The sequence below is a fragment of the Cinclus cinclus genome, chromosome 3 (assembly GCF_963662255.1).
Source record: "Cinclus cinclus chromosome 3, bCinCin1.1, whole genome shotgun sequence".
In the NCBI taxonomy this organism is placed as follows: Eukaryota; Metazoa; Chordata; class Aves; order Passeriformes; family Cinclidae; genus Cinclus; species Cinclus cinclus.
In genome coordinates, this window is record NC_085048.1 from 37,267 (window position 1) to 258,361 (window position 221,095).

The 221,095-nt window shown below is 52.3% G+C and overlaps 17 protein-coding genes and 2 non-coding genes across 36 annotated transcripts in view; 12 read left to right on the plus strand and 7 right to left on the minus strand.

Annotated features, from left to right (window-relative positions):
- The window catches only part of LOC134042337 (COMM domain-containing protein 4-like), a gene marked incomplete at its 5' end in the record, with an annotated part of 4,018 nt that extends 1,399 nt beyond the window's left edge, over positions 1-2,619 (plus strand). The window contains 3 exon segments of the mRNA XM_062489533.1: positions 74-230; positions 345-579; positions 2,545-2,619. Coding sequence (XP_062345517.1) covers positions 74-230; positions 345-579; positions 2,545-2,619 — 467 coding nt within the window.
- A 4,774-nt stretch (positions 2,620-7,393) lies between these two features.
- LOC134042820 (uncharacterized) lies at positions 7,394-9,981 on the plus strand. Its single transcript, XM_062490759.1, has 4 exons — positions 7,394-7,481; positions 7,524-7,772; positions 8,205-8,586; positions 9,026-9,981. Exons 1-4 carry the CDS (start codon positions 7,394-7,396, stop codon positions 9,165-9,167), a joined length of 861 nt encoding a protein of 286 aa, XP_062346743.1. The 3' UTR covers positions 9,168-9,981.
- A 590-nt stretch (positions 9,982-10,571) lies between these two features.
- Positions 10,572-23,635, minus strand: GPN1 (GPN-loop GTPase 1). Of its 2 annotated transcripts, XM_062489538.1 has the most exons (14): positions 23,432-23,635; positions 23,235-23,328; positions 22,429-22,468; positions 21,156-21,222; positions 20,392-20,429; positions 19,790-19,868; positions 19,592-19,686; positions 17,878-17,923; positions 15,729-15,875; positions 13,622-13,704; positions 13,096-13,135; positions 12,303-12,393; positions 11,718-11,828; positions 10,572-11,121 (listed from the first exon to the last, which is right to left on the minus strand). In XM_062489538.1, the coding sequence occupies exons 1-14, from the start codon at positions 23,504-23,506 to the stop codon at positions 11,030-11,032; spliced, it is 1,098 nt and encodes a 365-aa protein (XP_062345522.1). In that variant the 5' UTR covers positions 23,507-23,635; the 3' UTR covers positions 10,572-11,029. The 2 variants fall into 2 exon arrangements, with proteins under 2 accessions (XP_062345522.1, XP_062345521.1); XM_062489537.1 differs by lacking the exons at positions 21,156-21,222; positions 22,429-22,468 and having other exon boundaries at positions 23,432-23,449.
- Positions 23,636-23,666: 31 nt separating this feature from the next.
- ZNF512 (zinc finger protein 512) lies at positions 23,667-44,147 on the plus strand. The gene is made up of 14 exons (XM_062489536.1): positions 23,667-23,792; positions 26,304-26,362; positions 27,681-27,889; positions 29,635-29,724; positions 33,245-33,328; positions 34,471-34,595; positions 34,967-35,053; positions 36,634-36,732; positions 37,115-37,282; positions 37,895-38,089; positions 38,777-38,878; positions 40,333-40,395; positions 41,346-41,444; positions 41,899-44,147. The coding sequence occupies exons 1-14, from the start codon at positions 23,766-23,768 to the stop codon at positions 42,220-42,222; spliced, it is 1,731 nt and encodes a 576-aa protein (XP_062345520.1). The 5' UTR covers positions 23,667-23,765; the 3' UTR covers positions 42,223-44,147.
- Positions 44,148-53,633: 9,486 nt separating this feature from the next.
- FNDC4 (fibronectin type III domain containing 4) lies at positions 53,634-64,330 on the plus strand. Of its 3 annotated transcripts, none has more exons than XM_062488316.1 (6): positions 53,634-53,706; positions 59,340-59,455; positions 59,958-60,162; positions 61,001-61,090; positions 62,309-62,442; positions 63,061-64,330. In XM_062488316.1, exons 1-6 carry the CDS (start codon positions 53,634-53,636, stop codon positions 63,094-63,096), a joined length of 654 nt encoding a protein of 217 aa, XP_062344300.1. In that variant the 3' UTR covers positions 63,097-64,330. The 3 variants fall into 3 exon arrangements, with proteins under 3 accessions (XP_062344300.1, XP_062344299.1, XP_062344301.1); XM_062488315.1 differs by lacking the exon at positions 63,061-64,330 and adding an exon at positions 62,813-62,941; XM_062488317.1 differs by lacking the exon at positions 53,634-53,706 and adding an exon at positions 56,200-56,220.
- Positions 64,331-64,438: 108 nt separating this feature from the next.
- On the minus strand, positions 64,439-72,973 carry LOC134042821 (low density lipoprotein receptor adapter protein 1-like). The gene is given in 10 exon segments (XM_062490761.1): positions 64,439-64,555; positions 66,304-66,365; positions 66,368-66,576; positions 67,711-67,751; positions 68,617-68,744; positions 69,144-69,216; positions 69,599-69,713; positions 70,645-70,757; positions 71,222-71,364; positions 72,889-72,973. Coding segments are annotated over 10 exon segments (1,086 nt in total).
- Positions 72,974-73,193: 220 nt separating this feature from the next.
- IFT172 (intraflagellar transport 172) lies at positions 73,194-110,986 on the plus strand. Of its 2 annotated transcripts, none has more exons than XM_062488318.1 (48): positions 73,194-73,232; positions 73,419-73,562; positions 73,635-73,747; positions 74,255-74,294; positions 76,962-77,027; positions 77,410-77,489; positions 78,628-78,715; positions 79,533-79,747; positions 79,845-79,968; positions 81,047-81,142; positions 81,755-81,916; positions 83,637-83,690; positions 84,214-84,317; positions 84,951-85,036; positions 85,529-85,641; positions 87,895-88,062; positions 88,392-88,528; positions 89,403-89,510; positions 90,027-90,111; positions 90,432-90,524; positions 90,857-90,934; positions 91,298-91,546; positions 93,549-93,627; positions 94,024-94,144; positions 94,503-94,647; positions 94,722-94,811; positions 95,225-95,322; positions 95,565-95,700; positions 97,076-97,192; positions 97,743-97,885; positions 98,510-98,603; positions 98,852-98,916; positions 99,046-99,226; positions 99,732-99,841; positions 100,281-100,410; positions 101,011-101,109; positions 101,463-101,572; positions 102,069-102,132; positions 102,754-102,840; positions 104,686-104,802; positions 105,224-105,334; positions 106,102-106,221; positions 107,616-107,711; positions 108,370-108,429; positions 109,190-109,288; positions 109,681-109,834; positions 110,574-110,662; positions 110,897-110,986. In XM_062488318.1, exons 1-48 carry the CDS (start codon positions 73,194-73,196, stop codon positions 110,984-110,986), a joined length of 5,247 nt encoding a protein of 1,748 aa, XP_062344302.1. The 2 variants fall into 2 exon arrangements, with proteins under 2 accessions (XP_062344302.1, XP_062344303.1); XM_062488319.1 differs by having other exon boundaries at positions 87,961-88,062.
- Positions 110,987-111,325: 339 nt separating this feature from the next.
- Positions 111,326-113,830, minus strand: KRTCAP3 (keratinocyte associated protein 3). The gene is made up of 6 exons (XM_062489541.1): positions 113,512-113,830; positions 113,369-113,428; positions 112,636-112,836; positions 112,299-112,433; positions 111,900-111,991; positions 111,326-111,725 (listed from the first exon to the last, which is right to left on the minus strand). Exons 1-5 carry the CDS (start codon positions 113,719-113,721, stop codon positions 111,908-111,910), a joined length of 690 nt encoding a protein of 229 aa, XP_062345525.1. The 5' UTR covers positions 113,722-113,830; the 3' UTR covers positions 111,326-111,725; positions 111,900-111,907.
- Positions 113,831-114,006: 176 nt separating this feature from the next.
- Positions 114,007-147,617, minus strand: NRBP1 (nuclear receptor binding protein 1). 2 transcript variants are annotated; one of them, XM_062489540.1, is made up of 19 exons: positions 147,568-147,617; positions 147,165-147,384; positions 134,884-135,006; positions 134,391-134,492; positions 134,212-134,301; positions 133,719-133,759; positions 132,589-132,683; positions 128,763-128,786; positions 119,518-119,601; positions 119,213-119,271; positions 118,012-118,110; positions 117,806-117,938; positions 117,419-117,521; positions 115,774-115,824; positions 115,546-115,681; positions 115,407-115,460; positions 114,998-115,061; positions 114,833-114,888; positions 114,007-114,641 (listed from the first exon to the last, which is right to left on the minus strand). In XM_062489540.1, the coding sequence occupies exons 2-19, from the start codon at positions 147,366-147,368 to the stop codon at positions 114,543-114,545; spliced, it is 1,617 nt and encodes a 538-aa protein (XP_062345524.1). In that variant the 5' UTR covers positions 147,369-147,384; positions 147,568-147,617; the 3' UTR covers positions 114,007-114,542. The 2 variants fall into 2 exon arrangements, with proteins under 2 accessions (XP_062345524.1, XP_062345523.1); XM_062489539.1 differs by lacking the exon at positions 128,763-128,786.
- Positions 147,618-147,912: 295 nt separating this feature from the next.
- PPM1G (protein phosphatase, Mg2+/Mn2+ dependent 1G) lies at positions 147,913-162,863 on the plus strand. Of its 6 annotated transcripts, none has more exons than XR_009933047.1 (10): positions 147,913-148,369; positions 152,338-152,407; positions 156,924-157,009; positions 157,365-157,497; positions 158,813-159,282; positions 159,705-159,842; positions 160,616-160,850; positions 161,894-162,023; positions 162,163-162,540; positions 162,621-162,697. XR_009933047.1 is itself a non-coding variant. In XM_062489542.1 (10 exons), the coding sequence occupies exons 1-10, from the start codon at positions 148,250-148,252 to the stop codon at positions 162,813-162,815; spliced, it is 1,680 nt and encodes a 559-aa protein (XP_062345526.1). In that variant the 5' UTR covers positions 147,913-148,249; the 3' UTR covers positions 162,816-162,863. The 6 variants fall into 6 exon arrangements, 4 of the variants coding, with proteins under 4 accessions (XP_062345526.1, XP_062345528.1, XP_062345529.1 ...); XR_009933048.1 differs by having other exon boundaries at positions 162,163-162,508; positions 162,621-162,656; XM_062489542.1 differs by having other exon boundaries at positions 162,163-162,265; positions 162,621-162,863.
- A 77-nt stretch (positions 162,864-162,940) lies between these two features.
- LOC134042345 (E3 ubiquitin-protein ligase RNF19B-like) lies at positions 162,941-169,083 on the minus strand. Of its 2 annotated transcripts, none has more exons than XM_062489546.1 (8): positions 167,248-169,083; positions 166,655-166,836; positions 166,238-166,388; positions 165,769-165,931; positions 165,198-165,312; positions 164,949-165,083; positions 164,665-164,857; positions 162,941-163,123 (listed from the first exon to the last, which is right to left on the minus strand). In XM_062489546.1, exons 1-8 carry the CDS (start codon positions 167,688-167,690, stop codon positions 162,961-162,963), a joined length of 1,545 nt encoding a protein of 514 aa, XP_062345530.1. In that variant the 5' UTR covers positions 167,691-169,083; the 3' UTR covers positions 162,941-162,960. The 2 variants fall into 2 exon arrangements, with proteins under 2 accessions (XP_062345530.1, XP_062345532.1); XM_062489548.1 differs by having other exon boundaries at positions 162,980-164,524.
- Positions 169,084-169,426: 343 nt separating this feature from the next.
- Positions 169,427-173,572, plus strand: ZNF513 (zinc finger protein 513). 2 transcript variants are annotated; one of them, XM_062489549.1, is made up of 3 exons: positions 169,427-169,665; positions 171,656-172,249; positions 172,443-173,572. In XM_062489549.1, exons 1-3 carry the CDS (start codon positions 169,452-169,454, stop codon positions 173,192-173,194), a joined length of 1,560 nt encoding a protein of 519 aa, XP_062345533.1. In that variant the 5' UTR covers positions 169,427-169,451; the 3' UTR covers positions 173,195-173,572. The 2 variants fall into 2 exon arrangements, with proteins under 2 accessions (XP_062345533.1, XP_062345534.1); XM_062489550.1 differs by having other exon boundaries at positions 171,659-172,249.
- Positions 173,573-173,664: 92 nt separating this feature from the next.
- On the minus strand, positions 173,665-180,011 carry SNX17 (sorting nexin 17). Of its 3 annotated transcripts, none has more exons than XM_062489551.1 (15): positions 179,889-180,011; positions 178,191-178,265; positions 177,874-177,991; positions 177,501-177,565; positions 177,308-177,418; positions 176,863-176,953; positions 176,601-176,688; positions 176,192-176,261; positions 175,983-176,075; positions 175,644-175,847; positions 175,191-175,313; positions 175,012-175,089; positions 174,756-174,830; positions 174,421-174,462; positions 173,665-174,332 (listed from the first exon to the last, which is right to left on the minus strand). In XM_062489551.1, exons 1-15 carry the CDS (start codon positions 179,949-179,951, stop codon positions 174,213-174,215), a joined length of 1,416 nt encoding a protein of 471 aa, XP_062345535.1. In that variant the 5' UTR covers positions 179,952-180,011; the 3' UTR covers positions 173,665-174,212. The 3 variants fall into 3 exon arrangements, with proteins under 3 accessions (XP_062345535.1, XP_062345536.1, XP_062345537.1); XM_062489552.1 differs by having other exon boundaries at positions 178,227-178,265; positions 179,889-179,962; XM_062489553.1 differs by lacking the exon at positions 178,191-178,265 and having other exon boundaries at positions 179,889-179,962.
- Positions 180,012-180,167: 156 nt separating this feature from the next.
- On the plus strand, positions 180,168-184,728 carry EIF2B4 (eukaryotic translation initiation factor 2B subunit delta). Of its 2 annotated transcripts, none has more exons than XM_062489554.1 (13): positions 180,168-180,384; positions 180,457-180,500; positions 180,577-180,715; positions 181,028-181,237; positions 181,430-181,512; positions 181,715-181,806; positions 182,151-182,265; positions 182,549-182,625; positions 182,802-182,904; positions 183,095-183,222; positions 183,826-184,006; positions 184,084-184,264; positions 184,487-184,728. In XM_062489554.1, the coding sequence occupies exons 1-13, from the start codon at positions 180,369-180,371 to the stop codon at positions 184,684-184,686; spliced, it is 1,569 nt and encodes a 522-aa protein (XP_062345538.1). In that variant the 5' UTR covers positions 180,168-180,368; the 3' UTR covers positions 184,687-184,728. The 2 variants fall into 2 exon arrangements, with proteins under 2 accessions (XP_062345538.1, XP_062345539.1); XM_062489555.1 differs by having other exon boundaries at positions 181,031-181,237.
- A 1,724-nt stretch (positions 184,729-186,452) lies between these two features.
- LOC134042833 (U1 spliceosomal RNA) lies at positions 186,453-186,616 on the minus strand. The gene has a single exon (XR_009933099.1). It is a non-coding gene; the product is annotated as a U1 spliceosomal RNA (small nuclear RNA).
- Positions 186,617-188,599: 1,983 nt separating this feature from the next.
- LOC134042845 (U1 spliceosomal RNA) lies at positions 188,600-188,763 on the plus strand. Its single transcript, XR_009933110.1, has one exon. It is a non-coding gene; the product is annotated as a U1 spliceosomal RNA (small nuclear RNA).
- A 402-nt stretch (positions 188,764-189,165) lies between these two features.
- On the plus strand, positions 189,166-202,783 carry CAD (carbamoyl-phosphate synthetase 2, aspartate transcarbamylase, and dihydroorotase). 2 transcript variants are annotated; one of them, XM_062488320.1, is made up of 45 exons: positions 189,166-189,247; positions 189,448-189,587; positions 190,485-190,614; positions 190,807-190,949; positions 191,044-191,185; positions 191,691-191,862; positions 191,935-192,120; positions 192,200-192,312; positions 192,414-192,559; positions 192,654-192,785; positions 192,994-193,227; positions 193,310-193,531; positions 193,877-194,065; positions 194,278-194,402; positions 194,481-194,614; positions 194,687-194,799; positions 194,906-195,156; positions 195,235-195,481; positions 195,593-195,691; positions 195,784-196,008; positions 196,086-196,268; positions 196,362-196,580; positions 196,665-196,832; positions 196,903-197,085; positions 197,158-197,262; positions 197,354-197,602; positions 197,805-197,886; positions 198,066-198,232; positions 198,366-198,530; positions 198,607-198,738; positions 198,816-199,017; positions 199,096-199,286; positions 199,355-199,495; positions 199,604-199,699; positions 199,770-199,780; positions 199,826-199,908; positions 200,546-200,590; positions 200,692-200,846; positions 200,942-201,016; positions 201,117-201,329; positions 201,525-201,650; positions 201,748-201,903; positions 201,983-202,084; positions 202,169-202,263; positions 202,668-202,783. In XM_062488320.1, the coding sequence occupies exons 1-45, from the start codon at positions 189,166-189,168 to the stop codon at positions 202,768-202,770; spliced, it is 6,672 nt and encodes a 2,223-aa protein (XP_062344304.1). In that variant the 3' UTR covers positions 202,771-202,783. The 2 variants fall into 2 exon arrangements, with proteins under 2 accessions (XP_062344304.1, XP_062344305.1); XM_062488321.1 differs by lacking the exon at positions 193,877-194,065.
- Positions 202,784-202,817: 34 nt separating this feature from the next.
- MPV17 (mitochondrial inner membrane protein MPV17) lies at positions 202,818-209,408 on the plus strand. 2 transcript variants are annotated; one of them, XM_062488322.1, is made up of 7 exons: positions 202,818-202,915; positions 206,386-206,501; positions 206,815-206,907; positions 207,128-207,223; positions 208,525-208,557; positions 208,721-208,773; positions 208,848-209,408. In XM_062488322.1, exons 1-7 carry the CDS (start codon positions 202,843-202,845, stop codon positions 208,915-208,917), a joined length of 534 nt encoding a protein of 177 aa, XP_062344306.1. In that variant the 5' UTR covers positions 202,818-202,842; the 3' UTR covers positions 208,918-209,408. The 2 variants fall into 2 exon arrangements, with proteins under 2 accessions (XP_062344306.1, XP_062344307.1); XM_062488323.1 differs by lacking the exon at positions 207,128-207,223.
- A 2,130-nt stretch (positions 209,409-211,538) lies between these two features.
- Positions 211,539-212,558, plus strand: UCN (urocortin). The gene has a single exon (XM_062488324.1). It carries the CDS (start codon positions 212,138-212,140, stop codon positions 212,438-212,440), a length of 303 nt encoding a protein of 100 aa, XP_062344308.1. The 5' UTR covers positions 211,539-212,137; the 3' UTR covers positions 212,441-212,558.
- Positions 212,559-221,095: the final 8,537 nt, after the last annotated feature.

Sequence of the window (221,095 nt, forward strand, 5' to 3'; positions counted from 1 at the left end):
TGGGAAGGAGATGCTGGAAGGGATATTGCTGCAATATCAGCAGCTCCCCCACATCTCCGTCCTCTCTCTGCAGAGTTGAAGCAGGCCCAGACCTTGACTGCTTCTCGGAGGAGACAGAAAAGGGCCACGGCAGGAGGCTGTGACACTGCGTTGGGGGCTGAGACTGATGCTCTCGGCTGGGGAGGAGGATGTTGCCAGCTAGTTTTCCGGGTGCCCTCGGGGCAGTTCCAGTAAAGTCGCGGTGACAAAGCTGAACCGCGTTCCGCTGTGTCCCCGTGTTGTGCGACGTCCCGCGGCGGCCGGACTGCCTCGGCGAGACACCAGCCCCCGGTATCACCGCGCAGCCAATGGGGGCGGGCCGTGCCGGAGTTCGCGGGCGGCGTGGAACGCGCGGCGGCGGGCCGCGGCCCGGCGGTGCCCTTCTGCTCCGATGCCTGCAGAATCTCGGCCGGTGCCCGGAGCAAGGAGCTGCGGCTGACGCTGAGCGCGCTCCCCCAGCGCAGGACGTCGGGGTCGTTCCGGCGGTGCCCCGCCGCTGAGCTGCCCCGCCCCGCCATGCCCGCCTGTGCTTCCTCACCCGTGAGAGCCCCCGCGTGCCTTCTCCATCGGGGACTGCCGGCGCTTCGGGTCCTGGCGCCAGGGAGAAGGAGAACCTCTGATATGTAAATCAGGATTTATTCCACTGACACGACTGGGTGCTGTGCTCAAGGCCTCTGTACAAATAGTGGGCAAGGAAAAGCCAGAACTGCACATTCCTTGTGCAGGGAGGGGTGGCTGTAGAACACATGAAAAACAGGAATATAGAAAAGACCTAAATCTAGTTTAAAAGAAGTGTTTGCTTTTTATTTGGTTAGAGGCAGGGATTTTTTATAGATAATAGAAATATAAAATATAGCTAATAGAAAAATAAAAATATATCAATAAAAATATATTTATGTAAATATAAGATATAAACAAATATATTTAAAATATATAGTACATAATATAAATATAATATGATGTATAAATATTTATAAATACGAGGATATAAGTAAAAATATTTTAATACAGTTTAAAATAAATGTTTCATTGTTTTTATTTGGTTAGAGGCAGGGCTTTTATATAAATAATATAAACAAAAATATAAATATACAAATATACAATAAATATATAGACATATAAAGTTATAAATATATATGCATATATAAATATATGTAAGTATATATATAAAAATATAGAATATAAATAAATATAAGTATATATGTAGGAGATAATATAAATAATATACTATATATTATTTTATATCATATACATAACATAGATATATAAATTACAGCTATAAATATGAAAAATATAAATAGAAAAATATATTCAAATATAGTTTAAAGTAAAGGGATTTTTAATTTCTATTTGGTTAGAGACAGGGCTTTTCAACAAATATTAAAATTATAAACATACAAATATATCTAAAGATATAAATATAGATAAAATAGAAAATAATATCAGTAATATAATGTTTATAATAAATAATAAAAATAATATTGTATATATTTTGTTATACAATATAAATTAAATTTAATGCATAAAATATGTATAGATTATGAATATAAATTAAATACTAAAAATGGATTTTTTTTTAATTGAAAAGGGGTTTTTTGCTCTTATTTAGTTAGAGGCAGGGGGGTTTTTTGTGGTTTTGCTTGGAGTTTTTCGGGGACATTCATTTAGGAGGATGTTTTTAAGGGATGGATCTCATTGTTTTCGGACAACCCAAGTCCCAAACAATTCCTCCACAATCCATTCTGCGGGAAAACACCCTGTGCCTGCCAGGAGCTCTGACTCTGCTTTTCCTGCCAGCTCCTAAGCAGTGTCAGGGCCACCATGACGGCTTTAAAACCCAGATAAATCCCAAATCCCACACAGTGATTAATCAAAATAAAGAACTGCATTGTTGTCATCAAAAGCTCAAAACTCTGTTATGAATTCAATTACAACAATGTAATAGATCCCCAGGAACCTTAGTAATGCTCTTGTTTTCATTTTTATGTCTCTTAATGTCTCATTTGTCAGCTTGTAAAACGTGTAAAAATTTCAGGGGTCAAGCAGGGCTGCCTCTGGATCGCCCCTCACCTCTGCTCCCGCTTTGTGCAAACACAACTTGTGCCAAGGGCACTGAACTCATTATCGCCTCAGCTTCTCCCTCCAAAAGATCCCCTCCGTCTTTCTCTGCAGGTGAACTCCGATCCACTCCTCACCTGCACTGCTCATCCAAGTGTCCATTCTGTTCCCCCGGTTACCCCAGCGAGGTCCATTTGCCTTTCTCCTGCCCCTCTCCAGCCCCAGGCTGCTCCTCTGCTCGCTCTCTCCCGTGGGCCTCATGCCGCACGGAGCCTCTCCTCCCTTCCTCGCCAGCTGCTGCCAGGGAAGGAGGACACAGAGTCCCGAGGGCTCAGCCCTGCCTGCTAGCCCTGAAGAGCCCTGGCTGCGCTCCCCAGGGCCCTCGCAGAAATTTCCCAGAGAAATTCTCTGCTGGGCTCCCTTCAACTCCCTCGGCAATCCCCTCAGAAATGCCTCCTCGCTCCCCTGGACATCCCCTCGGCATTTTCCTACACAAACACTTCTTGTGCCCCGTCTCAGTGACCCCGGGCTTTGCGGCTACATCCACGGCACGACCCGTGCCCGCTGCTCGTGCTTCACCCGACCACAATCAAGAGCAAATGTTGGCTGGGCTTTCAGAACTGGAAATTACTTGCAAGCAAAAGAAATCACCTTTTTTCCTTCTTTCTCCTGCTGGACTTGCCTCTGGGGATGCGTGCTGAGCTCTCGCTGCAGGGGACTGTGAGGCCTGAATGGCTGGGAGTTCGTCCTCTTCTCCCTGGGCAAGCAGAAATTGGCATTCATTACACCACAGAAATGCTTTCTGAAACCTTTCCCCTCCCCTGCCCTTGGCTGCTACATCTTCTCTCTCTGCCTCGGAACTGACAGCTGTATCCCTGATGTCATTTCACCTGCCTGGCTTCTGCGCAGCTCCAAGCTGGGACAAACTGGGATAACTTAGGGGGGACAGAGGGGAGACTTTTATTTAGCAGGATTTTTCTCCCACTTCTAATTACAGCCAAAACCTTCTCCAATCCCCCACTGAGAAGAGCACAAACTCACAGCCATTCCGGGCTGAGGGAAATGCGACACAGTATCAATAAATAAGTGACCTTTCCTGGGAGCAGCCATCACCCCAGTCCTCCAGCCTCGGCGAGCTGCTGCAGTCAATGGACCCAACTTCCAAGGCTTAACCTACATTTCCGTCAGCTCTCGTTCGAAAGCTCCCGGACAGTAAATCACACGACAGAATTTTAAAATGGCACCAAGAATAACAGAGCCCAGGCCAAACCCAACCACCCCCATCGCTGCTCCACCCCGCTCTTGGCAGAAACAGTCGTATCCTTTAGAAATCCTCTCCTTTCCCTGCTACTCAGTCCTTCGCTGCCCATCCCCAGAGAGGATTTACTCCACCTTTGGCTCCCCACAGCACCTCTCTCCCCAGCACGAATCCCACTTGGCACAGACACAGACGGAGCAGGCCTAAGGCAATGGATCCAGCAGCAGCTGCGATTCCGAGCTCCCCGTTCCCCGCACAGCTCATCCATCCAAGCACTCCTGGCAATCTCACCTCAGCCCGGACTCTCTGTTCCTCAGAGGCAAACACGGCCTGATGGGGCACGGCTCTGGCACCCCATTTCCTCCGGCTCCTGCCGACCTGGAAAGCCACAGGGAAACGCAGTCTCCCGGAACCTCACGTCCCTGGATACCAGCAGAGCCGCAGTTTCACCCAGATCCCAGATTCCATAGACACTTCATCCCAGCGGGGAGGGAAAGGGGAACCCTGTGCGGTCAGGAGCGGGAGCCCCCCAGTGCAGAGCCCTGATGCTGAAGACACCTTGGCTCTGGCTCCTCAAACACCACAGCTTTGTTTTGTTTTGGTTTTGTTTTTTTGGGTTTTTTTTTCCATTTCATCCTGCACCCCGATCTTCATTTTCTTTCCTGTGTCCTCTCTGCTGCCACTCTCTGCCTCGTGTCCTCTGTGTCTGCGGGGCCGGGGAGGAACTTCAGCCCTCCTGGGGGCTGCCCCCCCCCCCTTTTCCTTGTGCCAGCAGGGTCCCTTTTTGGGGGCATGGACCCGTGGGAAGGGTTCCCATCAAGGGCCGTGCTGCCGTCCAGGGCAGCTGGAGCGGTTCTGTGCCTTCATTTTGGGGGTGAGGAAAGAAGGCTGAGGGGGGGACGGGGTGCAGACTTGGGGGGCTCCGATGTGTTTCGGGGCAGCCCGAGGTCCCCGGCAGAGGGAGCCACGCTGCGGGGCAGGTGCAGGGGAGTGGGGAATGGGGGGGGGGGGGGGGGGGGCCGTGCTGGGTGCCCTCCCCCAGAGGGACCCACGGGTGCCAGGACATTCCCACGGAGGGGTGGCCGTAGAACACGTGGGAAAGGGGAGCAGGGGAAGGACCCGAGTGTGGTTCAGAGGGAGTGTTGGATTGGTTTGTATTTGGTTAGAGGCAGGGTTTTTTCATAGATAATAAAAAGACAAAACATAAAGAATAGAAAAATAAATGTGAAAAATAAAATATAGTACTATTTTAATAATAAAAATGAAAAAAAATCTATATGACTATAAAATACGAACAAAAATAGGAAACAAATTTATATCAAATATGTCGTATATAATATGAAAATATCATATAATGTATAAATATAAGTTGTAAATATGAGAACAGAAATCTAAAAATATTTAAATGGCGTTTAAAATCAATATTTCATTGCTTTTATTTGGTTAGACATGTTTTTTTTAAATAAATAATAGAAACAAAAATATAAGTATGGAAGTAGACAATAATATATTTATAAATAAAATTATGTATTTATTAAAGCTATAAATAGTTTAATAGTAGTAATAAATGGTAATTTTCTTATTAATATATTACTATTTCAATCTAATAGAATTAATATTATAATACCAATAAATTTATTTTAAAATATATATTTATATATAAATATATAGTGGCATATAAATTTATAAATATGGAAATATAAATATGTGTAAGTAGACATATAAATATGAAGTAGAAATAAATGTAAGTATACAAAAATTTAAAAATATAAATATATTTGAATATAACTTACAGAGATGAGTAACCCATTTCTATCCAATAAATAGTATATAATATAAATAATGAAAATATATAACGTATAAATATAAGTTGTAAATAGGAGAACAGAAATATAAAAATATTTAAATATAGTATGAAATCAATGTTTCAATGGTTTTATTTGGTTAGAGGTGGGTTTCTTTAAAAAGAATAGAAACCAAAATATAAATATGCAAATAGACACTATATATATTTTATTTGTTAAATTTATTTATGAAGGGATTTGTAATAGTAATAGATTATAATTCTAATGTTAAGATATGGTATCAATATATTTTATTGATATATTATAATTTTAATATAATTAATATTATATTAATAATTAAATATATGTTTAAATATATGTAAATATATACATACATAAATTTATAAATATAAATATGAAAATTTGAATATGTGTAAGTATACATATAAATATGAACTAAAAGTAAATATATGTGTAGTATTTAATATAAATAACATTGTATACTGTGTGGTTTATAATATGTAGATAATATGGATATATGAATTACACGTAAGTATGCAAAATATAAATAGAAAAATTAATTGAAATATATTTTTAAAATAAAGGGTTTTTTGTTTTCTGTTAGAGGCCGGGCTTTTCCATAAATGATATAAAAATGTGAAGATATAGAATATATAAATATGTGTATTTATATATATACATAAAATATCAACAAATATCAGTAATATAAAGATTTCTTAATAAAAAAAAATTGCACCTATGTTGTAATTTGCTACAATATATATTAAATTCAATATCCAAAAATAGGTATTGTTTATGAATATAAATTAATTATTAACAAACACATATATATTTTTATATATATATCTAATGGGTTTGAGGGTTTTTTAATTTGTTCATGGCAGGGATTTTTTAGTTTGGGTCGGGGTTTTTTTGGGGGCATTCGTTTAGTAGGATTTTTTAAAGGGAGGGATCTCGATGTTTTTTGGCCCCTTGTCTCTCTGTGTGTCTGTGTGTCTGTGTGTGTGTGTGTGTGTCTGTGTGTGTCTGTCTCTCTGTCTGTGTGTGTCTGTCTCTCAGTGTGTGTGTCTGTCTCTCTGTGTGTCTGTCTGTCTCTCTGTCTGTGTGTCTGTCTGTCTCTCTGTCTGTGTGTGTCTGTCTCTCAGTGTGTGTGTCTGTCTCTCTGTCTGTGTGTCTCTCTCTGTCTGTGTGTCTCTCTGTGTCTGTGTGTGTCTGTCTCTCTGTCTGTGTCCCCCGTGTCCCCAAAGAGCCGCAGCCCCGGGCTGAGCTCGGCCGCAGTGCTGCCGCCTTGTGGGAAGAGATCGGTACTGCAGCCGTGCCCGGAGCCGGAGCCCGGGCAGTGCTGCCGCCTTGTGGACACAGCGCGGTACTGCAGCCGTGCCCCGAACCGGCGACCGGCTCCTCCTCGGCGCTGCTGCGGGAGGGCGGTGGGGGCGCTCCGTGAGCGCCGAACTCGGGAAGGGAGCGAGCGGCGATCAGGGTGGTGTCTGTAAAGAGAGGGGAGGGGTGGAGGCGAGTTCGGGGTGCAAAGCGATGCGCTGGCTGAGGAGGATGCCAGCGGCCGTGGCTGCGAGGCTCCCGAGGGTGCGAAGGGCGGCAGAGCGCAGTACTGTGCGCGTGACCTTCTCAAGATGGCGGAAGGGAGCACGTGCCGGGACCCCGCCATGGGGACTGCTGCGACACTCGGGACTGCGGATGCAATAGGACCCCGGCACAGAGAAGCGTCGCTGGCGCCGCCTGTCGGCACCCACCGGGCTGCCGCGTGCCCGCGGCTCCGCTGAGCCCACAGCCCGTGTGGGCACGATTGGAAACGCCGCGCCAAATCGCGCCGGGGGGGATCGGTGTCGGCGTCGCGGGCAGTCAATACAGTAGACACGCTGTGGGGTCCTTTTTTCCCGCCTTTTTTGCCACCCTATGTAGAAGGTCTTGCGAGTGACGGCCGGGGCGCCATCTTGGGAGTGGCGTGACATAAATTCCGCCCTTTCTCGCGCCATCTTTAGTACTGGCAGAAGCCACTTCCGGCACCGCCGCTATGCTTGTTGTGGTAACTGTGAAGCCCCAGATAACGGTGTCTATTGAACTCGCCTGCCTGAATTCGGCCCCCGACGCCGATCGCGCGCTCTCGGTGCGATTTCCCGCCGCCTGTCCCACGAGCTATTTCCAGCACCTCTGAGCAGTTCGCGCCTGTCCTCGCAGCGGAAAAAGCAGCGGAAAATCGCGCCGAGAGCGCGGGATGGGCTTCGGCGTCGGATTCATGCAGGCGACTTCAATAGTCGCCAATGTGAGGGGCCTTCTTTTAGCCTCCCTAAACAAAGATGGCGGTAGCTTCTGGTAGTACTAAATATGGTGGCGAGAAGGGGCAGAAATTACGTCATACCACTCACAATATGGCTACTCGGTCGTCACTCGCCGGACCTTCTACATAGGGCAGCAAAAAAGGAGGGGGAAAGAGGACCCCCACAGCCTGTCTACTGCATTGCCTGCGCGCGACGACGACACCGATCCCTCCAGCGCGATTCTGCGTGGCGTTTCCAATCGTCCCGACACGGGCTATGGGCTCAGCGGCGCCGCGGACGCGCTGGAGCCGGGCGGTCACCAACAGGCTACGGCTGGTATGCCTCTCTGGCCGGGGAACGTGGTCCTTCCGTGGCCGCCGTCCCGTGCGTGTCGGCTCTCCCATATCGCAGGGTCCCGGCACGCGCTCCCTTCCGCCATCTTGAGAAGGGTTCCGGCTCAGGTGGTGGCTGCAGTGCCGGGCGCTGCGGCCGGGGCGGGCTCGGGGCGGAGCCGGGGCTCTCTGAGGCGGGGCCCGGAGGGACCGGGGGCGTGCCCGGGGGGGGTTCCGGGCTGGGCCGGGCGGTGCTGTGTGCTGCGGTGAGCGGCGTGCTCTCTGCCCGCGGCTGTGTCTGGGCTCTTAACTCGGGGTGCCGGACGCTGCCCGGGCGTGCGGTCGGGGTTGGTGCTTGAGGCGGCAGAGCCGCTGCTGGTAAAGGGGCCGGGCCGGGGCTGCTGTGCCTGAGCCGGTTCCCCCCCGCCCTTTGCAGGCGGCGCTGTGCGCACGGAGAGGCCTTTGGATGTCTGCGGGGATGGAAGAGGCGTTGCGGGGCTCGGGCCCGGGGTGAGTACGTGCTCTCGCAGCTCGGGGCTGTCCCGGCCTGCGGCTCCCAGCCGGGGTGGCAGGAGCAGCCGGGTCGGGGCCGTGCCGGGAGCTCGGGACTCGCCCCTGCCTGGGGCCTCTTCTGCAGGCGAGCGGGACGCGGCAGAGAAAGGAGCCGGGCCGTGCTCAGGGCCTTGGAATCTGCGCAAGTGCTTTCCAAACGTATTCGCAGAGATTCAGCTCTGGGGAAGCTGCAAAGGAGCCTCCCCCGATGGAGCTCCCGCAGAGGATGGGGCGATTGCAGCCCCCTGGCATTGCCGTGGAATTCGGTGAGTCTGGGGAAGCCTTTCCTGAGTGTCCCTGTCTCCAGGCAAGCTGTGCCTTGCTGTGCAGAGGCCCTGCCTGGGCAGCCCGGCCCGGCCCAGCTCCGTTCCTGCTGCCAGGCTCAGCGGAGGGAGGCAGAGCCCCCCCAAGCGCGGGTCAGGCTGGAAAGGGGCAGGTGGGGCCTGCGGCCACAGCAGGGGGAAGGACAGGAGGCAAATCCTCTACACCGGCCCTGGGCCCAGCCTGCCCAGGAGAAGCTTCTGAGAGGCACCGGGGGCTCTGGTTTGCCCGAAAAGCTGCAGCCCTCGGGTGCGGGGGGGGCTCGGGGGGTGACCCAGCCTCTGCAGCACTGCAGGGAAAAGGGGCATGTAATGGCCCACAGGGGTCGGCTGCAGTCCTTAAAAGTATGATCTGCTTTCACCACTGTTTTTTTGCTGACTGCAGGGACCTGTGGTACGGGTCAGGAGCTCCTGCTGGGGCAAGAGCTTCATCTTCCAAGAGGCAAAGCTGCAACATCTTCCTTGCCAGGGACTGTCTCCATGCAGGAAAGATAAAAAAGGAGAAAGTATTCTTTGTAATGCACTAGCACTGTGTTTAAAATCTCCGTGGCAATGGAAGGAACAGATGATAAAACGGTAATGTGAGAAATAAAATAATGAAATTGGTGTTGTAGAATTGCCTCTACAACACCAAAATGACAAATTGAAATAACAGTTAAAAGAATCTAAGGAAAAGACAAAAACCTGTGAAGAAAATTCAGAATTTACATTATTAAAAAAACCCCAGAGATTGTCATATCCCAGGAGCCTGATTTTGGAATGTTTTACAGAATTGTCTGAGTAGCTTTTACTTCTTACCTTTACATAGTCTGTTCATGGCAGGTCCAGCCTGTGCTTCAGCTTAGTCCCACTCTGAGCCCTCAGTCTGCAGGGAAATTAATAATTTGGGAAGTTCTTACAGTTTTATTTAATGCTTTAATGGTTATGATGATTTTCTAGAAGCAGGCTGTCCATCCAGACCTGTTTCCTTCCCTCTCTCTGTCAGACAGTACCTGTGGCAAGCCTGAAGTGAGACAGGGATCCGCAAAATCTGACTATCTATGGCTGAAGCCATTTGCTATCAATGCTGATGGAGTGTGAGGTGCTGAAGACTGAAAACGCCTTCTTTTCCCCCTGAATGCCAAGGCACCGTGTCCATAAGAAGCTCCTTTCTTTGTGGCTACCTTAGGGATACTTCCCAAGGCAGCAGGCAGAGGGAGCTGTTGTGTGTCAGCATGGGAACTGTCAGGACACACAGCACAGCCAGAGGTGTTGGGAAGAGAGCTCCCTTTGGGCTGTAGTCACAGGTTAGGTCAGCATGGTTCCTTGTGAACATTCCCATCGGATTATACATCTCCTGTTTTCCAGGATTCCACCATGGACATGGTGCTATAAAATCTTGGTGGCCACGGTTTGGAACTTGGTGAATTTGAAGTAAAATTGAAGGGTTTATCCCCTAAGAGAAGTAGTGATTTAGAAATTAAAGCAGAGAGGTGTTCCACACTAGTGATTTGGGATTGGTGATAGAAGTCCCTGTGCCAAATTTCCACCTGGAGACCTATCCAGTGAGGCCACCAATTCACAGGGAGGAAAAAACCCCAAAGATTCAGGGTCCAGACTGCTACACTGTAAGTGAACATCTGTGCCTGTTGTGCCTGCCAGGAAAATATTAGCCAATCTCCAAGCACTTGTCTGTATTCCAGGTAGGCACTCATCTATGGAAATCCCTTTGCTTTAAGTAACCTAGGGATACATGCAGCCAGGTCATAACCATGTGTATTTCTGTTCTCAGCCAAATCAAGCTGGAGTCTTTTTTATTACTTTCCTTCCTGGGAACTTTCTTTACTCAGAATTTTCATGGGAGACAGCTGTACCATGTCTGTATAATGCAATTAAGATGCATTTGCTGTGCTGCAAGCACAAGGAAAAAAGTCTCAGTCCAGAACAGGGCATAAAATGAAATCTCCTTCTATTATTATAACACATTTGTTAATACATAAAATATATTTAATGAAAATCAAACCATCAAACAATAAGCAGATTGATAAAGTTCAATACAGCATCACTTGTGCCCAGGCTGCAGCAGACACCTGCAAATGGAACACATTTCTGGGGACCAGATACTAATGCTGTCAGAGCTCAAAATCTAAGCTCTAAACAGATAGATCTGAAGAATCTGGAGGAAAAGAAACTTCTATCTGATTCCTTCAGCTTCAGGAAGTCACAATGGCAGATGGCAAAACGTGCAGTCTGTTGGCTACAGGATCTTTAACTCACATGACCAACAGTTACTGCAGAAAGAAAAATAAAAATCCATCAGAGGAAGCAGTTCACAAATAAAAATCTTCACGCATGGTTCCATGCAAGTTTCTTTATGCTGTTCCTTCCAAATCTTCTGTTTGTGAAGGTCTCATTCATTCAGGTTGCTTTTTCTCTGGCATTTCATCCGCATGTCTTGCATGAAGTTTCTGAAGGCTGGTTCTTCATGACTCTCCTCAGTGACTGAGGGAAGAAACGACCGTTCAGCACTATTCTACTTTTGTTACTGACAAAAGCTAGAGTCAGGACAGTCAGAACAACATAGAACATCTGATGGATCTTCAACTACATTACAGGGCAAAGGAAGTAAGTGGTCCTAAACATCAATGGAACAGGAAAAGAATAAAGATTAAATCTGTGAGCTACAGAAGAGAAAAATCACCTTCTAAGAACTTAGAAGATTGCAAGACAACAATCACAAGAAAAGTGAAGAGAGCCAGGGGCAGAAACTGTGAAGTCAAAAAGATGATAAAACAGCTATGCATTAATCACGTTCAAAGGCTACTCCGTGCCTCAAGCCTAAGAAGTTCTCCAGTTAATGTGTTATACATACATTTAATTACTTAAATAGAAAATTTACAATTAAACTCTCACAGAGGTTGGAGAATGACAGCCCTGGACCAAACATTGCAGCTGGGCTTCTGCTATGGATTCTGATACATATTTAGGTGACTGAATGTTTGCTTGTTTTCTAGGCTGTCTTTACAGTCCATCCAGGTAATGAAATACAGAGGGGATTTCCTGACTAGATGGGCAGCTTTCAGGCCTCATTCCCTTACCTTCATGGTCAATGTCATCAGTATCACTCTCACTCTCTTCTTCCTCGTCATCGAGAGTTCCTCGTGTTAGGATTAGCTCAGAGGGACCCACTGCAGAAGCATCATCAGTTCCTTGAAGGGAAAAGTAATGGTTGTACACAAACGAGCCAAAGCTTGCTAAAGGTAAGGTATTGTTAACACTGGCAACTTTTATCTGCACATAAACACAACAATTAACACCTGCTCTGAAAGGACAGAATACTGCTTGTTGATCCCAGAGACACAGGGCAGACTTCATCAGCACATACTTCAGATAAGAACAGTGCAGCCAACAGCACAGCTTTCCCATATTCTAATCTCTTCCGCCTTTTCTAAAGTACTTCATTATTTTTAGTATGTCTCCTGCTTTAGCTACATAGCAGGGTTTCTTCCATGCCTGTGACTGACACAGGAAGAGCTAAGTGTGGCCAATGCCACAGGAACTAAAGCTCCTCTCCTCTAACATGGAGCTGTTTTCACACTTTTGCTGTGGGAACAGAGAAGCATTTCTCAACGCAAACTCTTCAGAAAACTTCTGCAGCGAATTTAATCTTCCTGGTGAGGTACCTGCCAGTGTGCTGCCCTGCACACACACACTGCCCATGTCCTTCCACAAGTGTTCCAGCTGCTCTCTCTTTTGTTTCTCTTGAGCTTCCTCCTGGAGATCAAGAGTTACATGTGGATTCTGAGAATATTTTAAAATATCTGTAGAAAAGTAACCTCACCCAAACCTAGCAGTCTGTCCCCCAGCCAGAGTGCAAGTCACTAAGTAGATCTCATGTTACAGCTAAAGTTACACAGAACTTTTGACTAAATACGGACAGCAACCTCCAGCATGGTGGACTTGCAGAACATTTTCAGAAGCATCAGGAAGCCAAACTCAGTGTGCCTGCAGAGAACTGTCTTTTGGACAACCAGGACTCAAGGTGAGCAGAAATACTGATTTTGGCACTGCAAATCAGTCTCTGTTACTGTCTAAGTCAAACCACTACACTTCACTGGTACAGGAAAAAATAAGGACAGCCTCAACAAATCACTTGAGAATTTATTTTCAAGAACTCTATCCTTCTGAAGGGAAGATACACAACTATTTCCCAATTGTTTTCTCACAATTAGCTCAAATACTAGCACTAAAGAAGCAAACAATACGTGTTTTATTAAACATCTTTGTTCTTGTAAAGATATGCTCCACCACATCTAGGAAAAAAAGGCAGATAGCAGATTTCTTCATGACAAGTTTCCCACACTAACTATGACTAGTAAATAAAATGTTAGACCCTCTCAACATAAAGGCAATTGTGTGCATAGAAGTGACCTCAAGATAGTGTATCTTGGGTGTACAGTAGCTAAAAACACTTACTAGTGTTTTTCTCAGGCGTTCGTATTCTGGACGATACTCTCTGAAAAGACAGAGTGCATTCAGTCTAAATCAACACATGATTTATATTAAGTAAGAAGAATCTCAAGAGGGTTCCTTCTATGCAAAAAAAAAAAAAAAATTCTCTAGGCTTTCATGATTGAGACATTTCAGAAGGACTAACAGTACTTTTTACCCAATTTGGATTCTGATATCAATGGATGCAAAATAAGTGAACATGCTTCATTGAAATAGCAAGAGTTCAAACCTTGATCACTGCATGGAATTATAGAAAAGATATTACTTCACATACTTGATAGCACAGAGAGCTTTTGATTTTTCACTGAACACCGAACACAAAAATTCACCTCTGAATAATTCCTTTATGCTGCCACTTTTTATGCTGATGCTTGAAGTTTATTAGAAACCCTAAACTACCTTGGCTAAGGAAAGCATAGAGTCCTTCAAATCAAAGGAGTTACAAATCAATACCTTCAGGAAGTGTTCATTGGGTTAACTATCCCCTTACCTCTCATACTCATCTACAGCTTTAGAAAGCTGGATAAAAAACTCATCCAGTCCTGTGCCAAGCACTGCAGAAACACCAACCACCTGCAAAAGAAACCACACACCCAGAACTGGAGAGTAAATGAACCAGTTTCTAACAAAAAAACAACATATAATTACTAGTCTAAACATAACGACAGCCATTTAATCAGCACAGTGGCATAGGAATGTGCAGTAACACTTCTGCTTCTATCCATCCTGCTTTCAAACTCTTTCTCCACTTGCTGTTCACGTTTGTTGCCTCTGTTTTTCTGGTTGTTGCTGGTTTTTTGTTTGGTGAGTTGTTGCAGTATTTTGGAGCGGTGTTTCTTTGGGGAAGGGGATTTGGGTTTTTTAAACAAGCTGGGCATTTCAAGAGAAATTCAGATCTTTCTGTTGCTTACTTGTTTACTGTTAATAATTCAGTCTGCATCTAGGGTTGTAAGTAGTTAGTATGTATCAGGGTACTAGAATTAGCAAAATAGACAACAACTGACCTTCTGGCTCTGAAATTGCATCTAATACTTTGTATTTAGCCACGTCACATTTTAAAAAGTCCACAGTCCAACCCCAGAACAGCAAGAGGTGGAGAATTTAATCAGTTACTATGGCAATACATTAACATGCAACATGCACATCTCCTTCCTAATTTGAATTTGTTTATTATTACACTCCTGGCCATTTGTTCTGCCTATATAAAATCAATTACCTAAAAATACTTTACATTAGGACTATTACCAGTCGGAATCGATCATCTTCTAACAAAAATTCTTCCTCTTTTTCAAAAGCAAGACAGTCTCAACTACTCACTTTCAAATGGAAGACTTTTTGCAATACAGCCTTGCATTTGATCATTAATACAGCAAATGTGAGACAGCTCTCCAAAGGATTTAAAGTATTAATATATGCTGACATATGTTAACATTTATATTTTCCCTGCATTTAAGTACAAGCTGCAGTCTATGCTATGATCATCATATGACCCACCCTCCAGTCCAGTGTTCTGACATGCAGAGAACTATGACCTGATAAACAAATGAAGAACAGGAAGTACTTTAATTCTGTATATGGCACCACTACAATCACTTCTGAAATTCTGTATATTGTTCCACATAGAACACTTAAAATAGTTTTGTTCTGGCTACATTATCATTATCTATCTGAATGGAATCACTTATTTTCATTGTCTTTCTTTTGATAGTCATAAAGCTACGAAGGCTCACTTTCTCTTTAGCAAAAGCTGATGACAAACACAATTAGCTGAATCTTTAGCATGGACTATGGGAACAGGAACAGCCTCCAATGCATGCAGTTTCCTAAGGAACTGGATTACTCTGTCTCTCAAAACCTGGTTAAGTGTGAAAACCACCCCCCAACTTCTTCTTGCCTAAGCAAATATAGTGGGGTCGAGGGAGAGGGTGTTTGTTTGGGATTGAGATTCTTTCCATTCTTCCTGTGTACTAAATTGCATAACTGTGCTAGACACTTTCTGAACAAGGAAAATTACCTCAGACAGGAAGTGCTGCAAAGAATGCTGCCTCTTACCAGCCTATCCTAGCTTTCTTTTCATGATTAATCACAATTCAGTATTAAATTATTCAGGGCTGCCACTCAGCATGACAAGTTACTAAAGTTACTATGTTCAAATAAGCAAATCCTCAACTTGACTCATCACCAGATTACAGTTCAAAAGGGCAGTGCAAAGACCCTTTACAGAAGGACAGGATGGTTAGGATTGGATGATACCTTTGGAGATCATTCAGTCCAACTTGCCTGCTCAAAAAGCAAAATTAACTAGAATAGGTTGCTCACAACTTTGTCTCCAAGGATGGAGACGTCACAATTTCTCTGGACCATCTGTTCCAGTGCTCAGTCAGTAAAAATGAAGTTATTTTTTTCCTCTTCTGTTTAAAAATAGTTTCCTGCATTTCACCTTGTGTCTATTGCCTCTCTCCCTGAGCATCAGTGAACAGAGTCTGCCTTTTGCCTTCCTTACACTCTACTCCCACCCTACATCAAAAACATTATTCTTGAGGCTTTCTCTTCTCTAGGTTTTTATGAGAGATAATAAACAAAAAGAAGACTCTTACCTTCAGTGAACTGTAAAATTCATCCAACACTAAACTCATAGAACGAGTCAGATTACTGACATAGGAGGTCTCTTGATTCAGTGCATCCTGAAAAGTCTCAAAGTCCTGCATCCATTCCACTGCAAAACTGTGGTCGATTATGTCAGTCTGGAAGGAGAAGGGAAAATATTCAGAAGTAATAATCTTAGCCATAGGCTCTGAAGTGAACAAATAGAAAAAAATCCATTATAATCCATGTTACTTTCAAAATGTTAATCTTTTCAAAATACTCAGCCCTGGTCTGATGTTTTGCAAGTTCTGTTTCTATCAAACCAACTACATGAACACCTGAAAAGACAACAAACAACCATTCAGGCTTAAGAAGGCAACAACTGTTTAAGGAAACAATCGCAGGTCCAAAGCCTTCTATGATTTACTGCAAAGAAGCAGTCAAAAATTGCACACTGTACAATACAGTTTACAGTGTAAACAGCAGATCACATGACTGAGGCCCCAAAAGAGCAGCCGTCAATGAAATCCCAAGCTTTCCCAATTGCTTGGGGGCTGGGGGAGCAAGTGTCACTTCCACACTGGGCAGCAGCCCATGGATGGGGTCTCTATAAATGTGAGCTGTGTTCTGACCCAAAGAAGTTACAACCCAAACTCAGTGCAAGACAGTGGACACAAACAGGTGAGATGGTTCCACAGTTTTACATGGATTCATATGCAAACAGTCTATTAAAATGTTTCATAAACATCTTACCACAGCCATATCCACTCTTAGCACAATATGAGGTGCCTAAAACTCTGATGTGTTTCATTTTCCTGCACCAATGGCAAGGAGAAAGATGAAGTATTGCCTAGCATTACTCACAAGATTTGAGACAGACCTGAATTCACTAAGGGCCAAAGCCTGAGTACTTATAATTCTATAAATAAAACCAAATCACCTGTACAAATTTCTTTTTTTCCCTCTGCAAATCTTAAAATTCTAAAATCTTTGTCACTGCATATTATCAGTTGCCCAGGATTCTTCCATTCTTATCAACAGTCAATTTTTTAAAAATAAATTTAATTACATTTTGTTAAAAATTCCTAAAATGCTGTTGTCTTTACTCTAGCAAAGGCAAACATTAAATTAAAAGGAGGTTTGAAGTTATGAATCCTAAGCTTTGGGCCTACCTTTCGTACATATACTGATCAAGTCCTACTTTTAGTGTTTTAAAAGGTGTATTTTCTTAAGAGAGAATGACTTTCCTACCTCATGCCTTTTTCTATGGAAAAAAAAAAAAAGCTTAGTAGCTTCTTCTACAATTATTGTCTAGAGTTAGAGACAACAGCATACAAAACCTTACTCAGTAAGCAAGCAGGTATCAAAATATGGTTTGGGTCACTGGCTAGATGGGTGGAGTTGGGGCACAGCAGACACTGACACTACTTGGCTGGTGTGAGGGAAAATGGCACAGTCAAGGCATGGCTTATGGGAAATACATGTATGTGCAGAGAGCTTGCTGCGATGGGGACACAAATACAAATTATGTCTGAGGAGAGCAGCACTCACACCAAAAATCTAGTGGGATTCTTTTAATATATGAAATTATTATGTTTAAAGAGACAGCTGTTAAACTCAAAAGCATTCCTTTAAGACTATAAGTGCATTACATGACAGTGGATATGTATCTTTAGACTAGCATCTGCCTTCCAGCAAATACTGGATCAAACATCTTTTGCTAAGTTTTGCCTGGTACAATATGTGGGACTTCTTCACAACATGCAGGTGTTACAGCATTCCCACTGTGGGTCATTAGCCTGCTGCTGAGCAGAAACAATACGAAGACAAATGAATGCTATGTGGAAACAGGGCATGTAAGAGCAGACTCCAGAACGACCTCTCTCTTACATTACAGGGTTCCGTTTCCCTATAGCCCAGGTTTAAGGTCTCAAACGTGTTTCAAAGTGTTGGTATCCTCTCTGACTTGAGGGCCCATCCCTGATTATGCTTGTGCATTAGGATACTAGATTAAAGACCCCTTTTAGATTTGGTTGTCAGCCTGCAGCCCAGTCTCTTTTCTAGAAAAACCTACTACTGTGGTGAAACAAAGACACCCCACCAAAGAAGCTAAGCAGAACAATGTCCCACCAGGAAATGGAAACCAGAGCTTTAACTTACTTTGTTCATAACTACGATGAAAGGTAGCTTTGTCTTGTACAGGATACTGGGCAGGGAGACACAAAATAAAAGTTTAACATTATTTTAAAACTCACTAGAATAGAAAGCATATGGCAGACAAAATTTGTGCAGAACTGAATACATTTGACATCAAAAGATAATTCTTTTCCTCTGCACCATTTAGAATGCAATTTTCATCCAGGTCCTGCTTACGGTCATTGGAACAAAATATGCCTCCCCAAAATGTAAGCACACATCTGTGAGACAGAAAATTTCTGATACACCCAGTTGATTTTGGTTACCATTTTCTATGACTCTCAGATCCCAGTTTTTAATTCCCTTTGCATTTTGCATTTGACTCAGACCTCGGGCTCTGAGAGATTGTGAACTGAGCGATGGATTCAAATAAGACAGAACATCTATAAAGAAAAACTACCTCAACACAAGAGCTCACACATTCATTTCGCTATGTATGTGCTATCACCTTTTGCTCAAACTAATGTCAGAAAATGCAGCATGCAATAAGACACATTTTGCACAGTGTTATACTGATACAGCTCCTGACCTTGATACAAAGATTGCAAGGGTTTTTGAAAATCTTTTACCAACATTTACCATGGGTTATGACAGCTCTAGCTATGCTGATCATTCTATAGGCATTTAGTCTCTGATTTAATATGAAAGAAAACAGGTAAATTAATGTATGAGAAAGAATACAATAAATCAAAAACTCCTTGCTATGCTGAACTCAAATCTTGAAGAATGTCTTATCAGTATCAATAACATTGAAAAACAGAATAAGAAACGACATGTTTATAAAAAGGAACTTAAACTAGACTATCTTGATATATCTTAGATAAATGGGTTTATAAGCAATAGGCAGTGTTAAATCTATTTTAAGCAGCATTCATCACACCAAGGTCTCATGGGTTATTTAATGCTTTCAGTGGGAGTTTTGAACCAATGATCTCCAGATGTCCATAAATTATTCTGCTTTTCCAATGAGAAAATAACTAAGAGAATAACTGAGCCAGTAGATTAAGAGGATATGAAACACACAAGTGCAAAACTAACCACACCCTGGGCCACATCAATAGCAGCATGGGCAGCAGGGTGAGGAAGGTGATTCTCCCTTTCTACTCTGTACTCATCCCACCTGGAGCACTGCATCCATCTCTGGAAACCATGATACAAGAAAGACATGGACCTGTAAAACAAGCCCATAGCAGGCCATGTAAACTGTTAGAGGACTGGAAGGACCTTCCTATGGAGACAGACCAGAGACTTGCGATTGTTCAGCCTGGAGAAGGCTTCAGGGAAGCTTTACTGCAGCTTTTCAGTATAAAAAGAGGTTTATAAGAAAAACGGAGAGTGACTTTTTTCCAAGGCTTGTAGTGACAGGACAAGGGTTAATGGTTTTAAGCTGAAAGGACATGCTGACAAAATTTTTCCTAATGACAGCAGAGAGATATTGGAGTTCAGTGCACAAGGAAGCTGTGGTTGCCCCATCCCTGGAAGTGTTCAAGGCCAGATTGGATGGGGCTTGAACCAACCTGGCCTAGTGGAAGATGTCCCTGCCCACAGAAGAGAGCGTGGACTAGATGGCCTTTAAAGGTCACTTTAAACCCCAACTATTCCATGATTCCCCTTAAAAATAACTATTAAAGAGACACAGCAATTGAAGCTGATGGGTTGCATTTACAGCTTTTCTTACCTGCAGGCATACAGCATGTTGGACATAAAAGTGACAGGGTTAGTACTGCGAGAGGTGTCCATCACATACACAACAACTGAAGGAAAAGAGGAAGCCTGGGAACATAAAGTAAAAGACAGCTTAATTAGAAGAAGCACGTTGCTCAACAGCCAGGTCATTCACAGAACTTCACTGTCCACTCATGTCAAATGTACTTACCAAGGCCTCAGTTATGATGGTTCCCGATGCTGACCAAGTAAATACCTCAATTTGCCCTGGTGTGTCAATAATAACATACCTGGTAAGAAGTTACCCCCAAACAACAATAAGGGAAAATTAGTGAAGCACAGGATCCTGTTCTGACTAGATTATTACCAGCATACAATGGCAAATGACACTGTTATTCTTTAACAGATGAGAAAAGCTTCTCCCAGACACTAATGAGATTTATGGGCGTGCCTGAAAATATCCTGTGTAAAATTTGTAACTAAGATGCATGTACTCTCATTAGTTGAAGGCATCAATTTGACAGACAGCTAGTAGTGCAAAATCTTCAGAAAAAGAATTGCTGCCTATTTGAACAGTGTGTAAGAGAAGACGACAGTCTAGTGGAATACAAGAAAAGCAGGACTGTAATAAGCGCGCTTTCTTTAGATGTATCTAAAGAAAATCTAGTTTATCTGTTCTATGCCATTTTCCACATTCCAAATTTATACCAAGGGTGAACAAACCAAGTAGAAAACATTCAGAGAAGCTTTTTACAATTTTGCAATTTTCTCACAATGATCCCATCAAAGCACAACTCAGTAGAATGTACTCACTTGGATGCATTTTGTCTTTTTTCAATAAACTTCATCACCTGATTGAAAAGGCAGAAGTATATTTTGTATTTAGGCTCACAACAGGAAACTTTCAGCCTAATTTCATAGCAGAAACTTCATTAACTTGCACAGCTGCAGGTAAATATCAAAAAGCTTAAGTCTTTATGCTTTTCAGAGGGTGAAAATGCCTTACTAATGAGGGGTGAAAAATTCTCAGACCCTGCATAGGTCAAAGACAACCTTGATTTTGTGTGTGTTCTAGTACCTGGCTAAAGAAATTAGTACCTGACTAAAGGCAGTTGTTCCCTGCCTTTTCACTAAGAGATTGTCTCACTATCTGACATCAGTTCCCACCCCAGAGCTGATTTAATGCTGTGATTTAGGAGGGTTGTCAATTATCAAACAAATCCGGGAAAATTTAACAGGTTTCTAGAAGTGAGCTTCCCTATTTCAAAACCAGAGCATTCATATGAAAGATTTCATAGGAAACATGGTGCAACAACAGTCCTATACAAAGGCTGAAGAATGTTCCATACATATGGCTTCTTAATTTTGCTTTAAAAAAGCTGAAAAGCTGAAATCTTTCATGTGAAAGCTAATGTGCTCTGACAACACTGTAAAATGCATGCTTCTGTATGGAGAGTAACTCCCCAGAAATACTAGAAGGCTAACCAAACACAGTGCTCTCTGAGACTCAACATATACAAAGCCCCTCCATCTCCAGCACAGCATCATAGGAACAGCACATAGGAATAACCTTGTACCTGGTCAAATCTTGTAGCAAAGAGATTGAGAGAGGTCACTATTCCTCCATTTGGGCCCAGCCCATATCTGATGATTCATTTAGGAAAGCAGATGCTTATGCAGGCCCCAGAGATCGTCAATTCTGATAACAGATGCACACTGGATACCTTGAGATCAAGGGAGAACAGCCCTAGTACACCATTAAGACTTGTAAGTCATTCAGCAGGGTAATACTCTAACCCAAACATGTGCAAGTGACAGAAGGAAGAGGGGCTACGTGGCTTCTCCTTGCCATTTTTGTTTTAACTGCACAAGAACCAGCATTGACTTGTAATATACTGTCTTCTCTATGACTACTCTCAGTATCCAAACGTGAGGCCAAACATCCTCTTTAGGCCCTTATTAACAAGACACAGAAGCTCCAGTAGTGGCTAACAAATCCAGTGAAGCAAATAAAGCACTTGCATATTAATTTGAAACTTATATTTAGGATGTTTTGCTGGTAAATCCCAAACCAAACAACAGCCAAAATCAAGAATCCTATCCCCCACCACCGTTATTCTTTTCTGAAATATTAGATATAAGAGACATACTTACAAGTCAAAACCAAAGACTGTGTATCACCTCCATCTGCACAAGCTATTACATAAGAGACCAAGGATCTCCAAAGCCCTCTGGAAGTGCAGCCACTTCAGTGTAATGTTACTGCACTACAGTCACCAACACTGTGAGCAAGAGCAAACACTCTGATGTCTCTGAGATTCAGAGACACAACAGTGTTTTGATTATGGTCAAATGGAGAAATAGTTTTGTCCACCTACTACAGGCAAGTAGGAATTTCCATATTTGCTTATGACAAATAAAATTAGACTAGTTAAAACATGGGGAAAAGGCTGCTGGCTTCCACAGGAAAAAAAAAAAAAGAAAAAAAAGGAAAAAAAAAAAACACAAACAAACAAACCAACAGAAGATACAAGTTCTTTGAAAGAACAACTGGGAAAAAAAGAAAAAATCTACATGGGCAGAGTCCCTATTACTTGTAAAAACTTACTGTTGAGTCAGAATCATTTTTAGCACGGGAGAAAATTACCAAAGAAGTACCAAATCTTGTAGAACACACGTTCCTAGTATCGCATGCAAGAAATACACAGTCAAAACCTCTTGATCTTCATGCAACACTCTGCATTACTGCAATCCCCCCACCTCCTGCACCTTCACCACAGTGTGCACACGACCGATTATTTTCAAAAACTTGAAATTTCAAATATCATTATTTAGACAAAAAAAGGATACTGTTTCATGACTTCTTTGTACTTCACAGTGTCCCTGATATCTAGGGGACAGAGATATATAAGCAGTTTTCCAACCCCCAACTGGTCACCATCAGCTAACAAAGTGTACCTACCTATCTGTCTGTTGCTAGAGATCCACTACTGGAACCGATACTCCAGTCATTCCTCTGACAGCAGCAAAACAACCTGTACACCCACACCGTCTTTCTCATCCTTTGGAGGGGCTGGCTAGGATACTTCACAGAGCATAAGAGACAGGATTGCCACAAAACTAGGGACTGGTATTGCTCTTTGGAACAGCTAAACATAAGATCTGTTCTATTGCTAAAATATTTTCTCTAAAATTCGTGTCTTTTAAAGTGCTTTAAAGCTCTTTGTTGATAGTGTGTGCGTGAATGTAGGGAACCAGATCAAATCTGCTAATCCTTTTACTGCTGACAAAACATAGCCTTCATAACCCAAACACCTCCAATCACATCAGATGATATAAAAAAATGTACGACAGCATTGGAAGAACAGCTTTGGTTCTAAAACTACCCATGCTAACGACTGTTTAGATAAGAGAGCTAAAATTTAAAAAAATTAGTCTCCAAGCCCTTCTTTTATTAGGGTTTGGACTCCCGTACGGGGATACAAGCAGCCCGGCTTGTATTCCCTCAGGCATTCGCTTCCGCGGAACATTGGGAAAGCACCCTCCGCGAGCCGGTTCTGTCTCTGGTTAAGGCCCTGCGTAGCTGCTCTCTCCTGGCGGACTCCAGGCCGCCCCTCCGGCCCGGGCCCACGCGTCCCGCAGGGCGCAGCACTCACCGATGTTGGCGGGGAAAGGCAGGGTGCGTACGGCAGGGTCCAGGTTGATCACGTACGGAGGGCAGCGCTGCCCGTGCAAGTGGGCGGCCAGGCGCTGCGGAGACACGGGGATGGCGTCAGGCCCCGCTGGGCACGAGGGTACCCCCAGCGGCGGCCGGCGACTCCCGCGGCCCCTCGCGACTCCCGCAGCCTCTCACCTGCACGAAGGTGGTCTTTCCGGAGCCGGCCATGCCCAGCACTAGCACGCACACCGGAGCCGCCGCCGCCGCCATCTTCCCAGCGCCCACTTGTTCTTCCGGGGCGGGGGCGGCCGTGGCCCCGACGTGACGCACGCGGACCCGGTTGTGGCCCCGCTGCCGCCCGGGACGCACCGCGGGCCCGCGCGGCCTCCTGGCGCTGCACGGCCCGGCGCGGCCCCGGGCGCGCCCCAACAGCGCGGCGGGCTCGAGGTGGCCGCGTCGCCGGGGCCAGCCGGAAGCGGCGGGCGGGACCGCGCGAGCGGCGTGGCGCTGACGTGGCGGCGGCGGCACCATGCGGGACGGCGGCGGCGGCGGTTCGGTGAGTGTTCGCAGTCTCCGCCGCCGGTGCCGCTGGCGGCTGCCCCGGGGAGCCTGGCTGGTCCCGCGGGTCGCCGCGAGATGGGCTCCGACGTCGGAATCGCGGGAGCGAGCCGACGTCCCTGGTACCGCTGGCGGGGCTGTGCGGCCCGGCCTGGCGCGGCGCGGTGAGCGGCCCTGAACGGGCGGCGAGCGGGACGCGCTCCCGGGGAGCAGCTGCGGGAGCGGCCCCTCTCCGCCCGAAGGCCGGGCCCGCCCCCGAGGCCTCGGGCTGGGCCCGGTATCGTTCGGCCCGGAACCGGGCAGGAACCCGGAGCACGGTGCTGCTGGCGCCGGCGGCGCGCTTTGTCCGAAATGCCTTCTGTGCAGAAAGACGTAGTTCATGGAGTGTGCGGGTAGGAACGGCAGCGAGGAGCTGGAACGGGGAGTTCCCCAAAGGATGCTTAGCCGTCCCGCGCCTCGCGGGGACAGTCGGGGCCCGCAGGGTGCACGATGTCCCTGCCGGCACCTTCACCATCTCCAGCCTCCTCAGCTCGGGGAGTTTGTCCGCTGTGTGTATGCACCGTCTTGCCGGGCTGGATGCTGTAGAGCAGCCCATTTCCAGCAGCAGCCGTGTTCCAGCTCACCGGAATGGCCCGCAGTCCACGAGCAGACAGAATTCACCACTGTCCATCTTTTCAGGCTCTGAGCCACTGCTTCACTTTTTCTCACCTGTGCAAAGAAAGTGACTTTTTTTGTTTGCCTTATGTCCAGCCGTTGGGTATTCCTGCATATGTTAGGTCTCTGTTCTTTAAGTAGGAAGTAAATTGTATAAATGAAAAAAACACATAGAACTTAAACACCGGTTTCTATCGATGTTTCCTTCATAATTGCTATTATTCCCAGAAAAGAAAGCCTGACAGATCATTTTCGCTCTCCTTTTCTATTGCAGATCCTTAACTGCCGCCAAAGTGGAGGCATACTGGTCTTCACTCTTATGCAAAAAGTTTTAGTTATGAAACGCTGTGAATCTGGAAACACATGCCGTGTTTGTCAGTCATTTCAGTTCTCCTAGTCATAGATTAAGCCAGTGAATTTTGCAGCAGACTCTGCCTGCCTGTTTATTCATTTTTATCATTGTAATCTCATAGCCCTGATTTTTTCTGGCTGCTGCTGGGTGAGGTTTCTGCACGTTCCTCATGTGGGGAATTCCCAGGCAATGCTGTTGACACTACTGTTTGGGTGTAAATAATGCAAATACAAACATCCAATTGACTTTGCTTCCAAAGGATGCAAGATTTGATTGTGAGATCATTGATCAAGCAGTTGTGAAGTTTTTCCTTCTGCTTCTCTGACATTTCCATGAGGAGACTCTGGGGCTGGAGGCCCAAGGAGAACCTGACAATCCATAGGTACAGTTTAATCATTCATGTATTGGTACCAGTGCCTGCTGCTCAACTTAACTGGTGGTTGGGGTGTCTCTCACCAATGATAGTGTGCATCACTTTTTTTTTTCTATAAAGAAGACAGGTAATTTAGCCATCATTTCTTTTTTCTTTGTGTGTATGGTTTTTATTTTGATTAATTGGTTTTTTGGGTTTTTTTTGGTTTTTTTTTAATTTGTTTTCCTGTTTGGGGTGGTTGATTGTTGTTGGGTTTTGTGGGGTTTCTTTTGTTCTTCCAATTTCTTAGTCGGTTCCTCTACATGGCAAAATACTAGCTTTGTTCTATAGGTTACAGTTTTGGTAATACGTATACTTCCACTAGGCAATTATTTTTATTTTTTAGTCTGTATAACTGCTATTTTTGTCCTGAGTTTTCTAACAAAAAAAGGTGTTCAGTCACAACTAGTATTTGGAAGAAAGTGGTAGTATGTGATTGTCCACATGCTAGGAGCAACATACAGCAAATGAGTTGTTCATACCAATTTATAAATGTACTTTTGCAAAGATGTGTTAAATTATATGTCTGAATAGGAGCATAGCAAGTGATAAGTGACCAAAAAAACCTTTGTTAAATAAGAAAAAGGATTCTGTGATGTGCATAAAGTAAACATCTGGGCAGCTGATGGAGTATGATAAAGCGAGGTAAAAAATGAGGGCATGAAGGAGAATAGAGACAACATTCTTGGCAGGGTAAAGAATACAAGAATTACTTCATTAAGGAAAAATAAGTACTGTGTAAAAATTAACAAATTAGTACCTAAAATATTTGTCATCAAGTGGTAAAGTATAGGCAGAAAACATCTGGGTGAATGTACTGGAGATAATGAACATTCCCACATGTCCTATTGCAAGAGGAAAGATTGGCTTTCATATGAGGAGTGTGGAGAGACTCATCCCTGTTTTGATTTCAGTTCCAATTCAGCTGGAGTTGGAAAGGTTAAGCACTTCCAGTTACAGAAAACAGTGGTTTGTTTTTCAAAGAGTGATGTATGCACGTCCTCAGAGTGCAGGTGATTGTGAGCTGCATAGTGAAACATGCTAAAAGAAAACAAGTGATGCTGCTAATGTGAATTATTCTGCCTTGTTAGGACACCAGGAGTGAACATCACAGACAACAGAAGCTCAAGAAGTCCTTGGGAAATAAGAAGTATGTAAATGTTTTTTTTTGTCTAGTTTAACTGAGAGCAAGAACAAAAACTTGCTTGAGAGAATCCTAGTGAAAAACCATATCTGGTCTTTATAGAATACTCTGAATTTTAAGAGCTACAACAATTTTAAGTAGTGTGTTGAGAGTCTCAGTTGACTTCACTTACTGGTTTGTAGGAAAAGTGCTTTTCTGACACTTGAGTGTGTATTAGCTTTCATTTCTTTTTTTAAAAGAGTTTGACATTGTGGAGATAAATATTTTAAGTCCAAGAACAAATGGTGCCCTGAAATTGATGTATTTTGGGTGTGATTGCAACTTAAAGACTTTAATTTGAGAAATCCTCTCCCCATGCTTCTGCAGTACCTCCTGAAACACAGTATGTAGTGACCTGACCTGGTGCCATCAGTGTCCCCCCCTTATTAATTCCTGGATTGATTTGTTAGAAGGTGAGCTCCACAGCTCACAAAGCATTAATAGAATGGCCATCAGAGTCATCACTGGAGTGATCTAGTTACTTCAGTTAGTAATTGTAGTAGCAATGGGATACATTGCAAAGTGTTTCTGATCCCTTTCTTTCCTCTTTACATAAATGGTGTTTGCCCAGAGAATGGCTATTCTGTGTTTCTTTGACACCTCATTCAGGTTGCTGTCATGTGCAGGAATGTTGATGTCCAGGCATTTCAAGGCCTGAGATAAATACTTTGGAACAGTAAAGCAAAGTTCCTTCTGATCTCTAGGAAAAAAATGCAGTGCTGCTGATTAATCCAAAGTAGTCTTAATATAGTGTGATTTGTAGGATATACTGGGGGGTTGTCTTCATTGCTGAAAGCCTTGCTAGTTAAAATTCTTAAAATTAAAATCTTTAATTGTGTAGTGCCAGCCCTGACTCTGGGAATAGATACTGAATAAGATCTTGCCCTCTGTTGAATAGGAATTGTCTCTTTTGTAATGATGGGCTGCAGAAATATTCTTATATTCCAAGGATAAATGCATATTTTTAAATTAAGATTCACTTGTGCCTCCTTCTAAAGTTGAAAGTTTGAGGCAGGAAGAATATTTTTTTCTGTTCCTCTTGAGAGCTTACTAATGTCAATAACAAAAAGATGTACTGAAAAACAGTGCTGAGGATGTTTTATCTTGCTGGCAATTTACAGTTCCCAAAGTGCAGGAGATTCAGTGAACTGTGAGATTAATTTTTAGAACACTTAGGAAGATGAAAAGGATGTTGTCTGTCAAGTTTATTGTGATTGTGTGTGTATGTGCATCCATATTCAAGTATGCATCCATATACACAGGAACTCAACTTGATGTTTTCCAGGTCTAAGCAACTTGAGGAGGTGGAAACTGCTGTTCCAGGAGTGAACAGTAACCATGATGATACAGTCAGCAGCATTTCTTCTGCCTCACCCAAGGGCCCAGTAAACGGGAGCACAGAACCCAGAAGCAAGCGGACCATTCGCAGGCCTGCTTACTGGCTGGAAATGAGAGGAATGAAAAACAGTGTTAACAAATCTTCAGAAGATAAAGGTATTTATCACTGTTAGTCCAAGGCAAAGCTGATTTTTATCTCTGTTTTTTCGGTGAGAGATTGGTTTGGTCCTGAAAGACATGCTGCAATTCAGCCAAAAATTACAAGCTTGCTAGTGCTGCTCATGTATTAGAAGAAAGGAACTTCTGCCACTGCAAAAATACGGGTACAGTTCTCTGACATTACACAGTCCCTTTTGAGTGACTTGTCTATTAATCATTCTGTGACTAAACTCAGTTCTATCTGTAAAAGAGGCAAGTATAAGAGTTACACCGGTTATATCACAAATAAACTTCAAGAGCTATAAAAATAGAACCATCAACACTAAAGATGTGGCAAAGGGGGCCATTTAGCAGTTTTTGGGATTAGACACAGCTTTTGTGGTTGGTAGGTTATTAATTTTTTAAGGATGTCTTTTATTTTCTCACATTTTTCAGTTATAATTTTCTGATTTGGAATGGTTTGGGTCTTAGGTTATTGTAGGAGCATTTAGATTTCCTGGCCTAGGAGCCTTTTTCAAAAATTCTTGTGTGGCAGAGACTCAAAACTCCAATCATCTTTAATGCACTTTCTTCTTACCTCTAAGTCAGGATCCATATTCCATCCTGTTGTGGGGAGAAGCAAATTCTGTAGCTTGATAGAAGTGAGGTTCCTGTAGCTCCACACTGCCACGTCCAGTCAGTAGCAAGACTGAGTAAGTGTTCCTGTAGGAAGACACACAGACACACACAACATACATGAACAGGACCCATGCAGACCAGCATTCACACAAACGGCACAAACAGCCTCCACCCTTAAATACTCAATCTACTCAGTACCTAATCTTTGGATCCCAGTCTCCTCAGTTTCTGGTCCTTGGATATACTGGTGCCTGAGGCCAGCAGTGGGTGAAGACCTCCTTACAGACAGGCTCATGCTCACACACTCTGCTTGGTGTCAGACATGACAAGATTTGTATACTGACCAACCATCTGTTTACAAGCAGGTGCTCTTTGCAATCCTCTTACACCTCTATTTCCCACACTTGATCAACTGCAAATTGGGTAATTCTCTCCTTTTCCCTCCCTTTGATACTACTCTTAAACATCCTAGGCTTGTGTAGTCCTGAATTGTTTTCCACTCAGATCCCAGCTGCTCCATAACCCTGGGCAGTAACACCATGCTCTCCTTTCTCACTGTTCCCCCCTTCCCATTCCAAAGGGTGCTTCAGAGAGGGGTTCCCACCGACTTATCCTTGTGGATCTCCTGGGACAGGCCCAAGAGGAAGCTGTCTGTTTCTTAAGGCCTGTAATTGGTGTTTCCTGACTATCACTGTGCTTCTGTGCTCATCTGTATTCATGGAGATAACACTTTGATAGGCTTGGAAATATTCAGGGCAAGCCTGATATTATTTGGGTTTCTGTATGCTCCTTTTTTGTGTGGGTGCAGGTGAGGTTTTTATGACATAACCTAGCACTTTCTGTCTCTGTTCCTGAGGATTATTTTTCCAGGCCATGCTGTGGCACTTCCATACCTGTGGTTTCTTCCATACCTCCTGTATCAGAATATTGTGGGCCATGGGGTGCCTAAATGTTGCTGAGTGAGAAGGCTGTGTTCAGTTCACTGGTGTCCAGGTGCCTCACAAGAACTACTTTTTTTTTTTAACTAAGTATTGAATAAAAGGATAAGGTGAGGCAGCAGTAGACTCAAAGCTGTTATCCAGACTGAATACTGAGACTGAAGCATATCTGTTCTTACTTATCAGGAGAAGTGCTATTGAAAGGCAAGAGGAAATCTGAGCAAAGGGAAGGCAAAGATGTCGAAGACTCTCCCAGGAAGAAGCAGAAGATTTCGGGTAATACAAGTAACTTGTAAATCCTAATTACAAGCTTCCAGGTGCTTCAGACTTCTCCGCCCAAATGACATCTTCTGGAGTCTTCAAAGTCTGTTTCTGATTCTGAATGTTTTGTTCTAGGGGACCATTGACTAGTGTCTACTTAATCAGTGGGAGGTTATCTAATTTCAGTCTTAGATGTCCAACAAAGGGAGGGAAGAAGGGAATTATGGGAAGTATAGGCCAGTCTGCATCACTTCAGTTTCCCAGAAGATTATAGTCTAAATAATCAGACACATTATTTGTAAAATATCTGGAGACTGAGTAGCTGATACCAGCAATATGTTAAAAAGAAGTGAGACCCCTTTTTTTTTTTTTTTTTGCCACAAAGACTGAAGGGAGAAATGCTTGACATCATAGGTCTTTCATTACTTCAAAAGGTTTGTCAGTCAGTGGATAGGTGCGAAAGGAGGTGTACAAGTGGAGTAAGTAGGAGCAGGTGACACAGAAGTGTACATTTGCTGCTCAGTCTTGCAAGTATGAGGTTAGGAAAGCCAAAGCCAGCCAGGAGTTGAACCTCGCAAGGCATATGAACAGCAACGAGAAAGGATTCTGCAAGTACATGAACAGCAAAGGGAAGACCGAGGAACGTGTGAGTGTACTGCTGATCAGAGCAGGGGAGCTGGTGACAAATGACACAGAAAAGGCTGAGGTACTCAATGTTTTTTGTGCCTCGATCTTTATCAGTTAAAGGAATTCTTCAGAAATCCCAGGAGCCTGAGACCAGACAGAGGGAAGTCTGGAACAAGGAAGTCCTACACTCAGTGAAAGAGGGCAAGGTTAGAGCACTTAAATTTACCAAAGATTTTAGATTCACCGAATCATTTGCTAATAGTCTTGGTTAAGTGGGAAGGTATGAGAGTCCTGGAGGTTAGCCTGTCTGATCCCCATCTGCAGGAAGCACCAGGAGGATGCAGGAAACTACAGACATATTGCTCTGGCCTTAGTGCCAGGGAAGGTCTTGAAGAAGATTACCTTGAGTACTATCATGTGGCGTCTACAGGACAACATGGTGATCAGGCCCAGGCAGAATGAGTTTAGGAATGGCAGGTACTGCTTGACTAACCTGATGTCCCTCTATGACAAGGTGATGCACTTAACAGATGAAAGAAAGACTGTGAATGTTATTTACCTGGACTTTAGTAAAGCCTTCTGACGCCATTTCCCACATCATTCTTCTGGAGAAACTGGATGCTCATGGCTTGGACAGGTGCAGTCTTTGCTGGGTAGAGAATTGGCTTGTTGGCTGGGCCTAGAGACTCATGGGGAATGGAGTGACACCTGCATGGGGCCAGTCACCCACTGTCTTCCCCAGGACCCAGTATTTGGCCAGTCCAGTTTAATATCTTTATTGATGACCTAAATGAGGGGATCGAGTGCACCTTCAGTAAGTTTGCAGATGACACCAAGTGGGGTGGGGTGTGGATCTGCTTGACAGCAGGAATGCTCTGCAAAGGAAACAGGACGGGCTGGAATGATGGGCTGAGATCAACAGTGTGAGGGTCAACAAGGCCAAGTGCCAGGTCCTGCCCTTGGGTCACAACAGCCCCATGAAGCACTCCAGGCTGGGGTAGAGGGGCTGGGAAAACTGTGAGTGTTGGTCTAGAGTGGCTCAATGCAAGCCCAGGTGTGCCCAGGTGGGCAAGAGGCCAGTCTGTGGCACCTGAGCTGTGACAGCACTGGGGTGGCAGCAGGGCCAGGGCAGTGCCTGTCCCCTGTGCTGGCACTGCTGGGACACCTCCAGTGCTGGGGGCAGCTCTGGGCCCCTCCTGACAGGAGAGCCCTGGAGGGGCTGGAGCGTGTCCAGGGAAGGGAACGGAGCTGGGGAAGGGGCTGGAGCCCCAGGAGAGGCTGAGGGAGCTGGGAAAGGGGCTGAGCCTGGACAAAAGGAGGTGCAGGAGGGACCTTGTGGCTCTGCACAACTCCTTGACAGGATGGAGCCAGGTGGGCATCAGGCTGTGCTGTCACAGAACAAGTGACAGGACAAGGGGAAATGGCCTCAAGTTGTTCCAGGTTTAGATGTGATACTGGAAGCAATTTTTTGCCCCAGAAGGACTATCCAGCCTTGGCACAGCTGCCCAGAGCAGTGGCGGAGTCCCCATCCCTGGAGGGATTTGAAATGCGTGTGGATGTGGCACCTGGGGACAGGGGTTAGTAGAGACCTTGGCAGCATTGGGGGAACTGCTGGACTTGATAGTCTTAGATGGCTTTTCCAGCCTAAACAGTTTATGATTCTAAGCACCTTGAGGCCTGACGGGTTGCACTGAGTGCTGAGAGCTGGCTGATGTCATTGTGAGGCCACTCTTGATTAACTTTCAAAGGTCATGGCTTCCTGGGGGCTGGAAGAGAGAATATATCACTTGTGTCTTAAAGGACAGAAAAAAGGACGGTCTGGGGAACTACAGGCCAGTCAACCTCACCTCAGTCCCTGGGAAGCTGATGGAGAGAATCATCCTGGAAAGCATTTCCAAGCACATGAAGGACAAGATGGGGATTTGGAGTAGTCAGCATGGATTCATGAAGGGCAAATCATACTTTAATCAACCTGATAGCCTTCTACAATGAGATCACTAGCTTGGTGAAATAGGAGTATAGAAAGATGGTTCACTGTTGGTCCCTATATATTGTTTTTGTCACCAAGGACTTGAAGGTATGTAGATAGCACAAAGCTGAAAGTGACAGCGAGTGATTTGGAAAAAGGCTAAAAGTGAAAGTGGTCTTGACAATAGAGAAAGAATTTAAAAATAGAGCAGACAACATCATAAAATTAAAGATGATAATGGTTTGGAAAGAAATGCTGTCACAGCTGAAAAACAAAAGAACAGCCTCCCAGGAGTCAGTGCTTCAGAAGAGGATTCAAGATCTATAACAGATCAAAAGCTGACTAGAGACCAGCAGTGTCATAGTTGTTTTTAAGAAGGCAGATGTGAGACTGAGAGCTTTGAGCAGGAATGTAGACTTTGTGAAGTAAATTGCCATGTGAAGTAGCTCTAATGCAGGGTCACCATGCAGTGCTGTTTCCAGGAGTAGACACTGTAGTTCAGGAAATGTGTGGGACAACTGAAGAGGAAAGGGAGATGAGAGCAAACAGCATAACCCTTACTGAAACAATAAGAGTTTTTTAGTCTAAAGAAGACAGGAATGAGTAGAGAAATGAGGCTTTCCGTTTTGATTGTCATCAGATGGGCTTGGACAAACTGCACACAGAATGTTTGAGTGTGAAGAGTTCCCATCCCCTGAGCTTTGTGTATGAGCAACCACAGAACTGACAAATATTTGTGTGGGAATAATGCCTGACACTAAAAATAGATTTTGAAAGGAAGTGGGAAACAAAATCTTGACATTGCTTTAGGGAAAAAAAAAGTGCTGAACATAGCCTTCTAGCAAAACAAATCTAGTTTTTATTGTTAAAAATAAATTAATAGATTGTTAAAAATAAAAATAATAAGTCTTTTGGCTTGTCTTGTTCATGTTATAACAGGGAAAAAACAGCAAACTGGAACAAAACAAAACTCCAGAACAAAGGGCCGCCATGTTCAGAAAGAGCCTGAAACCTATGACGCAGGTAAGAAGAGGCAGTAACTAGGGAGTGTCTATGGAGCGGATAAAAGATAAATGTGATTCTAGGATTTGAATGTGAGCAACAGCTGTGTTTCTGATGTTGCCATTCAGTAGTTCACTTTACATTTGACATGGAAGAGCTGGCTGCTGTCCTGGCACTGTGTCAGTACTGCAGAGCAGGACTGAAAGGATTGCACACTGCCTTAGTATAGTTCCACGTGCTCTTCCCATTGCATAATGTAACAGTGAAGGGGGAATCACTTTTTGAACTGAACAGAAGCCTGTTAAAATAGTTGCATTACTAAACTCCTAAAAATATCTATAGTTTTTACTCAGCAGAATATGTTAGCAGGAAAACCGTGGTAGCTGTTGCTGCCAGATCATCTTTTCAGGGAATCAGAGACCCAAGCAATCTGTCCTAGAAAAATAAAATTAGCCTTGATTCAGTGAGTGGAATGACTTGATATTTGTAGATCACAACACTCATTAAACACCCCAGTTTTCTGCAAAGTGCTGTTGGATTCACAAACTTTTCCCCCCAGCCTATTGGAGAGGGACAGCCTGGGCCTGTTATTACTGGGAAAAGGGGAAAGGCTTTGGACCTTGTTGTGGTAGGAATTCAGGCAGATGGCTGCTAAACCACTTTCTTCCCAGAATCCATTTCAGTAATTCATAATGCCTGTGGATTATGCCAAACTTTTGCTTGGGATTTCGCAAGGAGGCTCGAAACTGGAAACCATGCCAGGCTGCTTTTCCCTGGCTGTTGAGTAACTTGACCTGGTAGTCTGTGACTGCTTTTACTATGAAAACACTTCTACCAAAAGACAAGTCTACTCAGCATGTTAAAGTAATCCTGTGACAGAAATTAACAAAGGAAAAATGTCCACTGGTCAAGTAGAAGAACACTCCCTACAAGGGAAAGGTAGGTTGAAGAGTGTTTGTAAAGTGCTCTTTGAAAAGGAGTGATGTGTGCCTTGTGACATTACATACCTAAAGCTGTAAATGAGCTACATGTATTGAAGTGCAGCTGGACACAAGTTTGGTAGTATGTGACCTATGTCTTTTTAGGGTTCACTGTGCACATCAAAGGAGAAAAAAGAGAGATCTTGTGTTAGCACTTGTATTCTAAACATTGTGTTTTGACAGGTAGCATGGAAGAGCAATGGTCTTTGGAGATTCAGGATAAAGGCCGAGTTACCTGTCCAACATGCCGGGCTGTGGTGAGAAAGACTGTAGAAGGACTGAAGAAACATATGGTAAATTGCAAGAAGGTAAGAACACAAGAGATGAGCAATGGTTTCTTTACTGGTCTTCAGCTTACTGATAGAAATGCCTGCCTGCTTTGTGTTGTACTTAAAACCACTTCCATCTCATCATGTCCCTAAGCAAGAGTCCTTTATACATCTGTAAGAATAGTGCTTGGTGCTTCTTGCCCAGCCTTTTGCTGGAGGTTTGGGGTAGTGAACAAGGGTGTAGTTATTTCATTGTTGCACTAAATTTTAGACTCCATGTTATTTGTTCTTAGAAGACAGTTACCAGGTCCAAATAAATTGTTCTGCTGTCCTGCTCCTTTCCTCCAAAGAGTTTTCCACTGCTCTGGTTAATTTACAGTTAAATGCACCATGTCCTTGTTTATTTCTAGGAAATGTTCACATGTCATCACTGCGGGAAGCAGCTGAAGTCTTTAGCAGGGATGAAATACCATGTCATGGCAGACCATAACAATCAGGTAACACAACTGCTGTACATCTAAAACTTCTACAGGCAGAAAAGGCTTTGGTCCTTTCCTGATACACACAGAAACAGAACATGGAGTGGTTTTTTTAGATGTTGTAGCTGTTCAAATCTAGTCTTAACTATTATTTTTCCAGTGAGACTTGACATCTGAAAAACAGTAGAATGTTGCCAGAGATGGTAGGCATGCAACATCATAGAAAGAGGGATGAATTTCTGTTTAGGCTGGTAGTAAGTTACATATAAAAGGTGTTCCCAATCAGAAGGAAAACGATTAGGCTGCAATTTTCAGTCATTTGTTAGAAGGAGGAGGTTTCTCTTCATCCAGAGCAGACTAGATTTGAGATAACTAATTGCTGCTTCTGTTATTTTATCGTCTCTCTTTACGGAAAAAATTCTAATCTAACGCTAGATTACAATTTGCTTTTCCTCTTTGCTCTCACTTTAAAGAAGGCAAAGTCTTCTGTTGTAGTTGTGAAAAATTAGAACATTTGAAAAGGTCATTTGGAAGCTTGTGTAAAGATCTGATAATTCACTCTGAATTTTTCTGCACAATTCCCAGTGCAGTTCCTCAACTGCTGTATTAGTAAATGATGCACGTCAGGGATCATGTTCTGGCCCTGAGGATTAGGTCTGTCATTAACTTCCAATTTTTTTACTCAATCTAGGTGTAATATTAGGTACTGTAGGAAATAATACAATAACCATCAGAGAGAGAATAAGGAACTTGAGCTGTAGTTTAGCACAGATGAATAACTGTTACAAGCAGTCTGCTTCACTTTAGTCAGGCTAAGTGGAAACAGTAGTACTAGTAAATGTTTTAAGATGCATCATTTTCTGTCAGTTTACTCCTTTTAAAGATAATTATAATTTGATTTAACCCCAGCCAGTAGCCAAGCCCCATACAGCCCTTCACTCTCCCCTACCCTGCGGGGTGGGGAGAGAATCAAAGTGAAAAAACTCATGGGTTGAGATGAAGACAGTTCAATAGATAAGGCACACAAGCAAAGCAAAACAAGAAATTAATTCATCACTTTGGCAGGAAGGTCCAGGACCACAGGTCTCCATCATGCATAATAGTGGCTTGGGACAACAAGCGCCATCACTTTGAATGTCTACCCCCTTCCTCCTTCTTCCCCCAGTTTTATGTGCTGACCATGATATTGTATGATCTGGAATATCCTTGTGATCATTTGGGGTGGGCTGGCCCAGATATGACCCCTCCCAGCTGCTTGTGCATCCCCAGGTCACTCACTGGTGGAGCAGTAAGAGAAAAGCCCTTAGCGCTGTGCAGGGGCTGCTCAACAATAGCAAAACCATCTCCACACTATCGACCCAATTCTCAGCACAGATCCAAAACACAGTCCTGTACCAATTGTCACCCCAGCCAAAACCAGCACAGATATAGAAAGTGCTCATTAATGCAAATACATGTCTCTAAAATCATAAATTGCAGAGATTTAATTATTTTAGAAGATTTCCTGCCCCAGTGTGTTGAGTACTGAATTCTCTGTGAGAAGAACAATAAATGCTGAGCATCCTGTGTTTTTCATTCATCTTTCTGCTGCACTTTAGCCAGTTGTGAAGGAGGGAGAAGAATTGGATGAGCAGCTTGAGCGAGACCGCCTTCGGAAGGTTTTGAAGCGAATGGGAAAACTAAAATGTACAAGGGAGGTAAGCTGCATTTTGCAAAGTGTGAATTAAGCAGCAGTGGATGCATAAACATAACACATGAAAATGCTGTTGAGTATGCTCTGGTGTTGGCCAAAGCATGATTTGATTCAAGGTCCCAGCTATGCTTTTAAGACAGAGTACCATAGAATCATAGAATAGTTTGAGTTGAAAGAGACCTTTAATAGCTATTTCAGTGCCAATTCTTTGTTGCAGATTTTGTCTGTCTGAATAGACTAACATTAAAGTTTTCTACCTGCCTGTCTCTGCTCTGTCAGGATAAGTTGTAGTACTTTGGTCAGCAAACTGTGAATCCTGTTCACACTGGTTGTGTAATCCCTCGAAGAACAGTTTTCTTCCATGTGTTTTTCTTCTGTGTTGACAGGGCTGCACAGGCAGCTTCACCAGCATAATGGGATACCTGTATCATGTTAAAAAATGTGGGAAGGCTGCTTCTGAGCTGGAGAAAATGGCTATGAAGTGCCATCACTGTGGGAAAGCGTACAGATCAAAGGCAGGACTTGTCTACCACCTCCGATCTAAGCATGGGCCGGTGAGTGCACCCTGCAGTGGTTATCAGGGGACTGTGATGGGACTTCAGCTACTCAGATTTGAGGCACCTGTAGGCTTTTGTCTGCTACTTTGTTGGGTAATTACAGGTCACAAATCTTTGCATTTTTCCTGCCCCTGGATTATTTTGTCCTTGATAGTTTCCTTCTAGCAGCAGCTGTTCTTGTCTGTGACTAGGATGAGGTTTTTGATAGTAAATCAGCATGGCAGCAGTAAATGACCTGACCTTTGCTCCATGAAAAAGTCATGCTAACATAACTCATGAGATGCTTTCATTTGCTCTTAAAAGACTCGCCATTGGAGCAGAACAGGCAGTCTTGTTGTCCATGAGGGTTTTACGGTGAATGATGGATACCTTTCAAGATGAGCAACTGCATGAAGCTCTCTACTTGAGCCTCACTGCTGTGATCCCTGTGAGCAGATCTGGGGGTCTGTCTGACTAGTGAGATGCACTTCTGTCCTATATCTGTGGCAGTAAACCATAGCTGCTACAGCCTATTTATGAGGGATTTGGCAAAATATTTATTCCCAGTATGTAGTGTTACAGAAATAGGAAGTAGTGAAAGAGGCTCACCTTTTTGGGCCTTCATTGCAGGTCACTTTCCTCCATGAGGAGAGAAGAACAGAAAACCTGAAAGAAATGAAACGGGAGCAAAACAACACAGGCAGAGTTCAGAGGAGATCTGCCAAGGTGGCAATCTACTATCTCCATGAGCTGGCAGGAGAAGAGCTGGCCAAAGAGTGGCCCAAAAGAAAAGTTCTGCAGGACTTGATTCCAGATGACCGGAAGGTACAAGGCCTTAAAAATGCTTTATAGGGTTCAAGTTTATACCTCCACATCTGATGATTCTTGTACTGGCTCCTGCCCCATGTTTATGGCACATGGAAGGCAGTATGTTGCGTGGGAGTTGGGTTCTGCTCTCTCTCATCTTAGATTACAGTATTTCTGCAGCAGCAATTGCTGTGCAAGTGTTTTGTTCAGGCAAGCTGTAATGACTGTAAATGACTATTGCTGGAGTTTTCAGTGGGCACAAGGGACATGGCCAGTTATGGGCATGATGTTGCTCACAAGTGATAGACTCAAGATCACTCCTGCCATGCTGTAAGGTCCCAGCAATTCTTCCAGTCTCTCATACATGCTGTGGTATTTCACTGTGTTTTAAACTTCAGAGTTTCCAGTGGCATCTTTTAGGCTGTGAGTGAGACCCACGGGAAAATGATTCTTTATGATTTCAGTGGGGTAGGTACATTTGGAGAAATTGTTGTAGTCAAGGCAATGGAAAGTTTCAGATTCTAATATTGTGGGGTTTTCCAGGTTCACTTATGTTTCTAGAGAGTTGGTGAGACAGGAAAACATTGATTATTGGGAGTTTGCTTGTTAGAGTAGGAGAAAAGATAGCACTTCTGTCTCAGCCTAGAAGAGGAAATTCTGTGTAACCAGCATTACTTCCAGCTCTCCATTCCATCTTTGTCTCAGCTGAAATACACTCGTCCTGGACTGCCCACATTTAGTCAAGATGTTCTGTGCAAATGGAAAACGGAGATAAAGATGTACCGAAGAGTCCACTGCCCAAATCAGGTAATCCTTAGCTATTTCTGAAGTCCCAGAGAGGACAGATTTCAGGTCTGTGTGAGCCAACAGCTTCCCAGAACCTTGAAACTGCAGCTGGTCTCTCTGTGGGAGACAAATCCTGCTCCATCTCAATATGGTTGTTTAGTGTAATTAAGACCCTGTTTAGTCTTGGGGATGTCTGGGGATGCTCCTTTTGTCTTTTGCAGGAAGATGCCCTAGGGATGGTCCTTTTGGGAATGTGTGTGAACATTTGAGAGCCCATAACTTGGTGTCAGGCTGGTACAGTTTTCTCATCCAGGTGGGCAGTTGGTCCATTTGGAGGTTTGAATAGTGGAAAAATTACAAGCCCCTGCCTTTCTATCTAAATCTAATCATGGAAGGAAGGAGTAGAGTTGGAAGTACAAGAGTAAAGACTTCCTCTGGCACAGCACTTAAGTTTTCTTCATTGCACTCGACCAGCTTTAGGCCCTTTTCAACCTGGCCTTGAGCATTTCCAGGGATGGGGCAGCCACAGCTTCTCTGGTCAACCTCTGCCAGGTCGTCACTGCTCTGACAGGGAAGAATTCCTTCCCAGTATCCCATCTAGTCCTGCCCTCTGGCAGTGGGAAGCCTTTCCCCCTTGTCCTGTCATTCCAGGTCCTTATCCAGAGTCCCTCTCCAGCTCTCTTGGACCCCTTTAGGCACAGGGAAGCTTAGTTTCTTACAATGCCTTACAGCATTCACCAGTCAGATCCAGTGAGAGCAAACAGCCCCATTGGTGGAGGTGGTGGTGGACATCTCTGTGTGATGCATGCTGTCAGAGAGCTAAGGGTCAGTGGTAGCTGCCCTCTGGGTTTCGTGTATAGATGATGCCTTCCCCCTGTCCTACCCCACCCCCAGCATTCTCTCCACATTATTCAGGCTAGCAGCATTTTCAAGTATCAGAAATGCAGCACCATGTTGTATGTGGAGCTGTTTCCAGAGAGCAGCTGTCCTGTGTCACCAACCAGTAAGCCAGCAACATGTCTTGCCCTTTAACTGAGACCAGGGATGTTGGATGCTGTACTCCTGCTCTGTGCCACTAGAGATGTGAGCAGTGCAGGAGGGAGAAGTGCCTTGTACCTGCCCCGCGTGCTCTGTTTGAAATTCTTCTCTGTTGCACTTCAGGCAGAAAGTAAACTATCATTTTAGTCAGATTGTTGATAGAGCATGAGTGTAACTGTTGCAGGAGTCTCTTTATGATGTCCAATGTGCTCAGAAACTGGAAATGTAAATACTAAGCTTAATGAAAACTTAAGTCTTCTAATGGTCCTTTTACCAGAAGCTTTCTGGCTTTGGAGAATTGGTATCTGCCTCCCTCTGCCTCTCTTTCGTGCTTTTGGGATGGCTCTCCAGACATAATAATGCTCTATTGTCCAGGAAGAAGTGATTTCTTGCTAGCATGTTGTTCATGTTTGTTTGGGTTTTTTTTACTGTTTCAGGGTTGTGAATCTGTGTATGGCAGCGTCTCAGGACTCAAGTCTCACCTTGGCACATGTACCTTGGTTGGTATCCCTCCTCTTAATAGCACTGTCCCTGTCCCTCTGATAACCCTTTGTTCAAGCTCTTGTCCTGCCATCTGCTAATCTGAGATCCTCACAAGTTAATGGATTCATATAATGGTTTGGGTTGGAGGGGGTCTTAAAGATCCTCTCATTCCAACCCCCTATTTAGGTGCTCCCCTATGTGCTAAGGAGGTTGCCATTGCAAATGATGCTTGACACAGGAGGAAGAACCTTAATGGCATTCCTTTTATTGACACAGGAGTTCTACCTGTAGATTCACAGCTACAAGAGCAGTTTTTCCAGGTGCTCTGCTGGAGACCTTATGGCATCTCAGAGAGCAGTCCTATGCTTCGTGGGCACAACTGCTCACTCAAGTCAGTGTTCCTGTGATGCCAAAGAGGCTAGACAGTGTTAAAGGAATAAAGTAGGTATTTATTAAAAGGCCTTTAAAGCATACACCTTGGCCAGTACAAGAGCCTGGCCAGGGCTGCACCTAAGATGGACCCCGAGTCATGAGTTTTCACACTTTTTAAGTTTGGTTCATTTACACGTTGGGGTTTATTGTCTAATTACAGGATGAGGTCCCATCCTCACAGATTGCTCTCAGTTTGCAGGTGTTTACACTTTTTGAGCCCGAAGCTGTTATGGTGTCCTTGGTTCTCAGGCTGCAAAAGGATTTTTTTTGTCTAACTAAACTGTGAAGAGAACTTGCTAACACTTTATGTGAAGTTCAGAGTTACATACTAATGCAGTACAGAATCTGGAAAATATGAAAGCTAAAACTTAAGGCATCATCTGTAGCTAAAGCTGCCTGGTATGGATGAGAGTTGCTAGTTTTTATTGCTGGCTTCTATCTGAGCAAAATTCAAATGAAATAGATGTTTATCAGCCTCCTGGTCCAGCAACTCTTGATGGAATGTTTTCTGTTTGTTTGTTTGTTTTGATGCCAGGGAGACTTTGTGGCTGGTAAATACAAGTGTCTCCTGTGTGAGAAGGAGTTCATTTCAGAGAGTGGCGTCAAGTATCACATCAACTCTGTGCATGCTGAGGTAAGGCAGGGAGAGTGGAACCTCAAACCCCAGGCTGTTGGAGGTAGGGAGAGCATCTTAAGAAAAAAATGCTGGATGTGTGCCATGTTTTACTTCTTCCTTGCTCACTGTTGGGAACAGGGTCCTTAAACTTAGTTGGTCTTAAGTGTTAGTTTGGAGAGCAAGTATTGTGTCATGTCGTACGTCTTGTCCCAAGCTGCTGCTGCTCTGTTCAGCTCTGCAGCATTTCCTGCACCTTTAATTAGGCAAATATCAAATCAAATCTGAATCCTGAGACAGAGTGACACCTTAGGAGACATATCAAAGAACAAAGCATTGTTAAATAGTTACCTTTCCAGATCTTACATTTCAGGGAAACCTTGTCCCACAGGGCAGCTATATTGTAGGCCCTCATAGGCCTTATTTGGTATTTCAACCACCATCAGTACCAACCTGTTGCCTTCTAAATCTGCAGGACTGGTTTGATGTAAATACAACGACCACCAAAAGCTTTGAGAAGCTAATGAAAATTCGTCAAAGGGAAGAGCAGAAGAAGCAACGGAAGAAACGTCCTTTGACCAGAGGCAAAAAGAAGAGAGCTGGCACCCTGGCTGCCAAGAAGCTCCCTGCTGTTGGAGTTGAAAAAATAAGGAGACGTAAGAGAGGTCGTCCACGACGAGTGGACAACGAGAGTGCAAGCAGTGAGGAAGGGGCACCCCAAGTTGCACAGAGAGCTGAAGTTCCAAAAACCAGCTGCAAGCGAGGCCGAAGTAAATCCCTTGAAGATGAGAAGGAATAATTTGAAAGCTTTTCAGTTACAAGCCCCACTTCTGTCAGGCTCATAACCCACAGCACTAATATAAGCAACTGAATGTCTTTGGGACTGTGACTCAATTCTGCAGGTGACTTTGATACTGAAACTTCTGCATCTGGTCAACTGTGAGGAATACAAACCAAAGCTGTGGTGCAGACGCTGCTTCTGCTGGTGTAGGTCCTTTGGACAATGGCATTGATGGTGTACCCAGTGTGATTCCTGCTCTGGTTGCAGTCTCAGTTTGGTCATACCAGTTGCTTGTTTAGTGGTTTCCAGTACAGCAAGTGTCTGTTTTGTCATCTTCCTCTGATGTGTGAGATCAGGGTTCTTTTTTACAGTTCTTCTCATAAGGGACTGACTAGCACAATGTTTAGGTCTCTTCAAGGGGGAAATTCTTTCTTGCACACAAACTGAACATGAAAACAGTGCTGTGCAGAATGCAAACACTGGCTTGCCCTGTCACTTTCCTGTCATCAGCAAGGCCGCTACAAAAGGGACCTTCTCAGTGTTTGCTGCATCCTGTCACACAAGGCTCTGTTTCATACACCGGTGTTTAGGCTCAGTAGAAGACAGCAGCACGCCTACTTGGAAGGGGTAGAAGGTCATTCTTACCCTTGTCAGGAACCCACTGTTCCCCTGGCATCTGTCTCCTGTAATGCTGGACATTAAAGATTTGTAGAAAGTCTTCCAGTGCTGCAAGGACTGAATGCTCTCAAGCCCCTTGGAGATTCACCAGCCTTTCAGAGCCCCCAGTAACTAATGTATGAGGTGGCCTTTGTGTGCACCCTGAAGCCTGCTTGTTTCATGCTTACCTGGGAAACATACCACAAGACAATGCATACCTATATGAGCAGCCTGCTAGTGCTGGGGCCAGTTCCAGGAAGCTGCCTTGCCAGCATCTGATTCTTGGTCATGCCAGTGCTCCCACAGTGTCCTTTTTTTCCTGCTTGGCAGATACCACCTTCGCTGTCTTACATGACCTGTTTCTTTTCAGTATCCCCTCTGTGCAAATTAGGTGTATTAGTGGTGGCTTCCCTGTGCAGAAAAGGTTAGAAGAAGAGGGGTCATTATTTTAAGTCATGTGTTGGCATTTTTGCTGGATCATAAGGAATAATATCTTCCTGTGCTCCATAAATCACAGAATTTTAAGGAATTGGAATGGACCCTGAAGATCATTTAGTCTTACCCCCCCACTGTCACAGGCTGGGACACGTCCCACTAGACCAGGTTGCTCAGAGCCTTATCCAACCTGGCTTTGAACATTACTAGGGTTGAAGCATCTGCAGCCTCCCTGGGCAACCCATTCCAGTGTTTAAATGCAGCAGATGTCATAGAAGCTAGCCGGAAGCAGCCGCACAGGCACTCCTGTTTTTCAAATAATGGGTTCTCCAGAATCTCTGTTATCTGTTAGACCCATTGTACCAGAAAATTGCAAAATTTGCACTGTCTGACAAAGTTGCTGGTGCTGAAATTCACAGGGAAGCCATTGCAGTGTCTGGGGAACAGACAAGTTAGTACATATGTGTTAGTACCGGCATGATCACATTTGTCTTGACAGTGGGGAATACTGCAGGGCCGAGGTGGTCTCAAGAACTGCCTTTGGAACCAGGTTTGCAATGCTGTGCCGAAAGCAGAGGTGTGCACTGTGCAGGGCATGTAAATTCCACAGTGACATGGACAAGATCAAAAGACAACAAAATAAAATGTCACCAGTGCAAGAATGTGGTTTATTGTCTGTTAGGTGTGTGGCATTCCTGGCACCATCCCTCCTCCCATAGCGTGCCCCAGCCTGCCTGCAGGGCTATCCTGCATGCTCTGCTGCTGGTCAGTTCTCTTTGCAGTTTCTCTTCAGAAATACACGGCGCTGTACTTGGAGCAAACGTTCACTACATTCCCACTCCGTACAATAATACCAGGAATTAAAGAAGGTTTTTCACAGTGCTTTTCAGTCTGGAGTCCTGTTTCCTGTCATTTGTGAGTTACTAAATAGACCTGGTCTCAAGATATGGATACTTTGTGACCACTTGGGTTTTTTAGTTATTTCAGTAACATTCTCCTCCACATAACCCTACACCTGGGAAAAAAAAGCGTTTTCCAACAATCCATCCCTGTCCATCGGCATTGCAGCAGATTGTTTGCTGGATTGGCTCAAGCTGGTCAGTCATGAGGTGGTGGCACTGCTGCCAGTCCACTGCTTGTGAAGGAGAGATCTGTCCTGGAGCACCTGCATCCTGCTCTAGTGGGGCTAAGGCAGCCGTGCTCCACTGCTCTGAGGGAAAGGAGTTGAGCAGAGAGGCAGAATCGCCTCCTTCACCTGCTATCCACACTGCTGGAGATGCAGCCCCATTTACCAAAACAGACTTGTAATTAATTAAAGAATAATATTTATAGAAAACACTTCTCTGTGTAACCATGTTGGCTGGGCCTACTTACTTACTTATGCCCTTTAATGTCAATTTTTGGTGCATCTGGGAGCTTTCAGACTAAGCTGTACTTAAACTCATCATGCAGCTTGTCTTTTTTTAAGTACTGGCTCACTTGAGTTTTGCTTTGGGGGCCTGGAATGGTTTTTTTGGAGAAGGAAATATATTTTGGTTTGGGAGTTGTTCAGTTGTTTTGTTTTTTCTCAATCCTCAAGGATTTCTCCGTTGTTCCAAGATTTGTTAGAAGTCATTAATAATTCAGTAATTTTCATGAGCTCACTTACCATCCTTTCTCCTTGCAAGTTATTCAATGCAGTAACTTTAAGGTTTAAGCTCTTTTAATAATGGCAAAATGTCAAAAAAAAAAATGGAGCTGTTCTGTTGAGAGGCAACTGTGACACAGGGTGCACTTCACACAAAGACATCCGCTGCAGTTTGTCATTCCTGCCTGCATGGAACAGTCTGGTGTTGAGTGTGGCATGTGCGAATGAAATCATTGCAGTTGTGCACTTAGCTTTATCACTGTATCGGGCTGGGGTACATTGCATTAGTTCATCACATCTCTATTGGTAAAAACAGCACACCTGTGCCAGGCAAGCTCTTCTGCTTCACTTTCCTTGGAGTGAATATCTCCTGTATATCTCATGTTTCCTTGTGCCACCACAGGTATTTGGGAGCAGAGCCATGGCCTGGGACCATCTTCTGGAGCAGTCTGGTCCTAGGGGCTTGCTCAGTGACCTTCATGGCAAGTGGAGGGTTAATGTCGCCCTGGGATGCTGTGTTCCTCTGATGCTGGTAATGAAGCCAGCACTAACCATGACATTATTTCTTGATTGACCAGCTGCCTTCAAAATTAAGTAGGTCAATCTTATAATTAAAATACAGTGGAATGAGAGTGAGATTGGAGGGGGTGGTTATTATATTGGACAGCTCTGCTGAGAAATTAATTAGCAGTGTCCTCTTTTATACATGCTGCATTAAGTCCAAAAACCCGTCTGAATTATGTTCAAAGGTCTTCTAAATCAGAGGCTTTTGTTTCCAAGAAGTGCAGTTGCGTTTCAGAAGCAAGCCTCCATCTTTCTTTGGAAGCAGGTAACAAAAGCCAGGTAATTATTCAAACATAGCCTGCACTAAACCATAGGATGACCATAACCAGAGACATGGTCCCAGTGGCTGCCTGGGGAGACAGAGACAAATTAAAGGTTAGGAAAATCACAGCCAGTGAACGGTCAGGTTTTTTTCAGTTCTTCCTCATGGCCAAGGAGGCTCTTGGCCCTCTATGCCACTGCAGCATGGGCTGGTCCCTCATCTGCCCTTGGCTGGCCCTGCTGCCACTGGGCCACAGCCCAGGCACTGCCACAAGCACTCGGTGCTGCCCCGGGCCAGGACAGGTGGTTCCTGCGGTGCCATTTTTGTGGACAGCACCTTCACCTCATGGGAACCAGAGACCAGCCCATGCAGCAGTAAAGGTTACAGGAAGGAGGAGGGCTTATATGCAGAGGGAGGCTGTGAATGGGAGACAAAGTTCATCTGATTTAAGCACTTGGTAAAGAGGTAAACCTCAAAAGAAGACTTTTCCACACATAGAATCATGGAACGTTTTGGGTTGGAAGGGACCTTTAAATATCAACTAGCCCAAGGCCCTGCCATGAGCAAGATTGTCTTCTATTCGATTGGGTTGCTCAGAGCCCCATCCAACCTGATCTTGAATGCTTTCAAGGAGGGAACACTCACCACCTCTCTGGGCAGCCTGTATGTGTGTCTGGCCACACTCATTGTGAAAAACTTCTTCCTTACATCTAATCTAAAATGACTTCCCTTCAGGTTAAACCATCGCTCTTTGTTCTATTGCACCAGGCCCCACTAAATAGTCCATGCCCATCATTATTGTAGGCTTCCTTAAGGCACTGGAGGGGCTCTGAGCTCTCCCTGGATCTCTCTCTTCTCCAGACTGAACACCACCAGCTCTCCCAGCTTGTCTCCCGAGCAGAGAGGCTCCAGCCCTCAGAGCATCTTCATGGCCTCCTCTGGTCTCACCCCAGCAGCTCCATGTACTTCCTGTGCTGAGAACCTCAGAGCTGAATATCTTCAATTAGATTTTGCTGCCACTGCAATCGGAATTTCCAAAAAAAAAAAAGACTAGGCCCTGGACCCCTTTAAAAATCAAGACTGCTATGCATTAAACAGTATGGTTGTCTTCTTGAGGGCTAGAGGAGGCATTTGGAGGAGACATTTGGCATTTTCAGGGGAGTGAGGCCACTGGGGGAATCCCGCAGGGATCCACATTAACACTGAACTGTTCAAAATGTTTCCCTCATGATACAGGAAGTAAATGGGCAGGGACTAAGGTAAGGTCTGACGATTACATGGAGCAGTTAAAATTAAAAGGTAACCACAAAGAAGTGCTAAAGTATCTTAGAATACTGAGTGGTTGGGAGATGAAATGGCAGACGAAATTCAGTATTATAAAATGAAAGGGCCCCAATAACATCTATATACTGCCCTTGCAGCCCCTCAGAGACGGTTTGCATTGGTGTTCAAAATGGGGATATCCTGAAAGCCTACAAGATTACAACTTTCTACTGCTGAACTCTTTCTTCATCAAAACGTCTGGACATGCTACATCAAATACCTTCTTTCAAGACAGATTCCGACCACCCTGCCCCTGGCCCCCGCCTCAGAACTGCTGCTGTGTAGAGTACATGCAAAGCAGGGGGGACACTTCCAGCCCACGTGCACCGACTCCAGGTGCTGCATCAGCACCTGCTGGCTGCAGGGACAGGTCACATCCCTGACTGACTCAAAGGTGTGAGGCTGATCTGCATAGCTCCCTCCAGATGGGATGGCTGCCCAAAGCCACCCAAAAAAAGTCTGGTCAGTCATGTCCCTGGCCACCTCTCATCACCACCCGCTTTAATGCAAGGACTACAGCAGAACAACCCCTGAGCAGCAGAGGGAAGTTCCGTGGCACCACACCACTGCCAGGCCTGCTGCACACACGTGGCTGTCTGTCACACCACTGCCCAGTCGGTGCCTTGTCTCACTGTCCCATGTCCCTGACAGCTCCCTGTCCTATGCCATAGAGACACAGGCATCACACAGGTTTCCCCTCCTTCCCATGCCATCTTGACTCTGCACCTGGCCTTGTGGAGCACTGCACAGTAGTCCAGGTGGGCTCAGCACTGCACTGAGCAGAGACAGGCTGCCTGGCAAACAGACCCTTTCTCCAAGAACTTCATCTCTGCTCCCAAATTATGGGAACAGTTGCACAGTCAGCACAAGCAAACACAAGGAGCAGATCCCAGTGCCAGTGATGCAGCTGGCAAATTACTTTGGCCCTGTCAGAAGCAATGCCAAGGAGAGGGTGTCAGTAGAATGGCAGCAAGACAGCCCTTGAAGTGGAGGAGTGGCTGGAAACAAAATCAACATTCCACAGTCTTACACTGAGAGGATGGTCAGCCCTGGTCTCCATGTGGGCCAAGCCAACACAGACTGAAATCTCCCCCAAGACATGGAACACGCCGTTCCAGTCTCTGCAGCAGCCATGTATGTGCTTGGCAGCGTATACATTCTCTTTAGATATCAGGCACCTAAAAGAGTGTCAGGCATCTAAAGAGAAGCTGTCAGCACATCCCCCTCAGTTTCATAGTTTCTAGGCTAAACAACTCCGGCTAATTTAGGCTTTCACCATAGTCTGCTTTGCCCAAAACTCCCTCTTAAGGGAATTGTTTGGGTTTGCATGGCAGGGATTTTTGGGGGGGGGGGGGGGGGGGGGGGGGTGGGAGTGTACAGGGATGGCTTCTCTGAGAGGCTTCTAGAATCTTCCCCCATGCCCAGCAGAGCCAAAGCATGCTGACCCCATGATAGACCTGCTGCTGAGGCACAGCCCATCGGCAATGGTGGCAGTGCCTCTGGGATTTATGAAGGGAAAAAACTGCACAGCATCAGCCAGAGAGAGGAGTGAGGGTTTATGAGAGCAATAGTCCGGCAGTCCCCCAGCCCAACGCAGAAGGAATGAGAGGAGGTGCTCCAAATACTGGACCAGGGATTCTTTTGCAGCCTGTGGGGTCCAGGGATAGCAGGGACACACTTACAGCCCAAAAAACAAAGATCCACACAGGAGCAGAGACCCACCTGCAGCCACCAGAGATCCACTGGAGAGCAGAGACCCACCTGCAGCCCATGGAGGAGCCAATGTGAGAGCGGAGTAAGAGTGTGAGGACCCTCCCCCCGAGAAGGAAGTAGTGGCACAGACATGTTGTGATGACTCGATCCCATTCCCTGTCCCACTGCACTGCTGAGGGGAAGGAGGGGGAGAATTGGGGAGTGAAACTAAACTGGGGAAGAAAGGAGGGGTGGTGAGAAGATCCTTTTATGATTTCGTTTTATTTCTCGTTACTCTACTTTGACTTGATTGGTAATAAATTAAATTAATTTCCCAAAACTGAGTCTGTTTTACCCATGACAGTAACTGGTGAATGATCTCTCCCTGTCCTTATCCCAATCCATGAGTGTTTCATTACACTCTCTCCTCCCTGCCCAGATGAGGGGGAGAGAGATGGGGCAGCTTTGATGGGCACCGGTATCCAGCCAGGGTCATCCCAGTGAGTTTTCCAGGCCATTCCAGGTGAGTTTTGTCCCTCCCTATGGTCCAAGCCCCTAAATGGACACTGAAGACAGAAGAGATACCAGTACTACCAGGCAGATAGGGCATCAGAGCCAGAACAGGTTTCTGGCAGGCTGTACATCCATTACAGAGGACCGTGACACCCCCTTTTTGTATGGCAGCTGGTCACTACAGAGCAGTGTCTGCCTTGGGGTGCAGTGTTTCACCAGTGCTCCCATTCTCTTGATGAAGGGGGTTAAGCTTTACTTCCTCACATTCAGTGCTTTGTGCTTTTATCTAAGCAGTAACAAACAAACTTCTTTCCCACCCCTTCTTTCCAGAGGTGAGCTTTGACAGAGCTGCTCATCAACTTTCATCAGTTGTGTGTTCACTGACCATGACGGTGCTGAATACTTTGGATGGTGATAGACCTGTCAGATCGCTTTGTAGCTTTACCGGGCTCTTGGCTTTGGTGGCTTCATGTGGTGTAAATGACCTGGGCTGTGGTAACACTATTGTGAGTATATTGACACACAGGAAACACACATCTCAAATACCATATGCTGTCTAGTTGTCCCATATTAAAAGGATAAAAAAGAAATTATCAGCTGTGAAAGATGAGCAGGGCCTGCTGTGTTGCAGATGGTGCAGTGCAGATAGATAGCAAACTGTTATTGCTTGTTTCTTACAAAAGAAGCTAGGAAGTGCCAGAAGTAATTGGGCATCTGGTCTAAATGCGACAGAATAAATTACTTTTCACGATGCACATAATTACATGGCAAAACTCTTGACTTCACGACACCCTGTGATAATAGAAATCATAAGTGTCTGTTCTTGAGCAACATTGAATTTCCCAAATCCAATTATGCAGCAGACAGTAAAAAGATGCCATCACAAAATAAATAAACAAATACAAAAAGAGGATCAGGAGTAATTAATGATTAGTGTGCATTAATGATTAGCAGATTGACTTTCCACATTTAATAAAGTTCATGAAGTGTTGATAAAGTGCTGATATCCATAGACTGGTGACAGTTCGGGGCTTGTTCCTTGGCTGAGGACAATAGGGGACTTCCCTGTAACATCTTTATAGAAAATATCTGTGGTTTGCTGTACCTTTGCCCTCCATTATTATTATCATCACAGAGAGTCAGTGTGTTAATTCCCACTTCCATGGGAGAGAAATGCATGATACAGCAGCCAGCAGAAAGACATGACAAAGTAGATGGAAATGAGCCCTCACAGCAGCTTTGGATATTTCCTGCAGTGGACATGGAGACAGCTGATGTGAAGTGGCAGCCAGGAGGCCCTGGAGAGAGGACATGGTGGGCAGGCACAGGGCTGGTTGGGAGACAGGGTCTGGGGGTGCAGGGTCAGGTCTGGCATTCGCTCCCTGCCCAGCCCTCCTCTAGGCCAGCCACCAACTGTTTGAAGGGCAATGCTCACCAGGAAAAGGTCATCTGAGTCACAGCTGCAATTGCCAGCTGCTTCCGTAGGCACAGCTAGGTCACAGCTGGCCATGGGAGGGTCTGGAGCAGCCAGAATATGGGGGAAATAATTGCACGAGTGTTGTGTCCCAGGAGGGGAACGGTCACAGAGGTCCAGGACCCCCAGATCAGGACCCGGCTATTGCAGGCCATGTCGTGCTTTCATAAATCAGTGAATGTTCACCTCACGCTAGTTAGCAGCTAACCAAATCTTAGATTAGGGACACAAAATCCCTGCATCCTCTGTGGGATTCATTTAATCAATAACATTTATACACTACGAAGTATGGGGCAGATTCTGCACAGGCATATCATAAATCCAAACCTTTCCCAGTTGCAGAGGTCAATTCCTGATGTGCTGGGAGTCCTTGCTGGTGTATTCCTCTGATGGGCAGAAGTAGACGACAGCAGGGTGATGTCATGCAGGTACAGGAGGCTCCTACATCGTGGGCAGGATATTCACTTGCTGCCAACACCTCTCATATTTGCTAGGGGCAGGCTGGGACTTTGGAGCCTGCAGGCCAGGCTGCAGAGGTGAGGCTGGGATCTCAAAGCTGCTGCTGAATTTCTCCACTGAATTCTAAGTACAAGGCACTGCAAGACACATACTACAATTTAGACGCATTAGTTCCTGATTTTTGATCTCAAATTGAATTTAGCCTAGCCAAAATCCCAAATACTCAATGATAATTAAACGTATGTGGAGAGTTTGCACTCTCAGTATTTATTATTTGTAGACTGAATCCACAAATGCAAATGCCATCACCTGCTCCCAAAGCACACCATGCATCCTGTGCACGGTCACTGAATTCCCAGGATTATCCTAAGTAGCACAGCATGTCCTTTCCCATGTCCAGCACTGATCTGGAAGGAGTGTGAAGCCTGGGAATGCCAGCCAGGCAGCAGGGATGCCTAGGGTGGTAAGACACAAAAATCCCCAATCACAGCATAATTCACACCCTGCACAAGCAACAGGGCTGCATTCTGGAGCACAGGGCAAGGACATAGAGCCTGAACCACTTTTAAGTAATCTGGGGGAAGGATGCAGAATAAACTGATAAACTGTCCTACAGTGCTAATGGCAACCTCTTTCTGCTTTCCAAAAAAAAAAAAAAAAAGAAAAAAAAGCATTGTTCACTGATACCTAACACTGACAGCTGAGCTAACACTGCTTTTCAAATAACGCGTCTGAGCACTCCTGTACAGGTCTGAGCAGTGCTGGGCAAGCCAGGGATCCTTGCCTGGTGGCAAAGACAAGTTATGGAACAGTCAACTTCAACACCAACAGCTAACTCTGCAATAATCAAGTGGTTCTCACAGTGACCAAGTGAGAACAGACCTTGCAGAGAAGATATAACTGGCAAACTATTCCTGTAAAACCGCATGCAGTCTAAAACTGTAAACTAAACAGTTTTACAGTTACCAGCTCTACCCTTGGCTTTCCTGAAGTTCCCTCCCCATAACGCAGTGGGAGAAGCTGCTTTGAAACAGGACTGCAGGGAAAGCAGTATCAGGCTCACCCTCCCTCTCACTACTGTGGACTGCAGCAGCTATAAAGTTCAGCACAGGGAAAAGGCAGTTCTGATCTGCCAAGAGCATCCGAAAAGCAGCATCAAACAACCCAGATGGGACCATTTTAATCGCGTCACCTGCCACGCAGCTGCAGAGTGAACATAAATTCTGACAAGCTTCAGTTTTCACTAGGCTGGAGCTTGCCTTTTGCACACAGGCACTGCAGGTTAAATCCTTTGTGTGGCAACATGACCACCCTGGTCTTCCACAGCTCTCCCCAAAGCACAGACCACTTGTCCTATAAGTGGGAAAGGCCTTTTGAAGTGACCAAGTAAAGACTTTTAGGGGCCCTAGGGCACTGAACTATGGATGTCTGTGCCCACGTCTGCACGCATGCACGCACTGATGTACTTTTACTGTGAGCTGACCTCATCCAAGGGCATAATCTAAGCTGTCATTTGGGTCCAGCTATGCTACACAACAGCACAACGTAGGCTGCAGCCAAGGGCATCAGCTGGACAGAGAGGTGCCTCAGGATTTCCCAAGTCTGCCCAAAACCACAGTTAGGCTGAGCCACCTTAGCAGCCCCTTGGAACCATAGATTCCATCTTGGCTCGACTCCTCCTTTCAGTCGGCATTGCTCACTGAAAGTAGCAGGTTACTGCTGTAATGTAATGGAGGATGATTTGGATTAGTTTTCTTATTTATCTACTGCTTCATTAGGCACACCTACGGGGCTGCCTTTCCTGAGGATGGTGCAGACCGCATGCCTGTGTCGTCAGGCACACGTGGAGGAGCACCCTGGAGGGTCAGAGCACCCCCAGGTGCAGAGGAGCTGTGGGACTATACTGGGAGCACCAGCCCGAACGTCAGCATCTGTCGGTGAGCAGTCGCGACACCAGCGCTGCTCGCTGCCCTGTGCGTGACTGGGGGCCCACGAGTCAGGACACGTGTGGAGCCTCCCGTGCTGGGGAGAGGAGGCGCTGGGGGTTACTGGGTACAGGATGGAAATAGCTGGCCCTGGGGTGTGCAGCACGGGGAGAGCGGACGGTCAGGGTGCGCGGGGCTGCAGCCTGCGGCGGGGCCTTGGGGGTTACTGGAGAACGACACCGGGAGCGGCGCCGGCGGTTCCCGGGGCCCCGCTAAGGGTGGGGGCGGCGCCGGCAGCTCCGGGGCACGGCTGAGAGGCGGCGCCGGAGCCGCCGCGGTGCCGGAGCCGCTGCGGTGCCGCTCGGGGGCGGGCCGGGCCCGGCGGCCGTTCCGCCCCCCCCGCGCTGCGGCCGGGGCTCGGCCCCGCTCCGTCCCGCGGTGCAGGGAGCCGGGCCGGTGCCAGGGCCGCCGCCCGGCCGGGCCGCAGCCCCCACCGCCATGGCCCGAGTCTCGGCGATGATCAGCCCGGTCCTGGTGCTCTTCGGCTGCGACCTGTGTTTCGTGCGAGCCAGTAAGTGCGGCCGGGCCGGGAGGGCACCGGAGCTGCGCGTCCCCGCTGGGCGCCCGTCCCTGCTGCGGGCTGCGGTCCTGGCCAGATACCCCCGCCGGCCTCACCGCATCCTCGGCGTAGCCTTTGCCGCGATCCCCGAGGACTCCTCGGGCACCCGTGGGGCGCCGCGGCCTTCCGAGTCCGCTGTGCCTTTGCCCGTGTCCCTTCCCCGGGGCACGGCTGCTGCCGCGCTGCCCTTCCCGGGGCTCCCAGCGGCCGCCGCGGGGCGCGGGCAGGAGCGGGCGCCGTGCGGAGCGCCGTCCTGCCCCGAGGGAGGTCCTGCCCGGGCAGGGACACTCAGGGCTGCGGCGGGCTGGGGCCGGCCGGGGGACGGGGATCCTGCCCTTTCCTGCCGGTGTTCGCTGGAACATGGAGCTCGGTGCAGCCGAGCTTGTCCTTGTGTCCTGTGACCCGCCGGGATGGCCCGCTCTCAGCAGCCGCTTCCCGCTGTTTGCCCCTCGACAAGTCATTGAGACATCAAATCGAACTGCGAGTATCAGATGTGTTCCGCTACATTCTGCCGCGTTGCAAAACACGTACTGACGGATTCAGGAAGAGATGCAGTCGGGGTGTTAAAAGGGGGCCACTTATTTTTAGATGTGCAGTCTGGTGCTTACTCTCTGCTGCAGCAGTAAGTTGGGCAAACATCTGGGTGCCCTTGAGCAGTAGCCCCAAGGGCATGGGCCGAGGGGCAGGGGTGGTACACTCTCCGGATCACAGCAGGATGGGGAGGGCACCGGTGGATCCATGCCCCGTCCCTCATCCCTCTGCAGCACCACATGTGCTGTTGCCAGCATGATCCCTCCTGAAGGGTATCTGTGGGGCCCCCTTGCCGAGCCGTGGAGCCAGGATGCATGGCATATCTGGTCCCATGTTCAGCTGCCCTCCCACTGCGCTCTGACCATCCCTTCAGTGGGTCACTGGCCATCCCTCCCAGTGTCCAGCCACAGGCTGCAGTGCTGCTAGCTCTTCCCTCCCCTTAATCAGGCCCAAAAGGAGCACACTGCTGTACAGACAGGACAAAACCTGTGCCAGGCCTTAAGTAAGTGACTCTGCTTTCTGTGGGGGTGCCCCTTTAGTAATATGGCTTTAATAAAAAGTGAAGCTGGATCATTTATAAGTGATGTAGAATCATTAGCAGTTAATGCATTGAGCTAAATAGTGGCACAGTTTTCCCAGAGAGCCCAGCAGCATTTTGGCTTTATAGCCAGAATGTGTTGGCTTCAGAGAGCATGCTTTTTGGAGCCCTTGCATTCACATACCTTTATGGCAATAGCTCTGGCACAAAGCTGCTCTGATTTCAGGTGCAGAACAGGCTGGACAGTATTAGATGAAATGTGTGGCTTATACACCAAGCTTTATCCTTTGGCAGTCTGGCTACAACTTTGAGGTCTCATCTTGAATTTCATAGAATCCTGGAATGGCGTGGTTTGGAAGGGATATTAAAGCCCATCTCATTCCACTCGCCTGGTATCCCCATACCACTCCAGTGGTATTCTCCCCTCCCACTGTCCCAGGCTGCTCCTACCCCAATGTCCAACCTGGCCTTTGGCACTTCCAGGGATCCAGGGGCAACCACAGCTGCTCTGGGCACCCTGTGCCAGGGGCTCACCACCCTCACAAGGAACAGTTTCTTTTCAATATCCCATCTAACCCTGGCCTCTGTCAGTGAAAAGCCATCCCCTCTGTCCTGTCACATTGTCCAAAATCCATCTCCAGCTCTCTTGGAGCCCCTTTAGGCACTGGAAGGGGCTCCAATATCTTACCAGCACATTCTCTCCATGGTGATAAACCTCAGCTCTCCCAGCCTATCTCCAGAGCAGAGATGATTGAGATTAAACATTGCTCTGTGTATCTAGGGTGAACTTCTCAAGTTTTGACTTGTGAGGCTCCTTGTCTTGTCTCTTCCTGATGGGTGTGCAAATCCTGTGTGCTCAGAAATATATTTTGTGCAGTTCTTTCAGCATCAAACAGTTCAAGGAACACTGCTTCTAATGCAGAACTGCAGCCTGGACACCAGGGCTCCTGTCACACAGTCTCAGAGCTGCTGGCCTGGATTGTGCACCAAATGTGCTTAGGATGCATGAGGTGTGGTGCACTGGCAAGCCATGTGCGTTGTGGCTCCACTATGCCCCCATGTCCTCTCACCCTTCTCCTGCTGGTGAGTGACAGTCCCTAAACAGGGCCTGTGCAAGCTCTGGCTAAATGCATCCGGAACACTTGTCAGACCTGTGTGGACTAAGCAGCATGGCTTGTGAATTGGTGCCTTTGTTCTCAAATTATCAAGTGACTCAGTACCAGAGCAGTGTCTCAGCATCCCCAACCTGAAAACCTCAGCTGGGACAGGCTGGGCACCTTGCAGAAGCCTAGAAAATTCCTGAGCAGAGCTGGACAGCTGCTACAAACTCCATCCACAAACTTCTGTGTTGAAGAGACATCAGACCCTGTCTTTAATTTCCTCACGTACCCTTAAAGGTTGGTAGTCAAACTGTCCCCATCATGCATATTCAGGACTTTTAAAATTCTGTTAGATGTATCCTGTGAAGCACCATGTGCTGTTCTTGTCCAGAGGCAGGCTCTGGTCATATCCATGGTATTTAACTCATGAGTTCCAAAGAGGGAGGCACATCAGTGCTACCAGTGAGGAATGGTTTTCTGGCCTTGTCCTAGCTTCCCAGCCATGCCCATTGTTTGAGCACATACTGGCTGGTGCAGACCAAATCAGATCTTGGACCGATCTCCACCACTGGATTCTTGGGCTGTTCTGACCCCGTTATATCTGCTAGCACAAACCTAGCTAACTACCTAACTAGGGGTAACCTAGGACAATTGTTCTTATGCTTGAAGACAAGCAGAAACATGCAGCCCCCCATACACCCAGACTTTGAAATGCCTGTGTCTGGGACAGCACAAGGGAGCAGTTGTTTGCTGGCTGGCAGGGTGCTGCCTGAGCTCTCCTGTTAGCTGAGCAGCTGACCTGACACTACCCGTGGCTGGGGTGGAAAACCAGACAAGGATGGAAAATGACCCTGTGGAAAAGAACCTGGGAGTGCTGGTTGACCGCAGTTAAACATGATCTGGCCAAGAAAGCTAGGAGCATCCTGGCTTGTGTCAGCAATAGTGTGGCAGCAGGACTAGGGCAGTGATTTTTCCCCTGTGCTGTACACTGCTGAGGCACCTCGAGTCCTGGCCGCTCACAAGCAAGAAAGACCTTGAGAGGCTGGAAGTGTCCAGGGAAGGGGACGGAGCTGAGGAAGGGACTGAAGCACAAGTCTGGTGGGTGGCTGACAGAGCTGAGAGAACTCAGACTGGATAAAGGGAGGCTCAGGGGGGACCTTCTCACTCTCTACAATGCCTTGACAGGATGGTGGAGCCAGGTGGGGATTGGGCTCTGCTTCCAGGGAACAGGTGACAGGAGAAGGGGAAATTACCTCAAGTTGCACCAGTGGAGGTTCAGGTTGGTTGTTAGGAACAATTTCTTCACTGAAAGAGTGATTAAGCATTGGACAGTCTGCCCAGGACTGTGGTAGATTCACCACCTCTGGAAGTGTTCAAGAAATGACTAGACATGACACTTTGCATTATGGTTTGGGGGGCATGGGGTTATTCAGTCAAAGGTTGGAGTTGATGATTTTGGAGGTTTTTTCCAACCACAATGATTCTGTAATCTACAGAAAGCTCAGCTCCTGTGTAGACAGTACACCCCAGGCAGTGGACAAGGCTGGGTCTGCAGCTTTGTTCAGCCTGTTTTGCTGTTGGCTTGTAAGAAGCAGGATGTGCATGCAGACAAGGCTTAGATTCCCGTCCTCTTACATGTTAGGGATGAACCAGATCCCCACGAGCAAAACTCTACAGTACACATTCTCTGTGGGATAAATAATGTTTTAGTGTGTCTTTGAATCCTTTCTAGTTTTCCAGACTCCTTTTCTGAAAGAGAAAAACGGAACCCTGTGGTGTCCTTGTCTGTGGTGAACCCTCTCTCGTAGTGGTGCATCAAACTTCTGGAGACACACTCAGTCACAGGGTCTCTCTTAGAATATGTTTTCTGGGCTCTCTTCTCTCTTTTAATTGCCCTTGGCAGACCACAGCCCTGAATTTCTCAGAGCAGGAACCACAGCCTTCCTCTGGTTTGATCTGAAGCTGGGTATATTCAGATGTGAATGAATGTACTTAAACAGCTGTCCTGCAAAAAAAAAGTTGATTTTTTTTTTGCAGTCACTCTAACTGGGTTTGTTGTTGGTGTCATAGTTGCCCTATCTGTTGTACTCAGGTGTCCCCTGGAACTCTTTATATAAATCACAGCACTGTAGCCCTAGCTGCTACACAGGCAGCTTGTAGAAGGTCGCTGACCTATATGTGGGGAGTGAGAACATATAAACAGTAGCTTCAATGTTTTTCACGTGTCTAACTTCCAGACAAAATTTGGCTTTGTGTGCAAGACTGTGTGGGATCCTGTTGTGCTCTTAGTGCTGTGAAATCTCAAAGTGGCAATGGTGGAGACCATGGGTCAGACAGGTTGGCTTTCCATAGAACAGCAATGGCCAAGCATTGCTGCCAGCTTTTCAGCCAATGGCACTGCACTGCTGGTGATGCCTAAGATTTTTAGCTTTTTATATTTTTCATATATTTGTGGCTATGTAGATTGTTAATTCATGGTTGTAGCTTCTAGTACTTTTCCTATCTTTCTTCCCTACATTTAGGAACAATAAGCTAATCTTATAAAGACATTTCTAAAAATATTGTTTATTCTTATTCCAAGAAGAGAACCAGCTACAAGGACATTCTGTTTTCCAGCCAGAATCTGGACCAGTCATAACAAAAGTGGGGCAAGAGAAACTTCAGGCAGGACCCGAGAAATTATTACCTAACTATCTAACCTTTTAATTGGACTGTATATAATAAGAATACTAATCATGTCATAATCAACTAGCCTTATAAAAACTGTAGCATTACTACACCACATACAATTTTTGCCATATTGTGTACACAAAAGCTTTCATGTAAAGGTTTGCTTATATATTCACTCTTAATATTGTTGGGAAGATCTATTCTATTTTCCAGGCATTACTGGGACAGCCAGCTCTGCCTTCGGCATTGGCCTTTCCCCATGCCCTGGAGCAAGGAGTCATTCCAGGCAGAGGAGATGGCCAGATTGAGTAGCAGAGTGTGTTTATTCCAAGGTGCCCCTTTTTTCTGTCACAATCAGTGTATCATTGCTGTGTCTGGGCTGCTTCCTACGCAGTTCTGGGTGGTGTGCCAGGCATTTGTGGTGTGCCCGTCCATGGGGCAACCCCAGAACTCTGCACCTGCTCACTCCTCATGCACAGAGTGGGCAGCTGCCTGCCAGCCCAGGAAGCACCGTGCTATCCTTGTGTTGCTGCTGGCAGGGCTCAGGATTCTCCATCTGCTGTGCCACTCATCTCCTGGGGACGGGTTCACCAGGGAAGGTGCCCCCTGTAGCCCTAGCCAACGTGCTGCTATTGGCAGGTGTTGGAAAGGCCCCATGGTGATGTGCAGGGCTTAGTGCCTGTTCTGAGACATCTTCTTTTGCCTCTTTCCTGTGCCTCACCACGGTCCATGCCTGGCTCACCCAGACAGGCCACCGTCCCCTGTCAACGTGACTGTGACGCAGCTGAAGGCAAACTCTGCCACGGTCTCCTGGGACGTACCAGAAGGAGACGTGGTCATCGGCTATGCCATTCTACAGCAGGTATCCAGGATATGTCCCCAGGGGACTGGGGACACTGATTACCAGCATGCTCCTATGTTGGTCCTTTTGCCACAGTCCGGGGCTCCTCTGGCATCTGCCTGAGGACACCTCTGCTGCTGAGCAGCCCTTGCCAGGGGCCCCACCTCAGCCATCCATCCTGGTGGGAGGCAGAAGACTGTGGGCTGCATTGGGGGTAGTCCCTCCAATGACTTCCCTGGGATTTCTCTAGGTAAGGATGGTGCATCAGCCATGATGTAACCCTTCTTTGCTTGCCTTGCTCCACCTATGCAGCCCTGGATGAGGTAGCTTCTCCGGGGAGGTGTCTGGCTCTCAGGCCATGCAGGCATGCTGAATAGACGGTGCTGGCCAGTCTGGCCCACCCTGGGGTGGATGGCAGCCTGGGAAGGGAGGAGTGAGGGCATAGCCCTGCAGCTGGGGGCCTGTGCTCGGCGCAGCTGGAAGCAGACTCCCTTCCGGGGGTGACAGCTCTTTTCTCTGGCAGAGGCAGGACGGACAGATGCAGCGCTTCATCCGTGAGGTGAACACCACCAACCGTGCCTGTGTGCTTTGGGACCTGGCAGAGGATGCTGACTACATCATCCAGGTGCAGAGCATTGGCCTGTACGGGGAAAGCCAGGCTAGCAAGCGTGTCCACTTCCGCACCCTGAAGGAGACCGACCGCCTGCCTTCCAACAGCTCCAACCAAGGTGAGGCACCTCCTTCCAGCTTGCCCAGGTGCTGCTGGAAGGGGGCCACAACTGAAGGCTTGTACAGCAGCCAGGCGGGGATTCAACAGTGAGGAAGGTGCTGCACTGAGCAACAGGTTGCTGGGGACATACAGGGTTGTACAGGCTGCTGTTTGTGTCCAGTATGCGTCCACAATAATGTCGGCAAGCCATAGTTTGCAGCCCTCCTATCGCAGGTCTTGGCACCTATTCAGCTAGGCAGACTGGCCAGAACAGCTGCTGGGGCCTCCCTACCTGCTGTCTGTAGGAAGCCAGTACTGAACAGACTCTCAGATCTCCCAGTCTGCAGGCTACCGAAGGACAAATGACAGAGTGACACAGTCTCCTTTACTGCTCGTATCTCTGTTGCCTTGGGGTTGCCTACATGCTGGTCCGTGAGCGAGAATCCAGGAATCTAAGAGAAATGATGCCCATAGAGGGCACAGGAGTCTGTCTCCAGCACTAACCATGAGAGGGGTCTTGAGTATGGCAGGGCAAGCAGATGGCTGACTTTTCTCAGAACTTCTGTGTTAAACTGACCTGACCTGCCCTGGTCGCTGTGCAGAGAGAGACCTTAGTGATTATTCACATGCATTGTGCAGTCCCTACATGAAGCCAAACAAGCTGTTGGAATCCCTGACTACCTTTGTAGCAAGAATGGTTTATCTGACACAGGAAAGCCGTAGATAGGATGTCACCCCACACCCTTCCTTGTTTGGGGGAGGTGGGTTTCTCTCCTTTGGAGTTTCTCAAATCCTCCAGTGTTGCTGTAGTGGGAGGCTATCTGCTGCCAGCCCTGCTTGGAGTCTCTTCTCTGCAGGTGACATCACCATGGAAGGGCTGGACAAAGACCGGCAGCTGCAGACAGGCGAGATTATTATCATTGTGGCTGTGCTGCTCATGTGGGCAGGTGAGTGCCACAAGCAGTGTTCTGGCAGGCTGAGGCACCGGTACAGGCCATGGTTCACGTGGCTCAAGAGAGTGCAGAGGCACACTGGTGAGCGTCTGGCACCCTTTCTAGTAAGTTCATTGAGTCTGTAGGTGCTGGAGCCAGTAGGGTAAAAGGAGAAACTGCAGCCACTGCTCAGAAGTACATTGCCTGGAGTATGTTGAAAAGCAGGAGACAGAATGGGACCTGGAATTACAGGGTGGGAGCATCCCAACTGACAGTGACAATTGTGTTGTTTGGGCCTTAGATGTCGTGACTGGTAAGAGTACTGCGCTAGCTGGTAGAGGCTGTACCTCAGTCTGCTAAAGCTGTAAAGTGGGTGATTTGCTCCTGTACGGCAGAATTAAAGCCAGTGCAGGCAGCAGGCTGTCCTGGGAGCATGGGAGCCTAGGAGGTATGGGAGCCTAGGAGTCCCATGTCCTGACTGTGACACATGCAGTCACTGTGAATGGGAAGTCACTGATCCCCTGCTCCCTACCCAGTAAGTGTGGATTCGGTAGTGGCATCTTGCAGAAATTGCTCCTTGCCCTGGCCTTGACACTTTTCTAGGGCACTGGAAAAAAAAAAAATACAAGGTGACTGCTGGTAGTTTACAGCTGGCACAAGTTGATGTGTCAGGATGCCGGCTGGGAGGAGTCAGGCCCAGTCTGTTATCACACACACACACTGAGGGTTGAGTGAGTCCAGCATGGTCACACTTGGGGGCATCGCTCCGGACTCCTGTGTCCAGGGTTCCCAGGTGTGGGACATGCTGCATGAGATGCATGGTGTGAAAGCATGGTAGAGTGACTGACCCCATAGCCAGTTTGCACAGACAAGGGCTAGCTTTTATGAGGGTCACAAGCACCAGCTCAGTAATTTTAATGCCTTGCTGGAGGCATGTCAAAGCCCACACAACTGCCCACAGACATCACTGTCCATGTTTGAGTGCCTCAGCATCTGCCTTTGGTGAGTGCTGTGCACCTCACGTGTGGTCCAATGGCCTTAGCCACATCCATGCCTGTCTGCCCAAGGAAACTGGCCACACGTGCAGAGGTAGCTGGGGTGGTGGTACAGGCTGATGCAGGTGGGGGTATGGGTTTGCAGCACCCCAAGGAGCCCTGGGCACAACTACCCTGCAGCTGGGATGCTGAGGTAGCCACTGTGAGGGAGTCCTTCATCCAGTCTGTCTTTGGGCAGCGGTGATCGCCCTGTTCTGCAGACAATATGATATCATCAAGGATAATGACTCCAACAACAGCAAGGAGAAGACAAAGCCATCCTCAGAGCATAGCACGCCAGAACGGCCAAGTGGAGGGCTGCTGCGGAGCAAGGTGAGAGGGGAGGGCTGGCAGGAGGGATGGCATCTGACATCTGCTGGGGCTTGCTCACTTTCTGCCTTCCCTGCAGCTGCTCTGGGTCATCACCACACAAGTTATTCCAGAGCTCCTTCCTGACCCTGATGGAAGTGCTATGCCAGGCAGTGGATGGGGAGGGAGCAGTACCTTAATCTGACTGTTCCCTCAGCACCTGACATTTCTCCTTTTGTTACCTGCCAAAGACAGTGATTTATAGCCCTGATGCTCTAATGGGACCATATGTTAGGGCTTTGCCTGTGTATCACCTGCTGCCTCTGTGGAGGGTGGGAACTCCCCTCACTGTGCTGCCTGACTGCTCTATTGATTCCACATCTTGGGTTTCCAGCAGATGTCAGGAGCAGAAACTTCTTGTTTGGACTTCAAGTCCCCAGTTCCCCTACTCCAGTTTTTTAAGCTTGCTGATTACTCTCCTTGCCAAAGAGATCCCTCCTCTTATATCCCTTCTCCAAACTGACCCTGCTCTGCTGAGGTCTGCTGGTCTTGATGCCTGCCACAGGCTGAGGGGCTCTGACATCAGGTCTAATCCCAGGGGTGCAGCAAAGCGGGGTCTTAAAGCAGATTTTTCTCTCATAGAAGAAATCTCCCTCAGTCAATATCATCGAGGTGTAAGTGCAACACCAGCTCTGCCATCTGGGATCTTGGGTGTCCTGCCAGAGCCAAAGCAGGCCTTGGAAGAAGAGGCAGCACCAGGTGCACAGCCTGGAATTCAGCATGTGACGATCCACGTTATCAGAACTCCCGCTTTCCTGAGGGCACCTGTCTGGGGATGCGCATGGAGCCAGCTCCCAAGCCATGCATGCAGAGCATGGCCCTGCCCATCCCACGCACCTGGCCCTCCTCCCCTCCCGGTGGGAAGCATGAAGCTGAGGACGGGTGGGAGGGAGCCAAGGGGAGCCGACGGGCTGATGCACTGGCCTGAGGGGAGGCCGTGTCCCTGTGCACCGGCTTGGCCAAAGCCCTGGGTGCAGCTGTGGCCCTGGATGCCTGTCCAGCATCGGGGGGCAGACCTTGCTCTCAGCTGCCTCTTTGGCTTTGGGGGTTGCTTGCAGAGAGCAGGAGGTGCTCCCCTCAGGAGCCCGGGGCTGAGGGAACAAGGCAGTGCAGGCTTTGCCCCAGCTCTGCCAGGAGAGCTGTGGCCAGCTGGCAGGAGGGTCTGTGTGTGGAGCTGGGCCCAGCCGGCACAGGGGATGAGTGGATTGCTGCTGGAAAACTGGGCTCCACTGCACCCTGTCATGACCATGCAGGGGCTTCAAATTCTCTGTCTACTGCAGAGGACAAAGACACGAGGGATGAGGGACGATGAGGAGCTGATGCTGTCACAGTGCCTGGCCAGCCTGCAAAGCCTGCAGCTGGGGCAGGGAGTGCTGGGGGAAGCCCCACAGTGCTGTGGGAGTGGGCAGCGTCAGGGCACGGCTGTGGCTGTGTTGTGTCCCCAGCAGGGCTCAGTGCTGGCACATTCAGCCTGTTTGAGGGGAGCTGCCAAGCACTTTTTGAGCAGCACAGTGCCAGTGCTCCCTGGAGGAGACAATGTGGTGAGGCCTGCAAGGTCTCAGTTGGAGGGAATGGGGTGAAACAAGGAGGCTCCCTGCTGCCCTGGCTGCCGCTCTTCCTCCATGCTCTGCTCTGAAGCCTGCTACAGACAAGGTCTGCAGCCCTGGACTTAAGCATCACAGGATCCAGCGTCTTCCAGGAATAAATCTCCCAGTAAAAGCACTTTCAGAACTTTTCTTTCCAGGTGCTGCTCAGCTCCTGCTGCAGGACTAGGCAGGGAAGGGACAGGACAAGCAACTCCTGTGGCAGGGTATTTTCAATAAAAGCGTCCTGGCTCAAAGGCAGCATCAGAGCTGCGGGTCTCTGTGTGTGTCCATGCATGCGTACATGTACAAAGCTTGAATGCATGTGTTCTGGCCCATAGGAGATGTGCTGTGCAAGAGCTGGAGGTCCTCCATGGTCACCTCGCATTCCTCTGGCCCTTGAGGGAGACCTGCTGCTGCTGCAGGCTGGGCCATGTGGTTCTGTTGGACCAGCTGCAAGCTGTCCCACTGATGGTGACCCCATGGTTGCTCCTCTGCAGATAGCAGAGACATCCCAGCAGCTGGGCCAAGAAGGGGGACAAGGTCTGACTCTGACAGGCTGCTGGCCAGAGTGGCCTGTGCTGCTCCCTGCTCAGGTGAGGAGAGGGGTACCTGAGGAGCAACAGCACCATGGCAGTGGGATGCAACTGCTGCTGGGCTGTAATCTGGGCTGCAGGGAGCATGGCCACAGTTCCAGAGACACAAACACCTTGTTTTGCCTGCTAGCTCTTTTTAAGGAGGTACATTAGGAAAACTAGGGCTGTTGGGGAAATAAAAGAGTTTTAAGGATGTTTTAGTGCCCTGGAAAATATTCAGAAGTTCTGTCTTTAATGTCATAGCAGACATGCCTGCTATCGTGAGATTTTTAGCCAGGCCAGAGGCACAAAAAATCAAAGCATCAGACTCTGTAGCAGAGGTGAGGAACTAGGGAAGGCACAAAAAAAAAGTCAAAATACAGAGGTAAAAAAAGGAACACAATTCTGACATAAAATGTAAAATCAGGTTGTGCTGTTGAGGAAAATGTCCCTTCCCTCTGAAAAAAAAAAAAAAAGACCAAAAAACAAACAAACAAACAAAAACAACAACCAAAAAAAAAAGCAAAAAAACCCCCAAAAAACCTGAAGTCGGCACTTCTCAGACTATGGCAGTGCAGGAGGGCAGGGAAGTACAGAGATGAGGAGATGAGTGCTGGAAGCTGAGGGCCTGACAATGACCTGCTCACCCTAACAAGTTACATGTCTTCTGTACTCCCAGATGAAGAAAAGGCATGAAGCCACATTCAATATGCAAAACCTGAAGTGAAAAACCTATGCACAGCTCCTGACTGATCCATGGCACCCCAGACCTCCCCAGTGCCTATGGCACTCACTGAGAGACTAGCCCTGCTACCCCCGCTGCAAGCAGTGATCAGTGTTCAGCTGGGCTGTCAGTGCCACCAGCCTGAGAAGGGCAGCTGTGCAGAGATGTGGCAGGAACCCAGCAGTGAGGGCATTGGCCTGTAAAAGAAACTTGCCAAAGAAACCAGACATGCTGCAGCCTCCCCTCGACCATGTGGGGAAGGAAACCAAGTGCATGGCTTGTCTCCGTAGGGCATGGCTGGGGTACAGCAGGATAGAGACACTTCAAAGCAGCTGGCACACAAGGGTTTGTGTCTGCCCTGATCTCAGCGTGGTCAGGTGACATTCACAGCTGCTCAAGCCACCAGTACAGCACAGCCTGAACCTGCCCCTCCCAAAGTCACAGAGGCACCCTGGGCCATGACAGCCCTCAGCACAAGGAGGAACTGCTCCCTCGGGGCTCACAACCAAGGAAGACGTGGGACTTCCAGGTTCCATGAGCTTGGGGCACAACAGGCAGTGCAGGAGACACAGCACCCTGCGTGCTTATGCGTGGTGCCCATCCAGCACTCAAACCCAAATGACAACAGTAAAAAACTCAGTTTATTTCTCTATAAAGGCAAAGCTTTCCTTTAAAAACCAGGCCATTTCACTTGTGAGAGGGTATGGGGCTGAACTGCAGGGGCAAGGCTTTCACCACGGACTGCTCCAGGCCAGGCCAAGAGCTGTTGCTCCCTGAGGGTGTACACTGCCTGCATCAGGCAGGCTCAGAGCACGCAGGGTGGTCCTGCATGGCCTGAGAGTGAGCAGGGTGAGGAGCATGGGACCCCCAGGCCAAGCTGGGAGCAGCTGCAGCTCGAGGCGGTTCATGCAGGTGGCACAGGACAAGGAGCAAGTGTTGCTACCTGTGCACTCCATGGCAGCAGTGCCAGCAGCCCCCGTGCTGGGAGGGCAGTGCCAGGGCAGCAGCAGGCACTGGGTGAATCCTGAGTGGCTGGTCTATTGTTGCAGAGATTTGGCTTAGCCCAGGGGAGTCTTGGGGCCAGCAGCCCTGGGGCCAGTGCTGGGGGAGTCTCCAACCCCTCCCAGCACCATCCAGCTGTCCAGGGGTGGCCCCAGGCGGTAGCACAGTAGCTGTGCTGTAGAAGAGCTTGATGGGGGCACAAGAGGTATTAGTTCTGAAAAGTGAGACAAAAGAAGACATGGACCATGAGGTAAATGGCTGGGAGCCCAGCACAGCTTGCAAGGGGAAGCAGACATTCCCAGGTGTGCATCAGCCCCCGCCCTTGCCTTACAGAGGACATGTTGGGGGATGAGCCAATGCAGCACTGAAGAAACTTACCTGCTGGGCTGTGGGCTCCCCTCCCCAGCTCCTCCATGCTGCTTTGGAAGAGAACACAACATCTGTCATACCCCAAGCATGGCATCCTGAGAGACATGGCATGCTCAGAAACCTGACCATAGCAGGGATGGCACAGCAGCAGCAGGTGCTGAGTGTGCAGAAGGCCCTAAGCCCCCTTGCTACTAAATTCTTCCCAGGCCAGCCTGTCCCTAGATTGCAAAGCTGTACCTCCTTCCCATCAGAAGCCCCATGTCCAAAGGGTTCATTGGGTTCATTGTTTCATGTTCATTGGGTTACACCTACAGCTCCAGCCTGTGCACACACTGGTTCCCAGGTGACACTGGCTCAACCCAAGCTCAGACCCCAGCTGGGCACCCGCTGCCATGTACATGGAGAACAGCCATGACGGAATGGGCCTCACAAGCCCACCACCCACACTTCTGCAGACCTGCAGGTGGATCCTCTGCTGCTGGACTGTTACATCAGCTCCTCCCCAGCACAGGACACACACCATCAAGCTCAGCCCACAGCCCCTGTCCACACAGAAGTCAGCATGACCAGGCCTCCATCCTGGACCAACTGCCAGAGAAATCAGTGGGAGAAGAGGGACAACTGAGTCCCATGTGAGAGGCATGTCTGGACAGGCTGGCCTCAGCAAAGACTGGCAGAAATGGAGTAAGAAACATTTCTAGGTGCATCCTGGGGGTCAGCATCTGTCTCCCATATCGCTGCTGCAAAAGCTGGACTGCATGCTCTGCTCCTCCACCACTCAACCCTCTGTTCACTTGAGCTCTCAGCTGATAGAAGCAGACAAAGACCAGGAAGCTTCCCCCTGGTTCCAAGCAGCTCTCCTCCATGATCCCACCATGCCCATGGCCCAAGCAGCTCCACTTGCATGGGGCACAGAAAAGGAAACCAGACAGAGTTAATCAGAGAGATCCCTGAATATAAGCAGCAGCTCACCACCTACCCAGATAAGGTTTCACTGGTATTATCATCTTCTTCCTCCTCCTCCCCCTGGCAAGCAAACAAACAAAAACCCACCATGACATCTCATTGCATGGGCAGGTCTCTGCCAGGAGCGAGGCTGGGCTGCTCAGACCCCACCTGGCCCCTTCACATGACAGTCACTCCCCAGGCACAGCACAAAAGCTTCCAACAAGCAGTGGGGAAAAGGCCAGAGTGCTGGGCTGCCAGAATCCTCTGGGCTTAGGCACACAGGTCATAGCTTGACCCATGTCCCCTGCAGGTGCAAAGCCCCAGATACAAGCTGTGAGCATGGACCATGCTGACACAGTGCATCTCTGCCCAGGGACAGTGGTGGGTGGACACATCCTGCAGCTAGTGGGGCAGGCAGAGACTACCTCTGCAGGCTGCACACAGGTACAACCCCAAGCACTGCCAGGCTGGACTCACACCAGAAGCAAGAGGCCAAGGACCAAGCATTCAGAAGCTCCCAGACAAGGATGTAATGAGAGCAGCATGACCATGCAGGAGGTGCAGTGCAGATGGGCTGGTCTGAGCCTTAGCCCAGGCTGGCAGGATGATGATCCAAGGGTCCTTTCCTTTAGAGGCAGTTCTCACCCCAGCCATGAAACCAGGTGTGCAGCCCAGGTCCCTGTGTGGCAGGGCAAGCAGAGCAGGGCTGAGGCTGCAGCAGCTCTGGGCCTGACAGCAGAGCTCCTGGAGCACAGACAGCAAGGAACTGCACCTGCTGTGCGAGCCACACAGCACAGTGCACATCCTCACATCAGGCTGCCACGTATGATGGGGGCTATGCAGGTGTGTGCTGGGTGCTGGGAGGGCGGGAGCAGGGAGGTGCAGAGGGGTCACTGTCCCTGCCCTAATTCCAGACAGCCCTGGGCATGGGCCTGACTTGCTCATACTGTACCCCAAACTGGTGTCTGAAGGGAGCGTTCCCAGGGGGGGCTGGCTCACGGGGTCTGCCGGGCTCACTGCTCTCCAGGACACATGAAGGGTGAAGGGGCTGATCCTGCCTAGAGCCTGGGACAGGGCAAAAGCAGCAGAGTTAGTGCCTGGAATCTGCAGAAAACCCAGCCGGGAATGTACAGGCAAGACTGTGGGTGAGGAACAGGGAATCCCAGATGTGCTGGCAGGAGGGTGCAAACGTGGGTGAGGGGTCAGTGCTCAGGCCAGGTACCACCAGGCCCTGAGCTGGGCTACAGCTCAGGCAATGCACAGCAGTTCAGCATAGAGAGCAGGTACGCCTCCCACCCCAGCCAGAGACGAGAACACAACCATGAGGACAACACTCTCCCTGCCTGGTGTGTTTCACCAGCCAGGCAGCAAGCCATCTCCCCTCCACACAGCCCAGGACAGGGTCCCACACCAGAACCTGTTCCAGGGCTATGCAGAGAGATACATCTAAGAAATTCATCTTACCTGCATGTGTTGCTTCCCAGAGATCCAGTGCCATCTGAAAGGCCTGGGCCACAGTCAGAGTAACAGCCTGGGCCTGTGTACATGAAAGAGAGGGAATGCCTGCTTCCACCTAGGCCCTCAATCCAGGATAACCCCACTGCCATGAAATCTGAGACCCCCCTGCATCCCTTGCTGTCTTCCTCTGTGGAACACACAGATGGAAGGCCAGAGCTCAGTTCTGTGTCTGTCTGTGTCTGGGGGCCAGCCATCCCGAAAAGCAGACCCTCAGGAGCTGGGACGGGAAATCCTGCTTTGCTCACTCCCTGCCTCTGCAGCACATGAGCACACTTGTTCCCTGGCTCCAAATCCAGCTGAGGTTCACAGAGGTAATGGCCTTCTCTCGCTGAAGGGAAAGGAAGCAGGCCCTTGCTCCCACCCATACCTCGTGGAACCAAGAGCAGAAGGCACGTGCTTACAATCTTCTTCTTGGGTGAGAGGAAGGCATGGCACTCCAGTGCCCCGCTCTCCTGGCTCTGGGCAACGTAAGCAAAGACTTTGTTCTGCAACTTGTCTGTTGTGCAGTAGGAGATCCTGTGGGCAGAGAGGAGCTGTCAGGACAATCCAGGACCCCAGCAGAGGACTTCTGCTGCACTCTCAGCACATCAGCAAGTTCTGCTGACAACCTAAGGCTCTCATCTGCCCAAGCTGACCAAGCAGCCCAAACCCCCAGCAAGGGCCAGAGGTTGCCTAGTACCTACAGTAGTTAAGAGATCACTGCATCCACAGGCACTCCCTCCTGTGCCATCCCAGAGAGTCCTGTAGTTGTCTGAAGTCCAGCTCAACCCAGTGTGTGAACTCAAGCACTGGGACAAGAGGAGCACAGAAGGGTGGGTGATTGCCTCCAAGGATACACTGGAGGTCAGGCAGAGGGATAGTCTGACCTGGTACATCAGCTCTGGTGCTGAGACCTACATTTTGCAGCAAAGAGATGTCCTGTCTCTGCTTCCCATCTAGCCACCAGACTGCACACTTAACTGCCCTCACACCCAGCACCCACAGACATCCAACCCAGCCAAAGGACAAGTGGTAGCAGGAGAAATCAACATCAGCTCTCACAGCAACTGCCTTTAGCCCGCCTAAGTAAGCTGCAGTTTATGGCACCCTGCAGCCAGAAGGGTGGTCCCATGGCAGTGGAGACAGACACGCAGTCCTGTCCTAACTCTGGGGCTTTCCAGTAACGAGCCTCAAAATCCTGCTGAATGCCAGAAGAGACAAGCAGGGCACAGGAACCTGATGGATGAGCTGATGAACTCAAGGCCACCCAGGACCCCCTGCCTACACTCAGCCTCAGGTAGTGCTGGGAGCACAGCAGAGAGAGGGCACAGGCCTCAGGGAGCCAAGGAAAGACCCAAGCTTGAAGGTACTGCTGACAGAAGGCTCAGCCCTCCCTGGCTGCTCAAATTCCCATTAGTCTTCAGCTGGCTGCTGGGGAACACCCAATCCACACCCATAACATGCCTACCTGTAGATGGAGATGTTCTCCACCATTTCCTTAGTGTCTGCATCCTGCAGTGAGATGCCCCTTGGAGACACTGTCAGAATCACCTTCTGAAACTTGCGAGCTCCAACCCGTGCCTGGCAGTGGAAAAACACCAGCAATCTCTCTGCAAACCTGGCAAGGGTCTTCACTTCACCCCCCTGCTGGAAGGAGCCCCGCAGACTCTGTACAGTATCACTCCCTTGGCAATCAGGCATGCCCTGCACAAAACACTCTTCAAAGCTGTTCACAATACTGTCACACAGACAGGAAGGGGCAGACCCCACCTCTCCCAGTACTTCACCCTCCTCTCCGTGCTCTGGCAGGCACAGCTCTGCTCCCAGCCAGGTTCAGGTGTGGGGGCAGGTGGCTGGGGCTGTCCTGCAAGAAGACAGCTTCCCCACAGCACACAGGCAGACACCAGTAGCCTCCTGCACACCACCCTCCTCTTGGGAAGGGCACAGTCCCTCACTGGGGTCCAGGGCTAGGACACAGACACTTCCTGGAATGCAGGAGCTTGGCTCTGAGCCCAGCACACCAGGGCCCCAGGATTGGGTCTCACCATGGCCACGATCCTGCGGATGGCAGCAGCAGCCATGTCTTCTCCTTTTGGTTTTTCTACCAGTGTCATGCCCAGATATTTGAGGGTGAAGCACATCCCCTCAAGCAGTGGCTCCTGCATATCAGCCCAGCTCTCAGGAAGCTCTGCAAAGACAAAAGCCCTTAGAAGCCATGTGCCAGAAGTCCCACAGCTAGTCCTGCCAGAGCCACCCCACCCATGGCTCCCAGCAGCAGTGTTGCTCCCTGCCCCCAGAAGGACACTCTCCTGGCTCTGTGATGCTCTCGTAAGAGGAACAGGAATGGGCAATTCACCCTCTAGCCCTGGAAGTCCAAGCTCAGTCAGCACAGACAGACAGCTCCTGTGTATCCGCACAGGGCTGAGGATGCTGCAGCCCTCATTGCTGTCGGCAGAAACCTTGCATTCCTGGGTCTCATCTGTTAATCTGTTTCATTACAAACAAAATGTTCTCTGTAGTGCATTCATCTCAGCCATCTGAGCTGCTGGCATGCCTGAAGAGCAGCAGCGTTCACTGCCACGCTCAGCTCAAATTCCCTAGACTGGCCCAGCGTAAGCAAAGCCAAACCCTCTGGCATCTCATCTGCAGCAGCAGGCTGCCTGGGCAGGGGCAGCTTAGTCAGCACTTGTGATCCAAGCTGAGGTGACTGGGAAGAAACCGCACCACAGAGATGCTTTGTTAAGAAAGAGATGGGAATTGCCAAGGTATGTACTGCTCACACTAAGCTAATACTTTTCGGGGTTATTTTCACCTCTTCCCTGGGATTTGCTCCCTGAGCATTACTGGCACACTTGCAGAAGAGTCCAACTCATAATTGGAATAATCTGAACCCACAGGGAAATCAGGTGACCTTATTTGCACAGCATGCTCTTGCACTAGTGACAGCTATCAGGGAGGCTGCCTGGTGCCATGCAGGGTAGCAGTGACCTCCACCCCAGGCAGTAGAACCCTGTGTGACTCCAAACTCTGAGGACAGTCCATGTATACCAGGGCTACCAGGGCAGGTGCTGCTGCTCCGGCAAAGCCTTGGGCATGTGACTGAGAACAGCCAGACATGGCCCTCCTGTGCCACAGAGTGCCTGCGGGGTCATGAAATCATGGAGTGGTTTGGGTGGGAAAGGACCTTAAGGCTCATCCAGTTTCACTCCCACAGCCAGGGACACCTTCCACTAGACCGGGTTGCTCCAAGCCCCGTCCAGCCTAGCCTCGAACAGCCCCCAGGAGCGTGTCCGTGGGTGCCGGGCCGCAGACGGCACGGGCTGGCCTGGCACACTCACAGAGAACCAGGCACGGCAGCCCGAGGGGCCCGCGGGGGCCGGGGAGGTCTCCGGTGCAGTCCAGCGTATTCCAGCGCCTGGCACGGCCGGCCCCTGGCGCGGGCGTCCTCGATTCACAAGTGGGGCAGGAGGCCTCGGCGAGAAGCAGCAGCGCTTACGGCTCCCCGCGGCCGGCAGTGCCCCGGCCCCTTCGGCCCGGCCCCTCCACCTCCCCTAACCCGGCTCTACCCCTACGGCCGCTCCCGCCGCCCCAGTCCTCCAGGCCCCTCAGACTGCCCGGCAGCAGGCAGCGGCCGTATTCCGACTGCGCCGGGCTGCGGGCTCCCCGCCCGGAGCGATGCCCGGCCCCGACCCTCGCGCCCGTCCGCACTCACTGCGCCGCCGGCGGAGACCCAGGCCGTGCCGGGCGAGGCGTGGGCTCCGCAGCACGGCGCGCCCCGCCGCACGCAGCGCCTCCATAGCGGAGCCGAGCCTAGCCGATGGATCCCTGCCGGTGTACCGGGGGCGTCGGTCCCCGCGGGCTCGACGCACTCGCGTCAGCGCGGCGGAGGCGACGGCGTTGCCGCGGCAGCGGGGGCGGGGCGAGGCGGGCCCCGGAGCGGCAGTGGCGGCAGCGGCGGAGCGGCCCCGTGGGACCATCCCGGCCCCGGCCCCGGCCCCGAGGCCGGCGAAGGGCGCGATGCAGCTACGGCACGTGCGGACCCTGCTGGCCCCGCAGGTCGGGCCGGGCCGGGCTTGGGGGGATCGGGGCGCGGGGCAGCGGGCCGGGCCAGGCCGGGTTGGGGAGAGCGGCCCTCACCGGTCTGGAGCGCGTAGCGGCGACGCTGGGGCTGCAGTGTGACTGCTGAGCCGTGTGTGCCCGCTGAGCCGTGTGTGCCCGCTGGGGCTTGTTGTGTGCCCGCAGGACGGGACGGCGCGGGTGACCTGCATGGCCTGGTCCGCCAGCAGTGCCCGGTTCGCCGTGTGCACCGCCGAGCGCGTGGTGCTGCTCTACGACGAGCAGGGCGAGCGGCGTGACAAGTTCTCCACCAAACCGGCAGACGCCAAGGTAAGCGTGGGCATAAGCCGGGCAGCACTGGGACAGCCGACCTTCCCACGGTCACACGGACCCTCTCTGCAGTACGGCAGGAAGAGCTACGTGGTCAAAGGCATGGCCTTCTCCCCGGACTCCACCAAATTGGCCATCGGGCAGACGGATAACATTGTCTATGTGTACAGGATCGGCGAGGAGTGGTGAGTGTGTGGTGGGGTCCGGCATGCTCCATTCCACCCTGCCGTGGGCTCCCTTAGCCTGATCTTTGCCCTGGCACACAGGGCAGTGCCCATCGGCTGACCTGTAGGGAGTCACACAGGTGGCCGTGGGGAGCAGCAGGTGAGGTTTCCTCGGCAGGGCCCTTATAGAGCCCAGACTGTGTGTGCAGCTAGCTGGAGCCTGTGTTTCCATCCTCCAGTTGTGGAGCCATGGCACACACCTGCCCCACTACAGCCTCATTTGTTGTCAGGAGTTGTGCTAATGGCACTCAGAAAGGCAGTTCACCAGAATTTTGGAAGCTTAGAAGCTGGGGGTCTTTTTGATTTTTTTGCCTAAAGTTATGATAAACTAGCACCACATAAAACTTCAGGGGTCTGTGTTTGACAATATCAGACCAGTATAACCAGTATAGGTTATGTATATAACCAGTAAGGTGACCAGAATGTGTAGTGTTGCTGATAGTAAGTTTTGTTTATATTTTTCTGCAGGGGTGACAAGAAGGTGATATGCAACAAGTTCATCCAAACGGTGAGACCCAGACTTCTGTTTGACTCCATTTTCTCCGGCATATGTAGGAAAAGACAATAAGAAGTCTGCTCATACTCACAGGTGTACTTGGCCAAACTGTACTTGACCTTTAAAGAACATAAGAGAATCTCTAAATTCTGAGATACGTATTGCTCATCAAGCTTCAGAGGTGTCCTAATGCCCGGGTACAACAGAGTAAATTGTTGAACGATCAGTGCAGTCACCTACAGAACTTTGGGGACTACTTTAGGCATCAGTGGACAGACTGTTTTAAGAGAGTTGAAAAGGAAAACTATGAGACACTCAGAGCCTAACTGTTTTTCACACATTTGCATCTCTTAACTCCAAGATACCTTTTTAAACAAAATGTAAAGTGTGCAGAATTCAAACTGTGCAATTTCCACATGCTGAATTGTCTCAGGTTTTTGATTTCTGTCACGTTTGCTCCTTGGCCACTTTTGTGTTCTGCTGCTCTGGCTCTGCCAGCCTGTGTCAGAAAGCAATCTAGCCAGTAGGTGTTTGCAAAGGCTCGCCCTGAGATCTGTCTGAGAAAGGCAAAGGTGTTATGAATTCCTTGCACAGAAAGCTATCAGAGTGAGAAAATACAGTGCACTGACTACTTCTACCTTCAGAGGCAAAAGTCCAGCAGATGCCCCAGGCTTTTCAGGCATGTGCCATCACCCCATATTCTCAGTGTCACCAAGAAAGTTCTGTGCAGGGTAGGAGGAATCATCTTTCATGTCCAAATCCCCAGAAGACATAGACAGAGACAGCAGCTCCTGATGAAGTTGCTGCAGTCTCTGTGCCACGCTTTCTCAGGTGAAGGGCAGCCTCACCCTCTGGACTGAAAGCTTACATCTCAGCGTTGGGCCATGGCCTACCACTGTGGGTGCTCTGACTGCTCCAGGGAGCCCAGGGAATTCTGTGTCTCTGGCTACAGCAAAACTGCTGTTTTGATCTGTTTCTCTATGGTTGAGCTGCTGCACTGAGTGGTCCTGAGAATAGAGTATAGTTAGGAAAAGAGAGCAACAGGGGCTTGGTGTCTGTTTGTCCCTTTCCTGAACAGGGTGGCTGTCCCAGGTGTGGGCACCTTTAGTCTTCCTGGAGAGCTCTTTCTTTGTGTATTGCTTGCTGCCTGCCCCTCCAGTTGCCAGTGGGGGCCTGCTCATCTCTCACAAGCTTAGATGCTGTCCATGGCACATGCACAGATTTTTGAAGTTTTAATGTAGAAATTCAGTCATTTTTCCACTCGTTCTCTCATTTCCCCATGCCTTTTCTACCATTCATAACAGAATAAGTCATTTTTTCTGATGCTGTATGTCGGGGGTTTTGCCACTGTGTCTGGCTTTCTCCTGTAACTAAATATTGTTATCTACAAATTTTTTGAGATGTTCTGTCAATATGAGAGATCATTTATTGATCTCCCTTTCTCCTGCCACTGGGCCCTCTTACACACACAGTGATCACAGCGTGTGATCACACTGCCAAGCCAGGCCAAGCCTCCTACTGAGGGCCAGGAGGACAAACAATGAGAACATCACCACTGTGTGAAGCCTGTTCCCAAGCTTTTGGTGTCTTAGAGAGGAGGAGTCTGACAGATAATGAGGGAAACACACAAATTCCTGGGAAACGGGAGTAATGAAAATGGGTCTTGGCAATTGGTTGGACATTTAAATTATGAACAGTTTGGTTGCCTTGAGACATTTTGTTGTCTCATTGTAGCTGTGTTTGCTGGTATGAATGATCCGAGCAGGGATGGAAGATAAGATGCAGAAATGAGGGTGTATATGTATTTTAAGCAGTCCCAGATGCTTAAAATGGGACAGAGAGACAGTGAGGCTGGTGCTGGTGGCACAAATCCAAACACAAGCCTTCTTGCTGACTAGAGTTCTGCATGGTAGATGTGAAGGGCTTTCATAAACTTTCTTGGCCTTCTCTTACAGTTGGGTTTTGTGGTCAGCTTTATTCATTCTGACCCCACCTCAGATTTCGAGAATACCTTTGGTTTGGATTTAATGAGCCTGTTTCTACCTAACCTGCTTAGTAGCATCTAATAACCATCTTTTCATAGATGAAAAAATAAAGATTTTTATTTTTATATGAAAAAATAAATACTTTTTTTTTATTAATCAAATAAAGATCCAACGGACAAGTATTCTCTTAGCTATTACAGAAGTTGTAACAGTAAAATTATTTTTATATTGTATACTATATATACTGTATACTTTTATACTGTATACTGTATACTTTTAAAATGACCATGACTTTATACATTCAGCAATAGCATGTGGCAAGTCAAGCCCCTGCTCAGTAAGTAACACTCTCAAAAGAGCTCCAAACTGAATACATCTGTATAACTTTGTTGCCTTCCCATAGTCCTCCTGAGCTCAATTGCTTTGCCCCAGCTCACTGTTACCTAGTTTGGGCTTCAGCATGGACCAAGTCCAGTATCTTCAGCTGCTTGTCCAGTTTCATCAGCTTTGTCCAGTGAAGAACACCGGACAAATTTTTTGTTTCTCCAGTATCTTCAGCAACAGTAAGGCCTGTCCAAATGCCTCATCTCTCCTGCCTGAGTAGTGTCTGTTCATGAACTATTTTAGGTGGCAATGGGGCAGGAAGCTGAGTAGAGTGGACCTCTTACCTCTCTTTTTACCTTCTCCTTTGCAGAGTGCTGTGACCTGCTTATTGTGGCCAGCAGAGAATGTCATTGTCTTCGGTCTTGCTGAAGGAAAGGTAGAGAAACTTGTTCTTTGCGTGACTTTCTTCGCCTTGCTGGGTCTGCCACGGTCTGCAAGTGGCTGGGCTGAGGGGTAAGAGCCATCATTGAGTGCCACAGTAAGAGCAACAGAGGGATTACGTTGTGTACTTGAATTTTCTGGTTCTCAGTTAGTCCCTGGAGGATCTACTGGATCTTTTAGATCTTTCTCCAAACCTTTCTAGAAATATGGAAATGTGACTCCAACTTCCCCACTTCTATAACATACTGGAAGGCAATGATCTTCCTGTGATTTCTTTCCCTGGTAGTGAACTGGGAAACCTCTGGGAATGTCACTTACACTGGGGGAGATCCACATTCTGCAGACAAAAGCAACACTGATTATTTTCTCTTTCTCAGGTTCGTTTAGCAAATACAAAGAACAACAAGTCTTCCACCATTTATGGGACAGATTCCTATGTGGTCTCACTAACTTCCAAGTGAGTATGGCATTGCTTTGGCCTGCCCTGCTTTGGCTCAGTCTCACACCTGCTGCTGGCTTGACATAATAGGGGCCAGTGTGGGAGCTTGCCAGTGTCCTTTTGCTGTCACTTACTTGTCAAGAGCACTTGTCTGTGCTCTCCAGAAAGAATTTTTTCCTAAAATCTGCTACCTGGTTGTTCTTCAAACACAGCTGAGGATGAAAGTCTCCAGGAGCTTACTTGTATACATTGCTGTATTTGAGTCTGTGACTTTATAAGGATTACATTTGTCAGCTTCATCTAACTAATAACATTATTCGTGTTTAAAGGATAAAAAAAAGTAAGTACATTGTGCCAGATAAAGCCTTTGACAAGGCTGTAATTAGGTAAAATAACCATAAAGTGAAATTTAAAATTCTTTTCATTAGTAAGATTTCATTTTAACTACTTTAGTATTCTTTACGTAAAAACTGAGATGTGTCATGGTCCTAAGAGTGGAATTTTCACCAAGTGTTGTCATTCTGGTGACAGATACATGACTGCTGGATTGCTGCAGTGTCCATAGAATTTGTATTCTGTTCTTGAATCTTCTAATGTTCATTAAAAGTGTTTCTCTGGGTACATGATTTTCAGCCTGTTTCTTCTTTGCTCTCATCTCCCTGCTTGTGTTCAGAAGTGCAAAACATCAGCGCTGTTAAAAATGGACTTAGGCCTGGAGTTTTTGCCCAGGTGTTTTTTGCCTGGCAAATTGTGTTTCTTTTAGGGATTCCCCTAAAGCCTCCCTTCTGGAACAATTCCAGTGCCAGAGCTGTTTGATACACATTGCTGTAAGCACTTGTGAGCAGAGTCATTACACCACTGAAGGTCACTTAGCTTCTGAGTTTTAGTACAGAAAACACAGAAATTTGTTTATTGTGATTTTACATGATGAAAATACTTAACTGGTCACTCTCCTTTCCACTCTGGGTTCTTTTGTCTGCTTTCTTTTTACAGACACTGGCACAGGTACTATATATTTTTCTTGTCTTTGGGGAATGTTCATTTGATGAGGAACATCAACCACAACTTTGGGAGTGGCTGCTCTGGGCAGGGATATGAGTATAAAGGTGCAAGTCTTACAGTAACATTGCATCATCCTGTTTCTGTTTTTCTGCAGTGTGTCGGGGAGGGGAATCCTGTCTGGCCATGCAGATGGAACCATAGTGCGCTTCTTCTTTGATGATGAGGGTTCAGGTGAATCACAGGTATCAAAGATCCTTCTTCAGTGAGCAACGTTCCTATTTGCACAGCCTGCTTCCCAGCTCCAGAAATCTGGAAAGGGATCAGTCTGTGGAGGGAGTAGAAGTCCAGAGAGGAGCTGCAGGCTGTTCTTGCTAGCAAAGGTTTTGGGAAGCATCAATGGAGGCAGAACAGTGACAAGATGCTTTGGAATACACTGAGGGCAATGTTAAGGGGGGAATTAATGTTTTTGTGTATGAGGCATAAGGCTGTTCAGGTGTCTGGAAAGATCTGATGTTTAAGTGTCCAGGAGTATGATGCTCAAAGAGGTAGGGTTCCATGGAGTGGCTACTGTTGTCTCCACACTAAGCAGTGTGTAGTTACCACAGTTAATGTTGAATCTCAGGCTCACATTTTGTCCTTGGACACCAAGAATTCCTCCGGAGTCTCTCTGTGCTTCAGGCTGTGGTGAAGGGGATGCTGTTCTCAGATCTTTTGTCTCCAGCTGAAGCAGTTTGAGCATGGATGCTCTCTGCCATGATAGGATGAAGGTCCATCTATAGTCTCCATCTATACTCTGTTGGGAGTTTAATCTCAGTCTAGTTAATGGTATCAGTCTTACTGGCGTTGGAATTCTTCTCACACAGTTAAATTAATGTAATAGTGAATACATCTCTCAGTTCTGGTTTCTGTCTTCCTACAGACTAGGCAGGCAGACAAAGCCACCCCCATGAACTGGGCTTTGCAGAAGGTCCCATACTGGTCCCACTGGGATAGCTGAGCACAGAGGCCGGCTAGGAGTTGGGGCCATTCACATGTTCAAGGTGTTCTTGTCTCTTGTAGGGTAAATTGGTGGTGCATCCCTGTCCTCCTTATGCCCTCGCCTGGGCTTCCAACAGCATTGTGGCTGCAGGCTGTGACAAGAAGATTGTCGCTTATGGGAAGGAAGGCAGCGTGATTCAGACCTTTGACTACAGCCGGGACTCGTCAGAGAAGGAATTCACCACAGCAGCCACCAGTCCCAGTGGCCAGTCCATTGTTATTGGCAGCTATGACAGGTACCATGTACCTGATAGAGAATTCTCCTCTTTATAGTCCTTCCTTTGACAGCCATGCACAGTTTTTAATGTCTCTCTTATGTCCTCTCTCTCACAGGTTACGGGTTCTGAACTGGAGTCCACGCCGCAGTGCCTGGGAGGAAGGCAAGCCCAAAGAAATAGCTCACCTATACACCATCACAGCTTTGGCGTGGAAGAGGGATGGCTCACGGATCTGTGCGGTTTGTATCCTCAGTCAGGAGGCCTGAGCCCTCAAATCCCACACCAGGGGGATGTTTGTGCATGGGAGCAAAGCAGTGTGCTCAAGGGAGCCTTTGAACATGGTCATACTGATGTGGTCACACTGTTACCCAGGGGTGCCATGCAAGTGTTGAGGGCAGGACCTTGTGTAGGGAACTCATGCTGCAGTGGGGGGTGCAAGTGAAGCCTTGTGGCTGTTGGCTCACTGGTTGTAGAAGACCTTCTCTTTTCTCAGAAGCATAGTGAGGTCAGCACAGCTTCTCCAGAGCAGTCTCAGGAGCATTCTTTCCTCTGGGCACCTGTAAGAAGCAGTATACAAACTGACCTGTTAATTACACGTGTTTCTGTGCTGTGTGTTTTCAGTTCAGCATTCTCTTTTTTCTACCTTCAGCCATCAAACCTTAATCTGACTTTCTCTAAAGTCAAATAATTCTTTAAGTCTCTTTAAATTGCTCTTTCTGCATATTTTCTGTAGTAAGTTGACAAACTCAAAGCATTTAAATTATTTATTAAAGATGTTATTTATGACTTTTCTTCAGTAGTTTTTGTATATTTATGTGCTCAACAATTAAGAATCCTTGAAATATTTTCAGACCAAGAATTACTGAACATGTGAACAAATGTTTTCAGAGAAGGGGAAGGGGCCAAGGGATAGGAGATCAGTGGAAAGAATGGGGACGTTATAAAAAAGGAAATAAAGTTGAAAGGATTCTTCTGGAAGGGAGGAGACACTTGGAGTCTGGGAGAGGGAGAAGTGGGAAACTGAGAAGAATAATGGGAAAGATGAGGATAAAAGTGGTTTTCAACCTTGCCTCCTGCATCCCAGATTCATGCCAGCATTTGGTAATCTTCATTTTTCTGAAAATAGCTACATCTTTCTGTTTTCTAAAGAAAGTCAAAATAGGGCTGGTCCTCCTGCATGTGAATGCTTGAACCTTGTTTTCCAGAACAGCTGGGACCAGTGTGTTTGTCTGACCTCTGATCCTCTTAATGTAAGCAGGGTCTGGAATGTCTCTCCTAACACAGTTCACTGACCACATGATGTGTTCTTGTGACCAGGGTACGTTGTGTGGAGGAGTTGAACAGTTTGACTGCTGCCTTCGCAGAACCATTTACAAAAATAAATTTGAAATTACATATGTGGGACCAAGCCAGGTAAGAGAGTAGCTAACGAGGTATGAAACTCCTGATGAAAATGGGATGTTTGCCAGAACTAGACATGTTTGCAGTTCTGCACCTATGGTTTGTTTATATCAACTTGTGAAGAAAAACATAGGGGATATGCCCGGGGTAGGGCTAAGTTTGGGTGGGAATTGGCTACCACAGAAGACCTGGAGTTAATTTCCTACCTTGTGAATTTCTGTGAGTTACTTCCATGTCAGGTGCAGACTTCTGAAGTGATTCAATTTCTGCAAATTTACCTTGTTCAGAATGTGGCACTAAAGGTGAAATGGCAGGCTGGGCAACCCTGTGCAGTCAGGGGAGAGAGTACAGGACTCATCAAAGGGGGCTTATCCCTGGGGACCTGAGTGGGTCTCCAGTTAGGCTAGTAACTTGTAAATGGCAAAAATAAGAATCCCATGTGTCTAATACAGCTGTCATGCCATGCAAAAGGAAGGGTAAGGTTTTTTAAAAAAGCGGCAGGAAATGATGTAAAGGGATATCTAAATATCCTAGTATTATCTGTTGCCTAATCTTCCATGGGACAAGAAGTCTGCACTGTTCCTCTGTGCATGGCCTCATATTGCTTTGTCTCACTTTCTCTAGGTCATTGTAAAGAACCTCTCAACAGGAACTCGACTTGTGTTGAAGTCCCAGTATGGTTATGAGATTGATGAGGTGAAGATCTTAGGGAAGGACAGGTACCTGGTGGCCCATACCTCAGACACATTACTGCTGGGTGACATCAGCTCCAACAAGCTCAGTGAGGTACTGGAAAATAGGTGGCATTTCTAGAGTGTCAAGTGCTAAACTTCATAACTCAGAGGATATGATTTCTGCATGAGAACAATACCTCTATTTTCAAAGAATCACAGAATAATTCAGGTTGGAAGAGGCCTTGGGAGATCTATTATCAAACTTACTGCCCAAAGGAAGGTTGATATTAAATTCAGATATTGTTGCTCAGGTCCCACGATTTCTCTAGCTGTCTGTTCCAACGCTTTAATGTACTCATGAAAGAAAGCCTTTTTCCTAAGTCTTCTTGGTATCTCGACTGCTGTTTTAGAACCACTTTTCATCCTTTCACTCTGCATCTGCAAAAAAAAAAGCCTGGCATGTTTTAGAGGTTTCCTAAGCATTCCCTTCTCCAGGCTGAAGAAGCCAAATTCCTTCGGCCTCCCTTCACACTGTTAGTGCTTCACTCCTAACCATCTTGATGGCAGTGTGCTGAACTTGCTCCAGTTTATCAGTCTTTCTTGCACCTGGGGGCCAAAATCTGGATGTTTTACATATATACATTCCAGATGTGAATGTCCAAATCTTAGTGCGTTTAAAAGAAACAAAATAAAAAATCATCAGAAAACAATTCATAACTGCATCCCACAGCTTATGCCAGTGCCATTTCCAGTATCATACAATTCACACAAAATTGTCCATCCTCTGAGCCTCGCAGTGCCCTGAGTGCTGAGCCCACGTGCTGAGCCTGGAGAATGTGAGCAATAGGCTCATGTCTGATAAAAACATTAAATAGGATTCAAGGACATATTTGCTTTGTTCGCAATGGTGTCACTTACCTTTAATCAGACTGATGGTGAGCCAATCAGTCTCTCTTGGAGCAGGAGCTCTGACTGGAGATTTGCACTGGAGAATGCTGATACTTGATAATACAACTGAGAATTTGGCCAGAATGAAGCTCCCAGGTTTCTCTACATCTTACTGCACAGAGTTTTTCTTTGGATTTCACAGCTATACTCACTTCTCAGAAAGAACAAGGCTGTGAGATGTCCATTTGCTCTCTTGCTGTCTCACTGGAGTTCCTTTGAAGCAGTAAGTTGGAGTTCATTCTCCATGATGGAAGAGGACTGCTGTAGCCTTCGCTTTCAGTTTTTTGCTTCTCTGGCCACTTGTCTGGTGTGTTACCACAGTAGCTATTGTATTATCCAGTGCTCTACTCAAATTTCCAATCAGTTGTTCCCCCACTGGCACTATGCTGATCGGCCATTGCTAATATGACCCTAAATAAAAAAGGGTTTCAGCTACATGTGGTGAGGAGATTTGGTTCCCACCAGTGGTAGCAGTGATTCTGTGATTCTATGATTACCAGAGGCAAAGGAGCTGTTTGGGTGTTTTTTGTTTTTTTGGGTGTTTTGGTCTGGGGAAGGTGGAGAAGGGCCTGTGAAGGATAGGATAGAGGGAGTACCTTGGTCACATAAGGGCCTCTTGTTCAGAAGGCAGAAATGTTCTATACAAAGACATCTGGAGTCTGAAGCTGAGTCTAAAGAAAGGAGAGGAACGTGTGGAATTTGCAAGCTGGGAATGGCTAAAAACAGTGTTGGCAGCTAAAGTGATGGAACACAATCCCTTGTGCAGTATAAGTGTTGCTGTCTGTTGTGGGAGCTGAAAGCTGGACAGTGGAGCCCATCATCTGCAGACTGGTCTTGGTGGAGCTGTCAGCCTGTCAGCCTCATCTCATGCCATTGCTTTGCAGGTGGCCTGGAAAGGATCTGGGGGGAATGAGAAGTTCTTCTTTGACAATGAGAATGTAAGTAGGGTGGGACAGAATGCTCCCCATGAATGGTGTGTAAAGCTGTGTGCGCACCAGCAACAGAAGTGCGTCACCTGTGTTTCTGGAAAACCCTGTTTCTCATCCGTTTCCTGGATTTAGCCTCTTCATGAAGATCCCAATCTGCTTCTTCCTTGTACTTGCCTTTTGCACATGTCAGCTACAGAACAAACTCAGTGTGTGGACTGACAAGGTATATAAGTAATAACCCTGAAGGAGAGAGAACCAATAAAAGAGCAATGGCCAGAGATGGTGTTAGAGATACAGAATACAGCTGTCATGGGGAGATCTTGACTCCTGCAGGATTGATAGTCCCACAATTAAAATCCCCAGTCTTGAGGAAAAGCTATCAATCACAAGAAGACAAGAACAGTTCTTTAGTCATACCAGAGTATTTAAATTTAGATTTGTGTGCAGCAGAGTTCTTTCCTGTACCCCTCACTGGCAGGTGTGAGTGTTTCTGTCACTTTACTCTAACAGTATATTCCCTTCTCACCATCAGGTGTGCATGATTTTTAATGCTGGAGAGCTGACACTAGTGGAATATGGAAGCAATGACATTCTGGGGTCTGTCCGCACAGAGTTTGTGAACCCTCATCTGGTCAGGTAATGGCTACATCTGCCTGTGCAACCAGCACAGGCATTTAGTAAAGTGAGTTCAGATACATGACTCTGGAAGCGTCCCACAGTGTAGAATGCAGCCCCCAGACACCTCCTTACTTCTCACAGTGATGGGTTTAGTCGCCAGGTTACTGGCTGTCACGTTTTAGAAGTACAAGAGCCTCTTATTCCTCTGATCTTGCTGCAGCCTGCCGTGGCTGTTGCTGAAGAGGAACCTCCTGTGCATGTTCCCAGGCAACTCTGTATCCAGCTGGTCCTGGTATAACATCATTAGGGACTCAGTTGCCAGCAGGACATCCTCTGTCCCTCTAAAATTCTGTTTGAGGAGAAGGGAGGACCATGGCTCATGGGCTGCTCAGAGCAATGTAACTAATGTGTTATTGGGGACCCCTTGCTCCCAAGGGGTAGCTTTGGGGGGGAGGAGGAGAGGAGCAAGTGGTCAGAAAGGTTTGTTCTCACTTGAGGCAGCTATAGGTACTGGGCAAGTGTCACAGGTCAGGGAAGTGCCAGAGGCTCCATGTGCTCAGGAAAACTGCAGGGAAGTCAGGGAGGGACTATGTGATTCAAATGTGAATTTTGAGAGTAGTGAAGATAACAGTCATTCCCTTCAAATCACAGTGTCCGTATCAATGAGAGACAACAGCGAGGCATGGATGAGAACAAGAAACTGGCTTACCTGATAGACATCAAAACTATAGCAACAGGTGACTGTAACCCTCCTTTCCCATCCCTGGATTTTGCCAGCCTTCCTTATTCCTTTCCATTTTTTGTGCCGGGCAGCACATCCCTGAAGGTCCTCTCTGCATTCCCTCTACCAAGCAGCAGATTCTTGAAGTTCCCCTTTGCATTCCCTCTGCCTAGTAGCGGTCCACTGGACACCAGGCTGTCCTACTTCTGACAGGATGCTGCCTATCGTGGACACAGCCATGGGTGGTCTGTGACTGTGTCCTGGACCCAGACTGTGTTGCCTGCAGTGCCCTTGAGCTCTGCATGCTCAGACAGAGGGAGAGAGTTGCTGCTGCTGAGAAGGCATCAAAATAAAATGTCACTGCAGTTTGGTGTTCCTTCGCAGTGTCTTTGCTGAGAGTCTTGCCCTAAATAGGTCCCAGGCACCTGATTCCCCTGGCACAGCTTTGAATATTGAGCATTTTGAGGTACATCAGGTATTTATGTTGTTTCTTTATTGCCTTCCCTAGTGGACCTTGTTGGTGGCTACAATGCTGGCACTATCAGTCATGACAGCAAGATCGATTGGCTGGAGCTGAATGAAACAGGCCACAAACTGCTCTTCAGGGACAAGAAGATGAGGGTGAGGTGTGGGGAGAGGTAGAGACAGACATGCCTGAATAGAGGGAGGGAGGGAGGGAGGTGAGAAATACATCTGAAATACTCCTGATTTTTTGCTTACTGCTTCTTTGAGGAAGATTGACCATGTCCAGATTGCATGAGCTGGTAGTATTGCGTTCTTGAGTCATATATAATGCTGAACTTAGTTACTAGACATCTTACTTTATCTCATCACTCCTGAAAATGAAAATCATAGTTTCTTCTGCAGTACATATATCTATGGTATTCAAAAAGTCATGTCAGTCAGGTGAAGCCCCAGTGACTGGAAAAAGAAAAACATTGTACCCATCTTAAAAAAGAGTAGGAAGGAGGACCCTGGGAACTACTGATCTGATAGGCTCACCTCTGGGGCTTGGAAGATGATGGAACAGCTCTCCCTAGAAGCAGTGCTAAGGCAGATGGGGAATGGGAAGGTGATGCAGGACAACCAGGGGAGATAATTCGGGAGAGCCAGCATGGCTTCACCAGCAGCGAGTCCTGCCTGATCAACCCAATGGCCTTCTGTGATGGAGAGACTCCATCAGTGACCAAGGGAAGGGCTATGGATGTCATTTATCTAGATGTCTGTAAAGCCTTTCACACAGACCCCCGCAACATCTTCTCTTGAAACTGGAGAGAGATGGATTTGATGGTGAGCTGTTTGCTGGGTAAGGAATTGGATGAACATCTGCATCCAGAGGGAAGTGGTTAATGGCTCAGTCCCAGTGGACATCAGTGACAAGTAAGGGCCCCTCAGCTGTGTGTATTGGGAGAGTGTTATTTTCTATCTTCATTAATGATACAGATGAAGGGATTGAGTACACCCTCAGCAAGCTTGCAGGTGACACCGAGCTGAGGGTGGAATGACACACCTGAAGGACAGGGCCATCCACAGGAACATGGACAAGCTCCAGAGCTGAGGCCCTGGAAATCTCATGAGATGTAACTAGCATAAGTTGTATGATGAACCAATCCCACAGTGAGGGCAGCAGGGGAGGGTGGGTTCTCTCCTTCTGCCCTGTTTAGGTGAGACCCCATCTGCTGTGCTGCTTCCAGCTGTAGGGTCCCAGCACAGGATGGACATGGAGCTGCTGGAGCAAGTCCAGAGGAGACCACAGAGATGGTCAGAGGCCTGGAACACCCACTTCTATGAGGAAAAGCTGAAAGAATTAGGATTGTTCATCCTGGAGAAGAGAAGGCTGCAGGGAGACATTTAGATGCCCTTCCATTTCCTAAAGGGCCTCCAAAAGAGCTGGAGTGGGGCTTTCGACAAGAGCCTGGAGTGAGACGATAAGGGGGAATGGCTTTCCACTGCCAGAAAGCAGGGTTAGATGGGATAACGGGGAGAAATTCTTCCCTGTGAGGGTGCTGAGGCCCTGGCACAGGTTGCCCAGGGAAGCTGTGGCTGCCTCATCCATGGAAGTGTTCAAAGCCAGCTTGGAGAGGACTTGGAACAACCTGGACTAGTGGAAGGTGTCCCTGCCTATGGCAGAGGGTTAGAACATGATGATTTTTAAGGTTCCTTCCAACCCAAACCATTCTGGGATTCTATGATTTCTCCAGCCATTTTGGTACAGACTAAAAGGAATTTTGTTGTTCTCTTTTGATAGGTGTCGTGAAGTTAGCACAGTTCTCTCTTCTTTTACTCGTCTTTTTTAGGTGAGGACAAGGAATAGAGACAATCTGGGACTTTCCAGACACAAAACATCATATATATAGCAAAGTTATTCCATCTGTCAGGTTACACCTTCAAAACTGTTATATTTGGTTTTAGACAGTGTGTTCTACAAACAACTGGCCTCTCACCTTACTGGTAGTACTCATTGTAATAGGACTGTGCCTGGCATGGAGAGTTCTACCCAAAATTGCAGAGGAAGGCCCTTCTTGGTCCCTTAGTTTGTTACTAGGAAGGACTTTAGAGCCCATTTTCATGTTCCAGCTCTGCAGCTGAGAGGGAACTGAAGTAGCACAAGGCATTTTCTGGTTTATAAATGTCTGTGCCAAGCCATAAGGGAGGCAAGAGCGTGTGGCTTAAAATGCTGCAAGGGTTTAAAAAGGTCTTATAGCAATGTGTAAATGAGATTTTAGGATGTGTGTCTTGGAAAAGGTCTGTTTCCTGATGGGTAATGTCTGTTTACAAGATGCCTGCTCAGATATTCCTGTGATATTTGTGTAAGCTAGCATATGTGAGCTAGCCATAAGTCCAGCTGAGTGTGTTCTCCTCTCCTGCCTCCAGCTGCAACTCTATGACATTGAGAGCAGCACCAAGACAACCATTCTGAACTACTGCTCCTACGTGCAGTGGGTCCCAGGCAGTGACGTGGTGGTTGCTCAGAACAGAAGCAGTCTCTGCATTTGGTACAACATCGATGCTCCAGAGCGAGTCACCATGTTTCCGCTGAAGGTAAAACTCTGGAGACTTTGATTGCCTCTTGCAGTTTCTTTTCCTCCTTCCTCACATGTGTGAGAGTAGCAAGGGTGGTATGGCAGAAGGGAGACAGAAGGGAACTGTTAAGTTTCTTATGGACAAAGTATGAGCTCATTTGTCAACTTTGTGGCAGACATTCCTGGTAGAAGATGGAGCAAGGGCTGCTTCACGGCTCAGTCTGCTCAGTGGGAGCTCATTCAGAAGAACCGTGACTGGCAGAGCTGTTGCAGTGCTGCCCTCACATCCCTAAAATCCCACGTACTTCAGATGAACAGGGGAGTATTGGCAGCTGGTACTCTTTCTAGGGGGAGATCGTAGGCTTGGAAAGGAGTGATGGAAAGACTGAAGTGATAGTATCTGAAGGGGTGAACACTGTGTCCTACACCCTGGATGAAGGCCTCATAGAGTTTGGGACTGCCATTGATGATGGCGATTATCACAGGTAAGTGCTGGATATGCCAATGGGGATGGCAGGTAGCTCATATCATGTGCCACATGCCTGGGAATCAATGATCCATGAGCTGCAGCAGCACAGCTTTCCAGAGTTGAACTTCAGGATCTCAGCATGATGTTGGTGCCAGGTCTGGCTATAATGAACATCACAGTCCTTCAGGAGAGATTTTTCAGCTTTTGCCTCCTTGCAGCTTTGCTTTGTGGTTTCAAACTCAGGGAGAGGCTGGCCAGTGTGGTCCCACAGACACCAACAGGGCTTTGCTAAAGGTAGTTGTCAATTAATTGCAGTGAATAAGAGTGTCTCCAGAGGAGCCAGATGTGAAGTTGTGCTTGGGTGCTTTTACTACTGCCCTTCCAGGGATGGTAGCAGTGTTACAGGAACATTCAGGAGCTGTGCAGAGTTAAAATTGACTGTCTGAAGTGGTCACATGTCCTGTTTGAAAGACAGGTTTGCAACCCAAGACATCATGGCAGCCACCTGGGTACTGCTGACACTCTTAAGAGGGCTTTTAAAAGTGACCAGGGGACAAAACTTCACGTGTTCATAGCATGGTTGTGTCTTCAGATACTTTCTCAGCAGAGACTTGTATCAGACAGAACACTTTATATTTGTCTCACACTGCTACAACCTTCTGCTGATCATCTGCCTCTAACTACCTTAGGCCAGGTAGGAATAACCTACATCTCTGAATTTTCCCCTGCTCTGTCAGGCTCTGTGTTACACTGTCTTCTTCAGAGCTGGGCACACCCAGCTGGCTTTGTTTTCAGTGGTGCTCTGGTTAGGAAGCTGCTGTCTCACAGTCTGGAATTTTCTTCAGAGAGCTCTACTGTCACTGGAAGTCTGCAAATCTCTCTATCTCAAGGGCTACTGCATTTTTGGAGACACTGGAAATGTCCACAGAGACGGAAGCCATGTGGAAGACCCTCAGCAGACTGGCTTTGGAAGCAAGACAGCTGCATATTGCAGAGAGGTACATCACCTCTTCATGGTTTCAACATGCCCTTTGCTGAATCTCAGAAACCAGTGTCCAGCTAAAGATGTGGCTCTGTGTATGGTCTGGAATATTCACTGCACTGGAGACTTACATGTTCTCTCTGCCAGGCCATGACTTTGCCTTTTCATCCCAGAGATAATGCCAGAGTAAGGGGTGGGAAGGCTTCTCTCTAGCACAGATTTTTGTAGATCGTAGCCCAAAGTTGTGTACAGCAAGGACTCAGAGAGATGACAGATATGAACAAGCTTGAGGAATTACTGAAGCCTGGGCAGGTGAAACATGAGCCTTGGTCATGCTCCTGGATTCTCTGACGGAGCAGGGCTAGAGGGCACATCTGAACATGGGTCTTGGCAAAATCCTTCTCTTACAGTAGGTCTACCCCACCTCTCCCATTGCTGAGCTGAGTCTGCTGCCTGGTTTCTTATTTTCTTATCTTGGACTAAAAGTGGGCAGCAAAACCTGGTTATCAACTAACTGCTTTGCATGTTCCAGGTGCTTTGCAGCTCTGGGAAACATGGCAAAAGCTCGATTTCTGCATGAAACCAATGTCATTGCTGACCAGGCAGCTCAGGAGCACGTAAGTCAAACTTTTCATGCTCTGCAGGGCAGCAGTTTTCCTGTAAACACTCACATGCACATTATCTTCTGTGCCCTTGCTCACCAGTGTCACACCACAGACCAGAACCTCTTCATGTAGAAACTGCTGACATTGTCTTCCACCCACAGCTGCCAGATCCCTCTCAAGGCTGGCCATTTTATACTGTTCTGACTTGTTACTGCTACGATTCTCGACTGTCTTTCATTTCTGTAATGACCTTCCACCTGCAGTCCCTCTATGTTCCATTCTAGAGCCTGTTCTTCCCCTCAGCAAACTGAGCTTGCTGCTGTTGTCTGCAGGGTGGGGATGGCACAGACCATTACCTGGTGCGGGCCCGCTTGGCCATGCTAGACAAGAACTACAAGCTGGCAGAGATGATCTTCCTGGAACAAGTGAGTAAAGGGAGCAAGGAGAGGAAAAGGTTCTGCGTTATTTCTGGGCGGGGAGGTGTGTCCCCTATGCTGTAAGAGGAAAGGAAGATGTTGCTTGTTCCTAGGAGAAGAGTTTTCTCCATGAAGTAGAAAAGGTTTTCCTTGTTCTGAGGTGTCGGATTCCCCTGAGATGCATGAAGAGTGTGAGGGAGGATGTACACCCAAGTAAAGGAGACAGTACACTTTTCCAAGTGTTTTCTGCACATCTAACCCTGCCTGCTGTGAGAGTTCCATGGAAATGTGTCAGCTCCTAACCTGGAGCCTTTGGGTTAATATTTTCCTTTCCACCACAGAACGCCACAGAGGAGGCCATGGACATGTACCGGGAGCTGCACATGTGGGATGAATGCATTGTGGTGGCCAAGGCCAAGGTACAGAATATTGCTGCACTGGGCTATAGGCTGGTCTTGCTTCTGGTTGGGAGTCCATTCAGGGTCTGTGTTCTTTTCACCTGCCCTACTTTGCAACTGCTTAGAAGGGCTCCACGTAGAAGGGTAGGTAGCACTGGTATAAGTACAGACCTGGATGAACAGGGAGAAAAGCTACTGAAATTGGTTTAGGCGTATCTGTGGCTTAAAAAAAAGAATGTGCCATGGTACACAAGGCTGGCATTGAAGTTTCTGATAAATGGACAACAAGAGGCCTGGTGCTATGACCAGGTGTTGAGACCCTGCAGGATGAGCTGGACAATATCTCTTCCCACCCAGGTCAAGCAGTTCTGTGCTTCTCCATAGGGGCACCCAATGCTGGAGAAATTGCGTCGGAATTACTACCAGTGGCTGCTGGATACCCAGCAGGAAGAGAAGGCTGGGGAGGTCCAGGAGGGCCAGGGTGACTACCTGGCAGCCGTCAGCTTATATCTGCAGGCAGGGCTGCCAGCCAAAGCAGCACGGCTGGCCATGGACAGGGATGAGCTGCTCACCAGTGCAGACGTCATCGACAGGATCTCCACGGCTCTGATCAGAGGGGAACTGTATGAACAGGTGAATGAATGGCCCTTCCCACTGGGCTTTCAGCTTAGGGGAATCAGGGCCCTTACCCCACCCTCTGCACCTACCTGTGAGACACATGGGGACTGAGCTGCAAGGTAGCAGAGGTAATTCTGTGTTGATAAGTTTGCAGTTAACATTTAGGAGGAAATCCTCACTGTATCCACTGTACATTGTGAGGTCTACAATTACTGTTACTAATCAGGAAAAAGATCACATTTGATTGGGAACATGTCTCCAGAATATAGAGTGTCAGTAATAGTTAAGGAGGCCCTTAGGAAGATGGGAATCAACAGGAACAGATTTGTGAATCTAGCTGAAACCTTGATATCACTGTGGAAATGTCAGTGCTTCCTCATATCAGAATAAAATACAGCGTAAGGATAGTCTAAATGGAAAAGTTAAGGAAGAAAAACAGGAGTTGAAGACTATTTGTAGAGCCATGAATATCATAAAGAAGGGATGTGATTATTTGTTGTGTCTAATAACACCAAAAATTGATAACTTATTGTTAGGTAATAGTTTTAAAATCAAAGGGTGTTTTTTTCCACAGCACATAATCGTGTTCATGTAAGAAAGCAGTACTGAGTCTGCCCACTGCTCAGTATCCTAGCCCACAATGGTCTCTGGCAGATGCTTAAGAAAGGAAAATAAAGAACAGGGCAGGCAAATACAGGGTGGCACTTCCCCTGGTGCGTTTTCATGGGGTCCAGCAGTTTGCTGCCTGTAATATACCTGAACAGCTCTACATCCCTGTTTAAGAGCTCTTGATAGATTTTACTTCAATGGGCTTGTCAAATTATTGCTTGAATCACACATAGAATTTAAGTTACAATTTTGGCTATGAGTTACCCAGTTGAGTTAGATGTTGTGTGAAAAAAAACACTGCTGTTTGTTAACTTGCTTTATGTCTCCTTTATAAATTACTTTTCTCTAATCTCAGTTTATCTTCAGCATTTTCTGGCCATTTCATTTTGATGCAAGAAAAACTTTGTACTTCTTCAAACCTGTCATCTCTTCTTAAGCTTTCAATTGAAAGAGTAGCTGGAGCTCCCAGCTATGGATGTTGTTACCAAAAGTATAAATAGTCCAAAAATTATTAGACAAATCATAGAGGTAGAACGTGTCAAAATTCATCAAATATGATGTTGTGAGGGCATCACAAGAAACTCAGGCAGCTTCTACAGTGCAGGTTGTCAGAGATGGACAAATAGAGGAAAGGCTGGTAAATACTTGCTCTATTATTACAGTTCTCTGGATGTGTGGTCTTGCCACCATTCAAATACTGAAGGGAATGAGCCTTTGGTCTTCAAGAATGGCTGTGCTGGGGTCAGTCACAGAGAGGACAATGGTCTTGGCACATGCTGTCTTTCCTAGAAGTTCCTTAATTCCCATATACTTGGTTAGTTGGGAGGGCAGAGCTGGTGCAGGAGTGTGCACGGAGCCCGTAGGGTAGGGTGATATGGGTTGATGGTGGCTTGTGGCTTTTTCCTGCCCTTCTCTCTGAGCAGGTTTCAGCCACAAGGTCTGTAAGCACTTCCTGTGTAGGCACTCAGCTCTTACGTCATTTCATCTTGGCTCACAGGGACCTTCTTCAGCTGATGGAAAGAGACCAGGAGAGCAGCTCAGGCTTTTTCCACAGGCTTTATTTCTTCTGTGAAGGCATCAGGCAGCAAATCCGAACACATGGGTTATTACATGTACTTTTATAGGGTTCAGGGGGATCAAAAGTAAACCAATAGGGTGCAGAATTAAAACACTGTCCAACTACATCAAAGTTCTTTGTATAAAATAACCAGTTATAAAGAATCAATTCTAACCAACCATCTTCTAAAAAGATATCAAGGGTTCTACATTTTTCTAGCATTAGTCATTCTAATTAAGTAGTTTTTCTCATCTCAAAGAGAATACCAAGGGGGCCTCACAGGGGTATCTGCAGAGGGATCCATCTCCTCTACAGTGGCTCTGGAAACTGGCAGCTTGTATCTGTCATTAGGCTGGAGATCTGTTCGAGAGGGTTGGGAATCCACGAAAGGCTCTGGAGTGCTATGGCAAGGGCAATGCCTTCCTGAAAGGTACTGTGCTCAATATGTTCCTCCCCTTCATCTCCAGCAGGAGCCTGGGTACTCTGGCCTGGTGGCAGCATGAAATACTGCCCTGGAGCCTGGAGATGCCTGGGTGCTCTGCAGCTTCCACCTGTCATATCATTCAGTGTGTTTTCACATAGTTGTACTTGCACATGCAGTCCCAAGAGACTGTGTTGTTCTCAAGCCTTTGACCATGCTGACTACACCAGCATGGGTTTGACCCAGCTCTCCATGGGGTCTAGGTTGCTGAGTTACCCATTGGAGCTGGAGTGGCTTAGACAGTCATCATTCCCCTCCTTCTGTGCCAGATCCAAGACCCATGTTTGCCCCACAGTTCTGCTTCCCTGCTGGCCTCAGCATGACAGGTCTTGTGTCTCCCTACAGCTGTGGAGCTGGCTCGCCTGGCATTTCCTGCAGAAGTTGTGAAGCTGGAGGAGGCCTGGGGAGACCATCTGGTGCAGCAGAAACAGCTGGATGCTGCTATTAACCACTACATCGAAGCCAGGTGGGAGCAGGGGAAGGCTGTATAAACAGCAGGGTATGTGCAGGGCATAAAGTTGGTACCTGTGCCTCTATCAGCCTGAGTGAAATCCCACTACCCCACTTAGCAGTGCCCTGCTTGCTTGTGTGCACCAGCCACTGATGCCTTCCCACATCTCTCCCAAGGTTTTACAGTGCTGATTGCTCTTCCCTGATGTCCCAGTTCTTTCATCCCCCTTAACACTGCCAGTTACTCAGCTGCTTTATGCTGCTCTAAGTCAGGAAGCTGAATCAAGCAGCAGAGCACTCTAGTCTCCCTGGCATAGCATACCTCGATGAGATGCCTGCTGCCTGGCTCTAAAGACTCATGGGTTTCATGCCAGGTGCTCAGTTAAGGCCATTGAGGCAGCTCTGGGAGCCCGGCAGTGGAAGAAAGCCATCTACATTTTGGACTTGCAGGACAAACAGACAGCAGCCCAATACTACCTCAAGATTGCCCAGCATTATGCAGCATTACAGGAGTATCAGGTGAGACCACAGACCAGGATCACCACTGCTCTGTGTGTCCCTTGGATATATTGAGTGTGGTCTTTTCCTGGCAGGTTGCAGAGGAGCTGTACATCAAAGGAGGCCAGACCAAAGATGCCATCGACATGTACACACAGGCTGGGCTCTGGGAACAGGCTCACAAGGTAGAGGCAGAAGCCAAAGCTTCTGTGAACCTCACCCCACTTGTTGAGATGTGTCTTCCATCAGGAGGTGATAGTGCGTTGTGCACCAAGACCTGATCAACCAGTACTCCTCCCAAATATGCACGCAGGGCCATCCGGAAGCCAGCAAGAAATCCATTCCCTATATTCCCATCCTGACCATGGCCTTCTTTCTCTCACAGCCCCATGTGGGTGCACCTCTTGCTGAAATGGCCCCTCCAAGAGCTGGTCTTGTGTGCTTTGTGGCAGTGACAAGTGACTGCCCATTCTTTGCAGAGCATATGGCACAGATACCTGTTTGTCAGATGGGAAGGAAACATATTTTACCCTTCTCTTTCACTGTCATGTATCAGGAAATTGCTGCTCATTTCTCCCCTGTGTGTTCCTTTTGGCAGCTGGCACTCAAGTGTATGAGCCAGGAGGATGTGAGTGTGCTGTACATAACCCAGGCCCAGGAGATGGAGAGACAGGGCAAATACAAAGAAGCAGAGAGGTGAGTTTCTTCCAGTATCAGTCCAAAACCGGTATCAGTCCAAAACTGAGGCTGAAAAATTGGCTGTAGTGAAGAGAAGCCCTTTCCTGGGTTGGGAGGAGAATTTGGGACTGGGGTTCGGAATGGTCAGAGGAAATTTCTCCACACACAGAAAACTAAAGCTGATCATTTCAGGATGCAGAAAGATTTCAGGGACTGGTTATGTCTGTGGCTGAGCTATTCGGATGTGCTTGTGTTCCTAGGCTGTACATCACTGTGAATGAACCCGATTTGGCCATCACCATGTACAAGAAGTGTAAGATGTATGATGAGATGGTTTGCCTGGTAGCCAAGTACCACAAGGACTTACTTGGAGATACTCACATGCACCTGGGCAAGGTGAGTGCATCTTATGGCAGGGGATCAGCTAGACCAAGAAGAGACAAGATTGTTGTTACAAATAAGTGTTTGAGAACACTTTAAAAATCAGTGGCAAGGGTATGAGCAAAAGTCAGATTTGATATTAAGCATCAAAGCACAACAGGTTTGTTGTCGAGATTCACTCTACCACTTACAGGACAGCTAAGGCACAAGAAGGGAAAACAAGCAGCAGCAAAACCAAACAAAATACAGGCAATCAAAACAGAAATGAACTGAGAAATGTCTACGAGGGAGGGTGTGTGGGGGAGGGGGGGGTGGTGTGTGAGAGAGACAGAAGACAGTGTGGGGAAGGATAAAAAAGAACACAGCCTAAAAGCGTAACAGCACTCAAACGTGGGAGTACTTTAACTTATATGCTAAGCGTAACAATTCAACATAGGAAAGCATTTAAATTATGCCAAAGTTAATTTATAGTTTAACCTTAACAATCTAACAGAGGAATAACACTTAACAGCATTTAGCCTAACTTGTAACTTTGAAGTTATACCTAGCAACTCAGCAGAAGAGTAACACTTAGCAATCGTTAGTTTATAACTTATGTTCAACAACTTAGCAAAAGAACTACACTTAGCAGCATTTAAGTAAGTTTATAACTATCACTTAACCTTACCTACAGGCCTAACTAACTTAGATATCCAAGATACTTAAACATCTAAGAAAGTCACATTTCTCCCAGATTTGCTATAGCATATGTGTATTTTTATGCACCCAGACAGAAACAGTCAGTGCCTACGAGGTACCTGTGAAAAATTCCCCCAGAGGTCAGTGAAATCCTCCCTTTGGAGGCCTTTGCATCTCCTGATGGGTGAAGGGTTGGGCCTTGAGGAGTGAGGGTATTGGCCCAGGACATGTTGTGTTTGGGTGATCATCCAGGCATAGCAAACCTGAGGGTTTGCTGGCTCTGAGAGGTTTTCCCCTGCAGAGGGAGATTGCTGGTCTCAGCCCACTGTGGTTCCAGGACAGTTCAAAAGGATCTCATTTTGGACTGCTGTTTATAGGGTCATAAGAGAGTGGGTTTCAGTCATAGCAATGTTTTTTCCTGGCCAGAGTTTGTGTTGGCTTTTTCTTTGAAAGTGTGAGAACAAGAATGTTATGCCATTCAGGGAAGAGGAATATTTTCCAAGGCTGGTTATAAGGAGAACAGAAGCTCATTAGACAACAGCAGTTCCTGGGAGCAGACAGTATTTCTGATAAGCTCAGGAAAAGCTGAGCCCAGGTGGTGTTTTCAAGGCCAAGGCCTAACAAGCATTTCTCAGATCACAGTACAGCCTGGAAAGGAGGAGTGGGGAATGCACCACCACAGGTGTCATTGTCTCATCACCTCTGACCACAGGAGCTGGAGGCAGAGGGGCGCCTGCAGGAGGCTGAGTACCACTACCTGGAAGCCAAAGACTGGAAGAGCACAGTGAACATGTACAGAGTGAATGACATGTGGGAAGAAGCATACAGGGTAATAGTCATTCACAGCTCCCCACCTGTGCAGGTCTCAGGTTCTGGCTGTGGGATTCTGGTGGGAACTGCTTTGTCTCTGTCCACTGCAAGATCAGAACATTTGGTGTACACTACCCAGCCTCAGAACTGCCTCAGCGCTGGAGGCCTATGGGCCTCCCTGTCTGCAGCTTTGCAGTCCAAAAGCAGAGTTTGACCCTTGGCCTTTCTGCTCTGCCCCTGATCGCTGCATCCTGTTGTACCTCAGTGATGTTGCTCTGGCCACAAGGCCCCCAGCACTGCTCTCCTCAATGTGGCCATGGAATGCTGGGGTCACTTCTGCTGTCAAGTGATGTGGGCTGTGCTGAGGCAGCAGCTGTTCTGCTGCACCATATACACTTTTGTCTTACTCTCCCACTCACCAGTACAGTGGTGGTTGCAGAAGGGTTTGTTGGGAGGGAAGAGGTGTTTTTGGTGCTCCCTCGTGCTGGCAGGCAACACATGAGAGGGGCTCAGTCTGCTAAAGGTGAAACAGATACACTGGGTTCTTCCACTTCCTTTCCTTTGGACAGGTGGCCAAGGCACATGGGGGTGCAAACTCCCATAAGCATGTGGCCTATCTGTGGGCAAAGAGCCTGGGTGGAGAGGCAGCTGTGAAACTCCTCAGCAAATTTGGACTTCTGGAGATGGCCATTGACCATGCAACAGACACCGGGTATGCAGGTGCCCAACACTCCCCTCCCTTCTGCCTAACCAGAGAAAAAATGTGTGGGCCAAGATAACTGTGTGCACATGGTAGCTGCAGGTCCAGAAAATGACATGTCTTCCCACCCCACTATGCTTCACAAAGGCCTTCCACATCCTTGGCACATACCACTTCTCATCTCTGTGTCAGTCTCTCAAATGCCATGTCTGAACTGGGCAGGCAAATGCAGTTTTTCCCTTGACCCCTGCAGGGAAAGGCTTGCGAGAGCCTATGAGCATGAGAGGAAGTACTCCTCATGTCACCATAAGTAACTGCCTGCCACAAAAGCTTTGGCCCTGCTCTGCAGTTGGCCAGGTGTTTGCCTGTATGGCCATTCATTACTGCTCTTCCCAAGGCTCCCACATCTCTTGGCTCCTGCCTTGTGCTCTAAGAGCGGGTTTGAAGGAGCCGAATTTTCTTAGTGGTGTCTCTAAAAGCTCCTGCTCAGGAACAGGAGGAACAGGAAGTGCTAATTCACTTGGAACCCCCTGTATTCCCCTCTCTCCTCTCCCAGTGTCTTGTGCTCTACTTGGTGTCTTGTTCTTGATGAAGGCATATTCTCACAGCACAGAGTCCTTCTCTCTTTCATTGCAGGGTCTTTGAATTTGCTTTTGAACTGGCCCGCCTCTCCATGAAGCAGAAGATGCCAGACATCCACTTAAAGTATGCCATGTTCCTAGAAGATGAGGTAATTTTCCCCCTGGAACAGGTGCAAGTTCTCTAGTCCCTCAGGTAACTGAGGAGTTGTCCCTGGGCTGCTGCAGCAGTCACAGTTCTGGCTGCAGTCCCTGCATGTCCATGGGGCTCCATGATGACAGTGCCAAGCTCCACACACTTTTGTTTCATAGATCCTCCCTGCCTTGCAGTAAGTAGAGGAGGTCATGTGATGATACCAGAATAGGAAGGTGTGCAAACAAATCACTTCTTCTCCTCTAGGGCAAATTTGAAGAGGCTGAAGGAGAATTCATTAAAGCTGGGAAGCCCAAGGAAGCTGTGCTGATGTATGTGTCCCCCACATCCTGGCCTGCTGCATCTGCTCTCTCCTTGCAATGCCAGCCTGGTTGCCTCTCCAGCACTGGGCTGCTCCTTGTTGTTCCATCCCATGTCCCTGTTACATCTCATCCCCCCAGGTTTGTGCATAACCAGAACTGGGATGCTGCTCAGCGTGTGGCTGAGGCTCATGACCCAGACAGTGTGGCTGATGTGCTTGTTGGACAGGCACAGTTTGCCTTTGAGCAGAGAGAGTTCCAGAAGGCAGAGGCCTTCCTTCTGCGAGCACAGAGACCTGAGCTGGCCATAAAGTACTATAAGGTGAGTGCAGTCTGTGGCAACATTGTTGTCTTCCTCACTGGACAAGAGAGAGCCCAGTTTAGATGGAGAGAAATTCACCTCCCAACTCCCTCTGTCAGCCTAGTAGCCAAAGACAAACCATTCACTCAGGGTTTCTAGAGGAACTTAATTCTGGCCTGAAGACTGAGACAGTGGATTTTGCATCATAGCTTCACACTCTCACAGCTCTGGAGGATGTGGCCTGCCAGCATATGGGTGGTCCTTGGGTAAGCACAAGTGGGTGTGCATTTGGAGGCCACTGAGGTAGCTGGAATGGATGGGCATGTTCCCGTGAGGTCGTTAGGGCAAGTGGATAGACATAGGTGCCATTTTGGGGGAGGAAAGAATTGGGCGGTGCTACTGTGGTTGGTTCTTCTAGTTGGTCCTCTGGAAAGATGGCATGAGGGGATAGATGTGTTATGTGATGGCAGGAGTGTGGGGGATCCTGGTGAAATGGTGAAAACTTCTCCCCATGGTGCCTGTGCAGGAGGCTGGCATGTGGAGTGAGGCCCTGCGGATCTGCAAGGAATACATGCCGAGTCGACTGGGAGAGCTACAGGAGGAGTGTGGCAGAGAGGCTGGCAAGAAAGGCTCCAGGTAAGGAGTGCTGTGATCAGGCTGCAGGAAATAGCCTGGAAGCTTTTCCCCATGGCCATTTTGCTGATGTCTTACAGAGACAGGCTGATGGGATCCCTGACATCCACTTGTTTCCTTCTTGAGGATTCCAGATTTCTTACTGCATAGGTTTCCTATCATCCTTATTGCTCTGGGAGGCTTATTTCTGCCATCCAAGGTCTCCCAGATGGCATCTTGCCACACTCACAAATCTCCGTGGTCTCCTGTACTGCCATTGCATCTCCCCAGGGTCTTTGGTCAGTTCTCTCCTCAGCACTGTTCATGATCTCTGTCACATGCTCCGCTCTGTCTGAGGTCTCTGCTTACCTGTAGTGTGTGCCTCCCTGCCCACACCCTACACACTGTCTACAGGATCTCTGGCAGATCCCAGTCCTGCTCACAGCCTGATTCCTCCCTGCAGTGGAGCTGAAGGGCTGCTGGAGCAGGCACGGGAGTGGGAGCAGTCTGGGGAATACGCCAGGGCAGTGGACTGCTACCTGAAGGTGCGGGATCCCAGCAGCAGTGTCCTGGTGGAGAAGTGTTTACTGAAGGTACTGTCAGGGGCTGTGGTTCCCTTCACCTGCTCTTCTGCTGGAAGCTCTTCCTCAACCTGAATGCACCTTGGAGATCTCTGTCACTGCAGGGCACAGGAGAACCTGCAGGCTGCAGTGACTGCAGGGCTGAAAGCCTTCATGGCTGTTTTCTGGAGCCATGACAGGCTATGCTTATCCTGCATGGTGCTGCCCCCCCTTGCTCTGGCACCACTGCCTGTAGCAAGCCCATGTCTGGGTGCCCACGGCTCCCTGCACTGAAGAGCTGCACTTTATGACTCAGCCCTTGCTGGAGGAGCACCTTCTTGTGCTCTGTGTCACCAGCCTCTGTGCTGTGTTCTTGCTCATACTTCTCACTCACACCCATGTCCTTGTACCAACTTCAACAACAGCTGTGTCCTTGTCTGATCTTCTCCTGTGTGTGAAAGTAGCTGAGCTTTGCTCCTCTGACTTGTCAAAACAACCTGCCATTTCTCCCTTTCCTCCATCATTCAAGTGCTTCCAACTCTCAGTCTTTTAGATGGGACTGGGCACTTCACAGCTTCATCCTGCTCTCCCACCATTTTTATCAACTGAGCTGCTGACAATTTCTCTTCACAGGCTGCTGAATTGGCCATGAAATTCTTGGATCAGTCACAGAGCATGGAAGTGACGCGGACTGTTGCTTCTCAGCTGGTGGCCATGAAGAAATACAGCATGGTGAGGACTGGCTCCTGCCCCCAGACTGCTGAACAAGCAGCAGCATTGGAAAGGAGAGCTCTGTCCAAGGGAAGGAGGTCAAGTCACATCCTGGGGTGATGGGTGGCTGGATGGCCTTATCTAGAGGTAGGCCATGCAGAATCTTCAGGGAGGATGAAAGAGGGGAATTAATCAAGTCCCAGAATAGTATGAGAGAGCCAGGCCTTGGGGGGAGGCAGGAAGCAGAGGAGAGGTTTATCTTTTGGGAAGAGACTTTCTGTTGTGTCTGTGTGGTGGTGCAGCACCAGCTTCAGTCTGGGATACAGTGAGCCCCTGAGGTTGTGTCTGCCATGGGACCGTCTCTGGCCCTGCAGGCAGCTGAGCTCTACCTAAACTTGGATCTCACCCGAGAAGCTATCAATGCCTTAATTGAAGGGGAGGAATGGAGCAAAGCCAAGCACATGGCCAAGGAGTTTGACCCCAGGTATGCCCTGAACTTCACAAACTATACCCTTCTTGCTACCCGTCCCACCCCAAGCTGATCCCTTGTCCTGTCTTAGACTGTCTTGTGGCCCCTAGGTTTCCTGGATTCTCCCCATGGTGGCCTTCCCAGGTTCAACAGGGTACATTCTCCACAGCTACCCTTCCCAAGCCATTTAACATTCTGACACTTTTCTATTGCCACATGTCCAACAGAAATTGTTACCCCCTTTTGTTTCACCCCTATCCCTACCTCCCTTTCCCTTGCTATAATTCTGTGTATGCACTTCCTTCTGAAAGCCCTGTGGTACCTTGTTCTCCTCCCATATTATACTGTGGAGAGCTGCTTAGACCCTTTCCTCCCCATCCATCTGTGCACCAGCAGCCTGCTAGCAAGACATAGCACAGCTGGAAGTCTGCTACTTCCAAGGTTGAATCCAGCCTCTGCACTGATGCATGACGTGAGTCTTGCTGCCTTTTGGGATTCTTTCTACCCACAGGTCAGAGGAGTACGTGGACCAGCGTTATAAGGAGTATTTAAAAAAACAAGGAAAGGTGGATTCGGTATGTATTTGGGATGTCTCACAGGCTAGGGAATGATGCTGGGATCTGTGCAGATCCTTGAGGTCTTTCTCATGAGCCTGTTGCCTGATTACGAGCAGGAGTGAGAAGTCTGTATGTGCCTGGGAGCCATGGCTACTGCATGGCAGACCACAGAATCATAGAAGGGTTTGGGTGGGAAAGGACCTTAAAGCTTATCTCAAGCTCTTCTCATTCCGCCTCCTGCTTCGGGCAGGGACACCTTGCACTAGATTGGGTTGCTCCAAGCACACATTGCTAGGTCATGTCCAATTTGTTGTTGCCAACACCCCCCAAGTCTTCCTCTGGGCTGTTCTCCATCCATTCTCCACCCAGGCTGCATATGTGCATGGGGCTGCTCTGACCCAGGTGCAGTATCTGTCACTTGGCCTTGTTCACCTTCATGAGGTTCACATAGGCCAAGCTCTTCAGCCTGCCCAGGTCCCTCTCAATGGAAGATAGGTCACACAGGCTCTGTGATTTCATGCCAGGGAGGGGAAGAGATTGTGTGTCTGGGAAAAAAAGACACGGGTGACCTGATGCCTGCATGGATGTGAGTAGGAAACCTGGCCTGCACAGAGAAATCATGGCTGTTTCCATCCTCAGCTGGTGGGAATTGATGTCATGGCAGCTTTGGATATATATGCAAAACAGAAGCAGTGGGAAAAGTGCCTGGAAGTTGCAGCTAAGCAGGTGAGTGCTTGTGTGAGCCCTCAGGGACAGACCTGGGTCCTGGAACCCTGGAGTGGGTGGGCAGAATGGAGAGCCACTGCAAAGGCTCAGGAAGCACCACACCACTGTCCCCTTCGTGGCCAATCAGGCTGAGTGGGGAAGTGCTAGAACCTGGAAGCATATTGTGTTTAAATTTTGTGATTAATGGAGCATTGGAAGAAGCTAAATGAGTTGTTTGGGCTGGAAGTAATTGGTACCATGGAAACAGGGATTTGTAGAAGAAAGCCTTCTTTATGTTCTTGAGAGCAGTGGTGTCAATCAGAATGAGACATCCTAGTCAGAAAAGCAAATTTGATATTTTTTTCAGTTTTACTGACCTGAAAGTAACCAAATTACCTCAGCAGAGTAAAAAAAATAGAGAAAAGCAAAATGAAACTTTTACAATGCTCTTTCAAGGCAGTAGCAGGGGGACACAGCTCTCAATTACCAGGATGTATTTTGAGGGATTGTTTGTATTCAGTTGTTATTGACTGGTGATTGGTTATTGAATGCTTATTGGTTAAATAGCTATTGGTAATGGAGGTAACCAAGGGCAGGCAGTTCTTTTGAGTGAGGTATTGGTCTAGATTGAATAACAGGGCAGCCTTGGCAACAGTGTCTGCAGTTAGTGGGGACATCACAGCTTGTCCTCAGGCCAGCACTAAAGCCTTGGAAAGCCACTGGGAATGTCTGGGACTGTGGCTTTATAACTTTGGTTCCAATACAGTAAGTTTGAAATGCTACACTGCTAGACTGAAATTGGTGTCTCTTAGATGTGAGCTTCTCTGCAATGCAGATGGTCTCTGTTGTAGTCATTGTTCTCTTGGGATATTGATATCCCCTGTTGATATTCTACTTATCAGGAGCCACAGAGTATAACTGCACACTTCATTTAATAGGAAAGACTCAGTCAGTTTATTGTATTGGCCCCACAAGGACACATTGAGTCTAAGATCTTGTTGTCTGCTCGTGCCTCTAAGACAGAATTAGCAGGACCCTTTCCTGTAGCCAGTGCAGAATATAATCACTTTTGACTCAGCTGTTCTACAGCTATTATATAGCAAAAATGGTACATTTATCAAAATAATTCACATACCAGACTTGATCTTTATCCCAAACTCTACTTAACATGGTGTTTCACCAGCACCCCATCTGTTGTTCGAGTTCTGGACAACTGCTGGGACACTGGTGTTTTTTCTGCATAATAAACTTGCTTCCATTGCTCAGTTTTTTAACAGGATTGCACATTTTGTGCCATTTTCTTCCTCTCATTGCTATATTTATGCATGTGTGAAGCAGTTCTTTCCTCACTTGAATTTCTGTGAGGCCAGCCGGAGTCCTCAGCAGTGTCTGTGGGGCAGCACTCTAAGAAGGTCTGCAGTCCTGAAGCTGTGACAGCATGTGGATAATTCACTAGAGCAGCTTTATAAATTACAAACATATTTACCCAGATTTTTAATTACTTTCTTTGTTAGACTAAGGGCTGCTTTACAGTTGGCAGCCTTGTAGAGGTGCTGCACACATAGTAGAGGTGATGCATCCTTCATGTGTTCAGCAGTATTCCTTTGGCAAGTGGTGAACAGCTGGACAACAGCTGTATTTGCATGTGTGGAGGGTCAGCACAGCATCAGCTAGTCAAGATAAGGGTGTCAGTAGGGCCCAAATCAAAACCTAGGTATGCCTAGGGCAGTCTGGCTCCGATTACCCGTTTTACCCTTTGGGACTCAGGTGTATGGAATTATGCACACAGAGCTGAATCCATCCCCTCCAAGTGGCAAGTCTTCAGTTTGTGAGTCTCATGCTGTTCTTTCCATGTGTCTTCTGCAGAGCTATCAAGTCCTGCACAAGTACGTGGCTCTGTATGCAACCCAGTTGATCTGTGAGGGCAGCTGGGATAAAGCCCTGCGCCTGTACGTGCACCATGGAGCACCTGCCAACCCCCAGGTAATGAGGGCACCCGAGCTGGGCTGGCCCAGTGTGCTGTGATCTGCTGCACGAATCAGGCTCCCAGCCTGGACTGGGATTGCCTCGTGTTCAGCGTGTCCAGCCCTGCAGTGGATTCTTCCAGCATGTTCTCCATGGGAAGGAGCAGGGGAAGTTGAGTGTTTGTGTTTGTTTTGAGCGCCTTGAGCACCAAGTTCAGAACAAAAGGAACCATTTGCCTCTCTGAGAGAACTGGCTGCAGGAAGCATCCTTCCATCCTTTCCTGTTTCCCTGCCTTGTCCCCAGCACCCCATCCAGCCAGTGATTGCAGCACTGCCATTCTGGGAGCCATTTCCTTGACCTGTGCTTGGCAGCAGGAGAGCTCTAGAGTCTGCTGACTCCCCATCTGTCTCCTTGCACACTTCTCTCCTTTTTGTTGCAGAATTTCAACATTTATAAGCGTCTCTTTGTGGAGATGGTGAATGCTCCTGGCATGAACTGTGCCGAGGCGTACTCCAGCTGGGCTGACCTGCGGGACATGCTCCTCAGCCTGGTGAGTGTGGCCGTGGCCACCACTGCCTGGTCAACCCCAGCACCCAGGGGGTCCTGGCTGAGCAGGAAGAACAACCAGTCTCTCAACAGGTGATATGGGCAGTGTTTTTAGAACACAAGCTAAGGGTAAAGAGCTGGCAGTGTGGACAGTAGGAAAACAGGATCCTGTGAAGTGGATGTGGCTCAGCAAGAGAAGGCAGAGAAGGAGACCATGTGCTACAGGCCAAATCCTCAGAGTGGGTCTGGACATTTTCAGAGCTCCATGTGTCACTGCAACACGGGAGCTGTCGTGACATCCTCTTCTTGTCCTACACCCGTATTCAGCATCTTGCATGGGGAAAGCACAGAGCTACTGAGCCTGGAAAAGATCAGTCCTCCCCATCTCCCCATGGATGCTTAGAGCCTTTTGCTCCTCATTCCTGTCCAGAACACCTCAGCCAGAGCCCAACATTCCCTTATCTCTGTTTCTGTCCCACAAATACCTACTTTGAGCATAAGCAAAATCAAAAAATCCTCCCTTTGTTCATCGAGACTCCCACCTCCTTCCAGTGCTGGCTGTCGTTGCAGTCCTGGTGACTCTCCCTGCTCCCACAGCCTCCTTCCTTCATCATGCTTTCAGACCCAGAGCATGCAAGGTCCAGCCCTAGTTCAGTCCCAGAGGTGTCTGGATATTTCAGATCCTTCTCTCTCCTGACTTGCCTGTCTCATGTGGATGAAGAGTGCCCTTGTGCTCTCCTGCTCTCAGCTCCTCTCGTTTTCTCTTCTCAGTGTGAAAACTTAGTGAAATCCAGCGAGGCAAACACTCTGGCACATGAGGAGTTTGAGAGGATGCTGCTGATTTCCCACTACTGCGCCACCCGCTCTGCCACACAGGGCCTGAAGCAGCTGGTGAGGCTTTGGAATTCCTCTGCCAGGAAATCCTCTGGGTCACCACCCAGAGTGGGGAACACCACGGGGATTTGCAGGTTCAGGGATATTCATAGGTTACTCCACAAATTACACATCATGCATGCATGACAGTGGGACTGCAATAATCTGGGACCCACCACTAGCAGGTAGAACTGTAGATGGTCTTTCCTACTTGTTATGGATACTGCCTCAGCCACTGTGGCTGAGCTGTAAACCAGGGGAGGAGCTGTTCCATGTGCTTGGCATGACTTGTAAGAGCAGAGGTGCCAGTAGAAAATTAGGGATCACTAAATATCTGGTCTTCCCAAGAGAGGAGTGGCTTCCTCTCTGCTCTCCTGGGCTCCAAGAGCTGCTGGGCTTCACATGGTCTTCAGAGAAGATAGTCTTTAGCAGGTACTGGTCCTGTGTGCTGGGCCTCCTGGGGGGCTTTGGGAGCTCATGGACCTGTGTGGGGACATCACAAGGCCCTGTGACTATTTTGGAGTCTTGCGTGCACTGAGATTTGTTCTTGGCCCCCGTACTGAAGTCTTGATCCATGTGGGATTGTGGAACTGTTCTAGAGCTCTGGATGGATGTGAGACTGGACTTGTGATGGAGAAGGCTGGAAAAAGTAAAAGTACCCCAGTGAAAGCCACAGGGAAGACTGGGACTTCCCCATGGCTGTGTGTGTGGATGCTGGGGGTCCAGAAACATGTTAGACAGCAAGAGCCAAGTCTGATGTCTTGGAAACCTGTGCAGATCTCCACAGCTGTGGAATGTTGAGATGCTGGGCAGTCTATTTGGGACCATGAAAAAGGGGTGGCCTTGATAGTTCTTGTGTGACAATGGGTGTCTGGCAGCAGAAAAGTGAAATTGCCCTTAATTCCTCACCCCTGCTCCAAAATTCTTACATAATTGCATACAAGAAAAAAAAATATTGAGACTGTGGCTGGAATAGGTTTCTTGTACAGGCTGGGGAGTCTCCATTTCTTGAGATGGTCAAAACCTGACCAGGCATGCTCCTGAACCAGGCACGTGGCTGCCTCTGCTTTGGCTGGGGCTAGGGGCAGGATTTGGGAATAGCCAGCAATGTCAAGCCAGCAATGCCTTCCAAACTCACCTGTTCTGTGACTTAGATGGGGAATGTTTGGGTGTGGCTTCTAATGAAAAACAGCAAGGCTTATAAAGCAGAAGAATTTCACTCTCAGGTGATAGTTCCATATGTTCTGTAGTGAGGGAACTCACAGTCAGGACTGAAGTTTTTGACTTTTTTTACTAGTAGGGCATGTATGGGTGCAGGGTCCTTGCTGTGAGTCTGGGGTGATCTCATGAGATCCCTTCCAACCTGTTTTTTCTTTGGTGAATTGTGGCTTTGCTGTCCTCTGTGTCCCCAGGACACCATGGCTGCCCAGCTGTCCATTTCCCTGCTGCGGCACACAGATCTGCTCCCTGCAGACAAAGCTTTCTACGAGGCTGGGATAGCTGCCAAGGTAAGAGCTACCTGCCACTGGACCAGACAAGGACATAGGGCACCCTGGGCTCAGGGGTTCTCGACTTTATCTTCCCAAATCCTCCCTTGGCTGCTGGACTCTGCCACTGGAGGCTATTCCTCAAGCAGCTGGCCAGACCTCAGCCAGTGAACAGATGGGTGGACAGAGGCCATATTATGGCTCTGTAGCTGTGGATGTGAGACTACTCAGCTCTGTTCTGCACCACTCAAGTGTCTGATAGTCTGCCTGGGAGTTGAGACACATGGCCAGGACAGCAGCATGTCCTCGCTGCCTGGACATGGCTGTGCAATAATAGAATCATGGAATGCTGGGAAGGGACCTTAAAGCTCATCTTGTTTCATCCCCTGCCATGGGCAAGGACACCTTCCACTAGACCAGGCTGTTCCAAGCCCCATCCAGTCTGGTCATGATGCCTGTCTCCATTCTGTGGAACAGCCTGTGGTGGTGAGCTCGTTGATGGGATTCAGTCTTTGGGGATGGTGAGCTGGAATGTGCAATCTCCTTGTCCATTCCCTGGGCTGCAGACAGGACATTGTGACACAAACAGAGCCACATCCTTCCCAGCCATGGCTCTGGTAGAAGAACTGGCTGTGAGAATGACCTGCGCAGTCTCACTCAGGGTTCCCCTCCATACCAGGCAGTCAGCTGGGAGAACATGGCATTTGTCTTCCTGAACCGCTTCCTGGACCTCTCAGATGTGAGTATGTTCTGTGGGGGGAGGGCTGTCTCTCTGAGATGACAGTGAGCTGTAGGGCCACCACAGACCCCCAGCCTGGCCAGGGCACACCTGAGGCTCCTGTGTGGCAGCACATTGGAGCTTGTACTGATGGAGAGAGCCCCTGAGCTCCACCCAGAGTGTGTCTGGAGCACTGGGTACCCTCACACTACCTGTGGGGAGGACCTGCCATGCAGGGCACCTGCACAGCCCTGGCCAGGTCACCCTGGGTGTGCCAATGCTACTATGCACATGGCGGCAAAGAGCACATTGGCCTGACAATTTATGCCTGAAATCCTCATGGCTGCAGGTGCCATTACAGCTTTCAGGGTGGTTTCACTCTAGTTGTTCCAAGAGAAGAAAATCTACTTGGGAGGTGGAGGCCATGGCCTAGTGCTTTGGCCACTGTGATACAAGACTTGGGAGTCCCCTCAGTCCCTTTCTTGACTAGCAGGTTGACCATCAGAAACACCAAACCCAAGGGAGCTGCCAGACCTGACTGTGCCAGACTCCCAAGTGCTGTCAGCAGCAGCTGGGGGAAAACAAACACACCCGATCACATCTTCCCCTTCTTTGAGGCCACCTGAATAGGGCAGTGTCTTGAGAGACACTGCAGAGTGTGGTCATGCATGACAGGAGGGCCTGGTCACCACAGCACGAACAGGCAGGGGCATACTCACCATGAATTGTACTGTGAGCTCTGGAACTGGCATTGCCCACTGCTCTACCCCTTCTTTCCCAGGCCATTGAAGAAGGGAACCTGGATTCCCTGGACCATTCTGATTTTCAGAGGACAGACATTCCCTTTGAAGTGCCACTTCCAGCCCATCAGCATGTGCCTGTGAGTGTCACCTGTCTTCTTCAGCTCCTGTGAGCGGTGATGCTGCTTCAGGGCCCTCTGAACAGGGATTGGGGTGAGGCTGGGATTGCAGAGACTGCAGGGGATGGAAACAGACCCAGAAATACCACCTTCTGCCTGTCCCCCCACTGCAACCATACACACATATGCACAGACATGCTGCACACACACACACACACACACACACACACATTCTCTCATGCTCCCCAACACACACACGTACACTCAACCACCACTGTGCACCATGCACGTGTGTGTTGTGTGCACATCATGCACACCCATGTCCTGCTCTCCTATGTGCTCTCTGCTGCTGTGGGGCTGCAGCCAGGCAGCAGTGTCGCAGTTCCAGGCCTTGCGTTGGCCTTTGCCTGCAGGAGGAGCAGCGGGAGGAGGCGAGGGACTGGGTGCTCACCATGTCCATGGACCAGCGGCTGGAGCAGGCACTGCCGCAGGATGAGCGCAACACCTACGAAGCCTCTCTGGTAGCAGCAGGTACCGGGGTGCACTCCCTGCCCTGCCTGCTAACAGGTAAGCTCCAGGCCAGCTCACTCAGACAAGAGATGGCACGGTGCTGTGCATGGAGTGGGAGCAGGCTGCAGGGTAGGTCTGTGAGGAGGTCTGGGCTGTGCTGTAAGAGGAGTGCAGAGGCTGTGTGGCTGTGGGGAACCACCTCTGCTGGAGGAGACAGGGCTCTTTTTACTGTGGGGGTGATTGAGCACTGGAACAGGTTGCAGAGAAGCTGTGATATTGCCATCCTTAGAGACAGTCAAAAGCTGTCTGGACACAGCCCTGGGCTGGGTGGCCCTGCCTGAGGAGGAAGTTGAACCATACAGACCCCAGGGCAATTCTGACTTCAGTCACTCTGTGGTCCAGTGATGGCTCAGGCTGGCCAGCACAGTCAGTCAAGAATGGGCAGCACCTGATCCTGCTCTGAAGTGCAGGACTGAAAAAGGATCAGAGAAGGAGGAACAGGAGTGAGCCACCAGGAACAGGGCTCCGGCTCCAAAAGTCAGGTGCTGGGTGCCATCGTTGGACCTACTCACTCTGGTGTCATCGACCAAAGGCAGTTCAGTCCGTATCTTCATTTGATCCCACCACTTTAGACACCCCTTCTTCATTTTGGTCTCCTAGAGACCAAGGCAGCATTATTCCCCCCCAGCACACTGTGCTGTTGGAGCAGCCCCAGTTACAGCACAGGGGAGGGGTGCACCAAGTGAGAGCCCGCTGTGAGGCTCAGCTTCTGCTGAATGTGTCACTTTGTGCCCAGGGTACCCAGTGCTAAGAAACAAGATTGAGTTGAGGCCAGGTCGAGAAGTGAAGAAGGATGTGTGGTACAAATTCGTGATGGCTGTCAAGGTGAGCCAGAACTCCACAAGCAGGGAGACAGGCTGTGGGTGGGGTTCAGCCCCCTCATGCTGACAGTGCAGCATCCTGCTGGGTGAGGATTGTCCCAGGGCACTTTACTGCACTCTCCTGACAGTGCTGCTTGGTGGGGGTTAAGAGACCCAGTTCTACCAGCCCACGGGGTGCCTTCAGGCAGGGGGTACAAGGGTGCCCCCTTCCAGTGCCAAGGCCTCTCTCTTTCTGCAGACATCCCACAGCCCTGCGGGCCAGGATGTGATCGAGTTCCTCCAACGGTGGTGTGGAGGACTCCCAAGCACCAGCTTCTCATTCCAGTGAGCAGGACTGTGGCAGCTTTCAGGCCTGTTCCTCAGCACTTTCCCCGTCCAATAAACATATTATCTCAGCCCTGCAGTGCTCCTGTTTGCCAGGGGATGCTGAGCCCAGAACACCTGCAGCTCCTGGGCACAGGGCTGTAAACCCTGTACCTATGTCTCAACCGTCACATCCGTGGGTGACTTTCACACTGAGGCCACGGTTCTGTCAACATCCCTGTGCTTGGGGAGTGGCAAGCACAGAAGTGGGCTCACAGAGTAGCTGCACTTTCCTTCCCATGGCAGGCCTTGCTCCCAGCCAGTACTCACCTGGCACAGCCACTCAGAACAACCAGTGTGAAAAGGAAAAGTTTATTTATTCAAGAAAACTAGAGACCCACATGATGGGGATTCTTCCCCTTCTGTTCCCTGACATGTCTGAGCACAGGCACAGCCTGCTGCCATGCCTGCAACGGCACCAGGAGTTGGGCCCCAGCACCTCTGCCCACTCCCATCCCTGCTGACAGAAACCAACAGAGCCTTCAGACACCAGGAAGGGCCTGGAAGCTTGGGGAGAGGATGGGAGAGCATGTGGGGCCCATGGCATCTGCAGGGTCTGTCCCAGCTGGGGTGGTGGACCTGGGGGGAGGGGGCAAAGCACACCCCTCACCCCTGCAGCCCACCTTATGCACACCAACACTGCAGAAGGTGTGACAGTACCTTGCCCCCGACCTTGCTGGATCACAGCACTCCTGCAGCTCCACCTGGGAGTGAAGGAGCACGTGTCAGTGCCAGTGTGCTGCAGGGCCCAGCATCACACTGACTCCTCTGCCCATGTTCTTAGGAAGACATGGTTTGGGGGGGCTGGTGTGGACATGGGCCACCTTGAGCAGAGCCTGCTCCCCCCGTCCCAAGCACAGTCCACATGGTGCACTCACCTCTCCAGCTAGGCAGGAGACTCAGCAAGTCCTGACAGGAGCCGCTGCCTCTCACGGAATGGCTTCTCCATTGCTGTACTTGGCCTGGCCAGCTAAAGAGAAAAAAAAAAAACCAAGAAGACGTGTAGGGCGGCAAGGACATGTGATGGGCAGTGCTTTCACAAAAAGCGAACAGGCCTGGCTACCGGGGGATGAAGAAGAGGGTCCCTCTGCAACTCCCCATGAAGGGGTGCAGGTCTGGCACTTAGGCTGGCTAGAAGAGGTTCCAACTCAGCATCCTCCCCCTACTACTGCACAGCCTTCTTGTTCCCAGCAGAACACAGCACCTTCCAAATGCAGCACACAGGCAGCAATCGTGGGGGAGATACAGGGATATCTGTCCAGCTCAGCGGGGCATACCTGCTCTTTGCCATAGCTGTGTGCACAGGGCCCGATGCCCCGGAAGACCAGAGCCACCAAACAGCTCCTGCCTGAGAGCACGGCTTCTGCGGCTGCCAGCAGCAGGGAGAGGAACCAGAGGGCCAGGGCTGTGTCCTGCAGAACAAAAGGTCAGAGGGACGTGGGCACCGCACTAGGCTCTCTGAACACATTCAGCAGAGACTCTGTGGGCAGGAGGGGAGAGAAGGGGGACAGGAAAAGAGAAGGGAAGCAGGAGGGAGAGTGAAAACAAAGACGATAGGAAGCAGAGAGAAAGGCCGATGGGAAGAGCGGGGTGCGCAGTACCCTGCGGACTCACGTAGATGCGCGTGGTGTTGAAGGGACAGTCGTTGGTGGCGATGGCTGCGCGGGCATCCAGAGGCAGCGCGGAGCTGTTGCAGCCCCTGACCAGGTGTGTGCCCCGGCTGTGCACCGTGAGGGCGATGGCCAGCGCCAGCCCCACGCTGCAGGCCGTGGACAGGAGGCAGTTCAGCAGAGAGACGCTCAGCAGGGCCCAGTGCTGCAGGCGGCAAAAATACGAGTGGTACCGGCACGAGCTCGGGGAAATGCTCGGGCCGGGGACCTACGTGTCCGCAGAACTGCTGCCCCGAGGGAGCACACTCCATCTCTCGCCTCTTCCAGGGCGGCTCAGCCTTGCCCTCGGATGAGGCTCTCGCACCCTTTCTCACCCCCCTGTGAGCTCGGCACCGCTGGACTCCCCTTCTCCCGGGCTCCGTGGAGACCCCCACCCCGGCTTGGCCGCGTGCCGGGAGCCCCCAGCCCGGCCCCGCTCACCCCGCCCCGTGCGCGCCCACCCTGCGAGCCCACGCGGGACCCCCGACCCGCCCGCAGCGGCGCCCACCGAAGCGCTTCTGCCCGAGGACGGAGCCCCCTCCCTCCCGGAACGGCCGAGCCGAGCACAGGCGACGCCTGCAGCGCCGGCAGCCGCCGCCGACGCGGAAGGAGCCCGCGGGGGCCAAGGTCCAGGGGAGCGGCTGCCGGGGGGGGCAGGGCCGCGCCGGGGTCCCCTGCCCGCTCGGCCCCGCACTCACCAGGGCCGCCCGGGACAGGTTGTGAGACACCAGGATGGCGACGATGCCCGCGGCGATGCTCTGCGGGGGAGAGCCGCGATCAGCAGTGCCCGGGCAGGGCAGGGCAGGGCCCGCCGTCCCCCGCCCGGTCCGCCCGCGCTCACCAGCAGCCCCGAGCACACCGACACCACGTTGGCCGCCGCGTACTCGGGGGTGACAGCGCGGCGGGCGCCGGCCACGTGCCGCAGCACGGAGCCGTGCACGATGGCGCCCAGCACGAGGCTGCCGTGGCCCAGCACGATCAGCCCCAGCCCCGTGCGCATCAGCCGCCGCGGCTCCGCCAGCGTTCCCGGGCCCCGCCGCCCCCCGGCCATGGCCGCCGCCACCGCCCTCGCACCGCCCCGGGGCAGGGACGGGCGGCCTCGGCCCGGCCTCCCACCCCGCCCCGCCCCGCCCCGCAACAGGCGGCACTCGGGTATTTACAAAACGGTTTATTAAAAATAGGAAATTATAGAAATGAGATGCAGGAGCTGCGGCTCGGCCCTGCCGCGCGCCGGGACCACACTGGGCCCCGGGGCCGCTGCAGGCCCCGAGTCCGCGGGAGGGGCGGGGGGGGCCGCAGGGGCCGCAGCCCGGGGCCAGCACTCGCCGCGGCCCCGGGCGGGTGCGAACCAGTAAACAAAGCGCAGCCGGCGGCGGGAGCGAAGCGCCGGGCGGGGAGCGGCGATCAGCCCGGCCACCCCTGGGGCCATGGCGGTGGGGGAGAGGGACCGGGGGTACAGGGCTTAGGGGTTCCCCCTGCTTACCTTTAAATTAAAAAAAAAAAAAAAAAAAAAAAAAAAAAAAAAAAAAAAAAAAGGAAAAAACCCATTTCTGTGCTGTGCAAAAGACACTTTGTACAATTCAAACAGAACAAACTCCATGCACGAGTGGGGCTGCAGAACACCCCAGGCCAGGCCTCAACTCCGCAGCACAACCTGGCAAATCCCAACAAAAACAGGGCTGGAAATAATACTGATGCGCAAAGTCCCCTTTTGAGGCGGGCAGGGAGGACTGTCGATGAGCCCAGCCACGGCACATGCAGGATGAGCTTCCAAGCACTGCAGCTGGGGTCTTGCGGATGCCCGACCATGGTGGGCAGACAGAGATGGGCCACAGGCAGCGAGGCCACACTGGCTGCCCAGGAGCTGTGGGGCTAAGATGACACAGTCACAGCCGTCAGGGCTCCATTCCGAGTGTAGTAGAACTTGCTAAATGCCTCTTCAAGTAAACAGGTGAGTCTGCTCTGGTCAGCCTGCGGAGAACAAGGACAGTGAGGGGTAAGCCCCATCTGCTCAACGCTGAGAGCATGGCTGGAGTCCCCCAGGGCAGAGACCTGGCTAATTCCTCCTGCCTCCTCCCCCTGAAAAAGGGCTGAGGTGCCATAAACCGTTGCAGTCTGAGAAAGGAACACAGGTCTACAGCCCTACCTGAGCCCTTGCTTACCTCGCTGATGAATCCAAGCTGCACCAGTTCAGCTGCCAGCTCCTGGATGTTGTCATCTGCAACACAAGGAAAGGTGTCAGTCCTTGGTCCAAGCGTGCTGCTGGCCCCAGCGTGCCTCAGCAGGGGCAGAAGGGTACTACTCTCTGGGCTGAAGAAGGTACTTACTGGGCTGCAGGTCACAGCTCAAGTGTCGATTCAACTTGTCTTCCAGTTTCAGCAGCAGTGTCAGCTGCAGGGCAAAGAAATTCTCATGAGGGACTGCAGTCCTGCAGGCTGCCATGGCAAGCCCAAAGCAACCCTAGAAATGCCCCCTGGGATGAGAACCACCCCCCCAGACTCCCACAGGGATCTAACAGAACAGCCACAGCCAGCTCCATCCTGAAATGCAGCTGGCAGCACCATCCTGCACTGGAAGCCAGGACCTGGGGCTGGGCCCAGGCACCAGGTCAGCAGCAGGCACAGGCTCTGGGTCCCGACAGCTGCAGCAGTGCTGAGTTACCCCAAGCACATCAGAGCCCTGAGCCCTGCACAGCTGTCCCAGCTTCCCCCAGCTCAGCCAGATGTAGAAACATACGTGGTGCTTCACCCCCTCCTCCACGGACTCGATGTTGCACTGCATCAGCACCACCTGGAACAGAGGCACAGACCCCATCAGCAGCTGCCCCAAGCCCTGCTTGGTGATGGGAGTGCAGGGCAGAGCCCCTAGAATTTACCTTGCGGGTCTCCACCTCAGCAGGCTCTGGAGTTGGGGTTTTCACTGATGGGGGAGCAATGGGAGATTTCACCACGACCTGCTGGGGCTGCTGGGGTCGTGGCATCCCAAAAGCTGTGAGGGGATAGATTCCATTCCTACAAGGAAGGAGCAGCACCTGAGCTTATACCTCTCCAAAATTTTTCCAGTCTCACACACAAAGGAAGGTGTCTTAAAATATCCCCCTTACCTCACATCCTCCAGGAACTTGTCCAGCTCCAGTGCTGGAGACTGTGAGAAGCTGGAAAACAAAATGTCCTGAGATGAGAAAGCATCTCACAGCATTCACTTGGGTCTCTTGAGGTGCAGTTTCAAATCCCCATGTCCTGGGCTGTATCCACAGGCAGGATGGGCGTGGACAGAGGCAGCACTGGTGTGACAAGCTTGTATCTTCCCTTAAGGATATAACTATCTATAGGAGCTAAGAATGAGGCAACAGTTATGGCAGAGCCAGTCTCATAGGCCTCAGAACTGTGCAATATACAGTTATTTGGAGGGTGGCCCAATGACAGTGTTCCTGGTGAGCTGTTCCACAAACACCTGCCACACTAGGTCCCTGGTTGCAGCAAACACTTGGAGCAGCCAAACCCTGTCTCAAGGCTGCTCTGGAGCAGAGATGAGGTAAGGACTGCAAAACTGCTGGTAGCCTGACAGGATATCTGTGAGTGCTTCATGGGCTGCACACCTGCCTCAGCTCCCAAAGCACTCTCCAGCCACACCCCCAGCAGCTGGGATCATCCCATCTTCTAACACAGCAGTGGTTTCCAACAAAAATTTATGATGTTTTTTTCTAGCAGCTTGGTTTGTACAGCAAACAACCTCCCAGAAATGATGTTGGCATTTCAAGTCATTGCTGCTTTCTTTTCCAGCGCCTCTGAGGTATGGCACTACCAAAAAGCGAGTTCCAGGCTGGCACCCACAGACAGCCCAGCCCGCAGAGACTGACATCCCATGTATGTAGGGATCTCTCTTGCACAGCTTTGCCTATTCGCTTGTTGTCCTCCATTTTGAAACCATATCAAAAACATTCCAAAGGTAATTTCATACTTCTATTTCCTATCACTATTGCAACTGGAATGTCAGTTTTTGGAAGGGTATCTATGGCTCAAAGAACTGCTTATATGGACAGAGCTGTTATTCCTTGTCATCTTGGTTACTCCTGTTCAGCAGCCTGAGTGCCCCCCTGGAAGCACCCTAGGCTTCTCTGTTAATACAGTATTCACATCTCAGTCTTCAGCCAATCCCTTGACTAGCCAAGGCTTTATTATCCAAAATGTACATCGCTTTTTTTGGCACTCTGCTTGTTCCATATGAATTACAGTCACTCCCTTAGGGAGCCACCCCTACAGTGCAAGTAGTGCTGTGTGCCATTGACAGCTGCATCAACTGCCTTTCCCTGTGCATAATGTGGAGTAAGATGTTCCATTAAAAAGCCACCGAGGAACCCGTTCTCTGAAGTGCTGGACTCCATCTGGCTAGTCTGTGATTGCTCAGAGCACCTCCCCAAACTGTTCAGCCATGTTTTGCTAGGGACTGCTCCAGCTACAGTGTGTTCATTTCATCTGTCCATTTGGGGAACAATTCATCTCAGCTGCACAGGATCTGCTCCCATGAAACAGGTGCAAGGTCTCCTTCCACCCAGGAATAACCCTCCCCAGAAGTGTGTGTGCCCAGACAGTGACTGCTCCTTCATGTCCAGCTCCACCAGCTCCCACTGGCACCCAGTTGGTGGGGAAACACCAACACTGAGGTGATGGGCAGAGTCCCAGTGCTCACACCAGTGCCCCAGCACTGCTCCCCTGAGCAGCCTCCCTGAGCACACCGTGGGGACTCACATCATCTTGACTCCTTCCCTGTCCTCGTGATTGATCTCGGCCAACACCGCATTCATGTCAAGGTTTTTGGTCATTTCTTCTAAAGCATTTTCAGGAATCATATCTATTAAAAAAAAAATAGTAACTTAGAGCAATTACAGTTCCTTTCCACCCTTAGAAAAGCAATGAAAAGTGCAGAGGTCTTATCTCTCTCATGCTCTCAGAGCAGGTTGGGCACCATGGCCCTCCCAGCCCCAAAGCAACCACAGCTGCATCTGACAGCCAGGAACCTGCAGAGCAGCAGGGGATGGGGAGGGTGTTCCCAGGGTGCCAGCTCACTGACAGTCAGCAAAGCTCAGCAGAGCACTGACCCACATGGGGACACGGCTCCCAGGGCTCTGTACTCACGCTGGTGCCCAACGATGCAGTGAGCAGCCAACAGCTTCAGTGACGGCACCTCAAACAGCGCCTGGTGGAACAGGAGCTCCCGGGCCGTGGGGCGCCTGCCAGGGTCCTGTTCTAGACACTTCTGAATGAACTCCTAAAGACAAAACCTGCATGAGACAAGAAGCAATGGCACCAAAGCAACGGAGGGCACCCAACTCCCAGCTCACCCGCTGAAGGGGGTCCTCCAGCAGCTGGATAGCACTGTTGATGGCCTCCTGCGGCACGTAGGATGACTCCCCGTTCCCCTGGATCTCCAGCACAGCCATCTGCAAACAGAGAGCAGAGCATCAGACTGCACTGGCGATGGCACACTGCGTGGGACATAGGCTCGAGGAGACCACTGCCAAGCATGAGATTGCCACAGCCAAGCTGTTTGGGGTTACTTAAGGTCACATTTGGAGAGACAGATAGAATGGCTGTCTCATTACAACAGCTTGCTCCTAGCACCCCAAGACTGCCAGGGAGCCCTGGGAACTCTGCCAGCAACAACCTGGACAGTAAGCATCTCCACTTTGAACCTCATGATCCGTTGGCCCGTTCCTCTGTTTGGTAATTCCACAATGAAGCAGTGACTCGATCACTGCTAGGATCTGTAAGTGTCCCTTCTGGCTGTGTGAACAGCTCTGCATCACAGAACAGCAAGCACACAACAAATCAAGAACAGGCTCCAGCCAGCTACACAGACACTAATTCCCAGCTAGGAAAGGCTGGAAAATATTGCAGAGAATTCCTGCAGTCAGCTTAAGTTTTGTTTCCTAGAAGTTGCATCTTTGCACAGTTCTCTTCCTGCTTCACTAATGGAATGTGCAGCACAGATTGAGGGTTCCTTGTATTTGCTCTTTCTGACAATTCTTAGAAAATACTCCTAACAACAACTCCCATTACCTGGACTTGTACCTACTGACTGCAAGGACAGAGGAAGCACTAAGCTGCTATGACCAGGTATGTCAGACTGACATCGACTGCAACCAGAACCCCTATCAAATGAGCACAGGCTGACCCAGGAAAAGTGATAGACTACAGCTGTCCTCTGCTCCAAACACACCAGGCACTGGTCACATAAATGGACATTACATAACAGTTGGCAGCAGTGACTATTCCCTCCAGCCAGTGAGTCTGACTTCAGGACTGGCCAAGACCCGCTAAGTAATTCATTACCCATCAGGAATTTTGGGGAGAACTGCAAATCGCTGAGCCATTTACTTCTTAGTGAGGCACTTGGGGGAGCCTCCACAGGGAAAGTGCACTTGGCTCTGAGAACAAAACACACTTGTCACTGAGCAAACCATCCATGGCCACAGCCCTTCCAGAGCTCTCTCTTTCCTCAGACTCATCATCTCTGTCCCACAGTCCATGTTCCTCACTTACCTCCAGTGCACACATCCCAAAGGAGTAGATGTCCACAGCAGTGGTGACATTGGCAACTTCTGTAACACAGAAATAGCATTGATATCAGTCAGCTCTACGTGCACTCTGCACCAGGTTGGGACAGTCCTGCAGCTTCTCCCTCCTTTGCTACCAAAGAACAGAGGAGCTGAAGCATTTCGGCAAATGGCTCAGAACTGTTAATATGGCATCTGTCAGGAGCCTGGAACTGAGAACAAGGTACAGGATGGCTTGGAAACAGTAAGGCCAAAAAAGCCCCAGGCTTGGAGCTACATTCCACACCATACCTCCATATTCCGGGGCAAAGAAGTGCAGGTTCTTCTGCTCCTCACGACAGGTCTTCACATGGTTGTTAATTGTGTCCGGTGCCACTAGAAGGAAACCAGGAATGCTTAGGATACAGAAAACCATAGCCCATCCCTGATGAAATCCCAGGGAACATCCCTGCAACTCCAGGCCCTTGGTGCCGAAAGGGGCAGAATGGTGGCACTGAGATGAGTCTTCACAGCCTTCATCTCTTGTCACCTGCCCTGACCTGATACATTGCTGCATCGTTTCCTTGGAAGCTTAGCATCACTATCCAGGGGCAAACCTGGAGACCACAACTTCTGCCTAGTGGGAAGACAAGATGGGAGTAACTCCCAGTTGAAATGTCCAACTTCAATCAGATCTGAAGCATTTGTCACTAGCAACTCATTCCAGGCAGCAGCCTGAGGAACAGCCAGAGATGCCAAGGTCACTGCAATTGGTCACCACCTCGGTTTCTGGGAGGATGGACCTGCCAGGCAACTCTTCCACGTTTCAGGAGGATGCTGGCACCAAAGCACCTCCAGACAAGAATCAAGCCAAGCTGCTGAAGGAAGGGAGGTGACCACCCAGACAGCAGAACCGCCCAGAAGCAAGCACCTCCACAAACCACTCAGAGCTGTGGGGAGGAAATAACTCACACCCACAAGAACAGTGAGCAGAGCACAATTATCGACCCCCATAAAAGATAAGCCTTTGGGACAGCCACCTCTGCAGAGGCTGCAAACAACTCTCTGAAGCTGAGAAGCTGTCTCTGCCAGCGAGAAACAGAGTAGCCAGGGAGCACAGAGCTCTTCCGTCACACTGGAATGTGCCCAGTCCCAGACCCATGTCCCACCTGGTCACCCTCCTGGACCATCACATTCAGTCCTCATCTGTACTGGCACAATGTGGGCTGACACAGGACTTGCCTAACACTTGTATTTTCCCATACTGAAGAGGATTCCCAGCTGAGTGACTAGTTAACCAGTTTCAGAGGAGATCTTCTTTGGGCTCTAGTCAGACAAGAAGGACCTCCCTTGGTAACTCAGCTCAGCCTTGCTGCATGGCACACACCAAATCATATTTCCCAATCCAAGCGCTGGAAGCAGGACTTGCTCCAATAGCTAGGGGCTGCTTTACCAAATAATCATTCACAAATCACTGCTTTCTGTTCCTTCTGTTAGCTCTGAGCCTAAGAGTCCAGCAAGATGACTTCATTCCTACTGCTCACCTGTTCCCAGACATCACCAGATCTTCTCACCTTCACATCACCAAGCAGTGTAAGCTACATTCTTTGTCTTTCTCCTAAGACCTGTTCTGTTTTCCCAGTGACACTGACTACTTTAGACAAGTTCTGGCCAGGACGGTGCACCATTACACTAGTTCTGTCTACTGGAGATTGTGCTCAAAAAGTCTCAACACTCCCCACATGACTAGCTGCCCAAAGCCTCCCTTGAGGAGGCAACAAACACCTGATCCTCATCAGCACCCAAATGATAAGCTCTGGACTTCATTCACCTTCATAATTTGTACTCCTGAGTCAGTTACAACTGGAGTTTGCCTGGTCCTCTGCACTGGACTGGATGTGTTCCTTTGCTGCTGGAGCCAACCCCTCAGCCCCAACCCTGTCACCACATGTCCATCCAGACTTGGCACACAGAGTAAAGCACCTGTGACTTGTCCAGCACACTGGGTTCTCATACCAGGCCTTCTAAAGAGAGTATTTAAGGCTTCAGAAACCCTTCTGTTCCAACATCGGATTCATATTGTCATTCATGGGATCCTGGATATCTCTGTGCCCAATGCAGTGTACAGGAACTATCACACAGATGTTTGTAATACCTGTTAAACCTGCAGCTACTGCAGGCATGTCAGAGGGACTCCCAGTGGCAAATCAGACAATCCAGGAAGAGAAAATAACTTATTTTTAAATTTGTCTATTCGTTCTGCCATTCTAATCAATACAATGCATTGTAAGAGGAAACAGTAACCAAAAACTCAGCAACCTGGTCCCACTAAATATGGAGTAGAATCAGCCAAGGAAAGTCACCTCCCACACAATGTCATGATCAGCTTCATTTTCTAATGTCTTTAAATCCTGTTATGACCACATATTGGATGACAAGGGCCAGTTCACTGTTCAGGCACTCTGTTCTTGGCTCCTGTGCCCATTTAAGGACAGGGATGAGACAGTAATCATCAATCAATCAATCAGTTACAGAACACATTATCAACAGAAACCTCAGCAGTGACAGCTGACATATTTCCCTACCAGACAGGCAGGTAGAATGGAAATCTAGCCCAGACTCCATCTATAGTGTCCTTAATGAGGTCCAGCCAGCCTTGATAATCAGCTCCTCTGCATCCAGGTCCTACAGACCTTCTGCAGTAGCACCAGCATTTCTGGAAAGAACTGGGCTTGCAATGTCTGTGGGAGCCTTCAACTCAGATACACAGAACTGACACACAGGCAGCTCTGAATTTGCTGCTGTGGGTCAGCCAGGGACCTGTCCCCTCTGGTACTCTGGTCCTTGTGCTTCCTAACTTGCTGAGTCCCACTGGAGTGTTTTTTCCATCACTATTGCAGAGATTGGCTCCGCAGCTGGGTTTGATCAGCCACACTTGGCAGGGTATCTGCCTGTTCCAACCATTTATATCTCAGCTCATGTGCAGCTTGGCTGAGGTGACAGGCAACACCTCACTCTGCCATTGCAGAGCTGAGACAGCACAGAGTCAATGACATCAGACCCCCAGAATCTCCTATGTGTCTCAGAGCTAAGCAGGGACAGCCTTGCCAGACACAGTCCTGCTCTATGCATCACTGACAGCACAACATGCTTCTGGGGTCAGCTCTGAAAAACTTCCTGCAGGTACGTTCAACACAGCAGGCAGAAGTGCTGCTACAACTGTGACAGGATTTTAGACAAGACAAGTAAGACAAGAAATTTTGGATTTGGTCTGGTCACTGTTACAGGTCATCTTGATGCACAGACAACTTATCACTGATAGGGGCTTGAGAGCTTCACCTGAGCCTACATTTTAAACCAACCTCCTGACCGTACAAGGCAAGAACACACACCTGAAGTTACCTCTGACACATGCTCTCCTGCCCGACTCACATAGCTGCCATCTACCACTTATACACCTATTTTTATATTCTCAAACTGGCTCCACACTGCATGATTGGATAGATGAAGGCTGAGGATGGCTATTAAGTGGGATAAATTATGAAGACCACAAAGGAAAGTCACATCACCATCACAATGAATGTGTCTTTCTCAGCCACAAGAAGATGACTACAAAGGGGCACATTACAAAGCCCCATGGGACTGACAAGTCTGGTGGGCAATTAGCAAAGATGAATTTTAGAAAAAGCTTCAGCCAAATAGGGTGTCTGAGCAGGGCAGGTGATAGGAAGAGATGTGAAGCACAGCAGAGGGTAGGACAAGCAACCTATCTTTGACAAACTGAACTCAATCTGACAACAAAAGCATAAAAAGACAACTGGCACTCCTACAGGAATGTACTGTAGCTGGCCAGACTTCTCAAACCCTCAAGAACACGCAAAAAGAAGTGGGCAGAGTAAGCAGACAGCCTGTGTGCCCACTGGCTGTTAAGGGTGGCGTTCCTTCCTAGCTGCCCTCACATCAGGTTTAGCAGAGCTCCCTGGGCATGCAGCTCCCTGCTCTGGAACACTCCACGCTGCAGAGAACATTTCCCTCTTGTGTGGTGTCCATCTCCCACCCACCTTTATTCTGCTTTATTCAGAACTTCCTCCCAGCAGGCAGGAAAGGTCCCCTGTCCCACAGTCCTCCCCCTGGCCTTGTGCTACGGCTCTACCTCTCCTCCTGCAGCAGCCACTGAGAAGCTTGGGCTCATGCAAGCATGTGAGCATGCTGCAAAGCACAAGATGACTCCACTCCTCAGCCACGGGCTCAGTGCCCTGGCCAACAGAAAGCAGGGGGAAATCAGGTGTCAGTGAGAAGGATCGACAACTGACCTCTGAGACTGTCCCAGGTTTGCTGTGCAATCCAGCAACGGGAAAATTAACTGCTGTACCGCCAGGGACATCCAAAAATTATCAACTGAAGCCAAGACCACCTCTGCAGCTATAAAGGGGTGGCCACAGGGCCAGGAGCGGTATGAGGCCACATTATTATCCCCTGTGCTCATATGCCCCAGACACTGACTCCTGCAAAAGGGTACAAAGACTGCACAAACCCACGATGTTACACCGTTTGCTTTCTCTGCACACAGTCATGACAAAAAGCTTCTTTATTAGGGAGAGCAAGGCCTAGAAAATAAGGAACTAGGAAGCTGTTTGGCATAAAAAGAAGCATACAGCCATTAAACAAGGAGTCAAACATGAAGAAGTGTCAGATTTATGCTGATCATAGAATAAAAGTTCCCTACAGCCCTCAAATCTGTATCAGGGACTGCAAACTGTTTGCAAAATGCTTGCAACACTGAGTCACCAGAAGCAACAGGATTTTATTAGTATCATGAGCTGAAGGGCCAGATAGATTCAGTGTATGAAAAATTCACTACAGGCTGTTCCCAGTGCCAGATAAAGCTCCCCATGTGCCTACACACATGGGCAGGCCTGCCACATCTACTGACATGGCTTCCCAACAGGAAACCAGCCTCTGCTAAAATACACTGCCCATGGTTCCCTCCAGTGAAAACACTGCTGGAGCAGGATCAGTGGTACTGGCAGTAGAGAGTTAATGTCACACCAACTGGAGAAGGCTACTCTCCACAGAAATTAATGCAGAATCAAAATCATGGCATGGCTCATGTCAGAAGAGACCTGTGGAGATTGCTTTTGGGTAACTCCAAGAATGGAGGCTGCCTTGTGCCAACAAGGCAACCACAACCTCTGCTTGTGCCACCACCACGCTGACAATGCCAGGGAACCAGAGGGACCCTCTGGGGTGCAGCCTGTGCCATGGCCTCTGGTGCCGTCCCCGGGAGCCCCGGGAGCGCGGGGCTCACCTGCAGACCCCTCCCCACAGGTGGCACAGCCAGGGATCCCCGGGCCCGCTCTGCCCCGGGCTCAGCAGCCGCAGCTCCCTCGGCCTGACCCCAGCAGAGACGCTCCAGCCCTGCAGCATCGCAGGGTGCTCGGCGGGCTCTGCCCAGCTTGTCCCTGTCCCTCGTGTTCTGGGGAGCCAGCGCTGGGCCCGCCGCTCCGGGGTGGCTGCACAAGCGCTGAGCAGAGGCCCAGGACCATCCCCTCCCTGCTCTGGAAAGGTTTTGCCTAATGCAGCCCAGGGCAGCATCAGCTACTTTTGGAGCCAGAGCACACAATCCTGTCAAGGAGCCACAGAGGGACACGATCACATGGTGTCACATTTTTCATGAAGCAGTAGGTGGTATTTTTACATTTAAAAGAACGCTTAGAGCTCTAAGTTGACATGTTTGACCACATTCATTACATGGAAGCAGAAAGTGGAAGTAGGCAGAGCAGGAGAAACAAGAACAGATAAAGAGCTACAAGATTAGCACCTGCCAATCCTGGTTGCATGTAGGCTCTTAAACAGGGACTTAAGAGCTTATTAGCACTTTATCTGGAAGAGTTCATGATACAAACAACCTCATCCCTAACAATGTGTGTTGGGAGATCTGAAATCTGCACCCAAAACCAAGTTCCACGTTCTAGACCAGAAGAATGAAGGTTTCACTGACCATGCAAACCCCTGCGTGGGCTACACCATACAACTGCAATGCAATATTGATATGAAAAAGATATATATGTTCACATCACTGTGCAAGAACTACACACAATCAGAAGAAACAAGGACATCCACTGAAATGCTACAGACTTAGCTACTCTGGAGCAATCATGTACTCCCAGAAGACAGATGTACCCTCAGAAATATGACTGTGAAGATGATCTACTGCAAGCAGCTCTGCTTAACAGAAGCAGGGATTGAACCAATATAAATGGACATTCTAAAATACAATTAGGGCCTATAAGATCAAGAATTTCAAGTACAACTTCCCCAAATTTCAAACTCCACATCTTTGATTATCATTGTTCTACATGCCAAAGGGACCTTGGGAGATTTAACCTAGAGCAAAGCTCACCCTTGGAAGCAGGTGCCAGAGAAAATGCTGCTTGGCCCACACAGCTACAGATCTAAACCACAAACCTGTCCAGGCAGAGAGGAACCCCTTGAAAAGACAGCTCACCCCCTGCTCAGGCACAGCCAGCCACCACAGGCTGCCCTTGCTTGTTTTGTGTCTAAGTGATCTTTTCAGAACTGGCATGAAGGAGCTTCCTATACTACTGAGGTTCCCAAAGCCTTCAACCAAAGGGCCCTGAAAGGAGGAGACACCTGCAACTGTTGTGCTAATATGAGAATGGGTGAATAAAGACCTGGATGACTAGAATCCACATCCCCATACCTTCTGGGAAAGTCACGTAAAACCACAGAAAAAAACAGAGCTGAACTAAACTGAAGCAGCAATGCCTTCAGTGCAACACAGAAATAACAATGACCTCAGAAAAATGGATGTTTCATCCATTACCTGGAGCACTAAACAGAGACATTTAAACCTTTTAAAATATCTTACTTAACTGAAAATAACAACCAGTCTAGATGATCATAATTTTTTGGTGTTCTCATGAATGAGGCGAATCACAGCAGCACACAGAGGGTACACTGAGATAGGGAAATAAGTACTAGGAGCAAGAGCCAGCTTTTAAACCTTCTGCAAAATAAAAATGAGATTATTACTATCACAGCATAGAAGGAGGAAAATCTTTGCAGAAGGCTGCCTAGGTCCCTGGTTCTTACCACTAAATGGGACTTAAAAAATCCCACCCCCCTCGCCCAGACTGAACATGCGGTCAGCAGAAGGCAACTGGAACTTCCAGTGTGGACAGAACCCATGGACTGCCACTCACTCATGGCTGCTCCTCCTACTTTAAGCTCTGTGCTTACACAAAAACCTAGGACAGGTCTCTGCAACTGTTTCTGCCGCTCTAGTAATCAGGGCAGCAGCTACAGCATTGTGGCATTACAATTAAAATCAACCTCATGCTATTCAACCCAGTTTGTCCAACAGTTTCTCAGGAACAACCCAAATGAGAAATACTTTCATTTGGAGACAGGCTGAGAGTTTCACAGCCAACACAGACCTATGGCAGAAAAAGCTTTTAAAAAAAAAAAAAAAATAAAAGCCAGCCACCCAAAAAAAGTAGCCTGGATCCAATCTGGGACTTTCCAAAGCCTTCGAGACAAAAGGTTCCACTCAAAACTATTTCCTTGCCCAGTCTCATCGCACCTGTAGTCACAGACAGACTTCACAAATATCTGCCTTAGTTTTGCCAAGTTTCTAAGGAACCAAAAATGCTTGGCTTGGTAGAGAATGTGCTTGACTCACACACAAAACTGTACAGTTAGAAAAGCTAAACTACATCAATTCATGTTACATCTTCCTAAATCAATGCCAACATGCAATTTTTATGACAGATTGTTCTGTGTCTGATTACTTTAATTATGCATTATTTTCCCTTTAAAAACACACCTGCCATAGTTGAAATGAGCCAGATCCAAGATATCCTACTAACCTCTTATTTCTACATCACTTCAAGTGTCTGTTAAGAATGTGGAAACCAGCATGACATTTAAAGAGCAAGCAACAAAATCCAAGGGAGTGAAGTGATGACTAAAATAAGATTAGTTATAAAAGCATGTCACTCACAGCCTCATTAGCTCAATGCTCAAGCAAAACAAGAGCCTCATACCCTAGATTTAGTGTTTTCCAACCCAAACCACTATTCAAGATCTAAGGCTTAAACAGTCCCCACCTCTCATAACAACAGTACCTCCAGGTACAACAGACTTAAAACAAGTTCACAACTAACCATCCAGGAAAGCTCAGTATTCCAAGGCCATCTGATGCTGTTCCAGCACAGGTGAGGTACCACAGCATCTCCTTATGCCTGCAGAGTGCTGGTTCAGGCATCTCCTCTCCTTTTAGAACCAGGAACCTTTGGTTCTGCTCACAGGGGTGACTTGATACTGGAGGAAGGGCTGGCCAGCCCTCAGCCTTGCTGCCCTCACTGTGGCTGAGCCCAGGCTCAGCCAGGCTCCCATTCTGTGGGCTTGTTCCTGGAGCAGTCTGCTCGCTGCTGCTCTGCCATCCTGCAGCCATCCCCAGGGACACCTGCCCTCCTCAGCACTCGAGCCCCGACTACATCAGCATCCCCCCCCTCAGCTGCACCAGACCCCAGACTGAGCTTTCCAGGAGCCTCTGCTGCGCTGGCGATGCAGAGTGGCACGGCACATCCTCCTGCCAACACCTGGAAAGCACAGAGCCCTTCTGGTCAGGCCCTTGCCCTTTCCACCACTTCAGCTGACAGTTGGTAGGTTCCCAACTCAGTAGAAACAAACTCTAACCATCGAGAATAATCCTGATGGCAAAAAATAAAATTAAAAATTATTTTAAATATAAACATGGTGTTCTATGCAATAGGGTTACAAACTGCAGCACTCGAATCCTTCTCTGGCTCCCACCAGCCCAACTCCCTCCTCATATGCACATATCTCCCCAAACCCAGAGATTTATCTGGGGAAACATCAATAGCCAAGCTTACTTCAAACCAGGGACTCATTTGGGGCAGGAGGGATCTGGCTATCAGGAGCCAGACACAATTACTGAAACATTCATCTTAAAACCAACACATCTAAGGAGTTCAAACTACAAGCAAGCAATTGGATAGCCAAGCACACAGTGTGGGGTTAGTCCAGGGCTGGGTCCCAGCCAAGGGCAGCAGAGAAGCAGCAGGGAAGAGCCTAATGGACGTGGGAAGTTCAGCTGGGAAGAGCTCAGAACAAGGCATGGCTTGTTGACATGCAGGAGCCAGCATGCACAGGGCCCGTGGACTAGCACACGCTAAGAACATGGAGAGGGAGAAAACTAACAACCAGGAGACTTCACAAAGGGCAGTGCTCCCTCTCTGTAAGGCTCTGGCCAAGAGCACGAGGAACTGTTTGCATCCCAGCACAGAACACAAGCTCTCCAAGCAGGATGCACCTAAGCCAAACAGTTTTACACACAGCCTTATAGCAAGGGAACACTGTAAATAGATCAGTGTGTATGTTTGTGTGTTACAAATATAGATACACACACATATATATATAAATATATATATATACAGATACACACAGAGATAAAATCATGTACATGACATAAGTGGAGTCACATCACAGGAGCGGAGAAGTTTGCTCACCATTAGCAAATATCCTATGAAAGACTGTTGTAACAGAGCAGCCCGTGAGCGGGAAGTAAAACGAGATAAAGTCAATGAGTTGGTGAACAGCAAAGCACTTACATCCATAGAGACAGCTGGGTCAGAGTCAGGGCACACAGGGACAGGACTGAGCACTGGGCCCTGCCTCCAGCCACCTCTTCAAAAGAAATTTGCCTAAGGAACATCAGGGTTTCCACCTGAGAACTAGACCAAGCAGGGGAGACAAGGCACCTCTGACCAAGCAGAAGATTACAGCTGACTGAGACCAAGAAGCTGGAAATTCTCTTCTTCTGTGAGTGTCCTACAGGCCCACCCACCCCACTCCTGCAGCAGAGAATTCCCTTTCTCTACATCCCAGCAGCTTCTGGCTACAGATCTCAGTAGGAGAACTCACACTTACACACCTGGCCCCACAATGCCACAGCAGAGCTAACACCCATAAGTGCCCTGGCCCCATGGCCTGGAATTGAGGGCAGACTCTAAGCAGACACAACTAAATACAGACTGAGTCTAAGGTCAGGTGTGGTGCAGACAGGAGAGCTGCATAGCAGCGATGCCTGGAGGCACAAGAGGGAAATATGCACTGCACTCCACAGAGCTTCCTTTGTGCTCCATCAAGGTCTCACTCAGCAAGTGCTGATATATCACTGTGTCTCAGGGCACCAGAGGACACTGAGACCCTCCAGCTTAAGGCCTCCCTTCTGCTGGGGCACTTCAAGGTTGCCCACAAGGATTTTTAATTCAAGCACATCAGTTCTTTCCACCTGTGATTTGTTCTTACACCGCTAGTGAATTCCAGGAACAGCTCCCAACAATGCCAACAAAAGCAGGCAGCAGCACCAGGCTCCCTGTCTGCACATGCTGTTCTTTCTGCACTCAGAGCAGCTGTAGTCTGTCTCAGGAACACACCTGGCAACACATCCCCTCCTCAGACAGCACAGACACCCACAGAGGCACTGCTGTGCTGCACCTGACCTCTGTGAAGAGTACACAGAGTACAACTTGGACTTATCACAAGGAATGCTCTCATCTGACCACAGCTCTACAAAGCATGTGGAACGTTCCAGTCTCTGGGAATACCAGTGGCAAGTTAAGAGCTGTAAGTGTCTTTCCTGTCCTTATCACAAGCTCTCCAAAGCTCTCCACTAATTTGAAACTTTTTATCCTTAAATCTATTAACTCTGCACTTTATGGCACTGGAAAAAAAAAAAAGGTTAGCAAATGAATGGATTACAAATGGTTTTTGCATTTAAGCATTATGCAAAATCTTTGTTCCTTCCCACTCCCTTTTTCTTCCCCAGCTGACCCCCAGCACACAGATCTGCATACTCAACAGAGAAACAGTGACCAGTCCAGCCAGTTCACATGCTCCTGCATCTGAGGGAGCAGCAAGGAGCCAAGGGCTGTTCCCACACCTGAACATGTGTCACAGGAACCACTATCAGACATTTCCAATGTGACACTGCTCTCCTGGCACACCCTCCCCCAGCAGACAGCAGGATGTCCTGCAGTGCACATCAGCAGCTGCCTTAGCCAGGTGTTTGCCCCACATTCAGCAAGTATTCTCTTTGCCAAAGCCACAGGGAGAAGAACTTTGGGAGCAGCACCCAGCATAGTACTGGGGACAGAGACAGCACCAAAGCACAGCTCATAGTGCACTGAATCCTTGTTCCCCATAAACCCACTGAAATTACTGTCCTGCTGCTTTTAAGTAAACACAGCCGAGTGCTCAGATACCAGCCAGCTGTACAGAACAAGGACAGGAAGCAGCAAATATGAGCCTGGCACTGTCAGTGACCCCGGAGCAACTGTCATTCCAGGACCCAAAACTCAAACCCAGCCCATTTGGCACTGCACAGGCAGCAGCGCCAGGGAGAAAGGCTCAAGCTCCAACACAACCAGCAGTCCTGGGGATGTAGCTTTGCCTTTTCTGGTTGGGTGGGCTCTGCAGGAATAGGAACACATCCTGCAACACTGCCAACTCTATTTCCAGCCTGCACTGGAGCCACAGCTTTCCTATCTGGAGGATTCCTCTTTTGACCACAAGCCCACTTGCACTCACTTCCTTTTCTATTCAAAAAAAATAATAAAGGCCAGAATCTTTTAGATAAATTACTTCATTTCTGAACATAAGGTGAGCTAGGTAGCCCACAGCTGTGGAGCAGAAAGGTCTTCTCAGGAACATCTGCACATGAGCACTGCAGCTGCAGTCACAGTCCAGAACATCCTGCAGCTGTAACAGCATGGACACCCACTTCTCCTGGCATGAGCACAAGCATGTGACTGCCACGTCCCTCCTGCTGCACCTGACAGAAGCAAAGCTTTGGGAAACTGAAGGGAGCAAAGGTGCAACTGTATCGAGGCCACCATTTGTAGCCCACACCTGAAGAGCCACCTTCCTTCTACACAGCCTCTGAACTGCACCACTGGAGTTGCATGCTCTGGGAACAGCAGGTCTGATGACCTGCAGGATCTCCCTCTGGTGAGAGCCCTGGCTACAATGCCAGCTCCGTGGGTTTGGTTTTACAGACAGCGCTGGCTGCCCTGCAGAAAGGTGGCAGCTGCACAATACTTTGAAACTAAACTAAAAAAGGGAATTTCTTGAGTACTCAAATCTTCCCAGCAGTCTGAACTGAACGCCAGGGAGTTTGCCAGCACACAGGTACTACATGTACTCACTCTTGAAAATCTCTCCAACTTGGACAAAGTCAGGAAAACACAATAAAGTTTGTGTGATGACATGATGACATCAGCTCTTGTGTGAAGAACAAGTCCCCAAGTTTTACAGGCAGGTAAGGAGCAGAGTGCTCCTTCTGCCATAAGCCTGCCTCCCTGGCTCAAGCACAAATCTGCTATCCCAGTTCTGGAACAAAACAATGACATAGGATTTCCTTGATGGGAAGAAAAGCAGTAAGTCTGCAGCTGACAGAGAGGCTATTTCTGGATGACAGGTGATGTAGAGCATCTTTCCCTGTACACTGCCACATCAAAGCAGAACTAACACAGACAATAGCTCCAGAAAAGCAAAGACCTATTCCTCAGATTGAGAATACTTGCAGAAGTTGAACAACAGGTAGCAAAGCTGTCCCTTGAAAGGTCATGTCAAGGTATGACATAATGCATTCTGACTGCAGACAGATTTTTAGAGACATGGGAATAGCAGGAAAAAACAGAGTATGCAAGGATGCTCTGCACTGCCAGGAACACCACTGCTTACTTATGAAATAAACTGTTTCAGCACAGGGAGGCTGCCCAAGCAGGGCATTCTGTGCCAAACTGGCCCAGGGCAGCTCAGCAGCCTGAAGGCAGGCCCGTGGAAGGGATGCTGGATAAGGATGTCAGGACAAGCCACCCACTGCAGTCAGTCTGTCCACTTTATTATAAACGTGGGTTGCTACAAGCAGCACTCTCATGGCTTCATGGACACAGCTCCCCAGGCAGCTCCCAAAGCTCCACAGTGCTGGGAGGAGAACTCTCTGTGTATTAACATGAAAATCTGCAGAGCAGATGAACCCACAGATGATATGTCTATAAAACTTCCAAGTTTCAGCATCATTTCCTGTGCCATCCCCTTGAGACAAAAAGCTAAAGATGAGGCTAAAAGGCAAACAGTACATCAGTCTTTCCTGCACCTGACAAGGGTCCAGTCACCAGTGAATTCTGCTCCCAGTCTGGCACATCTGATGTGGTGGAGAAGCACATGTACACACATGCCTATCATGCCAGGGAACCTGGATAGGAGTAGATTCCTTTTTCTGTTTGGGTAGTCTGTCTGACAGGCAGGGGCACCCCCAGCAAGCATTACCTGACCCAATTTTGATCAGTCCATTGTGCTGGATGAAGATGGTGTCACAGGTCAGGTTGCCATGGATGATGGGGGGATCACAGGAGTGGAGGTAGCTGGAGATGCAGAACAGAGCACTGGTCAAGGCCTTGAATCCCTCCCTTTACCCCTTTCCATGTCAAGCAACATCAGAAGAGAACAGGGGAGCAAATGGCACATGCCAGGGATTTACAGTGGTCAGGAGATACAATTCAGTGACTGTACATCAGCTTCTAGCTGAGAACCAGGAACAAATAGGAATTGTCTCTAATGAATCTCCAGAACATGGGAGGGGAGGGGGGAGAGAAAGCCTTCTCCTATCAGTTCCCAAGAAACTCAGGGTACCAGAGGTAAAGACACACTCATCCAACCTAGTACTGCAGAATAGATCCTAAAAGCATCACAATTTTATACCAAAAAACATCAGAGCCTTATTCTGTCTCTACTCAAAGGGGACCAAAGAGGCACTTAATGCTATACACACACCCAGTTGGGCATGTTTGCCAGCAGGCACAAATAAAGCTTTTCAGTGCTAGGTCCCAGGTACACTCTGTTTTTCCATTGCACTCTGCTTGGGTTTATGTTAGCAGCTAGCATAAATTAGGACAGTCAGCTCCCAGAAGCTTATTAGAGCCCAAACTATTCACCAATAGACCATTTAGCCAAGGTGGCACCAGAGTTTTCTCTACAGAATGCAAGCCACGCTCTGTCATCCAGGCTATTGTTTTTCTGAGGTTCTAATTAGCTACTCACCAACTCTAGTTCAGGTGGAAAAGAGTTTCTAAAACCCAAAACACATTCTACTCAGCTGTATTGCACTAAGATGGCTGCAGAAGAGCCGCATCATTGAGAAGTGTACACACACATGTAACAACACCGTGCCTCAATATTCATGAATCCACTGCCTGCAACAGAGCTGCAGCCTGCCAATGCTATGGGAGTTTTTCTCAGTCCTCTCACACAGAACTGGATTTCCCTGTCATCTTTGCAACATCCTCCTGACCATGGAGAAACCCAGGTTATAAAGCTGGATACTCTGGAGAGCTCCCTAATGCCACTCACTGGCACATCAGCCCCAGTTGCTGGGATCTCAAGGTGAGTACCCCACGTACCTGAGAGCAGAGAGGATCTGCGTACACCACCGCTTCCATGCCTGCAGACACAACAGGAAAAGGATTAAAAAGTCACCCACAAGGAGCTAATCTGTAGTTCTGTGATTCACAACCCACTCTAGGAAGCAATACATGCTCCAGCTTTTACTCAGTGCAGGTGTAAAGCTTGTTTCTACATATTCCCATGGGTCCAGAAACACACCTGCCTTCCAGAGTCTCTCATGCACAGACACCTTCCCCCTTTCCTGTGAGGGCCCCTGGAGAGGGACATGCATGTCACACCACACCTAAGAAGCTGCAGAGCTGCTGGCAGTAAAGCAACCAGCACAGAACTGCTGTCCCAGAGAACCTGCAGCTGAACTATGTTACTGGGACACAGGGGAACTGCAGCAATGTGTTATTGCCAGCTCTCATTGGGATCCTCTGTTGAAAGGGCTTTCCAGGTGTTGATGGCTCTAAAGAATTATGGTCAGACAGGAAAAAGAAAAGTTACCTTTTCATTCATAGTTTTGTGGTTTTTCTTTGTCTTCTTCAAGAACTGTTTCAAGCTCCCTGAAGACATGTACTCAGTGATGAAGATCACCTGTGGGGCAGTATGACACATTATCCTCCACCTTGCTGATTACCTAACAACACACAATGAGAACCCAACAGCCTGATGGCTGCACTTACCCTGGCCTTGTTCTCTTTCACATCAGCCCAATATTTGTGGAACTTCACAATGTTGAGATGATCCAGTTGAATTAAGTTGTCAAACACTGCTTTAACTTTTTCCTTAACATTGGAAAGACAAAGACATGTGACATGAGAGACCATGCCAACCTATATCCTTCTTTCTTGCTGGGTCTTGGTCCCCTCAAACACCAACATATACGTCAAGCCCCTATGCTAAGAACATTCAGTATCCCATTTTCTTCTGCACTGCATCTCAGCAGAGTGCGGTTTGATTGCCAAGTCTAAATGAACACAAGGGCTCATGGAAATAGAACAACAGTTTTCCAGGATATTTCCTATGCAGGCCAAGCTTAAACCAAATTCGCTACATTTGGGCAGCACAGCATTCCAAACCCAACCAATAATCCACACCCAAAGTCCTGAGTATCCATAATCCCACCCCAGGGCAAGGTATGTTTCTCACATCCTGCTGGGAAACACATCAACTTACTTCCTGAAGCTTAAAGTTCTTCCGCTCAGAAAACTGAACTTCATTCCAAACAACTTCCACACCCTCCTCCGTATCCATGGCCAGGTAGGCACTGTCAATCCCTGGGACATTGCGCTGGTTCACCTGGAGGGAAGGGTGGAGACACCTGTGAGTTCTAAGCCAGCAAGACCAGATCATTGCCACGCAGCACTCATTGGAGAATTATGAACTCTGCTCATTAACTTTTAATTAAATAAGAATTCCAGGACAGGATTTGCACATATATTTTGGAGCAGGGCGTATCCAAAACGTGAGTCACTGTAGACCATGTGAGCAGCAAGTCCTGAGTGCACCGGTGGGAAAACCTCTTGTGCACAAACACTGTGTTGTAGCAAAGCTGTCTTTTGCCAGCTATATATTAGATTTTCATGGTTTAGGACACCTGTAGTTCATTCTGCCACAAAAAAAAAACCCAAACAATACAAAAGGGATACAGAAATGTCTTGAGAACTCAGATACAACTTTGTGGAGGAATCCTCTGAAAGGCGATGACACCTGACACTCAACGAAAGCAGAGAGGAATAAGGGGAAACCTGAAGCTTCAGAGGTGGGAGCCAATGACACAAGGGAAACCACTACAGTAATTTCTTTAGTTAATTATTTTAAACATTGACCTAGCACAAGAACACCCACACTGAATATTAAAGACACAGACGAGCACTCAGAAAGCAGCAAGGCGAGGGGATTGAGAGTTTAGAGCCCAGCACAAGGATGGAAAGGGCTGTGGGAGGACATAAGGCTGAAAGACCTGCAGAGATTACAGGTGAACCCCACTCCCAGCAGCAAAGTTTTCTATAACATTGTTTTTCTTCAGATATGTAGCAGCATTTAAAGATGAACATGGTCTCTTTCATCCAACATTCATGGCATTTCCTGTAATGCCTTTGCCAGGCAATTTCACAGGCACACAGCAGCCACAGTCATGGTGAGCATCCCACTACACCAGGCAATGTGCAGTGACAGAACTGGATTGAAAGCATTTAGAGAGGATAAGAAGGTAGAATTCACCTTTTAATTGTCAAATGGCAATCATTATTATTCCCATCTGCTGACCACACACCAAGTATCACTCCCCAGATTTACGGGATAACCTGATTTGGCAGAGACTCACAAGGATCACTGAAATCCAGCTTCTGGCCCTGCACAGGAAAACCCCAAGAATCCCCATGTCTAAGAGCATTGCCCAAATACTCCTTCAACTCAGGCAGGGTTGGTGCTGATTACCAGGCATGGCAGCTTTCAGCTAATCCAATTTCCCCCCTGAGGTAACAGTTAACACAGACCTGCTTGGCAAACCCAGACTCATCTTCTACTTCTATCACCTACCAAACCTGGCCATTTCACAGCTCCTCCTTCTCATATTGCTCACCTTCTCTTCCCTCAATGGGGGGAATCCAATTCCCATTTCCATCCAATTGCTGGAAAGTCTCACCATATGTAAGAGCTCCCTCAAACATCCCTCCTCCCCTGGGCAGCCACTTTCACATGATCAAATTTCCCCGATTTCATCATGTCAGCCTGAGTTACTCTATCCCATTCTATTCCCTCCTGCCTGACAACACAGTGACAGGTCACCAGTACAGGTGGGATTCTTGATGAACTCCCACGGGACTCTGAGCAGGCCCAATGACTTTTAATACCCTGACACTGCAGTGACAAACGATGCCGAGCACAGAAAAACCAGAGTGATACAGACTTCTCTGGCAACTCAGCAGTAAACGAGTATGACACAGCCAGCTAGCTGCAAGGTGTGGCACAGGCAGGAATAAGGGTACAGGCATAATTACATGAGAAGAGCCTGACTATGAACCACCCCACTGCCTTCCACTTGAGCCACCTACACAACTCGGGGTGAAAGGACTGAGATTTGCTTTAGGAAGACATTCACATAGATCTTAAAAACTTGCTTTTATATATATGTACACACTGATATCAACAGGCCAGGCCTGTTATATTTCATCATTAAAGAAAACTGAAGGAATAAAAATAATTAAGGATAGAACATTTATTCCTTCAAATTTCAAATTTTAGAATAAGCAATATCTTAGGGATGACAACAGCATAAAACCACCCAGTACAATTACTAAAGCTGAATGGCAAAAGGTTTTAACTTCAGGGAAGCTTAAAGAAGCCCAAGGCAGCAGAAAGGCAGGTGTGTGAGAGCAGTAAGGGCAAGGTAACAGCCACCACACTGACACCCAGTGCCCCTGCATCCCTTTGGACTCTCCTTCTTATCCCACTTGCTGCCTGTTAATAGAAACATCAAGGTTGGAAAAGACATCTAAATCAGGGAATCCAACAGTTAAAGGCCCTCTGTTGAAAAGCCTCCAGGCTTTACTGGATTGAGTAAGCCCTCAAGTACAAGCAACTACTGCAGAACTGCAGCTGGGGCTGTGGACTTGTCACATCTCCCACTTCAGGCCAAGCTCCCCAAGCATACATGATTTCCATGACTCATAGGCAATATTCCAGAGCACCAGATATGACTCAAGACACCAAACCCAGCTGACATCACTGACAGCAATTCTGTTTCTCAGGACATTCAATAGCTTGGGGAGAAGAGTAAAAGGGGAAAAATACAGACAGGTAACTCAAAGGCAACAGCAGATTCCTTCTGCTTGCCAAATCCCTATCAAACATCCCTTTCCATGCTCGGCAAAGCAGAATCCTAAACCCTCATGAAAGCATTGAGATAATGTATTACTCTGGTGCTTGTTCCACACAGCCCCCAGACCAGGCAGTTTTTACACTCTGAGGGAGGAAGTGACCTGAGCCCAGCTTAGACCGAATTTCTGCAGCACAGCAGGGGAAGTAGCTCCACACTACAGAAGTACCAACACAGCTCTGAGTCCATGTAAGCAGGAGGCAAGGAAACTCAAGAAGAATTTCTAGTGAATTACTTAAAGGAGTATGGGTGGAATGGCACAACAGCTCTAAAGGAAAAAAAGTCTGAAAACTAAATTTCCTTTTGGAAGGTTATTCTATTGCCCAATGAATATTTCTTCTATAGCTCTCAAACATCTGTATATCTGCTGCTGAAAGAACACAGACTTTTGGAGTGACATTCTGCAGTTCACACGAGCTGACAATTAAACAAAAAAATAAAACCAGCCTAAATCACAAGTGACAGCAATGATTTACAATCTAGGAAAAAAGGTATAAAAACTGGGGAAAAGTCCACAATAACCAGAGTATCAGTACAGAATGGACTTACACGTTGAAAAAGAACTGCGGAATGGCAGTACCGCAGGCAAGACAGTGACAAGAATCCCCAGATTTGATTTAGAGCAGCATGAATATGTTAACCAGTTTCCCTGGCCACTTGTTTAAGCCAGAAAAAGGTGATATCTCTGCCAATGCATTTAATTAAACCGACACAATTAAACCGACACAATTGCCTTGGCAATTACAGTCATGGTAGTAAAATGTTTGAAAGGCTTTAATTCAACAAGAAAATTAAAATAAACCAGTGTAATTTAACAGCAGCAAGGAAAGGAAGGTATTGATCATTATCATGGCTGTACAGACCACCTCATGCAGCAACTAAACTGTAAAGAAAAGACAATCTGATCACCAGCAATACAATAATTGGTTCTTCCAGACATGCTGCAACAAGTAACAAAATCAAACACATCAGCAAGAAGTTAGTCTGTTAACCCAATGGACACATCTGGACTATTTAAAGACAGGGTTAAAAGTCCTCCATGTGTTGAAGTTCTCCCTGGCTCCTAACTTCACTGCACCAGTTCAGGAGATGCTGTGCTGAGACCTGAGCCAAAAGGTGACACAGCCTTTAGGCACAGTACATGTCCCTGTCACCTCCCATGGATCCTGCTCTGTGCTGAGCTGAGCCCTGCTGGGAGCCAGGACACCCTGCAAGGAGCACAGGCCCCACCTGCCAGCCAGAGCTGCATGTGCTCCACAGGAAAGGGGCAAGTTTTGAACCACTGCATGGTGTCACACTACCATTCTACAGGTGTCACCCAGTGGCCATCCAGCCTCTCCAAAAGCCCTCCGACAATTCTGGCTAAGCAACACACTGCAGGAGAGACCTAGCTACAAATTACCAGGTAACTCCCCAGGCAGTAGATCAGGAGTTTATAAAAACACAAAAATACGACAGGACTCAAGATACCGAATAGAAGCAGCACTTCTCTGGCCACACTCACTGAGACTGGAAAAGCAGTCTCAGATCATCGAGTCCAGCCACTCCTCCAGCATCACCAAGGCCACCACTAACCCATGTCACAAAGTGCCACATCCCTACAGCTTTTAAATTCCTCTGGGGATGGGGACTGCAACCCTGCCCTGGCCAGCCTGTGCCAAGGCTGGACAAATCTTTAAGGAAGGAATTTTCCCTAACACCCAAGCTGAGCCTGCCCTGGCCCAGCCTGAGACCATTTCCCCTTGTCCTGTCCCTGTTCCCTGGGAGCAGATCCCAAATCCATCCCCCCAGCTGTCCCCTCCTGTCAGGGAGTTGTGGAGAGCCACAAGGTCCCCCGTGAGCCTCCTTTTGTCCAGGCTCAGCCCCTTTCCCAGCTCCCTCAGCCTCTCCTGGGGCTCCAGCCCCTTCCCCAGCTCCGTTCCCTTCCCTGGACATGCTCCAGCCCCTCAATATCTCTCTTGTTGGGAGGGGCCCAAACTGACCCCAGGATTTGAGGCACAGCTCTACCAGTGCTGAGTATCCCACAGAGAGACAGGCATCATTCCATCTATTTAAAGGATACCAAAAATGAATACAAACTGCCTAATGCAAGACCAAAGGGACAAGTGCTCAGTTTCACTTGCTGCTTCAAAACAAACAAGCAATCCAGAGTACAAGAGCTCAGTCATACTGAGCTGGTCTCTGGAAGAAGAGACAATGATTCTTCATCCCTAACTCCCAACAGGAAACAGAAACAGCACAGCAAAATAAATAAGGAAGTGTGGAAGAACACCCAATAGCTATAAATAAACCCATTCAGAGAGCTCATCAGGAAGGTTCTGGTAACTGCACCGGGGCAGTAAGTTCAGATGAGTGCCAGCAGTGCAGAAACTCCCAAGGAGAGAGGGAAAACCAGAAAGGATCAACTCCATGTGAGCTACTCCCAGTCTGTTATAGCCCACCCTGTTCTTCTGGATATTTTCACTTGGCAGAGAGATCTTCAAATCACTGCAGGTAATTCCGAACAACATCAATCACACAGGAGGGGCTGAAAGATCAGTACACTGAACAGAAAATGCCATAAAAATGACTATACTGTGGAAGTACCAGTCTTGGAAACAATCCCTGAAGCCACATGAAACACTAATGAAAAGGGATTATTTAATGTTTTCTGATAATACTGCAGAAAGCAGGCAATGAGGTGAGCAAACCTTGTATTTAAAAGAGAACAAGGAACCTGATCTTGACACATCTATAAACTGCAAAGCTGACTGCCGTAAGATGTCAGAAGTAAAAATGGCTGCAAGGTGAGATTATGGGTAATTTTGAAATGGACTAAGAGCATTTGGGTACACTATTCATGGGATGTTTGAGGAAAGTAACAAAAGTGTGGAAAAAGAATGATGAAGACAAGTCTCAAGCCAAGCCCCAAGCCTTGCCACCATCACCTGCACTGCCTTTTTTTTAAAACTATTTTTCAAACTATTTTCCGTACCAATGTGCTTCTAAATCTCTGTGTAGGTGCACAGGCAAGCACGGACATCTGCAATCAAACTTCATGCCAGACTAGCCAGAGAGTTAGGACAGGAGGACTTGGGGTCAGGTTTTTGCAGACAGAGGGCCTGGGAGACAGGTACTAGACACCTAAAATGGGATTTTTTCCTGAGCACTGATAAAGGGAAACAGGATACAGCTATTACTGTCACGCATGTCACCATGGGATGCTTGAAAATCACCATGCTTCCACAGCTAACCTATGTCTGGCTGTGCCTCTGTCTACCAGGATTTGCCATGCAGCCTCCCGTCAGGCAGGATGTGGAGTCAGAGCCAGCTCACAGCCTTTCCCCTCTGCTGGGCTGGCAGGAAGCCTCTTCCCAAGCCCAAGCTCCACCAAACGTGTGGCAGCTGTCAGACAGAGAGGGCTGACAAGGCAAGGCTTTGGTGCTGCTGCAGACCACGGTATTTTTAGAGCAGTTCTGTAAGGATTGCAGCGAGAACTCCATCCCTCAGTGGCAGGCAGCCAGAGTGTGAGCAGCACCTCCAGCCTCCCAGGAGTGCTGGAGAGCAGCACCAGCCAGCCCTGCTCCTGCCACTGCTGCACGGAGCGGGTGCCAGCTGCCTGTCACAGCCTGTGAGCAAGGACAGAACAATCCCCTCTGCACCCTGAAGTGCCCCTCAGCTCATTTTGGCATATCCCAAGGGCTCATTTCTTCCAGGAAGCCCCTGCATGAGCCAATAACAATGTTAAAAGGCTTCATATACTCCCTTCTTAATACCTTCCCTGTGGTCAAGGAATGCTATAAAAACTACAGTGTGGCATTAGTTTTCTCCACCAACTGGAAATAAAACATTCATTGTCAAAGCCTGTCAGGAGCTGGCAGCCCTCTAAGTGCCAGCTCTCTTGGAGGACTGGTGCTTATCTTTTACTACCTCAGCAAGTTTCTTTCCAGTCATAACAGAGGCTGAAAAAAATCAGGCTCCAGCATCTCAGAAACCAAACACTCAGTCTGTTAGCATTTTTTCTCCAAGAATGCTGCACTTGAAGAAATGTAAATCCAGAGGTACAAAACTGCCTTCAAATGAAAAACAATTCAAGCAACTGAGACTCCCCCTAGAAGTGAGAAGACAACAAAGAGATAAAGATGCAGCAGACCCAATGTTTCACTTCCTGTCTCTCTGAGTTCAGATCCTCATGAATCACACATCTTTTCTTCACATTGGATAGATTGAGAGCATCTGTAAGCCTGAGCACTGAAATCCAACTCTAACACCCAGCCATCAACAGCTGAGAAGTGCCAATCCAAATAATGGATCTCTCACAGAAAAAAAAGAAAACCAAACTAATGGCAATGGATTGCCTAAATTAATTTTCTGAACTTCCACTATCCGGTGAAGAACAGCAAGACTGGACTCACATTCACAGGTACAACACTGTCTCAAACTCTGCTCCCTGAGTTCTGCTGCTGACCTGACCCCCAGGGCCACAGGGAACTCCACCCATCACGCTGTCCTCGTCTGCACACCATCGCAAGGGGAGCTGTGAAGAGCTACAGCTTTCATCTAGCTATCTGACAGTGAAAAACCCCAGACAGAAAAACAACCATTATTCAACTTGGCAACCACTGCCTGCACAGCCACACTGACACATGAGGCACGTGCCCAGAGATAAGGCAGAAACGAACATCTTGATCTCAGCAGTCACTGAAGTAGGGCAGAACATGGAAACTGCAGCAGGGGGAAAGTCCAGCAGCTGAGTCGCAAATGAGTTAATAACACAAGAGCCACAGAGCAACAATCGACAAGGTCCTGATGGCTATCAGGAACTGAAATGTCACCTCCAGCCACCCCAGAAGTCCCCCTCAACACTTCAGAGTCTGTGGGACAGGTGCACAACCCCTGTGCCTGCCATCAGTGCAGGGCAGCATGATCAGCACTGGGACAAGTTTCCAGACAACAGACAAGGTACAAGCAGGGCTGCAAGAACAGCACAATGTTCTCCCACTGCTCTGAGCAGCCTGCCATGTTCTCTGGGAAAGGGTAAAGGTACTTAAGCAGAGACCAGTGTTCATTCTCCCATTTTCTCCCTCTTCTGCTCTAAGTGCCTGGCTTCACATTCTCGCATTGTCCTGTGCTGAGGAGTGCACCCGGTGAGAGCAGCACCACCCCAGGCTGGACCTCGTGAGGAGCCTACACAAAGGGCAGCCAGGCCCAGCCAGGCCTGCTGAGCCTTTGCCCTCTTCACCCTAACGGACACCCCGAAAAGGGGTGAGACATGGATTACTCCTTACTAAAGTATATTACAAAGATGTCAACAAAGTACATCTTATAAAGTCTTGGCTTACACAGTTACACAGTGTTTTCCTCTCCAGAAAAGGTACAGAAAGAAACTTGGTCAATAGACAGACATTACACACAGCAAGCCCAAGGACATCACCATCTAGGAAGGGTTGAGCTTCTCCTGCCAAGCCAAACACCATAATGCTGGGCTGAAAACAAAGATTCTGCTGCAGCAGTGAATGACTTTTCCTATGGTTACGAGTCATCCATGTAGCTTAGGAAGCTAAACCCAACCTGCTAATGTGGTGCTGCAATCCTGCTCCATTAGGAAGTTTCTATTCCTAGGAGGCACAGCAGATAATTCTCGAGATACCTGGACAACCCAAGAAAAGCACGTTATGCATGCATGCTGCCTGCAAGGAGGAAACAGTGTTACAGCAGCACAGCAGAAACAGAGGGGCTGGTTTTTCAGGGACAGCAACCAGAAGAGAGCCAGGCGAGCACAGGCTGGGACCCCACCAGCCCTGTGACCACCCTGCCCTCATGCTGTGGGGCCTTGCCCTGTGCTTCAGCCATGGGACAAGATATCCTGTAAAGCCTCACCTGTGTGCTGGTCAGGACAGCAACCAAGGATGTGGGCACAATTCCACAGCCAGATTCAACTCTGTGAGGAAAGCAGCACAGTCCACAACACTGCAAGAACCACAGGTACTGCCCCATGTTCCACAAAAAGTGGAATTTGGGGAACATAAGCATTTTTATCTTGTTAAAAAGGGATCTTAGCTAAAAATATCACAAAAGCATTTGATTTTAATAAAACTACTCTGAGCTTTCACAGGAATTACACTATTTGTACTACAGAAGCTCCTTGTTTACAGGAAGAATTACAGTCAATGAACTCAACACTCAGTAATTTTATGCATCTGAAATTTAAGCAGAATAGAATACAGAATACAGAACAGCCAGCTGGAAGGGACCTCCACAGATTCCCTGGTTCCACTGCTCAAACATTTTGGGCATTGTCCAAATGCCTCAAACATGGACAAACCTGAGGCACTGACCTCCTCTCCAAGAAGCCTGGGGCAGGTGTGACCCTCTCAGTAAGGAAATGCTCCCTCTTGTCCAGCCTGAGCCTTCCCAGATGCAGCTTGGAGCTGTTCCCTGGGGTCCTGGCCCTGGATCCCAGGGAGAAGACCTCTAGTGGGACCTTCTCCTGTCATAAACATCTGATTCTGCTGTTTGTAATAGCTTCAGGATGGGATTCTGTGCTACCCCATCCTGCTCCCACCTAGAGAAGGTTTGCCCTCTCAATGCCAGGGCACATGCTCACTCCTGCCGAGATGCTGCCGACCAGCACCCGGGTCCCTGTGGTCCCTTCCTACAGGGCTGCGCTCCACTAGCTCCTCTCTCCGTTCAGACTCGTTCCCAGCACCATTTCCACTTGGGCACCAATGCATTTTCACTAGCGGACATGGTTCAGTCAGGCGGCTGAAGCTAAAACCTGACACCGCTGCCTTCCGCAGGTCCTGCTCGGCCAGGACGGCGCTGCCCAGTGCCCGCCCAGTGCCCGGGTTCGGGTTCGGGTTCCGGTCCCAGTCAGGGTCCCCTCCCCGATCCCGGCACGGCCCCCAGGGTGCGGCTGCCTCGGGGCGTGGCCAGAGCGGGCCACAGCCAATGGAAGCCGCCGGCGGTGATGTAACGCTCCGCGCCACCTGCCATTGGTTGGCGAGGCCGAGGCGCGGGCCCCGCCCTGACCGCCCGGCCCCGCCCGCGGTGCCCCGGGACCGCCCCCGCTTCTCGTCCCGGTTCTGGTCCCGGTTCCGGTCCCGGTTCCGCGCGGGCCGCGGGGCGCTACGGAGGGCCTGAGGCAGCTTCCCCCGAATCGGGAGCAGGCGGACAGGGCGTGCGGGGTCTGCCGCCCCATGGCCGTTCCGGGACCGGCGGCGCGGGCACCGTCCCGCCGAAATCCACTCGTTTCGGTAAGAAGGCACCGACATCCTCGGCTCACAGCCAGCCCGCTCCTCCCTGCTCACCGGCCATCTCTGCACTGTCTGCACAGCCCCACCTCTGCTGCAGCGAGTGCATCACTCATGGGCGATAAAACAATCTTTTTTTTTAAAAAAAAAAAAAAAAGCGAGGCCATTACATTTCAAAACCTACACCGGAGCACAGCACTCGGAGCAAGCAGGAAAGAATCACACATAGGCAGTACCAGAGCACAGGCAGGACGTACTGTCTCATTCCACAACCATGTGTGTACATCCATTCGTCTCCGGATTATCATGTCTCATTGTTTCCACGGTGCCACCTCACCCAGCAGATACTGCCATAATAAAAGATCGGTGTTGCATCACTGGGGAAAGGTCGGCAAATGCTTTTTCCACGGAGTAACACCATCTCCCTGCGAGGGGAAGCGAGTAAGAGCCTGTTCACTCACAGCACTGACAGGAAGAACCAGAGCTGTCCTAACTTCCCCAGGAAAAAGGGCATTCTGCTCTGGGACACTCAGAAAGCAAAGCTGTTATTCCAAATAAATTTCAGGTTAGGACATCTGCAGTGCGAGAGTTTACTCCGGACAGCAGATCAGCCCAAACGATTACAACAGCAAAGAGAGTCTGATGTCATGCAGTTCAGGGAACAAAAGCCTCTCCACAAGCTGGGGGCTAATTGAGCCACAAAGTGACACATGAAATCCAAAGACACACCAGGATTTCACCGCAGGGTCAGCTGCAGCTGAGGCTGCTCCCGATCAGACACAAAACTGTGCAGCCTCGATGAGTGAAGGCTTCAGCAGCAACAGCCCCAAGCTCACCCAGATCATTCAACAATGTGTTCTGTAGCCCCAATGCCCATCCCTCAACCTATGGTGGTACAGCAGAGCTCTGACCTTTACAGAGGCAACCTGAAGCCATAAGACAATCATTTAGCCAAGCCGAAAATTCAGTTGATTTCATTTGCCTGTCAAGAGAGAACTGAAATCCAAATATTACTTGTAGTGTAGGAGAACACAAAAAACCCCGTGCCTCTTTGTCTCTAAATGATCAGTACTAAATAAAACACACTGAGAGTATGACACAAACCAATCAGCTTTGTTCTCCAGAATGTGCCCCATCAGTGCAGAGAGCAAGAGATAAAGCACCTCAGGTATGGAATATATTGTGAAGAGTCAGAGCTTCACACTTCTTTTAAAAAAGGGAAAAAGGAAATTTTTTTTTATGTGAAAGCCACATTTGTAACCAATCTGCAGAGCCTCACCAGAAAAAGCACATTCTGACCACACCATGCCAGCGCTTGGCTGACACTAAACGAAACCATGACAGCTCTCAGCAAGCAAAGGTGAAGAACTGCAGGGAATCCCTGACCTTAGTTTGACCTCCAAATTTACATCAGAACAAATGACTCTCTCACCATCGGTGGGGTTTGTACTGCCCTTCCCGCAGTGGTGGACAAAGCGGACAAACTCGTGCGCTCAGTCCCTGACTTGGCTGAGAAAAGCCCCATCAGCACTTCTGCCGCAGCGCCAGAGCAAGCACGTTGTCTGGCTGTCAGCATCTGCCAGGGCTGCACAGCCTGCCCAGCTAGGGCAGGGGCACTGTGCCAGCACAGAGCAGAAACCAGTTGGTGCAGACAGCCCCCAGCAAGAAAAACATCGAGCCCAGCAACGAGCAGAAAAAAGGGTATGTCCCAAACAACACCAGGTAGTCTCCTTGTGCCTTTACACGGTACACTGCCAGTACGCGCACTGAGCAGTGGGTGCGGGTAGGACAGGCCAAGAAACAAGCGTGTGTGAGTTGACTGCACTTGATCCTGATTACAGACGACAAAGCACAGCAAAAGCGAGGATTCAAAAGCTGATGAGCCCGAGTAACCGGCTCACGTCACTGGCCACTTCGGCAGCAGGTACCATCCACACTCCCCAGTGAACACCAAGAACTATCCAGTCACTGCTTTCTGCCGTTCCCAGAAAGAAAGATCTATGAAACGCGATGCACACCGGGAACGCCGGAGCCACTCCCTGTTCCACAGCAGCAACAGCTGGCCACCACACCGGCCTGCGACAGGGGAACACACCACTGGCTGCGCTCCAGCCCAGAGGCTCCGGGCCCGAGGAACAGCAGCCGTGCGGCTGCCGAAGGACCACCCTTCTCTCCGCCCCCCAGGAGCGGGACGGATCCCCGCTCTGGGGCCTAGCTGTCCCGGCGACAGGTGGCAGGAGGACCGGGGATGGGGGGAAGGCGGAGGGGAGGCGGGACAAGCGGCCGCCGGGCCCCGCCCGGGCTCCCCCGCAGTCCAGCTCCGGGAACCGGCCCCCGGCACTGACCTCCTCACGCCGCTTTTGCCAGCGGCCGCACGGCGACTCCTCCAGGATTTCGGACTCGTCCTCGCTCTCCTCCTCCTCCTCCTCTGGGGGCGCCGCGGAAGTCACCGGCGCAGACACCGAGGTCATCCCCGGGCCAGACGAGGCGGGCTCCGGCTTGGGGTCGGAGCCGCTGCTGGGCACCTGCTTGGACTCGCCCTCCGACATGCTGCGGTCGCACACCCTGCCGGAGAGGCGCGGTCCGTGAGGCGCGGTGGGGCGCCAGGCCAGGCTGGGCCGGCCGGGCGGATTGGGCCGCGCCCGCCGGGCCCTTAAGCCGGGGCGGCGCCCCGGGCCTGCCAGCGGCGCCCTACCTAGCCGATCCCGGGGCGAGGAGGGAGGCGAGAGGTGGGAGCCACGCACTTACCGGGCCCGCGGTACCTCCCGGTCCCGAGCACGTCCCCGCCGCAACCGCCGCGCTGCGTAACACGCCGTGCGGGGTGGGGCCTCTTCCGCAGCCAATCAGCGCCGCGAGCGGCGCGTCAGCACCCGCCAATGGCCGGTGAGCGGGGCTCCGCGGTGCGTCACACGGTAGGGGGCGCCCTGCGCGAAGGGCCGTGAAGGATCGCGAATAGGGCAGGGCAGCCCCTTTGCAATAACCAATAAGATAGCAAGAGGGGGCCCTCAGGGTCGCTGATTGGTCGGTGGGTGTGACTCAGTCTATATAAGGCGCTGTGTGCACGAGGGCCTCTCATGTAGAGGGGCAGGGCGATAATTGTGGTAGTAGTGAGTGTGCGCGGCTTTATCTGTGCGAGCGGGCGCCCCTGGCACCGGCTGGCGGCGGCATCGCCGGTCCCGAGTCCGCTGCTCTCCCGGAGGAGCCTCAGGGCAGGTCGTAGCTACCGGCGGGCCGTCTAGATAGTCCCGGGGCGGAGCGGGCCGCGGTGCCGCTCTAGCCGCGCCTCTATGGTCGGCGCTTCCGGCCGCCGAGCTTCCGGCCGCGCGACTTCCGGTCGCCGCCCGCCGGTGCGAGGTCCCGACACCCCCGCAGTCCGCCCGCGCCCCCCGGTCCGGTCCGGTCGTCGCCGACCGAGGCCGCCGCGGCCGCAATGGGCGCCTACTTGTCCCAGCCCAACACGGTGAAGAGCTCCGGGGACGGCGCCGGGCTCGGGCCGCGCCCGCTGCACTTCGGGTTCAGCGCCATGCAGGGATGGCGCGTCTCCATGGAGGTGAGGGGTGAGGCTGGCGGGGCGGCGGCATCCACACCTGGCACTCCTCGGGGTCCTGCGCCAACAGGCCCCGACGGCGCCGAACGGCGAGGAGGTCCGGGGACTCTCGGTCACCCCCTCCTTCCCTCCCGAGGCCGGGAGGAGCCTTTTACCTCTCCCGGTGCCGCCCCAGCTTTTCCCAAATTCCACACGGCAGCCACGTGTTCCGGCACCTGCAGGGAGAGTCCCCCCCCCGTGCTATGGGGGACGCGTGCGGCTGGATAAATCCCTGCCAGAAATGGGGAATTCGGGGTAAAAAACGAAGGAAAGGAACGTTTGATGCTTGGGGTGAAGCACTTAGTGAAAGCAAGTGGGAAATTCTCAGGGAAAATGCTTGTTTTTTATCCCCTAAAATGAAGTGTTAGTGTTTTCCTATGCTTCCTCCTTGTTTTATTTGTTTATCAGAAAATGTGTAGGAAGAATTCTCATGGCTAGTCTCAGTCTTCTGTTGGCAGTCCTGGCTTTACCAGGCTCGTTGTGGGCAGATGAGCTATCACCAGACCACGCCTGGCTGAGAATCCAGGTGTTTGCCCATGTTCCCCCAGTGGAAGAGGCTGCAGGAACTGCTCTTAAAGCTCTTGGTTGGTGTGAGGGTAGTGTGGGGCTGTTGGCCCTGCAGCTCCGTGAACTTCAGACCCTCTGTGAGTACCAGTAATGTGCTGGTTTGTTTTCCCTTCTGGGCAGCCAGTAAACAGCTGAATTCGGTAAGGATTAATCCTGGTCCCTGCAGCCACCCCCCAGGTACATCTCTCAGTGTTTGGTTTGTAGCTCTGTGGCTGCTTTGGAGAGGATGTCCCATTCAGGCTCTCAGATGTTGAATTTTTGCTGATACAGGTTCTTAAGCCATTTTGTCAGACACTTCACCACTTTTTGGAGTGGGACAGCGGTTGTACAGGTGACAAATCAGTGACCCGAGGTGTTTTCTCCTTCCTGTGTGTGAAACCATGGGCTCTGGTTCTCGGGGTAGAAGACGTAGAACTGTTGCTTGTGGTCCTGAGATTTGCTCGGAGTACGTGTGTGGAACTGGCTGACAGTGTCTGAGCTGGTCCTTGCCAGTGGCCCATGGAGGGGGACCTGCTGGCACAGGGACACCACTGGAGCAGTGAGGGTAATCTCAAAGGCGATTAATGTGTGTGTAAGCAGCTAAATGCAGGCATGGTCCTGGCATCCCTTTGCACTGAGCTGGGATGTGTTAGGGAGCCAGGCTGGGACGAGGCAGAGCAGAATGGCCCAGATTTATGGTGCTGGTGGGCTCACTCACAGCTGGGACATGGCTGTAACTTCACTGACTTGGGGGTTGTCGCTGGTACCTTTGCAGAGGCTGGGCAAGGCCCCAAGATGCAGATGTGGGTTCTGTACTACCCAATATCTCTGGTTTATCTGTGCTAGCAGAGGCAGCACTGAGGCCATTGGGCATGATTTAGTTGAGTTATCCCAAGAAGCAAGCACATGGCAGCAGTTGAACCTGCTGCAGATTGCTTCTGAGCCTGATGGGAGAGAAATGTGTGTTTTGCACACAGCTGAGCAGTCCATTTCTCTTGCATTCCAGCACTCCGTGTTCTGCTCTGTCTTATCATGTGGGGTTTTTTTGTTTTGTTTTCTTCATGTTCAGTTGTACTTTTGCTCTTCTGCAAGGCACCTGTTTAGACAGGTATTTTGGGTGTAAATGAGCTTTTTGTCACCTGGTACTTGGGTTTTAGGAGCCTTCAAGTGAGGTGGGTGTACAGGACTTCGGAGAAATACTGTAACTTAGTCTAGAGAGGTTGCTTTGGGAGTAAAGAAATGTTTGGGGCAGATGAGGGACCTCAAGGATAAGGATACAAAAAAAAAAACTATTAGGTACTAGAAGCAACAAAGGAAGGGGCTGAAGTCAGTTTTATGGTCCAGTCTGGGGTCCAGTGGGAGGCACAGGATGTGGTTTTCCAAACTCTTTGCTCCTGTTTTGACTGTACCCCTACAGTGAGATGCCAACAGCCCCAGTTTGCAGCTTCATTCCTCTCCCAGACTTAGAGCAAAAGCCCTTGCTTCAAAAACTGCAAGAGTTTGGTACAAAATAGGGAGATTTGTTAAATGAACTCTCAGGTAAGTTTATTAATTTGCTTACTTGTTTCAATTGAATTGGGTGTTTGATGTTTCAGACACAGTTTTTTACCACTGTTACAGTGACCGCTCAGTGACTGGGGAGAGTGAGGGATCCCAGAAGGCTGGATAGCAGGGAGCAGACTTTTGGAACCTTTGCGAACTCTTCCAGCACACAAGATCACAGTCAGTGAGAGGACAGCCACTGCAGCTCCCCGAGCACGGCTGGGGCTGGGCTGGATGCTGCTACCTGGCAGCACGTGGAGGTTTCACTGCTCTGCTTGTCGCATTGGCAGTGCCAGGACTTGGCTTTGCCCTGTGTGCAGAGCAAGCCCCATGCAGCCCTCCCTGCCCATGTGCCCTCTCGAGGCTGGGGCTCAGTGAGGAGACACATCAGGACAGGCTGCAGAGGGGGCTCAGCAAGGACAGCACAGACTATTTTTGGTGCCAGTGCTGGATTTCCTCCCCAGCAGCATTTGCATTTCTTTAATTACACTGCTGTTCGGTCACCTGGGACTTAGCCCAGTTATTGTGTTGGGGGTTCACTGTCTCACTGGCTTCTTTCAATGTCAGAAAAGTGAGCACTAAAATGCTGCTTTTTGGTTTATCCCTGTTTCTGTTTGCTCTTTCCAGTGACGGTTGGGGAAATTTCCTGCATCACCATTCAGTCATAACTTGTTTTGAACTCGGATGGTCACTTGCCTGTTCGGAAGCTCTTTTCATGCCAGTGCCAGCAGTTCTATTGCAAAGAGTGCTACATAAACCCAGAACCTCCCTGTTCCTGTTTCTTGAGCAAGGAACAAAGTTCCCTTTTTACAAGATATTGGAGAGTGAAGAGATCTTATCTGAGGAGTCATACATAAAAAAGCAGTAGAGCTCAGTGGTTTCTGGGCTGTGATCTAGTTCTGTGTTTGTGTAAATTTTGGAATATTGCTGGCAGCATGGACACATCCAGATACTTGAGACTGCTGTCTTGGAGTAAGCACAGTGTTTTGGGGCTGTTGTAGCACATTTAAGGTGATGAACCACAGAAGTGATCACATTGTTGAACATATCACAGGATACATGTTCTTCCTGAGGCAAAAGTGCAGGATGTGTCAGGTGGTGAGGGCTGGACTTGACGGAAAGTCAGGAGGTTAGCTGTGCAGGGGAAGGGCTTAGGAAGAAGGTTCAGCCTGGCCATCTATTCCAGGCTCTGCGTTGCAATAGCAAGGTGGGTTTGCTTGCCCATAGGGGAAGGAGTTCAGGCCCTTGGCTGTAAAATCACGGGGGTGCCTTCCTCAAAGCTGGCTGTTCCACAGAAACCTTATGGAGAGAAGGGCTGTGCACTGTACATGGCTTGTGTTGTTGACTGTTGTACTTTGTCCAGAGATGGGAATGGAGCTGGGAAAGGGTCCGGAACCACAAGCCTGATGAGGAATGGCTGAGGGAGTTGTGGAAGGTTCAGTCTGGAGAAAAGGAGGATCGGGGGGATCTCCTCGCTCTTTACAGCAGGGTCAGCCAGGTGGGGGTCACACTTGTCTCCCAGGAAACAACAGACAGGAGAAGAGGAAACAGTCTCAAGCTGTGCCAAGGCAGGTTTAGTTTCACTATTGTGAGCAATTTCTTAATGGAAAGGTTTGTTCAGCCCTGGCACAGGCTGGCCAGGCCAGGGGTGGAATCCCCATCCCTGAGGGGTTTTAAGGCAGTGTGGATGTGGTACTTGGGGGCATGGGACAGCACTTTGGGTTGGCAGGGGTTGGGCTCGGTGGTCTCAGAGAGCTTTTCCAGCCCAAACAAATTTGTGTTTCTATGTTTTTCTGTGGGTCTAATGCAATCCTGTCATTCCAGACCTTTGCTCTCTCTTTCAGGATGCCCACAACTGCATTCCCGAGCTGGACAGTGAAACAGCCATGTTCTCTGTCTACGATGGACATGGAGGTAACTGCATCCATTTTGCTCTATGCATTTTGCAGTGTGACCCCTCTGGGCTGTCCATGCCTGCTGGGGCATCCATCTGGTGTTAGGAATTCTGCTCCTTGATGGGGAGCATTTTCTTTGATAGATACCATCAACAGAGGTTCTGAACCCCTTAGGGGTCCTAGAAGGGAGGTCAGGCTTTGATCTGAAATAGAAATCAGATTTGTATTCCATCTTTTGTACCTTTTGAGAATCGCTGTCTTTGTGGTGGATAAGCTGGGCAGGACAGTCACAGAAGAAAAAGTGGTAAGAAAAATCACCTGAGATTGATTCTAGGCAGTTTGTTCTAGAGGCTGCCCAAGGAAAGAGTGAAAATCAAAATAGGCAGATCCATTCCCTGTAAGGGTTCCTTAAACTGGAGACTGCAGCCTTTCCATCTTGGACACATGCTGGAGTCTTCTGGATGAATTAACTCTTCATAGATTTGCCTAACTGCATTTTAAGAAGGTTTCTACATTTGGTGATTGTTTGCACTGTGCATTTTGCATAGAATCATTACTGGAAAAAGATATGGTTAAATCTGACGCCTGATAATTTCACTGTAGTATCCATGACACAAGGAATAAGTGAATAATCAACTTTGGTAGTGCTCTTCACTTTTACTGTTTTGGACTCCATGTCTTTTTCCAGTCAGAGGAGTCCTAGGCTCATCTCTGCTTGTGTGACTGAATATTGCTATTAAATATTTTTGCTAACATTATTACAGAATTTTCTTTGCCAATATAATGTAAGAGCTCAAGACTTTGCTGCTAAATTTTGCAAGTTATTTTAGTTTTGATCATCCTGAGTGATCCCTCATGTTTTACTGACCTCTTTTCCTGCTAATTTGTGTAGATGTTGAACAACATAGCTTTTCAAAGAGCTCTCCCAGTGGCCATCCTTCATTCTGAAAACTGCTCCTCTCTAACCTCTCTGCTTTCCTTGTGGCAGCTTAGTATGGAAAACACTTGATGATTTATTTGAAAGCTCTTTGAAAATGTGTGCAGTAGATGAAGTAAACTGCCTGGTTCCTCCTGTTCATTGGCTCTGTGACACACTGTCCAGTTTGTGACTGGCACTGCTGCATATATAGCAAGTAGCTCTTCCAAAGATGCTATCTCAGTCTGAAGAATGTATTTCACGTCCTGAAATTATTTTTTTCCTGAACTCCGCCTTAGAGTGTGCACAGAGCCATATGGAGCAGTCACTGATATCCTGAAGGGTATCTTTGAGAACATGGGGATGATGGATTGGTGCTGAGGGGCAGAGAATGACAAGGAAATGGGATGTAGGGATCAGGAGCTACTCACCTCAGAAACTGTTTGTGAAATAAAGATAAGGAGCATCTATCAAAAATGGGTCAAGAATTAATAGTATCAAGCCATTTGCTCTCCTCTGAGCTCAATGTGTTGGTTTCTCAGCTGCCAAGGTCTTCTTCCATGTGTTGGATTTCAGAGACTTTGGACACTCAAGACATTCCTGTTAGTACAGGACATTAAGTATTGTGTTTGGGGTTCTTAAATACAATAGGGAGGATTCAAGATAGACATTAGGGAAAGGCACGGAATGGCAAAGCACTGGCATGAGTTTCTAACTCATATTTTAGTTTCCTAGTGATTGAATCTCTACAGCTCTTCCTAAACAAACCTTACCGGGAAGGATATGGACATAGTTGCATCTGACTTAGAACAGCTTTTGCCCATCCCCTACTATTGTGTGATTTTATTGATGCATTTGTTCTTCAGTTTGAAGTAATTTCTCAGGTCTCTCTGATGAAAGAGTAAGTTTTTGGGTGGGAACCTTGGTAAGCGTTATTAGCTGGCAGTGCAGAAACTGAATTTAGCTTCTCTTATATACACCTTACTCATCTCCCAGCCTGAAATTCTCCGGTAAGCTTCCTGCTTCAGATAGGTTGGGAAGAGTTAATTACTGTGTTATTTGAAAAAGGGTGAGTTTGGGGTTTCTTTTACATATTAGCATTTTCCATTTCATTCACCAGTTTTCCTCTTATGCATCCCTCTTGTGGACAAGCCTTCCACAAGTTTGAAAGATGCTGCTGGGCCAGGTTTTTTTATGTGCTGGGGCCTCCCTGCCCCCAGATTTTGGAGGATATTTGGGCACTCTGCCCCTTAGAGTGGGGGGCATGGAGTGTTTGATCAGTCTCTATTGCTATGTACTTGTGCTTTAGCCTGTCTTTCGATAACGTGTCTTCATTGACATGTGTCTTACGCTGCTCATCTGTCTTGAGTTTTATTTCTCTCCCTTTGCTATTTCCCTTTTCACTATTAAAATAATACTATTACTATTATTGTTTTAAACTTCTCTCGACTCAAGGGTTTCCTGCCTGTTACTCTTCCAGTCCATTCCCTGGTTCCATCGGAGGTGGGCAAGTGGCTGAGTGGTGCTTATTTACCCCCTGGGGTTAAATCACAGCAGTCCTTTCTTGGCACCCACCATGGGGCTGGAGCTAGTAATAGATAGACCTGAGCATGTCAGAGGGGATTTGTATCTCTTAACAGCTGCAGGGCACTGTGCTGGTTCAAGGTGTTCCCAAGATCAGTTTACCTGACCTGCACCATCCTCTTTTTTTTGTGCTGTACCTGTTAGAGGCTGGTGTTGGGTCCTGCTGTTTGCTGGGCTCTGCAGTGATTAGTGGTGTTTGACTGAGAGGTCTGTTATTCAAACACTGACCTTGAGCCTCATCTGGCATTTGGTCTCTGCTCTGAGGCCATCACTGCATCTGAGTCCTTCAGGATCCATCTCACGGAGACAACTAACAGTTTTTCACCTTCCTCCAAGAGGCTTTTTTTTTTTTTTTTTTTGAGAAAACAGAATGGCCAAGACCTCACGATCCTCACAGGCAAGACTTTCTTCCTAATGTCCCATCTAACACTGCTCTGTATCAATGTGGAGCCATTCCCCCTTCTCCTGTCACTCTAGGCCCTTGTCAGAGATCCTCTCCAGGACCAGACCCAGGTGAAACTCAGTCTCTGTTCCCTGGATCTGTACCATGGAATGCTTTGCAGTACTGTGTAGCAGCAGCCATTTTGCTGTTTCTGTTCTCTGTCAGTGGCCACTTGGTCCATTCTCTGAAGGTACACTGGAAAAGCCACTTTCTTCCAAATCTCCCCACTTCTCTGCTTCCCCCTGTATTCCCTTTGCTGAACTGCTGGCTGGCTGCTGCTTTCCTGTCACTTCTCTTGTTCCCCATTCCTTCACAAAGATTTGCTCCTGCCTGCACAACTCTTTGTCATGCCCAGCTGCCCATACAGTCTCTGTTGGGCTCAGAGAAGCACAGGGAAGTTGGGATATGAAGCAGGAAGATCAGGAGTTGTGTGGCTGGTCCATCCTGGGAAGAACCCTCCTGTGTGAAAAGAGTCCTGTAACCCAAAGGAAAGGAGCCCATGTGGCTCTGGTTGTACCTACAGCCACAGGAAAGCCCCAGGTACAGGCAGGCTCTGGCATGCTGTGCCCAGCCACCCACACTACTACTTCTTTGTACTATAACAGGGAATAATTGGTCCAGCAGAGCTTCAGGATGTTCCTGGACCCTCCACCTGCCTGCACCTTGCCCTGCTCCTCTTCATCTTCCTGTGCAGCCATTTAATTTGTTTCTCAGCTTCTGGCTCTAATTTTTCTGCTTTGCGAGGTGTGAGCCATTTTCCTGTGTCCTATGCTGTTACTTGCTCATACAAAAACCTCAATGACTAGTTTGATCTCTTACAACTCACACCACTCTTTTCTTGCCCTGTTCAAGATCAACTACAGAAACTCATGCCTCCCTTTACTCTTCCTTCTCTCTTAATAGCACATTCAGGATCTAAACAGATGCCTCCCATGCCCTATTCCATACCTGACATCACTACTGACCAAGCTGGGGGAGTTTCTGGCTTTTAAAAATCTCTCAGCTGCTCTAGGATGAGCGCTTGACTTGAGCTGTCCCTCAATACTGTGCTCTCAGCACAGTGTTCTGGCTGCTGCTTATCTTGCTGTGCTCTTTCCTGTACCAAGTGACTGCCCTATCTCCTGAGAAGTTCATCTCAAACCCTGGGATCTCACTGCCATTGGTCTGGAACACACACTAGAAGACAGAACACTTTATGTGCTCACTGCAGGTTGGTAATGCTCCAGTAGAACCTGCAGTAAGCAAAAGCTTCCCTTTCCTTCTGCTTTCACTGACATGTGAAATGCAAGATTTCCAGGTAGGTTGGACCTAAAGAGTCGGCCTAAATGTCACTGTGGGCCTAAGTTCCCTCTCAGGAAGTTCACAGCATTGGCCAAACCTGGTGGTTTGGAGCTCTGGGGTTTGCCAGGGCCATCTGCACATCCTACTGGGAAGGTGTGAGCAGGATCCCCACACTCAGCTGCTGTGTCACTGTTCTGTGTCTGGAGCAGCTTCTACTTGTGTCCCAGGATTTACCTCAGGAATTCAGTTGCTCAGGAGCAGGTTCTGTCTGGAAGGATCAGCCTGTTTAAATACTTTCTGCTCTTTTTTCAGGAGAAGAAGTTGCCCTATACTGTGCCAAGTACCTTCCTGAGATCATCAAAGACCAGAAGGCCTACAAGGAAGGCAAATTGCAAAAGGTAAGGAGCCAACTCTGCCCTGAACTGAGTAAGTTCCCTAAACTGTGTTCAGGGAACACAGAGGAAAGCACTTGTGTCAGTGCCCAGCTGGATGTGAGTTGTCCAGGGAGGTGATGGAGTCTCCATTCTTGGAGCTGTCCAGAACCTGTCTGGCAATAGTTCTGGGCAGCTGAGTTGAGGTGTCCCTGCTGGAGCAGGGTAGTGGATCAGGAGAACCCTGTAGGTCCCTGCCAGCTGCAGCCATGCTGTGATTATTTACAGTGTGCAAGCTGGAAGAGACTGGATTGCACAGTATGGCAGGCAGGCATCCTGTAGGGAAGGGCAGCTGCCCATTCATGTCTGTGTTCACACACAGGCCCTGGAAGATGCATTCTTGGCCATTGATGCCAAGCTCACCACAGAGGAGGTGATTAAGGAGCTGTCTCAGATGGCTGGGCGGCCACAGGACGATGAAGATGAGAAGGAGAAAGTTGCTGATGAAGATGATGGTAAGTCAGATGCTATTGAACAGACAAGGCTGCAGCTCCAGGACAGGGATGTAGAGCAGCAAGGTCACATCTCCTTGGGCACAAGGTTTTATGTCCCAGTTTCTCAGTTAAATTTTGGTTGAGTTGAGTTACTGCCCCTTAGCCCATTTGTGACCTTAATGCCATGGATAACAAAACAGCCTGTCACTATTTTATAGAGCTTCCTCCATGGGTTGCAGGGTTCCAGGATATGTCAGGAACTCTGAGCTGGGCTCAGTTGTGGAAGGGAAATGATGTGGCGTGCTGTGCTCAGCTCTGCCTGGCTGGTGGCAGCCACCAGCTGCAGATAGGACTGAAGCAGATCCTGGTCTTTTCAGCAATTCTTCCCACAAAGAAGCAAGTGTTCCACCAGCAAGTGGTTGCCAGGCCAGGAGGTGTTTCCTGGGGTGGAATCCTGTCCTGCTCTCACCAAGTACCTTGTGACCAGCCTTGAGGCAGATACAAGGTGATCATGTCACCTTGAACAACATGTCAGTCTGGAAAGACTGAATTTATTTTTTCTTTTTCTCCAGCTGACAAGGATGAAGTGAGTGGGTGGGTAGTTGGGTATTCTTTCTTTTTGCTCTGTATTTTCAGGAGCATTTGGGCTATCTATATTTGTTTCCCTTTTGGGATTAAATAGCAAAGCAAACTATATGCAAGAGGGTGTCAGTATGGAAGCAGTGGTCTTTGGCCCATGGTCACTGGGGAAAGTCATCCCACTTTCTGTCTAGTCCCACTTGGGAGATGGCCAAAGCTGTGCTGTCACCTGTTGTACCTGTCCAATTGACAGCTGGTGGGGATCCCTGGGGTATTTCAAGCCTGTGGAGCAGCTGTTCTTGTTCCCACCTGCAGCATTAATGACCAGACCTGCACATGGAAGTGATGACTCCACTTCCCTGCAGCTCCCAAGGAGCCTGTGCTTGGGAAAGTGAGGCTCTGTCCCCTGCCACACACTTGATGTGAACACTGTGCTACCACCAGCCTTTATGCCTGATGTGAACACTCTGTGGTCCTGTCAGCCAGCCAGGGAGCACCAGGTCTGGGGAAATGGGGGCACTGGCAGGCTGTGCTGTGGTCAGAACTGTGGCCTTACTGTTCCCATCCTGCTCACCTGTAGCATCTGGGAGCTGTGGGAGAGCACAGACCTGGCTGTATGCTCAGAGTCAGCCTGGGGAGCACTGCTGGAACTCTGCCAGCAGCAGCTTCAGCTGGGGCAGCTCACCAGAGAACCCAACGTGGTAGGTGTCCTGCTCTCACCCTCTCTGTCCTTGCCCACTCCCTCTTCTGTTTGCAGTGGATAATGAGGAAGCTGCTCTTCTGCATGAAGAAGCCACAATGACCATCGAGGAGCTTCTCACACGTTATGGACAAAACTGCACCAAGAACCTCAAAGCCAAGTCTGTAGCTGCAGCTGGGGATAATGCTGTGGAGGGGACAGGCAAGCAGCATGATGGGGAGTCAAATATGAATGGAGAGGCTGACCCAGGGGAGCTTCCCGACCACAAAGAGAGGAAGAACGGGAAGCCAGACGAAGAAATCACGGGTATTTCCTCCACCTCAGACAAAGCCAGCGCTGGAGGCAACAGCCCTACTCTGCAGAAGCCTGAACTAGGCAAAGGTGACGAGGCCGTCACCTCTTCTACTGGGGAGGCCGGGCCCTCCTGCTCCTCTACGGGAAAGCCCCAGCGCACAACCAAATCCAAATTTTTTGAGGACAGTGAGGATGAGTCAGATGAGGTTGAGGAAGAGGAGGAAGACAGTGAGGTAGGAAACAGCACTGGAACAGAGTGGCCTTCTGGCTGGGCAGAATGCATTGCTTATGGTGGTACTTGAGACGAGTCTCTGGCTCATCCTAGGTGTGTTCCTAGGAGCAGGTGTTTCAGGCTGATCCTTTGAGGCCATCCCATGGGAATGTTTGGGATTGTTGAGCTAACCCCGAAGGACACACCCTCATCCTGCAGCGGCCAGAGCTGATAGCCCTTGGTCCTGCTGCATGCACCATCCCTTCATCCACTGCTGTAGTGATACCAGCTGCTCTGGTTGTAGCCATCAAGTGTGGGGGACACATGGCAGGTCACTTCACACCTCTGGGGGAACTGACCATTGGTCCCCAGGATGGAGGGACCAGTGGGGGGACAGCACCAAGTGTCCTGTGTGACTCCTGTGGTATCTCTCCTTTCTTGTAGGAATGTAGCGAGGATGAAGACGGTTACAGCAGTGAAGAGGCAGAGAATGAAGATGAAGAAGATGACACTGAAGAAGCAGAGGAGGATGAGGATGAAGAGGAGGAAATGTTGTTACCGGGCATGGAGGGGAAAGAGGAGGTGCACACCTTGGTTTTGTGCTTTGCAGCTTAGTGTGGAGCGAGGGGCACTTGAGAGACTCAGCTAGGGGTTGTTCCTGTTCAGGTGGGGATAGAACACCCTGTAGAGTCTCCTGGGGCTGAGGGAGCTGCTGGCAGCCTGGGTTTCTGCAAAAGCTGAGGCATGGGCCTGGATCTGGACAGCAGGTTGAGATCAGAGAGGCTGATCCTGCTGCTGGCTGTGAGGTGCTTGGAAAGTGGTGTAGAGGGAGAGCAGGGGGCAAGAACAGGAGGGCTCTGCTGGCACCGCTGCTCCAGAGCACAGCATGGCTCCTCACCAGGCCAGGGCTGTGGCTCTTCAGCCCATGTCAGCACAATCGGGCAGGCCAGGGGTCCAGGAAGACAGGTGAAAAGGACATGGCTTCCAAGGTGCCAATTTCTCCCTCTGGGGAAATGTCCCCTTGACTTGAAGTGAGGATGTGCTCAGGCTGGGCTGGGGTTAAAATTGGCACATTAGAGCAGAGGGTACAGACCTATGGAACACTGGAGAATCCTGACCCACCACCCTGCCTGAGACTGGGATGGAGGTGTTGCCTAACCCTGCCCCTCTGAACACATTCCCGGTGTTTCCCACTTCCCTGAGGCTGTCTCCTTTGTTCTGTGTGTGCTTATGGGGTGCAATGCAGCACCCTGGGATCTGGGACACTGCTGGGGCTGTGCAGCTGGTGCTGGTTCCCTTAATGACTTGACAGGGAGCTAGAGAAAGAAACCTCACCACAGGGGTGTCTCTCACAGCCTGGCTCAGACAGCGGGACTACGGCTGTGGTGGCGCTCATCCGGGGCAAGCAGTTGATTGTGGCCAACGCCGGGGACTCGCGCTGTGTCGTGTCGGAGGGCGGCAAGGCCGTCGACATGTCCTATGACCACAAGCCAGAGGATGAGGTGGAGCTGGCCAGGATAAAGAATGCCGGTGGCAAGGTCACCATGGACGGAAGGGTGAATGGTGGCCTCAACCTCTCCAGGGCCATCGGTAAGCAGCAGGGGGGATGCTGGCAGGCCTGGCCTCAGGAGAGCTGTGCTGACAACACTGCCAGCCACTGAGGGTATGGAACAATTTTTAATGAGATGACTGAGACCTCTTCAGTATTTGATGGGAGATTTCAGTCTAATTGGAGAAAACAGCTGTGAAACAGTTGGAAATCCATGGAAAGTAGCATCTGACACATCCCAGGCTGTTGTGCCAGCAGCTGGGTTTTCAGAAACCACCTCATGTAAACTCCCAAAAGCAGACTGCTGCCTTTGGAACAGGACTTTCCCTGCTTACTGGGTTATTGAGGAATCTTGGTGTGCTGCTTCCTGGGGACCTGGCTTCATGGCAGTTAGAGCCCATTTACTATTCTGAGTACTTAGTATGTACAGAGGGACCCAAACCACTGAAATAATTATCTTAGTGTAAAGATACAAAAAACACTGCTAGGATGGAAATAAGGAGTTTATCATGTAGGGAGACACTGGCATTCCCACCTGCTAGTTTGTGGTGGCCCTGTAAGTCCCTTCATAGGATGATTTCCTGATAAACTGCCAGCCAGAGCTGAGGGCCGGTTTTCTCAAGTCAACTTTGAATCCTAAAATGGACCCTGAAATGGTTTGGGTGGGAAGGGACCTTAAAGCTCAAACCAGTTCCAGCCACAGCCAGGGGCAGGGACACCATTAGACCAGGTTTTTCCAGGCTCCATCCAGCCTGGTATTGAACACTTCCAGTGACAGGGCAGCCACAGGCTCTTCAGAGGTGGCAGGTGCTGTGTGCTGTTGGCCTGGTGTTGGTTGCTCTAGGAGGTGGGAAAGGGGCACTTGGTTTGGAATAAAGAGAGGCTGAGCTTGCCAAGGCCCCTCTTCCCTGGGCTTGCCAGAGCTTAAACCCAGAACCTGCAATGGTTCCCCTGCTTCATGGCCCACAGCCTGATCCCAGGTTGGGGGAGCACTCACTGATCCCACTGGGAATGCCCTGTTGGCTGGGCAGTGCTGCTCACTCTGCAGGGCAGGCCGCACTGCCTAGACATCTTCCCACCACAGGGGATCACTTCTACAAGCGGAACAAGAACCTCCCTCCGGAAGAGCAGATGATCTCTGCCTTGCCTGACATCAAAGTGCTGACAATAAACGATGACCACGACTTCATGGTCATTGCCTGTGATGGAATCTGGTGAGTGGTAAGGGAGCCATTGTGCTGCTGGGGTACCACTGCTCCAGCCTTTCTCCAGAGCTGGGCCTGAGGAAGGCCTGTTGGACACTATGGCATGTGTGCTCCCTGTGCCTGCTTTGCTGATGTCTCTGCTCTGCAGGAATGTCATGAGCAGCCAGGAAGTGGTGGATTTCATCCAGTCGAAGATCACCCAAAAGGATGAGAATGGAGTCCTGCGGCCCCTCTCCTCCATTGTAGAAGAGGTAAGATTGGGAGCTCTGCTGTCCCTCCTGCAACGTGGCATTCTGCGTCCCAGCTTGGTGCCTGACTCTACCCTCCCACTCCCTCAGATGGGTTCCCTGGGCACTCCAGCCAGTGTCTGACCTCAGGGGTGTTGTCCAGCCAAAGGAATTTCTGCCCACATTCAGAAACCTGGGGCTGCCGAGGCCATCTCTGTCCCTCTGTTTCAAGTGGGAACAGCATTTGACTGCTTGACTGCTGCAGAGGTCTGGCCTGGCAGCCCCTGAGCCACTGTCAGGTGCTGGAATGGGCCCAGTGCCTCGGGGTGGTCCCAGTGTGTATCTGTTCTCTCTGCTGACTTGCCCTGTCCCTCTCCAGCTGCTGGATCAGTGCTTGGCTCCAGACACCTCAGGGGATGGCACCGGCTGCGATAACATGACCTGCATCATTATCAGCTTCAAACCCCGTAACACACACCCACCTGCTGAGAGTGGGAAGCGGAAACTGGGGGAGGTGGCAGCACCAGCAGAGGAGAACGGTGGGGACAGCACCAAGAAGGCCAAACTGGAGTAGCAGGGCCCACCTGGGGACTGGGCTGTGCTCACCAGACTCGTTTCTTACTCATGCTGAACTCAAGACTCCAAGTCTTGTCCTTTTTTTAGCCTTAGCAGAGGCCTTGTCTGTCCGTGTCCTGGTCGGGGGGTGGGGGCGGGTCTGGTTAGCAAGGGCATGTCACACTGTTCATCCGTAACCATTCCAAAGAGGGAGCAAGGACGGAGCTGCGCCCGGGAGCGCTGCATCGCAGAGGCTGTGGTGAGGAGGAGGAGGATGTCCCCCCATTGTCTCCATGTGGTTGTTGCCATTTCTGTGCCTGTGAATTTCTGTTTGGAGGGAAGAACTTTTTCACTGTTGAGGTTTTTTTAATCTGCACCCGATTATTTAAGGCCCTTTCTGTTTTTATTTGTGAAACAATCTGGCAGTGGTGCTGCAGCCATGCCGTGTTCAGTTGTACACTTTGAATGAATACTTTTTTCAAACTAAAATATGAGAAAATAAGGTGTGGTCTTGGTCCTTGGTTCTTTCCTGGGGGGGAGGGGGGGCGATGAAGGTGGGGTGGGGAGAACATTTCTCCCTAACCTAACCCTGTGCAGATAGGCTGAGACAGCAGGGGATGTTCAGTCTGGAGAAGGAGCCAGGGAGACCTTAGAGTCACAGTGCCTAAGAGGGCTACAAGAAAGCTGGAAGGACTCTGGATAAGGGCCTGGAAGGACAGGATAAGGGGAAAAGGCTTCCCACTGCCAGAAGGCAGGATCAGATGGGATCTTGGAAAGAAATTCTTCCCCAGTGAGGCTCTGGCACAGAGAAGCTGTGGCTGCCACATCCCTAGCAGTGTTCAAGGCCAGACTGCACAAAGCCCGGAGGAACCTGGTCTAGTGGACGATGTCCCAGGGCAAGGGACAACAATGAACTTTAAGTTGCCTTCCAACACAAATCCTTCATTCATTCTGTGACTGCCCAACTGCCCAACTCTGAGCAGCAAAACATGCAGAAGCAGATTTTCTTCCCCCAGGATGCTGTAGCAGAGAGTAGTGAGGAGCCCAGTTCCTGAGACTACACCACCCATCTGCTGCTCCTCACCTACAGCCAGGGTGTTACTCTGTGGTCCCTTCACAGTGGCCTTGGTGCAGGACGTACCCCTGTAGGGATCAGCACCAGAGACTGGAGCTGCTGCCCTCCCCCAGCCCTGCAGCCTGCTCTTGGGGCAGATCAGTTGGTAGAGGCAGGGCAGAGGCCATGACAACCCCTGCATTGCCTGGGTGGCCTCTTCACACATCACAGGCCTCTTCTGTGATGCCTGTTGTGCACACCAGTGGGTTGCACTGTCAGGGGAGTTTTGGCCACAGGAGACAGAGGGCCCCTCAGAAAGCAGCTTTATTTCCTAGTGGTGCCTCTGGGAAGGGGGCAGACAGGGCTAGTGCAGGGTGCAGAAGTGCGGGATGCAGCTGGTGCCCACCCAGGACCCGGCTCCCAGGGCTGGGCATGCTGGCAGAGGGGGACTGGTTCTTCCACAGGAGGGAACAGGGCCTGTGGGTGGATCGAGACTTTCCCCCTCAGGCCCCCATCACTCCACAGGGACACCCACGGAGCTGCCCCTGTCACTGGTGGCTCCCAGGGAGTCCCCAGAGAGGCTCTGCCCAGAAAGGGCACTGCTGAGGCTCTGCTGCCGGGCAGAACGTGGCACCGCTTCAACAGACACCTCCACCTCGATGGTAACACCTTCCCTGCAGACAGACACTGGCCTGAGGGTAGCAGCCCAAAGGACGACATCACCCGTCCCTACCCAGCACAGCCGAAGCAGGGGAGGCTGTTTGGAAGGGATGTGCTGCTCTCCCAGCCCCCTCAGCACTGCCACCCTGCTTACCTGTCAGAGGTGTCCTGGCCCTCACTCAGCATGCTTCCTGCAAGGGCCACTGTGCTGGCTGACTGGTTGTCCTGTTCTGGCCATACTGGCCCTGGGCGTGGACTGCGGCTGCCGCTGGGGAGGGAGGCAGTGGGATCTGGAGCTCCATCCTCACCTGCTCTGGGGCTGGGCAGCACTGACCACAGCTCATTCACTGGGGACAGAGAGCACCCTGTTCCCACGGACTGCTCCCCACTGGAGCAGGGAGGGCACAGGCCGGGGCCTGCCAGTTGTGTGGGCCTCACATTTAGCCAGGTTGTCCAGCTCCACCATGCCGAGATCTGCAGGCGTGCGGCCGTCCCTGCAGCCCCAGCGGCTCCGGCACAGAGACAGCACCATGGTCCCGTACACATAGGTGAGCACCAGGGGCACGCCGACACCTGCGGCCAGACAAGTGGTCACTGCCCAGCCCTAGCCATGGTGCCTCTGGTCCGAGACGTCCCCCCACAGCCACAGCCCAACTCCCCAACGTGGGCAGTGCCCTCAGCACTCACCCACCGTGAGAGCTGTTATGATAGGGGACACAAAGAGAGAGAGGAGGACACTGCTGGTGACAGAGAGGCACTGCTGGCACCCGGAGAGACTGCTTCGCCGGCTCTGGCCCAGCACCTCAAGGACAAGACAGAAAGGTGAAGGGCTCTACAAAGAGCATAGCCCCAGGAACACAGCCTCTTCCCAAGCCTGGTAGAGCTCCAGCCACATCCACCCAGAACCACCCCCTTCTCCTCAGGGACAGGCAGCCACAACAGCATTGCTGCCACAGCACAGGTATTCCAGGAAAGACCCCCTGGAACCCTTCCTCCTTTTGCCCACCCTGACCCCACTCCCTAGGCTGAGCACACCCATACTGGCAGGGGCTGCTGGGGGCAACAGAAGGTCCCAGCAAGGAGGGGCTGTGAGTTGTCAGGAGTGCCATAGGGATGTGCTGATATGGTGGTCAGGGGTGGCACAGAGATGTGCTGTGGGCAGCAGGGAGCACTGCAGGTCTGTCCAGGCCCAGGGCCATGGGCTACCAGGCTCAGCAGGGAGCAGGACCACAGGGACTCCAGGACCACCTGCCAGTACCTTCCTACCCATGTAGATGGGGATCCCAATGGTAATGACAGGGACAGCAACACCCGCAGCAAGGGAGATGACCATGGGTGCTCCCAGCACCATGCCCAGCTGCCATAGGATCCTCCGGGTCCGTGACCATGGCCTCTTCCCCCAGAAGGTGCAGCCAGAGGGGCTGTGGGGACAGAGTGGGGCTGAACCAAGGCATCTGCGAGGGGCAGGCAAAGACCAGCACTACCAGGCTCCATGCTGGGGGACATCCATGGGCCCACTGGAGAGCAGGCAGCCAGGTTTCCCCAAACCTGAGCTCCAGCTGCCTCCTAAGGGGTGCCAACAGCTGGCCCCAGCCCTGCCCACACCCAGCAGCACAGACCACCCTGCTTCCCCCAGCTAACCCCAAACCTGGGGCAGCGCCTGGCTGCCCCCATCCCAGCCCCCCAGCTCCTGTCAGGGCCCTCAACCCCCATGGCCCTGCACTGACCTCAGAAAGTGCACGTCAGAGATCTCCCGTAGGCAGAGCCAACAGAAGAGGCACCCACAGACCGTGCAGTTCATGCGGTTGCAGCTCCCATCGTTGATCTTCATGATGAAGGCTCTGCAGCGAGGACAGACCTTGATGTCCTCGGCCTCAGCTGGGGGGAGATAAGACAGGATGCTAGAGCAGGACAGAATAGTGTGCATCCATCCCAGCCTGTCCCAGGCTCCTCCCATCCCACAGGTGTCATGGGGGGAGCTGAGGTCCCTCTACACATCCTGGCCCAACTAGCACAGGGGCTATGAGACTGCAGCAGAGGCAGTCAGAGGGAACGCTGGATCCTAACTCCAGCAGCCCACAGGCAGGAGGCACACGACTGCCAAACCCCAGCCCTGCTGCCCCCACCCTGAGCCAGGGCCTCACCATGGGCCAATTCCTCCGGCTGGGCCAGCTGTGCTGTGGGGGTGACCAGGCTGGGGGCCGGTGCACAGGGGCCGTCAGGGTGCCAGGGCTGCCGGCAGTGGTAGCAGAACTCGGTGCCACAGCCCTCACGCCCACAGGTGAGACGGGGACATTCAGCACAGCCATGGGCAAAGACAGCGTAGCTGTGGGGAGAAGGCAGTTGGAGCTGGGGTACAGCAGGGTGCCCCCTCCCCAGCACAGCCAGGCCAGGCTGTGGCAGTCCCAGACCCGCACTGAGTTGGAGCCACAGCCCAGGCTCAGGAGAGCCGGGATACACCCTCACCAGCCCACCCTGCCCAGCATCCACTTCCCTGGGGCTCACAGAGTGTACTTAGCACAGCCAAGTACACCAGGCCTGGCAGACAGAGCTGCACAGGCTCTGCAGCCAGACCAGGACTGGACACTTCCCTGGACACATCCAGCCCAACACAGGACAAAGCGATGAGGAACCTAGCCTGGGAAGGGCTCACAGGATACAGGCACACACTGCTGCTGTGGGAGGGGGGCCCAAGCCCACCCCCACATTCCCATCTCTGTGCCGGGGCCGGTAGTACCTGCAGTCAGGTGCAGGGCACCAGCGGGTGCCAGGATCAGCCATCAGCAGCCGTCGCAGCAGGAACTCTTCATACTTGTCCCGGAGGGCGGGCTCAGGCAGGAGCCGGTGCACATCGGCGGGCTGGAGCGCAGCGGGGCAGTGTGGGCAGGACACGGGTACGCGGCTCTCGCTGACAGCGAGGCACAGGTACTGTTCCAGGCAGGCCCAGCACGAGCGGTGGGAGCACGAGGCCAGGCTGGGAAAGGCCTCGGGGGGCTGGGGCAGCAGGCACAGGGGACACTCCTCCAGCACCTGGCCCTCACGCAGCGGCAGCACCACGCGTGTCTCCTGAGGTTCCTCTGGCTCTGGCTCTGGTGGTGTCTCCCCCCCGATGGCCTGTGGCTTCCGCCTGAAGCAGCCCAGAAGCCGGTGGGGCCCAGGCACACGTGTGAGCTGGTCCATGGCGGCCCGCCACGGTAGCCACCGGCTGCTGTTGGACTATGGAGGGCAGCGGGGAGGTGCTGGCCCTGGTGCAGCCCCCATGGCCCGGCTCCTACCTGAGCCTCACCACAGGTAACAGCGGAACCATCCCCAGCTACAGTCGGTACTGCTCAGCCTGCAGAGGAACTGGTCCTGAGAGCGAGCCCACGCCCTGGAAACGGGCTCTTGGTACCCAGAGAAGCTCAACAGCACCCTGCCAACAGGCCCCAAGCCTCTCCCACCCCACCCTGCCTCCTTCAGCTCCACATGACAGGTCCAGGACCACAGAACTCCCAAATCCCCAGCACGGGGAAGACAGCGACAGCACCATGACAAGCAGCCAGGCACAGGGCAGTGGGGCACACACTCATCCCCACTCCAGGGCTTCAGGGCTCTCCTCCCCAGGGTGAGACACGGCTGAAGCACTTTTCACTGGAGTTCAATTGCCAAGGGACCCAATACCCAGTTCATTCAGGGACCAGGAGCCAGGTGATTCCAGCAGTGGGGTAATCTGTCCATTTTCCTTGCTCAGAGCTTGCAAATCCATGGCCACACCACGCTCCCTTCTCACCGTCCTTCCCTCTCTACACCCCAAAGTTGTCCCTGCCCTCCCTTCCTCAATAGCACAGCTACCTACACCCCACAGCCTCCATAACATTCCCGTGTCAGCTCTGCCAGAGGCAGAGGCGCTCGCATGAGAGGAAACCAGCGACACTCAGGTGAGACAGGAGTCTGAGCATACCTGCTCTGCTGGGCCAAGCACTGGGTGGCTCCGCATCCCCCCAGGGACACAGCACTTCCCAGGGGACACTGCTTCCCAGGGAGAGGGCAACTGCAGAGTTCAGGGAAATCGGGCAGAGATGGGACTGGGAATCATCGCTGGCAGCAAGGCACGGCCACGGCTCCCACGGGACGGCCACGGCCCGACACATCAAGCGCCCTTGGGACCTGCAAAGGGCCAGCAGAGATCCACCGAGAGGCCGAGCCGTGGCTCGCACAGCCAGGGCCGCCTGGACGAGGACCGGAGCCACCGGGAGAGCACGGCGAGTGACGCGGGTGGGGACGGGGCACAAACCCAGGACACAGCTGGGCTGCACCCCTGCACCGACCACCTTCGGGATCGGCCAGAGCACGGTGTGACCGGACAGCCAGCGGCCCTCAGGCCCAGCGGGCGAGACGCAAAGCCCTGGGTGTCGCCGGTCTGACCGCGCGGGGACACCGGCGAGGGACTCACCGGGGTCTGCTCTCAGCGCCGGCGCTCGGCGGGGCCGGACCCGGTCGGCGCCGGGGGAGGAGCCGCAGCCGCCCCTGAAGGGATACAGAGACCGTCAGCGTCCGATAGCGGCCCCGGTCCCGGGCCCCGGTCCCGGCGGTGCCACCGCCTCCCGCCGGCCGGAAGGGGCGGGGCCTCCGCTGTCCCACCCCGCCCTGACCCCCGTCCGCCTCTCCCGTGACCGGGCTCGGCCCGGCCCCACGCCCCCGCCGGGCCCGGGCCCGCCCCCACTCATGCCGCGGCCTCCGGGGAGGGCGGGGCCGGGAGGCAGCGGTGCCCATGCGCACGCGCCGGCTCCGCTTCCGGGTCGCGCGGCCGCTTCCGGCACAGCCCCCGCGCGCCCGGGGGAAGCGGAAGCGGAAGTGTCCGGTCGAGGCGGGGCGGCGGTGGCCGCCCCGGGCTGGCGGGGGCGGCTGGCGGGCCGCGGGCGGGCGGGCGGCGGGGCCGGGCCGGCGCCGGGGCCCGCCACGATGCCCCGGCGGAAGCAGAGCCACCCGCAGCCGGTGAAGGGTGAGTGCGCGGCGGGCCCGGGGGGCGGCGGCGGCGGCCCGGCGGGGACCCGCGGCGCTCGGAGCGCTGCAGCGGACGCCGAGGATGGCACCGAGGAGACGGCAAGAGCGGCGGCGGTGTTGCCCGGGGACCTGCTGCTGGGCCGCGGCCCGGCCTCGGAGAAGGGACCGCCAGGTGCGTGCGGCCCCCGCGGGGACGCCGCCCCTCTCCGGCAGCCTTGCCGGCGGGGACGCGACCCGGCCGGGTCGTATCGGCGCCGCGCTCGGCGTATCCGGCAGGGCCCGTCCTACCACGGGCCCGCCCGGCGCGGGCTCCGGCCGAGCTTCCTCTCACGGGGGAGGCCCTGCCCCCGACGGGGCCCCCGTGTGGGTTCTGCCCTCCCGGCGTCGACCCCACGACACCGATTCCCGAATGTTCCTTCCCGCGAATGTCCCGGGCACGAAGTGTCCCCGCGGTAGGTTAGGGGCCGGGCCCTTCAGCCGACACCGGGCTCACCCCAGAGCCACCGCACTGCTCTACTGCCCGCCCGGGAGCCGGGCCCGGCCCCGGGGTCCTGTTCCACCACTTCCCTCGGCACCGGGGGATGTCCGGAGCGCTGTCAGCCTCAGGACCCCCCGGCCCAGTGCAACTGGGCAGCACCCGTCTAGCTGGTGCTCCCGAGCATGGGTCAGCCGCGAGTGAGCACCACTCAGCTCCATGGAGCTGCCTCATGGTGGGAGTCACTCTCAGCCCCAGGCACTGAGCAACGTGGGAACAGAGTGGCGAGAGCTGAGGGCATGGACTGTCAGGCCCCATGTGTCTGTCCCCTTGCTGTTCCCGAGGGCTGTGCCTTGGTCCATGCGCTCAACAGCTGCTCTGGGCCATGCTGTGTTCCTTCTCTGGTACTAAGGCTCAGTCCAAACTGCCTAGCAGATGGGGCTGCTCTGAGGGCTGTGCTCTGAGGACAGCTGCTTGGTAGCCCTAGGAGCCTGCTTAGGGATTTGGTGACAAATTCTACCAGGAATACCTGTCTCACTCAGCCCCAGCCAGGGAGCAGGACGAGGACTTCAGCCCACTGAAGCAGTCAGGAGACAAGCTGTCCCAGTGTGGGCACTGACACTGTGGGCCATTTAGGGGATGGTGTTCTAGGGAAGCTGTGGCACTGCTGGGCTGAGGGAACAGGTGGGTGCCTTGGTGTGGGTGGGGCTGAGCTGAGGAGAAAGGGGGGAGAAAGAGGGCTTGAGACAGAGTCAAGAGTTCCCCCAGAACAGCCAGGCCTTAGCAGGATGCCCTTTTCTGATGTCGCGTTTCCAGCAGTGCTTGTGGAAGGGGCCAGGAGGCTGGAGGGGCCACCCCCTCCCACAACATAGGTCAGTCTCATCTCTGCGCCTGCCTGGGGCACTGGGAGCTGGACCCAGCCTGGGCAGCAGCAGCAAGGAGACAGTACAGGGTGATTCCCAGGATGGTGGGCAGCTGCTGAGTCTGACAGGCCCCAGGGTTGCAGGTCAGGCACAGCACGGGGCCAGCAGGGTACCACTCACAGCTGGTAGTGGTGAGATGCCTCTCCAGCCCCCAGCAACAGCCTGGGGGCACATGTGGAGCACAGGGGCCACAGAAGGATGAGTCTGTGCCCAGCTGAAAAGTTGCATTCAAGAGCCTGGCACAGCCTTCCCCCTGCTGCCACTGGACAGTGGCACTGCCTGGGGCTGGGGAATGTTTCCTGCAGGATAGAAGGGGCTGGTGTTGGAGCTCCCTGGTGCCAGCCATGTGAGTGCGACCAGCTGCCATCCCCAGGGCTGGGGCAGTGGCACAGTGAGGGGGGCACAGAGAAGCTTTATGGGCACCCATTTCTCCAGCCTGGGCCAGGCTGTGCCCACCACCTTCCACCCACCAGGCCCAAGAGGGCAGGGTGGGTGATGGATCCACCCATCCTCTCACCCTTCCTGGTGCCGGGGTCTTGGCCAGCCAAGCAGAAGTGTCAGGGTTTCCTGAGACGCCCAGAACAGGCCCTCAGCAGGGTGCTGGGGCAGGCTGTGGCTGTGGGGCTCCTCACTGCAGTGCACAGTATGGTGGGCTCCTACTGGGTGCCACAGGGTGGACACCCATCTGGTACTGGGGGTGTAGGCAGCGGGGCTGTGCCCAGGCCAGCCAGGCTGACACCACCCCATCCCTACGGTGTTCTTAGCAGACACACTGGTGGGGAAGATCGCTATTCCAGCATACGCCCTGAGCGACGACGACTGCTCCTCTGGGTACCAGCAATTGAGTGTGGAGAGTGACCCCGAGGAGGGGGGTGAGCCTGGCCCTGCCGCCCTGCCCTGCCGCCAGTGCGGGCTGCAGCTGGCTGCCAGCCTGGGCCAGAGCTGCCTGCAGTGCGCCGGCGCTGAGGGCGGCCGCAGCCAGCGCATCGTCTACTCCTGCCAGCTCTGCCCCTTCGCCTCCCACTACTCCAGCCACCTCAAGCGCCACATGAAGACACACAATGGGGAGAAGCCTTTCGCCTGCCCGCAGTGTGCCTACGCCTCTGCCCAGCTGGTGAACCTGACCCGGCACCTGCGCACGCACACTGGGGAGAAGCCGTACCGCTGCACGTGCTGCAGCTTCGCCTGCAGCAGCCTGGGCAACCTCAAACGCCATGAGCGGGTCCACAGCCAGGACAAGCCCTTCCAGTGTGCTGCCTGCGACTATCGCTGCAACCAGAGCCGCAACCTGAAGCGGCACATGCTCAGCCACCGCCTGCCCGAGGGCGAGGGGCCACACCGGCGAGAAAAGGACCCAGGTAAAGATGGGAGGGTGTGGGGATGTGGGGAGAGTTGCTGTGGGGGCTTTGGGGCTGGGGCACGGCACAGATCCTGCCATTGGCCCCACGTTATGTTACTGCCAGGCTCGCCGGGGCACTGTGGATCATCATAGAGCCAATCCTCACTGGTCCTGTGCTGCCCAGCTCACAACCTTGTCTCTTTGTCCCGCAGAGCCATTGCTGCCAGAGCTGAGCCTACACGTGGGCAGCGGCAGCGGCCCCTTCCTGCCTGGCTGCACACGGCTGCGGGGTGAGGAGGCAGCCGCGCTGCCCGAGCTGCTCTTCCCCTTCACGTGCCGCATGTGCGGGCTGGTGCTGGATGACGGGTTCGCACAGGACGAGGGCCTGGCCGAGCAGGTCTGCGGGCGCTGCAGCCTGGCGGTGCTGGGCACCGAGCCAGGTGCCAGCCCCCGAAAGGGCGCTGGGGACAAGGGCTTTGCCTGCAGCCTCTGCCCCTTCGTCACCCACTACCCCAACCACTTGGCACGGCACATGAAGACGCACAGCGGGGAGAAGCCCTTCGCCTGCCCGCTCTGCCCTTATGCCTCCGCCCACCTGGACAACCTGAAGCGGCACCAGCGCGTGCACACAGGCGAGAAGCCCTACAAGTGCCAGCTCTGCGACTATGCCTGTGGCAACCTGGCCAACCTCAAGCGTCACGGGCGCATCCACTCAGGCGACAAGCCCTTCCAGTGCAGCCTCTGCAGCTACAGTTGCAACCAGAGCATGAACCTGAAGCGGCACATGCTGCGGCATACGGGCGAGAAGCCCTTCCAGTGCCGGGACTGCTCCTACACCACTGGTCACTGGGACAACTACAAGCGCCACCAGAAGATCCATGGCCACACAGCCGAGAGCTGGGTGAACCCGCGCAATGCCAAAGCCCTCCTGGCCCCCCCAGCTGTGGGCACGGCCCTGCCCTGAGACAGCACTTAGCCTGGCAGCGGGCCTGGGGTGCCTCAGTGCCTGCCCTCCCTGAGGGAGGGAGGACAGGTGGGCAACTCCATGGGGGCTTTGGGCTGCGTTACACCAGGCCCACAGGCACACTGGGGCCTCCAGCAGCCCTGTCCTGCCTGGGCAGGGTGAAGTCACAACCGGCGGCTCTGACCCCTGCCTGTACAGCAGCACTGCCGCGTTCCCAGCCCCCCCACCTGCCCGTTTCTGCCTGCCAGAGCCTTCCTCTGCCGGGGTTTGGGGAAAAGGGGGTAACAGGACTGGTTCCATGGCGGCTGCCGTGCTGGTCGGTGTAATTTATATTGTGTATAAAAGCATTAAACAGTCGGTTTTGTTATCTGCTCTTCACCCTGGGGGCCTTGTTCTGCTGCAGAGGAGGACAGCACAGGGCTGGCAAGGAGGGGGGAGGGACAGCAGCCACCCCCCAACAGACAGCCTGGTACCAATCAGGATCCGTTTTAATCATTGTTGCAGTGTGTAAACATCAGTTACTGTCCATTAATGCTCTGTTGGGCTGAGCAGCAGGAGATACGTGGTTACAAGCCTAGATTACGCTGGCGTCTATGAGCGGGTTAGAGGGGACTCTGCAGGGAGGCCCCTGAGACAGCTTACTGCACAAACCTAAATGCTAATTTGGCATTATGGAGCCTGCCTGGGTCTGCCCCCAGGTTGGGCCAGGCCTTCCCAGCTGGGACAGGAGCAGCTCTGCCCCAGTGCTGGGCCAGGCCCTGCACTGCAGCTCCAGGGCTCTGCCCGGGCAAACTGTTCAGGTCAAACAAGCCCTCTCCCAACTGGAGCCAGCAGCGGGAGGAGTTCAGCTGCCCCCACCCCAAAGGCAATTGCGGGCTGGGGGTGAGCTCCCAACCCCGGGGAGCAGGGAAAGGTGGATGTAGCAGGTGAGAGGCACGGTGATTGCAACCTGGCTGCAGGTCATACATTCCTCAGCGAAGGCCCTTGCTCAGGCTGGGGCTGTCCTGGAAAAGGGGCACTACAGATCCTCATCGCCAATGCCCTCAAAGGCATAATTGCCATGGAAGTCGTTAGCACCCACATCGTTTGCAGAGCTGGAGTGGCTGATCCCACGAAGGCTGACAGAAGTGAGCTTGCTCTGTGGAGAAGGGAGATGTTAGGGAGGACACCCCTAGCTCCCCTACCCACTTAGCCTGAGACCTCTGGTGCACTCACACATGACTCACCGAGAGTTTGGCCATGGGCTCCCAGGAGGCATCAGGTGAATCCTGTGAAGACAACATGGTTGGGCAGCACAGGGTCATGGGACACAACACCCACCTCTCCTTCTACCTGCCCAACTCCGTCCCCAGGGAGTCTGGTTCACTGAGTTAATCCAGCACCTCTTTCCCTTCCCAGGGCTCTGAAAGCAGGGCACCACAGCCCTGCTGTCCCTCTGGGCTTGCCCCAGCCCTGCCAAGGGTGCAGTGGCTCATCTGGGGGCAGTGAGTTCTGGTACACAACACATCAGAGCCTGTGATTGCATGTGTCCCCTCACCCAGGGCTGCAGGGTCCCACTCACCAGCAGTGGGGGTGACTTCACAGCTTGCTGGCTGTCCGAGCGCCGCAGGGCCCCGTTCACCCGCCGCCGAAACATCTGCAGGGAGAAGCTCAGCTTAGCCACAGTGTCCCCAGCATCAGCTCTAGGGCTTACAAGTGGCCCTGGGGATGCTGGCCCCATCCTGACAGGAGCACTCAGGACCCAGCCCAGACCCCAGGAAGCCATAGGGCCAGGTTGGGATCCCACTCTGGAGCCATCATCCGGCCCCAACCCTCACCTTGCGGATGCTGCCTCCAGATTTTTTCACCATCAGCTCATCTACCATGGACTGCAAGCAGATGCTCAGCATAATGGCCTGCAAGGGAGAAGTGTCATGGGGCTCTATGCACCCCACAGCCATCCCACACCCCACGCAAGGCCCAGCCCAGCTCACAGCCACCATAGAGGCAGCCCCACCTGTTGGCTGGTGATGGTGACCCACTGCAGCCGGTCCTTGCTCATCAGGTATTCAAAAGCCAACTCCAGCTTCACCTCGGACTTCCCTGGGCTGCTCCCCGAAGGGCCGTTGCTCATTGGCACCTGCAAGGACACACACCAAGGCTGGGAGCCTCCAAAGGGGATGTTGCAGCTCCCCAGATACCCGTGCAGATCGAGGGCAGCACCAAGCCAAGTGTGGGACAGCTGCCCAGTGCCCACCAGTCTTCTGCCACTGTCAGGTCCCCTCAACTGTCCTCACACCAATGATCCCCTCAGCCCCAAGGCATGATTCAGACCCTCTCCAGGCCTACTGGGCCAGAAGCTGGCATCAGAGCCAGCACCTTTCCCAGGAAGAGGTACCAGCCCAGCCTGGCACAGCCAGGTCTCTCCAGCCCCCCCAGGCCTCTCCCTTGCTCTCCAAGCATCACTCACCGAGGATGTGACCCGCCAGCACCGCATGCGTGTGACCTTGAAGCTGCCCTCTTTGATCTGCTCATTCGGCAGCCGCACCTGGAAGTTGAGCTCGTTGTTGCCGGCACTGACAACGACATGGCAGCCCTTCTCAGGGAAGTCGGTGACACAGGGGTCAAACTTGAGATAGCCGTAGTACTTTAGGGTCTGCGCCAGGCGGATGAACTGCAGGCAGAGCCAGTGGTGCTCAGCACTGCCGGCCCTGCCCAGGCCAGGGGCAAGCCAGTACCACATGTCACGTGGAGAGGGGTCAGTGCAGTGCCAGAACTGCCCCAGTCATGGCATTCTACCCTCTCCTACCTCCTTCTTGGAGACCTTTTCTTGCAGGGACTTCAGCTGCCGGTGCTGTTCCTTGTTGACAAGGATCCATCCATGTTCAATATCTGATACCGTCTACGAGCAGCAGAGGTTGATGAGTGCCTGGGACAGGAACCACCCAAGCCCCTGCACCGCTGTGGCCAAGGGGTGCAGTGTCCCTCCTCACCTGGCTGTGCCACACCAACCCTCACCTGCGCATACAGCAAGTTCAACCCCACACGATGCTCCATCACATCATCATCGTAGGCCGAGTCCCAGTAGCTGGAAGGGAACCACATGAGTTAGCCTACTCCCCACCTCCTAACAGCAATGAAGAGAAGATCACCCTCCTGTGGGCTGGCTCTCTGGTCAGGTCCCCCCTAACTGTCAGGCATTGTGCCCTGCTCCCCATCTAAACTGGTTGCCAGGGGAAGGCAGAAATGAGCTGAGCACAGCAGGGCAGCTCATGCTCCAGTGTCATGGTCAGGAATGCTCAGGTGTGTTCCTGGGGGCCAAAGCATCTGTGGGCAGCAATGGCAGGAGGGGAGGGTCCCTCTGTGAGCCCTGGGCACCACCCCAGCGCTGCCCCACCCCAGTGCTGCCCCACAGCCCTCCACTCACCTCTTGCGCAGGATGATCTGGAACTCAGGGTTGTGCAGGCTGGTGACTGACACGTACGGCAGCTCAAACTCCTGCAGCTTTCGCACAACTGTGGGGAAATGCCAGCTCAGCAGCAGCTCTGGGCAGCAAGAGCCCCTAGGCCCCTACTGCCAGGGTGCCCCAAGGAAAACAGCTGAGTCCCCCACCCAGGGCTGGGTCCAAGCACAGCCCTCACTCCAGGCAGGGGCAGAGCAGATGTCCCACCGCAGAGGGCTCTACTCACAGGATAAAGCTCCATCCTTGGTCTGTCTCACTAGAAAGAGGCTGAAGTAGCCAACCAGGTCATCTGGCAGATCCAGCTTGGAGGCCACAGCCTGGGAGGAAGAACAGCACAGTCCCAATATAGTCCCAACATGGTGGCCAGACCCAGCCCACATGCATTCTGGGGTCACCCAACAGCTGGAAGGCAGCACCTCTGCTGCCCTGTGGCCAAGCCTGGGGCTCATTGCAACCAGGAAACAGCTTGGGGACCCCAAACATCAATCTGGACCCAGACACACCCATTTCAGCTCCCAGCTTTCAGTCCCGTCAAGTCAACCCTGCTCCAGGATGGACAGCTGGAAGGGGAGGGCAGGGGAGGCTACCAGGCTGAGAGAGCCCCACACATGTGGGAAACCACAAAACACAGCAGGAGGGGCTGGTCCCACCCAGCAGGAGAGCTCTGGCACCTCAAGGACATCCTCTGTCTGGTCCGACGTAAGGATGGTGACCTTGACCTTCTGCCCATTAGAGAGCAGCACTTCCAGCACCACCTCCTCTGTGGGGATCTGCTGCGTCTCCTGGAGAGAGAAACAGGACTGGCACCCCAGCCCATCGCCACAGACTGAGGGCTCCAGGCCCCCCACAGCTCTGCCCCCTCACCTGCTGGGCCTTGCGCAGGAAGCTGTTGAAGGTCTCGCTGCCTCCCAGTGTTGGGTCCTGCCGCACTGCAGGAAGGGGCACGAGGAGTCAGGAGTCCCATGACAAGGGGCAGGGGCCCACACCAGTGCCTGGCCCTTCTGCAGCCCCTCAGTTTGCCCTCAGACTGTATGCAAGGGCAGCCAGAGATCCCCCTGCACATCCCCACTGTGCCAGTGCAGGGCAGGGGCTGGGACAGGAGATGGCATCCAGGGGATGATCCCACCAAATGCCAGTGCTACACTGGGAGTTACAGGATGCGCCACGGTGAATGGTAGCAGTGCAGGGAGGAAGCCATGGGTCGTGGTCTGTGCCCTGCACAACCAGGCCAGCTTACCAGCCTGCATGTACTTCTCCAGCTGCTCCCGTCGCTGCTCTACCTCCGCTGGGGTGAGTGTGAAGATCTTCTTTGGGGGAAAGGCTGGGACCACGTTGGCGCCATACTCCTTCCTTAACTAGGATAAGAACAGCGTGCTGCAAGAACCTCCAGAGAGATGCTGGCTGCCCTCATCCCCCACCCTTGCTGATCCCCAGGAACCTAGCAAGGGGAGCAGAGGGCTTGACCACATCCCTTATCCACATGGGAGTCCAGCAGCATGCAAGAATGCAGATGGAATGTCACAGACCAGGAGTGGGCACCTCGGCCATCCCTACCTGCTCATGCAGGCCCAGGAGCTGACTGTAGCGCACCCGGCAGTGCAGCACTCCGTTCACGTGGATGTTGTAGGCCTGCAGGGAAAGAGCCCGGTCAGATCCCAGCACCCGTCAGATGGAGCAATCCCAGGACCTGCCCAGCTCAGGGCACATAGGATGCCAGGGAGCAGCCAGGAAAAGGCGATACTCCTGAAGACCCTGCCGAGGGGCAGACAGTCAAAATTGTTCAGGAAGTATGAGCACATCCAAGAGATGTGCCTGCTGGATACCAGGAAGGTCTAACCCTGTGGCTGCCCAGACATGGGGAGTACAGAGCCACAGTGCAGCCCCACAGACACTGGTGTTCCCATGCCAACAGACAAGGACACCCCTCCCCACTCCCAGGCACTCACAAGGAGCTGATCCCTGGCTGTACCCTCTTGGCTCTGGCTCAGCTCCTGCTGACACCATAGGCAGAGCACAGCTATGACTGCAGAACATACAGGACCTGGAAACTCCATGGTCCAGCTCCCGGCACCTCACCACAGGCAGAGTCCCCCCAAGGGACAGCACTGTCTTTTCAGGCCCTGCCATCCTCAGAGTAGTGTTTGGGAGGGCGAGAGGATGGACTTGAGCCTCCAGCCAGCTGTGGCAGCCCAGCCTGCCATGGGTGCTGCCAGTGCCCTGCTGCTCCTGAGCACTGGAACTGCCCAAGGCTCAGTGAGGTCCCAGCCCAGCCAGGCTGGAGCTCACACTGGCACCTCCCAACCCAAAGGTACCAGCCCAAGGCCCAGGGCTGCTGCGGAGGGTCCAGGAGGGACAGCAGCAGTACAGACAGCACCCACACCTGCCCAAATCAGGGCACTCTATAAGGTCACAGTTCCTGCCCAGCCCCCGGGCTCCCAAGAGCTCTCCCCAGGGTCTCCCCCAAGCCTGAGGAGCCTCCACAACAGGGGAGGGCAAAGTGCAGGAGGGTCACGGGGCCGAAATGCCTCGAGGGCTGCCTACTCCTTTGGCCCTTGAGCAACTGCACTTCCTGCGGTTTGCCAGGTCTCTCCATCACCCCTCAGCACCGCGACCGTGCCCCAACTCGGGCTCCGGAGAGGGATCCCCCGGAGAGTGATTTCAGCACAGGGGTCAAGCGCGGGTGTCTCAGCGGGGTCGCAAAGCCCGGGGCTGTCCACCTTTACCCGGAGAGCACTGATCCGGACCCTCTGCCCGGCCCCGGGAAAGGGGTCTGGGCACTCGATAGCCATCCCCACTCCGCAGCAGCGCTTCCCGGCTCCTCTCCGGTGGCGCTCACGGCGCAGGGAGCAAAACAGGAAGCCGGGACGGGCGGGCCAGGATGAGCCGGAGCTGAGGATGAGACCGGACGGGGCCCCCGCGGGCTGCCAACCCCCGCCCGCGGCGCCCGGGCAGAGCAAGGTCCGGACATCCCCGGGGCGGCTCCAGGGACTCCCGCGGCCGATCCGGAGGAGCGGGGGCGGCGGGGTCCGATCCCTGCCCGGCCCTGGCAGGGGGCGCCGGCCGGGGCCGGCGGTGGGCCGGGACCTGCCCTCCTCGCCCGGCGCCGGTCCCGGTCCTGATCCCGACCCGCCACCGCGCCGGGGCTGCGGACCCGCACGGCCCCACCGGGGCCGCATCGCACCCGGGCCGCGGAGCCGCGCCACCCACTCGGCTGGCTCCGCGGGACGGCTCCGCTCCCTCGGCCCCGCTCACCACGTAGGCGGCGGCGCCGCCGTCCCCGGCGCGGGTCTCGGTCTCGGGAATGGAGAAGTGCATGGCCGGGCCGAGCGCGCCCCCGCTACCCGCCTCCCGCCGCCGCCATCTCGGGCCAGCGCTCCCCGCGATGGCGCGGCAGCCAGCACCGCCCGCCCCAGGGCCGCCCCGCTCCGCCCCGCCCGGGGCCGTCGCTCTTCGCCCGCCCCGCTTCGCCCCGCTCCGCCCGCCCCAGGGACGCCCTGCCCTGCCCTGCCCGCCCCGCCCCGAGCACCCGCGCCGCGCCGGGGCTGACGGAGCGCCCGGCAGCGAGTGGTCGGGGCGGGACGGGACGGGGCCGGGGGGGCGGGGCCGCGGGAAGGACCCCCGGGAACCGACCGGCCCCCACCGGGAGTGACGTCATCGCGTCGCGCAGAGGACCCCGGCCCTCAGGCGAAGCCGCCTGCCGGCAGGGGGCGCTGAAGGCGACGCGCCGGCGCCATGGCGGAGCGGGGCGGTGAGTGCGGGACGGGACCCCGGCACCGGACGGGACCCGGCCCCGGCCCCTCTCACGCTCCCATCATTCTAGGTAGGAACCCCGAGGGAGCCGCGCCAGTGCCGGCGGGACCACAGGTGAGCTGGGCCGGGGCTGGTGTGAGGCTGGGGCTGCGGACCGCGGCAGGGGCCGCCTGACCGTGTGCGCTCACAGGCCCCGGAGCTCTCCCAGGAGGAGAAGCTGCAGCTGCGGAAGGAGAAGAAGCAGCAGAAGAAGAAGAAGAAGAACGAGAAGGGGCCGACGGCTGAGCCCGCGGAGCTGGGTGCTCCCCGTGAAGCGGGGCAGCCGCAGGGTGAGCGCCGCCGTCCCCGCAGAGCTCCGAGCGGGGCAGCGCTGGGCCGGGCCCGCGAGTGTCCCGCGCGGGCAACGCCCGGGGCCGGGAATGCCTTCCAGCGGGACCCCTGGGGTGTACCCCCGGTCCGGGCCCTCGTCCCTCGCCCCCCCGCGTTGCCGTCGGGACCGCAGTACTGGAGCTGCCCCGTCGTGCCCTGTCGGCTGCGCGGTGCCGAGGGCACGGAGGGCTGTCGCTGCAGCGAGCTGCCCCTAGCCCTGGGCTGCATCTCCCGGAGAGACTGGGCACAGACTCCCCCTTTCTCCCCCGCAGCAGCTGCTCAGCCCACACTCCCCCCTGCCTCGGCTGATGGCCTGGGTGACGGTGAGAAGCCCACGGGGGGCAAGAGCAAAGCAGAGCTGCGAGCAGAGCGCCGGGCTAAGCAGGAGGCTGAGCGGGCCCAGAAGCAGGCCAGGAAGGCAGAGCTGAGCCAGGCAGCCACGACGGCCAAGCCCCGGCAGAGCCCCACCGAGCCCCAGTCCAGTAAGGCTGTCACCACCATGGGGTGCTGAGGGTGGGTGAGCAGGATGGGAGGGTCTGGTGTGGGTGCAGGCGGAAGATGCCCATGGGACCTATCCATGGTCTGGGTTCTGTATGCCCCTGGGTGCTGGCCTGCCTTCCATGAATTTGGGGGTGCGCCAAAGCAGCTTGGCCTCATCCCGGCTGTCCTTGCAGTGGTGAAGCGGCTGCCGGAGCACGTGCAGGTGGATGACCCTGCTGCCCAGAGGAAATTGGCCAAGAAGCTGGAGCGGCAGCAGGTAGGAGGAGGAGGACAGGATGACAGGCTGCACACCTGGGGCAGCTGTGCTGCAAAGGGCCTGGGGGGGGCACATGGTAGAACCAGGGCCTGCTCTCTGAAGGCAGAGGGGAACTTTGGATGCTGTGAGCAAGTGCTGGGTATGACTGGTGGCTCTGGAATGAATAGAGCACTGGGTGAGCCATCACAACACTTGGCTGCAGGTACCTTTGAGGCAGGACTATGGCACCAAGGTCAACCTGTTCTCCCACCTCCACCAGTACAGCAGGAAGAAGCCACTGACGCAGCAGATGAGGTACAAGGCCTCCCCAGCCCAGGTCTCTGGCAATGCTGGGCTCTGCTTTGGCTGGCCTAGCTGCAGAATGGTTCTGGAGGAGGGGCGTCATAGTCCTGCATGTGGGATACACGTGATGGAGTGGTGGGGGACATTTCTCTTGCTTTGGGAGTGGCAGTAGGGACAGCCCAGTATCTTTCCTGTGGGGAGAGTGCAGGGCTACAAGAGAAGGGGCTGTGGCTCTTCAAGTTACCACCAGCCCCCTTCCCAGGCTGTCCTTTGGGTTGTTGGGCTGGGGCTCATAAATGGGTTGAATGTTTTTGGCTGTAGAGGTGCTGACAGCTCCCTCCCACTGGTCCCTGCAGCATCCCCTCCACAGTGATCCACCCAGCAGTGGTGCGCCTCGGCCTCCAGTACTCCCAGGGCATCATCAACGGCTCCAACGCCCGCTGCATCGCGCTGCTTGAAGTCTTCAAACAGGTACCTGAGCACCTACCTGGCAGCAGGGCCATTGTGCCATGTGCAGGTGTGTGTTCCTGTACCCTGACTGCTGAGGCTGTATCTGTGGTCAGTCATCATCAGCCTCTTCCTTTGGATCGTGCCTTTTCTGGCACTGCCACTGCTGTTTTGAGTCCCTGGAGCACCCTTTGCCCCTCCAGGCAGTGTGTCAGGCTGTGCGGGACGTGTACCTCAAATGCAGCCCATCAGGCAGGGTGCTTGCATACCATGCCCTGAGATCGTACTCCCTTTCTACTTATCTCAGCTGATCAGGGATTACTCCACTCCCCCCAATGAGGAGCTGTCACGGGACTTGGTGGCCAAGCTGAAGCCACATATCAGGTGAGGGCTCCCAGCATCAAAGCAGAGGGACCAAAGCTCCACAGAGTGCGGTCATTGTTCACATCTCTGGGTTGGTGTCTGCCCAAACTTTGGCTGACTTTCATAGGCTTCTGCCTTCCTACCCACCCTCCCTCTCCGTCTTTGCTGCTTTGGAGTTAAGCCCATTTCTTCTGCAGTTTCCTGAACCAGTGCCGGCCACTCTCAGCCAGTATGGGCAACGCCATCAAGTTCCTCAAGAAGGAAATATCATGCCTGCCTGACACCCTGAAAGAGGATGAGGTGAGTGGCCTTGCTGGGTGGCAACCTCCAGGCCCTGGGTGAAGGAGTTGAGCAGAGATGGGATGCAGACTTAGAACAGTGCTGCAGTGGAATTGAAAGCTTGTTACTAGGCGGAAGAGGCTGATCCCCACCTGGTTCAAATCGGGAGTTGCAGAGAGCAACAATGTATGTGATGTCTGTCTCTCCCCAGGCAAAGGAGAAGCTCCAGGACGTGATCGATAAATACCTGCGAGAGAAGATTGTCCTGGCAGCAGAGGCCATCTCAAGGTCTGCCTTTGAGAAGATCAATGACCATGACGTGATACTGGTGTATGGATGGTGAGCACAGAGCACAGGCAGCTGCTCAGCGGGTAGGAGGAGGGAATGGTACAACATTGGGGGGTGAGGCTGTGATGGGCTGTGAGGGCTCCGCAATGTCCTACCTGCTATATCCAGAGTTGGATTCCAAGAACCCCAGAGTCACAGCTCCCTCCACCCAGGGCACTTATGGAACAGCCAGGGATGTTCACTGGATTTAAAACAAGCTGCAGCAAATTCAAATGTCAGGAAGCAAAAATACAAAAGTTTGCATCCCAAGAAGTAGAGGAGGGGAAAAGAACCAGAGATTGCTGCAGCAAGAGTCTAGATATGCTATGTATGCTGGGCAGAGGAAGGAGCAGGGGCAGGAAGCCAGTGCAGGCCTGCAGTGTTGTGAGAGGGAAGCTGGGAGAGGATGTGGAGTGGCAGAGTCACAGACAGGGAGGTCAGTGCTGCTTCCAGGGAGGGCTGAGACAGCACCTTTCCCACGGGGAGACAGACCCTGGAAGCCAACGTGGCAGGAGGGTTCTGGAAGGGGCAGCACTCATGAGGATGAGGGTGGGTATCTTGGCCAGGTGGGAGCCTGGTCTGTGGGAGGGGCAGCTCCTGACGGGCGCCCATCAGCTCCTCGCTGGTGAACCGGACGCTGTGCAACGCCCACGCCGAGAAGGGCCGTGCGTTCCGCGTGATCGTGGTGGACAGCCGGCCCCGCCTGGAGGGCCGGGAAACGCTGCGCCGTCTGGTTCACAAGGGCATCCACTGCACCTATGTGATGATCAACGCCATCTCCTACGTGTTGCCTGAGGTGAGGGGCCGTGCCAAGGGTGGGACAGGCTGCAGTGTCATCGAAGGTGCTGACAGATCCCTGTGCTTCCCTGACAGGTGTCCAAAGTGCTGCTGGGAGCCCATGCGCTCCTGGCCAATGGCTCTGTCATGTCCCGGGTGGGCACCTCGCAGATCGCACTGGTCTCCAAGGCCTACAACGTGCCTGTCCTGGTCTGCTGCGAGACCTACAAGTTCTGTGAACGGGTGCAGACGGATTCTTTTGTCTCCAATGAGCTGGGTACGGCTTCTGTCCCTTTCCTCCCACCTGGGACCTTCTCTCCCAGTCCCTGCTGTGGAATGTGACAGGCTGCTCTGCCCTGCCACCCCTCTTGCTGGGCAAGGAGCCACCACTTGCAGGCAGGGACAGCTGGCAGGTGGTGGTGGTGTGCGCTGCTCCAGGGGCAGGGTGGAGAGGTAGTGTCCCTCCCCCTGATCCTGCTGGCTTCTCCACTCTCTGCAGATGACCCCGATGACCTGATTGTGCTCAGGAATGGCCAGGCCCAGCTTGGGGGCTGGGCAGAGAACAAGTCCCTACGCCTTCTTAACCTGGTCTATGATGTGACACCCCCAGACCTGGTGGATTTGGTCATCACAGACTTGGGCATGATCCCCTGCACCTCAGTGCCTGTGGTCCTGCGTGTTAAGAATGTGGATCAGTAGTCGGGGCAGCTGCATGGACACTAATAAACCAGGCCCCCAGTACTCTGTGTGTGCCATCTGTGGTGTAGCAGAGCCCTGGCACCCATGTCATCCCTGTCACCAGTGGCACAGCTCTGCACCTTCCTTGGGGCTTCTCCCACTTCATGCTGCAGCATATATGGGTGTTCCCTGTCCTTAGGCCCCTCCTCTGGGAAAATGATGACGGTGTGGTCATGGCCCCTGGCTTACCGTACTTGGAAATTGGGTGACACTCAGGCTCTGCTTCTGGCAGACTCCCGAGCTGGGCTGGTGGGGCAGAGTCTGGGTCCCTCTGGCACTGGCCACTGGCACCAGCCCTGGACGGGGGGCCCTTTCCCCGGGAAGCCGGCCGGTCGGCGGGTGGTGCCCGGGGCAGAGAGGGGAAACGCGACCGGCGGTGCCCCACGGCCCGAACGGGACCGGCGGGGGCGGGGCCAGGTAAACCGTGCCGTGCTCCGAGGGGGGCGTGGCCATGCAAATCAGCCGCACCGCGGGGCATGCCGGGGCACAGCAGCGCACGGGTGTTGGTGCCGGCGGGCCGGGCCGCGCGGGAGTTGCAAACCCGCACCGACTGCGCAGGGAAGAAACCAATAATACCGGGCAGTGCGCTGTCCCTGCACGAGGGTCGCTACGGTGCACTCCGGGTGGGCGGACTCGTGCGCATCACCAAATGCGAGAAGCTTGACTATACTTTACGGTAGGGGAGGTTGTGTTCACATTCTCATTGATTTCGTTGTTTGGATAGAATTGTAATCAGGATTAGCTACAGTTTAATATAGCTGTTATTCTTGAAATCGCCTTTCTCCGCTTTATTCCCATACTGGCGTGCTATTGCTTGCCAGGATCATCTCCAGGAGTGGCAGCAGTGTTGTAAGCTACTCCAGGGAGCCTCGGCGCCCGGTCCCTGCCCCATCCCCATCCCTTTGCCTATACCTATCTCCGTCCGTGCGGAGGCGACCCAGCCTCGCGTCTCCAGGCTCCAGCTCGCAGGTGGAGAAGCGCCTCCAGCCCGACTGCTCGCCCGGACTGTGGTGGGACAAGACTCGGGTTAGCATCCCGGCCCGCACACTGGCCTCGCAGGAGGGACGGACGGGGGCAGAGACTTGGTCCCACTCGGGGTGCGTCAAATTCCCGCTCTCTGGAAGTCTGGCTGAACTCACAGACTCGGCCGGGTGTGACCTAGGCAGGGCTCACCGAGCAGGATCCGCATCTCCTCACCCCTTTCCCAGCGCGGACCCGTTTCACCGAGGTGTTTTCCTGCTCCTGCGGACACGGCCTGGGACAGGCCGGGATCATCCCGGCTTCAGAGGCAGCAGTCCAGAGGGCCCCTTTGGGGATCCGCTGGTCAATTCTTGCAGGGACACGTCTCCCGGGCAGCGGCAGCGCCTTTTCGGAGAGAGCGCCTGGGATACCCCTGAACCTCTGGCTATTCTCGAACTGCGCACGAAGAGCACGATAGGACTGCCCTCGCTGCTTTCCTGTCCTGCCGGAGAATTCCAGACCCCTCGCGGATCGCCTCCTACACCCGCGGTCCCACACCCCGCGGCTCCCGTGTCCCTCGCCCTGTCCTCGATGCAGCGCCGGGCTGCTCGCTGTCCTCTGGTTACACGGCGAGCAGCGCCCGCAATGCAGCAGCGACAGCCCGAGGCACAACTTTCGCTCGGTATCACAGAACGGGAAAGGAGCAGAAGCCGTCGGCAGTGAGCGACAGGCCGCTACATATTCAGTCTTCCTTTAACCACCAAAACCAGGGGAGAGCGCGAACGCAGTCCCCCACTACCACAAATTATGCAGTCGAGTTTCCCGCATTTGGGGAAATCGCAGGGGTCAGCACACCCGGAGTGCAAGGGATGAGCCTCGCCCTGGGAAAACCACCTGCCTGATCATGGTGTCTCCCCTGCCAGGTAAGTATGACTTCACAACCACGCCGCCCTCCCGCCCTGCCCGCCACACGCCTCCACAACACACGGCCACCCCGACCACAGCCCCGCCAGCCCCGCACCCAACCGGACCCGAACCCCAGCCCCGGCCCGCACGGCCCGGCCCGCGCAGCGCCCAAGGACGCGCGAGGGCAGCGCCGTGAGAGCGCGGCTTTTCAGTCCCGGCATGCCGCGCGGCGACGTCTCATTTGCATACTCCCGCCCCCTGCCGCCGTTACCGGCCCCGGCGCTTCTGCCGGCGGTGTCAGAGCTGCGTGGTCACCATCCCGCCTGTGCCGGGACTGCGCGGTCTGCGTGCCCGCCGGACCCGCAGGAGGGCCACCCGGGCGACTCCAGCGCTGCCCCTCCTTCCTGAGGCTCGTTCCTCGTTTGCCCAGTCCCATCGAGCACTGACGCCCCGGTTCTGTCCGACTCCTGTCCCTAAGCTGTGGGGCTGGCAAAGCCGGTGGTGTGTTCGATGGCCGTTGGCGCGCCGCTGCTGAGGCGGGGAGACCCGCACTACCTTGCTCCCCCCGCGGGAGCTGCCTCCCCGGGACCCCCGGTGCCGGGATCTCAAGGTCCCTCAGTACTGCGTCCTGGGTCTCCCGTTGCCCCTACTTGCCTTCTTGCGGATGGGCTATGCAACGACCGACAGTCTCCAGTAAAAGCCCTCCCACCTCCTCTCCTCTTCCTCCCCATCCCTTCATGCACTCAGCACTGTTCCTCTGACCTCTGTCTGCCCCATCCAAGCCTTGTTTTCAGGCTCTCACAGTCCAGTTTGCTTCCAGGCTAGATTGGCTGAAGTCTTACAGACTGAAAACAGCAAGAGCAACAAACACAACAAGATCCCAATGCCGCCCCAGCACATTCCTTATTCATTCTCCATGCTCAAAAGCCATTGCTGCCCATCTAAAAGCTTTGTTCCAGGTCTTCCAAGCAGTTTGAGAAGTTCACGTTGGATTTTGTGAAAGGATATTTCTATTCTCTGCCTTTGTTCTGCAGTTGGACAGCACGTGCCACTGTCTTGGACAGGGATCCAGCACGAGCAGCTGGCATATCCCTGAGACCCCAACCAGCAGTGACAGGAAAGGAACTGGGACATTGTGTCATCTTTGGGTGGGCAAGGCCCTGTCGGGTCATGGGAGCTCGTGGGTCTGGGGTGAAATGAACACCAGTGTTTAATGGCCCCTTGCTTCCCCCGGGAGGGTGCATCAGCACTTCCATTGCACTGTGTGCACATGAGCATCCCATCCGTGGATATCTGCTCTTGCTGCACTGCTGCCAGTGCCAGATCCCCACGGTACTGGGGGTTGCTGGGCTGTGAAGGCCTCTGTGCATGGACTTTGTAGGTGCCATCCTGCTGACCTCATCTGGAGCCCTGTAAAACCATTGTCACCCAGCGAGGTCCTTTAGCCCCCACAGCCCTGCCAGTCTCTAGGAAACTGTGTCCCTTTCTCTCAGCGGGATCAGCCAGCAGCAGAGCTGTGTCCTTGAGATACACCTGGTCACCCCTGGCCCCTGTGCTTCCCCACGGGACCTCTCCCGTTGTCGGTCCAGTGGTGACCACACTCTGCCGGTGCTGCGGCTCTAGCCTGGCCCCGCAGTGCTCTGACACCGAGTCCCGGGCAGCACGACTGAACCTGATCCGGACTCATTGGCCCGGACGCGGACCGGGACCAGCAGCCGGGTCCGCTCAGCGAGGGGGAGGCAAAGGCGGCGATAGCGGTGCGGGGAAGGAGAGTGGGGGCGGGAGTATGCAAATGAGACGTCGCCGCGCGGCATGCCGGGACTGAAAAGCCGCGCTCTCACGGCGCTGCCCTCGCGCGTCCTTGGGCGCTGCGCGGGCCGGGCCGTGCGGGCCGGGGCTGGGGTTCGGGTCCGGTTGGGTGCGGGGCTGGCGGGGCTGTGGTCGGGGTGGCCGTGTGTTGTGGAGGCGTGTGGCGGGCAGGGCGGGAGGGCGGCGTGGTTGTGAAGTCATACTTACCTGGCAGGGGAGACACCATGATCAGGCAGGTGGTTTTCCCAGGGCGAGGCTCATCCCTTGCACTCCGGGTGTGCTGACCCCTGCGATTTCCCCAAATGCGGGAAACTCGACTGCATAATTTGTGGTAGTGGGGGACTGCGTTCGCGCTCTCCCCTGATACGCCAGTAATTAAAAAAAGACTGAGTGTGTGTTTGTTTGAAGTGCGGCTTTTTTTATTGCTTACAACTATCCCGGCCTGCCTTTACCCGTTTGGGGCCCGTTATTGCTGTCCGAGTCCCCGGTCTCCTGGTCCGCCCTGGCAGCCAGTCGGAGTTCGCCCAGGCTCCGGTGCTCGCCTGTGGCAGCATCGGCGACCGTGCCCTGCGGGTCGGCGGTCGGACCCTCGCCCCATGCTTTCCTCCGAGCCCCCGCCGAGCCGGTGCCCCAGGTGCCGCTGTCCCGCCCCGGAGGCGGTCCCGGCGCGGCCCCGCCCCGGATCCTCCCGCCGCCGCCGCAGCCCAGCGGCGCGCACCCCGCTCGGTCGCCGCCGCGAGTCGCCGGAGCGCACGTGGCGACGCCATGGCCCGCCTGGTGCTGCAGGATGGCTCGGTGCTGCCCGGTCGCCCCTTCGGGGCCGTCGGGGCCGCCGCGGGGGAAGTCGGTGAGTGCGTCCGGGGGCCCCGGGCCGGGCCGGGATGTCGTGGGGCGGCTCGAGACTGGCGGTGGCGCGGGAAGGAGAGGGAACGGGGGATGCGGCTCGGCCCAGGGACTCCCTCAGCTCGGAGCGGGGCCTGTCCGCGGAGCCGGGTTGGGATCGCGCCGGCTGTCCCCCCATCTCACCCCCGTCCCGCTTCCCTGCAGTGTTCCAGACTGGCATGGTGGGGTACCCCGAGGCTCTCACCGACCCCTCCTACAAGGCACAGATCCTGGTGCTCACCTACCCGCTGGTCGGTAACTACGGAGTGCCCCGGGACGAGCCCGACGCCTTCGGCCTCAGCAGGGTGAGCAGGGGGCCCGAGGGGCTGCGTGTCGGGCCGCGGTGTCGCCGGGGCAGGACGGGGCGCTGCAGGGTGCCAGGGCACGCTGGGTGGCACATGGTGGCAGGAAGAGATTGACTCCGATGCCGAGGGGCCCATCGTGCTCTGACATGGCGAGGAGTGGGGCTGGGCAGGGGAGACCGCGGTGCGCTGGGATCGGGGTGCCCTCGCGGCGTGTGGGGTGTGGGGCCGTGTGTTTCCTCACCAGGGCTGTTTCAAGGTGGGACTCTCGAACCGCTGTGACAAGGCAGGCCTGGGGCTGGGCAGAGGGGCTGCTCCAGGCCCCCAGCCCCCTCCCAGCCCCTTGGCCTCACGCTGCCCGTCCCGGGGCAGAGTCCAGCCCTGCTGCGGCCGTGCTCTGCCGGCCGCCCCACGCCGCCCCGGGAGGGTCTCGCTGTTAGCAGCCCTCTGCGGGCCTGTGCTGTGTGGGTCTCTGCTGTGTGCTGTGCTTTTGGGACCCAGCGCCCTGATCCCATGGGACAGGACATACTAGCGTGTCTGGACTTCGGTGTAGAGGCTGTAGCTGGTGGGAGTGCTGGTTTCCCATCAGCTTGGCTTGTGCTGCAGCTGTGCCAAGCTGAGGGGTCCTGTGGCGTGGGCCGTGTTGGCATGTGGGCAGTGGGCTGCAGTCCAGCAGCACTGTGAGGGCCTGGACCTCCTATCCTGGGGCTCCCTAATCCAGGGACTTTGCTGGACCAAGGCTCAGCCTCGGCGTGATAGGTGTGGGACAAGGTGGAGCAACTGACAGCCCGGCACTGGGAGGGCTGGTCCTGTGCTGTGGAAATGAGATCTGTGTTCCATGGGGCTTCTCCTGGGCTGGTGACCCCCTCTGCTTTCCCTGCTCACCGTCTGTCCCCCCAGTGGTTTGAGTCCAGCAAGATCCATGTGGCCGCACTGGTGGTGGGCGAGTGCTCAGAGACCCCCAGCCACTGGAGCGCATCGCACTCCCTGGACCAGTGGCTGAAGGAGCAGAACATCCCTGGGCTAGAAGGTGGGACTGGGGAGACAGCAGAGTAGGGTGGGGGCTATGGGTCTGCAGGTTCTGAAACCATACCCGTCTATGTTGAAATTTGCCCAGCTGAGGTTTGACCCTGTGTTGGCATCTGGGGGTGATGCTGCTGGGAACAGGGTCCTGTTGGGGTGGGCCAGGACCCCAGGATTGTGTCTCACAGCCCACTTGCAGGGGTGGATACCCGGGCGCTGACAAAGAAGATCCGTGAGAAGGGGACGCTCCTGGGGAAGCTGGTGCCGCCTGGGACCCCCGAGGGGAGCCTCTCTTTTGAGGACCCCAACACGAAGCACCTGGTGCAGGAGGTGTCACTGAAGGTGTGTGGGGTGGGGGGCAGTGGAGGGGGCTGTGGAGCCCCTCACTGGGGCTGGTCCCAGCAGCAGTCTGGGGGATCCACTCCCCTTCCCACAGGCACCACAAGTGTTCAACCCGGGCGGGTCACTGCGAGTCACCGCCCTTGACTGCGGCCTGAAGAACAACCAAATACGGTGCCTGTGCAGGCGGGGGGCCACTGTCACTGTGGTGCCCTGGGACCACCCACTGGACCCTGCGGGTGAGATGTCAGTGGTTGAGGACAATCTGGGACCCCATCAGGGGGTCTGGGAGGAATAGGGTCTGGCATAGGGGCTGTCTGAATGGTTGGTGCTGGGGACAGCAGGCAGCTGTGTCCTGCTCAGTGCCGTGGTGTGGGCAGCCTTGGTGTCACCATTCCTCGGGGCTTTGGGGATCGAGGCCCTCAGTGTGGCACCACAGGAGCAGGGCCATGGCATCGGGATGCTTTGCCATGATTGGCGTAGGGGACTCAGGACTGTGGTATTGGTGTGGCTCAGGGTGGGGGCTGCCATGGGGGACTGGCAGGGCCTTGCTGCCACTTGAATGGGTTTTGTGGGGTTAGAACACCTTGGTTGCAGCCCTGCTGGGGTGTCAGGGGAGCTACAGGCTCAGGGTGCTTCTCTGCTAGTAGTCGGGAGTGTGTGCTGTGAGCCTGTGGGGACCTTGGAGGCCCTACTTGAGGGGCTGGGGGGCCCCACTCTGACCCTGCTGCTCTCTTGACACAGACTTTGATGGGCTGTTCATCAGCAATGGCCCTGGGGACCCACAGCTCTGCCAGGAGACAGTGTCCAACCTGTGCCAGGTGCTGGATGCACCCCAGCCCAAGCCCATTTTTGGGATCTGCCTAGGACACCAGCTGCTTGCCCTGGCCCTCGGTGCCCGTACCTACAAGATGAAGTGAGTGGGGGTCCAGAGTCACCGCAGGGGTCTGGGCTGCCAGTGCTGCCTAACACCTGTCCTGTCACCCAGGTACGGGAACCGTGGGCACAACCAGCCCTGCCTGCACGAGGACACGCAGCGCTGCTTCATCACGGCACAGAACCACGGCTTCGCGGTGGACGCGGGCAGCCTCCCGCCCAGCTGGCTGCCGCTCTTCACCAACGCCAACGACGGCTCCAACGAGGGCCTCGTGCACCAGCACAAACCCTTCTTCAGGTGCGCGGGGCCACAGCAGGGGCCTGGGGCTGGGGGATGGCGGGTCATAGGGATGTGCCCTCCCTGACCCCCTCTGCAGTGTCCAGTTTCACCCCGAGCACTGCGCCGGCCCCACAGACCTGGAGGGTCTCTTTGATGTCTTCATGGAGGTGGCGCGGGACCTGCGGGATGGGCACGGCAGCGCCCACACAGGTGGGTGTGAGTGTGAGGGACAGCCGGGACCATGGGCTGGGGGCTGCAGGATGGGGCTGTGCATGGGGCTGCCCTGTGCCCAGCGTGCCACATCCCCCCAGTGCGGGAGCGCCTGCAGGAGTGGCTGAGCTACACCAAGGCACCAGCGGGGGACTTGGATGCAGCCCGGCCCCGCAAGGTGCTGATCCTGGGCTCCGGTGGCCTTTCCATTGGGCAGGCAGGCGAGTTTGATTACTCAGGCTCACAGGTGAGTGCCCACCCCAGGGCATGGGGGGTGGTAGGGGCCACAGGGATGGCAGTGGCCCAAGGCCACCAACTGTGAACCCTGTGCTCCTCACGAGGCCATCAAAGCACTGAAGGAGGAGAACATCCAGACGGTGCTGATCAACCCCAACATCGCCACAGTCCAGACCTCCAAGGGTCTGGCGGACAAGGTGTACTTCCTGCCCATCACCCCTGAGTACGTCACCCAGGTGAGCATCGTGGGCTGCTGGCTGGGACAGGGCAATTTGGGAATGCAGGGATGGTAGAGGTGGGGGATGAGTGTGGGTCTGGGATGGAGGATGGCCCAGAGCCTGATGCATCTAGGACTGGAAAGGTCTTAGGGGGCAGCCCAGGTGAAGAGGAGCTGGAAAACCCAGGACCCACCTGGTTTCTGTTCCACTGCCTTGTGCCCCCCAGGTGATCCGGAACGAGAGGCCTGATGGGGTGCTGCTGACCTTTGGGGGGCAGACGGCCCTCAACTGTGGCGTGGAGCTGACCAAGGCGGGCATTCTGGAGCGTTACCATGTGCGGGTGCTGGGCACCCCCGTTGCCTCGATTGAGATGACAGAGGATCGCAAGGTCTTTGTGGAGAAGATGGAGGAGATTGGGGAGCACGTGGCGCCCAGCGAGGCTGCTTCCTCCCTTGAGCAGGTCTGGAATGGTCTGGGGGGCTGTGGGGCAGAGCAGGGTCCTGTCCTTCCTGTTCCCAGCATGACCCCATGGCTCCCTGCAGGCGCAGGCTGCAGCTGAGCGGTTGGGGTACCCGGTGCTGGTGCGCTCTGCTTACGCCCTTGGGGGACTGGGCTCCGGCTTCGCCAACAGCAGGGAGGAGCTGGTGGCTCTGGTGAGCCAGGCCTTCACCCACACCTCCCAGGTGCTGGTGGACAAGTCCCTGAAAGGCTGGAAGGAGATTGAATACGAGGTGGTGCGAGATGCCTACAACAACTGCATCACGGTACGGGATAGAGGGAAGCTCTGGGCTGCTGCAGAGGGACAGATGTGGGGCAGGGGCTGGGGGCTCATGCTGCACTTTGTCCCCGAGGAGGATTCCCCAGTGCCTCCAAAGGTGCTGGCACAGCTGCTGTGTACCAGTGGGAGCTGCACCCTGTGCACCAGAGCCCTGCACCCCTGTGCTGGGGTGTTCACCGCAGCTATCCACCTAATGGAATACCCCGTGTATTCCAGTCCTGACTGGACAGGGGAGGATGTGGTGGGAACTGGGAGGAACCTACCACGGGCAGCACGTGGGGCAGTGGGGGAGCCCCAAGCTTACAGTGACCCCCACCCTCCCCACTGCCAGGTGTGCAACATGGAGAACCTGGACCCGCTGGGGATCCACACAGGCGAGTCCATTGTGGTGGCACCAAGTCAGACTCTGAATGACACCGAGTATTTCATGCTGAGACGCACGGCCATCAAGGTGGTGCAGCACCTGGGCATCGTGGGCGAGTGTAACATCCAGTTTGCTCTCAACCCTGAGTCAGAGCAGGTACTTGCAGCTCCCTGTGGGTTCTGGCTGCCACTCCTGATGCCCTACCAGCCATGCCCTGTGGGTCTGGGTCCTGCCCTGTGCTGTCCCACGAGGCTGTACTGCAGCAGCCTCCCATGCTGCAGCATCTCTGGGACACAGTGGGTGTCTCTGTGTCACTGGCTCGGCCTGTTCCATGGCACCCACTGCCCCTGCCCACCTGCTGCCCACAGTACTACATCATCGAGATGAACGCCCGGCTCTCCCGCAGCTCGGCCCTGGCCAGCAAGGCTACTGGTTACCCGCTGGCCTACGTGGCTGCCAAACTTGCCCTGGGCATCCCCCTGCCCCTCCTCAGGTAAGGTACCACCACCGTGCAGGACAAGGTTCTGCCCTGGTGGGGCGGCCCCAGCTGCTGACCCTGTCACCTCCTCAGGAACTCTGTCACCAACTCCACCACGGCCAGCTTTGAGCCCAGCCTGGACTACTGTGTGGTGAAGATCCCACGCTGGGACCTCAGCAAGTTCCTGCGTGTCAGCACCAAGATCGGCAGCTCCATGAAGAGCGTGGGTGAGTGCAGGGGCAGCACTGCTGGGGCACGCGGTGGGCACGAGATCCGCCTGCTCACCCCGCCTTCTGCAGGGGAGGTCATGGCCATTGGGAGGAACTTTGAGGAGGCGTTCCAGAAGGCTCTGAGGATGGTGGACGAGAACTGTGTGGGCTTTGATCACACTGTGAAGCCGGCCTCAGATATGGTGAGCACGGGGGTCTGGGTGTCTGTGCTGGCTACGCCATTCGGGGGGGAGATGTGGCCACCTGCCTCCCTCAACCACCTGCCACACTCAACCCCTGACCTGGCAGGAGCTGGAGACGCCAACGGACAAGCGAATCTTCGTTCTGGCAGCGGCGCTGCGGGCCGGGTACTCCATCGAGCGGCTCTATGAGCTGACCAAGATCGACCGCTGGTTCCTGCACAAGATGAAGAACATCACGGACCACGCGGTGCTGCTGGAGTCGTACCGTGGTAAGCAGGGCATCATGCCGCCCGCTGTGCTCAAGCGCGCCAAGCAGCTCGGCTTCTCCGATAAGCAGGTGGCCCTGGCCGTGCTGAGGTGAGATGGGGAGGGGACGGGGGGATGGCCCTGTTCTGCTCCCTGCCTCGATCCTGGCGCTCACCCGGCTTTCTGCAGCACTGAGCTGGCCGTGCGGAAGATGCGGCGTGACCTGAAGATTCTGCCGGTGGTGAAGCAGATCGACACTGTGGCAGCAGAGTGGCCGGCCCAAACCAACTACCTGTACCTGACCTACAATGGCTCTGAGCACGACCTGGCCTTCCGTGAGCCCCACGTCATGGTCATTGGCTCTGGCGTCTACCGCATTGGCAGCAGCGTCGAGTTTGACTGGTGTGCCGTTGGCTGCATCCAGGAGCTCCGCAAGGTCAGACAGGCCCCAGCACTCCGTGGAGCGAGGGGTGGGTGTCCCTGATCAGAGGACAAGACTGGGTTAGGACTGAGGGCTCTTGGCTCACATTGTCCCACCCCTCAATAGATGGGCTTCAAGACAATCATGGTGAACTACAACCCTGAGACAGTGAGCACCGATTATGACATGTGTGATCGCCTCTACTTCGATGAGATTTCCTTTGAGGTAAGGGGGCTGAGGCCCTGACAGCTGTGGGGCTGGCTGAGGGCTGGCATGGCTCTGTCCCAGCCATCCCCCCACCCCTCACGGTGCTGCAGGTGGTGATGGACATCTACGAGCTGGAGAACCCCGAGGGTGTAATCCTGTCCATGGGCGGGCAGCTACCCAACAACATTGCCATGGCCCTGCACCGGCAGCAGTGCCGCATCCTGGGCACCTCCCCAGAGGCCATCGACTCAGCTGAGAACCGCTTCAAATTCTCGCGCCTGCTGGACTCCATCGGCATCAGCCAGCCCCTCTGGAAGGAGCTGTCCAACATGGAGGTGGGGCCCAGAGAACAGGAGAGGGCTGCCTCAGGGTGGCTCTCCATGTGTAGGCTGAGGTTCCATCTCTCTCACAGTCAGCCAAGCACTTCTGCTGTAAGGTGGGGTACCCGTGTGTCGTGCGCCCTTCGTACGTGCTAAGCGGTGCTGCCATGAACGTGGCATACTCGGACAGTGATTTGGAGAAGTTCCTGAGCAACGCTGTGGCCGTGTCCAAGGAGCAGCCCGTTGTCATTTCCAAGTTCATCCAGGAGGCCAAGGTCTATCCCGGAGGCTGCTCCAGCCCCGGGTTGCCCCCTGAAAGTCCCAGCCCCCACCCCAGGGACAGGCTGTGACCGTGTTCCCGCTCACAGGAGATTGACGTGGACGCGGTGGCCTGTGACGGTGTGGTGGTGGCCATCGCCATCTCGGAGCATGTGGAGAACGCTGGGGTGCACTCGGGTGATGCCACACTGGTGACCCCCCCACAGGACATCACCCCCAAGACACTGGAGCGCATCAAGGCCATTGTCCATGCCATTGGGCAGGAGCTGCAGGTCACAGGACCCTTCAACCTGCAGCTCATCGCCAAGGTATGTGGGACTGAGGACTGCACAGTGCCAGGGGAGAGCACCCCACATCCCCAGCCTTGCATCATTCTGTCCCCTCTCTCCTAGGATGACCAACTGAAGGTGATAGAGTGCAATGTACGTGTCTCCCGCTCCTTCCCCTTTGTCTCCAAGACCCTGGGCGTGGACTTGGTGGCTCTGGCCAGCCAGGTGATCATGGGTGAGGATGTGGAGCCCGTGGGGCTGATGACGGGCACAGGCATCGTTGGTGTCAAGGTGAGTGGGGGCCACGAGGCTGGGCTGGGGTCCAGGGCCAGGCAGTCCCTGAGTGTCCCCTTGCCCCCAGGTGCCCCAGTTCTCCTTCTCACGCCTGGCGGGTGCTGATGTGGTGCTGGGTGTGGAGATGACCAGCACGGGCGAGGTTGCCTGCTTTGGGGAGAACCGCTGCGAGGCATACCTGAAGGCCATGCTCAGCACCGGCTTCAAGATCCCCAAGAAGAACATTCTGTTGACCATTGGCAGCTACAAGGTATGTGGGGTAAAACTTCTGGGAGGCTGGGGCTCTCTCTCTGCCCTCTGACCGGCCCCTGGTTCCTTTCAGAACAAGAGCGAGCTGCTGCCCACGGTGCGGACGCTGGAAAGCCTTGGCTACAACCTGTATGCCAGCCTTGGCACCGCTGACTTCTACACTGAGCATGGCATCAAGGTCAGGGCTGGGGGCCTGCAGGGCCAGGGGCCTGGAGGGCCGGGCTCACTCCCAGGGCGTTGCAGGGCCCTGACAGGGTCACTGCCTGCAGGTGAAGGCTGTGGACTGGCACTTTGAAGAGGCAGACAGCAGCGAGGCCGGTGCCCGGGAGACCCAGCGCAGCATCCTGGACTACCTGGCCGAGAACCACTTTGAGATGGTCATTAACCTCTCTATGCGCAACTCGGGGGGCCGCCGGCTCTCATCCTTTGTCACCAAGGGCTACCGCACACGGCGCCTGGCTGTCGACTACTCTGTGCCCCTCATCATTGACATCAAGTGCACAAAGCTCTTTGTAGAGGTGTGCTGGGGCACGTGGGGACCATGGGTGAAAGGAAAGGGAGCAAAGCAGGGTTGTAGAAGTCCTGTTGTGGGTGCTGTGGGGCAGGCACTGTGTGTGGGTGTCATTGTGCAGGGGTTGTTTTTGGGGTGCAGCTTGGACAGGCATCACGCTGGGCCTGCTCCTGGCCTAGGATCCTGCCTCACGCCTGCTGTTTCTTCAGGCACTGGGCCAGATTGGGGCAGCCCCTCCACTGAAGATGCATGTTGACTGCATGACATCCCAGAAACTCATCCGTCTGCCAGGTGGGTGTTCAGTGGCCCCAGGAGGGGCAGCACGGAACCAGGGCAGGGCTGGGAGCCGGCTAGGCACGTCCACAGGCACTGTGGAGAGAGACGTTTCCATGCTGTGCTGGCGGGGTGGCCCTCATCCCCCAAATCCCCTGTGGCCAGCAGCTGCCAGAGCTGACACTGACACTCCCCAGGCCTGATCGATGTCCACGTCCACCTCCGTGAGCCGGGTGGCACCCACAAGGAGGACTTTGCATCAGGCACAGCAGCTGCCCTGGCTGGGGGTGTTACTATGGTGTGTGCCATGCCCAACACCAGCCCTGCTGTCACCGATGCCACCTCTTTTGCTTTGGCACAGAAGGTGAGGAGCTACTGCCAGCCTGATGCTCACATCCCCTCCTGTGCCAGCTGTGGTGGACTCACTGTCCACGGTGGACTCATTGCTGGTGGCAGGGCTGGTCCCACCACAGCACCTACTGCCTCTTGTCCTGCAGCTGGCTGAGGCTGGGGCCCGCTGCGATTTTGCTCTCTTCCTGGGAGCTTCCCTGGACAATGCTGGCACTCTGGGCCCCCTGGCTGGGGCAGCCGCTGGGCTCAAAATGTACCTGAACGACACCTTCTCCAGCCTGAGGATGGACGACGTGTCACTGTGGATGGAGGTGAGCAGGAGGACAGGGGCTGGCACAGGGCAGATCTGCTCCTGGCACTGCTGCCCACCGGCCTTCTTCCCCCCAGCACCTGGAGCAGTGGCCGCGGCACCTGCCCATCGTGGCACACGCAGAGAGACAGACGGTGGCCGCCGTGCTGATGGTGGCCCAGCTGTACCAGCGTCCTGTGCACATCTGTCACGTGGCTCGCAGGGAGGAGGTGAGCAGGGCGAGCTGCGGGTTCCAGGGATGGAGCACGGGGCCCCGTGGGTTCCCCACTAACCATGGCTGCCCCAGATCCTCCTCATCAAGGTGGCCAAGCAGAGAGGGATCCCGGTGACGTGCGAGGTGGCCCCGCACCACCTCTTCCTGAGCCAGGACGACCTGGGGCGCCTCGGGAAGGGCCGTGCGGCCGTGCGGCCAGAGCTGGGCACCCACCAGGACGTGGAGGCGCTCTGGGAGAACATGGATATCATCGACTGCTTTGCCACTGACCACGGTAAGTCCCCCGGGATGGTGGCCTTGGGGCAGGGAAAAGTGGTGGACGCAGTCTCCAGTGACCAGCCCCATCCCGCAGCACCCCACACGGTGGAGGAGAAGCAGGGCCAGGAGCCGCCCCCTGGGTACCCTGGCCTGGAGACAATGCTGCCACTGCTGCTGACGGCCGTCTCTGAGGGGCGGCTCAGTGTGGAGGACATCGTGCAGCGCCTCTACGAGAACCCTCGCAAGATCTTTGGGCTACCACCACAGGAGGACACCTATGTGGAGGTGTGTCCTTGCCCACCCACCCCAGGTCCAGCCCCCACCCTTCTGCCTCTGACCCACTGTCCTGGCAGGTGGACCTGGAGCACGAATGGATCATCCCCAGCAGCACAATCTTCTCCAAGGCCCGCTGGACCCCCTTTGAGGGCATGCAGGTGAAGGGGACAGTGCGGAGAGTAGTCCTGCGTGGGGAGGTTGCCTACATCGATGGGCAGGTAAGGTTCTGGGTTCTTTTCTTCCTATATCGAGGGTGTCCCCCATCACAGAGGGGGTCCCCCAGTGCTGGCCCCATTTCCCCAATTCCATCTCTGCCACGGCTGCAGGTGCTGGTGCCCCCTGGCTATGGGCAGGATGTGAAGAAGTGGCCCTCAGGAGCTGCATTGCTGCCACATGGGGCCCCCACCAAGGAGAGTGTGAAGGTACCGGGGTGCAAGGAGCTGACAGGGGAGTTCCTCTTCGCCCTAGCTCCAGCTCAGTCTCTTGTTTCAGACCCCTGAGCTGTCCCGGCACGTGGCTGGTGAAGTGCTGCGTGGACGAGCCCCCAGCCCCCGGCGGCCTGGCCCCGCGGGTGACACACGCTTCCACCTTCCGCCCCGCGTCCACCGGGCCTCCGACCCCGGGCTGCCAGGTAGGGGTGCGGCCGGTGCGGTGGGCGGGCAGCGGGCACGCTGCCGGGGGGCCGGGTCTGGGACCGTGGCTGAGCGGCCCCGCTGATGCCAGCCCTTGTGTCCCGTTCAGCGTTCCGGAGGCTGGGAGCGGCGCAGCGCCCGGGCGCCCGAGGCACCGGTAATGTCGGGGGGGGACTCACTAATGGCACTAACTGCAGCCCATGAGTGCATCCCCTCCCCCAGGTGCTATGCAGGCCCCGGGCTGCCTGCGCTGCCCACCATGGGCCCCTTCTGGCACCCAGCACCAGAACTGGACGCTTAGGACAGGGCATGGCTGTGCCGCCCACTCCCCTCCCGCCCTAGCCTGCATGGCATCTCAGGGACCCCTCACCTGCCACTGTGATCTGGGGGATGGCCAGTTGGGAATTGCGGGGCATGCAGGGAGAGGGTTGCAGCACAACATGGGGCCTGGACTGCCAGAAACAGATGCTCTCTGGTCGACCATCACGCTGGCATCAGGCCCATCTTGATTTCATCTGCTGTTGCCAAATGCCAAGAGGGCTGTGCCATGCTGGCACCACTCTGGGAGGAGAGCGGGGCCTGGGTTGCTGCATCTCCCCACAGTCCCTAACACCACTGCTCCCCTCTCCCATCCAGCTGAGGACACTCGTGAGAAGGGCAGCAGGAAGCCAGTAGAACTGGGTGAGTGCAGCAGGGGACCACAGTGGGGATGCAGGGTGCATGGCTGGTAGTTGGACTCCTCAGGGCACCCCCATGGGCTGACCGGCTGCTCTCGGTGACAGATTCGGCGGTGGTCCAGGACAGCCATTTCTACCCACCGGGCCCTGTCCCCCGCCAGGCATCCCCTCAGCGTGCCCCCCACTTCCAGACCTCCCCGCTGCTGCACCCCCTCGTCGGGCAGCACGTCCTCTCTGTCCAGCAGTTCTCCAAGGAGCAGGTGCCCGGCCAGGAGGGTGCAGGGGCTGTGGGTGCCATGATGCTTCCTGTGCCCCGACTGAGCCCTGGTGCCTCCCGTACCACCTGTCCCCACAGCTGTCCCACCTGTTCAACGTGGCACACACCCTGCGCATGCTGGTGCAGAAGGAGCGCAGCCTAGACATCCTCAAGGTGAGCCATGCATGGAGTACTTCCCGGTCCCCTGGGCACCCCGAGGGAGCCCTGTACCAGGTGGCTCAGGGCTCCCCAAGGTGACAGCCTGGTCCTGCAGGGGAAGGTGATGGCGACCATGTTCTACGAGGTGAGCACACGGACCAGCAGCTCCTTTGCAGCAGCCATGAGCCGGCTGGGTGGCTCTGTCCTGTCCTTCTCCGAGGCCACATCCTCAGTGCAGAAGGGCGAGTCGCTGGCTGACTCCGTGCAGACCATGTGCTGCTATGCCGATGTGCTGGTGCTGCGGCACCCTCAGCCTGGTGCTGTCGAGGTGAGAGGGGCTGAGGGATGCTGCTTCCTTCTCTGGCGGCACTGGGGACTCTACCCCAGTGGCAGGGATGGTGACCTGTGCTATGGGGCACGGACGTGGTCCCCAGCTGGGCTGGGGTTGGGTGCTGCTCCTGTGGGGCTGGTGGTAATTGTGTCCTGCCTGTGCTCACCTGCCCTGCCTTGCTGGTGCTCCCAGCTGGCTGCCAGGCACTGCCGTAAGCCGGTGATCAATGCGGGGGACGGGGTAGGAGAACACCCCACGCAGGCACTGCTGGACATCTTCACCATCCGCGAGGAGCTGGGCACAGTCAATGGGATGACGGTGAGGCACAGGAGCCAGACGGCACAACCGGGTAGTCAAGGGGCCCTGTGTAGGCCCTGAGGGGCCATGGGCAGGCTGGGCTGACGGCTCTCCCCAGATCACCATGGTGGGTGACCTGAAGCACGGGCGCACGGTGCACTCCCTGGCCCGCCTGCTCACCCAGTACCGCGTCAACCTGCGCTATGTGACCCCGCCTGGCCTCCACATGCCCCCCGACATCACCAGCTTTGTGGCCTCCAGGGGCATCCAGCAGGTGAGGAGCAGGGTGGGGGGCTGGCCCCCACACACTCTCTGGCCCTGTACCCCACCCCAACCTTATGGTGCTGCCCCAGGAGGAATTTGGGAGCATCGAGGAAGCTCTGCCAGACACAGATGTGCTCTACATGACCCGCATCCAGAAGGAGCGCTTCCAGCGGGCTGAGGAGTACGAGGCTGTGAGTGAGGGGAACCTGGGTCCTGCTGTCCTCCAGGGGCGTGGGGACTCCCCTGTCTCAGCTCAGGGCTGTGTGTTCCCTCAGTGCTTTGGGCAGTTCATCCTCACACCCCACATCATGACCCGGGCCAAGGAGAGGATGGTGGTGATGCACCCCCTGCCCCGTGTCAACGAGATCAGGTGGGGAGGGGGGAACAGGGGTAGGGCAGGGTACTGGGGGGGCAGGGCAGGTTTGGAGGGAGTATCTGGGGTGTCTGGGAGAACGAGGTGTGGAATACACAGGGCAGAAGTGGGGGCACTCAGGGCATGGGGGCTGTAGGAGGGCAAGTTCAGGGGTCCCGGGTGGATTAGGGGGTCCCGGGCGGGTTCGGATTCCGGGGCGGGTTCGGGGGTCCCTGGTGGGTTCGGGGGTCCCGGGTGGGTTCGGGGTCCCGGGCGGGTTCGGGATCCGGGGCAGGTTCAGGGTCCCGGTCGGGTTCGGAGGTGCGGGGCGGGTTCGGGTTCCGGGGCGGGTTCGGGTTCCGGGACGGGTTCGGGGTCCCGGGCGGGTGCGGTCGGCGCCCGCTGATGACGTCATCCCGCAGCGTGGAAGTGGACTCAGACCCGCGCGCCGCGTACTTCCGGCAGGCGGAGAACGGGATGTACATGCGGATGGCGCTGCTGGCCACGGTGCTGGGCCGCTACTGACCAATAAACGCTCTCGGTCGCGATACGACATCGCGCCGCGACACGCGTCACCGCGCCGCGACTCGCGGGGCCATGGCAGCGCTGTGGAGGGGCTGCGGGCGGCTGCTGGCGCGGCGGCCCGGGGCGGCGCAGGCGCTCACAGCCGGTAAGGGACGGGATGGGCTCGGCCCTGAGACCCCCGGCCCCGCACACGGCCCCCTTGACCTGTCCCCGGTACGCCGATTCCCTTCCCTGCACACGGCCACAGCCTCGGGCGGCACGGCCCCCCCCCCAGCACCTCGCCCCGCTCTGTGGGCACCGTCAGCCCCGCGGGAGCCAGGGCAGGGCACGGCTGGGGGGCTTCCAGTGCTTCGGGGGCTTGTCTTAGGGGGAAGAGGTGCTGCCATGCCCCAGGCTCAGCAGGGAGCCCCTTGTGTCCCGTGGCCCACTCCCGGTTCAGGAGATCTGTGGCGGGGATCTGTGCTGGAGCCAGAATGCAAATGGGGACTGTAAGGAAGGGCAGCTCTCACACCCATACCGGGGGGGTTGTGCTGGGGACCCTCCTCCCGTGGGAGAGCGTGAATGCTGAGCTGTAGCACTGGGAACTCATGAGGGCTCAGCTCTTTCATGTTTGCCAGCACTCGGTGGCAAAGGCATAGAGGTGCTGCATGAGGAGATTCAATCTTCCTAATACTGCTGCTTGCAGAGCTGTGAGCTGCCATGAGAGCTGGTGTTGGCTCATGGCTCTGCTGCTCCAAGGATTTGCAGCCCTGGGGTACCAGGCAGCTCTGCCCCGCCCCCCATGTGCTGCCTGCCCCGATCCTGGGTCGTGGGAGACCATGTCCTGCTTGTGCTGTGTATTCTTGGTACTGTGTAGGGGATGTGCTACACTGATGGTTGGGAGCTGGGTGGGTCCTCTTTGTTCTCCTTGCTGCACCTCCTGCTTGCAGCCTCCCTGTCACACCACTTCACCCCTGCCCTGCCACTGCTGTCCCTGCCCTCCTGCTCCCACCAGCCCAGAATGCTGGGAAAGCAACCCCGGGGTCTGGGAGTGCCCTGCTGAGCTGGAGGCTCCCCTCACTGTGCAGTGTCTGGCACTCAACCCTGATAGCCGTGGAGGGGGTGGCATAGTGCCCCCCTGCCTGGCTGCTGGGGCCCTGCCAGGCCTCTTAGCTGCTCCTGCTGTTATTTTTATCGAATGTCATGGAGTCTATTGCTGGTGCCTGTGGCACCCAGTGCTACTGGCAGCACGTCCCCCTGTGCTTGGCAGGAGGCCAGGGTAGGGCTGGGATGGGCTTCCCAGGGCTGGCCCTGCCCACACCTCTCTTGCCCGCTGTGGCCCTGGACTGGTTCTGGCCTGGGCTCTGCTCTGCCTGTTGCTGCTTCCCATGGGAGCTGGCACTGCTGTGACCCAGCCCCCTACACCCAGGGCTCTGCCAGCCTGCGGGGGTGCGGGGCTGAGCCGTGGCACGGCACAGCCTCTCTGCAAATGATGGACTGGTGCTGGATATGGTTCCACCAGCCCAGAAGTTTCTGCCCTCGGGCTGGGCTCTCACTGCTGCAGCAGGTGCCCAGCTCCAACCAGGAGGGCAGGAGCGCTCCTGCTCTCTTCGGAGCTTCCACAAGTGATCTCCATCCATGGCCAGGCTCAGCCCCTCGTTGCTGGCTGTGCAAGGGTCCGTGCAGCTTCCTGGGTCCTGTGCTCTGTGCCAGATGCATCCCAACCTCCAGCTCTGCCTTCTCTTGCTGCTCCCTGTGACCCCAGTGCTGCCAGCTGGGGCCAGGCCAGGGAGCTGCTGGCAGTCGGCTGTGCCCACTGTGTCCAGCCACACTTGCTAGCTGAGCTGCTGTCAGAGGGCTCCAGGGTCAGGCAGGGCTTTACCTCCTGTATCCTGGGCCCTGGGCCAGGCTGCCAGCAGGGCCTGGACACAGTGGGCAGTAGCACGTGCCTGCAGCCGTGACCCTCCTGTCCCTCTCTGCCTGTGGAGAGCAGTCCCCTGCTCCTGCCATGGTAATGCTGTGGGCATGAAGATGGTGCCCTACTTAGGTTTGGGCCCCATTCAGAGTCATCTGGTTACAAGAACATTAACCTGGGGGTTGGCTAGGCTCCCCAGGCACCAGGTTTGGCTGGGATGAAAGCTCCAGTCCCGCACAGGAGCTGTGGCTGGGCTGTACTGGTGGCACCCTGGGCAGGCACTCTTGCCAAAGCCATTGCAGTGGGCTGGATCTGGCTGCATCCCCAGGCCCGCGAAGGGATGCACAGACAGGTCTCTCCCTCCCGGCACAGCTGCATCACTTCTGGGCACTGTACCCAGAACCTTCAGCACTGGATAAGTAACAGTGGTGCCTACCGTGTTCTGCATGAGTGCTGTGCCCCTGCACCCAGCTCCTGGGAGTGCAGCTCCTGGCGGAGTGCAGCTCCGGGGAGTGCAGCCTGCACAAGCAGTCAGTGCCCTGGGTGTGCTGGCCTGCAGTCCAGTGCCTGCCTTCACCCCTGCCCGGTGCTGCTGTGGCCTGTGAGCTGGTGGGGCTGCTCTGCCATCATGGGGGGTTGTGGGGGTCTCTCAGGGCTGGGGGACAGACCTCAGATTCTGGGGCTGCTCTGGGGTGGGAGATGAAGCCTGTGAAGCAGCAGGTGGTGCTGGGAGAGCAGCAGTTCTGTGGGGCTGAAAAGCCTGGTCTGGCGCTGCCGGTGAGCATCGGGAAGGGACCACATGGCATGGTGTGGGGACAGGAAGCTGGGCCCTTGTCCGTGAGGAACCACTGACGAAGTCCCTGAGGTAGCGTTGGTACCGAGCTGGTCGTGCCTGGGGCTGCTGGGGCTGGCGTCTGTCAGGCTGAGGACTTGCTGGGCTCAGGGCTTCCAAGGACGGAACAGAGCAGCAGCGGGGCTGGAGACCTGCCAGGGAACCGTCCCGGGGGGAGTGGGGAGAGGGAGCAGGAGCTGCCGGGGCCGGGGGAGCAGCTGGAGGGGGCAGCACTGGGCCAACTGAGTTGCGTCGAAGGGGTCAGGGGTGTAGGATGGAGCGGGAGCTGCCAGAGACCCAGCCGGGCAGCACCCCACCGGGGACACTGATCTAGAAACAGGACCAGGATCTGTGCCAGCAGCAAGCTCTGGCAAGGGGCTGGGACAGCCTGGGCAGTGGGGGCCACGTTCTGCCCATCCTGGCTGGTGGGGTGGGGGGCACAGGCAGAGAGCTGCTCTCCAGGAAGGGGATTGCAGTCGGCAGTCTGCCCGGTGTCCAGCAAGAGGTTTGGGGGTGTTGTGGGAAAGGCTGCAGTGGTGATCGTGGGTAGCAGCTGGGGAGGGTGTGTACTGAGAGCCCTAGGCACCGTGGACCCTGAGTGACAGGTCAGCCCATGTCTGGGTCACAGGGAGGAGGTGCAGCTGGACACTGTTTTGACCAGAGATGCTGCCGTGTCCTGGGGCCTGAGGCTCTTGGCAGGGTGGGATGCCTGTGCCATGGGGTTTGGTGCAGGCAGTGGGGAGCTGCAGCCAGAGCAGAGCCAGCAGGGCTGGGGCAGGCTCAGGCATCCTGGGGCAGGGGTCAGCAGCAGTGGTGCTGGGGCAGGGGACCCAGCTGTGGGCAGGTCACACAGGGGTGTCCCTGCCTAAATGGGCTGTGCTGGTTACAGGGGCCCTCATGGGAGCTGGGGATGTGATTGCACAGCAGCTGGTGGAGCAGCGGGGGCTGCATGGGCACCACTGCCCCCGCACCCTGAAAATGATGGCCATTGGCTTTTGCTTTGTGGTGAGTGGGGATGGGATGGGATGGGATGGGATGGGATGGGATGGGATGGGATGGGATGGGATGGGATGGGATGGGATGGGATGGGAGCTCCTTCAGGGTGGGACCATGGTGGTACAGTGTGAGTTGGGTCATTCTGGTGCCACCTCCAGCAGCTATGGCAGGGCCAGTTCTGTGGAGCAGGAGCAGCACAGGACAAGCTTGTCTTTGTGGTCCAGAGCTGGAGCATGGCTATGTAACCAGGCCTGAAGACTCCAGCCCTGACCCCTGTGACCAGTGAGGGTGGATCCTGCTCCTCACCCCCTGGCTCCTGCAGGGCCCTGTTGTGGGCAGCTGGTACAGGATCCTGGATTGGCTCATCCCAGGGAATACAAAAGTTGTGGTTGTGAAGAAAGTGATCCTGGACCAGGTTGGTGTGACATGGGTGAGGGTGTTGCATGGGACTGGGGCAGCGGGATGGGACAGTGGGGACAGCCATGTCCCTGTGGCACGTTTCCAGCTGCTCTGAGAGCCCAGTGCCTCAATGAAGTGGAGGGCTGGGGTGGGCATTTTCACAGAGGCTGCCCATGGCCAGCCTGGCTCCAAGCACCACGAGCTCCTGAGCATTGGCCATGGCTCCTCTCTGGCAGGGGGGTTTCGCGCCCTGCTTCCTCGGCTGCTTCCTGGCTGTCACAGGGGCCGTGAACGGGCTGTCGGTGCAGGATATCTGGTCCAAGATCCAGCAGGTATGTGCTGCTGCCCTGGGCAGCTCCTCCCTGTGTGCTGCTGCCCTGATGGCCACTCCCATTTGTATCTGTGCCCATGCCCTGGGTCCCAGGGCCCTGGGTGTGTTGGCTTCCCAGTGCTGCCAGTTCAAGTACTGGTGCCAGGGCCAGTTCTTCTGGCATGGGTGTCCTGTGGGTGAGTACTGGGGTCTCACCTGGGCCAGACACAGGTGCCGTGGGCATGCTGTCCAGCCCTGCTCCTGGCTGGGTCTCCAGAGCAATTATTGAGATGACTCCCATTAACAGTAATTGCTGGAAACCAGTGTGAACACTGCGTCAGCATGTCCAGAGTGAGTCACTGGGGAGTGGGTGCCCACCTGCCACAGGATGAGGCACATTAGGGTGGTCGCTTGGCTGCCAGGAGTGGCAACACCAGCCTCTCTCACTGATGCTGCCAGAGCTGTGTGAGCAGCCCCAGCCTGGCTGGAGCTCTGCCTGAGTGTCACCACCCAGGGTTCATTCCTCTGCATGGGGGCACCCAGTCACCAGCCCGCTACACAGTGGGCTGCCAGTATGTGTCCCTCATCCTGCCCCAGAGTTCAGGAAGCAGATCCTGGGGCAGGATCACATCATATCTGCTTTCGTCAGGCTCTGTGCAAGCCTTGCCTTGCCTTGCCTTCCCCAGGGAATCCTGCCGTGGCTGGTGATGCGTGCGAGCTGTGGCTCCTGGCGAGCCCTGACCTGGAAGGGGTTGATGGGCTGGGGGCTGGGCAGCAGCGCTGGCAGCACCTTCACTCCTGGCTTGGGGCGCATCCGCCTCTCCCCACGCAGAGGAAGCGTCAGCAGAGCATCCATCACCAGCACCCGCTCACCCCGTCCTGGGCTGCTGGCCAGCGCCAGGAGGAGCCCGGCCTCCTGGCTGAGTCACGGCCAGGCTGCATGAGGGACTTGTCCTGCTGCCATGGGACAGGGATGCAACACGGCCGTGGCTATGGCACCAGGACAAGGCAGCACCTTGGACTCCCAAAGCTCAGTGCCCTTTTCCATTTCTGCACGTGGTGCCCAGGAGGGGGCTGGAGGAGCACCAAGCCAGAAAGGGGTTCAGCCCCCACTGGGGAGACAAGCCATCTGCCCCTGTGCCCTGGCTATGGCACAAAGGACTCTCAGTGGGGATGGCTCTGGTCACCCTCTCCCTGCCACCCTCATAGCTGCAGGAAGGCATGGGCAGGGCTGCAGGGGCTCTGTGCCCAGCACTGTGAAGTTGGGGGTCCAGTAGCAAGGATGCGGGCCCTCTGAATGCTCACACCTCCTTTTTCTTGCAGGACTACATGGATGCCCTGGTGACCAATTACTGTGTGAGTGCTGGCAGATCTGTGTCCCTGTCCCGTCTCCTCCATGGGGCTGCCATGGGCTCTGTGGGACACCCTGAGTAGCAGGCAGGGTACTCACACACACCAGGTGGGTGTGGGGCCAGGACCCTGACAGGGCTCATCACCACTCCTCCCCTTCTCTGCCCAGATCTGGCCACCCGTGCAAATTGCGAACTTCTACTTTGTGCCCCTGCAGCACAGGTAGTGTTGTGGCCCTGGCACCCAGTCCCTGTCCCCTGAGCCAGCAATGCAGACCCTGTCCCCTCTGTCCCCAGGCTGGCTGTTGTGCAGTGTGTTGCCATCGTCTGGAACTGCTACCTGTCCTGGAAAGCGAATCGGATGTGAGGCAGGAGCCGTGTCCCTTCCCTGTCCCCAGCCTGTGCTCTGCCTGACCCCTCAGAGTGGGCATGCATGGCCGTGGACAGGCTGGGACATGCAGGGTCCTGGCAGCAGCCATCCCACTCTTTTCTCAGGGGAACAATATCCCCTGTGGCTGCAGCCCCCACTGCCCCAGGGAGAAGATGGTGCCAAGACAGGCCTGGATCTGCTCTAGCCATGCTGTGCAGCAGCTCTGCCTACGATGCACTTCTCCATCTGTGCTCAACCACTCCCGAGCCCTTGCCTGCCTCAAGTGTCACTGACCTCCCCCATGGCACATCCTGAGGGAAAAGAGGAGTGGAAATGGAGCAGGGCTGGCTCTGGGCTGGCTGTGCCATGGGCAGAGAACTGGGGTCACTGCAGGCTGGGGATGCTCCCGTGAATATGGAGTTTGCTGTGGCTCTGCTGTGAGCAGTTGGGGCATCAATAAATTATGATCTTCACTTGTGATTCCCATGGCCCTTGGGCTTGTGGCCTGCCATGCCCCCCAGGCCCTGAAGATGTGCTTCCAGAGCAACAAGTCCACTGTGCCTCATCTCAGGGCATCGAGCATGGGGCTAGGGACTGCAGGCTGCTGGGGTGGTCTGCCCCACTGGCTAGAGAGGGGAGTGGACTCTGATAGAAGGTGGATGGGGATTCAGGAGGTCATCAGGTCCCACTGCAGCTGTTCCATGGGCTGTGATGGTGCCTCCACAGCTTCAGAGCAGTGAAATGAGGTCGATGGAGCCAGAGTCGTGATGCTGGATGCGGAGTCCCCCCAGGGTCAGGGCATGCTTGATGCAGGGCTGTGCGTCCAGGGAGGGTTCAGAAAGGGTTTGAGGACAGGGCTGGAGGTGGGTCTGTGACAGCCACAATCCACCTGTGCCATGTCTGAGACAAGCCTGCCTGTTGTGCCAGAGAGAAGCCCTGTGGAGCTGCCATGGCCTGCCCTGCTGCCCCAGGGGATGTGTCCCCATGCTCACCCTAGATGGCAGCAAGCAGACACAATCCAGCTCCCATAGTGTCCCTGCCCAGCACACCCTGACCAGGGGCTCCAAGTGGAGCTGGTGGGACCATGGTGGTTTATCTCACCTCTGTGGAGCCCTGAGCCCTGGCCTGCTCACCTGTGCTAGTGCAGCCCCACACAGCTGGACAGAGCCGTGCCCATGCTGCCAGCACCACCTGGGCTCTGCCTGCATGGCCTTCATGAAGGGGGATTCACCATCTGTCCTCCACCCTCATCCTCCCCACGGTCTGCTTCTGTGCTGAGTCCAGCTTTGAGGCTGCTCCAGCCACGTCGATACAACCTGAAACATAGGAGGCAAATCCTGCACAGGCCTGAGGGGTGAGGCAGGGGACAGGAGGGTCTGCAGCTGCAGCCCTCCTCCCCCCCAGAAATGCTCAGTGGAGGGACACAGTACTGGGGCCAGGTGATGGGGCCAAGCACGGATGTCACCAGTACTTGTGGGGCCACGGGTTCTGTGTGGGGCTCAAGCTCTCTACAGCCAGTGAGGTGGCAGGAATTTGCAGCTCTGAGGTGTTGAACCTCTTGCAGCTCCCTCTGGGGGTGCAGGAGACTCTCACTGTCAGCAGTGAGAGAGCTGAGAGCATGGCAAGAGCCACATGGAATGAGCCACTTGTCCCCAGGAGCAGCCACCCCAGCATGGGGCTGCCAGGGCTCGGGGGGCTGAGCCCAGCCCCTGCTGAGGGTCCTGCCCTGTCCCTGCAGGAAGTCGTCCCCGGTGCCAGCCTTCATCCCGGATCACGTCATGGGGGCATGACACCATGTGCTGCTCGCTGCGGGCAGGGCCGTGCCCCACCGCCCCTGTGCCACCTGGGGGGGACACGCTGTGCCAGGGGCCAGGCTGAGCCTCTGAGCCCGGCTCTGCCCCACACTGGCACTGTGGAAGGAGCCTGGTCTGGCACCTACGCCAGCATGGGCGCTGGGTGTCAGCTCAGCTACACTCTGCTGGCAGGTGTGTGGAGCACTCGGGGGGCTGCCGGCAGGGGTGTGGAGCACTCGGGGGGCTGCTGGCAGCGGTGCGGAGCACTCAGAGGGAATGCCAGCAGTGTGGTGCACTCAGGGGCGCTGCCAACAGTAGTGTGGAGCCCCAGCAGCCACCTCACCATTTGGCAGCGGTGCCGGTGCCCCGATGGAACACCCTGCATCCAGCACGGCGCTGCCGGCTCCGGTGCCTTCATTCTATGACTCACAGGACTTGGCCGGTGCTACCGCTGCGCTCGGGGCGTCTGCGGCCTCGGCCCGGCGGTTTGACCTCGGCACCGCCCGCTCTGGACACTGAGCCACAGCCGGGCTGGGGGTCCCAGCCGTGACAGTCCCGTACCGGAGCTCCCGGTGCTCGGGGTGTCCCCACCCCCGCCCAGGGCATCCCCCCTCCGCCCCGGGTCACTGCTTGGACGCCGCTGCTCGGTGCGGTCGTTCCGCCCGGGAACGCGAGGGTTCCACGGCGGGAAGCCGCGGCTCAGCCCGGCACAGCTCACTGAGGGCTCACCAGGAGCTCACCTGTACAGCACCCCGGCCCCGGCGCCCCAGCGCACCCCGGCCCTTCAGCACCGCGGACAGCGGCGGAGAATGAGGCTGAGGATGCGGCAGAGCCGGGAGAGGGACCGGGGAAACCGGGAGAGCGGGCAGACGAGGATTGGCACGGCCCGAGGCACCTGCTCTCACCGGCCCCGGGCCCCGCCGTTCCTCTTAGGTGGGCGTCAGAAAAGAATCAGAGCGGTGGCTCCCGAAACGGAGCAGAGCGGTCTCTGCCGCTCCGCCCCTCTGTCCCTCAGCCCCGTCCCGCTCCCCGCCGTCCCGGTGCCCCCCTCTCCCCCCCTCCCGCCGCCCGGTGCGTGTCGGGCTCTGACGTCAGCCCCGGCTCCCGGACCGATATAACCCCCGGCCGCGCCGCCGGCTCAGCTCCCGCGGGACGGATCGCTCTCGCCCCTCCGCCAGCACCGGCAGGAACAGGGCACGGGCGCAGCGCACCGGGTACGGGACGGGGCTTGGGAACCGGGCAGGGACAGCGCCGGGGCCAGGGGGGCGCGGAGGGGACGGAACGGGGCGGCCGGGAGCGGAGAGGGATCGGCGCGGGACGGTCCCCGCTCCGCCGGGGCCGCGATTCCCGTCGGGTTTCCGCAGCCGCGCCGGTCTCTGCTGTGGCGCTGAGCTCCTGGCCCCGTAGGTGCGGAGGGACCGAGGATGCGGCGGGCACTGCTCACCCTTCTGCTGCTGCTCGCCCCGATCCCGCCGCCCGCCGCCGCCCGGCCCGCCACCACCGACGGCTCCATGCCGGCGGCCCCGATCGGGGCTCAGGACCACCCGCTCTGGCCGCCGCTGGCGCCGCCGCCCTCGGAGCCGTGGCGAAGGCGGCGGGACGAGCCACCGCTCTCCATCGACCTCACCTTCCACCTCCTGCGGCACCTCTTGCTGCTCGCCCGCGCCCAGAGCCAGCGCGCCCGCGCCGATTCCAACCGCCGCATCCTCGACGCCGTGGGGCGCTGACACCTCGGAACTCCCGGATGCCCCGAACCCCCCGTAACCCTGGGGCTGCACCGGCTCCAGCCACCGCCTCGGCCTCTGCACCTTAGGGCGCTCGGCACCAACACCGGCACGGGCTGAACCCTCCTCAGCCCCAGCGCCGGGGCGAGTGCGAGCGGGACCGGCCCCGAAACCGGCCCGCACCGATTTTGTAATAAAACGTGGTGGAAAGCCGAGGCGTGAGCGAGTGAGGGGTGGGGGCAACGGGGGCTGTGCAGGGCCAGGGACTGGGCAAACTGGGAGTGTGCTCACCAGGAGTGGGCTCACCGGGAATGGGGAATGGGCTTATGAGGAATGAAGAAGGGGCTCACCAGGGATGGGGAAACAGACTCATTCAGAGTGGTGGAATGGGATTACCAGGAAGGGACAAACAGACTCACTGGGAGTAGGGAAAGGGCTCACTGGAAAGGGAGAAAGGTCTCAGGAGTAGGGGACAGGATGAGCTGGGCCAGCAGCACAAACCCCCCAGCGCTGGGAACAAGGCTGTGTGTGTTCTGGGTCAGCAGGTGACACACCATGTTCTTCAGGGTGAGAGGATGAGATACTCACAGCCCCACCAGGTGTGGGAGCACATGGGGCAGAGGGATAGGAAGAGTGGGTCCTCACCACCAGTGAGGGAGGCACAGGAGGGCTGCACCCACCTGCCCACAGGTGGGGACATGAGAGGGGGGGCAGTCCCTCCCGGGATGGGGGGTGAGGCTGGGAGCTGGGGGAGGGACAGACCCAGGCCCTTTGTGGGAGGACATGGCCACCCATGTGGGAGCACCAGGACTGGGGGAAGCGCCAGTGGGACACACGGTGCTGCTGGGTGGGTCAGGGCTGGAGGTGTGGGTGGGGAGGGGGGACTGTGGTGGGCTGTGTTTCAGGCCCCAACCAAGAGAACAGGGATGGAGCTTTCTGAGGCAGCTGGGGGAGGGTCCCCTCTGGGCCTTCACCAGGCCCTCCAGTTTGGTCTGTGGAAGGTGTCCCTGCCTGCAGCAGGGCATGGGACCGGATGGCCCTTCCCACCTAAAACAGCCAGAAATTCTGTGGTTCCACCCCAATACCTGCTAGAATGGCAGCACAGCAGGGCTGGAGCCATGCAACGTTGTGATGGTGTACCTGGGAAGGACACCACTGCGTGGAGATGTGACAGCAGCAGAGCTCAGTGCTGAGGGCAGGCAGCACGGTGCTCGTAGCACTGGCAGGGTGTGCAACCCTCAGGTTCCACGTGAGCTGCTTTCAGGGTCCCAGTGGCACTGGTAGGAGGCTGCTCCAAGGGGCAAAGGAGCTGGGGAGCTCGGCCTTTGGGAACTGTGTTCATGCCGTGGCCACTGAGACTTGAGAGGGGAAATTCCACCAGAGCATGAGTACCTGGGAGCTGAAGGCCACGCTGGCAAGAAGGGTTGTAGTGGGACGATCCCTCCTATGAGACACTTCTATCAGGTTGGACACCGCCTTGGACAGCCTGCTTCAGCCAACCCTGAGAGCAGGGCTGGGGCTGGTAGGGCTCTAGGGGCCTCTTGCCCCTCACACAGCTGTGGGTGTCTTCCCAGCTGGAGGGACCACAGCCCCTCTGGGCAGCCTATTCCAGACACCCAGTGTGATCAGCCTTGCTGCAAAAAACCCCAAAACTTTGGAGGCCACTTTGTGCCTATTGCTGCTGGTCCTGTCACTGGGCTCCACTGGGAAGAACCTGGCTCCCTCCTCCTTCTCTCCCATTAGGCAAGTACACACATAGGTACCCCACAACATCCCAGTTCCTCCTCAGGCAGCAGGTGCTCCTGTCCCTTTGGTGTTGCTTTGACCATTTCCTGGACTCCAGATGCCACATCCCTGCTCCAGGAAGCCCCAGCCTGGCCAGGATGCTGCATCCACAGCTCTCTTCACTTCATGGAGGGGAGGGGCCCACACTCCCTCATCCTCCCCAGCCAGTGGGAAGGGATGTCACTGCACCTCCCTGGCTCAGTGTCACACTGAGCATTTTGTTGTCCCTCATGTCCCTCAGTAGCTGTAGTTGGACACCTGTGATTAGTAATTACATCAGTAACCTCGTAGGCTCAGGAAATCTTCTAAGGAAAAGGGAAGATATCTGAGGAGCAATGGGCTGTCTGGATGAGGGACACCAGGAGTATCATCAACAGGACTGAGCAGTACCGGGGAAAAGGTAATTGCAAAGGTAATTCTGACAAGAGGAGATCACAATCACTGACTCATTGACCACCAACTCAGAATGGACCCCAACTCAAGTGGAGGAAAGAGCTGCACCTGTGGAGTGATCAGCATGAGGAGGGAGATACACCCAGCCAAGAGGAGTTTGAGTGCTAATTAATAAGGGTTCTGTAATTGGTGACCAATGAATACTGGTTCTCTGATCAAATGTATAGATAGTGTGAAGTTCTGATGCTCAAGGACCAGCTCTGGGGAAGCCCTTAGCTCCCTGCACTAACTGGAATAAAACCAGAAATCCCTTACCTTGATTTGGGATTGTCAGTGGAAGCCTGCAGCTGTTTTTGGTGACCCAGATGGGATAGCCAGAGTGCCCTGCCCGGACTGACTGGCCACTCCAGGCAAAGGGGCTTAGCAGGACAAATTCCAGCACACACCAACCTCGGCCCTGGGCCACAACCAGTGACTCAATGGCACAACACATTCTAGAGGTATTTCCTGGGAAAGGGGGTGGCTGGAAATTGCCAAGAAGTAAGATTTTGGGTCTGGGCTCTGCATAAGCTGAAGAAAAAATATTTTGTTTATACAGTCCGATGATGCAAGTCTTGGATTTTTGATGTTTGCACACACGTTTTCACATGCAGAGCTGGTGATGTGAGAATCAAGATTTAGGTGTGTGCCTTGGGCTAGTGTATGAAACACTGGAAATTCCACAACTGAAATGGGTTCCTCTGCTCCTCTAAGAATTCTCCTTTTCTCTCCCGAAGAGTTAGGGTGATCCTATAACTCAAGATAAATTGAAACAATACTGTAATCAATGGTTACCTCATTCTGAATTAGATGATGGTGAAAAAAGGCCGGAAAGCAACAGGTTTTTAAAATACAATACAATCTTATAGTTGGTGTTACTTTGTAGGAGGCAAAATGGATGGAATGAAGTCCCTGATGTAGATCTGGTATTCACTTTAAGAAATAATTAATAAAGTAAAACAAGATTAGTTGATCAGGTTTAGTAGATTCAAAAGGATCAAAATGGAATATATTTTTTGGGAAATGAAGAAAAAAGAATAAGGGGAAAGATACTTGTAGCATGGGACAAGAAGATAAGAGAAACAAAAACCCAAACCCAAACTGTTGTCGGCTCCTCTGACAGAAGGATGGAAGCTGGAGGTGAGCAGGGTACCTGGCAATGGAAAGGTGGTTTTGAAGCATCCTCATTTCCAGTAGGATCAGGGAGAAAGGTGAGTCAGTATCACATTTCGGGCAGCAGATGGACCTGGGGGAGACACAGTGGATGTGCAGGTGCCAGTCACACTTCTGCTGAATCAGAAGCAGTGAGCAGGGTCACATCAGAAATCCTGATGGAATGTGTAGTAGTGTGATTAAAATCATGATGTTAATTCATAATCCAAACCAGGAGGACATCCAGGCTCTCCCGGAATATTTGTTTCCCCCATGAGGAATGGAGGGAAGCTTGGAAAAGGCTTGAGAAGAAGGATTTATAAAAAAAAGGATTAGATCCAAATGTTCATGGAATCCCAAATCCTCACAATTTTCATCCTAAGAATGACCCAGAGTGGGATCTCAATCAGAGTGCTAGTGAGATTCATTAAAATTATGTTAGAAAATTATTTCATTTGGATTCTAAGAGGAAGCGAAGAAACTGAAACACCTTACCAAGTTGTATGAAGAAAAGAGGAAGAAAAGGAGTCTCCATTGGCTGTGTATGAAAGATTGTGTGAAGTGGCTCCCAAATTGATGGATTCAGATCCAGAAAGAGAAGGAAGCAGATGCTGTTTAACAGGTTTTTGTTGAGCAGTTGGCACTTGGTCTTAGGAAGGAGCTCCAGAATAGAGAAGAAGTGGAGGGGATGGTTATTTCCCAAGTGATGCCTGTAAGGATTGGGAAGATGTAGAAGAGAAGAGGATCCAAGAGAAATTACTGGCTCCGTTGTCAGGAGCAGGGATAAGGCTAGGGCTGAGAGTGGGGATTAAGATCCCTCTGAAAGTAAGCAGACAGGAGGGCCACTGGGAAAAGGAGCATCTCTGACTTACAAATAGACAGAAGTTAAAACCAGAAGATGCAGGAATGAGGATGGATTGAAGGGGAACAGAGGCATCTCCTCTATTTCCCTGGCCAATCCTTTGGTCCCAGTTAAACTGGGGAATGAAACAATGGGTTTTTAGTGGATAATGGATCAGTTCCTTCTGTAGTTACTGTGAAGCACCTTAAGCAAAAACAGGGAGGAAATTCCTCAGGAGCAGGTAATCCCTCAGGCCATTTCACATCCCATGGAATTCACAACTGGGAACACAAAAGGACCCCATCACTTTCTGTGCATGCCAGAGTGTCCTTTGCCATTGCTGGGGAGGGAGTTTCTACCCCAGCTATGCAGGTCTTTACTGACAGGAGAAGTGACACAGTAAATGGAGATTGGAAATCTGGGCACACTGTGGTCCCTGCCATGGAGGTGTTGGAAAACAATCCACTGCTCTTCCCAGGAAACCAGATTGGGAACTCTCTCTTGGGCCCTGGCATTGAGCTGAGGAAGGGAAGTCAATATTTATACTGACTCAAAAGATGGCTTTGGCACAGCCCATGCTCATGGAGCAGTTTGGGAGGAGCAAGGAGTTTTGACCTCACAGGGGAGTTCAGAAAAATACGTAGCTGAAATTCGAAAGGTGCAGAAAGCATTTCTTCAACCAAAGAACACCACAGTAATAAATTGCAAAGCCCCACAGAAACAGAATCCAGATATTGTAAAGGGAAATAGTAGAGCAGATCCAGCAGTGGAAAAAGCTGCACTGAGGAAACCAAGTTGTGAAGGAGCTTTGATTCCACAAACCCGTGTCGATTCATCTCCAACAAATTACACCAAAGGAGAGAAACAATGAGTGGAACAGCTTAACTGCAATAAAAATAAAGAAGGGTGGTGGAAAACACCTGGTAAACAGCTCTTGGAGTTAATGGAAATCCAACTTAAAAAGCTGCATTGAGAGACACACACAGAAGCAGATGCATCACTGGTTTTAGCAAAAAATTCTTTGGATGCAAGATGCAAGGTTTTGCAGACAAAGTAGTTAAAAAATTATCCTTTGCTGTGTTAATCATAAAAAACATAAGAAAGAAAATACAGGGAGGAAGAACAAAGCAAGGAATAACCCCTGAGAAACATTGGGAAGTGGATTTTACAGAGTCACCCAGCTGTAATTAATGAGAACATTTATTGGTATTCATCAACCACTTTTCTGGTTGGCTGGTGTTACCAAACAATTCATATTCCTGAAGAAAAGGCCTTGGAGGCCCAAGTCTATCTGTCATAGAATCCTGAACCTGGAACAGAAAGATTAGAGGAAGTGGACAATGCAGGATGGGCTCGGAATGCAGAACCCACCACTGAACGGTGACCTCCAGTCAGGAAGATCTACAGGACACCCCTCTGGAAGAAGCTGATTGCAAACTCTCCATGGATGGGAGCAGCTTTGTGAAAGATGGGATCTGAAAAGCCAGGACTGCAGTGCTAACTCAGCATGAGGAAACAGAAGCCAAAGCTCTGACCCTCAACACATGGGCTCAGAAAGCAGAGCTGGCTGCACTGACAGAGCACTGGAGCTCCCACACAAAAAGGCTGTAAATATAGGGACTGACTCAAAATTTGCTGTTGGAGTGGTCTGTGCCCATGGAGCCTTTTGGAAAGAGGGAGAGGGCTGGGAGCCTCTAAGGGATCCCCCAGGAAACATGGACAAGTAATACAGAGATTGTTAGAGGGCATGCAGCTGCCTCAAAGGATGGCAATAATGCATTGCAAAGCTCATCCGTTCAGAAAAACCCCAGTGATCCTGAAAATAGCCCTGAAGGATGGTGGGGTACACCCAGCAAACAGGTAATAATTGCCCAACACTTTAGGATGGCAGAGGAGCAACATTGGGCACCCCACTGGGAAAGAGCCTCTGGCAGAAGCACTGAAACCTCAAGTTTTGACCTTAAAAATAACTGGTATAATAAAAAGCAACCTTTAAAAGTGCCAAATCTGTTTAAAGAACAATAGACATCAAATCAGACAGCCCACATCCAGGACTGTTGGGAAGGGCAGTTGTCTGTGAGTAAGTCTTGTGCCAGTTAATCCTTCCTTATTTACCTATATTAGTAATTAATATGTACCAGCCAATATCTTAGTTTTGAGAGCAAGGATTGTGTGTCAGAACCAAGAATTTTCTCTACCAGAGAAGTACCTTATGACCTGACCACGAATTTAAAATACTCTCAAGGAGGAAAGATTCATCAGAAGACCTGGAACCACATCAATGAAGTCCTCAGGAATCATTAGCATATATGCTTGTATTCAGGAAATGTGAGGAACAGGTATTAGTTTCAGGAATATAACTTGGTCTGTTAGGTTACTGGGCATGCATGCTTTGAGGAGAATTTCCCATGCATCCAGCACTCGTGATAAAGCAAAGTTAACTTTCTCTCTGAGCAAACTGGTTGTAGAGTTTATCTCCCAGATTTCCATGACACCAGGGCTTTCCCCTGTTGCACCAACCAGAGCATAGAAGTGACTGGAGTTTCTCAAAAGAAGCAATACCAGGATTGGGTGTCCCAAAAGGAATTGATACTGATAATGGACTTTAAAGCAGAAATGGTGCAGGAAGTGTCCAAACTTTCACGGTCTATTTGGGAACTACACACCTCATGGATCTCCCAGTCCAGCAGGAAGACAGAAAGGACAGATCAGACAACAAAGAGGCAAAAAGTTAAAACAAAAGGCTCGAGTGAAGCATCATCTCTGGCTCTTACAAGAGTTTGTTTGTGTTGGTCCCTGGGTCAGAGCAGGAATGAGTGCTTTGGAAATGCCATGGAAGGCATAACCTTGAAACCTCCAGACCAGTGTGCAAGGCCACAGGCAGAGCCAAGGAAATATTTAACTTCTCTTCCACAGCCTTCATCCTCAGTCACAGGTCCCACCCTTCCCTGGGGTACCCTGGACAGTCTTTTCAGGCTGGAGAAGTGGTTTGTGTTTGAACGTGAAAGGGTGAGCTCTACAAGAAAGGTGGGAAGGCACTTTTCCAGAAGTGCTGAGAATATACACTGCAGTGAAAAGGATAGAAATCAACTCTTGGATCCACTGCATGTGGGAAAAGGGTCCCTGAGTCTGGACAAGATACACAATTGGAATTCACATCAAACTGGAAACCTGAAGTTCCAGCTGACTGAGGACATAGGAGTATGTCCTTTAATTTTTTAATCTGTCCACGTAAATGAATTTTGTAAGTGAAGTAGTCATATAATATGTTGTTACTTTATGGTGATCCATTGTATAATATGTTGGTACTTTACAGCTTGCCCAATCATCAGGAAAATTCAAACTCCAGCAGTAAAAGTGCTGGGCTTCCCAGTGTCCCAAACACTGCAGGACCCTTTGGATTGGGGAATTTTAATCTTAGATCTAAATCTGGTATTGCTCCTTAAGTCCCAAAACCTTATGAGGATTTTTCATGGGTTTAACAGAAGACAAGAGGAAGGTAATTGGCATTATGTGTGATGGACTGACCCTGGCTGGACACCAGGTGCCCACCAAAGCTGCTCCATCGCCCTCCCCCTGACTTGGGCAGGGAAGAGAAGGATGAGCAAAGCTCATGGCCCAGGATAAGGACAGAGAATGCTCATCACTTATTGTCATGGGCAAAGCAGACTTGATTCGGGAAAATTAACTTATTACCAATCAAATCAGAGTAGGGTAACAAGAAGTAAAACAAATCCCAAAAACACCTTCCCCTCATCCCTCCCTCCATCCCAAGCTTAGCTTTATTTCCAGTTCTCCCCCTCTTCCCTTCCAGTGGTGCAGTGAGACAGGAATGGGGGTTACAGGCAGTTCTCCATATGGTTCCTTCTCAGGGAGAGGAGTCCTTGCCCTGCTCCAGTGTGGGAAGGAGACTCTGCAGGTTCCTCCAGCTGACTCCTTCCCGTGGGCTGTGGCTCTCCACAAGCTGCTCCACTGTGTGTCCCTTCCATGGGGACAGTCCCTCCAGAACTGTTCCAGCTTGAGTCCCCCACAGGGCCACAGGTCCTGCCCAAAACCTGCTCCAGCCTGGGCTCCTCTCCGCACAGGACCAGAGGTCCCTGCTCCAGCATGGGCTTCCCACGGGGTCACAGACTCCTGTGGGCACCCAGCTGCTCTGGCTTGGGTCGCTGCTGCCCCTGGGCACCCCCAGGCAGCAGGACAATCCCTGCTCCAGCACCCAGGGCACCTCCTTTCCTTCCTTCTGCACTGTCCTGAGAGGCTCCAGGGCTGCTGCTCTCACATACTGTCAATCATTTCTGGCTGCAATTACCTCTACACAAGAACTTTTTTTTCTCCTTAAATACATTATCCCTGAGGTGTTACCACCATCACTGATGGACTCTGCCTTGGCCAGCAGCAGGTCCATCCTGGAGCCAGCTGGCTTTGGCTCTCTCAGATATTGGGGGAAG

What these genes read in the sequence shown, in the direction of transcription:
- LOC134042820 (XM_062490759.1), top strand. Translation starts at nt 7,394, where the DNA reads ATGGGCTTCGGCGTCGGATTCATGCAGGCGACTTCAATAGTCGCCAAT. An exon ending in CTCCCTAAACAAAGATGGCG is followed by an intron (nt 7,482 to 7,523) that starts GTAGCTTCTGGT and finishes GAGAAGGGGCAG; the next exon opens with AAATTACGTCATACCACTCA. An exon ending in TCACCAACAGGCTACGGCTG is followed by an intron (nt 7,773 to 8,204) that starts GTATGCCTCTCT and finishes CGCCCTTTGCAG; the next exon opens with GCGGCGCTGTGCGCACGGAG.
- GPN1 (XM_062489538.1), bottom strand. Translation starts at nt 23,506, where the DNA reads ATGGCGGCGGCGGCGGCTCCGGTGTGCGTGCTAGTGCTGGGCATGGCC. An exon ending in GAAAGACCACCTTCGTGCAG is followed by an intron (nt 23,329 to 23,431) that starts GTGAGAGGCTGC and finishes GTGTCTCCGCAG; the next exon opens with CGCCTGGCCGCCCACTTGCA. An exon ending in AATTTTACAGTTCACTGAAG is followed by an intron (nt 13,705 to 15,728) that starts GTAAGAGTCTTC and finishes TTTCTTTTGCAG; the next exon opens with GTGGTTGGTGTTTCTGCAGT.
- ZNF512 (XM_062489536.1), top strand. Translation starts at nt 23,766, where the DNA reads ATGCGGGACGGCGGCGGCGGCGGTTCG. An exon ending in GAAGAAGCAGAAGATTTCGG is followed by an intron (nt 29,725 to 33,244) that starts GTAATACAAGTA and finishes ATGTTATAACAG; the next exon opens with GGAAAAAACAGCAAACTGGA. An exon ending in AACTAAAATGTACAAGGGAG is followed by an intron (nt 36,733 to 37,114) that starts GTAAGCTGCATT and finishes CTGTGTTGACAG; the next exon opens with GGCTGCACAGGCAGCTTCAC.
- FNDC4 (XM_062488315.1), top strand. Translation starts at nt 53,634, where the DNA reads ATGGCCCGAGTCTCGGCGATGATCAGCCCGGTCCTGGTGCTCTTCGGC. An exon ending in CCTGTGTTTCGTGCGAGCCA is followed by an intron (nt 53,707 to 59,339) that starts GTAAGTGCGGCC and finishes TGGCTCACCCAG; the next exon opens with ACAGGCCACCGTCCCCTGTC. An exon ending in GAGGGCTGCTGCGGAGCAAG is followed by an intron (nt 62,443 to 62,812) that starts GTGAGAGGGGAG and finishes TTGGGTTTCCAG; the next exon opens with CAGATGTCAGGAGCAGAAAC.
- IFT172 (XM_062488318.1), top strand. Translation starts at nt 73,194, where the DNA reads ATGCAGCTACGGCACGTGCGGACCCTGCTGGCCCCGCAG. An exon ending in AGATGATCTTCCTGGAACAA is followed by an intron (nt 90,525 to 90,856) that starts GTGAGTAAAGGG and finishes TTTCCACCACAG; the next exon opens with AACGCCACAGAGGAGGCCAT. An exon ending in TGGAGAAGTGTTTACTGAAG is followed by an intron (nt 100,411 to 101,010) that starts GTACTGTCAGGG and finishes TTCTCTTCACAG; the next exon opens with GCTGCTGAATTGGCCATGAA.
- KRTCAP3 (XM_062489541.1), bottom strand. Translation starts at nt 113,721, where the DNA reads ATGGCCGGGGGGCGGCGGGGCCCGGGAACGCTGGCGGAGCCGCGGCGG. An exon ending in TCAACACCACGCGCATCTAC is followed by an intron (nt 112,434 to 112,635) that starts GTGAGTCCGCAG and finishes TTTGTTCTGCAG; the next exon opens with GACACAGCCCTGGCCCTCTG. An exon ending in ACAGCTATGGCAAAGAGCAG is followed by an intron (nt 111,992 to 112,298) that starts GTATGCCCCGCT and finishes TTTTCTCTTTAG; the next exon opens with CTGGCCAGGCCAAGTACAGC.
- NRBP1 (XM_062489540.1), bottom strand. Translation starts at nt 147,368, where the DNA reads ATGTCGGAGGGCGAGTCCAAGCAGGTGCCCAGCAGCGGCTCCGACCCC. An exon ending in TCATAGGATATTTGCTAATG is followed by an intron (nt 119,602 to 128,762) that starts GTGAGCAAACTT and finishes GTTTCCTTCTAG; the next exon opens with TGGCACCGGACACAATTAAC. An exon ending in CTTTGCCCCGGAATATGGAG is followed by an intron (nt 119,272 to 119,517) that starts GTATGGTGTGGA and finishes TCTGTGTTACAG; the next exon opens with AAGTTGCCAATGTCACCACT.
- PPM1G (XM_062489542.1), top strand. Translation starts at nt 148,250, where the DNA reads ATGGGCGCCTACTTGTCCCAGCCCAACACGGTGAAGAGCTCCGGGGAC. An exon ending in GATGGCGCGTCTCCATGGAG is followed by an intron (nt 148,370 to 152,337) that starts GTGAGGGGTGAG and finishes TCTCTCTTTCAG; the next exon opens with GATGCCCACAACTGCATTCC. An exon ending in ATTGCCTGTGATGGAATCTG is followed by an intron (nt 162,024 to 162,162) that starts GTGAGTGGTAAG and finishes TCTGCTCTGCAG; the next exon opens with GAATGTCATGAGCAGCCAGG.
- LOC134042345 (XM_062489546.1), bottom strand. Translation starts at nt 167,690, where the DNA reads ATGGACCAGCTCACACGTGTGCCTGGGCCCCACCGGCTTCTGGGCTGC. An exon ending in GCTGGACAACCTGGCTAAAT is followed by an intron (nt 164,858 to 164,948) that starts GTGAGGCCCACA and finishes CTCTGTCCCCAG; the next exon opens with TGAATGAGCTGTGGTCAGTG. An exon ending in GGCCAGGACACCTCTGACAG is followed by an intron (nt 163,124 to 164,664) that starts GTAAGCAGGGTG and finishes CCCTCCAAACAG; the next exon opens with AAATTCACAGGCACAGAAAT.
- ZNF513 (XM_062489549.1), top strand. Translation starts at nt 169,452, where the DNA reads ATGCCCCGGCGGAAGCAGAGCCACCCGCAGCCGGTGAAGGGTGAGTGC. An exon ending in CTCGGAGAAGGGACCGCCAG is followed by an intron (nt 169,666 to 171,655) that starts GTGCGTGCGGCC and finishes CGGTGTTCTTAG; the next exon opens with CAGACACACTGGTGGGGAAG. An exon ending in CCGGCGAGAAAAGGACCCAG is followed by an intron (nt 172,250 to 172,442) that starts GTAAAGATGGGA and finishes TTTGTCCCGCAG; the next exon opens with AGCCATTGCTGCCAGAGCTG.
- SNX17 (XM_062489551.1), bottom strand. Translation starts at nt 179,951, where the DNA reads ATGCACTTCTCCATTCCCGAGACCGAGACCCGCGCCGGGGACGGCGGC. An exon ending in TCCTGGGCCTGCATGAGCAG is followed by an intron (nt 177,992 to 178,190) that starts GTAGGGATGGCC and finishes TTCTTATCCTAG; the next exon opens with TTAAGGAAGGAGTATGGCGC. An exon ending in AGCCCATGGCCAAACTCTCG is followed by an intron (nt 174,333 to 174,420) that starts GTGAGTCATGTG and finishes CCTTCTCCACAG; the next exon opens with AGCAAGCTCACTTCTGTCAG.
- EIF2B4 (XM_062489554.1), top strand. An exon ending in AAGCTGAAGCCACATATCAG is followed by an intron (nt 182,626 to 182,801) that starts GTGAGGGCTCCC and finishes TTTCTTCTGCAG; the next exon opens with TTTCCTGAACCAGTGCCGGC. An exon ending in GTGATACTGGTGTATGGATG is followed by an intron (nt 183,223 to 183,825) that starts GTGAGCACAGAG and finishes GGCGCCCATCAG; the next exon opens with CTCCTCGCTGGTGAACCGGA.
- CAD (XM_062488320.1), top strand. Translation starts at nt 189,166, where the DNA reads ATGGCCCGCCTGGTGCTGCAGGATGGCTCGGTGCTGCCCGGTCGCCCC. An exon ending in CAGGCATCGTTGGTGTCAAG is followed by an intron (nt 196,833 to 196,902) that starts GTGAGTGGGGGC and finishes CCTTGCCCCCAG; the next exon opens with GTGCCCCAGTTCTCCTTCTC. An exon ending in AGGAGGACACCTATGTGGAG is followed by an intron (nt 199,287 to 199,354) that starts GTGTGTCCTTGC and finishes CTGTCCTGGCAG; the next exon opens with GTGGACCTGGAGCACGAATG.
- MPV17 (XM_062488322.1), top strand. Translation starts at nt 202,843, where the DNA reads ATGGCAGCGCTGTGGAGGGGCTGCGGGCGGCTGCTGGCGCGGCGGCCC. An exon ending in AGAAAGTGATCCTGGACCAG is followed by an intron (nt 206,908 to 207,127) that starts GTTGGTGTGACA and finishes CCTCTCTGGCAG; the next exon opens with GGGGGTTTCGCGCCCTGCTT. An exon ending in CCCTGGTGACCAATTACTGT is followed by an intron (nt 208,558 to 208,720) that starts GTGAGTGCTGGC and finishes TTCTCTGCCCAG; the next exon opens with ATCTGGCCACCCGTGCAAAT.
- UCN (XM_062488324.1), top strand. Translation starts at nt 212,138, where the DNA reads ATGCGGCGGGCACTGCTCACCCTTCTGCTGCTGCTCGCCCCGATCCCG.